Source organism: Scyliorhinus torazame, chromosome 21 (assembly GCF_047496885.1).
Source record: "Scyliorhinus torazame isolate Kashiwa2021f chromosome 21, sScyTor2.1, whole genome shotgun sequence".
NCBI lineage: Eukaryota > Metazoa > Chordata > Chondrichthyes > Carcharhiniformes > Scyliorhinidae > Scyliorhinus > Scyliorhinus torazame.
Window position 1 is genome coordinate 95687532 of NC_092727.1, and position 288358 is coordinate 95975889.

The 288358-nt window shown below is 47.9% G+C and overlaps 1 protein-coding gene across 3 annotated transcripts; it reads left to right on the forward strand.

Moving 5' to 3' along the window:
- Positions 1–73302: 73302 nt before the first annotated feature.
- Positions 73303–204116, forward strand: LOC140398424 (neurexophilin-1-like). Of its 3 annotated transcripts, XM_072487097.1 has the most exons (3): positions 95912–96380; positions 119760–119930; positions 188655–204116. In XM_072487097.1, the coding sequence occupies exon 3, from the start codon at positions 188754–188756 to the stop codon at positions 189417–189419; it is 666 nt and encodes a 221-aa protein (XP_072343198.1). In that variant the 5' UTR covers positions 95912–96380; positions 119760–119930; positions 188655–188753; the 3' UTR covers positions 189420–204116. The 3 variants fall into 3 exon arrangements, with proteins under 3 accessions (XP_072343196.1, XP_072343198.1, XP_072343197.1); XM_072487095.1 differs by lacking the exons at positions 95912–96380; positions 119760–119930 and adding an exon at positions 73303–73447; XM_072487096.1 differs by lacking the exon at positions 119760–119930.
- The last annotated feature ends 84242 nt before the right edge of the window (positions 204117–288358 follow it).

A 288358-nucleotide genomic window follows, 5' to 3' on the forward strand; every position in this document is an offset into this window, starting at 1 on the left:
ATTTCAGTTTTCATAGTTCTCTATTAAGTATGTTATTTTAATCTTCAACCTTTTAATATTTACCAACTAATCTTCTCTGGTGTTGTGCAGATTGATTCACTGCCATGTGTAGTCTACAGGTAAAGCAGGGTTGGAAGACGGGGAATATTTGGGCCAGGGCTTGCAGATGTAATTCAGTCCCCATTTTAAAATTCTGGTCTGATTTGTATTTAACAAGTTGACTTAAATATCAAAACTTAAGTAAATTAAGGGCAGCACGGTAGCACAAGTGATTAGCACTGTGGCTTCAGAGCGCCAGGGTCCCAGGTTCGATTCCCTGCTGAGTCACTGTCTGTGCGGAGTCTGCATGTTCTCCCCGTGTCTGCGTGGGTTTCCTCCGGGTGCTCCGGTTTCCTCCCACAGTCCAAAGATGTGCATGTTAGGTGGATTGGCCATGATAAATTGCCCCTGTGACCAAAAAGGTTAGGAGGGGTTATTGGGGATAGGGTGGAAGTGAGGGCTTAAGTGGGTTGGTGCAGACTCGATGGGCCGAATAACCTCCTTCTGCACTGTATGTTCTATGCTCTATGTTCTATGTTCTAAATTGAGAAGTGAACAAGTGGAATTAGAAGTATCTAGGAGATGCCAGCCAAACTGAAGCATTTAGAGCATTGGTGGGCAACCTGCGGCCCGTGGTCCACATACGGCCCATCAGGGCCCTGAGCGTGGCCCACAAGTCATTTTATTGACTGTTGCCCACGTGCAGGGTTGCCACATTCTGCTGGTTTCCATCCTACCGGAAGAACTGAATTTACGCACATGTAAAGTAAAGACACGTGAAGTTCATGCTGTTTGCACACAACTGTGAGAAACCCTGTATCCAATCAAGCATCAATATGTATTTTGTTTTTATCACTTGAAGTCGATTTTTATGTATTAAGTGTATTCAAACTTATTTCAAGGTTTATAGTTAATGAACATGCCCGATTCAACCCATCAAGTCTGCACCAACTCTTCGAAAGAGCACCCCATGTAGGCGCACTCCCCCACCCCATCCCCGTAACCCCAGATCTTTGGACACTAAGGGATGGTTCATCATGGCCAATCCACCTAACCTTCATATCTTTGGACTGTGGGAGGAAACCGGAGCGCCCGGAGGAAATCCATGCAAACACGGGGAGAACGCAGAAACTCCACAGTCACCCAAGGTTCGAATCGAACCCAGGTCACTGGCAATGTGAGGCAGCAGTACAAACCACTGTGCCATTACACTTACAGTTTTCTATATATAATGAAAGGTAATGTAGGAATGATTTTGTGAATGGATGCGCACCATTGATTGTGCATTTCAGAAAATCACAGGTACACTGCCTGTGATGTGATGTCCATTCATAAAATTGGTACTTATGTATTGTCACAATAATTGTTTGGAGGACATTTTTAATCCATTCATGATAATACATTAGTTCTAAATAGGGCTGAAAATATAAGCCTGTTACCCGTCCACTTACCAAGAAAATGATATATTAATGAACCACTTCCAGGGTTTTGGCAAAACAGATGAATATAATCAAGGCTTGCATAGTTAACAAAAAAATACAGATTTCTGTCCAAACTAACATTTTTCCCTCAGTGCTTTGCTTATGTGGTGATATTATTTGTTGCCAGTGCTTTTGAGCAATCTACAAGTTGGAAGCACCCTTCCATTATGCAGTGATAAACAAAAAATCCAGAAGTGTTATTTTCATCTCAGTTGAATAATATACAACTAAATAGGAAGATGGAAGAAAACACTCAGTAGAACATTGTTATGGCATTTAATTATTTATTTTTGCTTTCGTCGTCTTGCTTATTCTCAAGTATCTATTTTTATCTGATCCTTGAATCTGCTCATGGTTACAAATCATTTACCACTATGGGAGCTCAGTCGACCAACTCGATGCAAGCTGCAGATTTCTAGCACCGTGTCCAATATGAGTGTGGAACATAATGTGAAGGAATAATGAACAGCCCCCCAGTGTTGAGACATTAGCCTGATGAAGACCAGTGGGGATTGTACTTAGTCACACTTTGCCTAGCCAGTGAAGCCCATACTCCTCGAATGAATTTACAAAAAGAGTGAACGCATTATTTTTTTGCCAATTTCTGTGGAGCCCATGAAGAACTGGCCCCGATTCTATATCAAGTTAGGCTAAAGATCTTTATTGCCTAATCTGTTTCAATAGGATTCTGCCTCTTGCTCGACCCTCTCCGAACAATTTAATGTCAGGTAGCCCCTTCCAGGTGAGCATTCAAAAAGTATTGGCCCAGAGGCTGCTTAACCAACTTGTCACTCTGCGAATGGCTGGCTTGAGCTGATACTTAAGCGATCACTTCAGATCTTTGAACTTACAAAAGGCTAAAGAAGTTAAAGAAGCTGAACACATTGCTCAGGAATATCCAGCCACTCTCTCCATGACATCTTTTCCATGTCAGCTATGGCGCTTTGTGTGGCTCCCCCGTTTCACCGCTGGTGGGGGGCGGAAAGGGGCGGGGGGGTGGTCATCTTCAGTGTGCCCTGAAAATCCCACCCACTGCTGCCAAATAATAGAATAAAACAAAATGAGTTACTACTCAAATTAAAATAACCTTGATCAGAAAATTTAGACTTGTGAGCTCATGCAATAAAAATGGATGGAAATGCACGGTTTTTAAAAAGAGTAAAAGCAGGTTCACAAGTTGGGTGTAGATTCTACATTAAAACTGAAAGAACAGCAACTCCTTTAAAAATGAAAAGGGATCAATAAGCGGGTTCAATTTGAGGCGGAGGGCGTAGCCGTAGATGGCGGGGGGCAGATTCCTTATGGTAAGCGGCAAGCTGGAGGGGAGAAGAGTGGTGCTGGTGAACATATATGCGCCGAACTGGGACGATGTGGACTTTATCAAAAGAGTGCTGAGGAAGATCCCGGACCTAGACTCACGCAAGTTGATATTGGGGAGGGACTTTAATACGGTCCTTGACCCGGGGCTGGACCGGTCATGTCCCAGCACGGGCAGACTCCCAGCAATGGCAAGGGAGCTGAAAGGGTTCATGGAGCAAATGGGGGCTGTGGACCCATGGAGAGCCAGACAGCCGACGGGAAGGGGCTACTCGTTTTATTCGCATGTTCATAAAGTATATTCTAGGATTGATTATTTTATCTTGAGCAGGGACTGTGTCGGGGAGGTAAAGAATACGGAATACTCGGCAATCACTATCTCGGACCATGCCCCGCACTGGGTGGACCTGCAGGTTGGGGGGGACGAATTACCAACGCCCGCAATGGAGGTTAGACGTAGGACTGTTGTCGGAGGAGGGGATATGTGAGAGACTTCGGAAGTGTATGCAAAATTACTTGCAGATGAACGATACGGGGGAGGTTTCAGCAGTGACCCTGTGGGAGGCGCTGAAGGCAGTAGTAAGGGGGGGAGCTGATCTCAATTCGGGCTCACAGGGCGGGGCGGACAGAGCAGAAATGGACAGATTGGTTAGGGAAATTCACCGGATAGACGAGGAGCATGCGGGGTCCCCGGGGGAGGACCAACTCAGGGAGAGACGGAGATTGCAGGCGGAACTGGGGGTGCGATCCACGAGTAGGGCCATGGAACAACTTAGGAAGGCGAGGGGAGTGGTGTATGAGCATGGGGAGAAGGCCAGCAGATTGCTAGCGCAGCATCTCAGGATGAGGGAGGCGGCCAGGGAAATAAATAGAGTGGTTGATGGGGAGGGGAGCAGAGTGGAGGACCCGGCAGTTCTGAATAAGGTATTTCGGGACTTCTATAGTAAGCTGCACACTTCAGAACCTCCAGAAGAGCTGCAGAAGATGAAAAGGTTCCTGGATGGACTAACCTTCCCAAAAGTAGGCAGGGTACTAGTGGACAGGCTGGGGGCCCCGATTAGAGCGGAGGAGGTATTGGGGGGCCTAAAGGCCATGCAGTCGGGGAAAGCCCCGGGGCCGGATGGATACCCAGCAGAATTTTACAAGAAGTTCTCGGAGATAGTGGGACGGGTCCTGACAAGGGTTTTTAATGAGGCAAGGGACAGAGGGACCCTGCCACCGACGATGTCGCAAGCCACCATCTCGCTGATACTAAAGCGGGACAAGGACCCGGAATCCAGCGGGTCATACAGGCCAATCTCCCTGATCAATGTGGATGCCAAGCTCCTGGCCAAGTTCCTGGCGATTAGAATTGAGGACTGCGTACCGGAGGTGATTGGGGACAATCAGACAGGGTTTGTGAAAGGCAGGCAGCTGGCAGCTAACTTGAGAAGATTGTTTAATGTGATCATGATGTCCCCGACGGGCAAGGAGGTGGAGGTAGTGGTGGCAATGGATGCTGAGAAGGCCTTCGACCGGGTGGAGTCAGGCTATTTGTGGGAGGTGCGTGGACGGTTTGGGTTCAGGGAGGAACTGGTTAATTGGGTCAGACTATTGTACCAGGCCCCAAAAGCTAGCGTTAGGACGAACAGGATAATGTCAGATTATTTCAGACTACACCGTGGGACCAGACAGGGGTGCCCACTCTCCCCGTTGCTGTTCGCGCTGGCCATAGAGCCGTTGGCGATGGCGCTGAGAGCTGCAAAGGGGTGGAAGGGAATGACTAGGTGGGGGGGGGGGGGGTGGAACATAGGGTCTCTCTCTATGCGGACGACCTGCTCCTGTACGTGTCGGACCCACTGGCCAGGATGGAAAATATACTGGAAACATTGAGGAAGTTCGGCCGGTTTTCAGGGTACAAATTAAATATGGCCAAGAGTGAGATGTTTATGGTGCAGGCAAGGGGCCAGGAGAATAGACTGAAGGAGCTGCCACTTAGGCTGGTGGAGGAGAGTTTCCGGTACTTGGGGATACAGGTGGAACGAGACTGGGGCCGGTTGCATAAGTTAAATTTGACTAGGGTGGTGGAACAAATAAAGAGGGAGTTTCGGAGGTGGGATGCACTCCTGCTGTCACTGGCGGGGAGGGTGCAGACTATAAAGATGACAATCCTCCCTAGATTTCTGTTCATTTTCCAGTGCCTCCCGATCTTTATCCCACGGTCCTTCTTCAAAAGGACTGGCAAAATCATCATGAGCTTTGTCTGGGCGGGAAAATCCCCGTGGGTGAAGGTGATGCTTGAAAGGAGCCGCAGCGAGGGGGGACTGGCATTGCCGAGTCTGATCAACTACTGCTGGGCAGCTAACATAGCCATGATAAGGAAGTGGATGGTGGGTACGGGGTCTATCTGGGAGCGAGTGGAGGCGGCTTCGTGCAGGGGCACCAGTTTGGCAGCCCTGGTCATGGCTCCCCTACCGCTGTCACCGGCCAGGTATTCCACCAGCCCGGTAGTGGGGGTGCCCTGCGGATATGAGGCCAGTGGAGGAGGCATGCGGGGAGGGGGGTGGGGGGTGTGTCTGTTTGGGCTCCAATATGTGATAACAATCGATTCGCCCCCGGGAACATGGTTGGAGGGTTTCGAACATGGCGGTGGGCGGGGGTGGGGAGGGTGGGCGATATGTTCCTGGAGGGGAGCTTTGCGAGTTTGAGGGGCTTGGAGGAGAAATTTGGGCTGGTAAGGGGAAATGACTTTAGGTACTTACAGATGCGGGACTTTGTACGCAGACAGGTCCCATCCTTCCCACGCCTCCCGCCGATAGGGATCCAGGACAGAATAGTCTCTAGAGGAGAAGGAGGAGAGGGTAGAGTCTCGGATATCTACAAGGTGCTCATGAAGGGGGAAGAGTCCCAGGCGGAGGAACTGAAACTCAAATGGAGGAGGAGCTCGGCGGGGAGATGGAGGACGGGCTGTGGGCGGAAGCTCTGAGTAGGGTAAATTCAACCGCTACATGTGCCAGGCTCGGCCTGATTCAATTTAAGGTCGTTCACCGGGCCCACATGATGGTAGCTTGGATGAGCAAATTCTTTGGGGTAGAGAACAAGTGCGCTAGATGCGCGGGAGGACCAGCGAACCATGTTCACATGTTGTGGGCATGTCCTAAGCTTAGGGGGTACTGGGAGGGATTTGGATTGGATTGGATTGGATTGGATTTGTTTATTGTCACGTGTACCGAGGTACAGTGAAAAGTATTTTTCTGCGAGCAGCTCAATAGATGATTAAATACATGAGAAGAAAAGGGAATAAAAGAAAATACATAATAGGGCAACACAAGGTACACAATGTAACTACATAAGCACTGGCATCGGATGAAGCATACAGGGTGTAGTGTTAATGAAATCAGTCCATAAGAGGGTCATTTAGGAGTCTGGTTACAGTGGGGAAGAAGCTGTTTTTGAGTCTGTTCGTGCGTGTTCTCAGACTTCTGTATCTCCTGCCCGATGGAAGAAGTTGGAAGAGTGAGTAAGCCGGGTGGGAGGGATCTTTGATTATACTGCCCGCTTTCCCCAGGCAGCGGGAGGTGTAGATGGAGTCAATGGATGGGAGGCAGGTTTGTGTGATGGACTGGGCGGTGTTCACAACTCTCTGAAGTTTCTTGCGGTCCTGGGCCGAGCAGTTGCCATACCATGCTGTGATGCAGCCCGATAGGATGCTTTCTATGGTGCATCTGTAAAAGTTGGTAAGAGTCAATGTGGACATGCCAAATTTCCTTAGTTTCCTGAGGAAGTATAGGCGCTGTTGTGCTTTCTTGGTGGTAGCGTCGACGTGGGTGGACCAGGACAGATTTTTGGAGATGTGCACCCCTAGGAATTTGAAACTGCTAACCATCTCCACCTCGGCCCCGTTGATGCTGACAGGGGTGTGTACAGTACTTTGCTTCCTGAAGTCAATTACCAGCTCTTTAGTTTTGCTGGCATTGAGGGACAGATTGTTGTCGCTACACCACTCCACTAGGTTCTCTATCTCCCTCCTGTATTCGGACTCACCGTTATTCAAGATCCGGCCCACTATGGTCGTATCGTCAGCAAACTTGTAGATGGAGTTGGAACCAAGTTTTGCCACGCAGTCGTGTGTGTACAGGGAGTAGAGTAGGGGGCTAAGCATGCAGCCTTGCGGGGCGCCGGTGTTGAGGACTATTGAGAAGGAGGTGTTGTTGTTCATTCTTACTGATTGTGGTATGTTGGTCAGAAAATCGAGGATCCAGTTGCAGAGTAGGGAGCCAAGTCCTAGGTTTTGGAGCTTTGATATGAGCTTGGCTGGGATTATGGTGTAGAAGGCGGAGCTGTAGTCAATAAATAGGAGCCTAATGTAGGAGTCCTTGTTTTCGAGATGCTCTAGGGATGAGTGTAGGGCCAGGGAAATGGTGTGTGATGTGGACCGGTTGCAGCGGTATGCGAATTGCAGTGGATCAAGGCATTCTGGGAGTATGGAGGTGATGGGCTTCATGATCAACCTCTCAAAGCACTTCATTACGACTGAAGTCAGGGCCCCTGGTCGGTAGTCATTGAGGCACGTTGCCTGGTTCTTCTTTGGTACCGGTATGATGATGGTCTTCTTGAAGCAGGTGGGGACCTCGGAGTGGAGTAGGGACAGGTTAAAGATGTCCGTGAATACCTCTGCCAGCTGGTCCGCGCAGGCTCTGAGTGCACGACCAGGGATCCCGTCTGGGCCCGTCGCCTTCCGAGGGTTCACTTTCAGGAAGGCCAATCTGACTTCGGAAGCTGTGATGGTGGGTATGGGTGAATTATGGGCTGCTGGGGCACTCACCAGTGGATTGTTGGTTACCTGCTCGAACCGGGCATAGAATGCATTGAGTTCATCAGGGAGGGGTGCGCTGCTGCCAGAGATACTGTTCGGCTTCGCTTTGTAGCCCGTAATGTTGTTTAGTCCTTGCCACAACCGCCGAGAGTTTGTCTGTGACTCTAGCTTGGTTTGATATTCTCTCTTAGCATTCCGGATGGCTTTGCGGAGGTCGTACCTGGATTTCTTGTATAGGTCAGGGTCGTCTGCCTTGAATGCCTCAGATCTGTCCTTCAGTAGGGAGTCAATCTCGCGATTGAGCCATGGTTTCCGGTTGGGGAACGCACGTACTGCTTTCTTTGGCACACAGTCGTCCACACATTTGCTGATGAAGTCTGTGACGGTGGTGGCATATTCATTTAAGTTGGTCGCTGAGTTCTTAAATATGGACCAGTCCACTGTCTCTAAGCAGTCACGTAAGAGCTCTTCTGTCTCCTCGGACCAGCACTGCACAACCTTCTTGCGGGGGTCATGTCCCGGGTGCTGAAAACAAGGGTGGTGATGAGTCCAGGGGTGGTGATGAGTCCAGAGGTGGCAATTTTCAGGGTTTCGGAAGACCCGGGAGTCCAGGGGGAGAAAGAGGCAGATGTTCTGGCCTTTGCTTCCCTAATAGCCCGGCGGCGAATACTGCTGGCATGGAGGGACTCAAAACCCCCGAAGACCGAACTATGGCTTTCGGACATGTCAAGTTTTCTGGGTATGGAAAAAATTAAGTTTGCCTTGAGGGGATCTGTACTGGGGTTCGCCGAAGGTGGCAACCATTCATCGACTTCTTCGCGGGAGAGTGAACGTCAGCGGGGGAGGGGGGGTGGCGGGGGGAGGGGGAGGAAGGAAGGGGGAGGGGGATATTAGGGTAGAGTAGGAGGGATAAATAGGCAGGTAGTGTCTAGGGGAGAGGAGCGGACATGTGCATTATGGTTTGATTGAAGTAATAGTTTTATATTGATGTTTGCACATTTCTGTTAGCTGTAACTGTTCACAATGCCCAAAAAATACCTCAATAAAATTGTTTGTTAAAAAAAAAATTAAAAGGGAAAGATAGAACAAAAGATACAGTCAGAGGTAATGTCAGAGATGAGGAGAATCATTTTACATAGTGACAGGTAATGATCTGAAAGGCCGTGTGGAAGCAGATCGACAGTAACTTTCAAAAGGGAATTGGAGATATAATTAACAAGGAAAATGTTGCTGCTTTGAAAAAAAAGGCATGGTAAGTAGAACTAAATGGAGAGCTCTCTCAAAGAGGCATGGTGGGTCAAATTGCCTCCTTCTACACTGTAAGAGGGCGGCACGGTGGTGCAGTGGTTAGCACTGCTGCCTCACGCGCCGAGGACCCGGGTTCGATCCCAGCCCCGGATCACTGTCTGTGTGGAGTTTGCACGTTCTCCCTGGGTATGTGTGATTCCTTGTGTCTGAATAAAGCTCATAGTCTTACAGTTGAAGTAGATGCTTTATTGTGAGTTCGTTCTCTCTCCAGTGCTTATACTATGTTACATCTGAGCAGCCTGTCTGTGTCCTGCTCACCAGCTGCCGTTCATGTGAAGAGTCCCTGACTTCCTGTTTGTCTGTATTTATACATCTCCCGTGCTCCCTCTAGTGATTGCTTAGTTGTATTGCATTTACATTGACCCCTTGTCTATATACACAGATATGCAGATCACTACATCCCCCCTTTTTTCTTTTACATATTTTCTGTACAGTGTTAAAGAAAATTGTACAAAAATGTTAGATTATTTATGATATGTATATCTGTACAAGTGGTGATGACATTGGTTATTATACAAAGCCAATTAATATTTATGAGTCCAATATTAATAAAAACATTTATGAGTCCAAACTTTATGAATTTGTTCGGTTGAATTTTTTTTCTGTTGTTGACGTGGTGATATTGATATTGTAACTTCTTTGTGAATGTCGTCAGTGTTCTTGTGTTCTAAGTAACCAACAAGTCATCACAAGGTGTTCGACTGGTCAAACCACTGCTGTTGACTGACGTGGACTTTTTTCTGTGCGTGTGGAGTCGATTTAGTGTGTCATGCTTGAAAGCTGATGTGCTTGTTTGTTCTGGAGCAAATGTGAATTTGTGAGATTCGTTGTCATGCCATGGTATGTTTGTACTTTGTCATTATTTTTGAGGATAATGTTGCATTGTCCTTCATGTGCAGAGTTGTACCATGTTGTACAGGTCGCTGTTTCATTGGTGTTGTTTCTGTTGTTTCTGTCTTGTTGTTTTCGTTGTCGTTCTTGTTGTTGTTTTTGTCATGCTTGTTATTGTCGTTGTTGTTGCTGTTGTTGTCTTTGTTATGCTTCTTGTTGTTGTTTTTGTTGTTGTTCTTGTAGTTGTGCTTGTGGTTTTTGTTGTTGTTATTGTTGTGCTTCTTGTTGTTTTTGTTGTTGCTGTTGTTCTTGTTTCTGTTGTGCTTCGTGTGGTTTTTATTGTTCTTGTTGCACTCAATGGCTGCTCCATGTGGATAATTTGAGTCATTCTCCAAGTTATTGGTGTCAGTGTCCTCTGTGGTATCTGCTGTTTCATTGAGCGTTTCTTCTTGAGGATTGTGAGAATGATCTGATGTTGCATTGATCTTGGTGACATCAGTCATCTGTGGTGGATTTGATTCCTCTTCTTTGCTTCCTTGGTGCTCCTCTTCTGGAGTCATTTCCTTCAAGATTTCATTTCTTGTCGGTTTTGGTGCTCCTCTTCTGGAGTCAAAATCTTCAAGATTTCATTTTCTTGTGGGTCGTTTCGAGTGGATGAGGTTTCAATTGATGTGGTCTATCTGGACTCATGAATAGCCCTACTCTGATTGTTGAGTGCTTCTGTACAGACGAACTGAGATCTGTCAGTCTTGCTGTGATCCTGCACATCCTGTATGTTGATTGTGATCACATTGCCACTGTTTTCACAAACAGTGGGTAGACTTACATTGTCTTCTTGTTGATTATGTGAGCTTGTTAGAATTTCATAGTCTGCTTCTGGTTGCTCAGATACGGTGGGTAGACCTTCATGGTCTTGTTCATGCATGGCATTCGCTATGGAGTCTTTGATTGCTTCCATTTTGGAGTCTGTCAACGAGCTCTCTGTGGAGGCTTGCATTGCTCTCTTTGTGGAGTCGTTCATCGTTCTCTGTGTGGAGTTGTGCAGTGTTCTCTCTGTGGAGTCGATCTGTGCTCTCTCAACGGAGTTGGTCAGTACTCGCTGTGTGGCGTTGTGTTCTTCTTGGGTATTTGACAGGTTGCTGTCATCCAATGTATCGACGATCTGCCATTGCATCATGGTATTGGATTCATCTACATAAGTAGAGTCGTGTTGAGCTTTGCAACCGTGTTGCTGATGCTATGATGAGCATATCCGAATAACTCAGCCATGTATGAGTAGTATTGTTCGATAAACAAATCATCTTTTTTTATTTCAAATTTGTTATCGTTCTCTTCATGTTCAATGAACAAATCATCTTCTTTGGTTTTGGATTTGTCATTGCGCTCTTCACTTTGGGTGGTGCAAACTGCTTGTTCCAGGGTGCTGCAAAAGTTATTTTCAACTGCTGGCAGAAGTTCAGGCAATGTTGTTGCTTTTGAGGTTGAATTTGGTGGTTTTGTGCCTTTAAAAGTCTTGTTTGTGATTTTCATGCATTTTCCCCTTTAACTGGGCGTGGTCGGTGCTTGATGACGTGATGACGCTCGTGACATAAAGCGTAGGAATCGATTGCGCATGCACAATGGGATTTTCCTTTACTGTGCGCTTTTTAAATAAACTGTGCATGCGCGACGTGCGCATACGCAGATCCATCTCTGCACTGTACTGTCTTTTCTTTCAACTGCACATGCACGGCTTACACATGCGCAGATCGATCTGCGAACTGTGTTCGATGTTCTGCTGACTGTGCATGTGTGGCTTGCGCATGCGCAGATCGATCTGCAGCCAAAACATCTATTTTTAACTGCAGAACGGTCTTCGCGCAAAACGGCTGATTTCAACTGCGCATGCACGACTGCGGTTTCCTGCGCATGCAAAGACCCAGATTTGCGTCTTTTGTTCCCCGGGCTGTTTAAAATGTGCTCAGACGCCATTTTAACTTCTTTAGACCCATGGAGAAGAATTCTATCAGCGTTTTTTTTAGGTAAGCATTTAAAGTTACTTTTTTCTTGCGATCTGCACTTGTCAATCGCAATTTCCAGCATTAAACTTTTCTGTTCTGGTAATGATTGTTTGAGTTTCACATCACTCATTCCCTGTGCAATTTGGTCTCCAAGCATTGACTGTCTTAAAGCAGCATTGTTACTGGTGTTACAGTACTCTTCAAATTTTTTCAGTATTACTTCTAATTTGGTGTTGTCTTCACCTTTCACGTCTTTAAAGCCGTTATATATTTTTCTAGCTTCATGTCCTGCGAGGAGCAGTGCTATTTTCATTTCTCCTGAAGCTGCTTTCAAATCATAAGCTATGATATATATGTCGAATATTTGTTTAAAACTTTTTCAGCTATGACTTAAATTACCGGTTGTGTTCAGCTGGAGTGGACTTCCAACAAATTCCATTAAATCAGCAAAGTCTTCACACGTCGAATGTCTGGTATGAGTTTTCTTGTCATTTCAATTTTTCTTTGTCTACATCTTGTGTAATCTTATAGTAAGCGTTCTGAAGTCTCCTGGTACCATGTATTATTCCTTGTGTCTGAATAAAGCTCATAGTCTTACAGTTGAAGTAGATGCTTTATTGTGAGTTTGTTCTCTCTCCAGCGCTTATGCTATGTTACATCTGAGCTGCCTGTCTGTGTCCTGCTCACCAGCTGCCATTCCTGTGAAGAGTCCCTGACTTCCTGTTTGTCTGTATTCATACATCTCCCATGCTCCCTCCAGTGATTGCTTAGTTGTATTGCATTTACATTGACCCCTTGTATATATAACAGATATGCAGATCACTACAGGGTACTCTAAATTTAATTTTTTTAAATTTAAAGAAAAACTTCTACACTGCAAGATTCTATGGTTTAATGTATTGCTGAAAAAGGTGTATCGTGGAACCTCACGCATGGGCCAAAAGCCATCACGTTTGGTCCTAAAAAGTGCCCTGTCTAGCTCAGATTACCCTGGAAGGGTGAGTTACCTCAGAAATTTGAGCAACAGGCATTTCACGCTGCAACTATGCAGTAGCAACACGCTTGGTATTCGCCACTAACAGGAAGCTGCTGCCAAGCCAAAAAGACATTCTGCCCGTCACACGTAATGTGGTATATGAATTTCAGTGCCAATGTGATGCTGGGTATGTAGGCCGCACATCGCAAAGACCGGCAGAGCATATCAAGAAGCATGTCCGATCCACCTTTTGCGGTGGGCAAGGTACAGATCGTACCCAAGCAGCCCGTATATGTAAAACCCAGAAGAGTGTCCAACATTAGTTGTGGTTCTGTAATTGGAACAACATTTGTTAAATGATCCTCAGTGTGCTGAGAATTATGCTTACAATTTATGTTTGTCAGTCGGGATCGCAGTGTGGCACATTTGAGTGATCTGGAAGCTACATATATCAATACACAGGGCCCTGTTCTTTGCAGACAGAAAGAATATGTACACACATTGCGCCTGTTTCAACTAAGCAAAATTACTGAAACCATTCACTGGTTCATTCTTCAGGGCAATGCCTTGATCAATTAGAGTCAAGGTGCATGGTATAAATTTCACACAATGCTTGGCAGTTAACCATCAGTCACCATCAACTGCTGCGTTCCACTGGCAATATTTCTATCAATCAGAGTCCACTTGCCAACCAATCAGCACTGTCTTCTCAAACAACATAAGCTTGATGATTTCCCTTACTTGTGAAGGTCCTGATGAGTGCTAATGAAAAAGCTTTGACAAAAAGGCATATATTTGAGCAAAACTCAAGATCTGGACTGACAAACACTCATTAGTTTAATGTATACTCAGTACAGTAAAATCTGTATTATCCAGCATGTGCAGGGAGTGGGCTGTGCTGGTTAATCAAACCAGTTAAAGGAGAGTTCCAGTGAAATACAGCACAATACTTGTGGTATGAATGAATATGCAAGTACTCAGGAAGTAAAGAACAGTATTCTTCTAAATTCTAAATTAAAGTATAAAATGATGCAACTTAAAGTTGCAGCTTGGTTCCAGATAACTTTGTAGTTGCTTCTGGTTGCAAAGTGATGATTCATATTAAGAGAACATCAGAAATTCTGGTTCGTAAAGGATTCTGGTTTGTAGAGTTTGCTGTACTGTTAAAAATATGTTATTGATCGATTTAACAACTGCTAGACAGACTTATGCTGAGTTCATCTTATCAATGGGGGAAAAATATTTTGGTAATCCTAGAATTCTAAACATTATATCATTTCTCCTTTGTGTTCATTTTTCTCATGGTACATTCGATCATTTGGCTCAGCAAATAGTTTTGTTGCTGGGTTTTTGTAGCAGAGAGACTGCAAAGGATATTCACCAGGATGTTGCCTGTATTGGAACGTTTCAGCTATCAAGCGAGACTGATAGGCTGGGGCTGTTTCCTTGGAGCAGAGAAGGCTGGGGGGTTGGGGGAGGGGGGGAACCTGATTGAGGCGTATAAGATTATGAGGGGCATAGATAGGGTAGCTGGGAAGAAACCTTTCCCGTTAGCAGAGAGTCAATGACCAGGGGGCTTCTGTTTAAGATAAGGAGGCAGAGGTTTAAAGGAGATGTGAGGAAAAACCTTTTCATACAGAGGGTGGTGGGAATCTAGAACGCACTGCCTGAAAGGGTGGTAGAGGCAGGAACCATCATAACAAATAATAAGTATTTGGATTGAGCACTAGATATGCCACAGCATACAAGGCCATGGACCAAGTGCTGGAAAGTGGGATTCGAGTAGATAGGTGCTTGATGGCCGGCGCAGCAACAATGGACCGAAGGGCCTCCTTCCATGCTATGAAAACTCTATGACTGTGAGTACTGCTCTGGACCCCAAAGACAAAAGACAACTGAGTGTCCACTGACTCTTACACTGGGGAAAGCACACCTGACTCAAAACTGTAACTTGCCATTGTCGTGCACCAGCACATTGTGCCACACGACCTCAATATCCCAAGAATATTATTCCAGGCAGTCATGAATACATGTCCAATTTCACTATCAAGTAAGTACAAAGCAAATGATTGTGATTTTGCTGAAGCAGACCGGTCTATCACATGCCCATTTGTTAAACCTAAACCCCTTTCCCCTTCACCTCTTCTCTGAGTAATTGAAAGTGCGTCCTGGTTAACCTACGACCTTGGTGAATAATGGGGACCTGCATTGAACAATGAAATTTAAGGTTGTAGAAAGAAACAGTCAAATGACATAAAAAGAAACAGGGTGAATTAGAGTGAATCAGGAAAGTGAAATAAAGAGAGGGGAAAAAAGATTGGATTTCACGAGAGACCGAAAGGCAAACTTAAAAGTTTAACATTATATTTACAATTATCCCTATGTAGCGCACAATGACTTACGAGAGAGACGAATAGAGATGAAGTCGATGAGGCTTTATTAAGCGTGACTTGTTCCCCGCAGTTCAGCAACAGACTGGAGCGGCGGGGAGAAGCCCGAGTTCTTATACTCCGCCTACAGGGCGGAGCTAGGGGTCAACAGCCAACCAGGACCCGGGATCTGTCAGCCAATAGCATCACGTCTTCACAGTCCCACAGACCCCTAATACATACTACCACATTCACCCCTTGTTAAAAATGAACCCGGCGGGGTGGTGGTTCGCATGGTGGTAGGGGTTTACAAGGCTGGTCCTGGGAGGAAAAAAAAATTTTGGCATGTCATTACAATCTTAGCCCTACACTGGGCTATGTACAGGGTTTGTGAACAATTTACAATATTCGTAAGAGGAAAACAACATTTTTGTTACAGTCCAACAACATTCTTGTGTTACACCGATGCCACGAGTCGAGCGGGCGGTCTGGTCTTCCTTGTCGATCGCCTCAGCCCCGGTGGTGGTGCAGGTGCTTGTTCCAGCGTTGTCGTCTCCGGGTGCGTTTCGGTGTCTGTTTCTGTTTCACTCCTGGTCGGACACGGGAGGAGGACCGATCCTCCCGGGAAGGGGGCGGTCGCGGGGTGCGCCGGTGGCAGGGAGGGGGTGATCGGTGTCGGGGGGGTGTGCGTGTTGCCGGCGGGCGCCAGGTCTCGCAGGGAGACCGTGTCCTGTCGGCCGTCGGGGTACGCCACATAGGTGTACTGCGGGTTCGCGTGGAGGAGGTGAACCCTCTCGACCAACGGGTCCGACTTGTGCGCCCGCACATGTTTCCGGAGCAAGATGGGTCCTGGGGCCGCCAGCCAGGTCGGCAGCGACGTTGCGGAGGAGGACTTCCTGGGGAAGACACGGAGGCGCTCATGGGGCGTTTGGTTAGTGGTGGTACACAGCAGCGACCGGATGGAGTGGAGAGCGTCCGGGAGGACCTCCTGCCACCGTGAAACTGGGAGATCCCTGGACCATAGGGCCAGTAGGACGGTCTTCCAGACCGTGCCGTTCTCCCTCTCTACTTGCCCATTCCCCAGTTGTAGCTGGTCGTCCTGCTCGGGGCTATACCCTTGCTGAGCAGGAACTGGCGCAGCTCGTCACTCATGAAGGAGGACCCCCTGTCGCTATGGATATATGCGGGGCAACCGAACAGTGTGAATATGGTGCTAAGGGCTTTAATGACTGTGGCCGCTGTCATGTCAGGGCAGGGGATGGCGAAGGGGAAATGGGAGTACTCGTCCACCACGTTCAGAAAGTATGTGTTGCGGTCGGTGGAGGGGAGGGGCCCTTTGAAATCCAGACTGAGGCGTTCAAAGGGGCGGGAAGCCTTGATCAGGTGCGCTCTATCCGGCCTGAAAAAGTGCGGTTTGCACTCTGCGCAGATGTGGCAGTTCCTGGTGACTGTACGGACCTCCTCCACAGAGTAGGGGAGGTTGCGGGACTTTATAAAATGGTAGAACCGAGTGACCCCCGGGTGGCAGAGGTCCTCGTGGAGGGCTTGGAGATGGTCTATTTGTGCGTTGGCACATGTGCCGCGGGATAGGGCATTGGACGGCTCGTTCAGCTTTCCGGGACGGTACAAGATCTCGTAGTTGAAGGTGGAGAGCTCGATCCTCCACCTTAAGATCTTGTCATTTTTAATTTTGCCCCGCTGTGCATTATCGAACATGAAGGCTACCCACCGTTGGTCAGTGAGGAGAGTGAATCTCCTGCCGGCCAGGTAATGCCTCCAATGTCGCACAGCTTCCACTATGGCTTGGGCTTCCTTTTCCACTGAGGAGTGGCGGATTTCTGAGGCGTGGAGGGTTCGGGAGACGAAGGCCACGGGTCTGCCCGCTTGGTTAAGGGTGGCCGCTAGAGCTACGTCGGAGGCGTCGCTCTCGACCTGGAAGGGGAGGGACTCGTCGATGGCGCACATCGTGGCCTTTGCGATATCCGCTTTGATGCGGCTGAAGGCCTGGCGAGCCTCTGTCGACAGGGGGAAGGTAGTGGTCTGTATTAGCGGGTGGGCCTTGTCTGCATACTGGGGGACCCACTGGGCGTAATATGAAAAGAACCCCAGGCAGCGTTTCAGGGCTTTGGAGCAGTGGGGGAGGGGAAATTCCATGAGGGGGTGCATGCGTTCGGGGTCGGGGCCTATTATCCCATTGCGCACTACGTATCCCAGGATGGCCAGCCGGTTTGTGCTAAAGACGCACTTTTCCTCGTTGTATGTGAGGTTCAAGGCGTTAGCGGTCTGGAGGAATTTTTGGAGGTTGGCGTCGTGGTCCTGCTGATCGTGGCCGCAGATGGTTACGTTGTCGAGATACAGGAATGTGGCCTGCAACCCGTGTTGATCAACCATTCGGTCCATCTCCCGTTGGAAGACCGAGACCCCGTTTGTGATGCCAAATGGGACCCTTAGGAAGTGGTATAGACGCCCGTCTGCCTCGAAGGCTGTGTACTTGCGGTCACCTGGGCGGATGGGGAGCTGGTGGTAGGCGGACCTGAGGTCCAGGGTGGAGAAAACCTTATATTGGGCAATCCGATTTACCATGTCGGATATGCGGGGAAGAGGGTACGCATCTAGCTGTGTGTACCTGTTGATGGTCTGGCTATAGTCTATGACCATCCTTTGCATCTCCCCGGTCTTTACTACTACCACCTGTGCTCTCCAGGGACTATTGCTGGCCTGGATTATGCCTTCCTTCAGCAACCGCTGGACTTCAGACCGAATAAATATCCGGTCCTGGGCGCTGTACCGTCTGCTCCTAGTGGCGACGGGTTTGCAATCCGGGGTGAGGTTTGCAAATAAGGATGGCGGTTCAACTTTGAGGGTTGCGAGGCCGCAGATAGTGAGTGGGGGTATTGGGCCGCCGAATTGAAACGTTAGGCTCTGCAGGTTGCACTGGAAATCTAATCCCAGTAATGTGGGCGCGCAGAGTTGGGGAAGGACGTAGAGCTTGTAGTTTTTAAACTCCCTCCCTTGCACCGTTAGGGTCACTATGCAGAACCCTTTGATCTCTACGGAGTGGGATCCTGCAGCTAGGGAAATCTTTTGCGTACTGGGACGGATGGTCAAAAAACAGCGTCTTACCGTGTCGGGGTGGATGAAGCTTTTGGTGCTCCCGGAGTCGATCAGGCATGGTGTCTCGTGTCCGTTGATCAGCACCGTTGTTGTCGTCGTCTGGAGCGTCCGGGGCCGTGCTTGATCCAGCGTCACCGAGGCCAGTTGCGGTCGTAGTGTCTCAGCGTCTTCTTCGGACCCCGTGGAGCCGTCGATGCTGGGGTCCTTTGTTGTCATCCAAGATGGCGGCGTCCATGAATCGCACGCGGCCGGGGGTGGACAAAATGGCCGACCCCACGGATCGCACGTGGTCGGGGGTGGACAAAATGGCCATGCAAAATGGACATGCATCGCACATGGCTGGGGGGTCACAAGATGGCGGCGCCCATCCTCCCCTCGTGGTGGCCGGGACCCAAAATGGCGGCGCCCGCGGGTCGCACATGGGGCGCTGGGGGGGTTGGGAGCGTTTGGGATGCGCTGGACTCTTTCTTCTCCGGGGACAGCGGCGAAATGGCCCTTTTTGCCGCAGCTCTTGCAAATCGCTGCGCGGACCGGGCAGCGCTGCCGGGGGTGTTTTTCTTGCCCGCAGAAATAGCAGCGGGCCCCCCCGGGATGATCTGGCGTCTTAACCGCGCAAGCCTGTGAGGGAAGGGGGGGTTTGTCGCGACGGGGGTCCACAGAGCCCAAGGGGCTGCCGCGCGGTCGGGGCCGTAGGCGCGGGCGTTTTGCGAGGCCACATCTAGGGAAGCTGCGATGGCCCGTGCCTCTGAGAGTCCTAGCGACTCTTTTTCTAAAAGTCTTTGACGGATTTGGGGAGAGTTCATACCTGCCACAAACGCATCGCGAATTAACATGTCCGTGTGTTCAGTCGCGTTTACCGGCGGGCAGCTGCAGCCCCGTCCCAAAATTAGCAGCGCGGCGTAGAACTCCTCTAACGATTCTCCGGGACTTTGCCGTCTCGTTGCGAGTTGGTAGCGTGCGTAGACCTGGTTCACTGGGCGAACGTAGATGCTCTTCAGTGCTGCGAGCGCCGTCGGGAAATCCTCTGCGTCTTCTATGAGAGGGTAAATTTCCGGGCTTACCCTTGAGTGCAGGACCTGCAGTTTCTGGTCTTCTGTGATCCGGCCGGGGGCCGTTCGGAGGTAGCCTTCGAAACAAGCTTGCCAGTGTTTCAAAACTGCTTCTGAGTTCACTGCATGGGGGCTGATCCGCAGGCATTCCAGGGCGATCCTGAGCTCCATAGTCCTTTAAGCACGCTTAATAAATTGTAGCACACAATGACTTACGAGAGAGACGAATAGAGATGAAGTCGATGAGGCTTTATTAAGTGTGACTTGTTCCCCGCAGTTCAGCAACAGACTGGAGCGGCGGGGAGAAGCCCGGGTTCTTATACTCCGCCTTCAGGGCGGAGCTAGGGGTCAACAGCCAACCAGGACCCGGGATCTGTCAGCCAATAGCATCACGGCTTCACAGTCCCACATGACCCCTAATACATACTACCACACCCTAATAACAATTTACTACTTGTAGGATTTAGACTTCACATTTTAAATTGTTCCTGTTCAGTGTCAGAAATCTTGAGTGGCACTGCAGATACATAAAACTCATCATTAAAAGGGTGCTTCCACTTTTAAGTACTAAGTAAGTATCACTACTATTCTGTATTAAGTGGACTAAGTACTAGCCCTAGCTTTTGGCCATCAGTTTGTTTGTCAATTAATGTAGAAATGCAGCAATTTCATGAAACATGTTTGGGTGGTTGATGGGGTATCACTTCCTTGCCGCAAGTTGCTGGGTGATTTACCTATGTTAAGGGCCGTTAAATTAACCATTATTTTTTTAATGAAAATCAGAGCCATTAATATTTCTGCTGAATAAACAAAGAAAATCTCTGTCCTTTGTATTTGTCCCAGTCAACACAGCCTTCCCAAGTGTAATAAAAGGTTATTCATGCCCTCTCAATCTTGCACCTCGTCTGAGGTGTGGTGATCCTCAGGTTAAATCACCTCCAGTCAGCTCTCCCCCGCAAAGGGGAAAGCAGCCTCTGGTCATCTGGGACTGTGGTGACTTTACTTAGTTAGGTGTAGGTTTCTGTTGCGAGAATTTTATGCGCCCAATTTGGTCTAATCATCCAAATCACCGAGTCAATGTCACTAACACAAGGTTACAACTCCAATCACATTGAACCACAGCATTATCACTACCGAAGAGTTTTAATTTCCAGGGAAAGGAGGCCACTAAAAATGCTCACACAAAGTGTCACCGTAAGGTTGGAACCAGCAGTGTTAGAAATATATCAACTGCCAAATTGGGCTTGGTAAATGTTTTTTTTTGATAGACATGTTTTTGTGGTGATGTCTTTTCTCCCAGTCTCTCTTTTGTAATTATCTAAAATCAAGTTCCGTCCTCCAATCTGATGTTGACATCTGCCACTCTGTGATTATTCCCTCGTAACTGTAGCAGCATATGTCCAGGTTTCCCTCTTTTCTCTCTACGTTTTCACCTGATGGGAAAAGACCAGCCTCGTGAGGGAGTGTGCTGCCTCTTCAGAACAGTCAGATTGTTACATCAGCAGCAAAATTTATAATTGTGGAGGGAATCTAATATCCCCTTTATTGTACTAACTGTTTAATTGTGACAGCATAGTGGTACAGTGGTTAACACTGCTGCCTCACACCGTCAGGGACCAGGGTTCAATTCCGGCCTTGGGTGACTGTGTGGAGTTTGTAGGTTTTCCCCGTAGCTGCATGGATTTCCTCCGGGTGCTCCGGTTTCCTCCCACAGTCAAAAGATGTGCAGCTTTCGTGGATCGGACATGCTAAATTGCCCCTTAGTGTCCAAAAGTTTAGGTGGGGTTACTAGACAAAGTTAACTTTCAGAAGGTTGGTACAGACACAATGTGCTGAATGACTTCCTTCTGCACTGCAGTGATTCTATGACTCATGGTGTATTTTTTGGGACATAATATGGTGAATTTGTACTTTTCAGTTTGTAGAGAATCGCCCTGTCTACTTTAGCCCTGAACACTAACGAGGAATTTTGACACTCCGAACAGAGTGTATGTTTTATTTTCTTATCAAAACAATCTATTTGGGATGATCTAAGATAGTTAATCACCATTTTCTGCACCAGCTCCCTCTTTTCTTCAGACATAACTAAAATATTATTGCAGTGCCAAAGTGTTCCATATTTGTTGGCCCATGTTAATGGCGAATGAGCACCAAACCGGGATTATTGGAGAAACAGCTCAGTCAGTACTGACCTTGGTCATTTCCCATTCTTCAGAGACCGGCAGGACAGACACATTGTTATCCAAAACTTGCTGGAATTAATCAATCATCTGTTGTCACGTGTGAGCTCTTTGTGGGGAATATTCACAGGAATGATCTGTGTGATTTTAGCGACAATAATGCATGAAGAAATATAACCCACATAAAAATTAAACCTTTGGTCTGATTTTAAATTTTGTGTAGGGGGTTGGTGGAAGTGGGAGAATGAAGGAGGATTTACTAAAACCGTGTTTGCATTGTCGAAACAATCTTACTTTCACCTACATCTGTAGCCTCTTGCTACAGTGCAGGACATAAACTGAACTCAAAATTACTATCTGCTGATGAATGCATTTTAACCGCAGTGTCAGTAAGATCAAGTTAAAATCAACATCTGTTAGTATCTCACTCCCCCCTTCTTTTTCGACTCTTTCTTACTGTGTCAGATTTCTTCCAGCTGCTGACGCAAATTTGGAACATCGAACGCTTTTAGAGATTAGAATGAGAACAGCTGAAATTGGGGGTTTGAGGATGTCTTGAACAAGCTCACAATCAACTCTCAATTCAGAACCTGCGGCCACTGTCAGTGAGCGAAACCATACAAAAGAACTCTCAGTACGTTACTCGGGAGCAATAATCTCAACACATATTCAGAGACATTCAAGGTCAAGTACAAGGATGTGAATGCTTCACTACCTAAGAGTTCCCGTGCATAATGAGACAATTCTATATGGTAATACAAATCCAATAATTTTGCTGGTGCCTGATTGGAAACAGAGGAACATATCCTGGCTGAATTTCTACACTGCTATGAAAGTGATAATTTAGAACGCATAACCAGCAACTATCCAGTTATGTTACTCATAATGTTGCAGAGAATCCACAATTTCAACCCAATAGGGGGTTGAACCCTGTAACGGTGTCAGATCAACTGATTCATGGTGACTGAATATGTCAAATTCTGTTCTGTCAAATGAACAAAGTGTGACAATAAAATGTGTTACAGGAAGTATGACAAAGTAAATTAACTCTTCACACAGGGCTTCTTGCACATTATAGATAGTGAAGCAAGAACTGTCTTTTCAACAGAATGTATTTACATCTCTTTTACATGTAATATTAAACATCAAACATATTTATCCACCTTTAACAAGCCATCGAAAACTTAAAAATAGCTGTCCACTTTTAATGTGTGAAATCAATTATCAAACACATCGATTGTTAACGTGTAACATCAAATGCAAAAGCAGCCATCCATTTTTAACATGAAATAGCAAAAATCTAAACAGCTGACGTCGATAATATTCAACATGTCTATTACCAACTTTAACACACTTTGTATCAATTATAAAATAAATCTTTTTGAACATACAATGTTGAATGTCAAATATGTCAATCCATCTTTAACAAGTAGTGTCAAACATCAGATGTCGCTGCAGGGCTCGTAGCATCAAGAATGTGGTGCCATTCAATAAACACCAGGGCGAACAGCTGACCTTATTTCAATCCAATGCCCAGATTCACACATGCAAATTCTGGGCAATCTCCATTTTGGATTTGAAGAGTTAGGGATTGTTTTGAAGTGAAAATAGAAAATGCTGGGAAAACTCAACAGATCTGGCAGCGTCTGCGCAGAGAGTAAAACAGCCCAAATCGCCCTTTTTCTGAGCTTGGAAGAAGTCACACAGACCCGACACGTTAACTCTGTTTTTCTCCCCACAGACATCGCCAGGGCTGCTGAGGTTTTCCAGCATTTTCTGTTTTTATTTCAGATTTCCAGCATCTGACGTATTTCGCTTTTATTTTCGGACATTGCTTGGGTTTGCTGTATTAGATTTAAAAGAGAATACAAACCCAAAATTTGTATTAGTATTTCCCACCTACATGACGAGAAACATCTGGTGAGTACTTCCACTAATCCAGCTATGTGAACCTTGTGCTTCATTCTTAGGTTTTAATTTGTTGAATCCTCCAGCGTACAATGAATGGAGTATAATTCTGTGCAGCGCACTAACAGTACCATAATTTGATGGAACATTCCTCTCTCCTGATTGTCAAGTTGATTTAGGGCTTCATTTCTTAATGAGTACACTTTCCTTATAATTGAAGATTTCTATTGATCCAAGTTGTGCCTCATCATCTTCCTGCACATTCCCTAGTATTACCTCTAACGTCAGATCAAATTGATAAAACACAGCCGAGTCTTTCCTGCTTAAACCCCCCAAGTTCACCTGGTCAACTGTACCTTGCATAATATGTGAGGGAGCTCCTGCCCTTGTGTACACCTCCAATAGACTGATCAAAATCAGCAAACTCAGTGCTGTTGCCAATTCTGCCCATCAGGTTAGTGATACAATTGGCATAAAATGTACAAGATGTAGCCATCTGGGATAGCCACTTCCCGATTACAAAATGGACACTTTGCAACGATTGCAGGCAAAATGGACAATGCTGAGAAAACAAGCAGGTTCAGGGTTTGTCTGTTGATTGGAGCCGTAGCTCCCAGACAAGACCAAACCTGTAGGCCCATTAGCATACTAATGGACCATCTCCGGGAACAAAAGAGTAACATTTGAATAACCGATACTAAGGCAGACACCCCGGCGCCAGAGGAGACCAGAACAAAGCAGGCCAACGGCCACCCAGGACACACCCAGCCATCAGGGCACCCACCCCTTAATTGGATGAAATTGATAGGAATGATCGAAAAACGGCCCAATTGATTGGGGCCAAGTTCAAGGCCCGCCCAAAAGAGCGCGAAGCTCTTTGGGGATAGGAAGGAGCCCCCAAGAGAGAATCGTTCTCTTGGACCTGGCTCTCACCAAGGAGAGACCTGTTCACCAGCTGCACCAGAAACAAGTAAGTCCAAGGTCAACGCACGCTACCAGACAGACGACCTTAGCTGTTATCCCATACCAGTTCGACCCCAGCAGCCTCAGAACCGAACAATGGCCATTGTTCCTCTGACTGAGTGGGCGCCCAAAGCTAAGTATAGGCTTTAGCAGTAGTGATAGTTTAGTCTGTAGTATTTGTGCATGAGCATATTTAACCGTGTGTGCAAATAAATAAGCATTTGACTTTGAACTAACCAACTGGTGATTCGGGTCTTTGATCAGTATTCGGTTTGAACTTTGTGGCGGTATCGAAAGATACCTGGCGACTCTCGAGCAAACGTAATTAGAATTATGGAAGGCGACCATATTGACCACCATATTCAAAGGCAACGAAAGAGATCAACATTTATCAACATTTACTGGCGACCTCTGACGGGACTCGATCTAGAAGTGGCCTAGTCACTCCGAGAGAACCCAAATTTGTATTGGAATCCAATTGGAAACAGAAAAACCACAAGTGTGAGAACGATACTGATCAAACCTCCGAGATTCGGAAGTGTGTTAATGCATGTGCACTAACAGGGATATAAGGTAAACCTGAGAGATTTTGTTGTGTAAAACTGTCGGGAGTTCTGTAGGCCGGAAAATAGCGTAAGCCGTACCCGTGTTTACATCACCACCTTATCACCCCCTGTTCCAAATTCAGTAGAGAACCCAGAGATAGAGAGATAATGGCAATGAAGGCAATGGAACGCCTTATGAACCCCCAAGAATTCGAGGTCGCAGCGACCAGTAGAGTCGGACAGTGTCCCGTATGGGAAGAAGAGATCAGAAAATATCTCAAAGGGAAAGGATGGCTGGCCCCTTTGGAGTGAATTCTGCACCAATGAATAAACAGGTCCCAGGAGTATAGGACATACTTGGTGGGAGAACCTGTCAGAGATCCACAAGAAGAGCTTAGGGAAAGCTCGCAAACCGATGGCAATCGTGTCCTGCTTGGCACAATTGCGAGGCACAGAGGAGGTCGTTAGGACGCTCCGCAGAGAGATTGAGGAGATAAACAGAAATAATGAGGGAGATGTGAGCGAATTTGAGAAGGAGAATAAGGAGTTAAAAGAACAGTTAGCAGCGAGGGACAGAGAGGTGGATGATGCCAAGAGGGCACACCAGTCTTGTCTCACCCATTTGAGTAGTTTTCAGACCCAGTATGATAAGGCCTACCAGGACACGCAACACGCGGTCTTGGTAAGACAAGAAACCGAGCAACAGGTAGAGCAATTGCAGAAGCAGTGCAATGATTTAAAAGCAGCCCTACCAGCGCTCCACACTTCCACGACGGAACAAAGGCCGAGCTCCATAGATCACGCAAAGTGCCGGAAGCAAATTGCAGAATTGCAATCTCTGCTTTCTGTCCAGAATGGGTTTCAAAGTACGTTTGGACCCCAATTAGACCAGGAAAACAACCCCGATTGGCAGGAGTTAAATGAAACTGCCCACAGATACGTACATGGGACATGTACGCAAGAAAAACCCCAGAGGGGAAGGCTCCGAGTCCGGACAGATTCCCGGTGGAGTTCTACAGGAAGTACGCAGACCTGTTGGCTCCGCTACTGGTGAGGACTTTTAATGAGGCAAGAGAGGAGGGGCCCCTGCCCCCGACAATGTCGGAAGTGACAATTTCTTTGATCCTAAAGTGGGACAAGGACCCACTGCAATTTGGATCGTACAGGCCGATCTCGCTCCTCAATGTGGATGCAAAGTTGCTGGCAAAAGTGCTGGCCATGAAGATCGAGGACTGTGTCCCGGGGGTAATCCAGGAGGACCAGATGGGATTTGTAAAGGGCAGGCAACTAAACACCAATGTGCGGCGGCTCTTAAACGTGATAATGATGCCATCGGAGGAGGGAGAGGCGGAGATAGTGGCAGCTATGGACGCGGAGAAGGCCTTTGACCGAGTAGAGTGGGAGTACCTCTGGGAGGTGCTGCGTAGGTTTGGGTTCGGGGTAGGGTTTATCAATTGGGTTAAGCTCCTTTACAGAGCCCCGATGGCGAGTGTAGTGACGAACCGGCGGAGGTCGGAGTACTTTCGACTGTACCGAGGGACGAGGCAGGGGTGCCCCCTGTTCCCCCTGTTGTTCACATTGGCGATTGAACCATTGGCCATGTCATTGAGGGAGTCTAATAAATGGAGGGGGGTGGTCCGAGGGGGAGAAGAGCATCGGGTGTCGCTATATGCGGATGACCTGTTGCTGTACGTGGCGGATCCAATGGAGGGGATGGTGGAGGTCATGCAGACTCTAAGGGAGTTTGGGGAGTTTTCGGGCTATAAGCTCAATGTAGGGAAGAGTGAGCTCTTTGTATTACAGGCGGGGGACCAAGAAAGAGGGATAGGGGACCTACCGCTGAGGGGGGCGGAGGGGAGCTTTCGGTATCTGGGGATCCAGATAGCCAGGAGTTGGGGGACCCTACATAAACTGAATCTGACGAGGTTGGTGGAGCAAATGGAGGAGGATTTCAAAAGATGGGACATGTTACCGCTCTCGCTGGCGGGTAGAGTGCAGTTGGTCAAAATGGTGGTCCTTCCGAGGTTTCTGTTTGTATTTCAGTGCCTTCCCATCGTGATCACTAAGGCCTTTTTTAAGAGAGTAGGCAGGAGTATTATGGGGTTTGTGTGGGCGAATAAGACCCCGAGAGTAAGGAGAGGGTTCCTGGAATGCAGTAGGGACCAAGGAGGGTTGGCGCTGCCAAACCTGGGAAGCTACTACTGGGCAGCAAATGTGGCGATGACCAGCAAGTGGGTTCTGGAGGGAGAGAGGGCGGCATGGAAGAGGATGGAGATGGCGTCCTGTAAAGGAACGAGCCTGGGGGCGTTGGTGACGGCACCGCTGCCGCTCTCGCCGATAAAGTATACCACGAGCCCGGTGGTGGCAGCAACGCTAAGGATCTGGGGCCAGTGGAGACAGCACCGGGGTGCAATGGGAGCATCGGTGTGGTTCCCGATCAGGGGTAACCACCGGTTTGTCCCGGGGAAGATGGACGGGGGGTTCCAGAGCTGGCATCGGGTGGAGATTGGAAGAATGGGGGACCTGTTCATCGACGGGACGTTTGCGAGCCTAGGGGCACTGGAGGAGAAGTTCGAGTTACCCCCGGGAAATGCCTTTAGATATATGCACGTGAGGGCTTTTGTGAGGCGACAGGTGAGGGAATTCCCGTTGCTCCCGGCACAAGAAGTTCAAGATAGGGTGATCTCGGGTGTATGGGTCGGGGAGGGCAATGTGTCGGAAATACACCAGGAGTTGAAAGAAGAGGGGAAAGCGCTGGTAGAAGAGTTGAAGGGTAAATGGGAGGAGGAGCTGGGGGAGGAGATCGAGGAAGGTCTGTGGGCTGATGCCCTAGGTAGGGTTAATCCCTCCTCCTCGTGTGCCAGGCTCAGCCTGATACAATTTAAGGTGGTCCACAGAGAGCACTTGACGGGGGCGAGGTTGAGTAGTTTCTTTGGGGTCGAGGACAGATGTGGAAGGTGCTCAGGGAGCCCGGCGAACCATGTCCATATGTTTTGGTCATGCCCGGCACTGGAGGGGTTCTGGAGAGGAGTGGCGGGAACAATATCTCAGGTGGTGAAAGTCCGGGTCAAGCCAAGCTGGGGGCTAGCAATATTTGGAGTAGTGGACGAACCGGGAGTGCAGGAGGCGAAAGAGGCCGGCATTCTGGCCTTTGCGTCCCTAGTAGCCCGGCGAAGGATCTTGCTAATGTGGAAGGAGGCGAAGCCCCCCAGCCTGGAGGCCTGGATAAATGATATGGCTGAGTTCATAAAGTTGGAGAGGATTAAGTTCGCCTTGAGAGGGTCTGCGCAGGGGTTCTACAGGCGATGGCAACCGTTCCTAGACTATCTCGTGGAGCGTTAGAGGAAGGTCGGTCAGCAGCAGCAGCAACCTTGGGGGGGGGTGGGTGGAGGGGACGTCCTAGGGGGGGGGGAAAGGGGGACTGCCTGGGAGGGTGGATGAGCAAGAAATAACATGAAGGGTTGGGGAAACTGGCACGTACGGGTGAGGGCCAGTGTACAAAGCTGTGTAAATATATCATTTTGCCATGTATATATCTTGCTCTGCGCGATTTCTCAGTTTTTTTTGTTACGAGGGGGGGGTTATTGTTTGTAAGGGAGAAAAATTGTGTTGAGAAACTTTAATAAATATTTTTTTTTTAAAAGAAAAACCCCAGAAAAGGAAAGCACCCCAACCCCCGACTGAACGAGCAGAGCACACCCCCATGAACCCTGTAACCACACACCGCAGGGCCGCAGCAGAAGGAAACGCAGATTTCCTATATACAACCCCGTTAACCGTGACCCAATTACGGGACGCGTATGGAAAAATTACACCGTTCCTTCCCACCTCAGACCCCCACCAGTTTTTTGCTAGAGTTAAACAGCAGGCTACCATGTACGGCCTGGACGAAAAGGAGCAAGTGAAGCTCACAGTTTTAAGCCTCGACCCTTCAGTCGTGGCAGCCCTTCCCGACCCACAGAATGTAGGAGGAGGCACACTCCAAAAAATGCACACAGCGATCCTGGATGCGATCGGCTATAACAGAGGAGACCCCGTAGAAGGCCTAAACTAGTGTTACAAAAGAAAACAGAGCACCCCACAGCGTTTGCTGGATGCTTGTGGGTACATTTCACAGCAGTATTCGGAGAGTTAGCTCGCACCCATTTGTCTGCGAATAATATGGCCAAATGGACTTGAATATTAGTCTCTCATGCGTCAGAGGCAGGACAGAGAGCTTGCGCAAATTACGACCCCTCAGACGAGGCCCACAATGAGAAATGGGTTTTGAAAAGATTGTCCCGCTCTTGGGAACAATCCGTCCAAGGCAAAACCGCATTTGCAAAACCAGAGGAAGAGCAGGGAGACATGAATCCAGTCAGGACGCACCAGAACCTCGCATGGGTAAATGAGGGCAGAAACAGCCCACCGCAACCAAAATCCCAGGAATGCTACAACTGTGGACAATTAGGACACTATGCACGAGGATGCAAGGTGCCCCAGAAACAGCAGAAACCCCAACAGACAGGCACCCTAAATAAGAATAGGGCAAAGCCAATCCATAGCGTTAGCACCCGTTCAGAGAACGTAGACATGAACGGCACCGACTGACAGTGTTCGGGCTCCCCAATTTGGGTCTGCGACACCCTTTGGGACAAGTCCGGTAGACCAGTCATAGCAGGCAAAGTCCAGGGACACCCCGTAGAATTTCTTTGGGACACAGGAGGGTCCCACACCACACTCAATTCCTCCACGATGTTTCAACGAGACACGTGGCCCACAACAGACACCATCACACTCAGCGGTTTACAGATCATTTACAACAAGGACACATCACAGCCCCTGTAGCGATACAAATAGGGAACATTACGACTAAACACCCCGTAGTTTTGGTCGATCTACCCCAGATGGCTGAACACATCCCAGGAATCGATTTTATGAGCTCCCACAACCTCTCTTTTGATCCGGTTAATAAAGGTGTATGGAGAATGGCAAAGGCAGCATGAGCCCCCACCACGCTCACAGTTGGAGACTATGAAAACAGAATGAGCTCAGGAGCAGACATCTGTTTCAACCCTCGAGCCATTAGTCAGGACAAACAGGTTAGGGAAGTCCTGCAGCAACACAAAGCAGCATTTACAGCACAAGCACGATTGTGGCAAGATAGCTGGCTTGGTGAACATTACAGGTCCCGACCCCAGATCCCAAAAGCAGTATGGTTTTCCCCAAGAGGCAGAGGGAGGGATTTCCGAAGTAATAGAGAGTCTGCTTGATCAAGGTGTACTCCGATCAGTAACCTCCACGAATAACACACCAATTTGGCCCGTCAGGAAACCAGATGGATCATGGCGACTGACCATTGGTTACCGGAAACTGAACAAAGTAACCCTAGTAGCAGCCCCCACTGTAGCCATGAGTCCCGAGACCACGCTCAAACCGGGACTCCAGTCAAAAGTTTTGGGATTTTGGACAATAGCAACGGCGTTTGGTCCATTCCATTGGATAAAGCTTGCCAGTACAAATTCGCCTTTACATTCCAGGGACAACAATATACGTGGACGTGCCTTCCACAAGGCTTCCACAACTCCCCCTCCATTTTCCACCGACAGCTGGCAAATGGACTAGCAACATTTTCCCGACCCGATTGTCTGGTCCAGTATGTAAGTGACTTGCTACTACAGACAGACACAAAGGGAGAGCGCATTTCACTTCTCGCTGAACTCCTAGGACTCCTAAAACAGATTGGATGTAAAGTCAACCCCAAGAAGGCCCAGATTTTGCAGGACAAAGTGATTTACTTGGGTACAGTAATCACTCATGGTAAGCGCGAGATCGAGCAAAAGAGAATTGACTCAATCGGCAAATTGCCCCTTCCCCATAATGTCTCAGCCCTTTCTAGGACTGGTTGGCTACTGCCGAAACCATATCGACGGTTTCGCCACAAAAGCAGCGCCCCTATCCGACCTTCTCAAGAAACAAGCACTTTGGGAATGGCTTCTACAGCACACGGATGCCGTGGATGCTTTAAAAAGAGCCATCAGCACAGCCCCCGCATTACAGGTCCCAGATCCACTCTCCCCGTACGCAATCGAAGTTGCAAGCACCGACCGAACCCTTTCGGCCGTGATCCTCCAGGAACGCCATGACCAATTACCGCCCATGGCATATGCCTCACCCATATTAGATCCAGACAAGCAAGGATTTTCTGCCTGCGAAAGGCACCTGCTCACAGCTTTTTGGGCAGTACAGTACTTTGCCTACATTACAGGACTCAACCCCATCACCATTCTCACTGAACACACCCCAACACAGCTATTATTAGATGGTCGACTTACAGATGGCACAGTCAGCCAGATCCACGCAGCCCGTTGGACCCTTCTTTTACAGGGACGGGACATTACAGTTAAAAGAACCAAGACCCACACTTTCCTAGCCGACAATTTGCAATATGCAGGTACCCCACATGAGTGTGAGATCATCACCACAAACCATAATTCAGGCCCATTTATACCTAAGTCAGCTCCCAGGAAAGCAGGTAATACACCCCAGAGACCCCAGCCCACAGAAACGTGCGCACCCCTGAATATTTATGTGGATGGCTCCTCCACAGTTTTGAATGGAAAGAGAATCACCGGTTGCGGCATTTATGTAGAGGACGCGCAGGGACGCGCCATTGAAGAGATTTCATTTAAGTTGCCAGGACATCTAGGCTCACAGGCAGCAGAACTGGCAGTGATAGCATACATTGTAGACCACCCTGACTCATTTTCGACCCCAGCAGAAATATATTTGGATAGTTTATATGTCTGCAATAGTTTAACGGGATTCCTACCCCTGTGGGAAACTAGAGGATTCATCTCCGCAGGCGGAAAGCACCTACCCTCAGCCCCATTACTCCGGCATAGCCTAGAGACAGCTAAAGATAGGAAATATGGCATTATTAAGGTTCACAGTTTCCCCCCCCCCGGTAACGTTAAAGCAGACGCCCTAGGGAAGGCAGGTTCCAGACATGGTTACTTTTGGAACCCCCCCCCCAAGAGCACCGCAGTACACGCGGTTCAGGTCTCCCAAACCAACATTCAGGATCTAGCGAAAGCCCAAAAGGAAGATGAAAAGCTCAGGGAAGTTTTAAAAGGAGCCTTCCAGCCCCATACGATAAGTTTAAGAACGCAATAAACACACATGACAGTGTGATTTTGAAAGACGGTATTTATGTAGTTCTCAGCCAGGATAGGAACCAGATTATTTGTCAGTTCCATGACAATCATGGACACCAAGGCATTGAACCCACCCTAACCCACCTCAGACCTCTCTGCTGGTGGCCTGATTTAAAAGCCGTGTTACTCACTACATTGAAAATTGCTGATCTGTGCCCAGAACAATCCGGACAGATATGCAAGAAAGGCTCAGCTTAGTCACACCCGCCCCGTTAATGGCCCCTGGACAAATTTGCAGATAGATTATATAGGACCACTACCCCCCTGCAGAAATGGTTTTAAGTATGCATTGGTGGTCATCGTCACCTTCACAAAATGGGTGGAAGCTTTTCCACCCAGAACGAATACGGCCAAAACAACAGCTAAAATCCTAACACAAGATCCTTTCCAAGATGGGGCCTCCCACGCAGTATGGAGTTCGATCAAGGCTCCCATTTTACAGGACGAGTAATGAAGAACATCCTCACAATTTTCGGAATTAGGCAGAAGTTTCACATAGCATACCACCCCCAGTCAAGCGGCATTGTGGAGAGGATGAACAGGACTCTAAAAGCCACTCTCAGGAAAATGGTGCAACAGAACAACAGCACCTGGGATTCAGTTCTCCCCTTTGCACTGATGTTCCTAAGAAACACGGTATCCTCGTCCACAGGATACACCTCCCACACCCTCATGACTGGACGCCCCATGAAAGGGACAGAGTATTTACTAGGACTGGATTTGGCCAGCCCCGCAGTCACCGCTCTCATGCATGAAAATGCTGTACAGCAGCTTATTGAGAATATAAAGGCAGCCCAGCTCGCAGCAGCTGTGAGACTTGGGACCAGGAGGAAACAAAGCAAGGCTTGTTTCAATAAACCGGTACACACCACCGAGTTTGTAGTAGGGCAGCAAGTGATGCTTTCCCTATACAACCCCAGTTCATTCCTTTCCCCAAAATTTTCCGTACCGTACTCCATTTCAGACAAAGTCAACCCTCGGTATACAACATCACATATCCCAACGGCAAGTCTCTGTGGTTTCACATAAACCAGCTTAAGGCTTATGGTTCGCAGAACAACGATGCACACCACATCTCGCATGCAGCAGCAGCAGATGAGCACGCCCCGCCCACAGATGATGTATTCCTACCCTCCCCCAGCCAGTCCAGCCCGTCCTCAGACATGTCTTCAACTCCACCCCCAGAGGCATGGCTCTGCCTCTCCCTTCCTTCAACCAGCAGCGACAGCGACAGTGATAGCGACAGCAATAACGACAGCCACAGCACACCACGTTATGATTATACCCCTGCACCAGGCCCCACTCCCAGCGAATCCGAACATGATTCCAGTGACCCCTTCGAAATCACATACATCAAAGCCCCTGACCCAGACCCACCTCCCGAAGATTACAGATGAAAACCTAGTAGCTCCAACCTCGACACACGATTCTGGCACCGCAACAATTCGTTCAGGCTCATCCGGAGTGGACCCCAATTTTCCCCAAGTAGCTTTAGCCAAACTACTCCAGTCAAGAGTATGGCAGCCGAGAGAAGATGATGACATAGAGTCTGACTCCCACCAAACGAATCCCTTTGCGACCCTGTTCGCTACTGAGCAATGAGGTGTCCACATGATGGCAAAAAGGAACCGGTGCAGAGATACGGTGTCCTTTCTGACGGAACCTGCACCATGTTTGTCTATGTTTGTCCATTTAATGTGAAACGTTGTTTGTGCATTTGAAAGTTTTTCATGGCCCCACTTTTGACACCCAATGGCTGTTAATGGAACAAGTTTGTCGACAGACAACCGTTCAGAGGAACTAGTTTGTCGGCAGACACCACTCATAGCTACTCTTCTGATTCGATCACGAGAGGCAGCCCCCATGATGACCACCTTCTTACCCATTCTTGCTGGTCGCTCAGGCAGTGGAGAAATGGCACTGGTCCCCACCCTGCCTGAGGACCCCCTCTGGTCAGCTACACCCGGGTAGAGCACAAACGGCACTGATCACCATCCAACCCGGGGATTCCACCCATTCTTACCCATACGCACCCCATTTTGGCACTTTTAGTTCAAAATTCTTTTGCTTGTTTCTGGCGACCAGTTCCACCCCAGCAGCCTCAGAACCGAACAACGGCCATTGTTCCTCTGACTGAGTGGGCGCCCGAAGCTAAGTATAGGCTTTAGCAGTAGAGATAGTTTAGTCTGTAGTATTTGTGCATGAGTATATTTAACTGTGTGTGTAAATAAATAAGCATTTGACTTTGAACTAACCAACTGATGTATCGAGTGTTTGATCAGTGTTCGGTTTGAACCTTGTGGCGGTATCGAAAGATACCTGGCGACTCTAGAGCAAACGTAATTAGAATTAAGGAAGGCGACCATATTGACAGCCATATTCAGAGCCAACGAAAGAGAGCAACGTTTAGCAACAAAGAGAAGAAATAACCTGCATTTTACATAATGCTTTTTATGACCATATGATGTGTCATACCCAGTATATTTTGAACTTTCTGTCAAAACCTTTAAAAATTAGAAACAAGCAAGCTATTAAAATGGCTGCTGTAAATCATGTGACCTTTGCCATTTGAGTTACAGTCAGTATCAGGTTGCAGGCAACTACCTAACTAAATATGGATGTGCACAATCATCCGGGGAATTCACGCATCTCGTTGTTTAAAGATGGAACAATGCACAAGGACAATGGAATTTCCAGAATGTCTAACTCATTGTTTCATACTGAACAAAGGCGAAGGTGAAAAACTAATTGGTGGCAGATGGAAGTAGGGTTCCCAACACAGTCCCTTTGTATGGTGATGACTTTTCCATCCAAACTAGACTAGCTGAACCTCAGAGATGCTAGCTCATGACGCAAGATGTGGGATCAACATAAACACCCCTTACCTGGAAAAAGACTTGAACTTGTGAAAAGCCACATGGTGGCAACCATAGTTTTGTCTTCTTTTAAATATCAGCTCTGAGCTGTTTACAGCTAGTCATCAGTTGTCAGTAGGTCAGAAAACCAGACTGTGAACTAGTGGCTAGTCATCAAGCTGCCAAGTATATTAACAGCAATACCTTGAAAGTTGGAAGTCCTAATAGAGAGACGGAACATCCCAACACCAAAAATTGTTCCAATTCAAAGTTTGCCCGAGAAGCAACTTCTTGGTTTTTGACTACAAGAAATTTCACAACCTGCCGTGAACCCTGTGCTTTCTGAGATCCTTACCTCTACTTTGAGGCATCAAACTCATTCAAGAAACAAGGCCTGGCATGTAGGAGACCAGGGATCAATAATCAGAGACTAAGATAATTATAATCTGCAAAAGCACATTTCCTTCATGTGTGTGTGTGAGAGAGATCAAGTAGATAAAGTTTGCATTAATTTGGGGTAAATGTATGTGAATAAATAATCTTCTTTATTTTAGAAATCACAAGTGCTTGCTGCTGAAATTATTTAATTGGAACACATTAATAGGAGTAAGAAACACACATTTCTTTCCATTACAAAACGCACTGGTGACGGGATGTAAGAAAGCACACATATTCTGTCCGTGTCAGATGTTCCAAAGTGTTGTTGAACCAGTGAAGTACTTTTTTAAGTGTTTTCAGATTGGCTTAATGTCACCCACTAAAGATCATTAGTAGTAACCCGATGTGAGGCTCTCACCGTGCACCACGGGATGGACTCTTACTTTTATTTGTGATCTGCTCAGGTCTTACATCAGCACCCAGTTTCCTAATTTCATCCTAGAATTTCCCCTCAATATTCACTCACCCTGTCCTCCCATTTCTTACATTTGAAATGCCTAATGGAATGGAAACAGCCCGTGTCAACTTGTGCATTGTACAGTCCCCAGTTCTGAGTGTTACCGCCAGCTGTGTTCTTCCAGAATAGTGGTGTAGACTTAAGTCTTTACCAGTTAATTCTCTAAATAAAAATTGGAAGTGTGTGCTTGTTGTTTCTATCGCTCTCAGCCATCCATTGGCAATGATCTATGGCAAAAATCTGGGAGCTTTATTTCACACATGTTAATGTGGCAATAGAACTAGACAACATCTGACACCAATAAAGTGCTGCTGATCTTGGTAAAGGGCCCATCCTGGAGCTTAAAGAAGTTGAACAGTCTGCTACTGTGATCTGACACGAACAATGGAACTGGGGACAGGGGTAGGCCTTTCAGCCCCTTTTTTAGTGGAGGAGATCGAGACTCAATAACTAATAAAGCACATTGAATGCAATGCACCTAGCTATTTATTTCTTCCCACCTTCCTTCAGCTTCTGCTGCCAGAAACTATTGCAATGGGTCTCCTCAGGGTGGCAGACCAAAGCTGTTTTTGTTTAAATTCAAAGGGTGTAATACCAATTATATCCAGCAAGTGTCATCAATACACAACCCTCCTACACACACTGCATCCTTACCCTGCCAGGTTACTGCATTTTATGCAAAGATTATTTAGTACTTTTAATCATCTTAATCACTCTGCTTTAGTTAAGATCTCCTCATATCCATAGCAACCACTTCCACCTCCACAGAAATGTACCAAAACTGAACGTTGTTTGAAAGGATATGATTATTGAATAAGTGCTCTGCGAAACTTGGACTTTGTGTCCTCTTGTGTTAAATCTAACTCAATCAATTTTCTTTATTAGTTACAGGGATGTAGGCGTTGTTGGCAAGACCCAGCATTTATTACCCCTCCCTAGCTGCCCTTGTGAAGCTGGAGGTGAGCCATCTTCTTCAACCGCTGCCATGTGTGTGGTGCAGATGCTCCCACAAAGGGAGTTCCAGGAGTTTGGCCAAGCAATGGCAGTGAGACAGTGAGACACAGCCAAGGTTTGCCCATAATTCCCAATATGTGCTTTTGGTGGGCAAGACCCTTGATCAAGACACAGGGTGGGATCTTAACGTCTTCATCCCTGGAGCAATAGTGGGATTAATGTTCACATTTAGAACCCAGCTCCTCAATTTGCAGGTTTTGTGGTTGTCCTTTCCTGGAGTAAACCAATGAATAGTCCACCTCCAGGCTCTCTGACCGATTAGAGGGGGTGGGTGGGATGACAAATGTAGGAATGAAGGACATTTATTAAAAGGGACCCATGACGTTGCTATGTGGAGTGAATGGCTTTGTGTGAAAGAGGAATGGGGAGGAAAATGGATGAATCGTGGAATGACTGCCTCTGAGTCACGTATATGTCCCGGGAGGTAACACTGGAAGCAGTCAGATCATAGAGTAATATTCACAGTTGAATGACGGCAGAAGAGCAGTCAGCCTCATCAAACAGTCTTGGCTTGAGGGTGCAGAGGAGGTGAGCAGCCAAAGTGCAGTGTAGAGGACATGGCCTCCTAATGTGGTTGTTTTTGACCGGTGCAGATGCAATGGGCTGAAGGGCCTTTTCTGTAATCTCTATGACTCTAAGGTCAGGTCAGGTCAGTGGCCTGCAACTCTCAGCTAACCGCCTTCAGTATCCCACCTGTTTGGCAGATCTCTGCACATCACTGGCCTGAGCCACACACTTTGCTACCACACACGTTCCTTTCTCCCTGGGCTGCTCCTTGATGTGTTGGGTGTTCTGATGCTGATATGATCCCAAACGGCACCCTGTTGTAACAATATCTGCCAAAAGGGGTGTTAAAGGTACACAGTTTCCTGCTGGATCTGTCTTGTTGAATTTGCCAGAATCCTTTTGAGGCGTCAAGTTTGGTGAAGAGCTTGGCCCGAGCCATCTCGCACGTGATCTCTTCGCGCTTGGGGATTGGGTAGTGCTCCCTCATTATGTTGCGATTCAGATCCTTTGGATCAATGCAGATTTTGAGCTCGCCGGAAGGCGAACTGACCCAGTCGGTTGGTTCCGTAACTCTGGAGATCACTCCTTGGTCTTGGACCGTCAGGGTGGCACACCACTCATCGTCTGGATCGATGCTGTATACCAACAGCGGCTGGTGTCTTTGCTGCGGGGACAGCCTGTTTTTCTTTACGACACCAACTCGAAAAGGCGCCTTCGGGTCCTCGGTGTCACTGCTGTGTGGGAGGTTGGAGTCGGACTCGGTGACCGTGGGTTGAATTGCCCGAACATTCCTGCGAGGCTGGCTGAAGCGATATGAATTGGAAGGCTGAGCTGCTCGACAGCAGGCAGCATAGTGGCCAAGTCTGCCACATCGCAGGCATTGTTGAGATTTTGCGGGGCATTGCTGCTTTAAATGGGCGGAGCCACAGTTGCCGCACGTCGTGACGTCAGCACGTTCGCTGCGCCACCACGCATGCGCGGTGCGGTCCTGTGTGGTGCGCGCCTGCGCATTACGTTCCTCCATTTCACCGTCCCCTCATTTGGTGTGTACAAGCGCGGAAGTCCGTGCAAAGCGCGCGAAATGGCCGCTCTCAACCAGGCTGAGGCCCTGGAGGTGTTCAATCACTTGGACCCGTTCCGCCTCGTGGGGACCCTGCTGCGCCGTTTCAGCCGCTTGTATATGGGAGTACCAACTGGTGGCATTTTCATGGAGGACACAGGTCTCGATGGCAGTCGCTAGGGTGAGTTGCTTTACTTTGAAGGAGCTGCTGACGTAGGGGGTCCGACTGAACACCGAAAACTATCTGGTCGCGTATCATGGAGCTGGAGGTGGGCCCGTAGCTGCAAGATTGCGCAAGGATTCGGAGGTGCGTTAAAAAGGATTGGAAAGGTTCGTCCTTACCCTGCAAACGCTGCTGGAACACGTAGCGTTCAAAACTTTCATTCACCTCTACGCTGCAGTGAGTGTCAAATTTGAGGAGAACCGTCTTGAACTTCGTCTTGTCTTTGTCATCTGCAAAGGTGAGAGAGTTGAAAATATGGATGGCATGGTCCCCGGCCGTGGAGAGGAGAAGAGCAATCTTTCTGATGTCCGAGGTGCCCTCCCAGTCCGTGGCTTTGAGGTACAGCTGGAAGCGCTGTTTGAAAATCTTCCAGTTGGCCACGAGGTTGCCGGCGACACGGAGCGGTGGCGACGGGCTGATGTTGTCCATGTTGCAGGATGACGGAATGCTGGCAGAAGGCAGATCACTTGCAGGTAGGTCTAAGAAGTGCTAGTATGCAACCAATCCTGGTATCATGATGTGTTGGGTGTTCTGGATCACATATAGGTCACCAACACTTGAAGTAGAGCAACACTGTTTTATTAAAAGGTTAACTATTTAAACATACTTGAACTGTGGGTAAATACGATACCAGCTTTAACTACAGACCTTTGCCTTGTCCTAACCAGTTGATGCACTCAGCACATGGTGAATGTCTGTGTTGCAGGCTGTGAGGTCTGTGCTCCTAGCTAGCTGCTACTCAAATGAGCGGGAACTCTGATGCCCCCTGTCTTTATAGTGCGTGTGCTCTCGCTGGTGATTGGCTGCGGTTTTGTGTATTTTGATTGTTCCCACTGTGTGTCCATCAGTGTGTGGCTGCACCATGATATACTGGTGTATATTATGACACTCCTCAAAGCTCCATCGACTGGCAGCTGTAGCCGCAATCTCTCAACTCCTATTCCTCACAGTCACCCCTTTCAAACACCTCCACTCCATTCTCCGCAGTCAGTTAACTCCTCACACTCTGCCTTTTCCCATTCCAGGGGAAGAGAGAGAGCCCACCACAGCCAGGAGAGGCAGAGTAACAGGATTGGAGCGGCCTGGATCACCACCCTGACCACAGGAGGGGAAAACTCTCGGGTTCAACGTGGTGGTAGCAGTGCAGGCTGTTGTTGCTAGGGAGATGCTGGGGGGAGGGTTGCTATAGGTATCACACTGTTGCTTGGCACTGAACAGTTACTCATGATGAATCAATGTGACCAATAGTTTAATTGTCATGATCTACACTAGGTTGCTCCAAGGAGACCTGTCACATGACTCCACCAGTTCAGACACCAACACCTCGGTGGGCACTCTTCACAGATAGAAAGACTGTCACATGGTGAGGAGCACATCACCAATGAGCAGGTGCTGGAGCCAGGGACAAGAGTGGATGGAGTCCCCGTCAGAGAGCTGAGAGCAAGATACTCAGCCTCAGGAGGTCAAACACAGAACAGGTACTTGTGTAGTTGTAAAGAGAAATATGTGGGCATCAGAATTTCCAGAAGCAATGTGTCTCCTAGCACAGAACGTGGAGGAATCCATCTCTGCCACAGTGCCACAATGTCTAAGGCAGTTTGAGCTGATGACACCTCCATTGAAAGAGTGTCCAACCTCATGGAGAGTCTTATGTTGCCGATCACCAAGAGGATGCTGACCCTAGCCAATGGTGATGAGTTTGCAAAGCACTGATTAAAGCCGATTAAAGCCACATTCAGCTGCAGCCAAGTCCTGCCGGTTAGCTGGAAAATGTTGGTGGGCATCCCCCGAGAGGGCAGCAGAAGAAAAGGAGGATGGCAGTTGTAGTGTTAAATTGTTAACTGATCGATGTTTTTTTTTTAATGTCTTCTCTTCCAAGGGATGTGACTGTCAGTAGCAAGGCCTGCATTTGTTGCCCATGACTCATTGCCCTTGAGGTGAGTGGTTTTCTTGGTCATTTCAAAGGGCAGTTAGGAATCGACCACATGTTGGATCTGGAGCCACATGTAGGGAGGTAAGGATGAGAGATTTCCTTCCCAACAGAACGTTAGTTAAGACTATGGATAGCTTTGAACTCCAAATTTATTTATTAATTGGATTCAAAATTGGCCACCTGCCATTTGAAGCCCTGTCGACAGCACATTAGTTTAGGCCTCGGGATTATTAGTCCAGCCATGTTACCATGGGCTGATTCCTCTGGCCCCCCAGCCGCATGTTTCTCAGCGGCACGCTGTTCGCTGCCGGCAGGATTCTCCTCTCCCGCCACTGTCAAAGGGATTTTGCAGTAAAGCCACCTCACACCACCAGGAAACCCACTGGCGGGGATGCACTGCTGGCGGGGACAGAGAACCCGAGCGGCCGGAAAATTCCAGCCCATTATACCACCATCTCCCCTCTTTCTTATGTCAGTCTTTCTTCATTATGTTCACTAATCTATGTGCACTGTGCTTGATTGCTTAAGCCTGAGTGCGGCTTTTGAGAGAAAAGTGAACAGAAGCTTCTAGAGAAAGATGTGTGGGGATCAAGCTGTGGATACTAGTGGAGGCGTCTTGTAATTGCTGAGATATTTTAAAGCACTGTAAGTAAACCTGTTGTAGACTAAGAGCTATAGGGCGCAATCTAACCAAATTGGGACAGAGTCACATGTCGAGTGAGTTCAGCTGGGTGTTTCCATGCACTCGCAGCACCAAGAAACACCATGCTATCTAACGGGACTTTGTTGCAATCCAGGATCTCAGCGGGAAATGCCCCACCGAGGATGCACTTGCCCCTTCTCTGCACTGAGGAGCTCCACCTTCTGGCACCTGAGCGGGATTCAGATCACAATGTCTCGCGAGATCCTGTTAGATCTCACAAGGCGTGGTGAGCCGGGTAGATCCCGCAAGAGGCATCTCCCGGCATTTACCGGCCGTGCCCCTGTTTGGGCACAATGCAGCCCATAGTGACATCTCTGCATGAGACATATAAAATACACGACAAACCGGCAATAGGGACTCTGCTCAGCACGCCATATCACAGCCCTTGCCCTGGGCCCCTGTGTCACAGTTGAACGCATCCTGCCCCATGACAGACTCTGGCCCTGTCGAGATGTGAGGAGGCAAGCTTTGACAGAATATATATTGTGGATATCTCTTGTGTCAAGGGAATGAGCAGGCGGCCTCCAGTTCAGTTGCAGCCACAGTGGCACCATGTAGAAGTAAAACATTGAGAAACTGAGTGGGGGACGGAAAGAGGACATGGAGACAGCGGGCTGAGGAAGGTCGGACAGGCCGGGCCTGCATCCATTGAAGTTTAGAGATTTGAGAAGGTGATCTTATTGAATCATAGCCTGAAGGGACCTGACAGGGTGGATGCTGAAAGGATGTTTCCCTTTGTGGGAGAGACGAGAACTAGGAGGACACAGTTTAAAAATAAGGGGTCTCTCATTTAAGTCAGAGATAAGAAGACATTTTTTCCTTGTGGGCCATTAGTCTGGAGTTTCCTTCCCCAGAGAGCAGTGGAGGCAGGGTCATTGAATATTCCTAAGGCTGAGGTAAATAGATTCTTGATTAACAAGGGTGTCAAAGGTTATTAGGGGTAGACGGGATGAGGAGTTGAGGCCACAATCAGATTAGCCAGGGTACTATTGAATGACGGAGAAGGCACAAGGGACTCTATGGCCTACTCCTGCTCATAATTTGTACTTTTCTATAAGTGATCTCAGTTGTGTGGTTGTTACATTTTTAGTGACATGGATGACATTTATCTTGATGAAGGCATGTGGCTGTGCGAGCTCATTTTTATGGAGCCATTTTTGCTCCTTATCACATTAGCTCTAGGCAGGTAAGTGCGGGGGAACGGTCTGAGACTAACTGATGAGGAAATAAGGCCCTGATTGTAGTGAGTGGACGGGGCTGTCTGCACTGAGAAGGGTTTCTTTTGCTGGGCAAGGGAGGCGGAGTTTGCAGATTGTGCTCACAGGGACCATGATAAGTGAGTGCAATGCTGCCAGTATGGCTCTCAGCTGGTGCCAGGATAACAGCGTCCTGGGTACCATGGCAATGCAGATTGAAAGCTGCAAGCAGCAATAGCAATTCAGGATGTTTATCTTCCTCCTGTGAGGATGCAGAGCATTTCCAACCTCCTCTGGCACCAGGTCCAGCCCTATCTGCTGGGCCAGACTGTGCAGAACATAACACACATATGACCCTAAGAAATAGAAGCAAGAGTAGGTTATTCGGCCCATTGAGCTGCTCCTACCCTCCAATACAACTGCTAGCCAGAATATCCTTACCAGTAGGTGTTAAAGGGGGCTTCCAGATAGGTCATGAAAATGGAATCTCATTTGGAGCCAGGCAATGTCTTATTCTATTGTGGCCGGGCTGCTAAAACCTCTCCTGTGCCTCTGTGGTACGGTTCATTACTGAAGTCAGAAGCCAAGCCTTGTACGGAGTCATCCGTTGAATCTATATCTGGTATCCATAGATCGAATCTTTGTGTCCATAGAATCCCTACAGTGAAGAAGGTGTCTGCACCGACCCTCCAAAAGAGCAACCTACTTAGGCCATTCTCCCACCCTATCCCTATAACCCCACCTAACCTGCACATCTTTGTACACTAAGACGTAAGTTAGCATGGCCAATCCACCTAACCTGCACATCTTTGGAGTGTGGGAGAAAACTGGAGCATCCAGAGAAAACCCTCCCAGGCACAGGGAGAATGTGCAAATTGCACACATATGGTCACCCAAGGCCGGAATTGAATTCGGGTCCCTGGTGCTGTGAGGCAGCAGTACTAACCACTGTGCGACCGAGTCGAATATCTGTGGAACTTCAAGGTGCCAAAGGATGAATGCGTCATGGTCATTCCCTGAATAATTAGCGCACAGTTGCAGGATCCCCTTTAACAATCCCTGATCGACAAATCGGCCAGGTTGTTCTGATGACACATTGATCATCACATGGGTGCAGCCAGCAGTCCTGGATTTGTGATAAACCTGCAATGGAGGCAAAATCAACAGCCCTCTCAGACTGGGCACCCGCAACAATTATTGGAATTGGAAGCCTTCAGTAGCAGGGCACCTGGAACCAGGGTGATACAGTTGTGGACTGTAGATTATAAAATGATGCGTATGTCAGCAGAGCCCTGGACTGAACCTGACATGATGAAATTGAGGATAGTGGTCACCTTGACGGCCACAGGTGAAGACAGGGTAACCTGTCATCCCGAGCTTTATCAAATTGTCCTGAATTTGAAGTGGTTGTCCCGTGCCCCAGATTGTCTGCTCCTAGGACCGTCATTGGGAGGTTTGGGCTTCCTGCATGTATAGCAAAAACCTGTGCATGTTCTTCTGGAGTTGTGTCGTCAGAAGGGGTGCTGCTGGAGTTGTGTCAGGGGAAAGGGTGCTACAGGATTTGTGCAAAGCTTTCCAATCCGTGGGCTGAATAACTTAGCAACACCCCCTCCACATGATATCATACGAATATCTTCCACCTGATCTGCCATTGAGAACTTGTTTTGGATTGCGCTTTGTCTAGTTCGTCCACTCCGACTTTACCGTCATGAGTGACCCAGCCAGGATCTTAAGACTCCCAAGAGCAATGGAACATTCAAGCCTCTCTACCATGGCAAGGTGGCAATCCAAGGAAGGGAAACTATAAATAAATATGGTAGAAATAGTCAATCCATTGAAGGTGATGTCGGCTAACCTGCATGGTACAGAATAAAAAAATAATTTGCCTTTTATGACCTCAGGAACTCCCAAAACATTTTACAGCTAACAAATTACTTTTGAGATGCAGCAGGTAGGTTTTGCACAGCAGGTTCTCACAAATCAGCAATCTGGTATTGACCATATAATCTTTTTTTCGGTGTGTGCCGAAGGAGAGTCATTGCCGGGGTGAATGCCCAAAATCCCAATTCACTTTTGAAAAGCACCATTGTCTCTTTCACATTCACCTGATCTTCCAGTCTTCAGATGGTCGAAGGCCAGACGAACTCCAGAAGACACACTACTTCAGACACCTCAGGTTAATGAAATATTTTTCTTTAAACAGAGAGTTATACCTTTCCATCACACAGAAACTATTCAACGATCCTCTCCCCTTCCGTCTGCCACCTCTTCTCACAGTTTCTTGCCCTGAGTTATGCCAAAATTGGCTTCTTTTCCCCTTCATAGATTTCATAGAATTTACAGTGCAGAAGGAGGCCATTTGGCCCATCGAGTCTGCACCGGCTCTTGGAAAGAGCACCCTACCCAAACCCACACTTCCACCCTATCCCCATAACCCAGTAACCCCACTCAACACGAAGGGCAATTTTGGACACCAAGGGAAATTTATCATGGCCAATCCATCTAACCTGCACATCTTTGGACTGTGGGAGGAAACCGGAGCACCCGGAGGAAACCCACACACACACGGGGAGGATGTGCAGACTCCGCACAGACAGTGACCCAAGCCGGGAATCGAACCTGGGACCCTGGAGCTGTGAAGCAATTGTGCTAACCACTATGCTACCGTGCTGCCCTTCCATTCACCTCATCTCCCATGCGGACGAGGAACATGTAAAAACCAAGTGCAGTTTAAGATAAGTTTGAATAAAATGCCTTCCAGATGAAAACAGTTTCACTTTGAACTCTAATCCTCTTATGCAGGTCCCATCCACAAAACTCTACATCTGTTTAGTATTCTATGAACACAGTGCACTCAAGGCTGACAGCTTTCTTGAGAATTAATTCATTTCGTCAATTTTCTAAGGATGGACGTCCTCATGAGCAACCCTTACATTTCAGGTGTAAAAACTGAGTATCACTGACTGGGAAATGCAACATGATTATTTTGCACAGCACATCCACTCCAATGGTGATGGGAAACCCCTGCCTGAAACTGGGAAATTGATTACCATTTTCTAACAATAAGAACATTTTGAACATAGAAGCATAGACATAGGTAAATGCGGTGGATATAAATGCATTGGAACCAGTTCAGAGAAGGTTTACTAGATTGATATTGGGAATGAACAGGTCGTCTGAGGAAAGGTGAGACAAACAGGGCTTGTTTTCACTGAAGTTTAGAAGAGTGAGGGGTGACTTGATTGAAGAATATAAGGTTCTGAATGGTCTTGGCAAGGTGGACATGGAAAGGATGTTTCCTCCTGTGGGTGAGTTCAGAATTAGGTGACACTGTTTTAAAATTAGCGGTCACCCTTTTGGGACAGAGATGAGGACATTTCTCTTCTCAGGGTTGTCCGACTTTGGAACTAGTCTCTGCCTCAGGAGGTGGAGTCATTGAATATTCTTAAGGTGGGCATAGGTAGATTCTTGTGAGGCAATGGAATCAAAGGTTACCGAGGGTAAATGGGAATATAGAACTTGATGCACAAACAGATCAGCCATGATCTTATTGAGTGGTGTGTGATGAATATAGGAAATTTATATATATATATATTGTATTATGTGTCTGTTGCAGTAATGTTATTAAAATAACTTATCAAGGTATCCAAATTATGGGTGCGATCTACCAGCCTCACTGCGCCTCGAACAAAATATTGCAAGGCATCACAATCTGGATCCCAACCATTGAGGTCAGGGTCCAGATTTGCATATTCAAGTGAATAGTTAGCCACACTTGAATATGTCTACATTGTATCTACCCGGGATCGAACGGCCTCGCCTCAGAGACCCCGAGCAGGCGCCATTTAGCACTGGTTTCCACAAACGTGGACCAGGCGTCCAGACACTTGTGTGGGTGGTTTCGCGGGCAATCAGGGGGGGATCCCTCGGTGTCACTGGAATCATTCCTGGAGCGAAGTATCCTTTCCTCATAGTTTATAAATTGGAAAATTGTTGGGGTCTCATCTGGGGCGGGATTCTCTAATCCCGCGGCAGAGTGTCCACGCCATTGTAAACGCCATTGTAAACGCTGGTTCGCACCGCTCCAGCTGCCGTTCCCGGCATAAACTGTGCGCCGCGGGATCCGTGCATGCGCAGTGGCACCGGCGCCAACACGCGCATGTGCACTGGCCCCGACGCTACATGGCGCAGGACTACAGGGGTCGGCGCGTAGGAAAGGAGGCCCTCAGCTAGAGAGGCCGGCCCGCCGATCAATTGGCCCCGATCGCGGGCAAGGCCGCATCGGAGGCACCCCCGGAGTCAGAGCCCCCCTCTCCCCCCACCACACAGGCCGCCACCTGACCCTTCAACGCCGAGGTCCCACTGGCTCAGAGCAGGTTAGAACAGCGCCGGCGGGACTCTTTTTTTTCTCTGCCGCTCGGCCCATCTGTGCCGAAGAATCGCTGGGGGGGGGGGGGGGCGCGTAGAGCGGCCTGCGAACGCGCCGCGCCAACCACGCCGGAGTCAATGGCACCAATTCTCCGCTCTGCGGAGAATCACGTGCCGGCGTCGCGGCGGCGTGGCCCAGTCGCGAGGATTCTCCGGCCCGGCCCAGGACTGGGAGAATCCCGCCCCTGGTTTCCTAATATAAATTGGAGTCTGGTCCGGGTACCATCACAGGTGGAGTAGGCTCGAAAGGGCCGAAAGGCCTACTTCTGCTCTTATTTCATATGTTCGTATGTATGTCATTTAAACATTCGAGCCATGTACGTGGTCTGTTAGATCTTTGCTGATATGCAGCTTAGCTCCAGCTTCCCAAATTAGTTCTGCAACCCCTAATACACCCGCCAAACAAAAATCTATGAATCTCAGTTCAAATATTTTCAATTGACCTCGTCTCAGTCATGTTTTGGGAAGGGAGTTCCAGATTTCTGACACCCTTTTTGTGAAGAAGTGTTTTCTGACATCACCCTTGAAAGGCCCAGCTTTAATTTTATGATTATCCCACCTTGTGGCCTCCCCCACCACATTTCTTTCTATGTTTTGACAACATCACTTGAAATGCAAGCAATTTTAATCAGGCTACGCCTGAAAAGATGCTCCAGGTTGCAAGGTGTTTTTTTAAAGTTGGGTTAAGCAACCCAAAATAAGGCTTCTTCAACAATTTTGAGGTCAGTTGTGCACCCTAATTAGTTTTGTTTGCTGTTGTGAATTTATTTTCTGACAGTGGCACTTTTGATAGCGCAGTCTTTTATTTTAATCCCCAACATCACCTTCAGGCTTTTAAAAGGAGGAAGGAAGGTGAGAGGTCGGGTAGGGCAGGCTGTGGCAGAATAATTCTGCACCTACTCACTAGCACCCCACACCGATGTGCTTCCATTTATCAGTGTAATGGGAAAAGCTGCCAGTGACAAGGGATCCCATATGAATGTTACAGACCAGTAGCTAATTTCCTTCACAAGTAAATGCACAGCGTGAGGCGAGGGGAGCCCACCCCCTCGTCTACATTTCCATTTTGGGTGAAGGGATGAACTTTTCTGGAAAACATTGGAAAATGATGTCAATGCTGAAAACATTTCCCTTTGCCAACGGGAATGTTCCAGCTACAACTTTACAGATATGGTAGCGTGAGAGTGTAAAGTGTGCGCGGTTTGGTTTGTTCTATCGTCACTATCCATGATGTGCACTGTTTAGCAGTCTTGTTGAAGTTACAAAGACATCTCTGTTAACATTAATGGACTATGTACATATTTACAGTGAAGGGTAGAGGATAAAGGTATGGAGAGAACCCCATACTAGGTCCTTCCATGTTGCTACCTATCTCTCGACTCTGGGTCATGTGCCTTCTTACCGCACTGTGCAGGCAATACAGTACTCAGTCCCATGTTAACTCTATAGGTACCAGGTCCTTCTACTACAAGGGTGTGCCAGAGATTTTCAGACTGTGTGGCTGACATTGCACCGCATGTTGCAAGCTTTGTGCAAACTACAAAGATTAATTTCATTAGGATTGGAAAATATTGGGAACCAAAGAGGGTTTAAATTAGATTAGCAGGGGATGGAAATTTGAGAGGGAGCTCAGATTGGAGGGAAGCAAAAATAAAAGCAAATTACTGCAGATGCTGGAATCTGAAACAAAAACAGAAAATACTGCACAATCTTAGCAGCCCTGACAGCATCTGTGGAGAGAGAAGGGAGCTAACGTTTCGAGTCTGGATGACCCTTAATCCAGACTTGAAACATTAGCTCCCTTTTCTCTCCACAGATGCTGTCAGGCCTGCTAAGATTGTCCAGTATTTTCTGTTTTTGTTGGAGGGAAGCCAAACTGGTAACAGGAAGTTGAAAGGTTGTAAGCAAAATTAGAAGATAGATGAAGCAGAGGCAAATACCAAATAGGATCGGAATGCAGACAAATGTTAAAAAGGAAGAATTAAAGGCACTCTATATGAATGCATGTAGCATCCACAACAAGACTGATGATTTGAAGGCACCGCTTGAGGGTAAATGGGTATATTTTAATTGCCATTACAGAGATGTGGCTATCGAGGCTGGGAACTCAATATTCAAGGATATTCATCATTTAGGAAGGATATGCAAAAAGAAAAAGGAGGTTCGGTAGCACTTTTAATAAGGGACAAGGTCAGTGCATTAGCAACAGAGGATCGTGGAGATCAGAGTCAAGATGTAGAATCAGCTTGGGTGGAGATAAGAAACTGCAAGGGTCAACAAACATTTGTGAAAGTTGTTTACAGGGAATCAAATTGTAGTGGTAATCTTGAGCACAGTATAAATCAGGAAACTAGAGGTGCATGTAATGTGGGTAATACAGTAATAATGAGCGGCACAATTTACATATAGACTCAGTAAACCTAATTAGTGCTAATCCTGTGGAGGATGAATTCCTGGAGTGTGTGCGAGATGGGTTTCTGGAGCAGTACTTGGAAGAACCAACTACAGATCGGGTATTTTAGATATAGTATTATGTAATGACAGGGCTAATTAATAACCTTGCTGTAAAGGATCCTTTGGGTAATCGTGACCCTGATATGGTAGGATTTCACTTTATGTTTGAATGTGATATGCATCATTCTGAAACTAGGGTCTTAAATCTGCATGAAACGAGTTTTTGTGGTGGATTGGGAAATACACTGAAAGATTTGACAGTAGACAGGCAATGGCAGCTATGTAAGGAGCTACCACATGGCCCACAAGAGATATACATTCCTCTCAGACACACACACCAAATGGGAAAGGTGAATAAACCGTAGCTAACAAAAGAAGTCAAAGATTGTATTAGACCAAAGGAAGTCATTTAAAAGATTTCCAGAATAGGTGATAAGCCCAAGGATTGGGAGCAATTTAGAATCCAACAAAGGAGGACCAAGAAATTGACAAAGAAAGAGGAAAGAGAATATGAATGCAAGCTGGTGAGAAACAAAAGGCAGACTGTAAAAGTTTCTTCAGGTATGTGAAATGGAAAAGATAGCTAGGACAAATGCGGGCCCATTATACATGGAAACAAGAGAATTTATAATGGAGAACAAGGAAATGATGGAGAAACTAAAACACTTTTTTGTGTCAGTCTTCACAGAATAAGAAACAGAAAATATTCCAGAAATAATAGGCAACAAAGGGACTTGTGAAACTGAGGTATTGGAAAAAAACACAATATTAGCATACAGGAAGTATTTCAATAGCTAAAAGGATTGAAGGGTGATAAGCTGCATCCCAGAGTACTGAAAGAGGTGGCTATAGAGATAGTGGGTGCATTGGCAGTGATCTTTCTAAATTCTATGGGCGGGATTCTCCGGAAATGGGGCTATGTCCCCACGCCGGCGGGAAAACCGACGTCAACAGCCCCAGAAAGTGAGGAATTCTCCAGGTATTCGGGGGCTAGATTGTTGCTGGAGTGGATGGTGCCGCTCAAGCTGGTGCCAAAGGGCCAGCGCGAGTTCACACATGCGCGGAATGGCCGGTGTGATCTCGCGCATGCGCGGACCGGCCGGCGTATTTCCACGCATGCACAGACAGGCCGGCGTATTTCCGCGCATGCGTGGGGGTTCCCTGCTCCGCGCCGGCCCCCGGGCAATATGGCAGAGCCCTACAGGGGCCCGGCACGGAGGAAAGAAGGCCCCCCCCACGGAACAAGCCTGCCCGCAGATCGGTAGGACCCGATCGCGGGCCAGGCCACCGTGGGGGCCCTTCCCCGGGGTCGGATCCCCCTGCGCCCCCTCCAGGACCGCCCCTGCATACTTACTGGCCAGGTCCCGCCGTGCGTGAGGTGAGTAATCCACGCCGGCGGGACTGGGCAAAACTCGCCGGCCACTCGGCCCATCGGGACCCGGAGAATCGCCAGGGGGGCCGCTGTCAACGGCCCCTGACTGGCGTGGCGGGAATCCTGCCGGTGCCTGAAAAACGGCGCCAGAGAATAGTGAAGCCGGCATCGGAGCGTCGGGGCAGTGGGGCGCCGGGGCGGGATTCGCGCTTTCCCCCCCCCCCGGGGATTCTCCGACCCGGCGCAGGGTCGGAGAATCCCGGCCTATAGATTCTAGAAGTGTTCCTGCAGACTGGAAAGTAGCAAATACAACCCACCATCTAAAAAGGGAGGGAAAATGGAGAACTATAGACCTGTTAGTTTGACATTAATGGTAGGGAGAATGTTAGCACCAACCAGAAAGGATGTGATAACTGTCAGTCCCGTTCACCGTGGGCGCGTATCCCGTTATAGCTGCAAAACTTTGCAAGAGAGACAAAATATGATTTGCATCGGTGAGATCTTGGTTTGAGAACTTCCCTGCCTCTCACAAATGAAGTGATTTGGTTCTTGCCCAGAGAGGGCATGAACCTGATTTCCATGAATTTGAATGAATTTCAATATAATTAAAAGGCTTGACAACATACCATCCGTCTGTGATGTAGCCTCCCTTCCTCCCCGCTCCTCGAACCACCCCCCCCCCCCACTACCCCCCCCCCCCCCCCACCCCCCCAACTGGCGGCGTGGCATCACCCCGGCGCAAATCACTACTGGTTTCTAAAATCAGAAGCCAGTCGTGATGACCACGCTGGAGGAGTAAAGATGCCTGGAGGTCCCGGGGGTTGAGCAACAAGGCTGGGCATTACAGGGGGTGCCTTATATGTAACTTTGGGATTGGAGTACCTGTTAAAAATGGCACTCCGTTCTCAGAATTCCAGCTTTGCCGGTGTGATTACCCCACTCGTCCCCCCCACTGCTGGCAGTGTCATCCTCGCCAACGCTTTGAAATCGCACAGAGAGCTGTTTAATCAGGCGAAAAAAGGCGTCTGTGAAAACGGCGAGTTTCACTCAGCTTTTCTCACCTGATCCAGCACTCTGTGCAATTTTAGAAAATACACACTTGGAAGGAAATGTTAAAATTGGACAGAGTCAACATAGATTTATGAAAGGGGAATCATGTTTGACAAGCCGGTTGCAGTTTTTAGAGGCTGCTACTTGTAGCAAAGGTAAAAGGAGAACCAGTGGATGTGGTGCATTTGGATTTTCAGAAGTACTATAATATATTTTAATAAGTACCCACACCCTTTTAAGGAAGGGTGTACTTTCCACGGAAGGAGTGCAACAGATGTTCACCAGCAGGATGGTAGGATTGTTTTATGAGGAGAGATTGAGGAAACGGGGCCCGAATTCTCTAGATTTTTGAAGAATGAGAGGTGATCTCATTGGAAACTTGCAAAATCCTTACAGGACGTCGAGGAAGGTTGCAGATAAAATGGTTCCCCTGGCTGGTGAGTCTAGAACCAAAGGACGTGGTCTCAGAATAAGGTGTCGCCACTTAAGATTGAGATGAGGAGGAATTTCTTCGCTCAGAGGTTAACCTTCGGAATTCTCTACCTCAGAGGGCTGTCGAAGCTCTGTCATTGAGTATGTTCAAACAGAAGTCGCTAGATAATGACATCAAGGGATATGGAGATAGCACGGGAAAGTGGTGTTGAAGACAATAATCAGACAGTATCTAACTGAATGCTGGCACAGACTCGACTGGCTGAATGGCCTTCTCCTATTTTCCGGTATTCTTACGTACCGTGGCTTTTTCCTCCGCTCACTATTTCTTTTAGAACTTTAATTATTTTGGCAGCAAAAGCAAACAGAGCAAATCCTCACAATTACATTTACAGTACACTTCACATCAGGCCCAGGAAGGCTCCCCTGTGAGTCGCAGACTTGTACTAAAAGTTGACAGGCAGGTCCTTTCATAAAATTGCTGTAATTAGAATTTGAAGCTTTTGAACAATAGCAATAAACCTCTATTGTTTGCTGCAAAAATGGGACAGACTCCAAATGTTTAAATCACCGACAGTGTGAAAATAAATAAACACAGGGGGCGCGATTCTCTGCTCCCGCGCCGTTTCAGAGAATCGCCTGGGTCGCCAAATTTTCCCGCGACGCCGGTCCGACGCCCTCCCGCGATTCACGGAAGCAGCCAGATCGGCACAATCGCGTTTTGCGTGGTGCGGTCCAGTGAATCACCCGAGACAGCCAAAATGGCGATTCACCAGTACCCCCGCGATTCTCAGTGCCGGATGGGCCGAGCGGCCTGCTCAAAACGGCGGGTTCCCCCCGCCGCCGTCCACACCTGGTCGCTGCCGGCGGGAACAGCGCGGCAGCTGGGGGGGGGGCAGCCTGCGGGAGTGGGGGGGAGAGAGAGGGGGGATCCAGAACCGGGGGGGTGGGGGGCTCAAATGGGGTCTGGCCCGCGATCGGTGCCCACCGATCGTCGGGCCGGCCTCTCTGAAGGAGGGCCTCCTTTCTTCCGCAGCCCCGCAAGATCCATCGGACATCTTCTTGCGCGGCGGTCTCGGGGAGGACGGCAACCACGCATGCGCGGGTTGCCGCCGGCCAACCCGCACATGCGCGGGTGACGCCAGTTATGCGGCGCCGGCCACGTCAATTATGTGGTGCCACCTTTACGCGGCGCCAAGGCGCGGCAGGCGCGTAAATGACGCGGCGCTGCTCCTATCCCATTTTCGGGCCCTGAATCGGTCGGGATAGGGGCCGTTTTTCGCCGCCGCGAACACTTTCTCTCCATTTCAAAGAATCGCACCCAGGATAGAATCATAGAATCATAGAAGTTTACAGCATGGAAACAGGCCCTTCGGCCCAACCAGTCCATGCCGCCCAGTTTTTACCATTAAGCTAGTCCCTGTTGCCCGCACTTGGCCCATAACCCTCTATACCCATCTTACCCATGTAACTATCTAAATGTTTTTTAAAAGACACAATTGTACCCGCCTCTACTACTACCTCTGGCAGCACATTCCAGATACTCACTACCCTCTGAGTGAAGAAGTTGCCCGTCTGGGCCCTTCTGAATCTCTCCCCTCTCACCTTAAACCTATGCCCTCTAGTTTTAGACTCCCCTACCTTCTCCTCTGTAATATGCACACTTCTCAAGACATCACTATTTATTTCCCTTAGTTTCCTAACATCCATGCCTTTCTCCACCGTGAATACCGATGAGAAATATTCATTCAGGATCTCACCCAACTCTTGTGGCTCTGCACATAGATGCCCTTGTTGATCCTTAAGAGGCCCTACTCTGTCCCTAGTTACTCTTTTCCCCTTTATGTATTTGTAGAATCTCTTTGGATTCTCCCTTGCATTATTTGCCAAAGCAATTTCATGTCCCCTTTTTGCCCTCCTGATTTCCCTCTTAACTCTATTTCGACAATCTCTATACTCTTCAAGGGATCCACTTGATCCCAGTTGCTTATGTACGTCATATGCCTCCTTCTTCTTTTTGACCAGAGTCTCAATATCTCGAGTCATCCAGGGTTCCCTCCTTCTACCAGCCTTCCCCTTCACTCTAAAGGGAATGTGCTTACCCTGAACCCTGGTTAACACATTTTTAAAAGCCTCCCATTTACCAGCCATCCCTTTGCCTGCCAACAGTCTCCCCCAATCTACCTCTGCAAGTTCCTGTCTGATACCATCAAAATTGGCCTTGCCCCAATTAAGAATTTTAACTCTTGGGCCAGACCTATCATTCTCCATAGCTATCTTAAAACTAATGGAGTTATGGTCACTTGTCCCAAAGTGATCTCTCACTAGCACTTCTGTCACTTGCCCTTCCTTATTTCCCAAGACGAGGTCAAGTTTTGCCCCCTCTCTAGTCGGTCCATCCACATACTGAATGAGAAATTCCTCCTGAATACACTCAACAAATTTCCCTCCATCCAAGCCCCTAATGCTATGGCTGTCCCAGTCAATGTTGGGAAAGTTAAAGTCCCCTACTACTACCACCCTATTATTCTTGCAGCTATCTGTAATCTCCTTACATATTTGCTCCTCAATTTCCCGCTGACTATTTGGGGGCCTGTAGTACAGTCCTACCAAGGTGATCTCTCCCTTCTTATTTTTCAGTTCCACCCATATAGACTCAGTGGGCGAACCCTCGGATATATCCCCTCTAAGTACTGCCGTGATGTTCTCCCTAATCAAAAACGCCACTCCCCCTCCTCTCTTACCTCCTGTTCTATCCTTTCTATAGCATCTGTACCCCGGAACATTGAGCTGCCAGTCCTGCCCCTCCCTTAGCCATGTTTCAGTCATAGCTATAATATCCCAGTCCCATGTGCCCGTCCATGCCCTGAGTTCATCCGCTTTGCCCGTCAGGCCCCTTGCATTGAAATAAATGCAGTTTAATGTAGACCTTCCTTGCTCTCTGCCCTGCTTTCTCAGGTCATGCTTTACACACTCTCCATTCCTGCCTTTTGTTTCTGTCCCCACTGACTTCCTACATCGGTTCCCATCCCCCTGCCACATTAGTTTAAACCCTCCCCAACTGCACTAGCAAACACACCCCCGAGAACATTGGTTCCGGTCCCACCCAGATGCAGACCCCACCTCCCCCAGAACCAGTCCCAATGTCCCAGGAATTTGAAACCCTCCCTCTTGCACCATCTCTCAAGCCACGTATTCATCCTAGCTATCCTGTCATTCCTATTCTGACTATCACGTGGCACTGGTAGCAATCCTGAGATTACTACCTTTGAGGTCCTACTTTTTAGTTTAACTCCTAACTCCCTAAATTCAGCTTGTAGGACCTCATCCCGTTTTTTACCTATATCGTTGGTGCCTATATGCACCACGACAGCTGGCTGTTCACCCTCCCCCTCCAGAATGCCCTGCAGCCGCTCCGAGACATCCTTGACCCTTGCACCAGGGAGGCAACATACCAACCTGGATTCTCGTTTGCGTCCACAGAAACGCCTGTCTATTGCCCTTACAATTGAATCCCCTATCACTATAGCTCTGCCACTCTTTTTCCCGCCCTTCTGTGCAGCAGAGCCAGCCACGGTGCCATGAACCTGGCTGCTGCCACCTTCCCCTGGTGAGCCATCTCCCCCAACAGTTTCCAAAACGGTAAATCTGTTTTGGAGGGAGATGACCGCAGGGGATCCCTGCACTGCCTTCCTACTCTTCCTCTGTCTGTTGGTCACCCATTCCCTATCTGCCTCAGTAATTTTAATCTGCGGTGTGACCAACTCACTGAATGTGCTATCCACAACTTCCTCAGCATCGCGGATGCTCCAAAGTGTGTCCATCCGCAGCTCCAGAGCCGTCAAGCGGTCTAACAGGAGCTGCAGTTGGACACACTTCTTGCAGATGAAGAAGTCAGGGACACCAGAAGGGTCCCTGACTTGCCACATCTCACAAGAGGAGCATGACACGGGTCTGAGCTCTCCTGCCATGACTTAAACCTGAAGTTAAATTTGAACTACACTACACAGCTAAGAGAAAGTCAAAGAGAGAGAAATCACTTACCAGTTACAAGCCAATCACTTACCTGCTGGCTGTGATGTAATATACTTGGTGTGTTTGGTACAGTGTTAGGGTGTCTCTGCTCTTTTGACTGGATAAGCTCCTTCAGTACACACATATCCTTCATTTTTTTGTACCTGGATTTCTGATGAAACTATAGGATTCGGCGAATAAACTGAACACTATTATTTATTTCCAGCAAGTCTGGTTGGATTTTTACTTAACACAGAACTTGCGACTAGAGAGGATATTGAGCAGAGTACAACGCGGTAGTCATACAGATAGTTATCCCAGAGTTGAAAAAAACACCAACATCCAAACTCATTCCTTACAGGTCATTGGGATGAAACTGGCTGCATTCAAATGTTTTGGAGTAAACTTTAATCCGTACAAAAGCATTGGATATTTATGCACAGATAAACGGCCTTTGTAAAGAATGCTGATAATAAAATCCAGTCATTGCTTTTGCATGTGTTATATCCCTTCTACACACTAATTTTAGCATGTGGCATTTCCTTGCATGTTAAAGATTTGCCTCTGTACCAAAATGGCACCTGTTCATCTTATTATCTGCATATATCTTACTACTGATTAAAAATACCAGGAGTCAATGATTTCCGACTGAGAAGTCTTCACATGAATGGCCCGGAGAATGTTTTGGTAGTAGCTGAAGCACAGCAACTAAATTAATCTTTTGAGGAATCTTCCGATATTGTTTCAAAGTGTCGGTTTCAGCGGGAAAACCAGAGAGAATCCCGCTGGCGTCATCAGTGAGAAAAATCGCTGGATCTTCAACCACCTAAAAATTAGATATTAACAACCCATGTTAGCACCATTTTGCCTCTTAAAACTCACGTATGCATCCTTAAAGTGCCTCCCCACTCTCATTGCATTGCAGCATGCACAGCCAACCCCCATGTTTCGGCTGGAAACACAATGCCGGCGCCTCTTGGAGGGTGGTTGTTCCACCCCCTCCCCCCCCCCCCCACCCCACCACTCTAACGAGGCAATTCTGGTCATGCACTCCCTCACCGTTCCCCCAACCCAAGGCAATGCACTGGCCTTACATCTGTGGAACCATCGGGGTGATGATGCTACAACACTTGTAAGATCTGGGCTGCCTGCTGAGCACTGTTACCTTTGCCCCTTGTATTGTGTCACCTCCCTCCCTTAGCGCGAACTGAGTGCAAACCATGGAGTTCAATGCTTGGAGGCTCTGTTCCCAACTATTTTGATCAACTGCCTTAAACAAAAAGTATACCACAAATGAGACTTAAAACATTAAACCAAAATGTGATTAACACCAGTGGGCGCCAATCAGTGGCAGATTCATCTATTACGGTACTAACTTAATTGGCATAATTTACTAATCAAGGAAGGGTCAGGAATGTTATGAGGGAAGTGGCTTCCTCCTGCGGCAGGCGAAACTCACCTGATTTATTTCAAGTCTCCAGATTACACTTAACTTGATCCTTAACTTTAGCCTGAAGTCCCCCAGCTCTCTTGGGAAGCAGATTGTATGAGCCTTCCATCTTGCACACCCAGCCACCCATGCTAACATCCCGGATAGCCTGCTGTCCCGGACTATAGGCAATGCCCATCCACTCCACTCATGCCCTAAAGCTGTCCCTTGTAGCCTGAGGGTGGGGGATAAATCTGACTGGCCTCGTCATCCCCTCTGTGTCACGGTCCTTCTGTGCTCATGGAGAAAATCGCCACCCCATGTCAAAGACCCCACATTGCCGATCAGACCTGGTGTGCCGCCGAACTCCAACCTGGCACCTCACCGTCATCCTGTTTGCTGACCAATGGCTGTTCCCACTCCAAGACCCTTTTAGCTGCCGCCCTCGAAAGGCAATCCTTCCTAGGAACCATCGCTTAAACCCCAGAAAGGTCATCCCCAAGACGCAAAAGTCCACACTAAGCCCCTTACCCTTCAACACCACCGCCAAGTGCCACACCTGTTGGAAACCAAGAACGCCACAATTACAATGGCCTGCAAAGGCCGGCGGACAGCACCCTGCTCAGCCCTGCACCCTCCTCAACCCTACACCCCCTCCACTCCCACCCCTCCTCCACCCCCACTCCCCGACACCCCTCCACCCCTCCCCCTTCCCCCTTCCCCACCAAACAGCCGTGATTCAACCCCCCCCATCCCCAAGAACAACTTAGCTACTTCCCCCACAACCTCTCTGGTACCCCCACTCTATTGGACTCTCTGGTTGGCAGTGATGTCCTGCGCACTCACCCCTGAAATCCCCCACAGAGGTGAGGCCACCAGGGTCACGTTTTTATACACCAGCGTGACATCATGCTAGCCTGATTTGAATATTCAAAGAGGGTGGGTGACAGCAGGACAGCTCGATACTGTATAATAATTTATTAAAATGCGGTTCCCAACTTTCCTGGGCGGGAACATTGTTACGTGACTGGTGAGGGGCATCAGCGAGAATCTCGTTTCCCGACACTCGCGATATTTTGGGCCCGGGTCGTCGTTCATGCTGACAGAAACGTGGGCTCGAAATTCCATCCATTATATTTTCCCTGCTTCCTCTCTTTGTGTCTCCAATCAGCCACGAGGATATGCACCGTGATCACAATCCTCAGTCAATGTTTCTCCAAGCAATCACACAGTGACCCAATTTTGCTTTTCCCCTCTGTGAGACAATTGGATACATGTCGAAACCGCAAGGCATTTTGATATTCTGCCACTTCACAAATGATAGTTAAATATGCGAGATTCACAAGCATCTGGTTGTTTCTTATTCGGAAATGATTTATAATTCATGGAAGGGCTTGAAGTTATATCCTAAATACTGCCTTTAACACTTAGCTAGCTGTTAAGTGCACAATAGTATATGGTGGAGGAATGATACAGAAGCCTGCCTTTTACCTTCACGAAGTTTATTCTTTAAACAGCTCAGTAGAGTTACAAACTCCTTATGGTTCCCCATATCGAGCTGTTGCAGCTGTCTCTGTTCATACGCCTGATCCAATGCTGTCCTTAGCAGTTCAATTAACTTTGCAAAGTGATTGTCAAAGGATACAATTGCTAAGACATTGCCACGAGCCACAGGTGAACCTGTGAGTGCAAAGTTTATATTCAAGCCATGTTCCTAAGCAGAACAATCGTGGTACACAAATCATAGAAATCATAGAATCCCTACAGTGCAGCAGAAGACCATTCAGCCCATTGCGTTTGGACCGACCCTCGGAAGGAGCACCCCACCCAGTCCCACTCCCCCGCCCTATCCATGTAAGCCCACTAACCCTGGGACGCTAAGGGGCAATTTAGTGTTGTCAATTCGCCTACCCTGCACATCTTTGGACTGTGGGAAGAAACCGGAGCACCAGGATGAAACCTTTGCAAACACGGGGAGAATGTGCAAGCTCCACACAGTCACCCAAGACTGAAATTGAACTCGGGTCCCTAGCGCTGTGAGGCAACAGCGCTAACCACTGTGCCACCGCGCCGCCCTTACACTTACATGGCAAGAAATAGTTCACACTCTAGATGATGCCTAAACTTGGGTGGAAGGAGGTTAAAGTCTAATAGTTGAGTGAGGAAGGGACCACCAATTGTTGCTGTTAAGCCTGGAGTAAAAGATAACTGCAACTGACCGAACAACAGGTGGCAACTGACTCTGAGCTGAAAGAGAGCCCTTGTAGGCAGTTCTGATCAATCACTACCTGATCAGTGTACCAGGACCAGCATTCCGGTGGATAGGAGCAACCAAAATCTCCTTGGCATGTTTTCAATGATCTTGATCATATTCTGAGATTGAACTCTTTGAAAGTAAACCCCAATAGCGGCAGAAAGAAACCTGTTTAAAAACAAGTGCGTTGCTGCCTCACACTTCTTAGCCTTTAAATCCCACTTTTAATTTGGTGAACATTTAATCTGGTGAACACAGAAAATCATAGGCTGCCTGACAATGTCTTGATAAAAATAGATTATGCACAAAAGGTGCTTGCATGCTGAGGGGAAAGAGAGGCCGGAACAATACAAAGAAATCACAGAGCACATTCGATTGGCGATCTTATAAGATTTGGAAATCTTGATTTCCCAGGTCCCAGTAATGCACTGACATAAATGACACTGGTAGAACTATTTCCGCTGGCAATAGAACACTACCATAATATATGTACTGATTGCGATGAAAATAGAGTGTTCCTCCTGTAGAATGCCCAAAGCCATTTGTACATCTTTTAAAAATAACAGGAACCCAGTCCTGAAATGGTTTCCAATATTAATTATATTGATAATTAAAGTGGCTGATTAAGGGTTATTTTTCTTTGTCTGGGCTCGGCAATCTATGAGTGAGAAATAATAAAATTAAAACCCACATTTGAATGATGTCCCAGACAGGCATGTTGTCTAAATCTGATGTGCAATGTGGAACTCATCTTCCAAATGGGTACTCTGGGGCGTCATTCTCCGACCCCCCAGCGGGTCGGAGAATGGCCGTTGGCCGCCGTGAATCCCGCCCCCGCTGGTTGCCGAAGTCTCCGACACCGGATATTCGGCGGGGGCGGGAATCGGGCCGTGCCGGTTGGCGGGCCCCCCCCGCTGGATTCTCCGGCCCGGATGCGCTGAAGTCCCGCCGATAAATTGCCTGTCCCGCTGGCGTGGATTAAACCACCTTTTGAACGGCGGGACAAGGCGGCGTGGGCGGGCTCCGGGGTCCTGGGGGGGGCGCGGGGCGATCTGGCCCCGGGGGGTGCCCCCACGTTGGCCTGGCCCGCGATCGGGGCCCACCGATCCGCGGGCGGGCCTGTGCCGTGGGGGCACTCTTTCCCTTCCGCCTCCGCCAAGGTCTACTCCATGGCGGAGGCGGAAGAGACACCCTCCACTGCGCATGCGCGTGAAACTGTCAGCGGCCGCTGATGCTCCCACGCATGCGCCGCCCCGAGATGTCATTTCCACACCAGCTGGCGGGGGCAACAAAGGCCGTTTCCGCCATATGGCAGGGCGGAAATTCCTCCGGCGTCGGCCTAGCCCCTCAATGTTGGGGCTCGGCCCCCAAAGATGCAGAGCATTCCGCACCTTTGGGACGGCGCGATGCCCGCCTGATTGGCACCGTTTTGGTCGCCAGTTGGCGGACATTGCGCCGTTTCGGGAGAATTTCGCCCCTGATGTTTCATTGTTCTGCATAATGCGCCAAATGAATTAATTAATCAAACGATTACCTTGTCATTCTATGGTGCGTGGTTTTCATACTTTTGGATTGCGTGTCAGTGGCATTTTATAGAAGCCGCGAATTTGTATCTGTGAATTACCAATGGAAGCATTTGACCATTCATACTTCCTGAACAGCCGCTCTAACATATGGGTTTAGAATTGACATTATTGTGGCATTTTACTTTGTGGTTCATCTTCAAATAAATGACTCAAAATTAAAAAGGTAAAATTATTTTCCTGAAATCTTCTAATATTCATCCATTTCTGTTTATCGTTGTTGTTCTGGAAGGTAGGAGGTGGATGGAACTTTGTGAATAATGCTTACCTGTCCAGACACTGAGGAATTCAATTTCCTGAGGTGATTTACGCAAAGTGTTCCCCTATGAGCTTGCCAGAGGGGACTGGGTTAATAATGAACATTATTAAAAACAGCCAACAGAGTTGCATGTGAGGTAAAAAAACAAAACTGCACTGTGGAGTTACTTGCTTATGTTTTTGCTTCGGTGAATAATTTCCTTCGCAAAAAGAAATATCTGTCCAATAGTTTGGTAAGAGTGAACTGACAGGAGAAATATGGATAAACTGTATGTTGTTATGAATGCAAGATTTTATAAGTGGTTATGATTTATACTCTCTCCTTTAATTTAAGGTAAAACTGCACATCCTGCAATGGGGGATGGGAGATGGTGGGAGCATGAACTGAACTCTGCCAGGGAACAGTCCCATGTGATTTGGTTGTCACAGGGATACCTGGGACCAAGGCCCAAAATCACAGGGGTTCAAGTGCCAGTTTTTACACAATGGCACAAATGTGGGGCAGCTTTCTGGGCATAAACTCTCAGACTCAGAGAGACCTGGAGAGAAAGACTGAGAACAGCTGCCGATGTGCCAAATAGCAGGAAAAGAAAAACTGGTTTGGGGGTTAACCACCAAGAAGAATCCTGATGGGAATGGATTCACTGATTAAAGAGACGGGAAAGGTAGAGATTTGAAAGACCAAGATGTCGCCAGAGGGTGTCTTGCTGCTGAAAGTAAATTGGATGATACTCAGGAGATTGAGTGAAGGGACTTTCAAAGATACACAGGAAATTTAATCCTGTGTGGCGAGAAGAGAACATGTTGAACAGCCGGGAGGATTTGGGGACTTTATCTACCAGGCTGCACATCTGCTGACAGTGTAGCATAGCATATAAAAGTGGTGGTGGTGGTGCGTGGTGTTAATTAGTTAATGGTGTAGTTTTGTGTATCAGTTGCCTACTAATTAATGTTTAGTTGATGTTGATTTTAGTTTTCTTGTGGCAGTAAAAGTCTTAAACTGTGAAACCTCGTTGTGGGATTCATACCTCTTTAAAGTTGTCAGTTCTCTGTGCGAATTGTAACAATATGCACCCTCGGAGCAATTTACTGATCTGGACTATGCTAACTTATTACAGCTAGAAGATTCGGGTTTCCATTTATAAGACATGTAGTTTGTTGATAGAAACCATCATTAGGCTGATTACATGAGAAAAACATTGTTGAAGAAAGTTTGGACTGTAACACTAATGAGACAAAATAATGAGAGAAATAGATAAACTATTGTACTGGACAATTGCTCAATAGGAAAACTTGATTGTGATAATCATTGTCCATTGTAAATAATAGTTATGGGAATCAATGGTAAAGGAGTTTCTACATTTCTGAGGTAATAAAAAAGTAATTGAAAAACCTTTATTGATACAGTTCCTTTCATAATCTCAGAATTTCCAAAGTGCTTTTACAACTGTAATGGGCGAGGCATTTTCAGAACCCCAAAATGTATCATGGAGTTCAACCAACCTCTCCCTTTAATGTATTTGTTGCTTTTCCTAGCACAGGGCTTGCTCCCTAGGTGTGGGATTACAATTATCGAAATGTGGGTTTTTAAACACAAAACACTGTTTAATCCATAAACTCGATTTAACATCTTCAATAAACATTGGATCTCTTAACACCCCTTACTTCAAAGGTAACTCAGAAAATATTGCAACAGTAAATAATTCCTTAAAATGTTCCTTTAAACTTCCAAGAGACTTAACACCTTTAACAAAATCACATCAGGTTAAAGGTGTTACTATTATGAGTTTAAATCACCCAAATAATCCAGAGATGGTCTTTTATGGCAGATATCCAGCTCACTGCAAACACAGCCACACACAAGCTGCTTTTCAAACTGCAAAACAAAACTGCAAAATGGCTGACCTGAGCTCAGCCCCACCCACTCTCTGACATCACTGTTTTCTTCAAGGTACATTGCTTAACATCCATGTCTTAAAGGTACTCTCACATGACACCTCCCCCCCCAAGAAAAAAAAATAAACCATCAACTTCAAGATGGTTTCATTTTTCACTTTTGCACCATCCACTAAGAAATGCACACAGTAAATATACCTTTTCGTTTTAAAAATAAACACACGCAAACAGGTATAATAATATAGTCCATTTTTCTCTGTTCTTCTTCCTCCAACCGAAATCCTTCTCGATTGACAGTCTCTTTGAACAACGTCTCTGCACGATCCATCCATTCCTCTACTCCTCAGCAATTCTCTTTAGAATCAGATACTTTAGTTCAATCTGACCACAGAGACCCTTGCAATTCTCCAATACAGGAACATTGGTGATCACAGCTTTCAGGCAGTCAAATGCCTGTTGAAAGTCCGCTGTCCATTGAATTATTTTAACGTTTCTTCAGCAATTCCATCAGTGGAGTAATTACGCCACAAAACCTTTGCACAAATGTTCGATCAAATCCACTCATGGTAAGAAATCACATTATTTCCCTTCGTCTTGAGGGTATCGGAAACTCCACAAGGAAAGTGATTCGGGCTTCTCCAAATTCACTTTCGGCTAGGTTCATCACCAAACCCGCCACCTGAAGTCGATCGAAGAACTCCATACGATGTTTTAAATGTTCTTTCCATGTCTGGAAGTTGGAAATAAAAGCAGATTGTCCCACTTTCTCCATGCAATTCTTCAATGGTGGGACAGGATAAGAGTCCATTCTTGTAACTGCATTCACCTTTCTATAGTCCACACACAACCGTTGGGTACTGTCTGGTTTAGGTACCATCACTATGGGTGAGCTCCATTGGCTGCAACCCACTTCAATTATGCCATTCTTCAGCATACTCTCAATCTCTCTGTTAACCTGTGCCAATTTTAAAGGATTAAGTCAATATGGATGTTGTTTGATAGGAACAGCATTTCCCACATCTACATCATGTATAGCCATTTTAGTACTTCCCAATTTATCTCTAGAAACTTTCCCATGTGATATCAATAATTCTTTCAGGTCAGTTTGCTTTTCCTCTGGAAGGTAACTTAACAATGCATCCTAATTTTTAAGAACATCCTCATTTTCCAATTTAATTTGAGGTATGTCAAATTCACAGTCATCTGGATTTGGTTCATCACTTTGAGTTAGAAACATTAAAACCTCCTTTTTATCTCTTTCCCTTTCAAAGTACCTTTTAAGCATATTCACATGACACACTCGGTGAGTCTTCCTTCTATCTGGTGTTTTTAACCACATAATTCACCTCACTCAATTTCCTTTCAATCTGATAAGGTCCACAAAACCTAGCTCTTAAAGTCTCACCTACCACTGGTAACAACACTAAAACTTTATCCCCACTGGCAAAACTACGAACTTTGGATTTCTTGTCGGCTACCCGTTTCATCACATTTTGTGCAACTTTCAAATGTTGTCGAGCCAATTCACCTGCTCTATTTAATCGTTCCCTAAAATTTGACACGTAATCCAATAGTGTAATTTCCGATTTCTCACCCACCAATTTTTCCTTAATCAATTTAAGTGGTCTTCTTACCTCATGCCCAAAAATTAATTCAAAAGGACTAAATTTGGTAGACTCATTAGGTGCATCCCTAATTGCAAACAATACGAATGGGATTTCTTTATCCCAATCCTCTGGATAATCTTGACAATACGCCCTCAACATTGTCTTTAATGTCTGATGCCACCTTTCTAACGCTCCCTGCAATTCTGGATGGTACGCAGTTGATTTAAATTGTTTTATTCCTAAGCTATCCATAACTTCTTTGAATAACTTTGAAGTAAAATTCGTCCTTGATCCGATTGAATTTCTGTGGGTAGTCCATATCTAGTAAAGAATTTAAGTAACTCCTCCACAATCCTTTTAGCTGTAATATTACGTACTGGAATGGCCTCTGGAAACCTAGTAGACACATCCATTACAGTCAAAAGATATTGATTCCCACTTTTCGTTTTAGGAAGCGGTCCTACACAATCGATTAGGACCCTTGTAAAAGGTTCCTCAAATGCTGGAATGGGTATTAAGGGCGCTGGTTTTATCACTTCTTGAGTTTTCCCTATCACTTGACATGTGTGACATGATTGACAAAATTTAACTACATCTTTATGTTGTCCAGGCCAATAAAAATGTTTCTGGATTTTAGCTTGAGTTTTCCTTATTCCCAAATGACCTCCTACTGGCACCTCATGTGTAACTCGCAACACCTCCTTTCTATACCCTACCGGCAATACTACTTGATGAACTTCTCCCCACTTTTCATCCGCCTGCATATGTACAGGTGTCCATTTTCTCGTCAAGACATCATTTTTACGGTAATAACACTCTGGTATGCTCTCAGATTCCTCGTCCGTATATGCTTTCTGATACATCTGTTTTATTTCTACACCTTTCTGTTGTAACTCTGCCAATTTTCCTGAACTAAAAATATCCGCCACATCCTCCACCTGTTCGTGTTCTTTTTCAACCATCTGATCAAAAATCGTTTCTGATAATTGCACTTCAACTTCATCTTCACCCTTTGATTTCTCCTCTTGTCTTTACCTGTGACTTTGCGACCTTGTTACTACACAACCCAGAAAAATCCCAGGATATTCATCCTTCAACACTTCAGTTGTCTGATTTTCCACTGGCTTATCAACCACAGTAGACATCACTCTCCCCTGTGATCCAGCTATATCATTACCCAAGATAAACTGTATTCCTGGACAAGAGTTTATCTATTACTCCTACTACCACTTCACCACTCTTCACTGGACTTTCCAACCTTACCTTATATAATGGAATGCTACTCCTCTTACCCTGAATTCCACATATCACCACCTTTTCTGGCAACATTCTTCCCAAACTACATAATTCCTCATCTCTTACCATTAAAGGCTGACTAGCCCCTGTATCTCTTAAAATTGTGACTTGTTTACCTGCTCCTCCTGATACACATGAGTAAACTTTACCCACACAAGTAAATTCTTTAAATACATCTGGCACCTTCTTAACAATTACTTCTTGAACAGGCTGTACAATCGTTTGCACCTCCTTCGCTTCCCTTGGGCTTTCCTTTACCACTTTAACAAACCCCACTGTCTGATCCTGTTTTACCACATCAGCCTTCCCAGTGCCTTTCTTCAACCACCAACACTGTGACTTTATATGGCCTAGTTTATTACAGTGAAAACATCTGAAACTTTTCATTTCTTTTTCACCCTCCTGGACTTCTTTTTTAATCTGAGGTACACTCATCAGATCACATTTACCTATACCACTTGAGTATTTCTCATGTACCCAGTTTTTATCCCTCACCGGCTGAAACTGATGTCGGAAACCAATCTTTGATTTATGAACAAATTCATAATCATCTGCCATTTCCGCTGCTAATCTCGCAGTTTTAACACTCTGTTCTTCCACATGAGTTCTCACGACATCAGGAATTGAATTTTTAAACTCCTCCAAAAATATAATTTCTCTGAGAGCCTCATACGTTTGGTCTATTTTCAAAGCCCTTATCCACCCATCAAAATTACTCTGAGCCTTTCAAGCTCCATGTATGTTTGACCAAATTATTTTCTTAAATTTCTAAACCTTTGTCTGTAAGCTTCAGGCACTTGCTCATATGCACTTAAGATGGATTTCTTCACCTCCTCAGACGTTCCAGATACCTCATTCGGTAGTGATGCAAACACTTCACTAGCTTACCTCCCAGCTTTGTTTGAATCAGTAACACCCACATGTCCTGTGGCCATTTCATTTGTTTAGCTACCTTCTCAAATGAAATGAAAAAGGCTTCCACTTCCTTCTTGTCAAACCTTGGCAATGCTTGGACATATTTAAATAGATTCCCACCAAGCCTTCGACTATGACATTCTTTCCCTCACTATCCTCATCACTATCATCCAACTGTACGTTTCCCTTTACGTCTGCCAATTTTAACTGATTGTCATGTTTCATGGCCATTTTCTGAAGTTCAAACTCCCTCTCTTTATCTTTTTACCTGATCTGTATCTCTCTTTCTTTTCTTTTTTGTTCTGCTAGGGCTATTCTTTCTGTCCTCCTTTCTTCTCTCGCCTTCTCTTTTTTCTCGCTCTCTCTTTCTATTTCTTTTCCCTCTCTCTCTCTTTCTCTTTCTTTTTCCTCTCTCTCACTCTCGTATGCCAGCCGTTTTAATTCTTTCTCATGTTCCATTTGTTTAATTTGCAACTGAATTTTTGCCATTTCCAATGAGTTAAACTCTATCTCAGGCAACTTTAAATGCTTAACTACCGCCATAATTACCTCATCTTTTCGCATTTTGTCAGGTAATGTTAACTGCAATGTTCTTGCCAAATCTAGCAGTCTGGTTTTCGTTTCTGTCCGTAAAGTACTCCGTGTGACATTCTCCACCCCCAAAAACTTCTGAGCCTCTGAAAGAGTCATTGTTCACAACACTCTTCCCACTTAACCTAAAATACCACACCGGAAAAGCAACAATCCTTCACTGTCTTTAAGTTCACAAAAGCCAATCCAATAGATAGACTTTTATCCCCCTCAGGCCCCAATTGTTATGGGCGAGGGGTGTTCAGAATCCCACAATATATCATGGAGTTCAGCCAACCTCTCCCTTTAATGTATTTGTTGCTTTTCCTCGCACACTGCTTGGGATTACAATTATGGACACGTGGATTTTTAAACACAAAACACTGTTTATTCCATGAACTCAACTTAATATCTTAAATAAACATTGGATCTCTTAACACCCCTTACTTCAAAGGTAACTCAGAAAATATTGCAACAGTAAATAATTCCTTAAAATGTTCCTTCAAACTTCCAAGAGACTTAACACCTTTAAACAAAATCACATCAGGTTAAAGGTTTTATATTATGAGTTTAAATCACCCAAATGATCCAGAGATGGTCTTTTATGGCAGAGATCCAGCTCACTGCAAACACAGACACACACAAGCTGCTTTTCAAACTGCAAAACAAAACTGCAAAATGGCTGACCTGAGCTCAGCCCCACCCACTCTCTGACATCACTGTTTTCTTCAAGGTACATTGCTTAACATCCATGTCTTAAAGGTAGTCTCACATGACACAGCCAATAAAGCACATTGAAAAAACAGATTATTTTCATTAGTTTATTTAACATTTTTTATAGTTTAAAAATAAATTACTGCTGGAATCTGAAAGGAAACCAGAAAATGCTGGACAATCCCAGCAGGTCTGGCAGCATCTGTGGAGAGGAGGGGGTTTCGAGTCTGGATGACTCTTTGCCAAAGTTAGGATGTTGTATTGACAAACAGTCATTCAGACTCGAAACGTTAGATCCCTTCTCTCTCCATAGATGCTGTCAGACCTGCTGTGATTTTCATAGTCATAGCTAATCATAGAATTTAAAGTGCAGAAAGAGGACATCCTGCCCATCAAGTCTGCACCGGCATTTGGAAAGAGCACCCACACCTCCGCCCTATCCCCATAAACCAGTAACCCCATGTGATCTTTTTCGACGCTAAGGGCAATTTAGCAAGGCCAATCCTCCTAACCTGCACATCTTTGGACTGTGGGAGGAAACCGGAGCACCGATAACCCACGCAGACAGGGGGAGAATGTGCAGAATCCGCACAGACAGTGACCCAAGCCGGGAATCGAACCTGGGACCCTGGAGCTGTGAAGCGACAGTGCTGACCACTGTGCTACCGTGCCACCCTTGTCCAGTATTTTCTGTTTTTGTTTTTTTTATAGTTTGTTCAGCTAGTTCCCTCATCAATGTTCTCACTAGAATGGTGTGATTCTCTGGAACAATTGAAAATGTTTCTGGCTTTTTTTGTCTGGTACAGAATGAAGCTAAGAAATTTTAACAGCCCATGCTGTAAGGATGCAGATGAAAATTCAGCAGCTTCTCGTCCATTACTGCCGAGCCATACATTGTACACATATGATCCTCCCAACGATATCCATGCAATATTCCTGACTAAAGGTCACTGATCAGACCAGCCTCCCATTGCACAGTAAACAATGTTCACTGTAAGAAAGGCCCAAAGTGACACACAGAAAAATGTAATTTAATTCCATGACAGTTAATGGAAGTGCTCGATATGGTGTTCAGATTCATTGTGACACAAAAAATGTTTTCACTTTATTCCATGACAGGTAATAAAACCCTACATGCTGAAGACAAAATAGTACATGAGAATTTTTGAATTAAGAAGACATAAGTTTAAAGAAAATGTAATAGAAACGCATGTGAGCTCTGAAGTGTGCGATTAATTTTCAGAAGTCAACGCTTCGGTATAATTGCAAGCCTATTGGCGCCAATTCTTCAGTGACAACATGACAGAAAAAATGCTGCACGATTGTAATCGCCATTAAACTGTCAAGACCTCTGACAAAAATGAATCACTTGCGTGCCCTGTTACCATTCCCCTTCCCCACACTCTCATCAAAAACAATAATGAAGAGATAAAAAATAATCACGTTTTGCAATCAAAATAGAAAGCAGTTTTGCCAAACATTATTGAATTTTTTTACATCCACGCTTTAATTCTGTGCTCCTGGCAAATTGTAAATTGCGCGCTGGGACTGTCGACTGCTAGCATGAACGTAGCCCACAGGTGACCACTAATAATTGTTCAGGGCCAGGTAACTTAAATGATTAGCAACAAGGCAAAGCTCCCACAGCAGCTTTAACCTTGTACTGACAGCTACCTAATGGAGGATGTAGAAGATGTGACTCACAGCTCATATTTAAAGGGATATGCCTGGTAAATTATTGTTTATGGACCAACTAATTGTAGCAATTCAGTGGTCCTTAATCTAGAATCTGTTTTAAAATATTAAGATTAGCTTGGGTTCATGAATAAATGTGCATTCTTAAGGCAGTGGTGCAGTGGTATTGTCACTGACTTGTGACCCAGGGTAATGCTCTGTGAATGCAGGTTCAAATCCCACCCTGGCAGATTGTGAAGTTTGAATTCAGCAAAAATCTGGAATTAAAAGTCTGATGATGACCATGAAATCATTGTCATAAAAACCCACCTGGTGCACAAATCTACAGTACTTATCTCCATATCCACAGCAATGTGGTTGTCTCTTAAAAGACCAATTAGGGAGGGGCAATAAATGGTGGCCCAGCTGGTGATGGCCACATCCCCTGACTGACTTTTTAAAAAAAACGCTGAAGGAGACTGCAGAGCCAATGGCAATTTTACCATTTCCCTTTCCTGCCTGATTGAACAGAACTTTGCAATTTTAAAGTGCTGGAGAGGATCACACAGCCAGCTGAAGGGGCAATGCCGGGATTCTGAGATTGGGTGCCATTTTTAAAGTTAAATTTAAGCACCCCCTTTCCCCCAATGGACATTGACATTCCCCCTACCCCATAATGCAAAGATCAGGGCATCCCGCCCCCCCCCACCTGCCATGCAGATATCAGGGTGACCCAAATCTCCCCATCCGGCATCAAGCACTACTTCTCCTCATAGTCACCGAGGTGGCTTTCCGTGGTCACCAAAGACACCACTCCTCCTCCTCATCACTGAAACCGCCCCCATTCCCTTTCACAGTGTCTGGCCATACGCACCCCCCACAAGTATCGGGGCGAGACTCCAGACTCCTAGAATCAGGTTGCTGCCCTCCCCTTCACAGGCACTGGGTCCCCTCACCCCTACACAGGCACAATCTCCACCCCAATACAGTCACCACCAACCACCCTCCACAAGCATCACCGCCCCCCCCCACCACACAAAACACAGAAGGGGAATCCCCACCAATGGGGCTCCCCAAATGGGCCACCCTTGGGCACTGCTACCATGCCACTTTCACTACGAAGAATACTATTGGATCTGTATCCACCACCCTATTAAGCACAGGTGGTGGTGGTGAGCATGACGCAAGTGGACATTACTCATTCAAATTGGGAGCAATAATGACAAGAAATTGCAGTACCATGAAGAGTGAGAGGGGGCAGCATGGCCATACAGATACCCCTGACACCAGAACTCAAACTGGGACACTCTCTCCACACTTACAACTGTTGAACCCTGGCACAGGCGAGGAATGTAAGTCGCCATAATTTTTTACCATATTTTCTCTCTTCACAGATGCTGGTTTTTTTCCGCAGTACTTTCTGTTTTAGTTTCAGATTCCAGCATCTGCAGTATTTTCCTTTTAATTCAGGGAGCAGGCCTGGTATTCCATGTTCTTAGCATTTAGGTTGTTGACTCTATTGGACCCTGTTGTGGAGGCTCAGCCATTTGTTGGTGATTCTGCTCATTTCTCACTGAGATTATGATGGGAGATGGGAAGACCTCCCATAGAAATTCAGGACCGATTGGATCTATTTTTATCTGCCAACCGAGATGTGTCCCATTAGGTTCCCTGAGTGAGACAAGTGAATGAGAAAGCGCTAATTTTGGGCAGCGTAAAAGCAAAATAAGTGAACAGAGCAAAGTCTTTTTAAATGCTGACTCTAATCCCAATGAAATTACATTTTAGCAGACTATCAGATTATTTGCTGCACAGTATTATTATATACTCATCACTCCAAACTCTGATTATGATGTTATAAATGAAGCAGCTGTCAAACAAACGGCAAAATGATCCCTTCTACAAAGCAGAACATCTCCACTGTGACAGATACAGGAAAAAAATCCATGTCCCAATTTTTACTGATGTCCTCTTTTCTTAAAATGATGCCACTTTCTTAGAGAGATGGAGTAATTCCATAATCCTCTATTCCCAGCAGGGAACTATACTCCCAAAAAGGTGGGCCGAAGTATCATGATACAATATTACACACCACTCTCTGGTCCACATTCTGTTTAAGAGAGGCTCTCAGTTGGGAACACGGAACCTTTTTAGCTCCACGGGCACGAGTGCATTACAGATGCTCCATGTGACAATCTGGACAATTTTATCAGACTATTTAATAAGAGTAAAATCACACTGTTACCAAACCTATTCTCACCTGACAGCCAGACGTGCACATTTTTAGCAGTCGAGAGCAGGAAGGCTGAATTATTTTTTCTTTCCCAAGGCAGGATCACTGAGGTCTCTTGTAGCACCTCTATTTCTTCCCCAGCTCCACATGAGCCACGAATCAAACACAAAACCTTCTGGTCTGTACCGCTTATTCTTACAGCCCTATTATGTCTCAACGAGCTATCGGGGAAATTCTAAGTAATGGATAATCTTTATTAAGATAATTTCACTTTTTGATGAAGAAAAATGGAACACATTAAAGTACTTGGTATAATGTAAATTGGAAGTGCATTTTTATTTTTCAAATAATTTACCATGAAAATATTGCTCCTTGAAAATTGTTTTTATTACACTTAAAAAACATTCTTTGATGACAATTATAATCGAACCGAGAAAAGCTCATTCTGTGGGCACTCTCACAGCCACTCACAAGGCATTTCTGTGGCTGTTCTGAGGTCGCAGCTGTGGCTACAGCAGATGGTAAACTACTGTGGGGAGAATCCTTTCCAATGCGCAGACATCCCACGCATTGGTCGGAATTCTCCAGCCCTTCCGGCTAACGGGATCTTCCGGTCCTGCCAAAGTCAGTCCCCAATGGAGGCTCGGGCGAGGAATGTAAATTACCATCGACATCAGCGGGAATGGGCTGGAAGATCCTGCCAACAGCCAACGGCAAACCGCCTCCACTTTGGGAAAACCCGTCATGGAGTGAGGGCGGGGGGTGGGGGGGAGCTGGAGAATTCCGCCCGTTGTTCCTCATTGAGTTTGAGGTAAGAAATGTATTCAATTAACACCTTGGGAGACTATGGCCTCCCTCTAAGAACCCTTCTCCTCTTCTGCTCCTCCCTCTTCAAGCACCTTGTCCTGATCTGCAAGTCTCCTATTCAAAAAGGGGGAGAGGTCTTGCCTTATGCTCAGTTCCATTAGACATTAACTGGAACACTCAGCTCCAAAATGGCAGGGTTGGCTTCAAATCAGAGTTGTCCCTTGATTGACATCTACATATATTCTGAAGCTGTTCATTGGACCCATGCTAACACCCTCACCAAATGGCATCTAGTGTGCCCGCCATCATGGTAACATTTATTTTCATTCAATTAAAGGGACGTGGGTTCCCCCTGCTCAATCGCCCTTGATAAGGTGGTGGTGAGCTGCCTTCTTGAACTGCTCCATGTGGTGTAGGTACACCCACAGTTGCTGCTTGTGTTGGAATTGCCAAGACTGTGACTTTCTGGGTCCCAAATAGCATGTGTAGCACCCGTCCAATGGCTGTTCCTGATCCAGACTTTGTGCCAAACAGTTCTGTGCTTATGTTCTGCGCTTAAACTTGAGGACACATGTCAGAATGTACATTGTACAAGGTCCAATCTCAGTAGGAAAGTGTTTTCCATTTTGCATTTTAAATTTGACAGAGAGAAAAGTTTTTGTTTGCCAAATTCTCAGCAGAACAATCACAGTATTAATATTCCTGATGTTTATGTCATAATTAGTGTAAGCACTGCAGTCAAGGTCTATTGTGCAGTAGAATTTCAACAATGATTCAAAACAAACACTAGGTTATATTTCCCATTGCACATGGTAATTGCTGACCAAGTTCAAAGGGGGTTAGAGGGTGGTCAATAATTGCATCTGGCGTGAATGAAACCCCCATTGTAAAGTGATGCATTCTGTCTTTATTTTATTTATTATTTTGACAAAATGTATGGCAATTTGGAAAGCATATAAATAATGTATACATATATATGTACACACAAAGCTAATTGCAGAACAGGTGTAAAGTTGAAAAATGCACAAAATTAAAAACTGAAACACTGCCATTGGTAAAGTCGGTATAATTGCAGCATTGCAAATTGACAGGCCATTTCCACTTAAATGTGAATGAATTTAAAGTAGAGAAAATTGACATAAAAATACATAAAATACCTAAGTGTTTGTGTGCTTTGATGGATTTATATGGGTTCATTATTGTCGTTAGATTCTCAGTTATTGTTTTCAAATTGTAGTCACCATAAAGGATCTAAGTTTCTGATTATAGAGCTGAATGTACTTAAACATAAAATGAGGGTCACAGATACAACAGCAAATTCTTCACCTTACTCCAAGGAGTCTTCACTTTGTTCCTCCGCACCATAATCCCTGCCCTGAATTCAATGTTGCTCCAATATGTTTTGATTAAGTCTGATAGCTCTTCAACTAATTCGACATTGAAGTAATCAGATGTAAAACTTACTTCAAAATGGGAATTAAATTCAAATTACCTTGAGTTATCAACCAACCGGATTTGCAACCTAACAAATGACTGGCAGCTATGTTGTCATGTGGAAGTAAGTCATTAACATAATGGGTGGAATTTTCCAAAAAAATGACAAAGTTCCATTTTCGGTGAGAAATTTGTGCAAATCCCGTTGGCCCCGGCGGCACAATTCCCACCGCAATTTTCAGGCACTTTGAATTTTTCTTTCTCCCCAAATGAAAAATGTCGTTCCTGAGGGATAAAGAGTTTGATTCACTCACCCCGGGGGTCATCTGAGCATATCAATTAAGATGGCTCTGCACTTAAACAGCTCCACAGCACTTACTGTTATTCAGGCCAACCTGCACCTCAATTCTCAGAGGGGGCCCTCAGCCGTTTTCTGGATGCCGTGGAGGAGAGGCGGGCAAAAATATTCCCTTGTTCTGGCAGGAGGCCCCTCCAGCAAGATGACCAATCCCACCTGGGAGACAGCCGCAGCACTGGTTAGTGCCAGCAGCCTGGCCAAGAGGATGGATGTTCAATGTAGAAGAAAAATGAATGACCTACTCGATTAAACAAGGGTAAGTGCTCTCTTTCTCCTCTCTGCACTCCAGCTTCGTCACCCCTGGGAATGTCACCTCAATCCCACATACCGCCACCTCACAGGGCACCAGTACCTGACATCCCACCAGCATCCTCAAATCCCCTCCAGCACTCGCCATCACGACCCCTCCCTGCTTAAGCGTAGTGCCCACGTATGCCAGTTATCATCGACATCTGACCCGCCTGGCAACCAGCTCACGTTATCCCCATTTATGTTCCTGCAGGAGAAGCATTCCCACAACCACCGTGAGCGAGAGCAGATAGATGGTGGGACGCCCGAGCTGAGGATCCTAACTCTGTACAAGGAGAGAGTCATAGAGCTCACAGGGGAGGAGCAGGAGGTGGCCTGCAGTTTGAGCAAGAAGAGCCTGCAAGAGAAAAGTGAGGAGCAACTAAACCATATTCCAGATGACCAGTCTCAACTGTGTAGTCCAAACCTCTGACCAGACCATGTACTAAAACCATGCCCATTGACTTGCAGGAACATCAATCAAAGAGCCTGGACCATCAGCAGTGCCCCACTACCCATCCTTGATACCACCTCAGATGACAGTGGTGTCACGGTTATCACTCACACCATCCACCATTACAGAGACATACACCTCGGTGGTTGAACTTAGCAGACAGGCTTCCGGGTCACTCTGGTGAGCACCGCACTGCATGTCAGGTGGAGGCAGGAACATCCCAGGGATCAGACAGTCGGAGATCTGCTAGATCATAGGACTCAGCTGTGCCCCATCCAGATGCCATGCCTCTAAACACATTCATCCCTAAGCTGCTGAAAATGTAAAGCAGAGCCAGAAATACCAGGAGAGGTGACATTCCTGCGACTGCAAGGTCCAATGGAGGAGTCCCAAAGCCTTCTGTGGCAGGAGATGTTGCTGGCAATGCGTGGAAACCAGGCCAACACAGGGTAGTTCTTGCAGTGGAAAACCTGGGGCAAGGAAGTCAGATCCATGACGGGAGAACTCGAAGCATGGCTCAGGCCCTGGGGATCATGGTTGAGGTGTTCATCTGTATGGTGCAAACCATGGTGGGCCCCCAGGACTGGCAGCGCCTGTGGTGGTATGTATTAGGGGTAGGGGTAGGGTTGACAAAACAAAAATCTGTAAATAATTCTGACAAAACCTGTAAATAGTTAACTGTTGAGATCAATGCATAGCCACTGTATGAAAATAATTCCAGGACCAGCTTTGTAAACCCCTACCACCATGCGACCCACCACCCCGCCAGGTTCCTTTTTAACAAGGGGTGAATGTGATGGTATGTATTAGGGGTAGTACGGTACCTGTGATGCCGAGAGGCTATTTGTAGACAGACACAGGGTCCTGGTTGGATCTGCCGCCTGCTGGCTCCACCCAGTAAGGCGGAGTATAAGAGCTCGGGTTCTCCCAGCAGCCGTATTCTGTAACTGAGCTGCTGGGGAACAAGTCTTGCTTAATAAAGCCTCGATTGACTTCATCACTTCTCAACTCGTGAGTAATTGATTGTGCCACAATTTATTAAGCAAGCTTAAAAAGACTATAGAGTCACGGATCGCCCCGGAGTGTCTGCGAATCAGCCCCCATGAAGCAAACTCAGCGGCCGTGTTTAAACACTGGCTAGCATGCTTCGAAGGTTACCTCCGAACTGCCCCCGTTGACCAGCACCATTGTTGTTGCCGTTTGGAGCATCCAGGGCCGCGATTGGTCCAGGGTCATCGAAGCCAGTCGTGGTTGTTGCATCGGGGCATTTTCTTCAGACCCTGTGGAGCCGTCTATGCTGGGGTCCTTGGCTATCAGCCAAGATGGCGGCGTCCATGGATCGCACGCAGTCGGGGGCGGACAAAATGGCCGGGCCCATGGATCGCACGTGGCCGGGTGGTCACAAGATGGTGGCGCCCATCCTCCCCGCGTGGTGTCCGGGACACAAAATAGCGGCGCCCGCTGGCCGCACATGGATCGCTGGGAGGGTTCAGTCTGCTGTCCCCGTTCTCCCCCAGAGATAGTGGCGACCCCCTGAGACTGGCACACTGCTGAGTAGTGCCCCTTTTTGCCGCAGCTTTTACAGATGGCCGAGCGGGCTGGGCAGCGCTGCCGGGGGTGTTCTGACTGCCCGCAAAAATAGCAGCGGGACCCTCAAGGTTGAACCGCCTTGTTTGCGAACCTCACCCTGGATTGCAAACCCATCGCCACTAGGAGCAGACAGCACCCAGGATCGAACGTTTATCCGGGCTGAAGTCCAGCGGCTGCTGAAGGAAGGCATAATCCAGGCCAGCAATAGTCCCTGGAGAGCCCAGGTGGTAGTTGTGAAGACTGGGGAGAAGCAGAGGATGGTCGTAGACTATAGTCAGACCATCAGTAGGGACACGCAGCTTGATGCGTACCCTCTCCCCCGCATATCCGACATGGTCAATCGGATTGCACAGTACAAAGTCTTTTCCACCGTGGACCTCAAGTCCGCATGCCACCAGCTCCCCATCCGCCCGAGTGACCGCAAGTACACGGCGTTCGGGGCAGACGGGCGGCTCTACCATTTTTTAAGGGTCCCATTTGGCGTCACAAACAGTGTCTCGGTCTTCCAACGGAGGATGGACCGAATGGTTGACCAGCACGGTCTGCGAGCCACGTTCAAATACCTCGACAATGTAACCTCTGCTGCCAAGACCAGCAGGACCACGACGCCAACCTCCGCAAATTCCTCCAGACCGCTAACGCCCTGAACCTCACCTATAACGAGGAAAAATGTGTTTAGCACCAACCATCTGGCCATCCTAGGATACGTAGTGCGTAATGGAGTGATAGGCCCCGACCCTGAACGCATGCGCCCCCTTATGGAATTTCCCCTCCCCCACTGCTCCAAAGCCCTGAAACACTGCCTGGGCTTCTTCTCGTACTAATCCCCAATACGCAGACAAGGCCCGCACGGTAATCCAGTCCACTACCTTCCCCTGTCGACAGAGACCCGTCAGGCCTTCAGCCGCATCAAAGCGGATATCGCAAAGGCCACGATGCACGCAATCGACGAGTCCCTCCCCTTCCAAGTCGAGAGCAACGCATCCGATGTAGCTCTGACGGCCACTCTCAACCAAGCGGGCAGACAAGTGGCCTTTTTCTCCCGGACCCTCCAGGCCTCAGAAATCCGCCACTCCTCAGTGGAAATGGAAGCCCAAGCCATAGTGGAAGCTGTGCGACACTGGAGGCATTATCTGGCCGGCAGGAGATTCACTCTCCTCACTGACCAATGGTTGGTAGCCTTTATGGTCGATAATGCACAGCGGGGCAAAATCAAGAATGACAAGATCTTGAGGTGGAGCATTGAGCTCTCCACCTATAACTATGAGATCTTGTATTGTCCCGGAAAGCTGAACGAGCCGTCCAATGCCCTATCCCGCGGCACATGTGCCAACGCAAACCCTCCACGATTCTACCATTTTGTGAAGTCCCGCAACCTCCCCTACTCTGTTGAGGAGGTCCGTACAGCCACCAGGAACTGCCAAATCTGCTCAGAGTGCAAACCGCACTTTTTCAGGCCAGATAGAGCACACCTGATAAAGGCTTCCCGTCCCTTTGAACGCCTCCATTTGGATTTCAAAGGCCCCCTCCCCTCCACCGACTGCAACGCGTACTTCCTAAACGTCGTAGACGAATACTTCCGTTTCCCCTTCGCCATCACCTGCCCCAACATGACCGCGGCCACAGTTATTAAAGATCTCGGCACCATCTTTACACTGTTCGGTTTCCCCGCGTACATCCATAGCGACAGGGGGTCCTCCTTCATGTGCGACGAACTGGGTCAATTCCTGCTCAGCAAGGGCATTGCCTCGAGCAGGACGACCAGTTACAACCCCCGGGGGAACGGTCAGGTAGAGAGGGAGAACGGTACGGTCTGGAAGACCGTCCTACTGGCCCTACGGTCCAGAAATCTCCCAGTTTCCTGTTGGCAGGAAGTTCTCCCGGATGCCCTCCACTCCATCCGGTCACTGCTGTGTACCACAGTGCCTCACGAGCGCCTCCTTGTCTTCCCTAGGAAGTCCTCCTCCGGAACGGCGCTGCCGACCTGGCTGGCAGCCCCTGGACCCATCTTGCTCCGAAAGCATGTGCGGGCGCACAAATCGGACCCGTTGGTCGAGAGGGTTCACCGTCTCCACACAACTGGAGGTACACCTACGTGGCGCACCCCGACGGCCGACAGGACACAGTCTCCCTGCGGGACCTGGCGCCTGCCGGAACCACACACACCCCCCCAACACCAATCACCCCCTCTCTCCCACCAGCGCACCCCACGACCGCTGCCTTCCCGGGTGGATCGGTCCTCCTCCCGTGCCCGCCCAGGAGTAAGGAAACGTGGACAAACAGCGCAACGCTCCCAGAGACGACAGTGCCCGAGCCAGCACCTGCACCACCACCGGGGCTGAGACGATCGACGAGGATGACCAGGGCATCCGCTCGACACGTGGAATCCGTGTGACAAAACAAAAATCTGTAAATAATTCTGACAAAACCTGTAAATAGTTAACTGTTGAGATCAATGCATAGCCACTGTATGAAAATAATTCCAGGACCAGCTTTGTAAACCCCTACCACCATGCGACCCACCACCCCGCCAGGTTCCTTTTTAACAAGGGGTGAATGTGATGGTATATATTAGGGGTAGTACGGTACCTGTGATGCCGAGAGGCTATTGGTAGACAGACACAGGGTCCTGGTTGGATCTGCCGCCTGCTGGCTCCACCCAGTAAGGCGGAGTATAAGAGCCCGGGTTCTCCCAGCAGCCGCATTCTGTAACTGAGCTGCTGGGTAACAAGTCTTGCTTAATAAAGCCTCGATTGACTTCGTCACTTCTCGACTCGTGAGTAATTGATTGTGCCACAGCGCCAAATGACACTGAGGCTTCTGGAGCTCACTCCATCTGCACTTCCATCCCATGGAGTAACTCACGAGCACCCGGAGGGAGGAGAATCCGCTGGAGCACCTCCCGGGGCCTTCCACCCCGGAGACCCGGGGAGGGCCCATCCAAACCGAATTCCCCCCTGCCTGTAGACCAGTGCAACTCGGGCACAGTGGGCAGAACTGGGCAACAATGCTAGTGCCACCCAAAGGTAGGCCTCAGCCCTCCAGGACCCAGCCCTCCAGAAGACACCGTCAACAGCATCTCAAACAACAGGGTATGGATGGCGTTTTCTGTGCTAAGGATATTATGATGCATTCAAATTGATGCAAATCAGGTCATGGCCTTCCTGGGTGTCATCGGGGAGGGCTCGTGTTCTATGACCTCGCCGGCGCAAATCCCGTTTTTGGCCTGCGGCAAGATTTTGCAGCCATGATGGGATTTGTGTCCGCGGCTACCCGATCCACTGAATCTCACCGTATGTTTCTGCTACTTAGATCCAGAGCAATGGCAGAGCTACTGCGTGCATCATTGTGGAATTAAAGTGCTTTTATTAATGACACCATTGTTTGTTTTGACATGATGTTGTTACAGCTGATGAACAAATATGATCAAAACTAAAAGAATAGTACATTCAATTTTAGGATCTAACTGCATTATTTTATTATTCAATAGATACATATTATAATCTTCTGGTGCTTTGTAACGTTTAAGTAGTATAGTGCTGAGAAATTGACATCAATGTCCACCAAGTTAACATGAACATCTAATCGCTGCCCAGCCACATGCAATACTGATTAATAAGACTTGCAGCAGTTAAGTCAGTCCCAGAAGCAATGGCTATGAATTAATTTCATTGAATTACACACCAACAGTACCAGGGTGCCCCCTGCCTGGAGGCCACCACCCGAGGGCCTTCGATCGCCTGGGAGACCCCCCCCCAGATACCATTCCACCTGGTCCCCGTTTGAGGCCAATAGATGTAAGGTGGCCAATCGATCTGGTGTCAGTACGTCTAACTGGGCTCTTAAACTCACTTGGCTGTGCGAGACTGGGTCCTGCCCATTGTGGGCAGGGTCTAGATTGCAATATCTCGCGATCTCTGATTAGATCGCATGAGGCGTATGATAGACATCAATTCAGACGAGACGCTGAGAAGCAGTGAACCGATGCTTTAATAAGCTAAATATGTGCCGACCTGCAGCTCCTCCCGCACTGCAGGGCTGACCCAGGTCAACAGGCTTTATACCTCCACAGCTGGGCGGAGCCACAGGCAGAACCAACAGCAGCACCAATAATAACATTCCAATAGTACAACTGCAACAACCAATAACAGAACAGCAATAACAATAAGTATATATGACAGTGGGGATAACAATACTAATAGAACAGTAGAACATATATACAACAGCCTTACGTAGCCATACGTGGCTCACCACAGCGTAATGGCTATCTCCAATCCAGGGAAGGCCTCCCCAGGGATCTACCGGCAAAATCCCGCACCGATTCCGGCGGGACGCTGCCAGTAGATCACACCCAATAACTCAGTTTCTCTCCCCCCAGATGTTGCCTGACCAGCTGAGTATTTCCAGCACTTTTTTTGGTTTAGATTTCAGATTTCAAGCATACATGATATTTTGCTTTAACATTAAAGTGTAACTTTGGTGCAAATCAGTGCTGTTGCAAGGATCAAGACTGATAAGAAGCTACTTCTGAATTCTGGCTCTGAATCATTATTTATGAGATTAAACATACCATCCTTTCCATGTAGAACTGCTATTGGCAATCATTTGGCAGCAATCAGTGATGATTCCACAGCCCAGGAAGGTGATAATTAGCAGCAGTAAAAATACAAATGATAACTAACTGAAGTCAATTATCACATAACAGCCTGCACCGTAAGACAGTCTCCAGGATGCATTTGGAGGTGAACCCTTATAATGAATGGAGGACGATAACACCACTGATGGGGTGTTAAGAGAACATCATCACTAATGTTGCAGAATGTCATAACTAATGGTACAATTATACTGTCGAAGCATTTCTTGGAATTAGTTGTGCAATGTGCGAATTCAGCCCATTTACTTTGCTCGCTAGATTCAATGCACCATCTGCAGCAGTGGACGAGCTCTGTAAGAGCAATTGTTCACAAATCACTATTGTAGATTTTATGGGAGTAGTTTTAATCTAACACATGGGACAGAGAACCCACGGACACAGGGGCAATAATCGCTTTACACACCATCATTATTGCTCCCCAGCATCTCATAAGAGTATTGAAGGTGGGGTGGATTTCAATCCTAAGATCTTCTGACTAATTGCGAGAAATGTGATGGACCCTTACAACTTAACAAAAGAAACAAAATCCTATCATTGACATGAAACCTTACAATCAACGTATAGTCCTCGTGGTTGACTTAGAAATTTACAGTTATAATTAACCAGTTTCCCAAGCGACTAGCTAAGCGATGGCCTTAAGGGATTGGGCAGTTAAACATTGCAGTTCTTCTCCATGTCTCGGACTGCTTTGAGAGATGCCTGGATAGAAAGTGATAAATGAGTGTTAGGCTGGAATCAAACCAAGTAGGTTCAGTTGATATGCCCTGAGTAATTTACAATGTTTCTTATGTTATGGTGTCTGAAAACTTTGACTGAATTAGTATTTCAATGAAATAGATATTATAATTTTGAAGTAATCAGTCTGGCCCAACTATATGCCATTCTATTTGCCCATAAAACAAATAATTCACTAAAATGCAGATAGTACAAGGGGGCTTGATGTTAAAATTTAGACCCAGTCCTTCAAAAATGAAATCAGAAAACACTTCTTCGAAGGACAGTAGAGATCTGGAATTGGTGCCATAATGGCTCCTGGGTCAATTAAATCTATCAAAATAGAGAGCAATATTTTTAGTGAGATAAGACATCAAGGAATATGGATCAGCAGCAGGCAATTGGGGCCTGCGACAACGCAGAATCGCCGAGCAGAAACTTATAGCCAAGTTCCGCACACATGAGTGCGGCCTCAACCGGGACCTGGGATTCATGTCACATTACATTCATCCCCCACCATCTGGCCTGCGAAATCCTACCAACTGTCCTGGCTTGAGACAATTCACACCTCTTTAACCTGGGGTTACCCCATCTCTGGATCTGTAAAGATTTAATCACCTGCTAATGCTCGCATTCCTAGCATTGTTTGGCATCTTTGAATTTGTCTATATATGTGTTTCTGGAACAGACCTCTTCATTCACCTGAGGAAGGAGCAGCGCTCCGAAAGCTAGTGACATCGAAACAAACCTGTTGGACTTTAACCTGGTGTTGTAAGACTTCGTACTGTGCTCACCCCAGTCCAACGCCGGCATCTCCACATCATTTAAATAAGACCTGTGAGTTTTTAAAAATGGGATTACAAACCAAAGATGGCTGAGGATGTAAAGTCAGTCACGCATTTGCATGAGTGATACCCTGCTAGACAATGGAACCCCAACCTGTTTCCAGGGATAGATCCTCCAAAAACATCCAGAAACTACTTGCCAGGATTTGTGGATTTTGCCAGGAATATACAGAGACTGGGATAAAAGCTAGCTGAAAGCTGCCTCAAGTATGGGTGTGTGTGAACTAATTCTAGAGCTATGAGAAGATGCAAAAAGCCAGCCAGCAGCATCCCTCCATAAGCTTTAGCAGGTTCATCTTGTTACAGCCAGCCCCAGGTGAGATTCCCCAAAAGTTGTTGATCTGGATGGAACCCCTCGATTTGTCACCTCCCAAACTGTACCTCCCAAATTGTACAAACCCAGGTGAGGTGGGATGACTGTCTCCATGTCTTTATTCAACCCACCATCTGCTGGTGTTAACAAAGGGTTTATACTAACAAGGTTCCCTTTCTCTCGGATACCTTTTCCAGACCCAACAGTTATGTTTGAAAAGGTACCAGGCTCTCTTGAGTTAAGTAAGTTTATTAACTACTAAAAATGTAAGGAGAAAAGGTAAAACACAAGCATCTACATTCATGTAGATTAGAAGTCAGAATTGAGTCAAGTAGTAAAAAAGAGTTATACAGAACAGTCCGTGAGCTGTGAGGAGTAGACTGCAGCCAATACTTAGTTGACTTATGCCGGTAAATAGTTGATTATTTGCTTCAGCTGTTCTGTGGTTTGCTAAAGAGATGTCAGTTCTTTTTCCAGCTATGATCCTTCTGCTGGCTGATCAACTTTCACAGTCAGAGAGTGAGTTTTAGATTTCCTGCAAAATTTGGCTTTTTTCAGGGGCCTTGCCTTGGTTATTGTAACCCCTCATTGCGACAAACATCCAACTGCTGGTTCTCAAAGCCCACCATACACACAGACTTAAGAGACAGACACACAAACCGGTAGCAGGCAGACTTTTAGTCCCCTCCTATGTATATTCCAGCTGGAGACCCAGAATACAATAGTCTAATCCAGACAATTATACCCAGGACCTTTGAGAACATATATCTATTATGTTCCTTTGTCTTTTCTGGTGATGGTAATCAGTCTTTGGATGATTTCACAAGTCCCTCTTCTGGAAGTACAAGGAAGGGTTCATTGTTCCTCACCTTGAAACACCTTGCAGTCATGCCTGTCAGTGGCCAGCTGTACATTCTCAGCCATCTTCGGGATTTGTGTCCATTTTAATATATTAAAATTATGTCTTTTTAAAGTCCAATATTTCCATGTTTTTTCTCCATCATCATGAGAATCCTATCTGTCTCTCCAATTGTTTAAGTAAGCCAAATTAACAAACACCACGGGCGAAATTCTCCGGAAATGGCGCGATGTCCGCCGACAGGCGCCCCAAACGGCGCAAATCAGTCGGGCATCGCGCCGCCCCGAAGGTGCGGAATGCTCCGCATCTTTGGGGGCCGAACCCCAACCTTAAGGGGCTAGGCTGGCGCCGGACGAATTTCCGCCCCGCCAGCTGGCGGAAAAGGGGCTGAATTCTCCACTCCCACGCCGAAGTGGCCGCGCCGTCGTGAACGCCGTTGAGGTTCACAACGGCGTGGAACGGCCCCGGCCCTGACCGATTCAGGCCCTGACAATGGGCTAGGATCGGGGCCGCGTCATCTACAGGTGCCAGGCCTTGTCGCCCGCGTAAAAGCGGCGCCGCATAGATGACGCGGCCGGCGCCGCATAACGAGCGTCATCCCCGCATGCGCGGTTGCTGTCCTCTCTCAATCCGCCCTGCAAGAAGATGGGGGACGGATCTTGCGGGGCCGCGGAAGGAAGGAGGTCCTCCTTCAGAGTGGACGGCCCGACGATCGGTGGGCACCGATCGCGGGCCACCCCACATTCCAGGTGAAGCCCGGTGCAGGATCCCCCCTCGCCCGCCCACCACCGCCCCCCCAGCGTTCACGCACCGCCCACGACTGCAGCGACCAGGTGTGGACGGAGCCGGGGGGAACCCGCCGTTTTGGCCTGGCTGCTCGGCCCATCCGGGCCTCAGAATAGCGGGAGTGCCGGAGAATCGCCATTTTGGGTGTCTCCGGCGATTCTCCGGCCTGCGGCCCGCGAAACACGACCGGCCCGTTCCCGCCGCTTGGGAGAATCGCGGGAGGGCGTCGGAAATTTTGGCGGCCCAGGCGATTCTCCCAACCGGCGTGGCAGTGGAGAATCGCGCCCAAGGCCTTTGGTTACCCGCCAGCTAGCGCGGAAATGACATCTCCGGGTGGCACATGCGCGGGAGCGTTCGCGGGCGCTCACTGCATCCCCGCGCATGTGCAGTGGAGGGAGTCACTTCCGCCTCCGCCATGGTGGAGACCGTGGCGAAGGCGGAAGGGAAAGAGTGCCCCCACGGCACAGGCCCGCCCGCGGATCGGTGGGCCCCGATCGCGGGCCAGGCCACCGTGGGGGCACGCCCCCCCCCCCCCGGGGCCAGATCGCCCCCCGCCCCCCCCCCGCCCCCCCCCCCCCAGGACCCCGGAGCCCGCCCGCGCCGCCTTGTCCCGCCTGTAGGTAGGTGGTTTAATCTACGCCGGCGGGACAGGCATTTTAGCAGCGGGACTTCGGCCCAGCCGGGCCGGAGAATCGCGGGGAGGGGGGGGGGCCGCCAACCGGCGCGGCGCGATTCCTGCCCCCGCCGAATATCCGGTGGTGGAGAATTCGGCAACCGGCGGGGGCGGGATTCACGCCAGCCCCCGGCGATTCTCCGACCCGGCGGGGGGTCGGAGAATCTCGCCCCACAGCTGTAAAGAAAACACGAAGCTTCTCCATTAAACTGCAGAACACTGGAATGTTGAAACCACCTCTTCACCTGCTGGAGCCAATGCTATTCAAATATTGAATCGCAATGGATGCAGTGCTCAATCACCTACTTATCACGAGTCAAGGACTGTTTTGTGTAACATTTGTTTACTTACTTCTGGACTCAATTCTCACATCTAATTTGTATGAATGTGTTTTTATAATTTTCCTGCCTTTAGTTGTTCATAAACACTTTGTATCTTTAACACAAGTAAGTCTAGTTCAATTGGCTCCTTTTGAAGCATGGATACTGGGGCTGGGAAAAAAAGATCTGCAAAGGGAGGGATTTGTTTTAGATTAATCACATTGTGACCAGCAGAGGGGGGTTGAATAAAGAAAGGAAGTTAGTTCATGCCTCCTCATCTGTGGTATAACAATTTGGGGGGTATCCCAGTCAGATGATAGCAAATTGAGGAATCTCGCCCAGGTTAAAAAATTTGGGAAGCTTCACCTGGGAACCGATTGTAGCACTTTACAACAGTGATTACACTTCAAAAGTACTTTACTGGTTGTTCCTGTGCTATGTAAGTGCAGCCCTTTCATTTTCTTCTTTAACTGTACCGCAGATGTGACATCATGTATTCACTAAGACAGGTCCAGGGACAAAAGTAGCAATCCTTTTATTACTGGGGAGCAAGAACAGTTGATATAGCAATCCTCATGAAGAAATAACATAAACGATGCACTGATGCTACCTCAATGCAATACAAATTGTTTCATCACATAGTGATTTGGGCAAAAATAGATGAAAGCCCCATCGAATGCATGTTTTTTCTTCAAAAATTGTGCCTCTTCAAGGAATGCCGTGGCTTTCAATGCAGAGTTTGAATTGGAAAAAGACTGGAGATTGAAAAATAATTAATGCAGCGAGTTAAGAAATTTGCTATGAATTTAGATACTCTTTTTATCCAGTTCTACATTTGTAGCATATAGCGTTGGGAATGAACTGTCTCAGGTGCAAAGAACACTTGCACTTAGAAATAGTATTCAGCAGGCTTCAGTTATTCAGGCATCCAATTGCCTCATTATTTCACTCCCTGTTTGGACAATTCCAACCGCCACCCGCTTATCTCAATGTGCAGGATGAAAATAGTCTTGTGGCTGTTAATACTGGGCAGCTTGGTGTCAGTGAGATGACTTTTTCCTTCATTTGTTCTACTTACTGCAAATGCGCTCAGTTTTTATTCTGCAGCCAGATCGGTAAGTGCATCTTTCTTTTAGGGTGTGAGAAACTTCAGATCCAGTTACAAATGCCTATAGTTACTCCAGCATTACAGTGGAGTAATAATTCAAGAGATGTGCAGGAGTGAGCATTGGCAGTTAGAACAAGAATGGTGCCTGATCTTTTTCAATGGACATACTCTCAGTCAGGAATGGCCTGATACTTCCATGCTCTTTCATGCATTAATCTAGTACAGGCATTTTCAAAGTCGGGATTGTTTTGTTATGCTCTTGACGTAGCATAAGCTGCTTCCTTGATGTGCACTCTGACAAAGGAAGGTTCAGACTTGGAGATAACTTTAACACGTTTATTAAACTATTAACAATTCTCCTACTTGGATTTGACTCTCCAGTTAATCCTTCTTTCGCTACTCAGACTGACGAACCAGTCTGCTACAATCCGCGTGGTGGGTGTGATGTGTTTCAAATCAACCCTGTGTACTCACTGAGAGTCTCCACTGGAAAGAGAAAGATGATGTGTGCTGTGTCCTTATATATGGGTTGGTGTAATGCCCCCCTGTGGTAGTGTCACCTCTGTGTGTATCATGAATGCCCATTGGTCGTGTCCTATCTTACTGACCTATTGGTTGAATGTCTGTGTGTCATGTCTCTGGTGCTCCCTCTAGTGTCTATCTAGTCTACATGTATTTACATTAACCCCTTGTGTACTTACAGTGGTGCATATCACCACAGGGATCACGGCCCGCGGGCGGGTGTCGGGAGGATCGCGGAGCCGTCCGTCGCGATGCTCCCGATTGCGCAAATTCGCGTGTAACAGCCGCAGCAGCCGGCAAAACTGCGCAAACATACCAATGAGCGGGCAGGCATGCGCAGTGTGCCCATATATTTTTCATATGGTCGCAGCTTTTTTGAAGGTCGCTCGCAGCCGGCATTGTGCAAAGCTGGCTGCTACGCGTGAATTTGCGCAATCGGAAGTGCCGCGACGGACAGAGAGACTTAAAGGAAGTGAGAGAGAGAGAGTTAAAGAGGCAGAGTGGTTTAAGAAAGATTTTCCAGAGTTTAGGGCAATAGCAGCCAACAAAAACAGCCACCAATTCTGGAGCAAAGGAAATAATGCACAAGAGGCCAGAATTGGGAATACAACAAAAGGTTAAAAGCCGGCTGCTGCGGCTGTTGTCCGCAAATTTGCGCAATTGGAGACGCAGAAGATTTTTTAAAAATTCTATGTAATCTTCCTGCCTGAGGGAGGCAGAGAGCAGGTCATGCCCCCCGAAAGTCGACATCACGTGCTTTGGGCGCAATTGTGCTTCCTCCATTATGTCAGCAGCAAACAAGGGATTCTTAAGAAGGTTGATGTGGAGAGGATATTTCCTCTTGTGGGAGAATATAGAACTAGGGGTCACTGTTTAAAAATAACTGGTCAAAAATGTTTTCTTTCAGAGGGTCGTGAGTCTTGGGAATCTTCCTGAAAAAGTGGAAGCAGAGCCTTTGAATATTTTAATGCAGAGGTGAATAGATTCTTATGATCGGTTATCAGGGGCAAGCAGAATGCAGATTTGAGGTTACTATCAGACCAGACATGATCTTATTAAATGGCAGAGCAGGCTGAATGGTCTACTCCTGCTTCTTATTCGTATGTATAGTCTGTGCGTGAGGTGTTATTGCCCTATGCCTGTCCATCAGCCACATTATTGTATTTTCTCAGCCCAGACTTTCTGTGACACTGGGTCATTAAAAAGCATAGACTAGAACATAGGAACAGAGATAAGCCCATTTATCCCCTTCAGCTCAGCAATAATCACAGTATTCTGACAATTCTTGCCCTCTTGTACATCCTCGATTTAATCATTCCACAATAGGTGGGCATGTCTTCAGCTGCCCAAGCTCTAAGCTCTGAGGTTCCCTCCCGAAACCTCTTTGCCTCAGCTCTTCTCCCTTCTCCTTCAAATCATTCTCTTTGAGAACGTTTTTTATCATCTCTCCTCATAGTGTACTTCCTCATGGGGCTCAGTGTGAAATTGTGTTTGATCAGGTTGGCGTGAAGCACCTTGGGGCATTTCGATATTTTAAAAGGCCTATATAAATGCAAGTTGGTGTCTGCATTTGCTGAGACCAGTAGCACCAGTGGGCTGCAAGGAGCGGGCATTTCTCTCAGAGAGTGGCATTGGGCCTGCTGCCTTAGTGACCCTCCAGAGTTCAGATCTTGGCCAGACACCCCTTCCCACTGCAAGAGAATGGTTAATGGAAGCTGGACCCTTGAGACATTAGCTACCTATAGACAAGCGTTACATCTAAGGCATTACCTGAGTCACCAAGCACTCAGCCAGCGTGGCACAGTGGTTAGCACTGCTGCCTCACAGCACAAGGGACCTGGGTTATTTTACAGCCTTGGGTGACTGTCTGTATGAAGTTTACACTTTCTTCCTGTGTCCACATGGGTGTCCTCCGGGTGCCCCGGTTTCCCCCCACGTTCCAAGGATGTGCAGGTTAGGTTGATTGGCCATGCTAAATTACCCCTTAGTGTCCAAAGATGTGTACATTATCCCCGTTGGGATACGGCAGGGGAGTGGTTGGGTGCTTTTTCGGAAAGTCGGTGGAGATTTAATGGGTTGAATGGCCTCCTTCTGCACTGTAGGGATTCTATTGGATACTCAGGGAGCATTTCAGTCAAGCAGAGAATTAAGAGCACAAACAAGCACATTGCCTGGCACAAAAGACAGTGAAAAGTATTTGTCCGCATTAAAAATGTTGGCACTTTCTGGAGAATATACTGGGGTATTAGGTAAAAGTGATGGTGATGTGTGCAGCCCATAAAAGACTAAAGGGGGGGAGGGAGAAATCCTGCCCTGACAAGAGTTAACATTGGACCTTTTTTTGTATGTGAGTATCCTCTGCCATACAATTGTTCTCTGTCCACAATAGCTGTATTGGAATTCTGCAATGGCCACTCTTAATTGTCTCTTGCCCTGCCACGGCCTTGGTTTTGAAAGTTTTCCAAGAGAAATGGGGCGCGATTCTCCACTCCCGCGCCGGTTGGGAGAATCGCCTGGGCCGCCAAAATTTCCCGGGACGCCGGACCGACGCCCTCCCGCGATTCTCCCAAGCAGCGGGAACGGCCCGGTCGAGTTTCACGGGCCGCAGGCCGGAGACACCCAAAATGGCGATTCTCCAGCACCCCCGCGATTCTGAGGCCCGGATGGGCCGAGCGGCCAGGCCAAAACGGCGGGTTCCCCCCGGCGCCGTCCACACCTGGTTGCTGCAGTCGTGGGCGGTGCGTGAATGCTGTGGGGGCGGCCTGTGGGGGGGGCGAGGGGGGATCCTGCACCGGGCTTCACCTGCAATGTGGGGTGATGACAACCCGCCCTGCGATGAGCTCCTGGCTCTACATCGTTGGACTATGTCTGACCCATGGCCACAGTACCACCATCCACCCGGACCATCCCTGCATGCGGCTGTGACACTGCAGCGCACGGTCCCGTCCTCTGCCCGGGGGATGTTGATGGCGGCCCAGGGGGAAGGGGGCAGACTCACCTGGGGCTGAGGTAAGACCACCCCTCACACACACACTTGCACTCAACGTACATGACACCCCCGCACACTTTGGACAGAGCACAAAGGCAGCTTCGGTAGGTGTAACATTGACTTTAATAACCAAAGGAGTTCATGCACGTGCCCTAGCCCCTAAAACTCATCTGTGCCCTGCAACCGTGCCAACTTACTCAGTGTCTAATTGTTTGGCCTTACGGGCCCTTTGACTACGTCTACGTGGTTCCCCAGACGGTACAGCAAAACTGGAGGTGGACTCCTGAGATTCCTGCCCTCTGACACTGGATCCCTTTGGCGGCCGTTTCCTGGGGCGTCCTGGCCTAGATGGGCCAGGCTGCGGCCCGGGCGACTGGGATGGCGAGCTGCCAGCCTGTCCTGCCCGTTGCCCACCCGATGCACCTGGGACGGAAGGGGGGGAGTCCGAGGTGTCGCGGTGTACCGGGACCTCCCCTACAGAGGGAGCCGGGACGGACCACAGCACCTCCTCCTCCCTCAGGGTGCCCGATGGCCCCCAGGCCTCTACATGGGTGGGGGATGTGAACGGACTGGCCATCCGACGCCCCCCTGACATCTGGCGCTGCCAGTCCTGGAGGCCCGTGCTGGTATCGACAGGGGTCTGCAGGTTTGCAGCCATGGAGCCCAGGGGGTTGGCAAACCCTGTCTGTGACAGTGCGACACCGGCTAGCTCATGGCCACTGGCGCCGATGCCCTCAGCGATGGCCTGCAGAGACTGGGCCATGGCCTGCTGAGACTGGGCCATGGCCTGCAGAGACTGGGCTATGGCGTTGAGCGCCTCTGCCATCTGGCGCTGGCACTGGCTCATGGCCTCCTGTGAGAGGGCAGCCATTTCCTGGGCCACAGACGCCGCCTGCACGGAAGGCCCAGGCCTCGCAAACCGTTCCCCATATCTGACACCGTCGCACCCATTGCCTCCACCGCGGACGCCACCCGTGCGGTGTCAGCCTGGGTGGCACGCATGACCGGCACCACTCCCAGCTCCTGGACGCGGATGGACTCCTCCACCTGCGACCGCAGCCGCCGCAAGCCGCCCGTCACCCTCTTCGCTCGTCTCCGGGTCGGTGGTTGCATCGGATCTATGTGTGGGTGTGGTAACTGCAGGAACCCGGGATCCATCTGGGCGGCAGATGTTCGCTTGGCCTGGGCTGCCCTCCGACCGCCCGGTCCCTCTGCTGCTCCTACCTCCACCTGCTGTACCGGGACGGCTGTGTTGTGCGCACCAGTGAGTGTTCCAGACGCCTCATCACTAAAGTGCCCAACCGTGGTGAGTGTTTCTGCGATGGTGGAGGGTGTTGGTGACAGCAGTGGCGTTGTGTCGTGCTCTTCGTCCCACTCTGAGTCCATGGCACTTTGGGGTGGGGGTTCATCTCCACCCATCCACTCTGAGTCACTGTCCGGTATTTCGTCTTCCTGGGTAGTGCTGTCCCGGGTAGGGGTGTCCTGGGTAGTGCTGTCCCGGGTAGGGGTGTCCTGGGTAGTGGTGTCCTGGGTAGTGGTGTCCTGGGTAGTGGTGTCCTGGGTAGTGGTGTCCTGGCTCAGATGTGACGGGGGCCTGTGGCTGCCCCCCTCGTCGCTGGGTGGTCGCTCCCGCACATGACGGGGGTGTCGTCTCCCTGTTGCTCCAGGTCTCTCCGTCTCCCGTGGTGTGCGAGGGGCATCCTGCGGGCGTCGCATGCTGGAGGGTCCGGGTCTCTCCCTCTCCCGTGGTCTCCGAGGGGTATCCTGCGGGCGTCGCATGCTGGAGGGTCCGGGTCTCTCTGTCTCCTGTGGTCTCCGAGGGGCATCCTGCGGGCGTCGCATGCTGGAGGGTGCGGGTCTCTCCGTCTCCCGTGGTCTCCAAGGGGCATCCTGCGGGCGTCGCATGCTGGAGGGTGCGGGTCTCTCCGTCTCCTGTGGTCTCCGAGGGGCATCCTGCGGGCGGTCTGCATCTGCGGGGATGGGTGCCTGGACGTTTGGTCCTGCGATACACAATGAAGCATGCATGGTTAGACATCAGGCAGTGATCAGGTGATACGGGGGAGGGGGATATAGGGGAGGGGGGATATGGGGACGGGCTGTCGGTGGCTCACTCACTAGTACGCCCCCGACCTCTGCATCAGCAACCTCCCGGTCCTCAGGTCCGCCAGCCAGTTCCAGGGCCCTTTCCTCGTGTACGGTCAGTGGCCTCTCATCAGCGGGCCCTCCTCCAGTCCTCACATGCTCCCTATTGTTGTGTGCACGCTTCTCCTGTGGGGGGGGGGGCAGGGGTAAAAGGCAACAGTGTTAGGCAGGTATATGAATGCACGCCATCGGTTGCGCGTGCATTGCAGAGGTTAAGGTTAGGGCTGGATTCACTTGGGGATATGGGGGATATGGGAGAGGGGGGATATGGGGGATATGGGGGAGGGGGGATATGGGGGAGGGGGGATATGGGGAGGGGGGATATGGGGAGGGGGGATATGGGGGAGGGGGGATATGGGGGAGGAGGGATATGGGGGAGGGGGGATATGGGGAGGGGGGATATGGGGGAGGGGGGATATGGGGGAGGGGGGATATGGGGGCGGGGGAGATATGGGGGAGGGGGATATGGGGGAGGGGGGATATGGGGGAGGGGGGGATATGGGGAGGGGGATATGGGGGAAGGGGGGCTATGGGGGAGGGGGGATATGGGGGATATGGGGGAGGGGGGATATGGGGGAGGGGGGAGATGGGGGGTATGGGGGAGAGGGGATATGGGGGATGGGGATATGGAGGATATGTGGAGGGGGATATGGGGGAGGGGGGATATGGGGGAAATGGGGAGGGGGATATGGGGAGGGGGGATATGGGGAGGGGGGATATGGGGGATGGGGGATATGGGGAAGGGGGATATGGGGGAGGGGGGATATGGGGGAGGGGGGATATGGGGGAGGGGGGATATGGGGGAGGGGGGATATGGGGGATATGGGGGAGGGAGGATATGGGGGAGGGTGGATATGGGGGAGGGGGGATATGGGGGATATGGGGAGGGGGATATGGGGGATATTGGGGAGGGGGGATATGGGGGAGGGGGATATGGGGAAGGGGATATGGGGGAGGGGGGATATGGGGGAGGGGGGATATGGGGGAGGGGGATATGGGGAGGGGGGATATGGGGGAGGGGGGATATGGGGAGGGGGATATGGGGGAGGGGGGATATGGGGAGGGGGGATATTGGGGAGGGGGGATATGGGGGAGGGGGGATATGGGGGAGGGGGGACATGGGGGAGGGGGGACATGGGGGATATGGGGGAGGGGGGATATGGGGGATATGGGGGAGGGGGGATATGGGGAGGGGGGATATGGGGGACGGGGGATATGGGGGAGGGGGATATGGGGGAGGGGGGATATGGGGAGGGGGGATATGGGGGGGCTCACCCTGCCTGCTCTGACGAGATCGTTCACCTTCTTGTGGCACTGGGTGCCTGTCCGTGGTGTCAGGGCCACAGCGGTGACGGCCTCTGCCACCTCCCTCCACAGACGCCGGCTGTGGCGTGGGGCAACTCTGCGGCCGTGCCCGGGATACAGGGCGCCGCTCCTCTGCTCCACCGCGTCCAGGAGCGCCTCCACATCGCGTGACTCGAACCTCAGGGCTGAGCGACGGCCAGCCATCCAGTCGGGTGTTGTGGTCGGGTGTTGCGGTCGGGTGGGGGGGAGCAGCGCGGCCTTATGAGCCGTCACACCGTGCAGCGCGTATGACGCTGCACGCCGTGAACCACTGCGCAAGCGCGGATCCCGTTACGTCGCTGCTAGCCCATTTCGGGCCGGAGACTATCGACCCATTTTTCCAACGTGTCGGAAGTCGGATTTGCGCTGTTTTTTGCGCCGATCGGCGGACTTTCCGCCGATAACGGAGAATTTCGCCCCAGATCCCGAGTTTTAAAGCAAACTTGTTTTTTCTTTGCAAAGCGTTTAAACACTTCTTACCCGTCTGGAAACCTCCCCGGACCGGTCGGGCGTCTACAATGACCATGCACCCCTGTGTGTAGGTGTTGTTCCGTCTCCCAGAAGAGGTTGTGGGGAGTGTGTGTGTGAGGGGGGTTACAGTAAAATGGGGCAATAAGAAGACTGGTCCGAACTCCTCTAAATAGGGTCTGGGAGGATAAGGTGGGATTTCAAATGTTCTGAGTGCTTAAAACAAAACTAATGAAGAACCAGCAGGTTTGTGAAATTTCCAATAAAGTAATTCCTGCAGCAAACGGTGATCTGCAATGGTTTATTAATAGGTGGTTATATTTGGCTAGGACACTGATTCTCATCTGGACTTTCTGTGGGAGTAGATTTGACATCATTAAATTATCACGTGGGGATTTATATATTTGTATGAATTTAGGAACAACTCCTGTAATCACAGAAATGCTCCGTCTCTGTCAGTTTCACTGGCTGATAAAACCGATTGGTTTCCAGACGCCCCTGTTGTCGGCTAAACCACCTATCAGGTGCTCAGATCCCTGAGCAGGTCACGGGCAGAATCCAGTAAGGATCCAGCACGTTGTGTGCGGGTTTGAGCTGTGACGGGAGGGGGCACACCATTTGCAGATGGCACTTGTGCAGAGTGGCAGGGGCAGAGCGGCGCTCGCTGGCACCAGCCGCCGCTCGCTCGCCTTCAACTTGCGCTCCCAACTGCTGGGGCAGGTGTCAGGGGCTGGACGAGGCTGAGGTGGGCACGAAAACTCTCCCTCCACACTCACCTCCCTCCTTGCCAGGAAGGATTGAAGCCGCGAGTGAGGAAAGGCGTGTGTGTGCTTGAAGCGCCGAGATGATGGACTGGGTAACTCTGTGTGTTCAGTGACTGCAATCTGGGTAACTGTGTGTTCAGTGACTGCAGTCTGGGTAACTCTGTGTGTTCAGTGACTGCAGTCTGGATTAGCAGGTGGCAGATGTGAAAGATCAGTAACAACAGACAGAAAAAAAAAGCCCAGGCGGTTTGAAGGAAGATGCGAGGTTATTACTGGCGCGCCGTCCTCCTCGCCCAGCGCATCTTATACCTGGTAAGAGAGTTTAACAAGAGACTGATAGAAACAAAACTGATGTAATTGTATTGTTGCTGCGGTTTGCATTGTTCGAGCTGTAGAGAGAGAGAAAAAAAAATACTTAACCACATTCAACTCTCCCCGTTGCGCCCATTTCATCTCCAGCTGAAGAAACTAACTTGAAATCAATCAGCTTTTTAAAAAAATTCTGACTGATTGAGTTGTCTGAATTCTCAAATCTGGCGCCTTCTTTCCATTTGGGAAGGGTATGCTGGGGTTTTCACCCAGTCCTGTCCGGAGGCTACTTGTGAGTCGATGAAAAAAAATGAGAACTTCAAAGGTAACAGGGACTGAGCGTTGGTCAGCCGCCAGCGAGAGCGGCCGCTGAATCGGGATTCCGATTCTCATTTGCAAACAAGTCCCAGTTTGACTTTTGTTTTGCGTTCGCGCGAAAGTGAGAGTCCGGCTTGAAAAGCCCGGAATGGTCCTTTTGAGGTATGAAAGCCAATTGGGAATGTTGCACAAATCACTGCTAAGGGAGGTTTTGTGGATTTCACGCATCTTTATTCCTTTATTTGGGGTGTGGAGCCCCAGGTTTCGCTGTGGTCTCTAACTCCTCTCAGGGAGCAAAGCCAGACATTTCTCCACCAACACTCCCCCCCCCCCCCCCCCCGGGGGTCTGTGCAGAACCTCAGCACAAGGATGCAGTGATTTTTTTTTTATAATTCAGAAGGACAGATTCGGGGAGACTTCAGCCCGGACACCAGTCACCAATAGAAGCTGGGCTGTCAAATGCACAGCGCTGGGCTGGCCGCTTGTCGCTATTAAAACCCGCACACACACTGCAAGACAGCACCACAAAACCTCCCCAACATCACCTTCAGAATCCCCACAGGACCAACCAAATCACCAATCGCCGGGAAGGGGTCTATCCCTTCAACCAGACTGGCCTTTCTATGGAATGGTGCTTTGACATGATTATTACTCAAATGTACTGGGAATTTTTAATAACCTTGTGTTTCCTAGTGTATTGTGGGCGTGTAAGGACTGGCATTGCGGGAATTCTGAAGTTTCGCCATCCCCAGTATTTACCTCATTTGCCTCAGCCTGCCGCTCTCAGAGTGAATGAAGGTTCATCTCCTGGCCAACGGGCAGGTCCCAAGGGACCAATCCATTTAGGTCTCAGGGCTAGTTCAACAGTTGACTTGTCTTTCAGAGGAGGTAACCCACCGGTAGGATGAGCAGTGAACTGAGAAACACTTTAAGGGAGGGAGGTGGCATTTCCTCAGGACAAATCTCTGCCAACTCTGCCCTCCACATGACCCCTCCCCACTGGCCCCCACGCGCATTCAGATTTAGTCCACCCGAAATGAATTGACCCCGTGGGGCCCACGTCGTGGCAGTTTGCCATGAGGTGAACTTTCGCCCAGCGAGATCCAGCCTGAGGTAAATGGTCTACTGCAGCATCATTGGACACCTTAGTTTGACAGAAACTGTGGACTGAGAATTAGGGATACCTGTGATGTCAATTCCACAGGTTCAGTGTATTAAACGGTATTCCTTTATTTCCTGAAACTGTATGGAATATAAAAATATTGGCCCCACCAGTATAAAATGTACATTGCTAAGTATATTAAATATAAATATATTATATATAAACTCAATAGTGGGAGACTATTAAGCCTGTCTATCAGCACTGCCCTATAAAGCATTGTAAATAATTAGGATTAAATTTAATATGCTTAATTGTATCCATTTCTATGCTTCAATGATCCATTTTAAGCACTAATTGTGATATAATCTGATAAACTGGCTGAGGTGCAAGATTAAGGCTGGAGTTCTCCTGTGCCAGAGGATACCCTGGAACAGAACTCACATCTCCCAGCTTTAATGAACCTCAAAACTCTTGTTCCCACTTAGTGCTACTTTTATCATGGCTTAAGCCCACAATTAATTCCTATGGTGATATTGAAATGGCATTATACTGTATCCTGAACCTGAGGAGGTGCTGAATTGCCATTAACCCAGTGATTTTGTGCTTTCAGTTGTTTGTGTACATCTGTGTGTGTCTGTGTGTATAGGCCTGTGTGTGTGCGTGTATATCTGTGTGTCTATGTTTGTGGGTGGGTGTTTGTTTCTGTGTTTTTGTTTCTATGTGTGTGTCGATCTTTGTGTGTCTGTGTTTTTGTTTCTTTGTGTGTGTGTGTTTCTGTGTTTTTGTTTCTATGTGTGAGTTTGTGTGTGTGTGTTTCTGTGTGCTTGTTTCTGTGTGTATGTGTGTGTGTTTCTGTGTGCGTGTTTCTGTGTGTGTGTGTTTTAATACAGTTACTGCGTACTGTCAGTCTCGGTCCTTTCTCCCAGCCATTTGCCTTGATAAGGTTATTAGCAGGTATTGTTTGAGAAGAAAATCCACAGATCTAGCAATAAAAATGGTTCACGTATCTTGATTCACAGCAAACGATGAGAGTGCCCCTTTTCAGAGTAAACTACGTTGTCCATTTCGACTGGCCATGGGAGGTTAATTGTGTGCCTAAAATTCCCAATCTGTGAAAAACCAAACCAAAGCCAACCAAAATGGTAATGAGGAAAATAATTTCCAAGTGTCAATTCTGAATGCCACACAAGTCAAGTGACATTTAAATCTTTGAGTGATGAATTCCCCTTTGCACCTTGCAGGACACAAATGTGTTTCTATCAGTCATATCAATGATGAAGGATCCCTGTGAATAAATTACACGGCAGGATTTCAACGAGGGGTTCATTTAACATAAACCAGAACTGGATTAACTTATTAGAATCTCAGGACATTTTACTTGCCTTAAATTGACTCATTTTTATTTTGTCTTTTACATACACAAGAGATGCATATGCTTTCCAATCATTTTGTTACTGGTGCAGTGCAGTCGTTCCACAAAGAATTTTCCACATGGTGTTTGAAGACAAAGCTGATATTGCAATGTAGGATAAAAAAGGATCATTAATTTTCTGAATTAGAATTGGAGAATATGTTATATGGATGGATCAGCAGAATTAGAGAGTTATTTAGGTGGCACGTTTCTGGAATGAACACGGGAACATGAGTAGAGCATTCATCTTCTTAAAGGTGAGTTGTTTTACTTATTAGTCAGGTCAGTTTCCTCTTGATTCTTGCTTTTCCTCACAGTTGCTACCCCTGTTTTGTTGTACCTGGGAAAGAGCTGGCTGACCCTTTCCTGTTTCCAAAGCCTCACTCGTTCCCTATACTCACACTTGTCATTCATCAAATGAGATAATGGTTTTCCGGCTATGATTTGTATAACACGAATAGTAACGAACTTGCAAGCAGATAATTAAGTTATCGAGATCGTTCTTATAAATGTGATGTAAGTCGTATTGAGTAGTTTATCAGGCAGTATTCAAATCGGGTGGTGAGTGAGATGTATTACTGTTAGCCTGGAATGTGTAACCATCCTCTGTGTTGCACAGAAATGTTATCAGTTGTCTGAAGGTTCCCCCATCCTCCGCAGCCATCCTCACTTACCCCCAAGGTCATGTAATCATTAGAACATCACTAGAAAAAAACAAATTGGAAATCACAGTTTAAGTCCTAATTTAAAGTAGCACGAACATTCTGCTTCCCACGGGCAGACAACACGATTTTCCAGTCTGGGGTGAATTGTTTCAGAATAAGAAAAATAAGTGGGTCAAAAAGTGGTTGGCACAGCACAACTATCAACCAGCTGTCCTCCAGAACATGGGCACGTGAGATTAAAGTGATGGACCTCAGAGATGGCAGATAAAGAACGTCCCAGTTTCAACCACAAGATGTGCCATTCAATAATCTCAAGGCACGATAGGATTGTTACAATTGGCCTTGAGGTTCCACCTGTAAGGTCACTTGTGTGGCGGGGGCATGAAGATGTGATTTATCTCAGCTCTGATGCATCCACCCAGCAGAATAGCTTGCCAGCACTCACAGGCGATGGCTAGCCACTTTGCTGCAGTAATCAGAGCATGATCAGAGGGTGGAACTATATTCCAGGAAAGGAGGGGGAAAACATTACTGAGGGGGGGAAAGGCAGGTGGGGAAATGGGGGTAAGATATTAATCATTAAAACTCCACTGTATTGCCAGATGGCATTCAACACTGCCATTCACAAAAAGTCATTCTGTACTCGATACAGTCAGCATTTTCAAAGCTGTGCCTGTTTATCCTTCCTTCACCACTCCCTGGGCCAATGCAGGGGACAATGGTGTAGTGGTAATATCACTGGGCTAGTAATCTATAATGCTCTGGGGGCAAGGGTTCAAATCCGATCAAGGCAGATGGTTGAATTTAAATTCAATTATTATATCTGGAATTGAAAATTATCATTGGAAAGCCATCTGGTTCACTGATGCCCTTTAGAGAAGAAAATCTGCCATCCTTACCTAGTCTGGCCTACACATGACTCTAGACCCACAGTAATGTATTGACATTTAACTGCCCTTTGAAATGGCCCAGCAAGCCATTCAGTTCAAGGGCAATTAGAAATGGGCTCTAAATGCTGGCCAAAAAAAGGCTTCTTGTTGCAGCCTCAAGGAGTTGAACATCGCTGCACAATATAGACAGGGTTTTTTGCAAGAACAGGAGTGCCTAGATCATAGGCATACTCAATCTGCTGGAGACAGCAGAAGTGCGTTGACAAATGCTGATGCAATTGGAGAGGTGGGTAAAAGGGTGAGCACAAGCCAAGGGAGGACAAAGATATACATCAGCCTAGCTTGAAGGGGGACACCAAGAATAGTGGCAATGTGAATTAGATGGGACGAGGAGAACAAAATGTATTTAAATATCATATTATGGGCGAAATTCTCCTACCCGCCCCGCCACATTTCTGCGCCGACCGGCCGGCGGGAGTCTCCGTAACACCGGCCGGTCAATGGGGTTTCCCGTTGTGGGGCAGCCCCACGCCGTCGGGAAACCCCCGGGCGCCGGCAGAACGGAGACTCCCGCCGGCGGAGAATGACGCCCTATATCTCTCAGATACAATGAGATCTGGTCACCATTGGTTTTTTGCAAACAGCAGCTATTTTGCACCGAGCAAGATCCAATAAAACACCGATGTTCTGAATAACAAGTTCAATGTTGGTTGACAGAGAAACCAGTTAGCTATTAGGGAATGCCAGCTTCTTCAGGCAGTGCTACTCGATCATATTAACATCCACTGGACCAATAGAACAGGCAAGACAATACAGGACTCTCTCAGTGCTACACTTGAGTGGTAGCATAGATTATGTTCTCAGGTCATAGGATGGGACTTAGACCCATAATCATCTGACTTTGAATGATCAGATTTTTTTGAAGCATTTGCTTGTTTCTAGGTTCGGATGCAACTGACCAACAAGACACTAAATTGTTGGTGTTAGTTAATGGTGATTTCTTTACTATTCTGAATAAACAATGATTCCCAGTGATCAGTGCAACTGGTTAAATTTATATTTAAAAAACATAACAGTTAATTCAACTCATCGTCTGTTTATTGGAAGTACATACATTTCAGAAATAGCAACGAAAGCAAGTTACTCAATAGATTATACCATGTGCTCCACTTGAGACTTGGTCAGCAGGAATCTCCCAATACAGTGGATACACTTTATTGATGTCCTCAAACATCCCTGAAGAGGCTAAACTTACCCACCAACTCACAGGAGACCCTGGCTTGTGACCAGCCAAAATGGAGAAGTTTTGTGTTGGAAGGCACCAAAAACGTCCAGGGACTTCGTCAGGAACATGAAGAGGTGAAGTCGAGGCTTCAGAGGGAGCACACAAACTTTCAAACAACCCATCTACCTAATCCTTCAAGTACCATCTGCCCCGCATGTGGCAGAGTTTGCAGATCACACATTAGATTTCGCAACCATCTCAGAATCGATTGAACTGGATTTGAAGCAAGCTGTCCTGAATCCCAAGGGACTGCCAATGGAGAGAAGGAATTAAAAGGACAGATAGTCTCACCTCTTCCAATCCCACAATGCAAAGCATCATTTGGTCTAGAAAACAAGGAGATAATCTACTATTAGAGTTCCGGTACACCTCTTCATTTGCAGCCACTAGAATGTCAGTAGCTTCATTGTAGTGTTAATGTAAGCCTACTTGTGACAATAATAAAGATTATTTTTATTATGTCTGCTGGAGTGGTATTCTCCTGGCTTCTGCTCCTTTCCTGTGAAGAAGCTTCTCACCTTTGCATGCCACGGTTCCCCACTTGCTAAGATCATAGTCTCACTGGGCTGGATTTTCAGTTTCCTGTGGGGAACCAGGTCAGCTGCGGATGCACTTTGAAAATAATGCTCTCAGATAGTGTGTCAATTTTCTGATGCCTCTGGAATGTGCTGGAATTTTAAAACGCAGAGTCCGGAGTGGGTGGGCAGCCTTCATCCCATACGCCTCTAATTAACTAATGGGTTGGAAGGACAAAATCACATTTTTAAAGATTGAGTGTGGAGAATTCTCTGGACCGCATTAGTGGGGTGTAGTGGCACTGCCAGTGAATTAATAATCCAGTGGACCCCAGGTCATCCTCCAGGGACCAGGGTTCGAAACCCACCGGGGCAGATGGCGAAATTTGAATTCAATAAATATCTGAAATTCAAAATTTAATGATAACCATGAAACCATTGTTGTAAAAACCTGTCTGATTCATTAATGTCTTTTAGGGAAGGAAATCTGCCATCCTTACCGAGTTCAGATCCACAGCAATGGCCTCTAAAATGACCTTACGAACCACTCAGTCAGTCAGTTAGGCAATTAGGGATGGGCAATAAATGCTAGCCCAGCCAGCGATGCCTACATGAGTGAATAAAAAAAAACAGCTGAGTTGCCAGGAATTCAGCATAAATCCTTTATTGACCATGACTGCTGATTTAATATATTACTTAAAAACTGTGGATTATTCAAACAAGGTGTTTTTATGCACGAAGCAATTTAAGTTGATGAGTGCTTGGGCGTTTGTTTGGTCCATTTGTCCAGGCAATGTGAAGCCCCGGCTGTCATGTACTGCCTTTGTAAATTGCCCTCCGAAACGAGATCCTCCCGGTGCCACTAATCAGATGCCGGTCGCACCTACACGTCAGTTCAGGCCTTTGCATTTAAAAATTTATATAATTCAGCATTGGGTTCGCAATCCCATATTGAAAAGTCAGCCCACCAAGTCAGGAACCTCAGATTTAAGGCCTAACACTCTCAATTATCTCCCCCTTGACTCCTGTCGACATGCAGAAGGATTCAACGGACAGTGATTGGGGATGAGAGCCCGGTTTGATTTAAGCCAATTGCCCTTGGTGTCTCCAATTCCAAAAGACAGGAACATTATAATCAACTTCAAATAGAACCATGGCTGAGATCAGCTAACTGAACATTGATCATTCTACTGCATTGGTTTTGTAGCGGGAGCTGGAGAACAAGGCTTTAAATGAATAGTTCAGGGCATCTGACTCGCCTGTGTTCTTACATTTGAAAAAAAATTAAGACTACTCAGAACAATAATGCAGATCTTGATTGTGCTTTTTTGTGTGGCTCTAATTGACTTAAGCTGTGAGCTTTTAAAATGCATTATAAATTCTTTTAATTTCCCACAGCCAATCTGCATTTCATTACTTGTCAAAAAATGAAACCTGTATTGTCGTTGCTCTTTTCACTGTGAATAAGATTGTGCTTCCTTGGTTTCCCCTGTGGCCGAGGGGGCTTGGTGTGACGGGTGGGAGCTCAACTTTTGGGAGAAAATCAATTCATCATCCAGCGTTTAGAAACGTAGTTAAAGATTTAATAGCAATGATTTTGGTTCAATAAAAGATTAAATACTGAACTAATCACTTTTGAGGCACATGCTAAGGCTCAGAGCAGTGGTTGTTGTGAGCTTGCATCTCCTGTTAACCACTGAGAATTATTTTAATAATTTTGCTGAAGTGCCTGTTGTATTGCATTGGGCTTATGTGCGTGCTTTTTTTTGTAGAATATTGGGCAAGAGTGAATCATGATTGGTAAAGCAAAATCTATAAAGGTGCACATAACAAAATAAGGGATGGTGCTTTTAGGCGTATTCATTCAAAGCCTAAATATAGTTTTGAGCTTGTGTCATGTTTCAGGTTTTCTTTAATCCTTTTGCTACAGAAAGGATTTGGTTTAAAAAAAAAGTTAATCTAAAACTTTGGGTGTTTGAATCAAAGTGTATTCACGCTTATTTGAAAAAAGTAATAAGAGCCACTCGGTTTCTAACCTCATTCCAACTTTGGTCTGAACTGGACAAAAGATCTGAACTCATAAAATGAGATGAGAGTGACTGCTCTTGACACTAAGGCAGCATTTGACCGAATGTGGTTTCAAAGGCTGGGATTTTCCGGCACTTATCGCCTGCGGAATCTTCCCGTCCTGCCAAAGACGACCCCCCATCGCGGCAGGTTCCCCGGCAGCGAAGCAGGCGATGCGCGCAAATGACTATTGACTTCACTGGGACTAGAAGATCCCACCGGTAACGTTTGACGAGCTGCCTCCCCCACCAGAAAACCCCCTGCATGTTTGTGTGTGTGGGGGTGGGGGGTGGGGGGGCTGGAAAACACCGGCCAAAGGATCCAAGCAAAACTGAAGCCATGGTGAATCAGAAGTAAAATTCTCCACTACCTGGAGTCATACCTGGCACAAAGGAAGATGACTGCGGTCATTTTAGTCCCAAGACATTGCTATAGGAGCTCCTCAGAGTAGTGTCCTAGGCACAACCATCTTCAGCTGCTTCATCAATGACCTTCCCACTATCACAAGGTCAGAATTGGGGATGATTGCTGACGATTGCACAATGTTCAGCCCCATTGGCGACTCCTCAGATACTGAGGCAGTCCGTTTATGCAGCAAGATCTGGACAACTTTCAGGCTTGGTCTGATAAGTGGCAAGTAACATTTGTACCACATGTGTGCCAGGCAATGATCATCTGCAACAAGAGAGAATGTAACCATCTCCTCTTGACATTCAATGGCATTGCCGCCGTTGCATCCTCCACTATCAACATCCTGGAGGTTACCATTGAACAGTAGCTGAAATGAACCAGCCATATAAATATTGTGGCCAGAGCCTAACCACAATCTACAAGGCACAAGTCAGGCATCTGATGGCGCCCTCTCAACCTGCTTGATTGAATGCAGCTCCAACAACACTCAAAACGCTCAACATCATCCAAGACAAAGCAACCCGTTTGATTGGAACTCTGTCCACCACCTTAAACACTCATTCCCTCCACCACTGATGCACAGTGGCGGCAGTATATACCATCTAGAAGATACACTGCAGCAACTTAAGAAGCCTCCTTTGATAGCAGTTCCCAAACCTGCGGACCTCTACCACCTAGAACACAAGGACAGCAGAGCAGCAGATGCATGGCAACATCACCACCTGGAAGTTCCACTCCAAGCTACACACCATCCTTCACTGTTACTGGGACAAAATCTTAGAACTCCATCCCTAACAGCACTGTAGGTGTACCTACACCACGTGACTGCAGCGGTTCAAGAAGGGTGCTCACTACCACCTTCTCAAGGGCAATTAGGGATGGGCAACAAATACTGGCCCAGCCAGTGACACCCAAATCCTGTGAAAGAATAAATAATAAGAAATTCATTAACCTGCCTTGGCAATTCATTAATCATCCCTCAGCCAGTGTGTTGGGCAGCCTCTGGCCCTTTCTGTCTCTCAACATAGGAAGCTGAAAAACAGAACCAGACAGAGGGAGTCAATCTGACCTGGCAAAGACTTTGAAGTGAATCAGATCTTCAAGGCTAGAGGGAGAGGGACAAACATTAGACAGGCTAACAGTTTCGCATTTAGGATAGTTTTCTTCATTTTTTTTCTGAAGTGAAATAAGATGGCCCTTTGCTGTAGAAAACATAACATATTTACTCTTGTGCTGCTTTATAAACACAAGAGCTACTGTTCAAAATTAGTGAATCCAATCAAAGCTGTTGCAATTGCTGTGAAATGGAGGCAACTCAATGATTTGCATCTGACAGATCACAAGGAAATCATACTGTTACACCCCTGTTACTGTATAGTTAGATGTTCTGCACTATGGGCACACTTCGAAATGGATTATACTCTGACCACTTACAGGAGAGACCAATACCACTGTATTTGGGAGAAATCTGAGGCACAACCCTTGCATTGTGGCAGTAAGGCAGAGGGTAAAAGGAAGACTGGCGCCTGCATGGGTTTGGACTAGAAAGTTCACCTTTTGAGGAGGCAGTGTGGAAGTTTCCAAAATGTAAATTGGGCACTTCTTTTCAAAATGTTTTACGATGTGTCGGAAGAAATGACAAACGATTTTCAATTAACTCTTGTCAGAGGTGAAGCAAACATAGGGGGCCGGTTAGCAGAGTTGGTCACGTGGCTGGCATGTGGTTTGGACTAATGCCAACAGCACCACTTCATTTCCTGTTTCAGCCCCTAAGAGTGATGGCAAACCGCCAGTGACAATAACAGACAAGAAAACAGCGCAGGAAGACGCATCGGCAGACAATGAACCAAGGCCCTGTCTTTGGGCAGAGCACATGTGGAGTAAAGAACATAGCAAACAGGATCGGGAGTAGGGCTAATCCACCCCTAGAGCCAGCTCTGCCAGAATGAAAAACAAACGTCTTCAAAAGAGTCAGTGTAGACTCGATGGGCCAAATGGGCTCTATTGGTGATTTCACATTCAGATTTCAACTCCCTCCCCTCACCCTACCCCATCTAATTCTAACGTTATCAGGAACGTTTTTATGAATGTTACCTCTTGGCCCAGGACTTCACAGGGCGGGAGCTTTAAGTGTGTGTTCACGATCAGCTGCTTTACAGTGTTTTCAGTCGCCAAAGAAGGGGGGGGGAGGTGGCGGGTGGAGGGGGAGATCCTGAGTTCCTGACAAGCATTTTCAGCACTTGGTACAAGCAGTGTAAACTCACCCCTGATCAATAATGCAGATATTAAGGAAATTGCATTTGAAGGAAATCAGAAATAGACCATATGGCAAATGCAATGGAACAGAAATTGTAAAAATAGTGCTTTGGATCATACTCAAAATGTTTACGAGTTAACATTGAATATTGTAGAAAGGTTTCCGGAACAGGCAGTTTTTAAAAAAGCCTTCCCTCCCCTAATCCTACCTCTGCATTGTAGATTGATATTGTCCCTATTTCAATCCATGTTACAGTTTGCACCTCACTGTCCTCTGGACACCCAAGAGGTTTGCAAGTCTGAACGTTTTAATTAGTCACCAGCAGATGTGAGAGAACTGGAGTTGACTCATCTCCTGGGGCAAACCGACGCAGGTCAGTATCCTGACATGTCTGGTATTGCAGGGAATTTGTACCTCTCACTGGTTGCTGTACTGATACTGTTTATCAGGGACGAGAGCTTGAAGGCTGTTACTTAAGGAGCCTGGGAAGGTCAGAGCCCTGGATATGCCTGGCACTCAACGACAAATTGAACAAGAATGTGCAGTACTTAAATAGATCAGCAGGTGGTAGTGTCTCACAGTAGCCGAGAAGGCAGTGCCATGCAATCAGTGGCAGTAGAACCGGAGTCATGGAGAGACGTTGATGAGTTATTCATTCTGTAGAGAGCAAAAGGAAAAGCAAATTGTGGGACTTTTTAAAAAATGCTGTGTGTTACATATAACATCGTAGAATCATCGAATGGCTAGAGTGCAGGAGGAGGTCATTTGGTGTGGCAGATCTCTGGAAGACCAACCCACCCAGTCTCACACCCCAGCCTTTTCCCTGTAACCGAGTAATTACTTTCCTCCTCAATTCCCTTTTGAATTCCACGATTGAATCTGCCTATCAGCAGCACATTCCAGCCCCTAACCACTCTCTCTGAAAAATAAACTTTACCTCATGTCCATAGAATCATAGAATTCCCACAGTACAGAAGGAGGCCATTCGGCCCAACGAGTCTGCACCCACCCTCTGAAAGAGCATCCTACTTACGCCTTCCCCACCCTCCCCGTAACCCCACTTAACCTGCACACCTTTGGACGCTAAGGGGAAATTTAGCATTTCCAATCCACCTAACCTGCAAATCTTTCACAGGCCGCACGGTGGTGCAGTGGTCAGCACTGCTGCCTCATTGGCGCTGAGGACCCGGGTTCGAGCCTGACCCCGGGTCACTGTCAGTGTGGAGTTTGCACATTCTCCCCGTGTCTGCATGGGTCTCGTCCCCACAACCCAAAGGTGTGTAGGGTAGGTGGATTGGCCACGCTAAATTGCCCCCTTAATTGGAATTTTTTTTTTTTTTTAAACCCTGCAAATCTTTGGACTGTGGGAGGAAACTGGAACACCCGGAGGAAATCCACGCAGATGCAGGGAGAACGTGCAAACTCTACACAGTCACGAAAGGCTGAAATTGAACCCGGGTCCCTGGCACTGTGTGGCAGCAGTGCTAACCACTTGCCACCGTGCCGCCATTGCTCCTTTTGCCCAATCACCTTATGTCGGAGTCCTCTCGTTCTCAATCCTTCCACCAACAAACACCAAGAAACAGTTTCTTATTTATCGCTCTGTCTATACCTCTCATGATTTTGAATGTGGGTATTGTGTATTAATTAAATTGCAATAAGATTCTTGGAGGAAAAAGTGAAGGATGTAACGAAAGACCTGCTACAATTCTCTTGAAAAGCTGGGGTTACATTACACATGTGCAGCCACGCAGCTACTAACAGGGATTAAGGCTAATTGGATTAGTTACTGCTTTTGAGGTGCGTTTATCAGTAATCAATAATAATTCATTTAACCATGATGGAGTTGCATCCTAAATTGCATTTCCGTATAGACTCCTCCACAGCAGCAATGAATTTCATGAGGGCAAAGTGTTGGTCTAAGCTGTATTCAATCGGACCACTCAGCTTAAAGCTAACAACCCCCTTAGAAATACAGCAGCTTTTGAAACGTGGCAAATCCTACAACAATAATGCCCCTTATTCTGTGGATTTTAGAGCTTTAGCCCTCAAATGTGTCAGCGAATCAGTTTGGATTATGTTGAAGGTAATCCTGTACAATGAGGGACAATAGTTTAACTAGAGCTGTTTGGCCATTATAGTTGCATGTTAACATTTTGTGCTAGATATTATAAGAAATAAGTCTGTCACTATATTAGTAGATCCAAACGTACCATTCTATTGGTAGTTTCTCTGTTCTATATATAACTGCGCTCTATATCTGACTCTCAAAAACTGAATTGCTCTATGTCTGTGAACTGCATGTGGCTGACACTGAGTGCATATTCAACATGGAATGCTTTCCCTGAGTTCATCTCTCTGTCACCCTGCATGTAAACTATCAGCTTGCGTCTTCTCGATGCACTTCTTCAGTTGTGTTTTGTTTTGTAGGCAGATCTATTCACTAAATGCTATTCTATGGATTTAATCTAACCTTGGAGTATGTGACTGCAATGTTGCGATAGCTGGTTTTAAGTGTTTTGCCATAGAAATATTTCTTGGGTACCATTCAGGGCTTAATGTGCTTTGATGAAGACTGATTTCCATTGACAGAGAGTAAAACCGGCCGAGGATTAACATAGCTGCTGACCCATCCTGTCTGTCTCTTCCTGGGTGGATTTGAGTAAAACGACACCAAGGTTCAAAAGAATTATGGAGAAGGTGTGTTCATTTCGGAAGCATTATTTATTTTGAAGGAATTCATTTAGAATTTGCGTGCTTCAGGTTAAGATATAGATAAGTAAAGAGTTTACATTAAAACACGACTATGTGTGGTCTTATCGTACATTGCACTTTTGTTAGTGAGCTCTTACAGGCATCAAACTTGTCTCTTCCACCTCCTCATCTCATCTTCATCTATTCGTAAACTCGCTGAGAAGCCTAGATAGTTGTCATCTGGCCTGTGCACACTGCACGGAGAGATACTGCACTGTCTCTTTCAATTTGAAACAGCCTATTCTGTTCATTAAACTGACAGATAACCGCTCACTCCCAGGGACGTTTATCTTTCCAATTGTCCAATTGTCAGGATATTGGCAAAGCTCGAGTTGAAGCTTAAAGTGCATTGGATTTCCAGTCAGGGAATTGAAGCTCTTTCTGAGTTCGGGGAGTGAAAGCTCCAAGAAAATCGGAAGCAGGCCAGTCACGTAGGCCCGGGTTTGTAACCAGATGTCGCTGAGTTTGAACGCCAGCACTGCCTGACGCTTGAGTCTGCCAGCCACGTCTTGGACAATGCTATCTGTTTAAATGTACAGCTCATTGTCATTATAACCCTCAGGTACGTTCCAACAAGGCTGGGCATAATTAAGTAAAGTAAATGTTATTTTATTTTATCTTTTCTACATTTTATTTGCACTGTTCAAAAAAAATTATTTATTGTTCTCTTTCCCGCTCAAATCTTAGCTCCTCACACTCTTGGCTACATCCAGCTCATTGTAACAAGAAGTATGCTAGTGTTTTGATGCATTCCTATCTGCATGTCACTCCATCAAGTTGTAGGCTGTGTTATGTTTAACTTGACTTGAACCCCCAATGCTTTGGTTTGGATCAAAGTCCTGCTCGGTGGAAGAGGCTGAGTTGCGACAAAATGACGAATAGTTTACTGAGTGGCCAAAAGCACATTATGTTTTATTCCAAGTTTTCTCACTCCTTCTCCTGTGATACCAGTCCTCCAATAGCTGTGCTTCATTTTATTACTTTGCCTTTCACTCCAGTTAACCTAACTCAGCACAGGCCTGAAATTATGGGCACGATTTAATGTGTCGTGTGCATTTAGCTGGGTGTTTCCGAGAATGACCCCACTGTTCAATGGGATTCTGCTCCATTTCCGGGCCTCGACAAGGCCTCACTTAGTCCCATTTCCGTACTAACGAGTGCCGCTCGCAGGAAGAGATCAGGCGCCATTTTGAAATGGATCTCTAGACGGCCCCACTTTGGCCTCCAGATCACCCCCCCCCCGCTCCAACTCACCTATAAGGTGGTCATTAAGCACCCCCCCCCCCCCCCCCGCACCCCACCTCACCAGGACAGGGCACCCCCTGGGCCCGATCCCTGGTATGGGCAAAATGCCACCCAGGCACCTTGAGGCTGCCAGCCTGAAACCCTGATAGTGCCCCTTCCAGGCTGGCAGTGCCACCAGGGTACCCTGGGAGTGCCAGAGTGGCCTACAGGTGGCACTGCGAAGGTGCCCAGGTGGCATTGTCAGGGTGCCAGGCTGGCAATGCCACAGTTCCCAGGTTGCACCGGGGTGCCAGGGTACCACCCGGTCCAAAGTCCAACCACCCAGGGACCCCCAATCTCCTGGGAGACCTCCCCAAGTGCAGTACGCCTGGTCCACATTGGTGGAGACCAGTGGCAAATGGTGCTCACTCGGGGTCTCCGAGACGCAGAGGTTTGATCTGCATCCTGGGTAACCCCGGCGAGAGCATATTCAAGTGAGCCTGATTGCACACTTGCATATGCAAATTTACACCCCGCCCACTGTGGGCGGGGTCCAGATCACAACACCTCGTGAGATCCCGTCAGATCTCATGTGGCGTGACGAGGCCGGTAAATCTCATGAGAGGCCTCTTGCGAGATTTAACGGCCTCCTCACGTCCCAAGTCGGGCGCGACGAGGCCGGTAGATCATGACCCATGTCTGAGGTTTCCTGTGTGAGAAGACAAAGTCCTTCACCAACCAGAGCACCTGCTGAAGGTATGGGGTGATGCTGGGATGCGGCTCCTTGAACTTTGTTTAATCTCTGAACCTAAACTGTGACTATTGATAGGCTATCCAACTATGGATGCCATCACAACAGGATCTGATTCTTCTCCTTCCTTAAACATTAACATGAGCACTTTCCGATATAAGTCACTGAACAGTTATATGAAACAGGTGCCCCTTTTATTCCCCCTCAGTTTCAAGATGTTGGGTGCCATTAGTGGTGTGCCAACTATTTCCCCTGCAGCTAAATCAGCACAAACCGCATCCATTCTGGAACTCTCCATAATGATCCATAGTAGAGTGGGCAGGGCATGGAATCCCTCAAACTGTATTTGTCTCAGTAGATTGAAGATGACTGGTCAGATTAGCAGGAGCCCACACCCTCCCACTCGTGGCATGTTTTGCAGTGCCAGAGGTGGACCCTTGGCCAGTGGTGGAATCTTTGCCGCTGTCAGTGGGGTTTCCCATTGTTTTTGCCCTCCGCCATCAAGGACCCCACGGCACGAGCTCGCCATCAGCGGGACCAGACGATCTCGCCATTGGGAATGGCCGTAAAACCCCGCCCTGTGTTTGAAAGCAAAGTACTTCACTACAAATAGTGCGTCATGGCTTTCATTTCCATCCAAGGCACAATCAATCTTTAAGTGTGAATAAAGCTCACACCCTCCCAGCAGCCATGCTCTGCTAGTAACAACTATTAGTTTTTACTGTGCTTACCAGTTTGGAGAGTGATCAAATTTTTTAAAAAACTTTCTACAATCACTGCATCTTTTTGATTGTTATTTGATTAAACCTTTATGTCGCAGAGTGCATCCAGGCCCAATGCGATGACAGAGAAAAATGTGCTGGCTGTCGTATTCAATGGTTTAATTCTTCTGTGTTTGATTATGTGAGTCAGGTAACTGATGTATGCTCACTGTGATTGGTGAAGCCTGGATGATGACTCAGAGCTTGATGAAACAGAGAAGTTGCCAGAGGCTAGAGTTGGGATAAGCATGAGTGCAGACATTTGTGATTGCAGAGATAGATTAAAGCTCTTGTTATAAGCCTGTTGCACACTTAGAAACTGATGTCATCTCTGCATTGCTCAGAGATATATATAAAATAAACACATTGGCAATGTAGAACAGGTCAGTGTGATAGAAAGATAAGTTAACATTCTGGATGCAAATTCTGTCAGAATTTAAAACTGGAGGATGTTCAATTGAAGGTTACAAAAATGGAGAATTAGACTGGCTGAATACTTCACAAATGACTGGATTAAGAAGTTATATTTTTCTCTCCTCTCCCAGTCAACTTTTGCAACTGAATAACTCGTGTAAGGAGCTAAGGCCCATCGTGGAGCTAAGCCAGGTACAAGTATTAGTACAGGACAATGTCAAGCAACAAGCAGTGTTTGCGGTGATGCAAATTTAAACCCAGTACGTTGGAAGAAGAAGGGAGGACTTTGGAACATTAGAGGTTCTGAGATCTTGAGAAAGGACATGTTTGAGAAGAGAAGATGAAACGAGTTTTGAGAACGCAGAGAAGCTAAGGAACAAGTAGGATCAGCAGTTGGAACCAGGAAAAATCCATGTTAGTGTGTAGTATGTCTTCTTAAATTCCACAGGGCTCTTTTCATGTGTTCTAATTGGTTTTGAAAGTTCACAGGGCAATCGCTTCATTTAACTTAAACTGTCTTGTTCTAATGTTTTAAGGAGACATTTATCAACAAAACTAAGTTGCTCCTAATTCTCAATTTCAAAACAATCAGTGCATCTCTCATGGCCCCTAATGGGTGGTTCTTTCTTTCTTAGTTTAAACTTTATAATTTTTAAGCAAGTCAAAAATAAACTGGGGTAGAAATTGGTATATTTTGTACCATTTTGTTGGCATAATACTGTTGCCGAGCTTTCAGTTTAGCAATGGGCCGGTTTGCGTGTAATCAGCACAAACCGACACCCCCAATACTAAATTTGTGGAGTCCTAGGCAGAAATCTCAAACAGGAATTAGACCCCCTTATTATGTAAATTTAGGACGAAATGTCTATTCAAGGACCCCTTTTCAAACTTCTTCGGTGTTGAATGAGACAGGCATTGGGCCTACCTCATTCAGGGTTCTTCAGGAGCCATTGCGGTAACCAAAAAGGATGTGTTCATTGAAAAACATTCTTTCTCTCGAGCTAGAAGGACAGTTCAGCATCGAGGGTGTGCTTCCCTGTTAGAGATGCTGTCTTTTGGATGATACAATAAACCGAGGCCCAGCCACCTTGCAGGTGGATGCAAAAGATGCCACGACCTTTTGAAGGAGAGCAGACAAGTTATCCCGGTGTCCTTGACAATATTTATCCCTCAAATCAACATCACAAAAACAGATTATCTGGTCATTAAAATATTGCTGTTTGTGGGAGCTTGCTTTGCACAAAGTGGCTGCTGCATTTCCTGCACTACAACGAGTGATAGTGGGCAGGATTCTCTCAGCCCGGGGCCAGGCCGGCGAATCCCCGGGACCGGCGCAAATTGTGCCACGCCGCCCCGGCGCCGGTCAGGGGCTGCTCTACGCGGCCAGCCCGCCGATTCTCAGGATGGGCCGAGCGGCCGTCGTAAAAACACAGAGTCCCGCCGGCGCCGCCCACACCTGCTCTCAGCCGGCAGGAACTCGGCGTGGAAAGGGCGGGTGGCGGGCTGTGGCAGGGAAGGGGGGGGCCGACCCCGGGGGGGGTCCTCCGATGTGGCCTAGTAGTGGCCACTATGTGGACTATTGGTCCTCCATAGGGGCCCACCGATCGGCAGGCCGGCCTCTCTGGCTGGGGGCCTCGTTTCTTCCGCGCCGGTCCCTGTAGTCCTGCGCCATGTTGCGTCGGGGCTGGCGCGTTGAAGGAAGCCGTGGCGCCCATTTGATGCTGGGATCAGCAGCTGGAGCAGCGTGAACCGCTCCAGTGTCGTGCTGGCCCCCTGCAGGGGCCAGTATTGCTGATCCTGAGGCTGTGTTGACGCCGTCGAGAAACGCAATGGCGTTTCCGACGGCGTCAACACTTAGCCTCAGGATCACAGAATCCCGCCCAATACTTCCAAAGTACTTACTTGGCTGTAAAGCACTAAGAGCCATGTTGAGGTGTTCATGAAAAGTGCGATGTAAATTCGAGCCTTTCGTCATTGGTGTGCGCTGCTGGAAGTTGATTTCTTTGCTTGGATGAGTCACTTGTCTGGAGGTATATCGCTACTGCTCAGTATGTCAATGAGACCCAAGAACCAACTCCATCATTTCTCAGGCCTCTCAGTTCAGGTATGGGCGGTTTGCATAGCAGTCAAACCTGGGTCCCAAAAACTAGCCCAGACTAATTTCAGAATTAGTTTCAGAACTCCTCAAATTTTCACGTTATCAGATCCTCTCATGCATTTTTATTAACTCTCGGACTATAACCCCAAAAGTTGTGAATTTTGAAAATGACAATAGTTAACTCTGCAAAGAAAGTCTGGGAAAAGGTAAGAAGCTGGGAGCTTGCAGTAACAGAAGGATCGCCTTTCAGATCAGATGCATTTTCTTGTATCCTGTCCAAGACAGCTTGAAAGATGCTGTTGAATTGGAGGAGCTGTGCTACAGACCCACAGTCTGAAAATCCTGGAGGCATTTTTTGGCTTTGCTTTCAAAGAACTGTCCCTCGTTCCAACGCTCCTTGAAGTTACACCATATTTCACAGCATCAACAATTTCACAAGGAGCCAATAGGTGGAAACTCATTAGCTGTTCTCACTTAATTGTTGAGTGACATCTGGTAATTTATGAATCCAGTTTCTGCAGACTGCCTGCCATAACCCCAAGGTATTTGAGTTGATCTGATGCAGCGTAGAGACAGCACAGGTGAATATCAGGCCAGATGGCAATTATTAAAGACAGACTTCATTGTACTTTGAAAGCAGCTGGTTGATGCGTTAAGGAAGACAGGCCAGCTGGTAACACTGGAAGGTGTTTACTTCCAATCGGTTCCAAATAGAGCAATGACTCTTAATATCGGTGTATAACCGGTGGCAACAGATACAGAGATCAGAATTGTTAAGGTGACTGTTTATTTTCAGCAATGATGTTCTTGACATTTGTTAAAATAAAATTATTGCTTAGTGTAAAGATGCACTTTCACAGACTTCATTAGTGAACACAAAAGTTATTTATTAATAAGAATTGTACTGCAGCCTCATGGCTGTAGCTTGCTCCCTAAATATCCATTTACCTTGGAGCCTCTCTCACCAGGGGTTATTGCACACCCCGAGTCCCAATTGGTTGCACAGGTCAGGTGAAATATAGCTTATGTAGACATAACACATTGGCTGCGGTAGATTTGTGTGTTTTGTTTAATTAAGGGGCAATTTAGCGTGGCAAATCCACCTACCCTACACATCTTTGGGTTGTGGGGGTGAGACCCATGCAGACACGGGGAGAATGTGACCTAGGGCCAGGATCGAACCTGGGACCTCGGCGCCATGAGGCAGCAATGCTAATCACTGCGCCACCGTGCCACCTCAGATTTGTGCATTTAAAGATTCAAGTATAAAGATGGTACAAATGACTGAATTTTCCAAGCGGATGGGGACTTCACTCCTTCCTTCTGTGTATGTCTGTTTCCCCATGTGCTTTTTTCTCTCTCATTGATATGCCACCATATAGTATAAGAAGAAACTAGGGCCTGGGCATACAAGTAAACATTTCTTGTTGCTTGGACATGGAACAATTCCTAAAGGGTCCCGCATAGTGTGCATATGCTCAACCTGTACTGGTTAGGGAACCCTGTGTTCTCCCAGGGCATCTGTCTGAAATCTGTGTTTGGTTCATTGAATAAGAAGTTGAAGGCCCAACACCTTTTCTCAGGCTGCTTTTAGACGTAACTGAATTCAAATGACAACATTAAAACTCATTTTGATTTCACTTTTGTGTCAATACCCACAACCAATATCTGTTATCATCACTGTGGGTCTTAGGTATGGTAGTCATGGATCTGGATTAACCAATATTGCTGGAAACACGGCTGTTGGTTAACTTTGCCTTTTTTTAAACATTACATGAACTGTGTACAATATAGACTCAGCACGAGGCTCTACGTAGAACTATCTCACTCCTTCCTCTGTTATCATGTGATCTTATGTCACTGATGTGTAGACAGTGGGTGCAATTGAACACGCAATAAATAAAGTCCCGTTTTGGGCGCATATTGCAAGATCTTTCTCTGTGCCTACAGTGCCAAGAACAAACCCGCTAAGAAACGTGTCTCTGACGTTTCTTTTGGCTTTGGTGGGGTATGCCCCGCTGAGGCCGCAGGAACAGATCACACCCTTGGGTACCCCACTACAGCCTCCAGACCCCTCCACTGCCCCACGTTATTTCTTCGGGGGTCCTCGAGCCCTCTCTCCCCCTACCTCTTAAGGGCACTCCCGGACCCGATCCCTGGCATGGGCAAACTGGCACAAATCACCTTGGGACTGCCAGTCTGGCACCCTTGCAGTGCCTTGCCAGCCTGGCAGTGCCAAGGTGACCAGGTGCCAGCAGGAGTGCCAGGATATCATCCTGTCCAGAGCCCGATCACCCGGGTGCTTCCGCTGGCCTGGGAGCCCCCCCCCCCCCCCCCCCCCCCCCCCCCCCAGGTGCCACTACACTTGTTCCACGTTTGTATAGACCAATACTAAACGGTATCATGGTGAGGTCAGCCAATAGTTCCCGGGCTTTGGGAGCATAGGGCACTGACATATTCAAATCGGCCTAATGGCTCATTTAAATAGTTAATCCGGATCTTGCTCAACGAATGCGAGTTCCAGATCACGGCATCCCGCAAGATCTCTTTATACATCTGCCCCAAATTCCGAGGTGTGCACATCACCAATAATCTGTCCTGGTCTGCCATGTCGACGTGATGACCAAGAAAGCACAACAACGCTTATACGTCCTCAGGAAATTCGGCGCATCCACATTGACTCTTACCAATGTTTACGGATGCGCCATAGAGAGCATCCTATCTGACTGCATCACAGCCTAGTATGGCAACTGCCGTAAGAAACTGCAGAGTCGTGAACACAGCCCAGTCCGTGACGTGAACCCGCCTCCCATCCATTGACTGCTACTTTGGGAAAGCGGGCAGCATAATCAAAGACCCCTCCCATCCGGGGTATTCTCTCTTCTAACTTCATCCATTTGGCAGGAGATACAAAAGCCTGAGAACACGCTTTAATAGGTTCAAAAACATCTTCTTCTCTGCTGTTAACAGACTCCTGTGACCCTCTTATGGACTGAACTGACCTATTCACACATCTTCTCTACTGAGTAGTATTGCACTCCATATGCTTCACCAGATGCCTGTGCCTATGTATTTACATTGTGTATTTGTATGTCCTATGTTATTTCATGTATGGTACGAACTGTCTGGTCTGTACTCTGAACAATACTTTTCAATGTACCTCGGTACACGTGACAATAAATCAAATCAATCAATCAAGTCTCTGACTCTAATAAATACTGTTTACATTATCCAACATCTTGGACGGGGATGAAAACAGAAGCCTCAGAAAAGATATTCCCATGATCTGGATAGAAATGAGGATACCACCAGCAGTTCTTTTTGCACAATGCTCATTCTTTTCATCCTCCAGATTTAATCAGAGTTCAAGAATTTCATTGCTCTTTTCACAACAAAGTTGCAGCAGTTCATCTGTCTTGGTTTTTAATTTAGCATCCAGTCAACTGTTCCAATTCATCAGTAATTCCCTTCCCAGTTTAAGGTGTTTCTCACAACATTTAATTGCAACTTCTGATACTGGAAGTTTATCAAATTTTAATTACAGATCTGTCTTTGTTACATTTGCTGCTACAAGATTATCATTCAGATATTTCCAGTCTTCATTCAAGTGTTGTACTTTCTGTGACTGGCACTCCAGTGCTTTCACCAATTCTCATCTTTCATTAATACATATCATAGAATTTCATAGAATTATAGTGCAGAAGGAGGCCATTTGGCCCATCGAGTCTGCACCGGCCCTTACAAAGAGCACCCCACTCAAGCCACGTATCTACCCATACCCCATAACCCAGTAACCCCCACTTAACCTTTTTGGACACTAAGGGCAATTTAGCATGGCCAATCCACCTAACCCACACAACTTTGGACTGTGGGAGGAAACCGGAGCACCCAGAGGAAACCCACGCAGACACAGGGAGACCGTGAAGACTCCACACAGACATGACCCAAGCCGGGAATCGAACCTGGGACCCAGGCGCTGTGAAGCAATTGTTCTAACCACTGTGCTACCATGCTGCCCAATGGAAGTTGCTTTCCCTCACTGACCAGTTTTTCCTGAGCATAGCCTAACTCCTTGTGCAACCGTTTATATTCCCGCATTTCTGATACTAACTTTCCTGGTCCTTGCTCATGTTTGTCCCGTTCTGTCACCTGTTGCAGGGAAATCTTCTGCCTGGTTTCCTTAAGGCTTTCCATTTCATCATCTTTTCAGATGAAGAAATCTGGGTTTAACCACTGTCCTGATTGAAAGTTGTTTTTATGTCTGTTGGCCATAATATCTACCCTCCCAATAGTTACCGTTATTCCTGTAACTTCTCCCAAGAATGGTATTTCTGTCCTTTTTCTTCTTCAACTTCTTGAATGCATTCAACATCTTTGATCTTAGCTGTTTCTCCTTTAATTATTTTGTTGAAAGCTGTTTGTTACTGCAAACTGAGTAAAATTGCCTCTCTTCTTGCAGGAACAGCATTCCGCATTTTTGGTATGGCATTCTTCGCACTGATGCAGCCTTTTCCTCCCACAACAATAATGGCGACTACCGTGCCCTCTTCACTTTTTCTATGTCTGGGGTTAGGTGCACTGAAAATTCTATGTGTTGTAATATGCCTTTAAGGGATAGCATCACTTTTAGGTAAGTGTGCCATGTGATCTAGATTCAGTTTCACTTCAGCCTGGCCAGAACACAGCAGACGCACAGCTCTGATGTTTTCAATCTTTCTGTCCATGTATATATGCAATACATCAAGGACAACTGCCACGCACACTCTAAGTGCTATTTTGAGTGAATCTAGTGTGCCTAGAGAGATCATTACAGATAATGGTCCACAATGTATTGGTCAGCCATTTCAGGATATGTGTGAGAAGTGGAGTATCGATTACACTACACCCTCTACTCATTACTCTAGATTTATTGGCTTCGTCGAATGGATAATTTGCACAGTGGAATCCTAATTCTCAAATACGGACAGACTAAGCATGATTCACACATAGCAATGCTACATCTGAGAGCAACGCCTTTATGTGCAAATATTTCATCACAAGCAGAGCTCATGTTTGATAGACCAGTGCCAATCTACCAAGTTTATCTATTGTTTATATTGGCACAACAAGTTTGCATCCAGGATCCCACAGAAGGTACGTGGTAACCAGTCGAGGTGGCAATAATTTGTTTGGATCCAAGGTCCCATGCAGTCATTACATACAAAGGACAAATCAGATCCATTTCAGCTCCTCAACCACCATATAGTCTTATTGCATTGAGGACAAGATCCCAAATGCAACCAGGAACAACATCCAAGATTGGCAATCCCACAGATCACTGCGAGCAATTAAAGAAACTTCCGGACAAGGCTATCCCCTTGGAGTGATAGCTGCGATGCCTCCTCTGTGGTCTCCGCTATGGTATTCTCGTGAGTGGTGGGGGTTTGGTAACGACTCAGAATGGCCCAGCCTAATCAGATATTGATCCTGTAGGAGAGTGGACATGTGGTCACTAACAGGGAGGTATCATTTTTTTGCCTGGCATGAACAACTCACAGGTCATCTGGATGAAGAGGCAGTGGATCCTCACCTCTGTTATGCAGGCCAATCCCGTTGTCGGTAACTGCTCTCTCCTCGGTCAACCTCGCAATTTCCAAGGCCCGTGCCTCATAGGGCATGAGGGCTCAAATCCCCCCCCCCCCCGTCCGTCTTAGACCTTCCCGTTTATTATGGGCTATCTTCTCCTCGGGGACAAAAATAGGGCATTGTGAGCCTCACGCTTGATGGGTCGGGATGGGGGGGATCTAGCAGGTAGCATGTGTGGGCTCCGCACCTGGACATGAAGGGGTTGTCGTGGGAGGGCTTGGGGGATTCTGAGGAATAAGCTTGACGATCAGATGTGGGGAGGGTGCAAGGTGTCAGCCAGTGGATTGGGGGTTGGGAATTTGCAAGGTGGCAGGCATAACTGATGCCAGGAGAGAGATGGTAACTTACTCTTGCACCCCTCATTGGAGGTGATTGGTCTTCTTCGAACATTAGACTGCGGTCCTCCCTGTCATGCTGCCCGCACTGACAGACACTGCCACTGCCTTCAGGTGGCATTGCCCCCTCGGGGGAACTGGGTGGCCCGTCTCTCATCCACTGCGTTGCGAAGCCTGGCCAGGTTGGCATCCCCAAAGCGAAGAGTAGGTCTGCCTGCTGCCATGTTTGTGCGTTGACTGAGAGTGAGTGGTGAAGGATCATTTAAAAGCAACTTCCTCGTGTTAGCGACAAATCAAATGGTGAGGGAACCAGTAATGTCGCTGATGGGGTGGGTGTAGGAAGCTTATGCTTCCCTGTCAGAGGGGGTGTCTAGGGACTATGATGAGATAAAAAAAGATGAATCTGAATTAGTTCCTGAGGCATATAGGCAAAAGTTTTGGAAGTTAAAGAAAAAGCTGGAACAGGCTTATGTTGCATTAGAAAGTGTTAAACAAAACAATTTTAACAGGTGAATATGAGCATTAGGAGTTGAAGCTATCTATGAGGCTCTGAGAGAAATCATGCTCTTTAGAAGAATTTAAGCGTTCACTAACGTCTGTGATAAGAATCCATATTGAAGACCAAAGGGTTATAACCCCCTTTAGCCTCAATTTCTTTGAGAGCTGATTGTGCTAATCCACCTCGCAAATTTCCAACATCCCATAATCCACTGGACAAGCAGCAATAATGGCTGATGGTCCATGAGCTGATCCATAAATTTAAAGTTTTGTTCCATCACCCCCCTAATTTTGAAAAGGATAAGAAGTAGGATAGTGAAAGGAAGGCAGGATGCCAAGGTAAGGAATGGATAGCTGGAAATGCTCTGAGTTCTCCTCAGACCAGGAAAGAAGGTACCGAGGGTGAAGGTGAGACTCGAAGGCCCAAGGGTTACCATTTCAATCAAGTGGGACACGTTCGTTCAGCATGTTGGAAGTTGCAAGGAAAGCCCATGGGACTTGTTGAAGTTCATAACAAGGATTCGGAAAAGAGAACAAAAGTGAAGGATACTACAGGGCAGACTGTAACTCTAGCTAGAACTAGGAGACTTGAAGTAAATACTGCTGTATGAGCAGGTGTGATGAATGAGGGAGAGGAGAGATATGTAGGGTTTTTGTCAAAGGGGAAGATCACCCCATTTTATCCAATGATGTAGCCAAACCCCTAACTATGTTCAGGGATACAGGTACTACGCAAACTCTCTTACTGGATAGCGATTTGGTTTTCTCTCTTGAGAGTTCAATGAAAGCTAAGCTGTTATGAATGGGATAAGTGGAGATTATATCCTGGTTCCATTGTATAAAGTACAATTGGATTGTGATTTATCATCAGGTCCAGTCGGTGTCGGAGTGGTTAAGAAATAACCAGTGGATAGAGTAGACTTACTTTTGGGGAATGATTTGGCAGGAGTGAAGGCTATAGCTTCACCCATGATTACAGAGAGTCGGAGGGAAGATAAAGATCACAATAATTACAGGAACAGTTTCCAGATATTTTTCTATCATGTGTGATAACTAGGGCAATGGCTAAACAAAGTCCAACTCCAGAGATTAAAGTCACCCCACAATCAGATGGCAGAATAGCTAAAACTATCCATGAGGATGAGTATAATTAGTGGGCAGCACGGTGGCACAAGTGGATAGCACTGTGGCTTCACAGTGTCAGGGTCCCAGGTTCGATTCCCCGCTGGGTCACTGTGCGGAATCTGCATGTTCTCCCCCTGTTTGCGTGGGTTTCCTCCGGGTGCTCCGATTTCCTCCCACAGTCCAATGACGTGCAGGTTAGGTGAATTGGCCATGATAAATTGCCCTTAGGGACCAAAAAGGTTAGGAGGGATTATTGAGTTACGGGGATAGGGTGGAAGTAAGGCTTAAGTGGTTTGGTGCAGACTCGATGGGCCGAATGGCCTCCTTCTGCACTGTATATTCTATATTCTCTCTATTCCAAGGAAGTGTAGGGTAGGACTTCATTAATTAAGACCCAAAAGGCAGACCCAGAGTTACATAGATTAGCACAATCAACTCTCAAACAAATTGAGGTTAAGGGGGTTCCAAAGTTATTGGGCAGGATTCTCCCAACGGGCGGCTAAGTGCCGACGCCGGAGTAAAAACGGGAGTGTTTTACTTTGACATCCGCGCCCGTTCTGGGACCCCATTCTGCGGCCCAGAGGGGCCTAGGACGGCGCTGGAGCGGCCTCCGCCGCCCCAGCTGCCGATCCCGGGCTGAACTATGCGTTGAACCGGTGCCAACTAGTGCATGCACAGCGGCCCCCTTCCCCCCAGCGGCCCCAACGCCAAATAGCGCAGGGCTACAGGAGCCAGCGCGGAGGAATGGAGGCCGGGGGGCAGAGAGGCCGGCCCACTGATCGGAGGGCCCCGATCACGGGCCAGGCCACGACAAAGGCCCCCCCCCCCACCCCAGGGTCGGAGCCCCCCCCCCACAAGCCGCACCCGCCGGCTCAGAGGATGTTAGAACGGCGCTGGCGGGACTCGGCTTTTTGTTGACGGCTGCTCGGCCCGGAGAATCGGCGCACCAGCCCGGGCCGGAGAGTCGGTGCATATCCCGACTAGCACCGCGCCAACCGCGCTGGCACCAATGGTGCCGATTCTCTGCATTGCGGAGAATTGCATTCCTGCTTCGAGGCGGTGTGGCGCACTTCGCACGGCCCACGCCAATTCTCTGACCCGGCGGGGGGTCAGAGAATTCCGCCCAGGATGTTAAGAACGGAGAACTAATGAGGAAATGAAGACACCCCCATAGACCTGTTGACGAGGGATGGACAGTTGTTCATCAGATAGTGGTACCGCCCAAATATCGTGGAGAGATATTGTGAGTAGCAAGAGATAACAATGTCAGGACATGTGGGAATTCAGAAAACTCAGGCATCAGTCAACAGGCATGTGTTCTGGCCAGGGCTGCATAAGGATGTAGTGCAATTCTGTAAAACCTGCCATACCTACCAGGTAATAGGTAAACCACAGCATGTGATTAGACCCGTACCTTTAATACCTGTACCAGTGTTTGAAGAACCATGGGCGGGATGCTCCATTTTGTCAGCCCGGGGGGTTCCCGACGGTGTAGGGCTGCCCCACAATGGGAAGCTCCATTGACCGGCCGGCGTAACAGAGCATCCCGTCGGCATGGTGAGGCAGACATGTGGCGCGGCGGGGCAGAGCATCCCATCCCATTTAATTGTTTTTTGGTATATAGCGTAGGACCATTGCCTAACACAAGGGCAAGGCATCAGTACATTGTTATGGCCATTGATATGACCACCCGATTTCTGGAAGTTATACCTTTAAGAACAATTACAGCTAAGGTGGTAGTAGAGAGTTGACACAGTTCTTCACACACTCGGGCCTATGCTTCGAATAACAATCTGACTAGCATTCTAACTTTATGTCTAAAATTTTCCAAGGCACTTTTCGTAGTTTAGGTATCATGCAACTAAAGTTGACTGCCCATCACCCACAAACTCAGGGAGTTTTGGAGAGATATCAGACTCAAAACTATGATTAGGGCCTATTGCCAGGGATTGGATATTTTACTATTTGCCACCAGGGGCTGTTTAGCACAGGGCTAAATCGCTGGCTTTGAAAGCAGACCAAGGCAGGCCAGCAGCATGGTTCAATTCCTGTAACAGCCTCCCCGAACAGGCGCCGGAATGTGACTTTTCACAGTAATTTCATTTGAAGCCTACTTGTGACAATAAGCGATTTTCATTTCATTTCATTTCAGTGATTCACCGAACAAATCCATTTGGTTTAACCCATTTGAATTAGTTTATGGACATGACGTACGGGGTCCGTTAAAGTTTTTTTAAAAACCTAAAGTACCCAATTCTTTTTTTTCCAATTGAGGAGCAATTTAGTGCGGTAAATCCTCCTACCCTGCACATCTTTGGGTTGTGGGGGTGAAATCCACGCAGACATGGCGAGAATGTGCAAGCTCTACACGGACAGTGACCTGGGGCTGGGATCAAAACTGGGGCCTCAGCACTGTGAGGCAGCAGTGCTAACCACTGCGCCACCATGCCGTCCCGGGATCCATTAAAGTTGATGAAAGAGAAGTTTGTAAAGCAAAAAGATGAATCCTCCATTTTGGATTATGCGTCACATTTCTGAAAAGACTCAGAGGAGGCTGTCAGGTAGCCCAACAGCATCTCCTGGGTTCGGGAGGAAGAATGAAAATGTGGGCTTGCCAGGTCCAGAACATTCCAAGCTGGAGATGAGATGCGGGTATTGTTGCCAGGGGCACACCACTGAAAGCGAAATTCAGCGGCCCCTATAAGGTAGTTAGGAGGGTGAGGAAGGTGACTCACCGAATAAATACACCAGACCAGAGGAAGAAGGACCGATTATGCCACATAGATATGTTGAAAAAATATCCTTGTAGGGAAGAAGTTAGGAAGAAACCAATGTTTGCTGTCCCTGATTTTTCCAAACCCTTTAAAATGGCCACGGAAGCCAGTGACCTGGGGTGGGGGCCGTGCTACTACAGGATGATGAGTCAGGAATACAGAGGCTGGTGGGCTAATTTTCAAAGAAACTAAGTCTATGCCAAAGAAGTACTTCCCCACTGAGAGCAAAGCCTTTGCATTGCTACTAGCCCTTCAGTATTTTGAAGTTTATGTCTGGAAAGATAATAAGAAAAGCCTAGTCTATACTGACCATAATCCGCCTGCATTTGTGGAAAATTTAGATATTGGAAAGCAAGATTGTTCTGTTGGAGTTTATTGTTGCAATCATTCAATGTAAAAATTGTGCATATTCCTGGAAAGGATTGTTGCGGCTGCATTGTCATGAGTTAAGTGCTGATAAGTGGCAGATATAAGATTGGGGAAGCTTTATGTATTGGGAACAGAAGGATGAATGGATGTGTCTTTTGTGTCACATACCTTGTGATGAAATGTCCTTGCAATGATTAATCATAGATTAATCATAGAATTTACAGTGCAGAAGGAGGCAATTCGGCCCATCGAGTCTGCACCGGCTCCTGGAAAGAGCACCCCACCCAAGGTCAACACCTCCACCCTATCCCCATAACCCAGTAACCCCACCCAACACTCAGGGCAATTTTGGACACTAAGGGCAATTTATCATGGCCAATCCACCTAACCTGCACATCTTTGGACAGTGGGAGGAAACCGGAGCACCCGGAGGAAACCCACACACACACAGGGAGGATGTGCAGACTCCGCACAGACAGTGACCCAAGCCGGTATCGAACCTGGGACCCTGGAGCTGTGAAGCAATTGTGCTATCCACAATGTTACCGTGCTGCCCCACGTGCTGATGTTTCATCCTTATAAGAGGGGAAGTATGTAAGGGTCCTTCCTGGTTATTTCTTTGTTCCCATTTCTTACGTGTTACTCCAAGTTGAAACAGCCTGCATGCCAGGACACTGTGTTCCCAGGCTGCATGTTACGGCGATGAGAAGTCAGACTCTTCGGCACTGAGAGGACCTTAGGAACCGGTTTCGGAAGGAATTGGTTCCTGCGTGATGCTTTCTGAGAGAACTTAGCAGAAGTGTTTTAGACCTTGGAAGTGAAAGGAACAGTCTCTTTCTCTCTCTCTCTCTCTTGCTTGCTAAAATGAAATAACTGCTCTATTGTTCTGAAAGCAGTGAATGCCTGGCAAATCTTTTGCGGTGAATCAGAAATGAATTTGAGTCTGCAGAGAAGGCAGACAACAATGCCAGAGAAAACCATCGTAAGCCTAGAAAGAAGAAGTACCAAAACCAAAGCCTGAACTTCAGAAAGACATTGACTGGAAGTCATCCCAGTGCATCAAAAATCCTTACCCTTTTATTTTTATTGATATTTTCTTTCCCTTTTTGTCAAAGTCAATATTTTCCCGCTTCTGTAGTAGAAAGATGCAACACACTCGTTAAGACAGAATAACAAGCTTTATTTTCGAAAACAACTGCATGCAGTAATGGCTGAAACGTGAAGTCAGAGAGCAGTCAACAAAACTGCTGAGTCTTTCACAAGTTCCGTGCTTTCGCGGAGAATTAGCTCAATATTTATACATTATCATTATCAAGATTGTGTGACAACAGTATAGTCAGGAGATTGGAAATACAAACGGAAGTATGGAACAGACCATATTTGGTCACATCACTCATACCATTATTTAGTCCTTGGAGGGAACATTGAAAGGTCGGAATAGACTTGTTTCTTCCTGAACTTATCTTGTTTTAAATTCCTACGGCCCTGGGTTATGATGAGTTAGTTTTATCAGGAGTTGCCGAAGTCTGGTGTTTTGGAATGGCTCAACCTTCGCTGATCTTTTCAGACTTCAAGTTATGCAGAGTTGGCCTACGGCCATACTAGTCTGAAAATGGTTAGGGCAGCATCCTTTCCATGGGCCTGGTGATCTGGAATGAGTAGTTTTAGCCTTTCTTATATTGTATCAAACCTTTTGACCAGTCTTCCCATTGACCAGTTTTCCCATCATGCCATTACTTAATTCGTACCATATCACATTCCCTCCTTTTGTCATATCATGACAACTAGTTAAATAGGTATATCCATGACTCGTTTGAAAATGCATTTACACAGGCAACCAAGCAATCCTATCCCTAGTAGAATTAGGAGTAGTAGAATGAAGGCCTTAAAGATCCAATCAAATAATCCGTGACCCAACCATCCTAGCCAACCCGGCGGGTTATAGTCATGAAATTCACTGCCAATCTCTTGAATTGAGCAGCCTGTCTCTTAATATGGTCGGCCAGGTTAGTGATATTTTCAGAGCCATCTGGAATATAAGTACAGCACTCCTGACCTATGACAGCGCACGTTCCTCCCTGCGAGGCTAACAGATAATCCAAAGCCAGTCGATTTTGTAATGCCACGGTCCGGACAGCTACTAGCTCAGCTGAGACCTCGGCCAGTGCCTGTCCAGTTTCCCTGGCTTCTGCTGCCATTACGTTCGCCAGTTGTGCCAATGCTGTGGCCATGTGGATCAGTTCGTCGGATGCCTTGCCCGTTCCGTACAAGGGAAAGGCCATCATAAAGAACTGTTGACGCATTTGAGGTACAACATATCCCAAAAAGCAGGATCCTGTCCAATCAATGGGGAGCCATGGATATGCTTTAGTGCCGCATATGAAATGGGTTCCATTATAGGCCGTAAAATCATTAGCTGATGTCATCCAGGGGATTGGGGATGTCTGTCCCCATGAAATGTTAGAGGTTATATTCCATACCCTGGACCAATCACAGTTAAACATGCCCTTGTTGGATATGCCTGGTCCCGGTCCTTGCCAGTCAACTGTAAGGTTGCACCTACTTTGCCCCATTAACTTTCCTTTCCCTGATTTATTAAAACACATGGAACCTTGAACATTATACGAGTGGACAGTGAGGGAGGGTGGAGTCAAGGCATGATTATAGGTAGGTTGATACGAAGCTGAAAATTTAGTCATGTCATAGCCAGCAGATCTCCATATTTCCATAGCCCCCCTATCTCCCCTGCTCCCTGTTTGATTTTGTCGTAAAATCCATTCAACCGTCTCTGCGATATGAAAGAAGAGGGATTGGAGAGGTATTCCTTCCCTCGAATGGACGGGGATGTGGGTACAAACTCAACACTTGCTTTCGTTAAATTTTTCGGCATAAAGATATGACATAAAAAATAGGTATTGGAAGGCAGGTCTCGTTTAGGTCGTTTTTTTTACTACCGAGTGGCCATTAAGGCTAAATAGTCCAGAGAGTCCAAAAATTATAATGAAGATCTTCATCCTGTGTTCTCATCTGGGTTGGAGACTATCTTCTTGCAATTGGATAGATGTATCCAACTTGAACGTCCTTCAAGCTTGACGGAATTTGGTGTAGTCAGCAGTACGAGGAAGGGTCCGCTCCAGCATTGTCCTCATTTCTTTCTGCCCCAGTTTTTCACCAACACGTGGTTTCCAGGTTTGATCACTAGATATCGAGGGACGGCTGTCCCTGCCGTTACTGGGAGATGTGCCTGTTTTACCTGTGAATGGAGAAACTTCAGAGAAAGTGTTAATTGCTTCAAGTAGTTCTGCATTTGTTCCCCCATCACATGGAGGTCTACTCCGTCTAGGGGTTTTTCATGGGCATCCCAAAGAGTCCTCATTGGCCGACCATAGACTATCTCTGCAGCTGACAGTCCGGTCCACGAATGGGGAGTCACTCGCATGTGAAACAGTGCCAAGGGTAATACTTTTAGCCAATTTAACCCAGTTTCTTCAGTTAATTTGGATAATTTTTCTTTTAAAGTCCCGTTGGCCCTTTCCACAATTCCTGCGGGTGATACGCGCAGTGCAGTTGCTGTTTAATTACGAGTGCTTCGCACAATTCAGTATTGATCCGAGCTACAAAATGTGATCCATTGTCTGAGCTCACCATTTTGGGTACCCCAAAACGAGGAATGACTTCCGTTAACAACAACTTCACCACTGTATGTGCCATACAATTAGTGGTGGGGAAGGCTTCAATCCATTTACTAAACACATCGATTATTACTAAACAATATTTATAGCACTGTGCTTTTGGCAATTTGATAAAATCAAGCTGTATACAGGCAAAAGGGCCATCTGGTAAGGGAGTGGTTCCTGGAGGGCATTTAATGCCTTTACCCTTATTATGTTTCATGCAAATAAGGCATCGATCCAGCCGCGTTTGCGCTGCTGTATTCAAATCTGGGTGCCACCAAATTTTCAGGAGTAGCTTACCATTCCCTCCTTGCCAAGATGGGTACAAGAATGCAAATAATCAATAAGTACCGGCAATAAAGAATTCGGGATACAAACTTGACCAACGGGAGTAAGCCAGAGGTCTCGTGTCAAGGAGTGTGAACACCCCATTGACTTCCATAGTGTGCGCTCGGAATCAGAGGCGTCCCTATGTAAATCTTGAACTTCAGTTATATGTGGCATGCCCTTCATTCCTAATGCAGGTACCTGGTTTAGAGCCTGATTAGCCCCACTGGGAATAATCAGAGAGGCTGATATAGCCGCAGCCTTAGCAGCTGAATCAGCACGGGCATTTCCTAATTGAACAGGAGTGTCCCCCTTTGTGTGCGCAGCACATTTAATAATTGCCAATTGATGGGGAAGCTGAATAGCATCGAGGAGATTTTTAACCCAAAGAGCATTTTGAATGGGAGCTCCCGCAGAGGTGAGAAAGCCTCGCTGTTGCCAGAGGTGACCAAAATTGTGGGTCACGCCAAAGGCATACCTAGAATCAGTGTAAACATTAGTACTTTTATCTGTGGCCAAAATACATGCTCGAGTAAGGGCAAATAGCTTGGCTTTTTGTGCGGAGACAGGGGTCTCGAAGGCTGCGGCTTCCTACACGTCAGTGTCGGTTACCACGGCATATCCCAACTGTGGGATGCCAGTGAGAGAAATGGAGGAACTGCCATCAACATAAAAAATTAGATCTGGATTATCAATAGGCCGGTCCGTTAAATCCGGGCGAGGCGCGGTAAGGAAGTGGTTCCGAAGCAAACAATCATGTGGCGGGTCCGCAAGGTTATTGGGGAGCTGTTCGAAGAACACAGCAGGATTTAAGGTAGAACAGTAATGAAAAGAGAGGTTGGGGTATTGCAATAGTGGAACCTCATAGCGGCTCAAGCGAGCTTGAGTCAGATGCTGGGTTTGCTGAGACGTTAGGAGAGCCACAATAGAGTGCGAGGTATGCACTTGTACTGGCTGGTGAAGGGTCAGATTAGAGGCTGCCTGTGCTAACAAATGGACAGCCGTAAGAATTTGGGTGCAGGGAGGTAGACCCCAAGCTACAGAATCCAATTTCGTAGAATAGTAGGCGACCGGGCGACGCCGGTCACCGGGTTCTTGTGTTAGAACACCAGTGGCACATTCATCAAGAATATTAACATACAACTGAAAGGGTTTGTCATACATAGGTCGTCCTAGCACTGGGGCAGTAGCCAGGGCACTTTTGAGAACAACAAACGATTGTTTTGCTGAATCAGGAAGTTCAAACTTAAGAGGAGCATTTTGAGAGGAGTACGGAGTTAAATCTTTAGTATGGACAGTAACATTCGGAATCCATTGTCTGCAAAAGTTCACCAATCCTAAAAAGGCTCGCACCTGCTTGGGCGAGGTAGGAAATGGGGTCCGCAGTATAGGAGTAATGCATTCCTGAGTAAGGGAGCGATCCGTAACACTTATTAGGACACCCAAAAATTTGACCTGCCGTTGGCCTTTATGAACTTTACCGGGGGGGGATCACAGGGGCAGCACGGTAGCATTGTGGATAGCACAATTGCTTCACAGCTCCAGGGTCCCAGGTTCGATTCTGGCTTGGATCACTGTCTGTGCGAAGTCTGCACATCCTCCCGGTGTGTGCGTGGGTTTCCTCCGGGTGCTCCGGTTTCCTCCCACAGTCCAAAGATGTGCAGGTTAGGTGGATTGGCCATGATAAATTGCCCTTAGTGTCCAAAATTGCCCACAGTGTTGGGTGGGGTTACTGGGTTATGGGGTTATGGGGAAAGGGTGGAGGTGTTGACCTTGGGTAGGGTGCTCTTTCCAAGAGCTGGTGCAGACTCGATGGGCCAAATGGCCTCCTTCTGCGCTGTACATTCTATGATAATCTATGATATCCCCATGAATGGAGACGGATGAGCAGGTAAATGGTGTCACGCTGATTAGCATTAAAGTCAGGGCGGGCAAGGTAAGTAAGTCATCAACATATTGGATGATGGTGGAGCCACCAGGAGTTGATAATGTCGCTAACTGGGAGTGCAATGCTTGTGAGGAAAGGGTTGGAGAATGAATGAAGCCCTGTGGGAGCCTAGTCCAAGTGTATTGGTTGCCCTTAAATGTAAAGGCAAACAAATACTGTGATTCAGGGGCGAGGGGTATCGCAAAAAAGGCATGTTGTAAATCAACAAGGGTGAAAACAGTCGCTTCCGGTGGGACATTCCTAAGGATTGTCGCCTGGTTTGGGACAAGAGGAAGTAAGGGTTCCACTATCTGATTAATACGTCGGAGGTGTTGAACCAAACGCCATTCGGATGGTCTTCCTATCTTAGGAACTGGAATAATCAGGGCGTTAGAGGGCGATTGGCATGGTACCACAATTCCCTGTTGAAGGAACGATTGAATCAGGACCGAGACTCCTTCTTCAGCCTCGGGGCGCAAAGTGTACTGTGAAATCGAGGGCAAGGGCATGTCAGGTTTAACTTTAATAACAACGGGAGAGACATTAGTGAGACCAACATTGTGTTTGGAGGCCGCCCATAAATCTGCGGGTAGTTCAGAAGTCGTTGATTGGACGGAACGATGGTGGTGCAGTGTGCCGATGAGGACAAATGGGCGTTGAACATATTCTAAAGTGCCTTCGGGTAGGATTTGACTTCCATTAAAGAAAGGATCATCTTGTCCTCGTAGTGCAGCTGCCAGAAATCCCAAGGACTTGGCACTGTAGCCTTCGTTCACAGAGAGGGTCACGTGGGGTGACACAAGTCCCGACTGACGCCAGAGGCCCTGGGGTAAATTGACAAGAAAGGCAGACCCTTCTTTTCCCTTAGCGAGGCCAACAAAGGAAACGGATTGTGGAGAACCGAGGGCGTCTTGGTAAATGCTCTCCAAATCAGACAAGCATCCTGTATGATCGTAGCAAAGAGTGACATGTGGATCGGAATAACTAAGGGAGGTGAAAAGTGTGAGGGATCAAAATCAACCAACCACCACTGTGGAGTAGTGAAAAGGGGAAAATTTCGAAGCTGGGCCTGCGGGATAGCTGATATTGTAATGCCGTTATCAAGGCAAACAATTTCCACCTGCAAGGGACACAGCAAGTCACGTCCGGCCAGGTTGACACCGAGGACGTGGGTAACCGTGAAAGGGATGCAACATTCCCAGCCCTCAAATTGAACAGAGAGCGGCTTTGTAAGCGGATAAACAGCACCTCCCCCCATGAAACCAGCAAGTTTCACATGCTTATCAGAAAGGGGAAAGTAATGTTTCTGAATTAATGTCCAGTCTAGCGTAGAATGAGTTGCGCCGGTGTCAATCAGGAAGGGGATAGGCACGCCCTCTATGTAAATCGTAGCAGTGGGTTCGTCAGAGTGATCTGTTGAGAGGACCGGAAAGTTCGATCTGGCTAGTCAGTAGGGGTTAGATGTAGTGAAGGGTGTCTGCCGACGGGGTTGAAATCTACCTTGTTGTCGGGGTGCTGGACAATCCCTAGCGTAGTGGCCTGTACGTTGACACTTGAAGCAAGTGACATTATATTTGGCAGGAGGACGACGCGGAAGAGCGTTGTCGAAATCCTCCATGTGTTGAGTGAAGGGGTAAGGAACCTGTGAGCGATAACCAAATTCAGGAGGGTCCGTGCAATCTGGGCGATAGTAACGTGAATCTGTCTGAGAGTTCTGACCTTTAGGAGCTCTTCTTTGAGAGGGATGTTGGATGAATTCGGATTTAATTTTGGGCCAAGTGTCTTTGTAACAGGTCTCACGGTTGCGGCCATTGCTCCAATAATAAGACACAGCACGTTTCATTTGAGGTTTAGAATTGTCAGACCAGTCCATGCTATTAGTTTTAATACTACGCGTTCAGGCAAAACCTGCATTAATAGTGCATTAAATTGGGGAGATTGTGTGTCTGCTTTGAAAGCAATGTCCCCGGAGTAAAGAGTGTACACGCCACAAAAGCGGTCAAAAAATTCTGGACCATCTTCCTTAGAAATGGGGGTACATTCAAGGAGTTTGGCGATGTCAACGGGTTTACGGCGAGCCCGTTTTAGTGCAGGGAACATTAAAGTACGCTGATCGTCCTCCGTTTGGTGTGCGACGCTGAAGGCCGTCCACGTGTCTGAATGAAGTCCTAATTCATTTTTCCATCTTTCCCGTAATTCTGGGGGAAGGGATGAATAAATCAGTGAATATTGATCACGTGCGGTAGCACCGCACATAGTCGCAGTTCTCCTCAAAATCTCAGTGAACCCCTCTGGGTCCTCTTTGCAGGAGGGACATTGGGCCATGATCAAACATAACTCATGGGGTTTAAAAGCCTGCCACACCTCAATGAATAGGTCATCATTATCACCAGCGTGGGGGTTAATAACACTCCTAATGGGATAACTTGCAGGGGGAGGTGGTGGCTGAAAAGTTTCCTCCTCCTTGGGTTGGAGTGATAAATCAAGAAAAGCCTGATTAACAGAGGTGAAGGGTTGTTCCATATTAACGGCTTGCGTATGTGACCGAGTGCGTGTTGCTACGATGGATGTGTTAGCAGGAGTTTCATTGGCAATGGGACCATAAGGGGGAGTCTGGACTTGGGACAGTGGAATTGTAGGATCGGGGTGTGCGGGATGAGGGTGGGGTCCTGGGGTTAAATCCTCCTCCTCTTCCGTATCGCCTGAATAGGGAAACATCGGCATGCCAGAGCAACTGGGAGGTTCCTCCTTTCGTTTAATTTGATGGGCTAGCCCTCTCTGCCTCTTGGTTGGAAATTTTTTATTTTCGCCTTGTTGTTTATGCTTTCCATCCCAAAGTTCACATTCCAATTTTAAAGTGTCCCAATTTTTTGCTTTACCATCCACACAATCATCAATCCCTTTTCTACGGGCGTTATCTCTCTAACTCATTAATAGTGATTGTTCGTGGCGCTTAGTGGATTGCTTCTTCCACTCTGAGATTAAAGATTTCCATTTGAAACCGGCGTTTCTCTGCCGAATGATTTTCTCAGCAGAAATGCAATTATCGTAGTTCCAAGTGCCCCCTAGTGGCCAAATATCGTTACCCAATTTATTGTTCAGCGCTGCAGATAATCTCCGTAAATTACATTCTTGAGACAGGTTTTCAGAGCACATAAAAAATAGGGGGGAATTGCCCCCGGTTTTGTCTAAACTCTGTTCCATAATGTCAATAAAATGTGCCCCTGGCAACCAAAAAAATCCCTGGTACCAAATCAAATTGCAGGGTCCCTGACCCAAACTTAAGCCTGTATAAGAGGTCCCTGACCTAAGGCTAACCACAATTGGGGTCCCTGATCCTAAGTACTCTACTAACAGTACAATTTAGATTCGAGCACCGTCACCTGTTTAGTTACTTCCGTCAGGGATGAGGGGTCGAACCACCAATCCGAGAGAGAGACCAAGGTTAATCTTACCTTGTGCCGGCGACCGTCTCTTTCCTCCGGGTCTGGCTCGATCACTTCTTCAGTCCCCCACGGAATTCACTCATTATATTGGTAACTGCTCGCTTGCGCCAAAATGTCAAAGTCAATGTTTTCCCACTTCTGTAGTAGAAAGATTCAACACACTCGTTAAGACAGAATAACAAGCTTTATTTTCGAAAACAACTGCATGCAGTAATGGCTGAAACGTGAAGTCAGAGAGCAGTCAACAAAACTGCTGAGTCTTTCACAAGTTCCACGCTTTCGTGGAGAATTAGCTCAATATTTATACATTATCATTATCAAGATTGTGTGACAACAGTATAGTCAGGAGTTTGATCGGAAATACAAACGGAAGCATGGAACAGACCATATTTGGTCACATCACTCAAACCATAATTTAGTCCTTGGAGGGAACATTGAAAGGTCGGAATAGACTTGTTTCTTCCTGAACTTATCTTGTTTTAAATTCCTACGGCCCTGGGTTATGACGAGTTAGTTTTATCAGGAGTTGCCGAGGTCTGTGTTTTGGAATGGCTCGACCTTCGCTGATCTTTTCAGACTTCAACTTATGCAGAGTTGGCCTACGGCCATACTAGTCTGAAAATGGTTAGGGCAGCATTCTTTACCTGGGCCTGGGGAGCTGGAATGAGTAGTTTCAGCCTTTCTTATATTGTATCAAACCTTTTGACCAGTCTTCCCATTGACCAGTTTTCCCATCATGCCATTACTTAATTCGTACCATATCACATTTCACCATCCTTTCACCTCTGTGTTCTTTGCCTGTGTGCGTAGAGAATGGGGCAATTTAGGAAAGGGGATTGGGAAAGGGGTAGTAGATAGTCAGTTACATTTTCTGTCCATTTAATTACATTCTAAAAGGTTACTTGTCTTGTAAAAAAACTGGTGACTGCAGTTTATTGGGCTCAACCATGGACCTTGAATATTTAAATAAAACCTGTGTTGCGACTCTGGGTCAAGTGGGGTTGGAATTGACCATGCACTAGCCCAGAGGGTCGTGACAGTACCTTGGCCAATTTGTCACGATTGTTCTGTCTTTGCACATTCCTTTTCCTGCTTGCTCAAAGGGGGACCAGGGACACTCTTTCGTAGCGCTCCTAAGATCTGGTCTATAAGATCAAAAACCCTCCAAAGAAACACTGAATCTAAATGTGACTACACTCGGTTGTGAATAGGGGATGCTTGCGTGTATCAGCTGATTGCACTTCTGTAGTCTAAAAGCACCTGAAGAAATATTGTTAATATTTTATTAAACAAAGTTAAACTTTTTGAATTACAAATGACCAATGGGCAGAATCTAGAGAACCCCCCACCCCCAACGTCAATGCAAGTTTGATGGCAAAGGGCATTTAATCAGGTGGAAGTTTATGTGGCGGGATTGGACCTCATCATCTTCCTGCCTCCACGCCAATTAAGCTCATGACAGCAAGACCTGAGAATGGCCTACCCCACCCTGTCGTTATTTAATGGCTATGAAGCGGTAATTAATGCCCACTTAAGGACCCCATCCTGCCTCCACTGGCATTAACACAGTAGTGGGCAGGGAGTTTGCCACACACGGAGTATGACGAGTAAACCTGTGTGGTGTAGGCGCCTGAGGTGGGGAAGGGGGCGTGGTAGTGGTGGGGGTGAGGGGGGCTGGGCTTCAAAAGTCGACAGTGCCTGATCACCAACAGCCTGTCCTGGTCCTCCCATGCCGACACAATAGTTAAGAAAGCCCACCAACGACTCTACTTTCTCAGAAGACTAAGGAAATTTGGCATGTTAGCTACGACCCTCACCAACTTCTACAGATGCACCACAGAAAACATTCTTTCTAGTTGTATCACAGCTTGGTATGGAGCCTGCTCTGCCCACGACCGCAGAAAACTACAAAAGGTCGTGAATGTAGCCCGATCCATCACGCAAACCAGCCTCCCATCCATTGACTCTATCTATAATTCCCGCTGCCTCAGAAAGGCAGCCAGCATAATTAAGGACCCCACGCACCCCGGACATACTCCCTTCCACCTTCTTCCGTTAGGAAAAATATACCAAAGTTTGAGGTCACGTACCAACTGATTCAAGAACAGCTTCTTCCCTACTGCCATCAGACTTTTGAATGGACCTACCTCGTATTAAGTTGATCTTTTCTCTACATCTTGCTATAACTGTAACATTATATTCTGCAGTCTCTCCTTCCTTCCCTATGTACGGTATGCATTGTTTGTACAGCATGCAAGAAACAATACTTTTGACTGTATACTAATACATGTGATAATAATAAAGCAAATCAAATCAAAATCAAGAGACCTGGCATTGGGAATGGGAGGAGCTCACAAAGAGCCACCTACTGCCCTTGATGCCAAACCCAACCCACCCTCATGACCCCCATCCCCACCCATGTGACTGCACACCCCACTCCCCAAACCTGCCATCACTCACCTGCGGCTGTGTTCCAGCATCAATCATAGACCTTGGATGGTGTCGTACCTGCAGTAGTCGCCAATTCCCACTGATGTTCTCACTCAATAGAACCAATAGCCGCTGATTGCCTGGCATCTCTTGATGCATGAGACTTCCACACCTGGGAACTGCCAAGTGCCTGAGTGGAATAAAACCTGGTGAGGGATCCTTGAGGGATAAATGTTGGCCCAGACACTGAAAGACCTCCACAATTTTTCTTCAAAGAGATTCATTAATATCTTTTGTACCATTCTTGAGCAGGCAGATGGGTCTGGGATTAGCATCACAGCTAAATGATCTGGCAGAATTGTCAGCCTGATTTATCTGGAATAAGGCTTGAACTACAACCTTCTGACTCAGAGGTGAAAGTGCTGCCAAGGTGAACTCAAAGTTGTTCTTAACTTCGCACAAATTAATAATCACCAAGGTTGCTTATTTCCACATCTGCAACATCTCCCACAGAGTGCCGCCAACTCAGCCCCCTGTTGTGAAAATCTTACCTGTAACACGGTGCATGTTCAGGTCTGTATCAGCTGGCTGTCCCAGCTATATCAGCTGTCAGGACTGACAGATAAATTACTTGTCATCCCTGCTTCTCAACTGCTGTCTGAGACGCTACCTCTCCTGGATCCAGCCCCCCTCCCCCACCAACCCACGACCCAATGCCATGTTCAGAATAGGACAAGCCCAGGAACTGTCTGGTATTGTGGTGGGTTGGGATCGACGAGCTGTCTTGGTGCACTCAATTTTCTGGCGCAGTCTGCCAAAGAGGTCCAGTCCTCAGCACGGATAGGACCTCCCTATCCAGGTAGCCAGTTAGCTCCGCAGGAGAATCATCCCGTTACTGCTCTTAGAGGGGGTGGGGGGAAAATTAGCACCCCCCCCCCCCCCCGATGCACAATCAATTACTCGTGAGACAAAGAGAGTCATACTAATCGGCTTTAATCAGCTAGAACTGTACCCAGCAGCTTCGACACAGAAAGTGAAGGCTGCTGGGACGGCATTGATTCTTATACCCCACCTCTCAGGGCGGAGATATGTGCGTTAGCCAATGGTAGACTCCTAGGTCGAGCCAATGGGCATCCACCTCTCAGGTACTTCAATACCTGGTATTACCACATTCACCCCCTGTTAGAAAAAAGGACCAAGCCGGGTGATGGCCAGTGTTACTGTCGCCTTTTGCATGGTAGGACCAGGTATTGCAGGTACCATGATGTCGAGGGTAACAGAGAAAGTTTTAATTGTTTTATGGTGCAGCAATCAGACGATGGGGTGGCCTGGTCGTCCTTCTGGAGCGTCTGGGCTTCGGCGATGATCCTGGTGTAGGCTCCGGTGGTTGTGGCTCCGGGAACGTGGTGTCTTCCACCCTGGCAGCTTTGTCACCCCTAGGCGGCGCTGTTGGGGCGAAAAGTGGGCAGGGAGGAGGGGCGCCTGTAGGGGGCGTCGGTGCCTGTTCGATGCTGAGTAGGGGCGGCGGCAGTACTGATCCTCCGGTCAGGTGTTGCGGGGAGGGTGGGGGTGGGGGCAATGCTGCGGGTGCGCGTGGGGCTCCGGCGGGCGCCAGGTTCCGAGGGCAGACCGTGTCTTGGCGGCCGTCAGGGAACGCTACGTAGGCGTACTGGGGGTTGGCAAGCAGCAGGTGGACCCTCTCGACCAACGGGTCCGACTTGTGCTCCCTCACATGTTTCCGCATCAGGACGGGTCCAGGTGTCGCTAGCCAGGTTGGGAGCAAGGTCCCGGAGGAGGACTTCCTGGGGAAGACATGGAGACATTCGTGAGGTGTCTGGTTTGTGGTAGTACAGAGCAGCGACCGAATGGAGCGAAGGGCCACTGGGAGGACTTCTTGCCAGCGGGAGACTGGGAGATTCCTAGACCGAAGGGCCAGCAGGACGGTCTTCCAGACCGTTCCATTCTCCCTCTCTACCTGCCCGTTTCCCCGGGGGTTATAACTGGTCGTCCTGCTGGAGGCGATGCCTTTGCTGGGCAGGAATTGACACAGTTCGTCGCTCATGAAGGAGGACCCCCTATCACTGTGTATGTACGCGGGGAAACCGAACAGTGTAAAGATACCCTGGAGGGCCTTGATGACGGTAGTTGTGGTCATGTCTGGGCAGGGGATGGCGAATGGGAACCAGGAGTATTCGTCAATCACGTTAAGGAAGTACGTGTTGCGGTCGGTGGAGGGGAGGGGCCTTTGAAATCCATGCTGAGGCGTTCAAAGGGACGGGAAGCCTTTATCAGGTGCGCCCTCTCTGGCCGGTAGAAGTGCGGCTTGCACTCCGCGCAGATTTGGCAGTCCCTGGTGACTGTCCTGACATAGAACATAGAACATAGAAAATACAGCACAGAACAGGCCCTTCGGCCCACGATGTTGTGCCGAAGCTTTGTCCTAGATTAATCATAGATTATCATTGAATCTACAGTGCAGAAGGAGGCCATTCGGCCCCCTGAGTCTGCACCAGCTCTTGGAAAGAGCACCCTACCCAATCTCAACACCTCCACCCAACACCAAGGGCAATTTGGACATTAAGGGCAATTTATCATTGGCCAATTCACCTAACCCGCACATCTTTGGACTGTGGGAGGAAACCGGAGCACCCGGAGGAAACCCACGCAGACACGGGGAGGACGTGCAGACTCCACACAGACAATGACCCAAGCCGAAATCAAACCTGGGACCATGGATCTGTGAAGCAATTGTGCTATCCACAATGCTACCGTGCTGCCCTTAAGAACAAATAAATCTACACTATATCATTTTCCCGTAATCCATGTACCTATCCAACAGCTGCTTGAAGGTCACTAATGTTTCTGACTCAACTACTTCCACAGGCAGTGCATTCCATGCCCCCACTACTCTCTGGGTAAAGAACCTACCTCTGATATCCCTCCTATATCTTCCACCTTGCACCTTAAATTTATGTCCCCTTGTAATGGTGTGTTCCACCTGGGGAAAAAGTCTCTGACTGTCTACTCTATCTATTCCCCTGATCATCTTATAAACCTCTGTCAAGTCGCCCCTCATCCTTCTCCGCTCTAATGAGAAAAGGCCTAGCACCCTCAACCTTTCCTCGTAAGACCTACTCTCCATTCCAGGCAACATCCTGGTAAATCTTCTTTGCACCTTTTCCAGAGCTTCCACATCCTTCCTAAAATGAGGCGACCAGAACTGTACACAGTACTCCAAATGTGGCCTTACCAAAGTTTTGTACAGCTGCATCATCACCTCACGGCTCTTAAATTCAATCCCTCTGTTAATGAACGCGAGCACACCATAGGCCTTCTTCACAGCTCTATCCACTTGAGTGGCAACTTTCAAAGATGTATGAACATAGACCCCAAGGTCTCTCTGCTCCTCCACAATGCCAAGAACTCTACCGTTAACCCTGTATTCCGCATTCATATTTGTCCTTCCAAAATGGACAACCTCACACTTTTCAGGGTTAAACTCCATCTGCCACTTCTCAGCCCAGCTCTGCATCCTATCTATGTCTCTTTGCAGCCGACAACAGCCCTCCTTACTATCCACAACTCCACCAATCTTCGTATCGTCTGCAAATTTACTGACCCACCCTTCAACTCCCTCATCCAAGTCATTAATGAAAATCACAAACAGCAGAGGACCCAGAACTGATCCCTGCGGTACGCCACTGGTAACTGGGATCCAGGCTGAATATTTGCCATCCACCACCACTCTCTGACTTCTATCGGTTAGCCAGTTCGTTATCCAACTGGCCAAATTTCCCACTATCCCATGCCTCCTTACTTTGTGCAGAAGCCTACCATGGGGAACTTTATCAAATGCCTTACTAAAATCCATGTACACTACATCCACTGCTTTACCTTCATCCACATGCTTGGTCACCTCCTCAAAGAATTCAATAAGATTTGTAAGGCAAGACCTACCCCTCACAAATCCGTGCTGACTATCCCTAATCAAGCAGTGTCTTTCCAGATGCTCAGAAATCCTATCCTTCAGTACCCTTTCCATTACTTTGCCTACCACCGAAGTAAGACTAACTGGCCTGTAATTCCCAGGGTTATCCCTAGTTCCTTTTTTGAACAGGGGCACGACATTCGCCACTCTCCAATCCCCTGGTACCACCCCTGTTGACAGTGAGGACGAAAAGATAATTGCCAACGGCTCTGCAATTTCATCTCTTGACCTCCTCAATGGAGTAGGGCAGGTTGCGGGTCTTAATAAAATGGAAAAAGCGAGTGACCACCGGGTGGCAGAGGTCCTCGTGGAGGGATCGGAGGCGGTCCACTTGTGCTGTGGCACAAGTGCCGCAGGACAGGGCATCAGGAGGCTCATTTAGCTTCCCCGGACGGTACAAGATCTCGTAATTGAAGGTGGAGAGTTCTATCCTCCACCACAAGATCTTGTCGTTCTTAATCTTGCCCCGCTGTGCATTGTCGAACATGAACGCCACTGACCATTGGTCCATGAGGAGAGTGAATCTCCTGCCGGCCAGGTAATGCCTCCAGTGCCGCACAGCTTCTACTAGGCCTGGGCCTCCTTTTCGACCGAGGAGTGGCGAATTTCGGAAGCATGGAGAGTGCGGGAGAAGAAAGCCTGCCCGCTTGGTTTAGGGTGGCCGCCAGAGCGACGTCGGACACGTCGCTCGCGACCTGGAAGGGGAGGGACTCATCGATGGCGCGCATCATGGCTTTTGTGATGTCCGCTTTGATGCAGCAGAAGGCCTGGCGGGCCTCTGTCGACAGGGGGAAGGTTGTGGACTAGATATGGGGTCGAGCCTTGTCTGGGTAATTAGGGACCCATTATGCATAATAGCTAAAGAAGCCGAGGCAGTGCTTTAGGGCCTTGGGGCAGTGAGGGAGGGGGAACTCCATGAGGGGGCGCATGCGTTCAGGGTCAGGGCCTATGACTCCATTTCGCACTACATAGCCCAGGATGGCTAGACGGTCGGTGCTAAACACGCATTTCTCCTTATTGTAGGTCAGATTAAGGAGGTTCGCGGTCTGGAGAAATTTTCGGAGGTTGGTGTCGTGGTCCTGCTGGTCATGGCCGCAGATAGTGACGTTATCAAGATACGGGAACGTTGCGCGTAAGCCGTACCGGTCAACCATTCGGTCCATCGCACGCTGGAAGACCGAGACCCCGTTCGTGACACCGAAGGGAACCCTTAAAAAGTGATAGAGCCGCAAATCTGCTTCGAAGGCAGTGTACTGGCGGTCCCCATGATGGAGGGGCAGCTGGTGGTAGGCAGACTTGAGATCCACCGTGGCGAAAACCTTGTATTGCGCAATCCTGTTTACCAGGTCGGCTATACGGGGGAGAGGGTACGCATCCAGCTGCGTAAACCTGTTGATGGTCTGGCTATAGTTGATGACCATCCTATGTTTCTCCCCGGTCTTTACCACCACTACTTTAGCCCTCCAGGGGCTGTTGCTTGCTTCGATGACCCCTTCCTTCAGCACCCTTTGGACCTTGGACCTGATGAAGGTCCGGTCCTGGGCACTGTACCGTCTGCTCCTGGTGGCGACGGGTTTGCAATCCGGGGTGAGGTTCGCAAACAGGGAAGGCGGGTCGACCTTAAGGATCGCGAGGCCGCAGGCAGTAAGGGGGGGAATAGGGCTGCCGAATTTAAAAGTTAAGCTTTTCAGGTGGCACTGGAAATCCAGCCCAAGGAGGGTGGCAGAACGTACAGGCGGAAATTGCGGAATTCCCTGCCTTGGACAGTGAGGTTCGTTAGGCAGAACCCCTTTATCTCCACTGCGTGTGACCCGGAGGCCAGGGAGATCCGTTGGTTTACGGGATGGGTGACAAGGGAACAGCGCCTTACCGTGTCGGGGTGGACGAAGCTTTCCATGCTCCCGGAGTCGATCAGGCACGACGTCATGTGGCCGTTGATAGCGATCATTGTGGTGGCTTTCGCTAGCGTCCGGGGCCGACTCTGGTCCAGGGTCACGGAGGCCAGCTGCAGCAAGGGGAAGGTCTGGTCAGACAGCGTGGAGTCGGTAGTGCTGGGGGCCTGAGGCCGGTTCCGGGTAACGGAGGCCAACTGTAGCAAGGAGGAGTTCTGGTCAGGCAGCATGGGATCGGCGGTGCTGGGGGCTTGAGGCCGGTTCAGGGTAACGGAGTCCAGCTGTAGCAAGGGGGAGTTCTGGTCAGGCAGCGTGGAGTCAGCAGCACTGGGGGTTTGAGGCCCCATCCAAGATACAGAAGATGGCGTCGGTGAGGGACAAAATGGCGGCGTCCATCCACCCAGCGTGGTGGCCGGGGGGCAAAATGGCCGCGCCCGTGGGTCACACGTTGCCTGTGGGTAGGAGGGCGGCGGTGGGCCTTGGACGGCCGGGACCTGGAACAAAGGCTGATGATAGTCGCTGGCGACCACTGCCATGGCGCAGGCCTGGCAGACCGCGGCATAGTGGCCTTTCTTGCCGCACCCTTTGCAGGTGACGGTGCGGGCCGGGCAGCGCGCGCGGGGATGATTCGCTTGGCCACAGAAGAAGCAGCGTTGGCCGGCGGTGAAAACGGGCCGTCTAGCGGCGCAGGCCTGCGGGGTTAGCGGGAAAGTCTGGGGGGCTGCCGCGACGGGGTGCCACGCAGCCCAGGGGGGTGCCGTGCGCCCGGGAGCAAAAGCCAGTGCATTTTTGTACGCAACGTCCATAGACCCTGCCAGGGCCCGTGCCTGAGTGAGGCCCAGCGTGTCCATTTCAAGGAGCCTTCTGCGGATGTCGGGAGAAGACATACCTGCCACAAAAGCGTCCCGAATTAAAAGTTCCGTGTGCTCATTCCCCGTGACTGGTGGGCAGCCGCAGTTCCGGCCCAGCACTAGTAGAGCCCGATAGAAGTCCTCCAGTGTTTCTTCAGGGCTCTGCCTTCTAGTTGCCAACAGATGATGGGCGTAGACCTGGTCCAGAGGACGGATGTAATGTCCTTCTAACAGCGTGATAGCTGCAGCATAATTTTCCGCCTCCTCGATCAGAGGGTAGATTGCAGGGCTGACTCGGGAGCATAGAAGGTGCATCTACGCCAGCCAGTGCTTAAAAATAGCAGTGGAGTTGTTTGCGTGGGGACTGAGCTGAAGGAACTCCGGCTTGATGCGGAGGTCCATCCTTTCAGAAGTAATAGCTGATTAAATTGATGCACAATCAATTACTCGTGAGACAAGGAGAGTCATACTAATTGGCTTTAATCAGCTAGAACTGTACCCAGCAGCTTTGATACAGAAAGTGAAGGTTGCTGGGACGGCATTGGTTCTTATACCCCGCCTTTCAGAGCGGAGCTATGTGCGTTAGCCAATGGTAGACTCCTAGGTCTAGCCAATGGGCATCCACCTCTCAGTATAGGAGCGCAGTATAGCTATACTAAAAAAACCTCACATCTCGTGCTTTCAATGTACTCAGTCTCGAGAACGATACAGTGACTTTTGCTTTGATGCACCGCTAAACTATTTTACAAGACAAACATGGAATTTAGACATAAAATCCCTACAGTGCAGAAGGAGGCCATTCAGCCCATCGAGTCTGCACCGGCCCTCTGAAAGAGCATCCGACCTAGGCCAACTTCCCTGGCCTATCCCTGTAACCCTACCTAACCTGCACACTTTTGGATACTAAGGGGCAATTTTTACCATGGCCAATCCACTTAATCTGCACATCTTTGGATGATGGGGGGAAACCGGAGCGCATGGAGGAAACCCACGCAGACACGGGGAGAATATACAAACTCCACACAGTCACCCAAGGCCGGTATTGGACCTGGGTCCCGGGTGCTGTGAAGCAGCAGCACTCAGTACACTGAATCTGTACAGTGAAATCATTGCGCCCACATCGATCCTTTTAAGAAGATGGTTGAGTTCTGTTCCGCTTCCACACGTTTCTGCAGAAATAAAAAGAACGTATTGCCCTTTGTACTCACAATCAACACTGAACAGGACATCTGGCCAAGTAAATAATTTGATTCTGGTAAAGAACTCCAAAATACCCTTCACATTCAATCTAATTATCCCGGGGTGTCCTGATTTCAATTTATTTCTTTCCTCAAATTAAATGTGCACTTCTGAGCTTTCAACTACATTGGACAAATGCAGGCTGTGCCCTTAATGTTATGAGTGGATTTACCTCAGATGTTTTTGCCAGATGCTTGGCTGAGGTGCCTCGCCTGATTTGCATTATAGTGTTGGCGGCATCAAAGCCTCATTACAGGCAGCGCAGAGTGCTGACATACAACAGGGGTCTGTTATGTAGCACAGGTCAGGATGCACAGTTAAACGTACCATTGTAACCAGCAGCATCTATTCCTCTGTGAGACTGCAGCCAAGTGTTTCCACTGCCTTCCCATCCAGTTTTGTGAAGCAGTGCAAACCTGGGGTCTGAGTGGATACTAAACAGGTTGTATTCCCTGTTAGGAGCTCAACATCTTACAACATCATTGGAATTTTGAAAGAGTACATCTAACAGTTTATTGATTTTTATGCTATTGTTTTAATACAAGTAATTCATGAGGATAGAAGAGAGGAGAGAAATGCCTTAAATCGTCCACACTAAACAATGGGGAACAACATCAATAATGAAATTGTGAATATTGGTCTTGCTGATTTAAAGAAATATTGAAAAGAAGATTTAAAAGAAGAAGGGTGGCACAGGTGTTAGCACTGCTGCCTCACAGCGCCAGAGATTCAGGTTCGATTCCGGCCTCGGGTGACTGTGTGGATTTTGCACATTCTCCCCATGTCTGAGTGGATTTCCGGTGCTCCAGTTTCCTCCCGCAGTCCAAAGATGGACAGGTTAGGTGGATTGGCTATGCAAAATTTTCAACCAGGTGGAATTACAGGGATAGGTTGGGAGATTGGGCTTAGGGAGAGGTGCACTTTCAGAGGGCCAAATGACCCCCTTCTGCACTGTAGGGATTCTATGTAGGGGTATCTGTGATAAAATTTTCATTTATATTGTGCTTTATCGAACTCCAGGTAGATCAAAGCCCGTTGTAAGTGAGGTAAGTGCATGCTGTCATTTTCTGCACAGCAAGTCCGGCAAGCAGCAATGGGACGAATGATCGATTTTATTTCTATATTTAGCAATGTTGGTTGAGGGAGTAATGAAGACCAAGACTTGCCACTCTCCAAATAGTGCCACGGTGACCTTTAATATCCACCCCCCTGAACAGGGCATATGGGGCTTTGGCTTGAGGCCTAATCTAAAAGAGGTCACCTCTGGCAATGAAGCAGTTCCTGTGCTGCACTGGGAAGTCAGGTTAGATTACGAGCTCCAATCAAGAGGTGGGATTCAAACCAATTAGCCATGTGGGGCTGAGAAAAGTTTTTTAAATGTGTATATATAGGATCAAGATCTTAGTTGATGTTGCTCAGTTGCCTAATAAGAGTCAACTGCAGAACTAATATTGAATCCATATGTGGCTGCTGTCTTTTGCCAGCAGTATCTCCCCTACAAATTCTCCCTGAACCTTCAGATAAGAACCAGACTAATATTTTCTGTTGTTAAACATGGAGTGATAAGTTCCTCTCTTTCTATCTGTTGTGTAATTATCTTCCTTTTTACATTGTACTCACTGGGAGTTTTCTTTTGAAGTCAGTGCTGTGATTTCTCTGCTTCTGTGCCTTTTACAGCTGCTTTCCCCCTTTTTGGGATAAAGATTACACAATCAATTTGTGCAGCGCTTTGTAAAATGCAGAGATTTACTTGCATTAAGTGCAGTACAGCATTCCCCAACTCAATGTATTAACCTGTGCCCATTGCATTCTTCTCTCAAAATCACCTTTTTATCGGGATAGGTTGCTGGTGGTGGTCTGTCACTGGCCGGCGGAGGGATCTTCTGGTCCTGGAGCTGTCAATGGGATTTCTCCATTGACTTCACCCCACACCGCGGCGGGTGGGTAGGGGGTTGTGGGGGGGGGGGGGTCGGTGGGACTGGAAGATCCTGCCAGCATGAAGAGCTGGAAGATCTCTGTTGAGATAGATTCTGTAGACTGTTTGCTGGAGTGTATATCTAAACAGAATCTGTTTGCTGGGTAAATAGACTTCACTGTAAAGCAGATTGTTTTCAGTAACTGTCATCAAAAAGATCTACCCTGACTCCTGCTCAATGTCTGTCACAGTGCAACTCATTCGCTGCCACAGATGTGTTATGAGACACTTTGGACTAAAACAGGACAGAGGAAAGATAGTGAGGCACTCAAACAATTGTCTTGTGTGATGAAGGAGAATCTAGCTGCAATATTGGTGGTGTTAAAGATATCAAGTGAATTTGGTTAATGTTTGTGTGTGGTGGAGTGCTTCCTCTGTTATTTGCTTGTGTCTGTAGGGTGTAGCCAGCATTTTAGCCTACTTTATGGAGACAGGCTTTTTTCTTCTCTCCCTCATCTCTTTATTTGGGAGTGAAATTGTGGGCAGGCATTCTTCCGGACAGGCTCTTATTCAATTCGAAGCAGGAAACTTTGGCCTAGAGCCAGCCAGGAAGTTTCTATCTACAGTTGCATCACCTTTAAACTAAAGTCATTTATCTAAAGTCATATTCCCTGACTGAAGATCAGTCAGCTATGAAGTCTTCAGCACTCAACCCAACACAAAGAGCAGCTGATAATGGCACTGTAAAGGTCTTTCAACTGATTCACTGGTTTTATTATCCCACTTAAAACTCACAAAAGTAATTTGAACTTAGACTGTTCTCAGTCTTCTTCATTACGGTCAGGTCTCTTCACCATCTCCAAACTGACTCAATAATCACTTCTCAATGATCAGCTCTTTATTTCTGTGGTCACTTGAACCCAAGGAATGGATTTTACAGAACTCCTACACCCCCCCCCCCCCCCCCATATAAAGTTGTCAGAGGCACATAAGATAAAACGAGTGACCAATGCACCATTATCCTGTCCACTCCAAACCTGTGCCCTATATTACAAAAGGGTTTGGATAAGGCATCGGACTGCTTGTCTACCCTTAGGCCTTTTGAGACCATTAAGTAGCCAATTCATGGCAACTTAAGGATATTATTCTGCTCCCATGACTGTAATACATGCAGCGGGGGAAGGCGGTAGGAAGGCCCCCAGCCCAGCAGGTTTCATGGCACAGGTTGAAGGCAGGCAGGAAGGAGGTACTCCTTCGAGGGGGTACCATGTGCCCATCAGGGGTACCTCCTCAAAGATGGGACCCTCCCCTTTGTGTCTCCACCTCCGGCCTCTAAAACTGTACCACCATCTCCTTTATTTGGGCCTCCAATTCCTGCCCAGCCAAAATCCTCAGACTTCGAGACATGTTTAGTTGTTTTGGGGGCTGCTTGTGATCCCGATAGTGGCAACTGCGGTGATCTGCCACTGCCGTTTCTACAGAACTGCCGGCCAATCAGACTGGCTGGCAGCTCATTAGGGCAGCAGTTCCTGTTCCTAAGGGATGAAAGTCCCACTCTCAAGTCATTAAGGCCACCCCCAGTGTATTCACTGTGGGGAAGCCAGTTTTCCAGGCAATGAGGTGCCAAACGATTTTTCAACCGTCGGGATAGGTGGGGGGGGGGGGGGGGGTGTAGAGGGGCAGAGGCATTGTGGGGACTGCCGGCCTCCCTGCTCCCAGGTTTGATTCCCAGCTTGGGTCACTGTCTGTGAGGAGTCAGCTCGTTCTCCCCATGTCTGCATGGGTTTCCCCCGGGTGCTCCGGTTTCCTCCCACAAGTCCCGAAAGACGTGCTTGTTAGGTGAATTGGACATTCTGAGTTTTCCCTAAGTGTACCCGAACAGGTACGGAATATGGTGACTGGGGAATTTTCACAGTAACCTCATTGCAGTGTTAATGTAACTCTACTTGTGACTCTAATAAAGATTATTATTATTATTACTGCAAGGGTCTGTCATTCATCACTTCGTCCAAGGTAAATCAATGCTTGTCAAACTTATTCTAGACAGTTTTTTGAGACATTTATTTTTAGTGATGCTTTATTATTGCTATTGTTGCTGTATGTTTAAAGTAACTGACAGAAGAAAGTCTTGTGTATTTTGGGCTGCCAGTTACTAACGTGAGGTCTTGTGGCACAATGGATACTTCTGATCCAGAATCCTGGTTTCAATAATGTTGCTAATTTTGCCTTAGTTCAATTGCTCTGTTTTATTACCTTTGCTCTTGAGTCGCCAGGTATCTTTATGATACCGCCACGTGGTTCAAGTCCGAGTAATGATCAATAATCCAATACACCGATTAGTAAGATTTAAATCAAAGCACATTTATTATACACAGTAATCGCTACTCATGCACAAATTCTACGTCTAAGCTACTTCTACAACTAACAGGCCTATACTTAACTTGGAACTGGCCCCCCAGGTCAGGGAAACAAATGGCCTTTCGTTCAGGTTCTGAGCCTGCGGGATTCGAAGTTGGTACAGATTGGTAGCTAGGAGTGCCTATCTCGTAGCGAGCGTTGAATTAAACTTACAAGTTCGATCTTCACTGCTCCGGTCACGGTCAATGTTGGTTCGTTGTTGCTGGGTGACCCGGGCAGGACGAAGAGCGCAAAGAGGTGGAGAGGAAGAGAAGAGAATGATTTGAACTTGGGCCTCAATTCTTATAATCCCCAGGGGCTTCCCGCCTTTCGGGGCGGACCCTGTACCTGGGTCCCAAGTGATTGGACTTTGTCCCAATCGCTTGGTTCGATTTTCTCCAATGCTGAAGCGGTTCCCTGATCGATGGGCAGTCTTGAGGTGCTCGTTCACCTCCTTTTGTGTAGGCTCCGAAGAGCTGGCGCCGAAGAGTCTGGTTTTGCTTTGTGTGTCTAAATGTTGCTTATTGTTCCCGGGAATTGCTCATTAGTATGGAGATGGCTGTTGTTTTGTTATGCTGATGGTTGCTGGTATCGATATTGTCGGGCCTTTGCAGAGCTAAATACAGAGCCAACCTGCAGCTGCTGGTTTTTGTCTTGTTAGCTGACTTTCCCATCAGCCTTTGCTGTTTGCCATTTTGAATCAGGAGTTAAGTTGGCCATTTTACGTGGCTACAATTCCCACCCCAGGGCTTGATGACCAAGGAAGGTGCATTCATGAAAGGCTGAGTATTAACTGCAAAAACCTTTCAATATGTCTATGGCAGGTGCTAACACTGGAGATTTTTCTGACCAGCCAAAACCGGCAGAAAGCAACAGCAAACTATTGCAGTACCTTGACAAGCATGGACCAACAAATGGAACTCCAGGTTGTCAATGCCCTCTTCCGACTTGGTACCTGAAGGGAGAGAGATAACAATATAGATATCTCTGATTTGATTTCTGCAGCTTACTTTCAGCAGTTACTGCAAATCTAACTTGTTATTTCCCAAACAAATCAGCGTTCCCTTTTGGTATCACTTCAAAGCCCTACCTTGGAGTCAAACACAATTCAATACGAAGAAAAGTGAGGGGATGCACATTAGCACATAGTGAGAGGCAATTTGGACTAAATAATAATAATCACTTTTTGTCACAAGTAGGCTTCAATGAAGTTACTGTGAATAGGCCCTAGTCACCACATTCCGGCGCCTGTTCGGTGAGGCTGATACGGCGACGCTTCTAAAGAATTTATTTAGGAACAGAGGGACCTGGGTATCCATGCCCATAGGCTCTTGAAGGTAGAAGAACAGATTGCGAAAAGTGAGAATATTGGATCTTGGACTTCATAAATAGAGACATTGGGCGCAATCTAATCAAAAAACATGAGTCTGTTTTGGGGAGGATTAGCGGGGTCATACCCAGCGCTTGTCGATCCAGGATGCACCCCGCTATCTAAAAGCACTCTGTTGTTATTTCAGACCCTGGCGGGGAATCCCCTCCCGAGGTCACACTTTAGCGTCATTTCCTGCACTGAGGAGCTCCAACAAATGGTGCTCCTCAGTGCAGGTAGAGATTGGGCCACCATTTTCAATTGTGCCCTGATCTCCCGAACCCTGAGGGTTTGCAACCCCCAGACCCACCCAATGCCCCAACCCACCTGTCAGGGGGTCTGCGGGGCACCACCTGCCCCTGCATCCCATCTCACACAGGCAGGGCACCCTCGAGCCCAATCCCGGTGTGGGCAAAATGCCAGCCTGGCACCCTCGCGGTGCTCCTGCCAGCCTGGCTGTGCTACTTGGGCACTCTGGAAATGCCAGGCTGGCACCCAGGTGGCACTGCCAGGGTGTCACCCTTCCTAGAGACCGGCCACCCGGGGGCCTCCGATCGGCCGTTTGTGGGGACCAGTGCTGAACGGCACCTGGCCGGGTTCTCCTTGGCGATGCCAATAGATGCCGGGTGGCCATCCGATCCGGTGTCAGCATGACTAACTGAGTTTTTAAACTCACTTAACCGTGAGAGACTGGGTCCCGCCCATTGTGGGTGGGGTCTAGATCATGGCGTTTCACGAGATCTAGTTAGAAATGGCTGTTGATAATCCCGGGGGAGGCTTCTCCCAGGATCGACCGGCCGCGTCCCACTCCGATTCCACTGGGACGTGGCTGGAATTTCACGCCCATTGAGTGCAAAAGCCTTTGTGAAGCTCAGAGAAGACCACAATTGGAATATTGCATTCAATTTTGGTCAGCACACTTCAGGAAGGATGTGAGGATCCATGAGACATTGCAAAGGAGATATAAGCAAAATGGATCTCAGATGAGGAATTATAAAACAAGGAACAAAGAACTGTACAGCCCAGCAACAGGCCCTTTGGCCCTCCAACCCTGCACTGATCATGATGCCTGTCTAATCTAAAACCTTCTGCACTTTGATAGTGATACACCATCAATAATAGACGACGAGTTATAAACGTGACTGAGGCTTTAATACACTAAACAGCAAGCCTCCTGCCTCTGGACCCGAACTGGGTCCAGAGGCGGAGACTTGCCACTTTTATACAGAAGCCTGAGGGGAGGAGCCACAGGCGGAGCCAGCCAGGACCAGCCCAGGCATGTACAATACAGCACAGTGAATATAAGACAATAACGTGGTTTACCACAGATACTATGGCTGCAGGATTAGGGTGGAGAAGCTGGGCCTCTTCTCCTTGGAGCAAAGGAGATTGAGGGGAGATTTGACAGAAGTGTACAAGGTTAGGTCAGGTCGACAAATAAAAGCTGTTCCTATCAGCTGATGGTACAAGATCAAGATGTTGGAGGTTTAAGGTTTGGGGCAAAAGATGCAGGGGAATGTGAGGAAGGATTTTTTTGCACAGCGAGTGGTGATCTGGAACATGTGGTGGAAATGGAGAAAATGAATGATTTCAAAAGGGATTTGGAGGAGTAGCTAATGGAAATAAACGTGCAGGGCTGTGAAGAAAGAGAGAGAATGAGGGCCTACTGGCATTGCTCCACAGAGAGCCGACATGGCCTTGCTGGATGAATGGCCTCCTGTGTTGCAATGATTCTATGATTCTCTCTATGACGTGATGAATTACCCCTCAGATTCACTCAGATATAAGCGTTGACAGCACTGGCCCACCTGCCTATCTTAGTTTTGCCACGCGACCATCAACTGCTGCTCTGCTTAGCCTGTTATCTTCTGGTCACTGAGTGCAATCCCCAATCACTGGAACTGGGTCCTGTTAATATGACTAAGCCTTGTGGACTCGCAGACACTGACCTTTCTAAGTGGTTTTTCATAAGTCAGGCAATCAGCAGATGTTCAGCAGATTCATGCAGCATGACAATCAGAAAACCCGCAGACTGCCAGGATCCTGAGTATAAGAAAAGACAGTCATATAATTCACGCTCGCATAAAGTGCTGCAGTTTATCATTTACCAAGATTGTGATCCGAAACATGCACATTTTTAAAATTAATCAGAACCAACGATTCAACTTTGATGCAGCTAATTTCTAACATTGTTACTGCCTGTCACGATGCAACAAAGTCAGTAAATAGCTGCTTAACCGACCTGAAACATGAATCAAATTACTTGGCTGTGGATGGGGGAAGGGAGCAACATATAGATTTTTCGGGCTTTTCTGCAACTGATTTTGATGATATTAATTAATGTGAATTGAGCTCAAGCGATCTTACACTAACCACCACTAGGGGGAGGCAGTGACATAGTGGTATTATCACTGGACTCGTAATCCACAGACCCAGGGTAATTCTCTGGGGACCAGAGTTCAAATCCCACCATGGCAGACAGTAGAATTTGAATTACAAGTCTAATGAGGACTATTGCCTGGTCCCTTGCCTTACCTGGCCTGGCCTACCTGTTACTCCAGACCTGCAGCCATGTGCTTGACTCTGAGATGACCCCTGCGCCTCTCAGTTCAAAAGCAATTAGGGATGGACAATAAATGCTGCCGATGCCCCCATCATCCCCAAATTAATTATAAATAACTAAGAGAAAAGGAGTAGGAGACTCGCAGCAGCAACTCTTCAATTGAGACTTGACTGATGGACTGACTGTAGAACATGGCTTTTGACTCATTTTGTAGATCAGATGCAGAAGAGTATTCTGGAAAAGAAGATGAAACGAATGAGCACCCTTGATTTCCATCTATAATATATTTTAAAAATATTCAGTGTTCCTGTACTTCCTTCATGATAAATTTCTAAGCTCATATTTATTGTAGTGCAATGACTTGGGCTCAGAGTTGGAGGTTAAGGGTGTGACTGAAAATAAAATGTGACAAGTTTACATTGGCATTTCTATTGTAAGAATTTATATTACAAAATATAAGTGTAAGGGCAGACAGGATGGCTGTATTTTGGTCAGCCTAGGCTCAGTGGTAGCCCTGTCACCTCTGAGTCACATGCGGATTTGAATGCCACTCAGGAATTTTGACCATGTAATCTAGGCTGGCACTCTCGGTGCAGTGCCGAAAGGGGGTGCTGAACTGTTGGAGATGTTATTCATCAGATTAAACTGTGGCCCGTCTGTCCCCCTCAGGTAGATAGCAAGGTATCCATGGCACCTGTCGAAGAAGAGCATGGGAGTATTCTCCCATTGCCTGACCAACATTTATCCATCGACCAACCAGACTGAAACAAATTAGCTGATCATTACTTCATTCCTGTTTCTGGGACCATGTGGTGTCCTATTTCCTACAGTGATGATTACACTGCAAAAATACCTCATTGGAACATTTTGGAACATCCTGAGATTGTGAAAGGGACTCTGCGACTAATTTCAAATTCAGAAAAATGGGGCTCCATAGTGCTGCAGCTGCTGGCCCTATCAACGCCCCAAAATTAAATAATGGTGCCTCGAACACTTGTGGCATGGTCTGTGCGGCTGCCCCAAGCAACCCGGTGCCAATGTGGGTGTATGTAGATGCCTCAGAAGCATGCAGACTGGGCAGATTGTGGGGTCAATCCGCCTATAAGGTGATTTGGCTCCAGTTTATTTCAAATCCCATCAGTCCATCATTGTGTTAGATTGCACACGCAGATTTGGTAACAGCCTCCCTTAATCACTCACTGCTTACTGCTCAAGAATAACCATCTAATATCTGGATGAGGTGCTTTTGACTTACTTTCTTGAATACAGTGTTGTGCTCTCGGAGTAGTTCTGCGAATGTTTTGGATTTCTCAGGGAGTGCTGCTGAATCTCGACAAGGAGATCAGAGGGGTTTTCTGCCCTGTCATGAAAAACCTACTTCTGTTACAGTCACTCTTGGACTGTCACAAAACATGGAAACAGAACTCAGGCAGCAGAGAGGGGAAGCAGTGCACAGAGGAAGGAAGAGGAGGGCTCTCAATAGAAGGTGCTACCCACACATGGGTCTTTAGGGACCCATCCTGCTATCTCCACTTCAGCTTGGAGAAGTTTCCAAGGTACCTGGATTTCAACAAGGAAGTGGGCCCTGAACTGTGCCACCTTCTGCCACGCAACTTGCAACAGCAACAGAGGATGATGATGGTGCTGCCAGTAGCCTTCAAAGTTACCACCTATCTAAAATGTCTACACCAGTGGATCCAGGTGGGAGCAGTCAACATCAGCAACATCTTCCACTTTTCTGACCTTTGCTGTTTCAAAGGAGGACACTGGAGGACACTGGAGCCCTGTTTTGAAGGAAAGGGTACCTCATCACCTTAATAGCCAGATGGAAGCAGGAGGGATCACGATGTGGATTTGCCTGCCTTACCAGACTTATATTTCAAATCCTTGGAATTCTTTACCCCAGAAAGCTGTGGAGGCCAAGTCCTTTAACATTTTCAAGGCTAATATCAAAAGGTTTTTAAGCTGTGGTGGAATTATGGGTTACAGACATAAGGCAGGAAAGTTGGCATTTTAAAAATAAATTTAGAGTACCCAATTATCTTTTCAAATTAAAGGGCAATTTAGCGTGGTCAATCCACCTAGCCTGCACATCTTTGGGTTGTGGGGGTGAGACACACGCAAACACGGGGAGAATGTGCAAACTCCACACAGACAGTGACCCGGGGCTGGGATCAAACCCGGGTCCTCAGCCTCATGAGGTAGCAGTGAAAACCACTGCGCCACCGTGTCACCCCTGGGAAAGTGGACTTAAGAGTGTTTGAACAGCCACGATCTTATTAAATGGCATTGCAGGTTCAAAGGACTAAATGGCCTACTTCTGCACCTATTTTGTATGGCCAGATTCCAGCTCGCGTGGCACTGCTGGGACTAGAGAGCTGCTGACCTTCTGATTGGCCAGCAGCATTTAAAGATGGGAATCCACCACTTCAGGCAGCTATATGCCTGCCAATCGTAAAATCCAGTTGTGGTTTCCCTGGCCGTCAGACGCAGACTCACCCCCAAAATGTTCAGCCGGTAGAGGGGTGGGGGTGGGGGGGGAAGTGGGATACTGTCCCCACAAAAAATTCAGCCCAGTGTCAGGGTCCATCACTAGACTGTTGACACTAAGTCTACTTTACCAACACCTCCCCTGACCCCTTCACAGTCTCTGGTACACCTCGCTGGTTCGCTGACATCCAGCTCCAGAAATTTCCAAAATTCAATATTGGGAAATCAAAGTGATGGGCCTCAATCCCTGCCACAAACTCTATTCTGCAGCCACCAACTCTATTTGGCAACTATTTGAGACTGAAGTAGACCACTTGCAGCCATAATTTTGTATTTGACCCCAAGATGAGCTTCCAACCATATACCTGCTCCAACACAAAGACCACCTACTTGCAACTCAGTATCATCAGCTGACTGATCTATGATCTTTGATTGCATCTCTGCCTCTGCTCATCTGCTGCAGAAACCCTGACCCATGTCTTCTTTCCTCCGGACTATTTCAAATCTCATCCGTCCATCATTGTGCTCACTGTCCTGCATTGCTTTCTAATCAGGCAACACCTTGTTTTTCAAATTCTCAGCCCTGTTTTCAAATCCCTCCATTATCTTGCTCCTTCCTACCTTAAAACCTTCTCCAAATCTACAATCTTCTGAGATATCTGCTCCAATTCTGGCCACTTGTATAGCCCGGATTTTAATTTTTTTGAAAGAGGTGGCTATAAAGTTAATGGATTCATTGATGGTCATCTTTCAGAATTAAGTAGGTTGTGAAACAGCGTCTGCAATTGAAGGTTGAAAATATAATTGCACTATTTAAGAAAAGAGGGAGAGTGAAAATGGGGAACTACAAACCCATTAGCCTGACATTAATGGCAGGGAAAATGCTAGAATCTATTATAAAGGATGTGATGGCTGGGCACTTACAAAATAGCAATCTGACTGGGCTAAGCAACATGGATTTATGAAAGGGAAATAATGTTTGACAAACCTGTTGAAATTTTTTTGAGAAAGTTGCTAGCAGAATAGATGAAGGGAGAACAATGGATATGATGTATCTGGATGTTGAGAAGCCTTTCGATAAAGTCTTACACAGGAGATCAGTAAAGAGAATTAGAGCACATGGAGTTGGGGGCAATATACTGATATGCATTGAGGATTGCTTAATGAACAGATAACAGCGAGTAGGAATAAATGGGTCATTCTCAGGTTGGCCGTCTATGACTTGTGGCAGACTGCAAGGGTCAGTGTTTGGGCTCCAGATGATCAAAATCTATATCACGAGAGGAGATATCTATATAGATATCTATATAGCAAGAGAGGACCAAATGTCATATTTCCAAGTTTGTGGATGCTACAAAATTAGGTGGGAATGTGAGTTGTGGGGATGATGCAAAGAGGTTTTGTGGATATTTTAACAGCATTAGTGCAAGAACATGGCAAATGGAGTATAATGTGGATAAGCATGATGTTATCCAGGTTGGTAGTGGGAATGGAGGTGCCTTGTACCTTGTAGATGGTGGACACAGGCTTGCGGGAGTCAGGAGGTGAGTTACTCTCCACAGGATTCCTAGCCTTTGACCTGCTCTGGTAACCATAGAATTTATATGGCTCGTCCAGCTCAGTTTTTGATCAATGGTAACCACCAGAATATTGATAGTGGGGGAGAGGGGTTCAGTGATGGTAATGCAGGGGTGATGGTTGGATCATTTTTTGTTGTCAGTGATCAATGCCTGGCTTGGTAACACAGTGGTTAGCACTGCAGCCTCACAGCAACAGGGACCCAGGCTCGATTTCACCCTTGGCCACTATCTATACGGAGTCTGCACGTTCTCCTCGGGTTTGCATGTGTTTCCTCCGGCTGCTCTGGTTTACTCCCACAGTCCAAAGATGAGCAGATTAGGTGGATTAGCCATGCTAAACATTTGCCCCTTGGTGCCCAAAAGTGTGCAAGTTAGGAGGGGTTACTGGGATAGGGCGGGGCAGTATGCCTAGATAGGGTGTTCTTTCTGATGGTCGGTGTATATCCGATGGACCGAGTGGCTTCATTATGCACTTTAGGGATTTTATGGATTGTGTGGCATGATGTTACCTGCTATTTGTCAGCCTAAGCCTAGATATTATCCAGGTCTTTCTGCATTTGGACATGGACTGCTTCAGTATTTGAGGAGTCGTGAATAATACTAAACATTGTTCAGTCATCAGCGAACATCCCACTTCTGATCTTATGATGAAAGTATGGATGTATGCGGAAAGAGAATCACTTGCTGTATTTTCTGAATATGTTTCAGACAAAACAACAAATATATTTGTGTCATCTATTATTGGTTAATAACCCTGAAACAGTTTTAAGTTCTGATACTTCAGGATTTACGTTTTAGATTCACTGACATGGAGGATAATTCTAACCTAATCACTGTGGGGAAGAGGCAACACTGAGTCTGTCGCATGAAGCAACATTGATCATTTCCTTACATGCAGTAAATGGAAGCATGGCAGGTATCTCCTCTCCCTCCAACCTACTGTCATTACTTACCGGCTTTGGCCTTCAGTTGAGATAATATAACGGGCAAGGAGCTGTTTTATCAGTTGTTGGGGCTCTTCCGCCATTTTTAATCTGGCTCCTGCGTCTTCTGGTGCTGCCTTAGAACAAAGGGACTTGGTTTACCCTTCTGCAATAGGGTTGCCAAGGCTTCAGGTTAGTCCCAGGCTCTCCAGGAATAACAAACCCCTGGATCACATTGCGAGTAACCCGGGAGAAAAATCATCTTGGTGTTAAAAAGTTTTATTTTCTCTATTTTCTTTGAATCCTCTCATTAACAATTACAACAATATTGGAGTTGGCGAAATAGGCTGTTTGATTGGGCGGGGCTGTTAGAGGCTGGAGATGGCAAAACCTCCAGAACATGTCCAGCCAGAGTTGACAACGCTACTTTGTGATGGCAAGGACAATGGACCTTTAATGCACTGTCTGGATGCTGAGTTGCTACTGCAGTTCTCACAATGCTTACAGTCTACGGATTTAGCCATTAGACATTGACAGACAAGTTTTTAGTATATTGCCTGGACAATCATGCAACACAACACACAGAGAGGAGCACAATTCCAAGTTTGTGCAAATATGTTTCAGAATGATACTGCGGGTTTATTCCAGACATCCTGGCATTTTCCTAGGAGATTATCTTTGTGTTGACAAATGGCATTGCTGTCAAACTCATCATTTTGTACTTCGCTAAAGGACATGATCGCTATCCTGGAATCCCTACAGTGCAGAAGAAGGCCATTCAGCCCACTGAGTCCACACTGACCCTCTGAAAGAGCATGCTACCTAGGCTCACTCCTCCACCCTATCCCCATTACTCCACCGAACCTGCGCATCTTTGGACTATGGGAGGAAACTGGAGCACCTGGAGGAAACCCACCCAGACACAGGGAGAACAAGTAAACTCCACACAATCACCGAAAGCCAGAATAGAACCCCGATCTCTGGCGCTGTGAGGCAGCAGTGCGAACCACAGGCATTATATTACAAGCATTGATGCCAAAGCGAGGGGTTAACAGGGAAAATAATTAAAATGAAAATAACAAAGATAATTATGTTTTAATGGCCAAAGGAGTCAAGTGGTTAATGATCCAAGATTAGACAGAACAATAACTGTTCCCTAGAATATTGCAGCATTTGTCCACAATCTATCAACCTATTTGCTTGCTCTATCTCTATTGACTTATAGGATAATACCTGATGAGATTATAAAATATTAACAGTTTTACATATAATGTTTCCATTAACATTGACAAGCTACATGTGTTGGTTGCCACGTAAATGAAAAAGTCCAGCATGACCGTGATTAAAATATGCCAAAATAATACTTAATGTAAATTTGTTCCACTTGCCTTTTCAAATGAATTGCAGAGTTGCGGTTTCAGCTATTTTAGCTAGTCTCTGTTTCTTAAAGAATGCAAAGGTTTACTGAATACAACACACAGTCATAAATCATTTTCAAACAGTGCTTTCACACCCTGCCACAGACAGACAGGATCCACTAATTACTCTGCCTCAAATGCCTGCTGAGTTCTCATTCTGACAACACATTAAAAAATAATTACAAAGTTGGCCTTTAATGGAATTAATCCCTTGCCAGAGAAGCACATTAGCTTCATTTACAAGTTTAATATTTCTGACATACAATAAGAGAATGTACAATCATTAATTAGTAAAACACAAGCAATCTACTTGGCTTTTCTAGGTGAGCTGAGGGTCTAGCATGCATGGAGATACATCACCTTATTTAGGAATCACCAAACGACTGAGAAACCCACACGTTGCTTCTGCTTTCTTGATGCGGTGTGCAACCTGGAGCAGTCACGGACAGGATGTATTTGCTCTCTTACTGCCTGTAATCAGTACGTTTCGTATGGAAAGTGTTGTGTCAGTTCTTACTTTTTGAGTGTGCATTCCAATTAAATTATTCAGCAACAAGCTTTCCTGAGTTTAAAATAAAGAAGGTAATTTATTCTCGCACACTTACCTTGAATTAACGTGAGTTACACACTCGGTCTCATGCAAGTGCACACCCATACACCCGATGACTGGATACTGATTAGGATAGCACACTTTACAGATTATAGTCAATTTAGTCTCTGATTTATGATTTGCAATCTTCCACATGTCAGGCCGATGGTTTTCTGAATGGTTTTGATGATTTAAAATCGAAATGAGGATCTTGTAAAGTGAAAAGAGTGAGTTTACAGTAGGTTGTGAGGTTTCTAGTAGTCAAATATCTAGGAGACTGGGTCACAGATTAACTTTGAAACTGAAACAAGTTAAGTATTTTGGTTGCTTGATGACTTACAAAGTCTGGCCCTCAGACTGACCAACAACTGATGGTTCTTAAAAGGTGAAAATGGCACAATCGTTCTCTGCAGCTTCTGTTTTGTCAGTGTTCTTCTGCAGTCTATTCAGGTCTCTTCTGGGTTTTGGGAGAATAAAGGCTCTCAGTATCAGAAGCCAGTTTCAGTCACATGGTTAGCAATTATTGTCCACTCAGAATGGCTTAAAACTAAAAAGCCATTGATATAAAATAGGAGGTAGATAGTGATCTTTTATTTTTAACTGGTGAATAGCTGATCTCAACAGCTTTCCTTTGTTGAATTATAAACCCGAAGACATAGACTCTAAGGAGTCCATTGACTGTATTTTTTGAATAAAGTGCAAACAATGGCTTGTGTGATTTCCACAGATAACATTCATATTGGTGTATCGATGGGAGGCCCCAACCCATGGTTATCAAATTTGTAACTTTCCAGAAGCTTGATAGGCTGTGTTGAATAAGTAAAGGTCACCTGATGCTTTGACAACTATCTTCACTGTTCATCAGTGTCCACTTTAAACAAATAAAAGACAATCCCAGAATCTTCCAAGAATTAGGGGCAGCACGGTAGCATTGTGGATAGCACAATTGCTTCACAGCTCCAGGGTCCCAGGTTCGATTCCAGCTTGGGTCACTGTCTGTGCGGAGTCTGCACATCCTCCCCGTGTGTGCGTGGGTTTCCTCCTGGTGCTCCGGTTTCCTCCCACAGTCCAAAGATGTGCAGGTTAGGTGGATTGACCATGATAAATTGCCCTTAGTGTCCAAAAGGGGAAGATCTAAAGGTGGACCTTCCAGATTCAGTGTCCTTAAGGAGGTCCATCTTCCCGCCTCACAATGATCGTGGGATCCATTTTCTTTCTTCATTAGTGAGCCAGTGATGTTGGGTGCCTTTTCAGTATGGTTCCCAGAAAGGACGGTGGACTACATGCCATCAGGCCTGCTCTGTCATGGAAGACAAAACAAGACAACCAGTTGCATAATTACTGAGGTTGGGGCCGGTAGATACGGCATGTTTTCCCAACGGCCTCCGCAGCAAGAAACACCACATTCCCACCACTGCCACGCGATATAGTCCCAGATGGAAGAATATCGCCCTAATGTGCCAGCACAGTCCACTTTTGAGAGTCACATTTGACTCGAAACGTTAACTCTGTTTCTCTCTTCACAGATGCTGCCAGTCCTGCTGGGTTTTTTCCCCCATCATTTTCTGTTTGTTTGCAGATTTCCAGCATCTGTAGTATTTTGCTTTTATTGTAAAACCTCCTGTTTCTTGTCTGACTTTGATACTCTACCAGCCTGGATTTGGCTTGCAGGATTATCTGGAATCACATGGCAATGATCATAATGACATGATTAGCCTCCTGGTTCTATCTATGAGCCAAGGTGACTGGTTAACGTTGTTCGGGTGTGCTATAGACCCACATAACTCGACTATTGCATTACAAAGTCTGATGCAAAAGACCTACTAAAATCCAATTTCCCATTATCATGTGTCTCTGTTTGGACCCCAAAGAGACTCAGCTCATTTCTCCTTTCCCAAAGAGGTTGATCGATAATTTGCCTGTATGTTTTTGAGTCCTTATTAGGCATAAATTCTTCCATAGTGTTATGCCGGGCAGCATCATAAATTGTCATGCACATTTGTGACTACAAGTGCTGTTTGTAAGAAGAGAGAAAATGACAGACCAACCAGAAATATGCCATGTTCATCAGGCTTCAGCACAGCAGGAGCTAATGTTTTGAGACAGAAAAAAGGTAAATAAAATGCTGTATTGTCAGTCTTTTTTTTCCCATTTTTGTTTCAAGGCGAGGTTCATTTTAGGAAGCAGAGTTCTTTCCATTTGATGCACTCAGTGTACGTCACACATTTTCGCCAACCAGATGTAACGTTAAGCTTCCTCAGTAAAATGCCTTTGCTACAATCTCAGAAGAGACATATGCCATTCAACATCTGAATGAGATTGCAACTGAGGGCAGTTTTTCGCTGTGGGACCTTGTCCATCACAATCTTGATTAAAACTATCCAAACCTATTTCAGTGATGACCCTTACAGCCGATAGAGTGAAGGAAACTTCCAATTCTGTCAGATTGGACCCACTGTACTACCCAACTAACCCATATAATGGCTAGACGTTTACACAAAATCGGTAGTCCCTTGCCCCGGCTGAAAGGTTAGTGTTGAGCAGGAAGCCCTGCGTTGATTTTACGGTTCAGGGTGAAACGGCTGCCCCCATCTTGGAGGAAGTTCCACCTCGGAGAGATGCATGACCAGTCAGATGGACGTCAGCTCTCTAGTTCTAAGTGATCAGCATATCAATGCCGGGCACGTTGGCTTGGGAGAGGTCTTTGCTGTTAGATGGCATGACAATTCTTGCCAGCGGATATGGAAGATCTATTAATTAGCCACTTAAGTGTCTCAATTGGGTCTGGGCAGCAAGGACGCTGAGTGCCTTCACCTGCCTGCACACTCCACAATTGGAGAGGGGGTTTAGAAGTATGTAAAATTACACCCGAGTTTTTTTTCCAGCAAGGGTCACTATGGAGTATATTACATTGACTGCAGCTGCCTCTGGATGCACATCATTTTACAGGTACTTCCAATGCAATTTTTAAAAAACTCACGTTTCAAAATTTACATTGAGGTAGAATTTCCACATGGTTCTCCCAATTCTCCCATCATAACGTTTCAGATCATGATTTGAATGAACAGAGAAATGGGGTGAACATTTTTCCAAAGTTCCTGCGAATTTTAGAGCAAGAGGTTGGGGTGTCCATTGGGGAAACTTAATGTTTTCATTCCAGTGATTTATTTCAACAACACAGATGATTTTTGCGTACAAATGTAATGCTTGTTGTGGTGAATAGCCCTTTAAGGGCAACACAGCAGAATAAGGGTCACATGGCTTGTGTGCCATGAAAGGGGCAATTACCACACTTGTACTGTCTGTTTATTGTTTTTCTGTTTTTACTGCTGGGCCCACTTCACAAATCACATAATTTTCTCTCGATTCTGAAGAATGGTATTACATTGAAGGAGGACTCTATTTTGCCTTGTGCAATAGATGGGAAAATCTAAATCTTCATTCAGGAGGATGGTGGATGGAAATTCAGAATATCATCAATCGTTAAAATGGCTGAGTGCAGTTCCTGCAATCAATAGCTGGAAAGCAGGAAACAGAGCAACATGTGATAAGAAAGGGAAAGGGTCCTGTACCTCCATCAAGTAACACTGCTGGAATAATTAACTCACTGCAAGCTTCGCCTACCTGCACATCTAACTCCAATAATGCGAAAATCAAGGGCAAATGGGCAAAATCAGATACATTTTAGTGTACAATGTGCAGCGGCATGAATATTCAAATAATCAAATAATCAAATGGTTATTCTCATGCTCATGTTATTATTTACATGTTAATGAGTTTAATACATAATTGCAAATCCAAATACTGCTCAAGGGAGTTTCAACCTCATCCATGTTTAATTTATTTTTTCCTGGCTCCCAACCAGAGGGACTAACAATTTTTCTTTCCCGGTACGTACTTTAAATTATGTACCATCAAAATTCAAAACTTTTTAAAAAAAATTCTCAGGCAGAAATCAAATTTCAAACTCGCTTCATCTCCCAAGTCCTCAGCCCCAGAAAGAACAAAAGCATTTAAGCAGGGAGAAAATGGTATTCCAAAGGCAGGAAAATGGAAGCATCACATTTCAAACAGGAGGATTAGGACTGTGCTTCATGAGGATTGCAGCGCATTACTGTTCAAATACTTTGGGTTGCCCTTAAAAATGTATTTGCAAGCCAAGGTACCCAGTCACTGAGAGGTGTCCTTCTGCAGAAGCTTTATAAGTATTAATAAAAAACATAATGAGTCAAGTTTAGATGGTTAACCTTTTCCCACCCCAAATTTTGCTTTGTGGATTGTAATTAGCTAACCTTCTAGCTGACATTCTAAATGCTTAGGATGAGTAATACATTTATATGACTATTGAATATAAGCAGATCATTAAATCAGAGCGGGAGGTCCAACACTTTAATATTGAGTTATAAAAATTTGATTACTGCCAGCTATTACAAAGTTCATAAGAATAATTAAATCAGCTAATATAAAACTGTCCCGGCTCATGTCTATGATAATTGCTGCTGTTGCTGTTTCTTACTTCAGTTTGTTTTATCTTGACCTTCTTTGAATGTCTGGAAATATTATGGGGCTAGTTCTGCCATTCTCCATTTCCAGCAGGGAACTGTGCTTCCACGGAATGGGGATCAGGGTTACAGTAACCCATTTAACAGATCGCATTCTCCTTAAATTGATTTCCCCATTGGAAAAAGGCAGAATGAGTTGTCTTCTTGGGCAAAATTCTCCGTTATCGGCGCAAAGTCCGCCGACCGGCGGCAAAACCGGCACAAATCCCACCTGCATCACGCCGCCAAAAACGTCGCAAAGTCTCCAGCCCAGAATGGGCTAGCAGCGACGTGACGCTATCCGCGCTGGCTCACGTGGTTCACACCGCACGGCGTGACGGCTCATTAAGGATGCGCTGCTCCCCCCACCCGACCAGAACACCCGACCGGATGGCCGCCCGCCGCTCAGCCCCGAGGTTCCAGTCTTGTGACATTGAGGCGCTCCTGGACGCAGTGGAGGAGAGGAGGGAGGCCCTGTATCCCGGGCACGGCCGCAGAGTTGCCCCACACCACAGCCGGCGTCTGTGGAGGGAAGTGGCAGAGGCCGTCACCGCTGTGGCCCTGACACCACGGACAGGCACCCAGTGCCACAAGAAGGTGAACGACTTCGTCAGAGCAGCCAGGGTGAGCCTCCCCCCCTGCCCGATATCCATATCCCCCATATCCCCCCTCCCCCATATCCCTCCTCCCCCATATCCCCCCTCCCCATATCCCCCTCCCCCATATCCCCCCCTCCCCCATATCCCCCCTCCCCCATATCCCCCATCCCCCATAACCCCCCTCCCCATATCGCCCCTCCCCCATTTCCCCCTCCCCCATATCCCCCCTCCCCCATATGCCCCTCCCCCATATCCCCATATCCCCCCTCCCCCATATCCCCCGTACCCAGGCCGACACCACACGGGTGGCGTCCGCGGTGGAGGCAATGGGTGCGACAGTGTCAGACATGGGGAACGGGTTGCGAGGCCTGGGGCTTTCCGTGCAGGCGGCGTCTGTGGCCCAGGACATGGCTGCCGTCTCACAGGAGGCCATGAGCCAGCGGCAGATGGCAGAGGCGCTCAACGCCATGGCCCAGTGTCAGCAGGCCATGGCCCAGTCTCTGCAGTCCATGGCCCAGTCTCTGCAGGCCATCGCTGAGGGCATCGGCGCCATTGCCCATGTGCCAGCCAGCGTCGCACAGTCACAGACAGGGTTTGCCAATCCCCTGAGCTCCATGGCTGCAAACCTGCAGACCCCTGTCGATACCAGCACGGGCCTCCAGGACTGGCAGCGCCAGATGTCGGGGGGGCGTCGGATAGCCAGTCCGTTCGCATCCCCCACCCATGTAGAGGCCTGGGGGCCATCGGGCACCCCGAGGGAGGAGGAGGTGCTGTGGTCCGTCCCGGGTCCCCCTGTAGGGGAGGTCCAGGAACACCGCGACACCTCGGATTCCCCCCCTTCCGTGCCAGGTACATTGGGTGGGCAACGGGCAGGACAGGCTGGCAGCTCGCCATCCCAGTCGCTCGGGCCGCAGCCAGGCCTATCTAGGCCAGGACGCCCCAGGAAACGGCCGCCAAAGGGATCCCGTGTCAGATGGCAGGAATCACAGGAGTCCACCTCCAGTAATGCTGTACCGTCTGGGGAACCACATAGATGTAGTCATAGGGTCCGTAAGGCCAAACAATTAGACAGTGAGTAAGTTGGCACGGGTGCAGGGCACAGATGAGTTTTAGGGGCTAGGGCACGTGCATGAACTCCTTTCGTTATTAAAGTCAATGTTACACCTACAGAAGCTGTCTTTGTGCTCTGTCCAAAGCGTGCGGGGGTGTCGTGTACTTTGAGCGCAAGTGTGTGTGTGAGGGGTGGTCTTACCTCAGCCCCAGGTGAGTCTGCCCCCTTCCCCCTGGGCCGCCATCAACATCCCCCCGGGCAGAGGACGGGACCGTGCGCTGCAGTGTCACAGCCGCATGCAGGGATGGTGCGGATGGATGGTGGTACTGTGGCCATGGGTCAGACATAGTCCAACGATGTGGAGCCAGGAGCTCATCGCAGGGCGGGTTGTCATCATCCTCCATGGTCTGCAATAGACACGCGTCCACCGGCAACTGTGTGAGCCCGGCCGTTGTGCCGCAGGTGGATCGTCAATGGGGTGGTGGTGTGCATGCGGGTGGGGTGGATGGGGTTGGGGAGGGGGGTGAGGGTGCTGGGTGGGTGGTTGGGTGGGGGTGGGGGTGGTCGGCTGTTGCCATGGTGTGCGGTCTGTGGCCATACTGCCCGATTCCCACGCCCATCTAGTCAGTGAAGCGGGCGTCTATCAGCCTGTCCCGTGCCCGCTGGCCCAGCCGGTAACGGTGGACAGCCACCCGCCCGTGTCTAGCCCGTCTGCCCTGACCATTGCCCCCATCCCCCTCATCTGGGGAGGACTGCGCCTCTTCCTGCTGCTCCTCCACTCCGCCCTCCTCTGCCTGCGGCACATTGCCCCTCTGCTGGGCTATATTGTGCAGGACGCAGCACACCACAATGATGCGGCCAACCCTATCTGACCGATACTGGAGGACGCCCCCAGAGAGGTCCAGGCACGATCGCAATGGGTAGCCCCTGTCGCCCAGCAACCAGCCCCTCAGCCGGGGATGGCGTCCCTCGTACATGCCGGTGATGTATGACCGCGACAACACGTATGAGTCATGTACACTGCCCGGGTAACGGGCGCAGACGTGCAGGATCATCATGCGGTGGTCGCAAACCACCTGTATGCTCATAGAATAGGTCCCCTTCCTATTGGTGAACACGGCCCTGTTTTCTGCAGGTGGCCGCATGGCGACGTGCATCCCATCAATCGCGCCCTGGACCATGGGGAACCCGGCCAGGGCAGAGAAGCCCACGGCCCGGGCATCTTGGCTGGCCCGGTCCACAGGGAAGCGGATGTAGCGGTGCGCCATGGCATATAGGGCGTCTGTCACTGCCCGGATGCACCGGTGCACCGATGTCTGCGATATGCCGGACAGGTCCCCACTCGGTGCCTGGAATGACCCCGTTGCATAAAAGTTCAGGGCCACCGTAACCTTGACGGACACGGGGAGAGGGTGTCCCCCGCAAGTGCCACACGGTGACAGGTGCGCCAGCAGGTGGCAGATGTGTGCACGGTTTACCGGCTCATCCGGAGTCTCCTCCTGCATTCTCGGTCCGTGAGGTCCTGGTATGACTGCCGGGGCTGGTACACACGAGGCGCCCTCGGGTGCCTCCGTTGCCATGGGGCTGCGACGTCCTCCTTCTCCTCCTCGTCCTGTCGGTCAGATGTCCCTCCAGCCTGGTCGGCTGCCGCCTGCCCCTCTGCGGCAGCCTGCGCCGCCTCTCTGGCGCGTTCGTCCTCCTCATCCAGGGCAACATGGACATTAGCGGCTGCCAACACGGCGGCCAACATCGCTGGCTGATTGGAAAACATGACGGCCTGGGGGGGGCGGGGGGGGGGGGGGGGGGACGACGGCATGTCATCATTGCCCATACCCCCTCCTCCCCCCAGTCAGGTGGCATGGACCGCATGGGTCCGACTGTTGGAGGCTGGCACCTGGCCAGGTGGACCAACTCACTTGCCCCTCCCCCCACGTCCCTCCCCGGCACGGACCCCATCCGCCTCCACGGCACGGACCCCATCCTCCTCCCCGGCACGGACCCCATCCCACTCCCCGGCACGGACCCCATCCCCCTCCCCGGCACGGACCCCCCCTCCATCCCCCTCCCCAGCACGGACCCCCCCCACCCCACCCCCCGGCACGGACCCCATCCCCCTCCCCGGCACGGACCCCATCCTCCTCCCCGGCACGGACCCCATCCTCCTCCCCGGCACGGACCCCATCCCCCTCCCCGGCATGGACCCCATCCCCCTCCCCGGCACGGACCCCCCCCCCCCCCATCCCCCTCCCCGGCACGGACCCCATCCCCCTCCCCGGCACGGACCCCATCCTCCTCCCCGGCACGGACCCCATCCTCCTCCCCGGCACGGACCCCATCCCCCTCCCCGGCACGGACCCCATCCCCCTCCCCGGCATGGACCCCCCCCCCATCCCCCTCCCCGGCACGGACCTCCCCCCCCACCTCACCCCCTGGCACGGACCCCATCCTCCTCCCCGGCACGGACCCCATCATCATCCCCGGCACTCACCCCCCCCTCCTGGCACTCCCCCGGAGCCCAGCCCACTCTAACCACACCCCCCGCTGCACACACACACACAAAACCCTACACACACCTCTCCCCCACACATTCAGACTGCGGCCACGCCATCGCCTCTCCAGCGACCAACCCCCCAGGCCGTCACCCACCTCCACGCTGGTCGGCGTGAACCTTGAGCACTGGTTGATGCCGATTGAAAGGTGGTTTGATTTACGCTGACGTGACCCGTCATCACGTCGGCGGGACTTCGGCCCATACGGACGGGAGGATATCGGCAGCCCCAAAATCCATTGCCTTGCGCCCACCTGTGCCATTCTCCGAGGTGTGCGGCGCCATTGATGCCCCGCCGACCTTTCTCCCTTCGGAGACTTCGGCGGACGGCAGGGGCGGAATTCACGGCGGCCAACGGCCATTCTCCAACCCGCTGGGGGGGGTCGGAGAATCTCGCCCAAGTCTCCATTTTGTGTTTTACTTTGCTTTGCTTCTGTGATTATCATAGAATTTACAGTGCAGAAGGAGGCCATTCAGCCCATCGAGTCTGCACCGGCTCTTGGAAAGAGCACCCTACCCAAGGTCAACACCTCCACCCTATCCCCACCCAACACTAAGGGCAATTTTGGACGAATATAAGAAATTGTCATTTTTTAAAATTTTGCAGTTATGTTATTAAAACCAGGGTTAAGATGCATACAGTCAGTATGTCGGTAAAGCTGTGATTAAGGAGTCCTAATGACCCCGTTGCATAAAAGTTCAGGGCCACCGTAACCTTGACGGACACGGGGAGAGGGTGTCCCCCGCAAGTGCCACACGGTGACAGGTGCGCCAGCAGGTGGCAGATGTGTGCACGGTTTACCGGCTCATCCGGAGTCTCCTCCTGCATTCTCGGTCCGTGAGGTCCTGGTATGACTGCCGGGGCTGGTACACACGAGGCGCCCTCGGGTGCCTCCGTTGCCATGGGGCTGCGACGTCCTCCTTCTCCTCCTCGTCCTGTCGGTCAGATGTCCCTCCAGCCTGGTCGGCTGCCGCCTGCCCCTCTGCGGCAGCCTGCGCCGCCTCTCTGGCGCGTTCGTCCTCCTCATCCAGGGCAACATGGACATTAGCGGCTGCCAACACGGCGGCCAACATCGCTGGCTGATTGGAAAACATGACGGCCTGGGGGGGGCGGGGGGGGGGGGGGGACGACGGCATGTCATCATTGCCCATACCCCCTCCTCCCCCCAGTCAGGTGGCATGGACCGCATGGGTCCGACTGTTGGAGGCTGGCACCTGGCCAGGTGGACCAACTCACTTGCCCCTCCCCCCACGTCCCTCCCCGGCACGGACCCCATCCGCCTCCACGGCACGGACCCCATCCTCCTCCCCGGCACGGACCCCATCCCACTCCCCGGCACGGACCCCATCCCCCTCCCCGGCACGGACCCCCCCTCCATCCCCCTCCCCAGCACGGACCCCCCCCACCCCACCCCCCGGCACGGACCCCATCCCCCTCCCCGGCACGGACCCCATCCTCCTCCCCGGCACGGACCCCATCCTCCTCCCCGGCACGGACCCCATCCCCCTCCCCGGCATGGACCCCATCCCCCTCCCCGGCACGGACCCCCCCCCCCCCCATCCCCCTCCCCGGCACGGACCCCATCCCCCTCCCCGGCACGGACCCCATCCTCCTCCCCGGCACGGACCCCATCCTCCTCCCCGGCACGGACCCCATCCCCCTCCCCGGCACGGACCCCATCCCCCTCCCCGGCATGGACCCCCCCCCCATCCCCCTCCCCGGCACGGACCTCCCCCCCCACCTCACCCCCTGGCACGGACCCCATCCTCCTCCCCGGCACGGACCCCATCATCATCCCCGGCACTCACCCCCCCCTCCTGGCACTCCCCCGGAGCCCAGCCCACTCTAACCACACCCCCCGCTGCACACACACACACAAAACCCTACACACACCTCTCCCCCACACATTCAGACTGCGGCCACGCCATCGCCTCTCCAGCGACCAACCCCCCAGGCCGTCACCCACCTCCACGCTGGTCGGCGTGAACCTTGAGCACTGGTTGATGCCGATTGAAAGGTGGTTTGATTTACGCTGACGTGACCCGTCATCACGTCGGCGGGACTTCGGCCCATACGGACGGGAGGATATCGGCAGCCCCAAAATCCATTGCCTTGCGCCCACCTGTGCCATTCTCCGAGGTGTGCGGCGCCATTGATGCCCCGCCGACCTTTCTCCCTTCGGAGACTTCGGCGGACGGCAGGGGCGGAATTCACGGCGGCCAACGGCCATTCTCCAACCCGCTGGGGGGGGTCGGAGAATCTCGCCCAAGTCTCCATTTTGTGTTTTACTTTGCTTTGCTTCTGTGATTATCATAGAATTTACAGTGCAGAAGGAGGCCATTCAGCCCATCGAGTCTGCACCGGCTCTTGGAAAGAGCACCCTACCCAAGGTCAACACCTCCACCCTATCCCCACCCAACACTAAGGGCAATTTTGGACGAATATAAGAAATTGTCATTTTTTAAAATTTTGCAGTTATGTTATTAAAACCAGGGTTAAGATGCATACAGTCAGTATGTCGGTAAAGCTGTGATTAAGGAGTCCTAAAAGTGAAGTAGTCATTGATTTTTCAGGTGAAGGTCTCTGCTAATAGATTTGAGAATAATTTACTTGTTTACAGCTAGCTAGCTAATGGAATATTGTTCACGTTTAACGGACAACTGGGGAACTTAATTAATGAGGGGCATTATGTTTGGTCCTGGCTAAACAGGTCATGGGACATTTTATGGGAGGAGACATAAGCCTTATGTTTTGGGTGCAGATTATGTAATTAAGAGGAGGAGCCAGGTCTGTCTGAAAAAGTTTATTCTTCCTAGGATTTTAATCTGAAGAGAGGTATTTCAGTTTTTGTCCTGAAAGGTTCTCTCTCCAAAGATCATGCAGACAGAAAAGCAAGTAAAAATCCTGATTATTAAATGTATTCATGGTTGATATTTGAGCTATATTGGTTTGCTTAATTGGAATATAATGGCAGGTTTAGGAAGTAAATTAAAGTTTCTTCTTTCACTGAGGAACTGTTGTAACTGTTAACTGTAAAGCTATTTCTTTGGTGCTAATAGGGCTGATTCTGTGTTCAAATTAAAGTTTGTTTTAATATGAAAGCTAGCCATTTGCCAGTGCTATCACTCCTGGGGTGAAGTAACCTTTCATCACAGTTTTATAAATTGAAGTTCTCATTCGGGATCCTAACACTTACACTCTAATAATTTATCTTGAATTAAATAAGTAATTATATTTTCCTGGCATTCTTAAAAACATTCTTCCCTTTGATGCAAACATTAAGCCTGTTTTATACAGCAAGGCATCAAGTAGCATCTGCCTTCTGCTTTCCCCATTCAGTCCAAAACAGTGTCCATGATGTTGCAGAAAGTACAAGCTACTAATGGCGCAGAGGGGTCAACAGGCCATCACATTCCCCAATGAACAGGGCAACCGAGAGGACGTCTCCTTATCCAACGAGATTTAAGGTGTGGGAAATAAACAGCTGGAGGATGGAGCAGAATTGCGAATCAAAGGGGTGAATTTAACATCAAATCACGCGCAGCATCAGAAATAAAGAAAGAGAAATATAGACTCTATTAAGAGGGAGAGAGAAAGAGACTGAAAGGAAAAGTAAAGAGTAATTAAAATTTGACATTTTTAAAATCCTCAAATAAATTCAAAACCTTAAGGAATGAGACTCCACGAGCTGGATTCTTCGGTCGCCGACGCCAAAATCGCGTTTTCCGACTGGCCGGAGAATTAGAGTTCACTACCAAATCGGGGGTGGCACCGCTTTCATAATGCTCCGTCCCCTCCAATATGCCGTGCCACGTATCGACAGCCTCAGGACATTGCCTGAGGCCCGCTCCCCCGATGCTCCGCCCCCCCCACCGGCCGAGTTCCCAACGGCGTCAGTCGCGTGTGGTCTCAACGGTCGGGAAACTCGGCATGGTGGCTGCGGACTCAGACCAGCGGCGCCACAGTTTGGGGAGGGTCGATCCGCGGGTAGGTGTAGCACAATCAATCACTCATGAGACGAGATGAGAAGGAGTCGAACGATAGCTTTATTACGCAGACTTGTTCCCCAGCAGCACAGTTACAGAATGCGGCTGCTGGGAGAACCCGGGCTCTTATACTCCGCCTTACTGGGCGGAGCCAGCAGGTGGCTGATCCAATCGGGACCCAGTGTCTATCCACCAATAGCCTTTCGGCATCACAGCGTATCTTAATACCCCTAATACATACCACCACAGTAGGGGGGGGCTATATCAGGGACTGGAGGCACTACTGGGCTGGGTGGACAGGGGTGCGCGAGCCAGCCAAAAGTGGGGGCACTATTTTGCGGGCCGGGTCCACGAGTGGCCTCTGCCATGTAGCAGGGTGCGACCGCTGTAGGCCGCCACCGTGTGCATGCCTGGCCACAGACCCGTCAATTATCTGGGCCGTATCGGCAGCTAGAGCCAGGTGCTCTACGCTGCCGGCATTCTAGCCCAAAGCAAAACGGAGGATCAGTGACCGTTTTATACCATTTTTTCTGTCGCAAAATGCCACCGTTCCCACGCCGGCGTGGGGACATAGCCTTAGAATCGGAGAATCCAGCCCCACATTTGTGACAGTGCCAGCAAAGCTGATTTTGAGTAGCTAAAGAGAGAATGATTTTCATTTATATAGGTGGGGATTCTCTGTTGCAACTCTGCCCCGCTACCGCTGTTAGTAGCGAGGATGGAGAGTTTGTCGCTCAGCCAGATCTCCCATTCACTGTAATGGGACCGGAGAATCCTGCTGCTGTGATTGGACGGAGAATCCTGAGCATAGTGCTTTTCACAACCATCCCAAACCTCTTCACCTCAAGGTAAGTGTAGGTATTGTTGTCATATAGGAAAGCCAATTTGGGCACAGCAAGCTCCCACAAACAGCAATGAGATCATGGCTTTTTTAAAATGTTTATTGAGGGACAAATATTGCACAGGACAGCAGGATAATGCCCATTGCTCTTTTTCAAGATTGTGCCATGGGACCTTTTATGTCCATCTGAGAGGACAGACAGGCTGGAGGTTTCACATCTCTTCCGAGATAGAGCACCGGCAACAAAGCAACAGCCTCAGCCCTGAATTGGAATGATGGCTTTGATATTTTCCTCAGGTTCTGGTTGGGGATATGTACCCTTAACCTTCTGACTCCGAGATGAGAATGGTATCAAATGAGCCACAGCTGACACAAAATTGCTGTGTTAATAATTTTATCGAAAGGATACTTACGCTTCTAAGCATTCGCCCTAAATATCTGTGATAGGCGCAGTTCTGATTTACACAATTAGAGCACATCAATTTTCAGCGTCCATGGAAATGCATTTGGTGCCACCCAGCACATCCTCACAAGAGCCTTGGTGGCTGAAAGTGGGGAATGGCAAGGTTGAACCTGTGTACCATGATACTACCAGCTGCACTGCGGTGTTGCCTGGTCACCCTTTCACCTTTTGTGAGCCACATTTGCTGCTTCTTTGGTATTGTGAACTCTGCCACTAGCTATTCAGTCTCTGATGTACACACGATATTGGCTACTTTGGATAACAAAGCACAGGTGAACTGCAAGGTTTTCTTTTAAATTTTATCATATGGGCTGAATTTAACAACATATAGTGCCATAGTTGGGACTGTGCAGAAGTAGGGCAGAATCTATATTAACCAATGATTGAAATAGGCACATGGTGCAGACATAGTTGCATTAAAACTTTAATGAGACAGCTTCAATGCTGCCATGACATACAGAGCCCCAAGAGTTTTATAACACACTTAACTGTTCAACTTAATCTTCAATATAACCTAATCATAACCCATTGCTCATACAGTGATTCTCAATCATCACTGAAATAACTATTTGATACTCTCAATTTTCGCAGAGAAGGCAGGCAGCCAAGTGTTAGATCTGGAAATAGTACTGATTGTTTTAATAACATTTATAATAAGATTTTATAATATAATTTTTGAAATGGAAGGAAATGGTATTGTGTAAATTATATAGAATCATTTATTCTTTCAGAAATAAAGCTCCAGCCTGTTATAGGAGATACGTACGGTTCATTCAGGTTATTGAGCTTTGATGTAATGCCTTTTCTCTTTGATCCTCAATTCTGTGCTTACGATGATCTTTTCCAATCCATCATTAATCCACTTCATTCATTAATTCAGAGGTAGAAACATCTGCTTTATTGGATTCTTGTTTCACAGCCAAGAGGCATAAACCTGACAACTACAGGTCAGTCAGTTCCACGGCAGTGGCAGGGAAATGTTTAGCTACAAAGTGATTGTAAAATTCAGCCCTATAGTGCCAGCCACCTCAGTATTGAGGGTGCTGGTTTCTTTGATACCCTGTGCCTCTCATACCCACTTTTAGAATGGCCATACCAACCACCTTGTTATTGATGGTGATAGCGTGGACATTTTGTGCATTTACCAGAATATGCCAAGTAGGCAGATTGTGATGTCAGTCAGCAGCTAATGCTAATTTGAAGCCCACCTTGCCACCCTCGAACTCGCTGCTCTAGCTAATGCCCTCGCTTGAGCAGCCGAACATGTGTTTGACAGCCAGCATGAAAGACACCAATCACCTTGCACTGCCCTCCTTCCTTTGCTAGGGTCTGTGGCAGCAGAGGTAGTACTTGAGGGGGATCTCCCAGGCGATTGGGGGCCCCTGGGTGGTTGGGCACTGGGAAGGGTGGTACCCTGGCACCCCAATGCCACCTGGGCACTTTGGCACTGCCACCCTAGTGGCACAGCCAGGGTGTCCAGGTGTACTACCAGGCTGTCAGAGGCACTGCCATGGTGCCAGGCTGGCAGTGCCAAGGTGCCCAGATGGCATCTTTCCCATGCCAGGGATTGGGCCCTGGGGTGCCCTGCCATTATGAGCTGGGGTGCGTGGGGCCCTATGACCCCCTAACTGGCGAGTTGGGGTATTGGTGGGATCTGAAGACCGTGTTGGGGGGGGTCCAGGGATCAGAGCACCATTTAAAAATGGCACCCCGATCTCTTCCTGCACAGGTGTGCGGCGCTCGTTAGTGCAGGAAATGGAACCAAGTGGGGCCGGGGTTCTTAGCCGAGGCCCAGAAATGAAGCAGAGTCCTATTTAATAGCGGGTTGTTCTCGACACTGCAAGCGCCGGGAATCACCTGGCTAAACACTTGGTTTAATTTCCGTTAAATTTAAGTGGTTCCAATCTGTACCGATCTGAGCATCCTGCTGAGGTGTGAAACCGCTCAGCTGTGTGTTCAGTGTTGGCTGCAGGCAGCATGACATTTGAACGCTGGCTGCATCTTTTTGAATGGATGCGGGTAATCCTCATTGTGGTCCCCAAGCTCAATTTCTGAAACTATCAATTTTGGCTCCCAATAATCTGAGAGAAAAAGTGAATGGCACCTGGAAAAAAATGTGTTCAAGGAAAATCATGTTTGACTAACTTGAGCATTCTTTGCTGAAATGACAGACAGGCTTGATAAAGGTAGTGTTTGGCGCTGAGGTCCCGGGTTCGATCCCGGCTCCGGGTCGCTGTCCGTGTGGCGTTTGTACATTATCCCAGTGTTTGTGTGGGTTTCACTCCTACAACCCGAAGATGTGCAGGGTAGGTGGATTGGCCACTCTTTTGAGGTCCACCAACAAAACAGAAGAAAGGAAAACAAACTTGATGGACAAAGCAAAAAAGAGCCGCTCCTGTTAGGGGCACTGCCCAAACATAACAAAGATCAACGGAAACTTAAAAAACATCAAATAAAAGTGCAGTTAAAGGGGTCAAAAAGCACCCCAACCCCTGCGATGCCCACCGGGCACGGAAGGCCTCGATGGTGCCCGTGGACACCGCATGCTCCCTTTCCAGGGACACCCGGCCACGAATGTAGCTGCGGAAGTGGGGCAGACAATCTGGCCGGTCGACCCCCTCGGTTGCCCGCTGCCTGGATCTATAAATGGCTCGCTTCGCCAGGCCCAGGAGCAGGTTCACAAGGAGGTCCTCCGCCTTCCCCGCCCCTCTCCACACCGGGTGCCCATAGATTAGGAGCCTGGGGCTGAAGTGCAGACAAAACTCCAGCAAAAGATTGGTTAGAAAACTAAAAAGGGAGTGCAGCCTAAAACATGTAACATAGACATGGTCCACGGACTCCACAAGGTCGCAAAAATGGCAGGCTTCTTGGGAGTCCGTGAACCGGTGCAATCGGTGATTGTACGGCACAGCTGCATGCAACACCCTCCACCCCAGGTCCCCAAGATTGAAGGGGAGGACTCCTCCATAGAGGGACCTCCAGTAGGGACCTCCGCCGCCGGACGGCAACAAGACAGCCATGGCATGTCCGGACGACGGGCGAGGGTAAGGTGGTGAAGGGTGTGCAGCAGCAGCCCATACAGGAAATCCCTCTGCGCAGTGCGAAAAGGCACGGAGAGTATTTCCGTGAGCCGGCTAGGATTGTGGGGCACCAGCCCCCGAGGGAGATTTCGGGGCCTGGGTCCAATGTGGAATTCCGTCCGGGCAGCGGTTCGCCCAGACGGATACCACCACACACCTGCACGTCCTCCAAACCACGAGTGCCATTGGGTCTGAACACGACCGTTTTGAGATCTCGGATGGCATTGGCTGCGAGCCGGACGTCCACCGCTGCACGTTGTGCTAACTCATAAGATGTCATCCAGCCCACTCCTCCGTCGCCTAGCACGTCCCCGATCCTGGTCACTCCGGCAGACACAGCTCGCTCCTCTGCCAGCCACTCAATGATATTGGTGGAGGTGCGGATTCCCAAGCAGCGGCTCTCTGACGATAGCCACCACTCCTGATGGGGGGGAGCTGTGGCGTAAGGCGACCATGTTCCAGACTTTGAGCAGGTCCTGGTAAAAGACGGGCAGCGCTGCAGTGGGTAACGAAGACCCTGCAGATCTATGAACAGGAGCTGCACGTCATAATTCAGGCCATGCACCTGGCGGAAGAAATGCGTCGCCAGGGCTCACCATCATGGAGGAGGCTCAACGTAAAGATATTGTTGTGGAAGGGTGCGAAGGCACACCAGCGTCTGGCCCCCCTCCCTAAGCGGGAGACTCAGAACCTCAGCAGCGACCCAGTGCAGTCTCTTGTCCCAGGAGAACTCCACGAGCATTCTCTGGATCTTTTTGACAAAGGCTGGTAAGGGGTCAAAGTGACCAGCCAGTACTACAACATGGAGGCTGTGAGCTGGTTTATGACAAGAACTCGACCCCTGTAAGACAGCACTCGGAGCAGTCCTGTCCAGCATCTCAAGCGAGCGGCAACCTTGGTCTCCAGCTCCTGCCAGTTAGCCGGCCAGGATTCCTCAGTCGGACAAAGATGGACTTCCAAATAGAGGAGGCTGGTCCAGCTCCAGGTGAAAGGCCTGTGCTCCTCTGGGAGTGGGTCCGTCTGCCACGGACCGACCAGGAGTCCAGAACATTTGGCCCAGTTGATTCTGGCAGAGGACACATCAGAGTACACAGCCTGGCACTCTTGCATCCTCCGCAGGTCAGCAGGGTTAGTGAACATGAGGAGCACGTCATCAACGTAAGCCGAAAGGACCACCCCAACGCCCGGCTCACGCAGAAGCCGTCCCGACAGCCTCCTCCGCAGGAGGCGCAGGAAAGGCTCCACGCAAATAGAATATAGTTGGCCAGACAAAGGACAGCCCTGACGCACTCCTCTCTCAAAGCGAAGGGGCGCCGTCAGAGACCCATTAACCTTAACGAGACACTTTGTGGCAGTGTACAGAAGTCGGATCCGGGCGAAAAATTGCGTCCCGAACTTGATGGTCCCGAAAATCGTGACCCACCCTGTCGAACGCCTTCTCCTGATCAAGAGACAGGAAGGCGCTCAACATACCAGCCCTCTGGGAATGATGGACCAGGTCCCAGACCAGATGAATGTTGTCATGGATTGTACGGCCCGCGACCATGTAGGACTGGTCAGGGTGGATCATGCGGTCCAGCACGGTGCCAAGGCGCAAACTCATTGGTTTGGCGAAAACCTTGTAACCCGTGCTGAGGAGGGAGACCGGACACCAGTTTTTAAGGTGGCGGAGATCCCCCCTCTTTGGCAGCAAGGTAGTGGTGGCTCTGCGCCATGAGAGGGGCATTTCTCCGGTTGCAAAACTTTCCCCCAGGACCCCCGCATAGTCGCTCCCCAGGACGTACCAGGACACCCCGAAGAACTCCACGGTCAGCCCGTCCAGCTCTGAAGTTTTGCCCCTGACAGGCTGTCGAGGGTGCCGGTCAGCTCCCCCAGGCTTATAGGGGTATCAAGCCTACCGGCGCCCTCCAGGCCGACCTGCGGCAGGTCCTCCCACAAAACTCTGCAAGCATCCTCGCTGGATGGATCCGGAGAGAAGAGAGCGCTGTAGAAGCTTCGGATTTGGGCCCGAACCTCCTCCGGATCTGAGACAAGGGACCCGTCATCGGCCAGCAGCGTAAGGAGCTGCTGGCAGACCCCGCGCCTTTTTCCCAGTGAGTAGAAGAAGGGGGAGCCGCGGTCCATGTCGTAAGGATCTGGATCTGCGACCTCACATATGCGCCCCGGGAGCCGACAAGTTGCAGGTCCCACAGCCCCTTCATCGGGCTGACCGAGACGTGACTCCAGGTCGAGCACCTCCTTTTCCAACTCCTCGACCCTGGATTTCCGCCTCTTTGTCGACCCCCTCACATACTCCTGACAGAAGGTACGTACGTGAGTCTTGCCCACGTCCCACACTAGCCTCAAGGAGGGCAAGCCTCCCCACTTTCTTTTCCAGCCGGTCCAGAAGTGACAAAACAAGCCCAGGAACCTCTCGTCCTCCAGCAGCAGGTTGTTAAAATGCCAGTACACGGACCGCAACTGAGCGCGAGACAGGGCGAGCCCCGCCCACACGAGACGGTGGTCCGAGCACGGCACCTGCTGCACAGAGGCCGTCGGGACACGGGGCAGGTATGCCCTTGAAACGTAGAGGCAGTCGATTCTGGACGCTCCAACCCCAGGCCTCACAAAAGTGAAGACGCTGGAGTCAGGATGGAGAGTCCGCCAGACGTCCATCAAGTCAAAGAACCCGACCAGGTTCCTTAACTTCACCACCGCACGAGAGCTACACTGGGTACCAAGGCGGTCCTTTGTCCCGAGGATGCAATTAAAATCCCCCCCCCAGGACGACGCACTCGCCCACGGCGATGGTGCCAAGATGAGTGGACACTTGTTCGAAGAAAGTCGTCTGCTGCTGGCCAGCCTGGGGAGCGTAGACATTCACAAAGTGAAGCACTTCGATCCCCTCACCGACCGTCAAGTGCAACAACCGGCCTGGCACTGGCTCTTTGACCCCCAAGATCTCCGGCTGAAAATGTGGGGCCAACAAGATAGCCACCCCGCCTAAACGTGAGGTTAGGTGACTCATGTAGACCCCCCCTCGCCACTCCAGGAGCCATGTGGCTTCGTCTCCCGGAGCGGTGTGGGTTTCTTGCAGGGAGCACGCTGCATACTTCCCATCCCGGAGGACCGAGAAGTTCTGGAACCTGCGGAGCGCATCCCTGCTGCCGTTAATGTTGAGGCTGGCCATGGTCACCTCCATGTCAGTGGTGAAGTGCTGCCTTCACCTTTTCAGTGCTCAGAAGGAGCAGAGGAGTGCGGGCCGCTCTGCTCCCTCAGGAGTCCGGCGAGGAAAGATTTCTGCCAGCGCTGCTCAGAAGCAACCGCGTTTCCCACCTCTTTAACGTAGGCGCAGGAAGACCGGATGAGCAGCGCCAAATCCGACCACCGGTCGAGGGCTAGCTGCACTCGGTTTCGGCGACCGCAGTTTACATGCAGAAAATCCCGGAGTTCCCCTCTGAGGATGAGGAGCGACTCGGTGTCGGACACGAGGGGGTCCACCATCTTGCTGCTGATGGACCCAAAATCATCCCCCGTGCCCCCCACCGAGCAACCGTCCACCACCGGGCAGTCGCCGTCTGGGACCGAGTCCTCCGCCACTTTGAGTGGCACAGTGCCACCAACCAGCCCTGAGTCTGCCTCGATCCCACCCCTCGGATCATCGACATACTGGTTCCTCGCAGACTCCCCGAATTGTATCAGGCCAGAGAGAGATGGTGGCTCAGATCCCCCCTCCTCTTGCGATGCCGTGTCACCGGGTAGACCCAAGGACCATTCCGGAATAAGTTCCGGGGTGGAGATGGAGACTGCCGGCGTTGGAGGCTGGGATGTAGAGGGGAGGCTCTCCTCGCCACCACCACCTAATGACCCTGAGGTCAGGGAGCCGTCACAGCCCTCCAGCATTGTAAAAAGGAACGCCTCTGGGGTGCAAAATGGCACCGGGCGGGACGGCCCTCGGGGGTCTCGCTCGCACCTGGCCCCAAGGCGTTCTGCTTGGGGGGGGCTGCGACAGCTCAGGGATCAACAGATGATGGACTTTGTGTAATCTATTCCAGGGGCGCGGTGCAATGTCAAGGGGCAGGGGTCGGGGCGCCACCCGCTCTGTTCCGGGGCGGGGGGGGGGGGTCATGATGTTTCTCTCCTCCCCCCTCCAAGGAGTGGCGCTGCTTGTGGGGGATGCCCTGCGCCCAAGAAATCTCCATTCTCTCAACGCCCCCCCCTTCAACACTTTGCCCCCGGGTTCAAGGTGTTGCCGTCTTCTGCGCCGGCCTGGGAGCACGACCGCCCCCCCCCCCCCCCCCCCTCCTTTGCTGACCCACGCCAAAATGACGACGGGCGTGGTACCTGATGCTGAGGCGTCAATGGGCCTGGGTTGAGCTTGAGTGTCCGTGGTGGCCCCCAGGCCGGTGTTCTGGTGCGCAGGGGTCTCACGGCTGACGGGATTGGGGGTATTTGCAGCCGATCCCCGCCTTGCCTTCTTTCGGGCCTTATGGCCTGGTGAATGCCCTCCCTCCTCCACTCCGGCAGCCGACCGACCATTCTGCACCAGCACGGTGTCCCCCTGTAGGGTCGGGGTGGTAATGCCAATGGAGGGGGAGGGGTCGGCGGTGCCACTCGCAGCCAACTTGGTGTCAGTGGCTTTGGAAGCGGGGCAGTTCTTCTGCACGTGCCCCACCTTCTTGCAGACGTGGCACCGCACGCCATCTGCAGACCAAAAGATGTGGAAGATCTCCCCTAGCTGGGAGACCTCGAATCCGCCCTCTAATACATCCTCCCGAACCAAGCGGGTGAAAGCCTGGCACCGGAAGGAGTAGATGTGCCTGAGGGGGGCATCCTTCAGGCTGAGAGGGAGCAGCACTACCTCAGAACGAACCTCCCCCAGTAGTTGGAGGTAGGTGAGGAGGAGATCGGTAGGGAGGTAAGGTGGGACATTGGACAATACGACCCGCTCGGCAGTGGCCTCAAGAGGGTCCACTGCCACGTAGGTCCCGCCCCCCGCAAGCCCCTTTTCAAGGACGAGGTGAACGGCCCTCTTGTCCCTCAGGAATAACACGACTTTCCCGTACATTCGAGAGGCGGCCACAATGGCCGAGTGGCCGAGGACTCCGGCCATCGCGCGAGCGCACGCCTCTGTGGTGACGGTGGGGTGAGTGTAGCACTTTACGCCCAGCTTTCGGGTCAGCGACCGGAAAGGTGGTGGGGCTGCGGGAGTAGTGGAGGCCGAGGAGGCTACCACCCCCGCATAGGTGGCTCTGGTCGGCCCCGCCACCGGCGTAGGTGGAGTGGCCATCAGGTCAAGTGCCACGCCCACCCCAATGTGGGCTTTGTCGCGTTGGAATTTAATTCATGAAATAGATAGTGGAGAGGGGGGTGACAGGGGAAGGGCGAGGTGGAATGACGCACTCTCCCCCTTGGAAGGTCTACAGGGGATCAAAGCAGGGAAGGGAAAAGAAGAGAGAACAAGGAGCACTGTTGGAGGAGGTCAGCAACACAGGAGGGTGGGGGCACCGTAGATGGAATTGTGCCCGAGGTGAGAGACTCCTGAGACTCCGGGTGAAGCTGGAGGGTGGGAAGATTGGGGATCTTCAGCCCAGGAGGGGGCCCAGCAAAAAAAAAACACAGTCCGTGCTCCCACCCTAGGTCACAACACTGAGGTAAGTGATGCTGGTTTAAAGGAGTCTTCGGCCCAAGTCGGGCTCAGCAAAATACAGTCTGTGCTCCACCCTAGAATGACCACCCAATGGAACCGATCTCTTCCCTGCTGGTGTATGGGATCTTCAGCCCGGGAGGGGCCCAGCAACCACTCAATGTCCTGGAACAAGCTCACCAGATGGAATGAGGAAGGCCTGACAGTTGGGAGAACTGGGCAGGGCCAGGCCCTCAGCCCAGGAGGGGCCCAGCAAACAAACAGTACAAAGGAGCTTTCCTCCCACCGTGTTTTACAGCCACCTTCCTGTTGTTGTTGTTGTTCCTTCCTTCTCTCTCCTTCCTCTCTCCTTCCTCCCTCTCTCTCTCTCCTTCCTGCAGGCATGCCAGCAACAGCCAGCACTCAGCGACAGAGACAGAGAGAAGCTGCAGCCTGTCAAGGTGGATTGGCCATGCTAAATTGCCCCTTAATTGGAAAAAATGAATTGGGTACTCTGAATTTTTTTTTTAAAGATAAAGGTAGTGTTGGTGATGTGTATTTGGACTTTAAAAGGGCATTGGATAAAGTGCCAAACTATAAAAGCATTAGAAAGTTGAAACCCATGCGATTAAAGGGACTTTGAGAATGTAAAATAGCGAACACAAAGCAGAGGGCAGTGGTGAATTATTTTTCAAACTTGAAGGAGGCATGCAATAATGATTCCCAGCGAGGGGTCAGCACTCAGAAAACTGCTCTTCTTGATATATAATAATGCCCTTCGCTTTGGTTATAATTTCAAAATTTAGGGAGGACATGAAGCTTGGAAATGTTGAAAAGAGGAGGATAGCAGCAGACTTCAAAGGGACAGACAGATGAAGTGAGCAGACAGGCAGATACATTTAAAGCAGAGAAGTGTGAAGCGGTTTATTTTAATAGGAAGGAGGGGCACTAAAAAGTAAATGGTGCAAGTTTAAAAGGGCATGTCATGTTCTGTAGACTGGCCAAAGTAAATGATGAACTACAGAACATCTAATTTAAATAATTTATTATGGAACAACTACGTGATAAAGATAACTAAAATAAATAAAGTAATAAACTACGAACACTAATTAATTATTCTCGAGCTATTGCAAAATACATCTATCCCTTAGCACAACCTACTCCCAATTCCCCAGCCACAGGGTCACGTGATGGGTTTACACTGTCGCCGAGTGGTCGGATGTCATGCATAACATTATGTACAAACTTGCTTTATTCATATCATCACAGGGTGCAGGACCATAAAGACCAGGGGAGGCATATTTATAAATCTGTGAGGGCACAGGACAAGTTGAGAAGGCTGTTTAGGTAACAGACCATGGCCAGGATTCTCCGAGCCTCCGCGCTGAAATGGCGCTCAGCGCGGGGGTAGGGAATGCGGCCTCAGACCCACGATTGGGTCCGATGCCGGGACTCGATTCTCCGGTCGACGCGACGCCGGTCGGGGGCCGTTGAAAGAGGCCCTCGTGGCGATTCTCCGCGGTCGACCGGCTGAGTTCCCGCCGTTGTGGTTCACATATGGTTCCACCCGGCGGGAGCTCGGCGTCGTGGCTGCGGTGGCTGTCCTGGTGGGGGGCGGGGGGGCGGTGGGATCAGTCTCAGGAGGGGGCCTCCACGACAGCCAGGCCCACGATCGAGGTCCACCGATCGGTGGGTGCGTCCGATCTGGGGGTGGCCTATACCTTCTTCCGCACCGGCCCACTGTGTAGCTCCACGGCGAGCAGTGCAGGGCTGCGTATGGCAGCTGGAGTGGCGCGGAGCACTCTGGTATTTGCGCCGGTGTCAACACATAGCCGCATTTTTAGAGAATCCAGGCCCATATCCATGGCTTTATAAATGGAAGCATCAAGTATAAATGAAAGGAGGTTATGCTAAACCTTTGTAGAGCACTGGTTTGACCCCATTCTGGGATGTATGCAATTGGAGGATGTCCAGATCCTGAAGAAGGTGTGGAGGTGATTTACTAGAATGCTACCTGGGAAAGTGAAGTGGATAGATTTAAAATTGGTGTTGAAAATCATGAAGAGTTTTCATAGTGCAAGTAAAGGAGAATATGTTTCCAGTGGCCAAAAGGTCAGTAACAAAAGGATTAAGAAACAAGCAATTTGACGTGAGGAAAAAATTCTTTGGGGCGGCACAGTGGCGCAGCAATTAGCACTGCTGCCTCACAGCGCCGAAGACTCGGATTCCATCCTGGCCCCGGGTCACTGTCCATGAGGAGTTTGTGCATTCTCCCCTTGTCTGCGTGGGTCTCGCCCCCACAACACAAAGATGTGCAGGGTGGGTGGATTAGCCACGCTACGAAGTGCCCCTTGATTGGAACAGATTTTTAAAAAAGAAAACACTTTATGTTACAATTTGGAACACACGATTGGAAAGGGTGTCAGAAGCAGATTCAAATGTAACTTCCAAAAGAGAATTGAATAAATATTGAAAGGGGAAAAATTGTAGGGTAATGGGGAAAGATCAGGGTGCCCTGTGCCGAAATAGCGTTCGGCGCGGGGCAGAGAATCCAATTTCACGCCAAAATCGGGCCTGGCACCAGTCCGCCGATTCTCCGGGACCCGAGAATTGGCATGATCGCGGAGTACGCCGCCCGGCTGGGGGCTCATCGACAGAGGCCAGCCCAACAATCCTCCGCTCCCAACCACCCGAGTTCCCGACGGCGTTGAACTAGCCACCTGTTGTAGGTCGGGGTGCTGGCGCAGCAACTGGGGACTCAGTCTGCGGCCACCCTCGTGGGGGGCGGGGGGGATCGGACACCGGGGGGGGGCCCTTATAGGCGGCCGGAGTTCTCCGGGTCCCTGCTAGCCCCCTGCAAGGCATTGAATTAGCTGTACTTTTTTGCAGGAATCTCTAGAGCAAAACTGCAGCATTTTTACACCGGCTTGGGGACATAGTCCCATTTTGGGAGAATCCAGCCCCAGGTGGGTAAGACTAATTTGATAGCTTCTAAGGACTGACAACACACAATGGGCTGACTGACTTCCTTCTTTACTGTATCATTCCTTGATTCGCTGTACAATAAACCCAGATGAAAAAACACTCTGTTTTTCACCAATCGCTGTCTTGTCTCACAAAGCTGCAAAGCTACAAATGAGGAAAACACACAGATAACCGATTACTCTCTCATCAAACCCTCTCTGAAATAGACATTTAGCAATGTGTAAGAACAACCTGGAAGTGATTGACTCCAGACCTACTTTACTCATAGGTGCAGGGCTTAGATTGGTAACACAATATGAGTGCAGCACATTGAAGGCCTGGTTTTATTTTGCACGAAGCCTAGGATGGAATGTGTCTGGCGCACAGGAATATCTTTCACCAATTTGGTTCCTGAATGCAGAACTGTCACCATTGCAGAGGAAACTTCCAATCTCACACATTCCTATGCTTCAAATACAGTAACAACTGTTGGGAATATCAAATGCTTCTTTTTATCCAAATAATTTGCTATTTGCTCTTCATGGTGAATGATTGTTCCACTCACAGTTGCTCGACTGTTTAAGAGTACGGTATATATTCAATAATTGGCGGAACCCTTGATACATTTCAACTTCAATAAAGCCAAATAGAAAAACCACAGACAACAATTGTATGTTGTGAAAATGGGAAATTGCCCCCAGAACGTAGAAAACTTTCACAGCTTCACTCTGGTCTCCCAAAACCCACAAGTTCTCTTCAGTTTGTTGTATTCAAATATTTTGGCCACTTGGGTACAACATCACTACAATAGTAATTAAATAGTTAACTGATCCACTTATAGTTTAGTCCAAGTTGCTAAAAGGTCAAGCGCTTGGCAAACATTTTTTTTGTTTAAAGGCTTGTTTATTTATTTTTCATGGGAAGTGAGTGTTACTGGCGAGGCCAGCATTTATTGCCCATTCCCAACTCCCCTTGAGAAGGTGGTGGTGAACTGCCTTTTTGAACTGCTGCAGTCTGCACGTTGTCGGGCGGTGAGTTCTAAGAATTTAGCCCAATGGCAATGATGGAATGAGGATATATTTCCAAATCAGAACAATGTGTGACTTGGAGGGGAACTTGCAGGTGATGGTGTTCCCATGCACCTGTTGGCCTTGATCTTCTCGGTGGTGGAGATTGCAAGTTTGGAAGATGCCGTCAAAGAATCCTTGGCACGTTGTTGCAGTGCATCTGGTGGATGGTGCACACTGCTGCCACCGTGTGCTGATTGTTGTGGGAGTGAACTTATAACATGGTGGATGGTGTGTCGAGTTTCTTGCATGCCGCTAAAATTGTACTCATCCAGGAGTGGAGAGTATTCCATCATGTTCCTTGTGTCTTGTAGATGTTAGACAGGTTTCGAGGAGTTGCCACACAAATAATGATGTATTCTAACATGAATTACATAATTGTTGCAGTGAATCCATAGAATCCTTACAGTGCAGAAGCAGGCCATTCAGCTCATTGAGTCTGCACCAACACTCTGAAAAAGCACCCTACCAAGTCCCACTTCCCCATCCTATCCTCGTAACCCCACCTAATCTGCACATCTTTGGACACTAAGGGGCAATTTAACATGGTCAATCCACCTAACCTGTGCATTTTTGGACACCAAGGGGCAATTTAACATGGCCAATCCACCTAACCTGCGCATCTTTGGACTGTGGGAGGAAACTGGAGCACCAGAGGAAACCCACGCAGACACAGGTAGAATGTGCAAACTCCATATAGACAAACGCCCAAGGCCAGAATTGAACTTGAGTTCCTGATGCTGTAAGGCAGCAGTGCTACCATGCTGCGGTATTTAAAACAATTTGTTTTGTGTTAACCATGCACATATAGGAACAGGTACCTGTGCATCTTGTTAAAATGACATTTGGTATTTGTTTCTACAGGTGGCTTTTGCCAATGGGAATACATCAAATGACACTGAAGATGTGAAATCCAGAGCATCTAAAGGCACACCAAAACATGTCTTAATAAAAAGCAACAAAATGTCACCCCTCAGCCAATGGATGATGCAGACTCTGCCAAACACGGGCAATTCGACTCTACTGGGATTTCCATTATCCTCGCCAGTCTCTTACTCCAAACAGGATTTTTGGGATTGGTTGGGAAATGTATCGGATCAACATGAAGACCCCCAGTCCAGAGTCAAAAGACGACCAATTGTCAAAACTGGAAAATTTAAGAAAATGTTTGGATGGGGCGATTTTTACTCAAATATCAAAACCGTGAAATTAAACCTCCTCATCACTGGGAAAATCGTGGACCATGGAAATGGTACGTTTAGTGTGTACTTCCGCCACAATTCTACTGGCCAGGGAAATATATCAGTTAGCCTAGTGCCACCTACAAAAGCAGTCGAATTTGACCTGGCTCAACAAACAATAATTGACGCCAAAGATTCAAAAATATTTAACTGCCGCGTCGAATATGAAAAAATTGACAGAGCAAAAAAGACTGCACTATGTAATTATGATCCATCCAAAACCTGTTACCAGGAACAGACCCAAAGCCACGTGTCCTGGATCTGTTCCAAACCCTTTAAGGTTATATGTATCTATATTTCATTTTACAGCACAGACTATAGACTGGTGCAGAAGGTGTGTCCTGATTATAATTACCACAGTGACACTCCCTACTTTCCCTCCGGATGAAGATGGCGGGAGGGGAAGTTTATCTCTTTTCTTTTTAAAAACATGTGGATTTGGAGTGATTAACAGGTTGACCAGCATACTGAAGGTCTTGGTGAGAACAGTTCAGTAATGATTAACATGTTCTGTGACTGTTATTACAGCATTCTGCTGTTCTGCAATTGGGAAGTAAAAAATGTTTAAAATATCCAACACAGAAAACAAAAACTCACAAAGGCTCATAGTATCAACTTTGTGGAATACTTCAACAGATGGTGTCTGCTTCTGTAGCATCAGTAATAAACATTCATGGCTAAAAGAGGCAAGTCAGATTCACATTGGAAATAGTCTATGGATTCATTTCCAGGTGACCAGAATATCAAATGATTGATCAATCGTTATTGTAATTATCATCAAAAATCTTATTTAATGTTTTTTAGTGTTGAAACCTTTGAATAATTTTACAGATTTAAAAAGTACCTTAGATCAATAGTAAAATGGATGAATAATTAAATAACTGCCTCCTCTATTAGCTGAGGACACTGACAAATTGTAGATATTATATAAAGTGCCCACACGTCTCAACCACTTCAGCTCAACATGTCTTGTTTAATAACCATTGCTTCTCCTAGTCCCTGGTGTGCCTGTTGCCTTCATAGCATCAGTTTTATAGGTCAGGCGGAATTAATATTACATTATTAATCGTGGCATCTGGATAAAAGATTGAAAACCCACGGTAAAGGAAGGATGTAGGAGTGGGTGAGCTCATTACCTTAGTGTTCGTTTTTCTTTCTCTTTGTGGAATTGTAACATTCGTCCCCCACTGTGGTTTTTCCCCTACATGGACAGCTTTGGCTCATGAGCATGTTTGCCACAAGTCGCCTAAGTACTATCCAGCCAGATGATGTCTCTGACCAAATGTGACTACTCTATACTTCTGCTACATAATTAACCATTGACGTCAAGTTTCACATGTGAATGTAGAAATTGGGGGAAAGAGAGATGTAAATGTAACTTTGGTATCTCTTCAAGAAATTAATGAATGCATGTAGACAAGGGAAAGGGATGTTCGTCTAAGGAACTGTCACCTGCTGTGCATGTAATAACAAGGAGGTCTTAGAAGTAAGGTCTGGTAAGTATGGGAGCAAAAATATCAGCACAGGTATTTTAACTATTATAAATAATGCCATTGTTTTGCACTGAGAAATGCCCTCTTCCACACCGTGTATGCAAAATGGTACATCTCTGTTGTGTGTTTTTATGTGCACTTCCACTAATCACTCAGTAACTCAATGACAGGGTAACTTGAGCAGACAGATCTTTAATGGACTTCACTTGTCAGTCAGAAGACAGAAACCATTTTCAGCTAATCTCACAACAAATGTTTGTCTCTTAAAAATGAATTGGGTACTCTAAATTTATTTTTTAAAAAGAGAGAATAATGCAGTACTGTGAGACAGAAAATAATTGGAGTTTCTAACTCGTGCTGTATTTTTATCAGAAATCTAGCTTCCGCCATTTACTTTATCTGGACAACCATGGTTAGCTGCGCTAGGTGACATTAATCTATCGTATTTACATCAATCAACAAAACATTAACCTATGTGTGACTAATCAAGTAATGAAGCAATACACCTGATTGAAGTATGAATAATAAATCTTTCATATTCATGACGTTACATTACATTTGGCAACTACTGGATATTATTAAAAAAGTGTAGTCACTATAGAGACATGACATGATGATCTTAACTCATAAATTTCAGTCACTTGAAGTGTGATGTAACTGTGACCTTTAATAAGTGGTTTTAATGCAATCAAGAGGTGAACAGCTATAACCCCTCACCTACATCAGTGAAATTCAGTGTTAAGCTGGGTGGAATGATATGAAAGCCTGAATTTTAATTTTAATGAAAATAAGCAGAAGTAAATCTTTTTGAGTTTTTGGCAGTGTTACTGGACACTGATGTTCTGAATCACAAGTGCAGCAGCTGACCAGATTCAAATTGGTAGAGAGCTAGGGTAGATTTTCCCGACTCCCCTCACTTATTGCACATGCCTTTTTGTGTGCATCAGAAACCTCGCTGTGAAAATGTACCTGTTATGTCAAATTAGTTATTCATCAAGTTGCAGAAAAGACAGAAAACAAGCTTGAATGCATTTAGCACTTTCCACAATCTCAGCACGTACCAAAATGCCTCAGAGGCAAATGAACCAATTTTGACCATTGGGGTAGTATTGCGCTCACTGACGAGAGCCCCATGTCGCCTCTTTTAGGGAAAGTCTGCGTATTAAGTGCCAGTCAGGCATTTAATTGGCCAGCAGTGGGTCTTATCTGGGACCAAGGAGCCAGTGGATGGAAGTCCTGGCAACCAAGAGCTGCTGGCCAATCAGAGGCTGACAACTCTGTTGAATGGCAGCACTGCTGGAGAGGCAGTGGCAGCCTCCAGTTTAACACTCAAACGAGGCCCAATATTGTGGCTGGGCCTCAAGTGGTGGTGGGTGAAGGTCCAGAGGTAGGTTCATGTGATGGGCAGTCGATAGTAGGGGCAGAAGGTGACTCTCAGAAGATAGCCTCCTTTCCCATTGCCGGTAAGGCCCTGGAATCCCCTATGAGCTCACAAGCAACCCCGACAAGATCTGACATTGCGAGTTATCCTGTCCACCCATTGCTGTTGGGTCAATACCAGCAGTGGCAGGATGAGGTCCTTAAATGAGCATTAATTGCTCCCTTAAGAGCCTCAATTGGCAGCGGTCATGAAGAACATCCACAGGCCTTCCCATCACAGACTTAATCGGAGAGGAGGTGGCTGGTTCCCCATCAGGTTCTGCTGATTAAATGCCCATTGCCACCAAACCCATCACAGAAGAGGGCAGAAGAATCTGCTCCATTAATTATGCAGGCAAACACAATAGCGTTGCACAAACAACAATGGGATAAATGTCTGGATTATCTCTTTTAGTGATGCTAACGGAGGAATTGACTTAACGGGTTTCTCTCACATTGAATCAAATGTTTCAGTCATATTTTTCAGTTAGACTGTGTTAGACTGAAGCACTGTAGATACTGGTCAACAAAAAATGGAATTAGCCAAACTCACCTCCAGCTTGATTTCACAGGATTTCACTACTTCGATTATTTTGATGCATATTTAATTTTTCACTTATTTGTTCATCTTTTAATGTGAGGTGAAGTTCTTTTCTGAATTTGCAATCCTCCCGATAGAGAAACAAATTCAAACAAGTTTACAAAGAGCTGGTTTTCTGGAGCATAGAAACTATTCTTATTGATATTGCTGGATGAATACCTACTGGTGCTTTAAAATGTTTGCAGTAAATGGGTTAATGACTTAAAATTACTGAGAAACCTTTGTTTAATTTATTATGAACTGCAGTCAATTCTTTGCTGCAATAATCGATTCATGGCGAGGTGTTCTTTGAGAAGGCGTATCTGTGTGCCCAAAAGATTTAGAAGATCAATAATAAAGAGAACAATTCCCTTTTTGGACTGGAATTATGTCCGCTTCACAATGCTCCAACCTAGCAGTCGAACCATTAATTTGTCAGAGTTTAAACTTCTGATCCTGGTCTTGTGGCACAATGGGCAGTGTCCCTGCCTCTGATCCAGAAGATCCAGGTTCAAGGTCCATCCCAGAAGTTGATGGCCAAGGAAGGTGCATTCATAATGCGCCAAACAGGTTGAGTGTGTCAATCCGCAAATCCTTCCAACGTGCCAATGGCTGGTGGTAAGAGTGGGTGAGACTCCTAGTCAGCGACACTAGATATGGAGTGGCGCCTCTCAAACTATAAGCCTATGACGACAGATTATAGGGACCTGTTCCGAGAATTACCCACATGGAAGCAGACAAAAGTTTGCCTTAGTGCACCACTAGGTGCAGGAAGAGAATTGGAATGGAAACCTCTGACCCTGTTTCCTAGGTTTACTCCTTCATTAAGGAAAATAATAGAGTTGCCTTTTTAGAGAAACCATCTAATGAAATTTCTACTCCCAGAATTGGCAGCAGAAAAGAGGTAAGACCGCACCTGGAATACAGGGTGGAATATTAATCCTGGAACAGAGTTCCTGATGGTGGAACAGGAAATTTATACCACTTCCACTCTCTTACTGTTTTGCTGGTTCTCACACAATTCTAATTAAAATTTGAAGTGCCGCAGTATGCACTGGAGATAGGTGTGATTTTGCTGCGGGGTGGGGGGAGGGGGATATTTTGGGTGATGAAACCACCGCCAGCTGACAATGCCGACGGTATGGGTGGGCTGTACAGAAACCCCCTAGATAGTCAGCGAGGGTTTTCATCACTGCCCCAATTTTCCATCTCAACTCCATTGCTATAAACATAAGACATGCGAGAGCGCAAAGGTGGCACGGGGAGTTCTTCACATTTAAATTTCACTCGTAACTATTTCATATTACATTGGTTTCACTTTATTAATGTTGGCATCATCGTTATTTGTTCAGACTAGCTTGGTCAGTGTACTGGCATGCCTCATGATTGGCACACATCGACGGTTACAGTTCAGGACATTTCCTTTATTGTGAAAAAAATCATGTTGTGTTTCTTTCTTTATTCATTCTTTATTGAAAATTCATGTACATGCCCAGTGTTGTACTTGTGACTCTCTGGGACATTTCTGAACTTGCAGGCTTAGCTGGCCCTCCGTACTATACTTTGAAAGGACATTTTCTGAGATCATTCTCAGTGAGGAATAATTAAAATGTCGGTGAACTCCAGTGTGAGGCCTCTGCCAACTAGCACCCTGAGATGGAGCACATTTGGACACTGCCCCTGAGGCACCTCATTTTCTACCTTGACTGACTGCCCGCACCAGTCTGCCACCATGCCCAGGGTGCCAGGCCCTTCCCACTTCACTCTTCCATGCCCCCGACCCCGCCCTCAGTCCTTTCTTGAATGTCTCTTCCACCCCTCCATGCTCCTGACCCGACTCCACACACCCTGCGACCCCCTATCCTCATGGCTGACTTGCTGTTGCTGGGTCCAAGTCTGCTTGAAAGCTGCCATTCTCCTGCTCTGTTCCCTTGCGCTGCACAGGAACATAGAAAATGGCTGACCTCAGACACAACCGCACAAAGCTGACAGTTGCAAGCCACCTTCAAACAAACATGAATCAGGTGCAGTGAGATCCTAGCATGCAGCAAGGTGCGGCATACAGGTGGGACCATGGTTAGCACTGCTGCCTCACAGTGCTAGAGATCCAGGTTCAATTCCGGCTTTGAGTGACTACCTGTGTGCAGTTTGCACCTTCTCCCCGTGTCTGCGTGGGTTTCCTCAGGATGCTCCGGTTTCCTCCCACAGTCCAAAGATGTGCAAGTTCGGTGGACTGGCCATGTTAAACTTCCCCTTAGTGTCCAGGGATGTGCAGGTTCGATGGGGTTATGGGGATAGGGCGGGGGAACAGGCCTGGATGGGATGCTCTTTCAGAGGGTCGGTATCGAAATGATGGGCCGGATGGCCTCATTCTGCACTATAGTGATTCTGTGACTTTATCAGGAAGGTAGGATATAATTACAAAATATTTTAATCTAAGCAGTAGTCATGGCATGTAAGCATATCACAAGTAGGAACCCATGACAGGACAGCGTGAGGTCCCACCCACCATAAACACGCCACTGACCTAAGCTCAAAATTTGAACCCGCCATGAGCAAAGTGAAATTTCAACTCCCGTCTCCCTGCCCCCCACGTTTCACAGTCTTGCCGGCCCTGTCGAAAAACACCCCACTGTTTTGAGTTTCGGTCTCCATATTGGAGGCAGAAGAGCAAATGATAATTAGGTTTGTCCCTGGGATAAAGAGTTATCTAATGAGAGGCTGAGTAAATTGCACATATAATTAGTTGAATTTAGAAGAATGAGAGGTGATCCCATTGAAACGTGCAAGGTTTTGAAGAGGCATGATAGGGTAAATACTAAGATGTTGTTTCCCCTGGCTGGGGAATCCAGAATGCGGGCACACATTTCATTCAGGACTGAGATGAGGAGAAATTTCTTCACTCAGAGGGTTGTGAATCTTTCAAATTTCTTACCTCAAAGGGTTGCGGATGTTCCATCATTGAACTTATTTAAGGCTGAGACAGACAGGTTTCTGGTCTTTGACGGAATCAGCAGGCATGAAAGTGAAGCCAAAGATGAGCCAAAATCCTATTGAATGGAGGAGCTGGCTGAATGGGCCATATGGTTTGTACCTGGTCCTATTTCTTAAGTTCTTAAAAACTGCAGGTTCCTGAAAAGCTGAAATTAAAAGCCAAGAATGCAGGAAATTGGCATCAGATCCAGGATCAACTTTGAAAGGCAATTTAATATTCCGGGTATCTCAAAGCAAAATGTTAATGTAGAATTACACAGACCTTACGGCACAGTAGCACAGTGGTTAGCACTGCGGCCTCACCATGCCCGGGACCAGGATTCTATTCCGACCTTGGGTGACTGTGTGGAGTTTGCACTTTCTCCCCGTATCTGCATGGGTTTCCTCTGGATGCTCCAGTTTCCTCCCACAGTCCAAATATGTGCAGGCTAGGTGGAATAGCTATGCTAAATTGCCCCTTAGTGACCAAGTACATGCAGGTTAGATGGGAGAAGTGGGTCTAAGTAGGGTGCTCTTTCAGAGGATTAGTGCAGACTCGATGGGCCAAATGGCCTCCTTCTGCACCGTAGGAATTCTATGCCCTACAGCTCAGAAATAGCTCTCCCGGCCCAACTGATCTCTGCCAGCTCCTATTCCCATCCTAATCCTTCTCCCATCAGCATGTCCTTTACCCCTGAAGTACTTATTTTTGCTCTTTCTAGATGTCGACAGATCTGCTGTGTATTGGCAACATAATATTAGACAAGGAGATGTATTTTTCATGAGTTGCACTGTACCTGGGGGCTATTGTATTACATTGGAGGCTTCCATGAAATAAGTGCCAATTTACAACTTCTTAAAAAGCAGCCTCAGATCTCTTATTTGTATTTGATTCCAATAGAACTTGATCCAGGCTCAAGGTGAATCTTTATCCGGGTGAGAGGTTTCTTCTGATCGTTCATTATGACAAGATGTTTCATTAATTTTTAATGTTTTAACACAAGATCGCACTCAATGGTGAGGTGACCCAGGCATAGGGCTTGCGTCATTATCTCTCTAGTTGAGTACTGAATGGGATCCTGATTCGGAAATTGAGATTCAGCTTCTCGCAGGGAGATGGTTTAGTGAACTGACCCTGTCTGCCATTTTGCAAGCCTAACACAAACTTAGCACAGTATTATCTCAATCTAAGAAAGACTAGCTTCACACAGGGAGAACTTTATATTATAGAAATTCATACTACATTCTTGTTACTAACAAGGGAATATTTTATGGGGCAAACAGTGAGTATAGCAGCTGAAAATACTGGACAATCTCAGCAGGTCTGACAGCATCTGTGAAGAGAAAAGAGAACTAACATTTCGAGTCTGGATGATTCTTCATCAAAGCAACATTGAGTATAACAACATTGAGCACAGCAACATTGAGGGAAATGGGAAATGGCAGGTATTGCAATTTGAATGTTTGATGAAAGGAATTGATTCAAAGTTGTCCACATTAGAAATATGAGCCCCTGGCTGTGGTATGAAACAAACAGTCCTTAAGCACAGCTTCAGAGTGGCAGTCTATGTTAACGTGATGTTAATCTTATTGTTAAGGTTAAGGAGAACAGCTCCTGGGTGTTGATTATTAAGTAACCTGAGCACATGTAAAAAGAGGCGACACGTGAGGCCATCTGTGTCCGGTGGGCGCCACAGGGGCTGAGGTGCATCATCACCCCTGGGAATGTCACTTAGATTTAATTAATTAAGCTTCCTTTTGATGTTCTAATTTAGTTACAGGGCTCTGCCAGGCCCTGTCACCCCCTGTAATTTTTTTTTTTAAAAGAGTATGAAAAGTGACTGCGACCGGGGCGGGGTGGGGGTTGGGGTGCATCATCACCCCTGGAGACACCATTTGAATTTAATTAGATAAATTTCCTTTAAACTTTTGTTCCAATGCCACTGTAAGGGGCTGTCAATTTAATGAGTTTATTTTGAGGTTTTAAAAGAGTATAAAGAGAGTCATCCCTTTAAGGGGTTGTTCTTTAGTTAATTTGTTGATTTGTTTTTTGTTTGGTGAAAAGAGTACAAAGAGATACTTGCACTGTTAAATTGTTGTTAATTTGTTTATTAGTTAATTTGTTAATTAGTTCATCTGGCATACTTAAAAGTGTATAAAAAAGGACTGATTGGGCATATGTTATGCAAAGTATTTCTTCTTTGAATCAGAAGATAGTAATTCAAGTAGACTACAGGAATTTGTGGTCTTGTGCTGCAGTGATGTCCCTCCCTTTGGGCCGGAAACTCTGGCTTCAAGTTCCATTCCAGGAGTTGGTGCCCTCAGAAGAGGCATCCAGAATGTGACCAAATAGGTTGATTGACAGCCTGTAAATCCTTCCGATGTGCCTGATGGCAGGTGATAAGAGGGGGCAAGTTTTATTGTCTGCCTTACTGCAGAGTGCAATGGCAAACCACTGCAGTACTCTGCCATAGTCATGGGCCAATCCAATGTAAGCCCATGTTTACCAACACCCTCTTAGAGCATGGTACATGAAGGAGGAGGAAGATATAAAAAGGGACTGTTTTGACCTGGGTATCCCTCAAAAGAGAGAAAAAGGTGTTCGCAGTATACCTTAAGTCCTTTTGTGACTGGAATGCATCAGCAGTCCCGGAAACATTATTTTAATTTGATTTGATAAGCCTCCTTTAATGTTTTGGCTTTGTTACAATGTCCCTTTAAGGGGCTGTTACTTTGTTTATTGGTTAATTTGGCCATTTGTTTATTTTTATTGGTATCCAAAAGAGTATAAACAGGGACGTTTACAACCACTTTTCCCTGCAGTGGGAACACACAATTGAGTCTTTCCATGACCAGGTACTACAGGGCTGGAGTAAATAAGTAGCCCTGGAAATGACATTTTAATTTAATTTGTTTAATTTAATTTGCTAAGTTTTCATTGAATATTTTGTGTTAATTAGACTGCCCCTTTAAGGGGCTGTCAATTTTCCTAATTAGTTTGTTTAATTAATATACAATAGAAAGAATAAAAGGGAACTGCTTGCATCCAGATAGCCCTGAAAAGGGAGCCTGTGCGGTCCGCCAGTATGCTGTGGGGCTGGAATGCATTATCAGCCCAGGAAGTTATATTTTAATTCAATTTGTTAAGTTTCTGTTAATGTTCTTGAGTTTTGTTCTGGTGCCCCTTTAATTAGATCATTAGTTCATTGAATTTTTGTTTTCAAGAAAAGAAAGGGGACTGCTGAGACACTTGGGTGGACGACAGTTATATGGACTGCTGCATTCTGTGACTAAACCTACTGCTCAGTTTGGAGTTCCATTCTTCACCATCCACTATGGACCAAATGACCAGTCTAGAGGCCAGCATACCCCTAGTGCTCTTTATAAGTGAAGTGAATGGGCTATCTATTTTCAACCAGAGTTCAAACTGGGCTAAATCTGATCTTGCTGTGTGAATTGAATATCATTTGATGATCCATCAAACTATCATATATAATGATGCTTTGATCATCGTGTAAATGTAAGAATTTTGAAAGTGTGCAGTTTGGCATCAAAGATCTTATGTGATTTTTTTCCCCCATGAAATGTATTTTATGCATGAATGATTTTTTTATCGATTAATATTTGTAACTACTGGTATTTATCTCTAACAGCAATAGAAAGTTTCAAAATCGTTATTTATTCTGCTTCTCCTGTATCCTTTCCCAAATGCCATTGAACATTGATACTCATCATTACTCAATAGAAGCATTAAACCGATCCTTTGCTTGTAAGACTCTAATAATATGTAAATGCTTTTCCCGGAGGGTTGTAAGAGCTATCCGTATTGGTGCTGCCTCAAGTTTCTCTACGATCCCCTGGTGGAGGGTTTTTGGCTGCTACTTGGCAACACTCCCTGATGGACCAGAAGAGATATGAGCATACTGCAAGGGCACAGCTCGTTAGTAGAGGTACTGACTAAGTGAGCATGAGTAATCATCCTTGGGTTGGATACAACCTCTTGTAATTGCGCACATACTTTTTTAAAGAATAGAGAAATACAAGTTAATTTCTTGACAAGTGCAAAACATGAGAATGGAACCAAAAAAACACCCAATCTAAGAACAACAAAAAAAGTGGAAATCATAACCAAAAAAACTCATACCTTGTGTCCTGTATAGTCTTTACATTGTACAGTTTCAAATCTCAGCAGCAATCTAGTCATTCTCCACAGGCAGAAACCTGCAGACTGGTCTCCTAGCGACGAGCTCTGATCAGCATTGGCAGGAACCTGAGATTAGGTATATCTAATAGATGGCTAAACTAAATTCAACCTCCACTTCACATTCCTGCCTACCCCCCCCCCCCCCCCCCCCCCCCCGATAACCTTTCATATCTACTTTTGCCTTAAAGATACTCAAAGACTCTGTCTCAACCACCTTTTAAGGTGAGAGTTCCAAAGTCTCTCAACCCTCAAGAGTGGAAAAAAAAAGTTTCCTCATCTCTATCTTAAATGGGTAACCCCTTAATTTCAAACAGTAATCCCTAGTTCTAGATTCTCCCATAAGAGGTTGCATCCTTTCCACATCGACCATGTCAGGTTCCCTCATGACCATATTTATAAAGTCGCCTTTTATTCTTCTAAACTCCAGCAGATGCAAGCCTAGCCTGTCCAGCCTTTCCTCCAAAGGCAACCGGCCCATTCCAGGTATAATCCAATAAACCTTCTCTGAAGTACTTCCAAAATTGCAGAGCTTCCCTCATCAAAGAAAGAGAAATAGATTTGTAATAAAAGTAATGCACCTAAAGCCTTGTCCAGTGAGAATTCTGACAGATTAACAGGGCAGTGAGTAATTAAAGAATACATCAATGATTCTACTGTAACTGTAAAATTTAATGCAGTAAATGCAAAGAACTCCATTCTTCATGAAGATGATTGATATCACAATTCTCTTGCAATGCAGTAACAGAAGAAACACTTATGTTCTAAGAAAATTATGGGCAGCACGGTAACACAAGTGGATAGCACTGTGGCTTCACAGCGCCAGGGTCCCAGCTGGGTCCCCGCTGGGTCACTGTCTGTGCCGAGTCTGCACGTTCTCCCCGTGTCTGCGTGGGTTTCCTCCGGGTGCTCCGGTTTCCTCCCACAGTCCAAAGACGTGCAGGTTAGGTGGATTGGCCATGATAAATTGCCCTTAGTGACCAAAAAGATTAGGAGGGGTTATTGGGTCACGAGGATAGGGTGGAAGTGAGAGCTTAAGTGGGTCGGTGCAGACTCGATGGGCCGAATGGCCTCCTTCTGCACTCTATGTTCTATGTTCTACCCTTTACGTGAGCATCTCGATGTAAATAGTTTCAGCCTGTAAGGATTAGTGGCCTGTATCTCAATATCAATAGCAACGGTAACCGTTGCATTTAATCCCTGTCTTGTTTCAGGTCCAATTAAACTAGGTTAAATCAACCATTCCAGCTCATCTGCAAGATGAAGTGAATGTGAGTGACAATGCAAGAAACAATTTGTTGAAACTGGGGAAGTAGGGAATACAGCACCTTCTATAAAGCAGAGGGCCACTCCATGAATAATTGATAAGATTACTTAACATCGAGCAGTTTATTGTGACTGAGACCAAATTTATTCCATTTACTTATTTCAAATAAGCACCTTGTGACATAGTAACACTTGTCGGGCATGATTTAACTAAATGGGAATAAAGTCCCATAGCGAGCATGTGTAGCCGCATGTTTCCCTGTGATCACAGCAGGGGGGTCTCAGCCAAGGCCACACAGTCCCTTTTCCTGCACTGAGGAGCACCGCTCACCGAACCTCCTCGGTGTAGTGAGAGATCAGGACGCCATTTTTAAATGGTGTCCCGATCTCTGGAGCCCCCGACGCAGACCCCAACCACAACTCACTCTGAGGGGGTTCTGGGCTTCCACACATCCCTCCTAACACCCGTACAGGGCACCCCCTGCCCAAACACCACACAGAAAATGCCATTTTGGCAGTGCCAGGCTTGAGCCCAGGTGGCACCAGCAGTGCTAGGGTACCACCTTGCCCAGAGGGCAAGCACCTGGGGGCCTCCAATCCCCTGGGAGACTCCCACAGGTGCTGTTCAATCTTGTCCTCGTTTGTGGAGACTAGCACTGAACAGTCCCTGAGGCAAAGGGGATAGATCCCAATGCCTCGGGTGCCTCAGGAAACTGCACATTAAAGTGAGACTAGCTGTCTCGCTCCAATATGCAGATCTGCCAAAAAGTGATCCTGCCCACAATGGGTGGGATTCACATTGCAACGTTTCGCGAGATCGTGGTAGATCTCGCAAGGCTTTGCGAGCTGGGGAGATCCCGGGAGCGGGGTCTCCCGGCTTTCATCGACCACGTTGCGAAGCGCCACATTGCCTTTCAGACGTTGCGTGTCTGTTCGATCGCACCAGTCAGAATAAAGCCACATTCGCTATCAAAGGCAGGCTGCGTAATTCTCCGTCAGCAGGATCCTCCGGTCAGGCGACAACGCACCCACGCCTGCGGGTTTCCCCACGGTGCGGGGTGGCCACAATGGGAAACCACCCCATTGGCCGGCTGTGGAAACGGAGAGTCCCGCTGCTGGCGAGGGCGCACCGCGCAGGAAAAGGCAGCAGGCGGACCGGAGAATCCCGCCCAGAATGATTATTAAAAAATCTTTCCCATTATAAAACATCTAATTTTTGCCATAAAATATAGTTTCATTATAAGATTTAATTTTAGTATCAAAAAACTCCACTATAAAATGCTCAATTTGATTGAGAAATTACTTTCACCATTAACTATTTAACTGTGAAATCCTGAATTTTGCTGTGAAAGCGTGTTTTCATTTTCACTTATAGAAACTCACTGCCAAACATTTTCATTCTCATTCCATTCCACACAAATGAAGAGATACTCAGAAGAGTGTCCTCCACCATGTCCTATAAACTCAACATTATGGCAATTACACAGCTCTTCTTCAGCTTCCCACGTCTCGGCATGAGGCAGACAAAGTACATGCTTATGTCTTTTCCTATTGCTCATTTTTCCTGGAATGGGTCACTTACTTGAAGCCAGAGGCTAAATGTGTAGCTGGAGGGGCACCACTCTGCAGAATACATGGCTGGTCAGCTGACTCACAGGGGCTGGTTTAGCTCACTGGGCTAAATCGCTGGCTTTTAAAGCCGACCAAGGCAGGCCAGCAGCACGGTTCAATTCCCGTACCAGCCTCCCCAAACAGGCGCCGGAATGTGGCGACTAGGAGCTTTTCACAGTAACTTCATTGAAGCCTACTCGTGACAATAAGCGATTTTCATTTCTTGCCATAGCCATTTTGGAAGATTTTATTGGTTGATAATCAATTTGTATGGCTGCATTATGAATGCATCTTCCATATCCGTCAAGTCCTGGAGCAGGATTCAAACTTGGAGCCTTTGGTTAAAAGGGCAGGGACAGCACCCATTGCATCACACAGCTACCTTTTGTAGCTCTTTCCTTCCTGCCCAATGCTTTGTTACTGCAAAGCTGAAAAAATAACGAGCTTTAAGAGATTCCTTCTCGCTCAGGAGGCTTCAGGCCAATCTATATCCAACAAACTGCTCTGAAAACTCTGTTGACATTGCAACAGCTGTGACAAATTACACCACAAGCAGCTGAGATAAATTATTCTATTCTATGCTCGCAACAGCATTCTAAATAAAACAACCCAAAACAATTTCAGGGCCATCGAGCAACTGACTGAAGGACCAATGTGAAGAGTGCAGACTACCACCAGTTTGCAAAACGAGAATACTAATTAAATGAAGAAATGGTGTTGTAGTTGTTTGCAACTGTTTTGACAATCTGAAGAACATTAATCATAAGCAATTATAATAAAATCTCATTAATCAACTTAGATTCATGGAAATTTCCCTTCAGGTTTTCCACTGACTATAAGAATATCTAAATGTCAACTCTGTTTAATTATAACGGTCAAAACAAACTCCAGAGAAGTCGTTGAAATGAAAACAGATTCAACTCCTAAATATTAATGTCTCACTATCCTACATTGCACTTTCCTAAGGCGTGGACTGGTTTAAATTCTTCTGACTGACAAGAAAATCCAATATTTATTTGGCATCTTTTAAAAGGATTTCTCAAAAGAAAATTGAAAATGGTAGGGAATGGCACAGTTCCCGATTGTGAACATTGAAATGCCTTTACTGTAAATAATCTTTGACAAACAGAATATGTTTTATATATTATCTCAGGAGTAACACAGGGGAAACAAACTGGACCTGTAGAGTTGCTCTTGACTTGGCAAGTAATGTAAATGAGCGTTTAGATTAAATTTGTATCAATGGTTTGTATGGTGAGTGCAAATTAGTACAATGTGAGTCTTTGATCTTAGCTCAATTAATAATTTGTTAGATATACATAGTTCTAAGAATTTGAGTGGAGTCAAGGTAGGAAGGGAGTGCTGTGATGGGACTTGAAGACCAAACATCCCCACCGAGAATTATTTATAACTGCCTTTCATGAAAATGAATTTTATAATACATTATTAAGATTTTCCGTGCTTATTCCCCTGGTGAGTTCATTTATGTTTAATGTTATTCATTAAAGGTTTTGTTGCTTGTGTTTGTTATGAATGTATTCATTAAATTGATTGTCTGAAATAATTTATAAATGACTACATTTATTAGTTACTCTACTTGTGGCCAAACAGCTCCTGAAATACATCAGTGTCCAGTATTTCATTATGAAGGAATGCTGTACACTTGACCCATGATTAAAGGATTCAATTTATTTTCTAACAAATAAGTCTTACCAGAATAACTATGAGCTGAACGCGGTAAAAGTCCCAATGCCAGAGCCGAACGTAGGTGACCCCACTTCAATCAGCGGTGGAACTTGGGGAGGCATACTGTCAGTGGTGAGCAATTAAATGGTCACCTCCCAATTAAATACAGTGACCCACCCCCAACAGTTGCAAGGGCTGGGTTCCCTCGGAGAAAGGTACGTAATGGGGTTTGGTGTCCCCCTGAGTGAGGTAGACAGTCCCGGGCAATCGGATGTGGGGAGGGGTGAATGGGGTCATTCAGCACCAGTGGTGCCGCTGGTGCGAGGGTGTTCATTGTCACTCGCTTGCCCTTCCATGGATAATAAATTACTTCCTCAGCGAACAGCTTCTCTCAAAACGGGAGGCTGTCGGGCTACACAGGCTAGTCACCCCACACAGTGTCGGGCCCCCTGACCTGGGCAAAATGCTCACAGAGGGGGAATGTGGCCCTTAATTTGCTACTTAATTCATTCAAATGGCACTCCGGTGGGCAGCCGATCTGCCAACTTGCCCACTGCTCACAAAGTGGCACAGGGGGAGCAAGACATTGGGGGCATCCTCCCCCCGACACAACCATGCACCATTTTTCAGCCTTCCCATCTCCCAAGCTATCCTGAAATGACCCAACACATTCAGATTCGAAAGCTTTACTCCTATTCGGACTTACTGCAAAGTTGGGTGGTTAGTTGAATTCTCTTGGTAAGATCTCTCAGCATTAGCTGTAAGAGTTCATGATTGAATTAAAGTTGTAGCCCACCTCTCAGCAGCACTTATGAGATAGAATGGCTCTAAAGTTAACAAGAATACAAACATCAAAGACAGGATTTGGGATTTTAGGTTGCAAGGCAGACATTAAGGTCAAACGGGGGCCACAATTCTGCCCCAAAACATCAGTGACCAGAGAATAGAAATTCTCTATAAATACCATCAGAAGATGCCTTTCAGATTGGATGGAGGTTTTGACTTCAGAATATTGAGTGGCCACAGTTGGAGCAGGTTAAAATTATACTTCAATAATTACCATTGATTCCAATCTGACAACATTAGCTCCTCTTGCAAAATATCAGGGATGCTGGAAATCTTCAAAAAGAATTAGAAAATGCTTGATAAACTCAGCAGGTCTGGCAGCATCTGTAGAGAAAGAAACAGAGTTAACGTTTCAAGTCCATGTATCCCCTCTACAGAACTGAAGAAGGATAGAAATATGTTGAATTACGTATTTGGAGAGGGGGCTGGGGCAGACTGGAAAGTCATTGATAGGTCAGAACTAAGGAGAGATGGACAAAGATGTCATGGACATGAGACAAAGGGGCTGTTAATGGTGCCATTAGGGACTGAAACGTGTTAACAGCGGCAAAGGTAGAATAGCAGAGTGTGTTAATAGGAGAACAAAGGTCAGAAGGACAACAAGGGACAGGCGGCCATGTGGGGGAAGGGAGGGGTTGTGTTGAGACAAGCCAGAAAACGAAAGATCTGCTGAGGTTATCCAGCAATTTCCGTTTTTATTATCTAATATTCGATCTGGACATATACCTTTCCTAATAACAGAGCCACAATAATGGACAGGTGAAATGTTTATTTTTTTTCAGGCTGATTTTCCATCTCATGGAACACCAGCTCAGATATGACAGTACCATTAGCAACCAGTGTCTGTTAACATGCGTTTAATAGTCTGCAAAAAAATGCATCTTAAAATGTCAGTAGGTGGTAATTGCTGACAGGCAGCTTGATTGAAGGAGTCAATATTTTAAAATGCGTCCTTCAAACAAAGTTGCTTGTCTTCATTCTTCAATTACTCCCTTGACACTTTGGTACAGCTTAAATGTGCGCCACAATTTGATTTATTTTTGATTGAACTGTCAGTTTTCAGAAGGGAAAATGTTAGACAATTAGAATAATGAAACCATGACCAAGAATGGAAATAAATAAGAAGATTGATAATTGGTCTAGTGTTTGAATAAGATTTAATAGTGAACAGGTCCGAACATGTCTTACTAATTGCCGACTAAAGAGGAGAGCAGTGACTCCCACTCAAACAACCTCCCCTGATGCCCAGTGAATACAATTAATGGAGGAGGGGCACTGCAGAAATGCACAGATATGGCGATTTAAGAATGGAACAGTTTCACTTCGTCCTTGTCCCAAATCCCAGGGAACCACACGTCTCACTATTTTGTTCTTTCACAAAATGGAGAAATTAAAACTGCACATCAAATCCTCACTAAGTTGTCACAGGTCCCAAACACGGTAAATCAACCATTAAAAGGTCACCAGACCTAAATGATCCTCTGATTCTGATCCTTCAAGGTTTCTTTGGCTAACAGAACAATGGCAACAGATGAATGTTAGGCTTGAGGCTATTATCATCCAAATGCATCCACCCTCAAGGACTAGGTGCCAAGAATGAAAACACCAAACAATACTAATCTATTTCAGAAATTACAATACTTCTTTACAGCTCCTACAGACTAAATTAACAACCAATCTTGCACTTGATACTATTTGACACCTGTGCACATACTCTTGGGACAAACTCATATTGTGCCTTATTGCACGCAATCTTAAAACTACTGTACCTGCGGCTGTTGCAGATCCTCTGTAGCGAGAATAATTTGCTGTTCCTTCACTTATTATTTGATCAAACTCCTGTTTTGGCATGAATAAATTGATTGAGATTGGGAGTGTTGAGTAATTTTATTTGAATGAGTTTAATCCAGCATTTGCTAAGATATGCAGTAACTAGAGAAACGACCTGAACAGGTCCACAGCTGAATCCCCGATGGAAACAAACAGGTGAATAGGTGGCAGGACTGGGAATGCTCTCTCCTATGATACCTGAATGAGTGTGCTTGGCCGGTACCTAGCGAAGGTTCAGGCTGTCCACCTCTTGAAGGAGGTACCGGAAAGCATAGAGTGATAAGAGCTTCTGCTGCCACAGATTTTCACCCCAATTTCCCTTTTCTTGGCAACCGGACAACGAACATTTCACCAGCCCTAACCCAAGGAAAATTGGCTCTTCTCTCTTCACTGTGGCAAAACAAAACCTCACCTGGGGGAAAAACAATCACTAATGTTATTGGAACAGTTATGACCAGGTTGATCAAAATCTTGTTTATCCCTCTCTCTTTCACATTTTTGTCATTCTTCTTTTCCTCAAGATGTGCGGCATGGTGGCACAGTGATTAGCACTGCTGCCTCACAGCTCCAGGAACCCGGGTTCAATTCTGGCCTCGGGTGACTGTCTGGGCGGAGTTTGTACTTTCTCCCCGTGTTTGCTTGGGTTTCCTCCAGGTGCTCCGGTTTCCTCCCACAATAAAAAGATATGCAGGTTAGGTGGATTGGCCGTGCTACATTTCCCCTTAGTGTCTAAAAGTTTAGGTTGGGTTACGGGGATGGGGTGGAGGTGTGGGCTTAAGTAGGGTGCTCTTTCCAAGGGCTGGTGCAAATTCGATGGGCCAAATGGCCTCCTTCTGCACTGTAAATTCTGTGATTCTATGAGGGATGTCAGTCTTGGTGAATGGAAAGCTTTCCATGTTAGGCAACTGGTGTCAACAGCAAGCATTTCCAGGTCAGGAAATACTCAGTTAGGTGTAGGGTAAAGCTCTCTCTGGTCTGATCGCTCTAACTGTGCCGATGTGACAATATCTTCTGATAGCCATCGGTGTATCTTCCTGAATTACGCTGCAAGATTCGCACCACATTTGGCGCTGTGGGTCCATGCTCAATGGAAACTGCTGTTAGGTTTCCCAAACTCAACTCGCTTACAGGGAGCAGAGCTTTATAATAATCTTTATCTTTATTGTCACAAGTAGGCTTACATTAACTCTGTAATGAAGTTACTGTGAAAATCCCCTAGTTGCCACATTCCAGTGCCTGTTCAGCTAGACAGAGGGAGAATTCAGAATGTCCAAATTACCTAACAGCACGTCTTTCGAGATGTGAGGGAGGAAGCCGGAGCACCCGGAGGAAACCCACGCAGACACAGGGAGAACGTGCAGACTCCGCACAGACAGTGACCCAAGCCGGGAATCGAACTTGGGACCCTGGCGCTGTGAAGCAACAGTGCTAACCACTGTGCTTACGTGCTGCTTGCTTATTAGGTCTCACAACATCCTCAAACAATTTGATTGCACCTTTGAATATTTTGCTTATGAATTCAAGGTTACTTCTGGGTCCAAATACCTGAGCTTCTTTCATCCGCAGTTAGAACAGGGGTACCTCAAAATCACTGCCTTTCACAGTAGAGGCACCAAAACAGCAGAACATACAAACTTTCCATCTCATCTTTTGAAAGTTTTGGCAAAACCGTTTATAAAATTATATTTTATGCAGTGAAAATTCTTGGCCATAGACTTGTGGGACCTATTGGATTGCAAATAATTATAGCTGAAGAATGATTCTTTGCACTGTCGATCGCTCCTAAACGATCTGGAAAGTGAGGAAATTAGTAACCATGAAAACAGCGACAAAGTCATTCAATTCAGTCAGTGACGAAATGGCAGCATGGGCTGATTCCTCCACAGGAGCAAAACAGAGTTGACACGTTCATCCATCAGACCACAGTGGTTTGTCCTTCACCACAATCTCTGAGCTCGCAGGAGAGAAAATGTGTTGCCGCGTGCACAGGCTACAAAACTTTTGCAAGTTACAAAATGTGGATTCAGGCGTAGATACAGAGAGCGTAAGTATATGTTTAATACGGTGTAATATTTAGGACACCGTTATTATAAGAGGTTGTCTCAACTGTTAACACTTTGCAAGCCGTTTTAATGAGGCTGTGTGCCTGACACTTTGAGCTGAATTTTCACCCGCTCTGCCCCCAGCTCTCACCTTGAGGCAGAGGCAGGGAGGGCCAGAGAAGCTGAAAATACCGCACCAGCCGTTCCCAGGTTGACATTTTGTAAGGGATGCAATCAGTGCCTAGGAAGGTGGCGGACGTTTAGACTCATTAAGAGCTTTTATAAAGGTAAATGCAGTTAGCACTTGGGGCGAAGGGTGGCGAGGGTCAACACTGTCCACATGTGCTGACCATGCTGCCCGTCTAAACTAAAATCTTCTGCACTTCCGGGGTCCGCATCCCTCTATCCCCATCCTATTCATGTATTTGACAAGATGCTCCTTAAACGTCACTATCGTCCCTGCTTCCACCACCTCCTCCGGCAGCGAGTTCCAGGCATCCACTACCCTCTGTGTAACAAAATTGCCTCGTACATCTCCTCTAAACCTTGTCCCTCGCACCTTAAACCTCTCAAAAGCCTCCATATCCTTCTGGTACTGTGGCGACCAGAATTGAACATTATACTCCAAGTGTGGCATAACAAAGGTTCTATACAGCTGCAACATGACTTGCCAATTTTTATACTCAATGCCCCGGCCAATAAAGGCAAACATGCCATATGCCTTCTTGACTACCTTCTCCACCTGTGTTGCCCCTTTCAGTGACCTGTGGACCTGCACACCTAGATCTCTCTGACTGTCAATACTCTTGAGGGTTCTACCATTCACTGTGTATTCCCTACCTGCATTAGACCTTCCAAAATTCATTACCTGACATTTGTCCGGATCAAACTCCATCTGCCATCTCTCCGTCCAAACTGGAAACTAAGTTCATTTAACAACAAACATGGTTTCACAGGGAGCGAGGACAATGGGTTTTGTCTCCATTGCTGTATTTCCCCAGGTGCAGGACATCATTGATTGTACCCATGTGGCCATCCAGGCTCCCAGCAATCCACCAATGAGATCCAAAACAGGGCCTTCCACTCCCTCAACATGCAACTGGTCTGTGAATTAAACAAGAGCTTCTCCATGTGTGTGTTTGCTTTACTGGCAGCTTCCATTACTTTTAATCTCAGAGTAAGGGGTCGTCCATTTACGACAGAGGTTAGGAGGAATTTCTTCTGTCCAGAGGGTAGTGATTCTGTGGAATTCTTTACAGCAGACGTATGTAGAGATTGGGTCATTAATTCTGAATTTAGTGATGTGAAATGAGGCAGACTTGATTAGGGAACTTAAAGTGAAGGAACCCTTAGGGAGCAATGACCACAATATGATAGAATTTACCCTGCAGTTTGAGAGGGAGAAGCTGCAATCAGATGTAATGGTATTACAATTAAATAAGGGTAACTACAAAGACATGAGGGAGGAGCTGGCCAGAGTTGATTGGAAAAGGAGCCTAGCAGGGAAGACAATGGAACAGCAATGCAGGAGTTTTTGGAGGTTATTGGGGAGCATAACAGAAATTCAGCCCAAGGAGGAAACATGCTAAGGGGAGGACAAGGCATCCATGGCTGACGAGGGAAATCAAGAACAGCATAAAAACTAAAGAAAAGGCATACAAAGTGGCGAGAATTAGTGGGAAGCCAGAGGATTGGGAAGTCTTTATAAGCGAGCAGAGGACAACTAAAAAAGCAATAAGGGGGGAGAAAATGAAGTATGAGTGCAAGCTAGCTGGTAATATAAAGGAAGATATGAAGAGTTTTTTTCAATATATAAAAGATAAGAAAGAGGCAAAAATAGACATTGGACCACTAGAAAATGTGGCTGATGAAATAACAATAGGAAACAAAGAAATGACAGACGAACTGAAGAGTTACTTTGCATCAGTCTTCACGGTGGAAGACACCAGTGGGATGCCAGAGCTCCAGGAGAACCAGTGGGCAGAGGTGAGTGCAGTAACCATTACTAAGGAGAAGGTTCTGGTGAAACAGAAAGGTCTGAAGGTGGATAAATAACCTGGACCAGATGGACTACACTCCAGGATTCTAAAAGAGATAGCTGAGGAGATTGTGGGGGCATTGGTGATGATCTTTCAGGAATCACTGGAGGCAGGAAAGGCCCCAGAGGATTGGAAAGTGGCTAATGTAACACCACTGTTTAAGAAGGGAGCAAGGCAGATGATGGGAAGTTATAGGCCGGTAAGCGAGTTGTGTTGAGGAAGCAGGTGGGCTTCAGAAGGACTTGGACAGACTAGGAGAGTGGGCAAAGAAGTGGCAGATGGAGTACAATGTGGAAAAGTGTGAGGTTATGCACTTTGGAAGGAGAAATGGAGGCATAGACTATTTTCAAAATGGGAAGATGCTTAGGAAATCAGAAGCACAAAAAGACTTGGGAGTCCTTGTTCACGATTCTCTTAAGGTTAACGTTCAGTCAGCAGTTAGGAAAGCAAATGCAATGTTAGTAGCATTCATGTTCTATCCCTGTGCTGACCAGGTATTCTCCGAAATTCCGGCCAAGTGTTGACGCCGGCATCAAAACCGGGCCGAGCGACACTGGTGTCAACGGGCCTCCAGGCCCAGTCATTCGCCCCTTCCTTGGGGGCTAAAATGGCGGCGGAGTGCTGTGCGCTGCTCCGGCACCGAAAGCCAGCACTACATGTCCACCGCAGGTCCGCGCATGCGCGCCACAGCTGGCGCGGGTCCACGCGTGTGCGCCACGCCAGTCTCTGCGCCAGCCCCCGGGCAACATGGCGGAGCCTACAGGTGCCCGACGCGGAGGAACATCCGGCCCCCCCCCCCAGAATGAGCGCGCCCGCCAATCGGTAGCCCCTGATCGCGGGCCTGGCCGCCGTGGAGGTCCCCCTCCCCGGAGTCAGCTCCCCCTGCCCACCCCCACCAGGACGGCCCCCGCAGCCAGAACGCCGAGGTCCCATCGGGCAGGACCTGTCGCGAATAACACCGGCGGGCACTCAGAAAATCGCAGCAGGGTCACTTTCAACGGCCCCCGACCGCGCCGGCGTTATTGCCCCCGATTCTCCGGTCGCGTTGGAGCAGCGTGGCTGGATTCGCACCCCCCCCCCCCTCCCCCCCGGCGATTCTCCGACCCAGCGCAGGCTCGGAGAATCCCGCCCCAGGGGTTATTGTGAGCAGTTTTGGGCCCCATATCTAAGGAAGAATGTGCTGACCTTGGAAAGGGTCCAGAGGAGGTCCACAAGAATGATCCCTGGAATGAAGAGCTTGTCGTATGAGGAACGGTTGAGGACTCTGGGTCTGTACTCGTTGGAGTTCTGAAGGATGAGGGGGGGATTCTTATTGAAACTTACAGGATACTGCGTGGCCTGGATAGAGAGGACGTGGAGAGAATGTTTCCACTTGTAGGAAAAACTAGAAGCAGAGGACACCATCTCAGACTAAAGGGACGATCCTTTAAAACAGATATGAGGGGAAATTCTTCAGCCAGAGGGTGGTGAATAGAACATACAGTGCAGAAGGAGGCCATTCGGCCCATCGAGTCTGCACCAACCCACTTAAGCTCTCACTTCCACCCTATCCCCGTAACCCAATAACCCCTCCTAACCTTTTGGACACTAAGGGCAATTTACCACAGCCAATCCACCTAACCTGCATGTCTTTGGACTGTGAGAGGAAACCGGAGCACCCGGAGAAAACCCATGCAGACACGGAGAGAATGTGCAGACTCCGCACAGACAGTGACCCAGCGGGGAATCAAACCTGGGACCCTGGCGCTGTGAAGCCACAGTGCTATCCACTTGTGGTACCGTGCTGCCCTGTGGAATCTGTGGGACTCTTTGCCGCAGAAGGCTCTGGAGTCCAAATCACTGAGTGTCTTTAAAACTAAGATAGATAGGTTTTTGATCAATAAGGGGATCAGGGGTTATGGGGAGAAGGCAGGAGAATAGGGATGAGAAAAATATCAGCCATGATAGAATGGTGGAGCAGACCCGATGGGCCGAGTGGCCTAATTCTGCTCCTATTGTTAAGGATGTTCATGACTGAGTGTTATATTATGAGGTGTAGTGACAAGGCAGAGTTAAATCACAATGGTATTTTATTACACAGAAGAAGAATTTATTATACAGAACAGTACAACTCCAACACAGGTCTGGTTCCCTCCACTCCCAAGCTTTCCCTGACGATACCCCAACAGCCAGGTCCTCGCCAAAGCTAAGGTTCGCACGCTCCATTCCCATAGGCTCCAGGTGGGTTACGTGGCCCATGATGGATCAGCCCTTCAAGGGGCTACACTATCACATTCCTTGCCCCTGAAGTTCCCTTACAAATCCCTGAAATACAAAAACAGGAAAACTGTTATTTACAATTAAATACAGTTACAGCAAGGGATCACAAAGCAAAGTTCATAAGTTAAGTCTATTGGGTGACTTTCTAACTCTAGCCGAGCACCTCAACTGGGCAACTGGCTTCTCCAAACTTAAAGCATCTGTGTTCATAGCAGGGCAGGCAAATTTGCAGATTCCGAAGAAGGGGCAGTACTGACTGTAGCACCATCAATCACACACGAGGCGAGACGTAGAGAACTTCAATCGAGGCTTTATTGAGCAGACTTGTTCCCCAGCAGCTCAGTCACAGAATGCAGCTGCGGGGAGTAAACCGGGTTCTTATACACTGCCTATCTGGGTGGAGCCCAGTAGGCGGCAGATCCAATCGGGACGCAGCATCTGTCCTCCAATAGCTCCTCGGCATTAATGGTGTACCGTATTACCCCTAATACATACCACCACACTGACTATCTCCTCAACTCCTGTGGCCACACATGAATCCCCCGAAGAAGATCTTGGTTCTAATGCCACTGATTCTGCAAGTGGTACACTGGTAACTTGGGGCGCAATTCTGTGGCCTTGGTGTGCTCTCGTTCTCCCAGAATCTTGGAGCCGGTCTTTTCACCGGCATGGTTGCGACCTGACTGGGATTGGCTGTGCAAGAGCTGTTTAAGTGCTGCTCAACCTTGTTAGCAGGGGGCTAGCGAGCGTGGCCCCGGCGAATCGGCTGGCAAGCCTTCATTTGTGGCGAGAAGTCTGTGGGGCCTTGTTGAGTGGACAAATTAAAGTTGAATTGCATTGCCAGCATCGCTGGGCCGAGCTCCGGGAAGCTTGTGGCAATTCCCGCTCGCTACCACACTTAGAAATCTTTCTGGTGAATCACGCCCTTGGACTGGGTCTGCATGTCCAGTTGCGAGGACAACAATTTCTCATCTTCTTAAATGATTTACATATTTTCTCGCTGTTGGTCAATGACATAAGACACCTGCCCACTCTTGGCAACAACCTTTTCAGGTATTCTCTCTCGTTCTCCTCCAAAGTTCCGCATGTACACTAAATCTTTATTTACAAACGACCATGTCCCCCTTGGCTGCATCGTGATCGCTTTTCTGTGAGGCTTGCTTAGCCTCCGTCCTCCCAGACAAGTTGGGAAAAATGAGGTCAAGCCACATACTGAGGCGCCCACCCTTTAATAAGTCAGCCAGGGTAACCCCAGCGATGTGAATGAGAGCAAAAAGTCCACTAAAGGAAGCAGCAGTGGCTGGTTCGATAACCTTTCCTTGACATTTAAAAGTTTGGACTGCTGATGATCTTTTACCTTTTCAGGCCACTCTTCCCCCCCAGTCAAATTTTGGCGGCTTCCCTTCGACTGAATTGATTTATTCTCGTGGCTAATGTTGTGACGCGAGGCAAAGCGAAGGGGGCAATGATAAATCACAATGGTGATCCCTGCAGTGCAGGAAGACTACTCACGGATCAGGGTGCCATTTTTAAAGGCGGAAACCTTGATGCAGGCCTCTTGCGAGATTCATCAGCCTCGTCCCAACACCAAGTCAGATGTGACGAGGCCATTGAATCGTGCCCCTGGCCTAGTTCCCTCGACTTCCAAGCTTTCTCTGATGATAGCCCAATCGCCAAGTCCGCATCTAGGCACCCAATAGGCTGAGGCTCATGCTCTTCGCCTTCATCCCCATAGGCTAGGCAGGTCAAGTGGCAGCCAATGGATCGCTACTCAAAATGGCTGTGCTACCACACTGAGATTTTTAATCAGTGAGGGATTATGGGGATAAAGTGGGAAAGCAGAGTGGAAGATTATCATATCAGTCATGACCTCATTGAATGGCGGAGTAGTTTAGAGGGGCCAAATGGTCTTCTTTGGCTCCTATGTCTGATGGTCTTGTGGCCTCAGATCGTCACTCCAACACCACACGACCCCATCCCGAAGTTGTGTAGATGCATCCTAGGGAATAAGAGAAATCCCATGATGACAACTGATCCCTCGATGTGAGTGCCAGATAGAGGCACTGAGGCGACACAACCAATACCACCCGAGCAGGCCACCAGGCTTCTGAAGATTCAATTTTGTTGCCTGGGCTGGTCAGGTGGTGCCCTCCAATACTCTCCTGCAAGGGTCTCTGTCTTGTAATGGTCTGCTGGTCTCTCCATAACATAGCCTCCCAGAATGGTGTGGACATTGAAGATTTTGAGGCCCTGGAAAAGACAGCTCATTAGAGGAGCAGACGCAGGAGGTGAGAGGTGGAGAAAGAATTGGATGTAAAGGAGAGATGATACTGAATAGCAAAGTGCCTCTGCGGCATGCCGAGGTGACCTTCTCCGGCTACCTCCATTCTCACCTCACAGCCTCCAGCATTAGATTATTAGGTTAGCATTGATGAAGTGAGGGTCCACCCTGCCCCAACTTCCTGGCTTCTAGCTCCCTTACATATGTCACTTCCTTCTGGTACATTGGAAGCCTTTGGCAGAAGTAGCAGGTCTCTCGCTCAGGACAATCAGCAGCCTCAATGATAACTCCTTAATGTTGTCTAAATGAATAATCTGATCAGCTTCCATTCTTCACCCCTTTTGGCTCTAAGTGGACAGAAGATGCACCTCCATATCAATTAATGGCTCACCTCTGTGAAAAACTGAACTATAGTCAGTTTTCCATTGGAGGCTAGTTTCTGACCCAAATAGGTTCTCCGTTGCAAGTCTGCCTGCTACCATTGCTCGTGAGGACGGAGAATTTGGCACTTAGCCAAATCTCCCATTCGCTGTCGCTGGAGCGGAGAATCCCGCTGCCGGGAATGGATGATGAATCCCATCCTAATTCTTGTTTTCTGTTTCTGTGGCAAAATACCAGTCTCTGATCTTCGTTCCTTGTCCTCCAAGAAAAAGAGAACGGGCTGGATTCTCCACTGGCGGGATTCTCTGTTGTGCAGGCAGCTCACCCACGCCCGGGGATTTCCCAACGGCGTGGGGCTGCCCACAATGGGAAACCCCATTGGCCGGTGCCAACCCCACCAGAAACCTGGTGCAGCAGGAAGGAAACTCCCGCCCAACATCTTAATGTCTTCTTTATCTCACTACACACCACTGGATTTCCACCAACCCCCATGGAGGTATCAGAGTAATGCTTCAAATTTCCCCAATTTGCTCTGCAACTGTGGGCTGCCTGTCCTGATTATTGAAATGACCTTCTGCTCAGGACTTCGAACAGGGTTGTCATCCTAGCTGGCCAGTCACCTCAGGCAGTGGCAAAGGGGCTCAGGAGTTCGAACACCGTAATCAGTGAATGAAGGAACAAGAATACGCCTGTCACAATGTTAACAATTATTTATCTAAATGCTTGTTTTACATTTAACCTGAACATACAAATTCTACTGCTGCACTAATTTATAAAATAATGTGTTTCGCATTTCAGCAATCCAACCGACATGAAAAACATCAATGTTATCCCACAGTACCTGCTGTGATTCTACTACATCTCAGTAACAGGGGTAATATTCAGAACTTGACTCTCAGATTGACCAAACCTGAGAAGGGTGTAATAATAATAATCTTTATTATTGTCACAAGTAGGCTTACATTAACACTGCAATGAAGTTATTGTGAAAATCCCCCAGTCGCCACACTCCGGCGCTTGTTTGGGTACACTGAGGGAGAATTCAGAATGTCAATTTCGCCTAACAAGCATGTCTTTCGAGACTGTGAGAGGAAACCGGAGCACCGGGAAGAAACCCACGCAGACACAGGGAGAATGTGCAGACGCCACACAAACAGTAAACCAAGCCGGGAATCAAACCCACGTCCCTGCCGCTGTGAAGCAACAGTGCTAACCACTGTGCTACTGTGCCGCCCATGCTTCAAGGTATGACTCAAGGCATCAAGTATCTTTGATCCCTAAAGTTCACTCATTCCGATCAATAATTTTGTTCAAATAAGGAACATTTGCTTTGCTTGTTGAATATTTCTGATCGGGGCAGCACGGTGGCGCAGTGGTTAGCATTGTTGCCTCACGGCGTCGAGGTCCCAGGTTCGATCCCGGCTCTGGGTCACTCTGTGTGTGGAGTTTGCAAATTCTCCCCGTGTTTGCGTGGGTTTCGCCCCTGCAACCGAAAGATGTGCAGGGTAGGTGGATTGGCCACGCTAAATTGCCCCTTAATTGGAAAAATGAATTGGGTACTCCAAATTTATTTCAGAAAAGGATATTTCTGAGTGTTTTTTTGTTTTGCGGAGGAGAAAAACAAACCAGGAGTGACCTGCTATTCTAACGCATGGTCAGATGACATTAATAAAGCAGGCAAGTTTTACTCTTGTTTATTTTAACTACACCCATGCTGAGAGACAAACTGAAATGGTCAGCTATTCACCCCAAGTATCTATTATTCTATTTGCTGGGTGAATGTTTCACTAAATTGTTGTCAAATTGACGACAAAAAAAGGTATAACTTCTCTCTGCAACCTTCTGCCCTACATAAATGGAGGAGATCAAAGATTTCCATTGACCAAAGGCAAAATGGTTTCCTGTCAACTTGTCTTGGCCCCTGACTGTCCCACCTGGACCTCCTGACAATTCCGTGATCGCTGAGGTGGTGTTTATTTTTATATGTTTGCTTTCAACTGGTTTAGTACTTTGGAGCATTTTTATCAAAGGACCGATTTTATCACTTGTGCTCACTGGAGCCAGCACCAGCTATTTATTTCTGTCAGCCAGCCAGACAAACAAATTTTTCAAACGTCTGCCTCACAGAAGCTTTATTATCACAAGGCAGCAGATTCATAATGCTCAAAGGGATATACTTTGAAGGCCTTTAGAAACATTATTTACATGGGCTCAGTTGATTAAGAATGAGTCTGAATGAAACACTAATTAAAATTGAAAAGACAATATTGTGGCTGTATTTGGACTGACCTATTTAGCGGCTTAATTTTGAATAGTTTCTATTTTGTGCTCCCTCTGCTGCAGTCACTTTAACCCCAGCCAACGTACCTGCTCTCTGCTGCCTGCACCACTGTTGTGCCTGCTCTTAGTTTATATGCGACAAAAATGCAGCCTTGAACCTCAAATACATGTTGACTTCCTGAGAGCCAAATGACCGCTGCTTAATAGCTCAATTCGATATTGAAATAAATCTGTAATCTGGCCACTGTACAACTGCAGCACTATATTCTTATATGTGAAGAGGAAGTGCTTTCAGGAAGACTCCATGTCACAGGTGATGGACTATTAACCTTGGACCTGTTAAGAATTAAATTATCTGTAAATTAAAAAGAAAATGTAGATGTTAACAGACCTTGGAGTTCATTAACAGCAATGCTACTCTTCAAATAATCCTTTTTTTGGCAAAGTTTATGTTGAAGTGGCTATTGCTAGCTTTAGGAAGATGAAATGGAAACATACTATTTGTCTGTGCATTTCATTAGCACAGCTTCAAATGCAGACTTTGACAAATTTAGAGATTATGCCAACGACAGATGCAGAAAACCATGTGAAAGTGGAATGGAAAAGGGCGGGATCAGGGGATGTCTACAAGAGGGTGACAATGTTTCTGAAATCCTTGGTGAGATTCAAAAGGACCAGGAGGACTACCTGTATTTTTACATTGAGGAGTTGCGCTGGCTACCACCATCACTTCCATGACTATACTTTAACTTTTTGGATTCAAGAAGTCCGGCATTAACTGAACTTCATGTCAGAATCACAGCAGGGATCGTGGAGTAACCAGAGAAGGCTATGGTGGTACTTTTAAAGGACCTTCCATGGGGTTCCTTCCATTAATGCACTGCTGCCTAGCCTGCATTAGGCATCCAAAGCAGCTGCCCGCTGCTTATTTTTAGCATGGACAATCCTTCTTAGTTCTGGTATTCAAAATGCTCACGTACATTTTGTTCCCGCTCACCGGTCCTGACTCCACTCCCATTGGTTTTGGGCAAGAGCCTGTCCTATTGTAGGTACTAAATTCCTGGACACTAAACATCAGTGCTAACCTACAACATTTGCCATGATTCTGTTACATCTTCTACATACCCCAGTGACAGGGATAATCTTCACAACTTTATTCACAAACTCACCAAACATTGGCATGGGTGGCAATAGTCTGGGTGGGCTGGCTGGTGGGTAACAGCACGGGCACTTGCAGAGTGCCAGTGGCGCATGGATGAATGGTGTCAACCTGAGAGCGGGGAGCACATTTATGCTCCGGACTGTCCTCTTCCATCCACTGAAGATGCAGATTAACAACTCTAGCAATGTATCAGAGAACAGAAAGCAGAAATCTCGCAAGATCCTGCAAGTCCCTTTGTATATTAGGCTGGATTCTCCGTTTTCTTGAGACTAAGTGCTGACGGCGTCGTGAAAACTGTGGTCTTTTACGCCAGGAATACTGGAGTCAAAAGGCCACCGATTCCCGTTTTGCTGGGGACTAGGAGGGAGCCAACGTAGAGTTGGCAGTTGCCCATACGGCCCTCAACACTTCCGGTTCTGAGGCCGCGCATGCGCTTGGCAGCGGCCTGCAGCGGCCGTGCGGTGCTCCATGGCAGACTCAGCCCACCGACCTGGACCGCCAAAGTAGTGGATGGCATCAGCCACTCGCGCGCCCCGGTCCACCCACATTGTCCCCAGACCCGAATGAAGTCACCCCTGCCTGCCGATTAGCCCTCCCCCGACTGTGGCGGTCCCGGTCTGAGTCCGCAGCCACCACGTGAGGATGCCAGACGGTGTGAACGAACGTAAGCCATGCCTCGGGAATTCAGCCAGTCGGCAATGGAGCATCGCGGGGTGGGCTTCAGGCAATGGCCTGAGGCGGTGGTTACTCAGCGCGGCGTACTCCTCGAGTACGCCAATTTTCAGGGGGCGGAGAATTGAAAAACCGGCGGCGCTCCCGATTTCGGTGCCAAAACGGATTCTTCGTCCCGTCGCCGAACACAATTTTGGCATCGGGAAGCGGAGAATCCAGCCCATAGTATTCGCAGCTATGATGGCAGCTGCCTAATCTTGTGTCAGAGCAATCTGAACTTGCACGGTCTCTGAGTTTTCACTGCAGCACTCGGACACTGGATGGCTTCTGCTGGTGTTGCAATGAAAAGTGAGATGTTGACCATCAGATACTGCACAAGTTTACTCACAGAGCTAGCCACCACATTGAAACACAAATGATTAACTTCAAGCTCAGCCCACACCCTTGCATAAGTTTTTGTGCATTTCCTTTACGTTTCTTGACATTGATCCATAGGTTTTCTGGCAGGTCGACCAAAGAATAGACATCTGCCTTTGTCTGTAGGCAGCCCGTTGAAGTCCTTACCTGCATCGTTTGTTGTACAACTCGGGTGGTTTCACCCTCCGGGTAACTGGCCATACTCTTGCCCCCTACCATGGCTACATGCCATTTATGTCTGGTATCTCACCACATTTAGATCTCTCTGTAATGGCGGCTTGTTTTATGCTGGGGAGATAGAACATAGAACATACAGTGCAGAAGGAGGCCATTCGGCCCATCAAGTCTGCACAGACCCACTTAAGCCCTCACTTCCACCCTATCCCTGCAACCCAATAACCCCTCCTAACCGTTTTGGATACGAAGGGCAATTTAGCATGGCCAATCCACCTAACCTGCACGTCTTTGGACTGGGAAAGGAAACTGGAATACCCGGAGGAAACCCACGCAGACACGAGGAGAACGTGCAGACTCCGCACAGACAGTGACCCAGCGGGGAATCGAACCTGGGACCCTGGCACTGTGAAGCCACAGTGATAGCCACTTGTGCTACCGTGCTGCCCCTAGATATAGACAGATGACACTGCTTTTTGTGTCTGAACAAGATATTTTACCCAATGCTTTAAAATGTCTACACTTTTTGCTTTCAGTTTATTTTTCCTCAGTAACGAAACACCCAGGCTTGACTAACAACAAATGGAACTTGGTCTTGTGTCTTGGTGGCACTGCCAAGCTGATAGGGGCACTGCCATGGTGCCAGGCAGACAGTGCCAAGGTTCCCAGGAGACAAGTTGCACGTGCTAGGGGTCGGGCCCGCGGTGCCTTGCCATTAAGAGGTGGGGTGAGGGGGAACTCAAGGATCCCGGAGGAGGTAAGTTGGGTAGCAGTGGGGGAGGGAGGGTGTTCCGGAGGCTGTGGTGGGAATGCTGAGGGGGGGGTCAAAAGATTGGGGCTGGCTTTAAAAATGCCACCCCGATCCGCGAGTACTCTTCCGTGTAGGGAATGATGTAAATACGCCCTTGATGGGGCATTGGGCTATTCCCCACCAAGGCCAAAAGAAAACGGCCAAATGCCATTGAATAGCAGTGTGTTTCTCAGTGCTGCAGCCATCGAGAAAAATCCCGCTAAAAGTGCCCAAATACAGACTCTGAATTTTTCCCATTAAATCGCGCCCAATGTTCTTCTCCCTTATTCTTATTTTAAATTAAACCATCATAAATGACAAACATATATACACATTGAGACATTACTTAAAGTTCAGCCTGTCCATTTTCTCTCTGTACAGAAATGCTCTTCAAGATATGAAGCTCACTGATGATGGCATTAAGATCTATGAACTTGAGGTTGTGGCTCTGCATGATCAGCTCACTGAGATGGATAATCAACATCGTAGTCGCTCTTTGGAAAAATAAACGTATCCTCATAATCACTGTCCTCAAAATATCCCAGTCTACTCGCAGGAAAACATCCCACGTTGTACTATGCTAACAGATACAAAGCCTTATTTGCTTTGGATCTGATAGAGACGATGTGAGTTTGTGGTCATGAGAAGATATTTTCACCAGTGGGAGAGCCCAGAATTTAGAATCATAAACATAAAATAGTCCTTAGTCAATCCTATAAAGAATTTACGAGAAACTTTGTTACCAATTACCAAAAGTGTAGTTAGAGCGTGGACCTTACTACTATATGGAGTGGTTGCGGCAAATGGGATAGATTGACTTAAAGGAACGCTAGATAAGGGCATAATAGAGAAAGGAACAGAAAGATATGCAGATAGGGTTGGAGGAATTAAGGCGAGAGGAGGTTCACATGGAGCATAAACACCGACAAAGCCCAGTTGAGTCAAATAGGTTGGGCTGGATTCTCCGTTTCTGCTGCTAAGTGCCAATGCCGGCGTGGGATCCGTAGTGTTCCACGACTGGCAAATTGGCGCAAACCCCTCACCGATTCCGGTACCAGTGAGGGGCGCCGGGTGAAACGCTGTGGACCATGCCGAAAATGCCCGGAGAATGGCGCATGCACACGGCTGACGACCTGCACCGGTCGTGCCCTAGAACACGCTGCAGGCTGTGCGCGACCCCAACCCGTCAAAGGCGACCCCACAGCCTACCCCCTGGCCACCCCCCACCAATCCTCCAGCCCTTGAAGAACCACCCCCCCGACCAGTGGCATGGATCCTGGCCAAGTGTGGCGGCACTTGACACAGTCCGCAGCCGTCATGCCGGGTTCCCGCATGGCTGATACCACACGTGTCCCACGCCGTCGGGAACTCGGCCCATCGAGGGTCGGAGCATCGCAGCTGGATCGGCTGATGACATGCCAACGCCATTGAAACGGCACGTGGCGTGCGTCACGATGACACCAATTTGGAGGGGATGGAGCATGGCGGACCGCCGTCAAACCAGTGCCGGCACCGATTTCGGCACGAAAATCCATTCTCTGCCCAATTGCCCAACACTATTTCAGCGTCAAGTTACAGAGAATCCAGCCCCTTGTTTTTTATTGCTGGAGGGTCGAAGTACTCTGTGGGTCAGGAACTCACTGTCTGAAAGGGTTGTAGAGGCAGAGACCCTCTACTCATTCAAAGGTGTCTGGATATGCATCTCAAGTGCCATAACCGACAGAAAGAAGTCTTACAACACCAGGTTAAAGTCCAACAGGTTTGTTTCAAACACTAGCTTTCGGAGCACTGCTCCTTCCTCAGGTGAACCATTCACCTGAGGAAGGAGCAGTGCTCCGAAAGCTAGTGATTTGAAACAAACCTGTTGGACTTTAACCTGGTGTTGTAAGACTTCTTACTGTGCTCACCCCAGTCCAACGCCGGCAGCTCCACATCATGATAGCCTACAGAGTTACAGACCCAAGGCTGGAAAGTGGGATTCGGCTAGGTGGCTCGTTCGTCAAAGAACCAGGTAGGGCTGTGCCCTAAACTGGCCATGAGTCAATTAATCCCAGAGTTCAGGGTGATTAAAGGCTGGGCAAGGTTTCAGAGGTAGGGAATGGCACAGTGAAACAAGGATTTAACGACAAAATGTAATTTAAAATAGAGAAATCAAACTTGTAAACCCTTACAAGTAGCGCATTGCTTATTATTCTGTCTGCACTGCTGTTACAAATCTACATCAGTCGGTTTACACTTGAAATATAAGCCTCAAAGTAAACAGTGTGTTTACAGCAGACTTCTCTGCTTTAAAGTAACTGGAAGCTGTCTCTCCAAGGCAGCAGGGAGAGAGTCTTTTGAATAATCGGTGCCTTGATGTTGAAATGAAAATTTAACTTCCATTCTGCTCTGTAAGCAAAAACACGATTTTCATCTTGTCGTGCTGGAATGAGAACAGAGATCCCTTGAAGTAACTTCATAAACACAACAGCACATATGTTTGCTATGTGAGCAGTCTAACAGAAATGTCCCTGCAAAGTGTTGAGAGAAAGGCAGTAAAATCAAGAAGCAGGCAAACAGTAATGATAAGGAATGGTACAGACATGCAAATGTCATCGCAAACTAAAGGCTTCAATTTTCAAAAGTTCAGTGCTATTTTTGTACTGCAAATATACGCCTGTCCTTTCAACAGTGATTGCTCACTGATTTGAAAAGTGCAGTTTCTGTAAGCACTCGGTGGCTGAAGTTTCTCCGTGATATCAGACGCAAACAGAAAGTTTTCAGTAGTTTTGAAAGACTGAAGGAGGCAACCTACTTGGTGTAGTAGGAAAAGGCGAGGGAAGAGTTGTCGCCATTATCCTCAATGGCCGTAAGTGACAGCTAAAACAGTAAAGGAAGCGTGAGTTTTCATTCCCTGGTCCAACGTGGGGAAGAAATGGGAACCCACAAAAGCTGGCAGTGGAATGACGATTTTGAAGGCGGTAGGCAATTAAGAGGCTGCCTCTTGAGGGCCCCCACTCAATCTAAGATGGTGGGTCTGCATCTGGAGGACCAATAGGCAGACGTGCAGCACTAACAGATTGGAAGGCCCATGGTATGTGAGGATGCTCAGGTATCTCCCTTCCTGGGTCCGCAACATACAGCAATAAATCATCTGCATACAATGATACCCGGTGTTCTTCTCCTCCCCTGAGTACTCCCCTCCACCTCCTGGAGCCCCTCAGTGCTATGGCCAGGGGCTCAATCGCCAATGCAAACAGCAACGGAGACAGGGGACACCCCTGCCTCGTCCCTCGAAAAAGACGGAAGTAGCCAGACCTCTGCCTGTTCGTGACCACACTCGCCACCGGGGCCCAATATAGCAGCTGTACCCATCCAATAAACCCGTCTCCAAAACCAAATCTCCTCAGCACTTCCCACAGATAGTCCCATTCCACTCTGTCGAATGCTTTCTCGGCGTCCATCGCCACCACTATCTCCGCCTCCCCCTCTGGTGGGGGCATCATCATCACCCCTAGCAGCCTCCGTATGTTCGTGTTCAGCTGTCTCCCCTTAACGAACCCAGTTTGATCCTCGTGGACCACCCCCGGGACACAGTCCTCCATCCTCGTCGCCATCACCTTGGCCAGGAGCTTAGCATCTACGTTTAAAAGGGAAATGGGCCTGTAGGACCCACACTGCAACGGGTCTTTTTCCTTCTTCAAAGGGAGCGATATCGTCGCCTCCGACATAGTCGGGGGCAACTTCCCCCTTTCCCTGGCCTCATTAAAGGTTCTCGTCAAAAGCGGGGCCAGTAGGTCCATATATTTCCTATAAAATTCCACCGGGAATCCATCCGGTCCCGGGGCCTTCCCCGCCTGCATGCTCCCAATCCCTTTTACCACCTCCTCCATCTCAATCTGTGCTCCCAGTCCCGCCCTCTCCTGCTCCTCCACCTTCGGGAATTCCAGCTGATCCAGGAAACACATCATTCCCTCCTTTCCTTCCGAGGGCTGAGCCTTATATAACCTCTCATAGAATGCCTTGAACACCCCGTTCACGCTCTCCGCTCCCCGTTCCATCTCTCCCTCCTCATCTCTCACCCCACCTATCTCCCTCGCTGCTCCCCTCTTCCTCAATTGGTGGGCTAGTAGCCGACTCGCCTTCTCTCCATACTCATACTGTACACCCTGTGCCCTCCTCCACTGTGCCTCTGCCTTATCCGTGGTCAGCAGGTCAAATTCCACATCTAACCTTTGTCTTTCCCTGTACAGTCCCTCCTCCGGTGCCTCTGCATATTGCCTGTCCACCCTCAGAAGTTCTTTCAACAATCGCTCCCTTTCTTTACCCTCTTGCTTCCCTTTATGTGCCCTTATGGATATCAATTCCCCTCTGACCACCGCCTTCAACGCCTCCCAGACCACTCCCACCTGAACCTCTCCATTGTCATTAAGCTCCAAGTACCTTTCGATACACCCCCTCACCCGTAAACATACCCCCTCATCCGCCAATAAGCCCATATCCATTCTCCAGAGTGGGTGCTGTTCTTTTTCCTCTCCTACCTCCAGGTCTACCCAATGTGGAGCGTGGTCCGAAATGGCTATGGCCGTATACTCCGTCCCTGTCACCTTCGGAATCAGTGCCCTTCCCAAGACAAAAAAGTCTATCCGTGAGTATACTTTGTGAACATGGGAGAAAAATGAGAACTCCTTACTCCTAGGCCTACTAAATCTCCAGGGGTCTACTCCTCCCATCTGCTCCATGAAGTCCTTGAGCACCCTGGCCGCTGCCGGCCTCCTCCCGGTCCTGGACCTCGACCGGTCCAGCCCTGGATCAAGCACCGTATTGAAGTCTCCCCCCATTACCAACTTTCCCGCCTCCAGGTCCGGGATACGTCCCAACATACGCCTCATAAAATTTGCATCATCCCAGTTCGGGGCGTATACATTCACCAGAACCACCGCCTCCCCTTGCAATCTGCCACTCACCATCACATATCTACTCCCACTATCCGCCACTATGGTCTTTGCCTCAAACAGTACCCGTTTCCCCACTAAAATAGCCACCCCCTATTCTTCGCATCTAAACCCGAATGAAACACCTGCCCCACCCATCCTTTACGTAGTCTGACCTGGTCTATCAGTTTCAGGTGCGTCTCCTGCAACATAACCACATCTGCCTTTAATTTCTTTAGGTATGCGAGTACCCGTGCCCTTTTAATCGACCCGTTCAGCCCTCTCATGTTCCACGTGATCAGCCGGGTTGGGGGGCTCTTTACCCACCCCCCCCTTGTCGACTAGCCATCCCCTTTTTTAACCCAGCTCCTCACCCGGTTCCCACGTACCCGCATATCCCACCGACGGTGCCCTCCCGCCTCGACCACCCCATCCCATAACAGCTCCCCCTTCTCCTTAGCAGCAGCAACCCAGTTAACCCCCCCCCCCTCTCCGCTAGATCCCCCTCGAGCGTAGTTGCACCCCCCATGTTGCTCCCAGAAGTCAGCGAACTCTGGCTGACCTCGGCTTCCCCCCTTGTCCTCGGCCCCCACTGTGCGAGACCCCCTCCTTCCTGCGTCCCCATTCCCGCCACAATTACCATAGCGCGGGAACAAAGCCCGCGTTTCCCACTCGGCCCCGCCCCTAATAGCGCATTTCGCTTCTCCTTCCCCTTTCCGTCCCACCGGCGCCCACAGTTCCTCATGCTCCCCCCCCCAACACGGGGAAGAGAGAATAGTTACAGGATCACAGAATTAACAAATTGGAAAATCATCCCCCCCCCTTCCCCTTCCTCGCCCCACATAATCACCCCACCACTTTGTCCCAGAAGCTCCTTCTCTCGCCAGACTATTCCAGCTTCTCGTCCACAATGTATGTCCACGCCTCTTCTGCCGTCTCAAAGTAGTGATGCTTCCCTTGGTGTGTGACCCACAGTCTCGCCGGTTGCAACATTCCAAATTGAACCTTCTTTTTGTGAAGCACTGCCTTAGCCCGATTGAAACTTGCCCTCCTTCTCGCCACCTCCGCACTCCAATCCTGGTATACGCGGATCACCGTGTTCTCCCACCTACAGCTCCGAGTTTTCTTCGCCCATCTGAGGACCGTATCTCTGTCATTGTAGCGGAGAAACCTCACCACTATAGCTCGAGGTATTTCTCCAGCCTTTGGTCTTCGCGCCAGAACTCGATAGGCTCCCTCCACCTCCAAAGGGCCCGTCGGGGCCTCTGATCCCATTAGCGAGTGAAGCATGGTGCTCACATATGTCCCGACGTCTGCCCCTTCTGCGCCTTCGGGAAGACCCAGGACTCTTAAATTCTTCCTCCTTGAATTATTCTCCAGTGCTTCCAACCTCTCCACACACCTTTTGTGCTGTGCCTCGTGCGTTTCTGCCTTCACCACCAGGCCCTGTATTTCATCTTCGTTTTCAGCAGTCTTTGCCTTCACGACCCGAAGCTCCAGCTCTTAGGTCCTCTGCTCCTCCTTTAGCCCATCAATCGCCTGTAATATCGGGGCCAACACTTCCTTCTTCAACTCCTTCTTCAGATCTTCCACACAGCGCCGCAGGAACTCTTGTTGCTCTGGGCCCCTTAACAAACGGCCACCTTCCGACGCCATCTTGCTTTGAGCTTCCCTTCCTTGCCGTTGCTCCAGAGGATCCTCCGTAATCCGGCCGCTATCCTCTCCCTTTTCCATGCGTGTCCGGGGGGATTCCCTTCTGGTTTACCGCACAGTGTTTTTGGCCGTTTAAATTGCCGTTGGGGCTCCTATTAAGAGCCCAAAAGTCCGTTCCAACGGGAGGTGCCGAAACGTGCGACTCAGCTGGTCATTGCCACACCCGGAAGTCGTACCTGACCTTTTCAAGGTATAGGAAATCAATTAGATCACCCAGCCACATTGCAGAGTGGGCAGAATGAGAGAACTTCATCCTAGCAAAGCGTGCCACTGGGCTATCAACGAGGTGAAAGCGAGGACATCTGCCTTTTCCCCTGTCTGTCAGCAAGTCCAAGACCCAGAAAATGGCCACCAACGGACAAGACTGCAGAGTTAAGAAACAGCTCGTCCAGTGAAGAATGGTTAATGACGGTTGGGCTTGTGGCGCAACGGTAGTGCTTCTGACGCCAGATCAGAAGGTTGCGTGTTCAAATCACGACAGGATCATGGTGATTTTCCAGCTGGCTGCGGGTTTTCGGCAGCACGGTAGCATTGTGGTTAGCACAATTGCTTCACAGCTCCAGGGTCCCAGGTTCGATTCCTGGCTTGGGTCACTGTCTGTGCGGAGTCTGCACATCCTCCCCGTGTGTGCATGGGTTTCCTCCGGGTGCTCCGGTTTCCTCCCACAGTCCAAAGATGTGCGGGTTAGGTGGATTGGCCATGCTAAATTGTCCTTAGTGTCCAAAATTGCCCTTAGTGTTGGGTGGGGTTACTGGGTAATGGGGATAGGGTGGAGGTGTGGGCTTGGGTTGGGTGCTCCTTCTAAGAGCCAGTGCAGACTCGATGGGCCAAATGGCCTCCTTCTGCACTGTAATTTCTATGATGACCTGGCTGTGGCTATTTCTGTAGGGCCATCAACAAAGCGAGGAAGAGCACAGTAAGAAGTCTTACAACACCAGGTTAAAGTCCAACAGATTTGTTTCGAATCACTAGCTTTTGGAGCACTGCTCCTTCCTCAGCTGATTTACTTTTTTCTGATGCACCATTTTTTTCTGATGCATCATTTTTTTACACATCCAGCATATTGTCTGTTGTAAGCTTGGATAGACTGCACCTCATCTTGCCTGCTTGTGATACTTGGCCATTGTAGTGTTCTACTGGTAGTCTTGGATCCCATTTCTGAGGTGAATGTGGGTTCCATATGAATCAATCTGGTTGGAGAAGAACTGCATCCGTTACTGGCAGATTTGGGGAAGGGGTTTGTGTTCAAGGTCCAAGATGTACAAGTGAGGGGATGGATTATTTCATAAAATGTACTGATAGCCCCACAGGGAATACAGGGATGAATCCAAGAGGGTGGTGACAGTCTGGAATGCACTGCCTGGGAGGGTGGTAGAGGCAGGTTGCCTCACATCCTTTAAAAAGTATCTGGATGAGCGCTTGGCGCGTCATAACATTTAAGGCTATGGGCCAAGTGCTGGCAAATGGGATTAGGTAGACGGGTCAGGTGTTTTTCATGCGTCAGTGCAGACTCAATGGGCCGAAGGGCCTCTTCTGCGCTGTATTATTCTGTGAAGTTGCAAACAGAGGAACACACCCAACTTGTGCACGGGTTAATTCCATTGTGTCCCAGTACAGCTACAACTTTCAATTCATTTAGCGTGTCCAGAGCATCAACCCCTGTCTCTCTATCTTAGCTCCATCACCACTTCCATATAGGGACAGAGGAAAGTCAGTTGGAAAAATAATAAGTAAAAGTATGATGTTACCTTCCAACAAATGACAAAACCATTATTTAAAACAAACATATATGGGGCAAATATTCCGGTCCCTCCCAGTCTCGGGTCAGGTGTGACCTGAAAATCCCATCCATGCGTTATGAAAGGAGGCCATTTCCTGCCACATGGAGAAACATCCTCTGCACATAGAAACTGAATATGATATTTCAGAAATAACTTTGATATTCCATACCTGTAATTCAGTTCAGATTACAGATTCTATTTTTGGCCTTGCAGGCAAAAAAGGCACCTAGGGTGGTGACTGGGTGGGAACCTCAGTAAGTTGTCATTGAGCTGGAAAAATGCAATTTTCCAATCCACTGCATCTCAGCTTATTACAAGAAGCAAGTTGAGTCATCCAGCGGTATGACAATGGAAATTATTCAAATACACCTCCAGAGGAGCTAGTAACAAGCCACATGATACATCCTAATAAGCTTTCCTTCTCTGGCTTCAGTCCTAGGCCTGAAATAATGTCCAGACGCAAACCAAATTTACCAATTGTACGTTAGGCATTCCAATATAAGAAAAATGAAGGAAATGTCTGCCTCTTTAGCAGAGTCTCCAAAATAGCTCTAATAGTGATCCTCAAAAAGACGTTAAATCAGGCAAAGTCGCAGGGTTGCCTGTTTCACAAGGGGCTGTGGAAAGTGCATCAAGAGGATCAAGGATGTTGGCCAGATGAAAACAGCTTTAAATGTTTTGAAAAATTGATGTCGGACTCGAGCAACATGTCAGAAACATCCTTCCAATTGTCAAACGAAAGCCAAGCATATATACCTTTGCTTGTACAAAACAGCGGCCACATCATTAGATCCCAAATGTGTATTGGATGAGAAAGGCCCTTTGTAATTCCCCACTCAGAAAGATCCCAAAGTCACCCTCATTTCTGAATCTAAGAGGGCAGCACGGTAGCACTGTGGCTTCATAATGTCAGGGACCCAGGTTCGATTCCCTGCTGGGTCACCGTCTGTGCGGAGTCTGCACGGGTTTCCTCCGGGTGCTCCGGTTTCCTCCCACAGTCCAAAGACATGCAGTATAGGTGGATTGGCCATGATAAAATTGCCCTTAGTGACCAAAAAAGGTTAGGAGGGTTACTGGGTTACGGGGATAGGGTGGAAGTGAGGGCTTAAGGGGGTCGGTGCAGACTCGATGGGCCGAATGGCCTCCTTCTCCACTGTATGTTCTATGTACTCTATGTAAGTAAAAGATTCCGGCTGGTTTTGCCTAGAATTCTATTCCATATGTTGATCATACTTTGGACAAAGAAGAATTTTCTCACATCAGTCCTAAATATACTCTTTTCTTCCAATGCCCAGTGAGCAGAAACGTTGATTTATTTCACAGTTTATTTAATTCGTTAACATCTAAAATGATTTCGCTGCAAGTATTTATCGAGCTGTAAAGCTTTGCGTGAGTCACAGATGAAACCATTGCTGTTCTTTTTCTCCTGCGAGCCAGTTTTCCATGATCATTGAAAACTCAAGGGGGAGAACACTCCACCACCATGTCATTAGTCCATCCTCTTGTGCGCAGCTCTTGTTTCTGGAATAATTTGCCACATGTGGAGCTCTTTTATTGTCTGTTTTGTCCTTTCATTAGTGTATTCCAATAGGAGACATCAAGACTTTTACTGCTTGACATAAAGAAATTGGCCTCAAAAGTCTGCAGGTTTTCTGCTGTAACATCTCTGCAAACATTTAATGGCCATACAAGAAGGACGTTAGACTTGACGTCGTTTCAAGTCCCAATAACTAAACAATCTGAACAATCCCAATAACTAAACAATCTAAATTGCCTGAACAATCATACCATACATCAGGTTTTATCAAAATGATAAAAGAGAAAATTGTGATGATAGGCTTAAAACTCTGGGTAGTTATTCTTTTATCCCTGGCAAAGTAATGTCCTTGAAAGTCAGAAAGAAGCTGACCTGTTATTAAAATCCTCATTCTAATAATTAGATTATTTCTGGAAAAAAGGACATGTCAAAGCTTTCCATTTTGCACTCTTCAGGACATTTCGCAAGAATACGGTATAAGAGAAAAACAACAAATTATACTGTCCAAGAAGAGAATGTGTGATTGGTTGACAAGTGGACTCTGATTGGTGGAAGCATTGTCATAGAGAACGCCCCAGTTGATGGTGACTGACAGATTACTGTCAAGCATTGTTTGAAATTTAAAATAGGCAGACTGAACCCGATTGATCCACGCATTGCCCTGGGGAATGAAACAGTGAATGGCTGTCACGTATGTTGTTCAACTGAAACAGGCACAAAGTGTGTCCAGGTTCTTTCCGTCTGCAGAGAACATGGCACTGTATATCAATATATGTAGTTTCTGCTGCAATGCCAGTTGGTGTTATAACTGGACAGGAAGATCCCAGAATGGAACCCTGGCTCAAACCTTTACTTTTTTTTTAAACATAAAATGTGGAGGAACAGAGTCACAGGATCACTGCTTAGTTTTAACAACAAGGAAAAAATATTTATTAAACATGAAAAATTGGATTATGATGCAATACTCCTTTACTCCCCCTTATCTTAACAACTACACGTTTTTTACGATTAACTCCGATTACTGTTAGAAATGTAGGAAGTTAACCAGATTAACAGTGAATTTGAGACGAAAACAAAACATCGGACAAGTAACAAGACTAGCATGCATCTAACGGAATAATTCTATGCAATTTTTCCAGTAACAAGATTAGCAGGAGTCTAGAGACACTGAGGTGCGAACGGCCATATCAGAAATATTGTTTACCAGGGATCAGTGGGGCCATACAAATGATAAAGGCAGACATCAGAAACAACAGAGGAGAATATCAAAGAGACTAAACAGTAGAACTGCTAGCATCCTCATTGGAGAGAGAGGCTAGTTCTCCATCCAACAGTCATCCAGGCCAGTTCCATCTACGATCCAAGCCACAGAGGCCTGTTCCACCTAACATTTAGAATCATGTTTTATTGCAGATATTATGTTTTAAAAGATGCAGTTTTGTGCCATGCCTGAACCACGAAGAGATGTTTTCCCAGACTTGGTCACCTAAGCGGTATTGTGTGGTAACTATTAATTGGATTTGCCCTATAGAGTTACTAAAATTGGATGTTGCTCAGAAAAGGGGTGTCTCAGTGAGTTCAGGGAATATGGGAATATTTTGGGAACAAGAGGTAACTTCAAATAAAACGGCATGTTTAGTTATTAATATACTTAAGTGTCATAGTGTATATTAGTCTATAGTCAAGTGCTTTTTTCTTTTCTTTTACTTTAATAAATATTCTTTACTAATTGTTTACACAATTACTGGACTAGTTCCGCACTGGTTTGTACATGGTTCCTCACGTTATTCCAAACAAAAATATACCATTAATTGTAATGTTCTTATCGGATGGCCTGATTTAGATTACAAGAACACTTGTAGCTAAAGCTATCAATGATTTATTAACATTAAATGTGGGTCAACTATATACAAAACAACAGATGAATAACAGTATGATCATGCACAAGCGACCTCTCTCCCAACTCCCTTGTCAGCCTGAGGTCACCTGACTCTAACATTCACTTATTTACTAATAAGACTCCCAGTGGTCAGTCAGTGAATTACAACACAACCATAATATCACTCCACTAATGTTTCAAGTTATCCTTACGGGTTTTTAAAAGAAAACATTTTTTATTAAAGGTTTTCATAAAATATCAATAACAAAATGAGAAAGAAAAAAGAACCCAACAGGGTTAAGTACAATTCACAATCTAAAAAAAGCAACCCCCCAAACCCCTCCCCCCCTGTACATAAATACTAAATTAACATTAACACCCTGACTTAACACAACAGGTGTATACACCCCCTCAGACCCTCCAGTGTAAATAACAGAAACAAAAATAAAGTAACCCCCCCCCCCCGAGCTGCTGCTGCCATTGACCAATGTCTATCGTTCTGCCAGAAAGTCTAAGAACGGTTGCCACCGCCTAAAGAACCCTTGTACCGACCCTCTCAAGGCGAATTTCTCCCCCACCAATTTAATGAACCCTGCCATATCACTGATCCAGGATTCCACGCTTGGGGGCCTCGCATCTTTCCACTGAAGGAGAATCCTTCGCCAGGCTACCAGGGACGAAAAGGCCAGAATTCCAGCCTCTTTCGCCTGCTGCACTCCCGGCTCCTCTGCCACCCCAAATATTGCGAGCCCCCAGCCCGGTCTGACCCTGGATCTTACCACCCTCGACACCGTCCTCGCTACGCCCTTCCAAAATTCCTCCAGCGCTGGGCATGCCCAGAACATATGGGTGTGATTTGCTTGGCTTCCTGAGCACCTAACACACCTGTCCTCACCCCCAAAGAACCGGCTCATCCTTGTCCCGGTCATGTGTGCCCTGTGCAGCACCTTAAACTGTATGAGGCTGAGCCTCGCGCACTTACCTTTCAACTTCACCACCGAGGCCTCCTCCTCCTCCTGCATCACCTGGTAGGTTTCTGAGGTCTTCCCTGCTCCCCCCCCCCCCCCACCCCCGAGAGCACCCTGTGTGGCAGTAGCCAAAGGAATTCCACCACCTGCCGTCTGGCAAATGCCCTTACCTGTAAGTACCTGAAGGTGTTCCCCGGGGGGGAGCCCGTACTTCTCCTCTAGCTCACCCAAGCTCACGAACTTCCTGTCCACAAACTGGTCCCCCAACTTTCGTATCCCTGCCCTGTGCCACCCCGAAAACCCTCCACCTGTTCTTCCTGGGGCGAACCGATGGTTCCCCCGTAATTGGGTCCACGCCGAGGCCCCAACTTCCCCCCAATGCTGCCTCCACTGCCCCCACATTTTGAGGGCCACCACCACCACCGGGCTCGTAGCATACCTCCTTGGAAGGAGTGGCAGCAGCGCCATTGCCAGCGCCCCCAGACTCGTACCCACACAGGACGCCGTCTCCAGCCTATTCCATGCAGCCCCCTCCCCCTCCATCACCCACTTACGCACCATTATCGCATTGGCGGCCCAGTAGTACCCACAGAGGTTGGGCAGCGCCAGCCTCCCCCTATCTCTACTTGTACCCCGAAAAGTCCCCGAATTCCCTAAGGATCCTCATTACCTCTGGCATTCCTCCCACCGGGTCCGCCACATACAGCAGCAGGTCGTCCGCATAAAGCGACACCCTATGCTCCTCCCCACCCCGCACCAACCCCCTCCAGTTCCTCGACTCTCTCAGTGCCATAGCCAGGGGTTCAATCGCCAGTGCGAAGAGCAGGGGGGACAGGGGACACCCCTGTCTCGTCCCTCGGTGCAAATGAAAGTACTCGGACCTCCTATTTGTGGCCACACTCGCCATCGGGACCTCATACAACAGCCTAACCCACCTGACAAATCCCTCCCCAAACACGAACCTCTTCAGCACCTCCCACAGGTACCCCCACTCTACCCTATCGAAGGCTTTCTCAGCGACCATCGCCACCACTATCGCCGCCTCCCCCTCCCTCGCCAGCATCATGATAACATTCAAAAGCGTCCGCACATTCGCGTTCAACTGCCTCCCCTTCACAAACCCCGTCTGGTCTTCATGGATGATCTGTGGCACACAATCCTCAATCCTCGTGGCTAAGACCTTTGCCAGCACTTTGGCATCTACATTTAGCAAGGAAATCAGTCTGTAAGACCCACATTGCAGGGGATCCTTGTCCCGCTTCAGGATCAAGGAGATCAGTGCCCGGGGCATCGTCGGGTGGGTAAAGCCCCCCCCTCCCTTGCCTCATTAAAGGTCCTAACTAACAGCGTGCCCAACAGGTCCATATATTTTTCATAGAACTCGACCGGGAAACCGTCCGGTCCCGGTGCCTTCCCCGCCTGCATGCTTCCTATCCCTTTGATCTGCTCCTCCAGCCGAATCGGGGCCCCCAGTCCCGCCACCAGTCCCTCTTCCACCTTTGGAAACCTCAATTGGTCCAGGAAACGGCCCATCCCTCCCTCCCTCCTCTCGTGGGGGCTCGGATCGGTACAATTCCTCATAGAAGTCCCTGAAGATCCCATTGATGCCAACCCCACTCCGCACCACGCTCCCTCCCCTGTCCTTAACTCCCCCGATCTCCCTAGCTGCGTCCCGCTTCCGAAGCTGATGCGCCAGCATCCGGCTTGCCTTTTCCCCATACTCGCAGACCGCCCCCTGGGCCTTCCTCCACTGCACATCCGCATTCCTGGTGGTCACCAGGTCGAATTCGGCCTGGAGGCTGCGCCTCTTCCTCAACAATCCTTCCTCAGGTTCTTCCGCATACCTCCTGTCTACCCTCACCATCTCCCCCACCAGCCTCTCCCTCTCCCACCGCTCCCTCCGCTCCTTGTGGGCCCTAATGGAGATCAGCTCTCCCCTCACCACTGCCTTCAGTGCCTCCCATACCATCCCCATTCAGACCTCCCCGTTGTCGTTGGTCTCCAAGTACCTCTCTATACTTCCTCGGACCCGCTCGCTCACCTCCTCGTCCACCAACAGCCCCACCTCCAAGCGCCACAGCGGGCGCTGGTCCCTCTCCTCCCCCATCTCCAAGTCCACCCAATGCGGGGCGTGGTCCAAAATGGCTATTGCCGAATACTTGGTATCCTCTACTCTCGCTATCAGCGCCCTACTCAAAATGAAAAAGTCGATTCGAGAATAAGCCTTATGGACATGTGAGAAGAATGAAAATTCCCTAGCCCCCGGCCTTGCAAATCTCCAAGGGTCCACCCCTCCCATCTGGTCCATAAACCCCCTCAGCACTTTAGCCGTCGCCGGCTTCCTACCCATCCTAGACCTGGAGCGATCCAGTGCCGGATCCAACACCGTGTTAAAGTCTCCCCCCATTATCAGGCCCCCCACTTCCAAGTCTGGGATCCAACCCAACATACGCTGCATAAAACCCGCATCGTCCCAGTTCAGAGCATACGCATTGACCAGTACCACCCTCTCTCCCTGCAACTTGCCACTTACCATTATGTACCTACCGCCATTATCTGCCACAATGCTCGACGCCTCGAATGACACCTTCTTTCCCACCAAGATCGCCACCCCTCGATTTTTGGCATCTAGCCCCGAATGAAACACCTGACCTATCCATCCTTTCCTCAGTCTTACCTGGTCTGCCACCTTCAGGTGTGTCTCCTGGAGCATAACCACATCCGCCTTGAGCCCCTTCAGGTGCGCGAACACGTGGGCCCGCTTAACCGGCCCATTCAGTCCCCTTACATTCCAGGTTATCAGCCGGATCAGGGGGCTACCCGCCCCCCTCCCCCGCCGACTAGCCATGACCCCTCCTCGGCCAGCCATGCGCCCGCACCCCACACCCGGCCCGTTCCCCACAGCGGCATACCCCCGTCTCGACCCTCCCCCCACACGCTCCAGCTCCTCCTTGACCTTAGCAGCACCAACTCGATTCCCCCCCACCCACCACCCCACCCCCCACCCACCTCCCCCGGCTAGGACCCATCCTAGCTGGTTTACTCCCCCCATTGCACTTCCGCAAGTCAGCTGACTCCTGCTGACCCCGGCCACTCCCGCCTCCCCTTCGACTCCTCCCATTGTGTGGCACACCCTCCTCTCCTGCTCCCCATCCACAGGCTCTCCCCCTCCCCCCTCCGTTCTAAGCGCGGGAAACAATCCTCACTTCCCCGCCCCAGCCCCGCCCCCCCCAGTCTTCGGCGCGGGAAAAAAGCCCGCGCTCTCCACCTACCAGGCCCCGCCACCAACCAAAACAGTGCCCAACCCATCTCATCCACCCTCCCCAACCCGGAAGAGAAAAACACAGAGAAAAACAAACCCAAAACAATGCAGAGCCCGCACACCCCCCCCCCCCCCCCCCCCCCCCCCCGAACCAGAAATAGGCATAACATATCCACCGCAGTCCCCAATCGCCCATCCCGACCCTCAGTCTGTGTCCAGCTTCTCGGCCTGAACAAAGGCCCACGCCGCCTCCGGAGACTCAAAATAATGGTGCCGGTCCTTGTAGGTGACCTACAGTCGCGCCGGCTGCAACATGCCAAACTTCACCCCCTTCCTGTGCAGCACCGCCTTCGCTCGATTGTACCCGGCCCTCCTCTTCGCCACCTCCGCACTCCAGTCCTGGTATATCCGAACCTCCGCGTTCTCCCACCTGCTGCTCCTCTCCTTCTTGGCCCACCTGAGCACACACTTCCGATCGATGAACCGATGGAACCGCACCAGCACCGCCCACGGAGGCTTGTTAGCCTTGGGCCTCCTCGCCAACACTCTATGGGCCCCTTCCAGCTCCAGGGGCCCCTGGAAGGACCCTGCTCCCATCAGCGAGTTCAACATGGTGACCACATAGGCCCCACTTCCGGCCCCTCCAGCCTCTCCGGGAGGCCCAGAATCCGCAGATTCTTCTGCCTCGACCGATTCTCCATCTCCTCGAACCGCTCCTGCCATTTCTTGTGGAGCACCTCATGCCTTTACCGGCAGGCCTAAGATCTCGTCCTCATTGTCAGAGATCTTTTGTCGAGCCTCTCGGATCGCCACCCCCTGGGCCGTCTGTGTCTCCAGCAGCTTATCAATAGAAGCCTTCATCGGCTCTAGCAGGTCCGTTTTAATCTCTCTGAGGCAGTGCTGGATACCCTCCTGTTGCTCCTCCGCCCACTGCCTCCACGCTGCCTGGTCTCCGCCCGCTGCCATTTTGTCCTTCTTCCCTCCCTTCTTCTGGTCCACCACCACCTTTTTTGTCGCGCCACTCCTAGTTAAAGCCAAAAAAGTGACGGGGAGATATTATTAACTCCTTCCCACACCGGGAAACGTCGAAAAAGTGCCCTTAGGGGCCCTGAAAAGAGCCCAAAAGTCCGTTTTTGCGGGAGCCGCCGAATGTGCGACTTAGCTCCGCATGGCCGCAACCGGAAGACTCGAGAGGGAATCCTCTTGGCAGTGTTTGCCTCACCAATCTACCCCCAAAAGTCTGTGGAAACTCCTGAAAAAGGACTGAGAGTCCGTTCCTGACGGGAGCTGACGAATGCGCGACCTACTCCTCCATGGCCGCCACCGGAAGCCTCGTCCCCGCTTCTTCAGTGGCCTTGGTAGATCTTTTCACAGGTGTTCCCTCTGCTGCTAGAATTCACCTTTAATAAAGGCACTCAAGTCAGCTTGCAGCTTTAAGCTTGCCCTTCCCCCGCCTGCATGCTGGAAGAGGCTCTGTTTATCCTGCAGTTACAGCCAAATCTTTTACTGTTTCTGCCGGGTCTGGTAACCAAGAGACATACCATTCCTGGGGGGCACTGTCGGGGGAATGTTGCAGTCTTCTTCCCACACCGGGAAATGTCAAACAAATGCCGTGGGGGCCCTGTAAAGAGCCCAAAGTCCGTTCCAAGCGGGAGCTACCAAACATGCGATCTAGCTCTGCATAGCCGCACCCGGAAATCCCTTACGGGTTTTGAGACACTGTCATAGGTGATATCAGCAGCATTCTTAACTAAATTTGAGGCTCTTGGCCGGGATTTGAAAAAGCATAATTCCTTTTGGATGTGTGACTTTTTAGACATAACATAACGAGAGTGAGGAAATGTGGAACCATGTGAGAACGTGTTATTTAAAATAAAGAGACTGCAAAGATGGCTCTTGCTCTAGTCCAGGCTTATTTGGAAGTAGACCTAGCAAATTTGAATAGTGTACCTAATAGTTACCCTAGCAAATTTGAATAGTGTACCTAAAGCTAAATTGATGGAATTAGCAGATAGATTGGAATTACGATTATCTATGGGGGCTAAGAAAGCTGAACTAATTGAAAGCATAGCAACCCATTTAAATATACAAGCAGTGTCTGACAGACCCAGTACTTTGAGAAGTGGGGAAGTTCAATTAGCTAAGATTCAATTCCAAAGAGAAATAGAAATGTAGAAATTAGAAATACAAGAAAGAAGGGAAGAGAGAGCGTTCCAAAGAGGATGGAAATGCAGACATTAGCAATGGCACAAAGAGAGAAAGAGAGAGAACATCAAATTGAAATGCAGCGAATTGCAACCAGAACAACAGAGCTGGATGAGGAAGAAAGTAGTTCCAGACACAAACCTAATGGGGAGCTGTTTAGATTCCAAAATTTGATGTAAGCGATGCCGAGGTATCTTTTAATGCATTTGAGGAAATAGCTAATCAGATTAAATGGTCACAAAGTATTTCGACGTTGCTCTTACCAAGTAAACTTGTAGATAGGGCTAATGAAGTCTATGCATCTTTGTGAGAGGATAGATCTAGGGAATATGAGATGGTGAAGAGAGCTGTACTGAATGTTTATGAGGTAGTACTGGAGGCTTACAGACAAAGGTTTTGAAATATGAGAAAACAGCCTGGTCAGACCTATATTGAATACAAAGGGTTAAACAAAGTCGTTTTGATAGGTGGGTGAGAGCATTAAAAGTATAAGAAACCTAATAGCCCTTAGAGAAGTAATTCTGCTGGAAGAATTTAAAGACTCATTAGCTATAATGATAAGAATTCATATGGAGAAATAAAGAGTTAAAACTGCAAGACATGCAGCGGAGCTTTCTGATGATTACGAGTTAGTTCAGAGGTCAAAGCCTTTCTTTCGACACTCTTTAAAATCGGAGAAACATTGAAACGGGGAAGGTGGGAGAAAAGGCAGCCGATCAAGAGATGGAGTGGTTGAAACTTCCAAGGAGACTTCACCTAAAAGTAAAAAAGTTAGTGCTGAGGGGATAAGTAGCACAGTGGTTAGCACTGATGCTTCACAGCGCCAGGGACCCGGGTTCGATTCCCGGCTTGGATCACTGCCTGTGCAGATTCTGCATGTTCTCCCCATGTCTGCGTGGGTTTCTTCCGGGTGCTCCAATTTCCTCCCACAAGCCCTGAAAGACTTGCGTGTTAGGTGATTCGGACATTCTGAGTTCCCCCTCAGTATACCCGAACAGACGTCGTATTGTGGTGACTAGGGGATTTTCACAGTAACTTCATTGTAGTGTTAATGTACGTCTACTTGTGACACTAATAACGATTATAGTAATAACGATTATAATAATAATTATTATAAATGTGTAAAGTTAGATGCTTTCATTATAATAAACTGAGCCACATCAATTCAGTCCCGGAAAGCCAACTGGAGTTAAAAATCTTAAAACAGGAAATATGAAATCAGAGGCTGGAGAAAAGAAGAAGCAGGTAGTATTTATACACAGAGTAAAAGAGCAAACAATAGGAATAAAAATGTGTGCACAAATGATACAGAACCAGAGTGACCAGCAGGTGGCTGATGTGTTTCAGGATTTTGTGTCTGAAGGTCAAGTATTTCCATGTGGGATAGACTAGAATGGGGAAGGTATTAAAATCTTAAGAGATACAGGCATGAGTCAATCCCTGATGTTGTGGGATAAAGATATTTGTTGCCCAGAAGGGAAATTGAAAGAAGAGGTTCAGATAAGCAGCATTCATGACAAACCAAGAAAAATCCCTTTGATAAAAGGGATTGTGGGCAGCACGGTAGCATAGTGGTTAGCATTGTTGCTTCACGGGCAGCTCGGTGGCGCAGAGGGTTAGCTCTGCTGCCTCACAGCGCTGAGGTCCCAGGTTCGATCCCGTTTCTGGGTCACTGTCCATGTGGGGTTTGCACATTCTCCCCATGTTTGCGTGGGTTTCACCCCCACAACCCAAAGATGTGCAGGCTAGGTGGATTGGCCATGCTAAATTTCCCCTTAATTGGAAAAAATTAATTGGGTACTCTAAATTTAAAAAAGAAAACACAGTTGCTTCACAGCTCCAGGGTCCCAGATTCGATTCCCCGCTGGGTCACTGTCTGTGCAGAGTCTGCACTTTCTCCCCGTGTCTGCGTGGGATTCCTCTGGGCGCTCCGGTTTCCTCCCACAGTCCAGGGATGTGCAGGTTAGGTGGATTGGCCATGATAAATTGCCCTTAGTGTTCAAAAAGGTTGGGTGGGTTTACGGGAGGGTGGAGGTATGCGTTTAGGTAGAGTGCGCCATCCAAGGGCCGGTGCAGACTCGATGAGCTAAATGGCCTCGTTCTGCACTGTAAATTCTATGAAAATAAAACTAAACTTAAGGAGTAGCTTGAAGACAGGAGAAGTGGTTGTGGGAATGGTACAAACATTGCCCACTTCAGGGATTCGCTTAACTCTCGGGGATGATATAGACTGATTACATATAGTGACACCTACTATGGATGAACAGCTGATAGAAAACCCAGGTCCAGAGAAATTGCAAACAGACCAACCAGGGTTTTTCTACCTGATTGTGTAGCGATGAGACCATAGACTCAAAACATAAGACAAAAGAGGGAGAAATTGTGAGCACAGGAAGAGACAAGTTATATTCGGTTATCTCATATGATCTTTAGCCAGATGAATGAAGAAGAAACAGACAAAGGGAAAGAGACAGATGGGCTTAATTCAAAAAGACTGAAAGTGGCTTGTGAGGTTGTAAGGAAACATTAAAGACAGCACAGCAGGGAATGAAAAAAATGGTTGAGAGGTAAGAACAGACTCGTAGTTTTGTAGCGGGGGCTTGTGTTATTGCACATGTCAGACAAACCACTGACAGCTAGATTTAGTGGGCTGTATCCCATCAAAAGAACGTTGAGCAAGGTAAATTATCTGGTACGCACCCCTGATAAATGTAAATCACACAGTGTGCTATATTAACATGTTTAAAAAGTATTGGGATAGAGGAGATGAGAGCAAGCAGGTTTTGATAATAATGAAACAAAGAGAAGTGTTAACTTTGGACAGTGACTTCACTAAAATTTAGTTGGGAAATGAGGAAATCCTGAAAAATTTACACAACTGATTAAATTATCTTCCAGATAAACGCCGGAGCAAATTGAAAGGGTTACTGCAGTCCTATAAACGTATTTGTGGGAAAAAGTAAGTAGAATGGAGGTAACAATCCATGATGTAGATGTGGGGGACACAGCCGGGCCTATGTCTGTGCATTGATGGCCTTCACCCTCCAGCTCCTCTGCTAGTAGCTCTCCTTTGTGCCAGGAGCTCTCCTTTGTGTCTACCAGCCACACGTCAGCTTCCTATAAACTTCCTTTCTGTTGTTATTACTTCTAGGCCAAGGGCCGGCAGGTCACATATGGAACAAAAAATCAGATGGATCATTTTACAACTGAAGCAAACCCTGAATCATCATTTTCAAACATTCATAAACAAACAATCCAGATTCTACAGACATTTTAAAGAAATTACAAATGATCCTTACCATACTGCTACCGCAAACAAGGTCATCACACTTGCGATGATTAAATAAACTATTTAATGAACCTTCGAGCATTCTTACAGTGCATCTATTCTTGCTATGTTATTGGGTGAATAATAAAACTGACCTCCTACAAAGATGCAGTCTCTGGGATTGTAGTACTGCTCACTGTCGACACGTAAACTTCGTTGTTGACACAAGGTGGTTGTGAGGCTAATATCAACCCACTTGTCAACAAAGACTAACTTTAAATTCAATGAGAAACACGTCTCCAGCAAGGAAGCACAATAATGGTGTTCTATCGCAGCAGGCCAATAATGGTACTGCTCAATATAGAGCAATGTAATTAAAAGCAATCACTGAGAAAAACAGATCAAACAATATATGCACTTGACCAGGCCGGCCTCTCACAGCTTCCAAGTTAGTCATCTCATTTAATATGAATTTAATACGCAAATTAAAATATCATTGACATAGAGGTAAAGGCAAAAGATTGAACCCTATTGGAGCCTGAATGAGAAAGACCCAAGCGGTAGTTTCAGGATACCGAACTTCAGTTGTGCCATTCATTTCTTCAAATCGGAAGCACTTTGAGTGGCATAGACACATTTGAACCGGAGACCGTGTATAATGGGGCGTTAGACTATTCCCAGATGAATAGGTGAGTCTAAATTTCGCTATTCATCTGTGCCAAAAAGCGCAATTGTGAGAGGAATATTGCCACAGGGGCAGCAGCAAGCATTGGAGAACACTTAGTTGCAGCTTCATTTCCTGAGCTGAATTAGATTCAACCAAAGGGAAGAGAATCCTCTTTATGCAAAAACCTGTCATCTTGGCAAGGTTTATTAACAAAAGAACAATCACTTCGGAAATCATTTTCATTGTCCACCATTGTTTCCTGAACAGGGTAGAAATTCCAGCATTGTTGTGTCTTTAGGGATATCTAGTCATAAACTGCAGTCAATCTCTTCGCATTCATTAAAAAAGTGATCATTCACATCTGGGCATTACTGCTTATTACTGCCTCATCTGTCCTCCTACATTAGTTGTTGCTCATTTAAAGTTTCAGTATCCCATCCTAATGACCTACATGGGCCTATAATTAGTTATTTAAAAAACAGTCTCTTTTCCCCACTCAATAATAAGCTTCATTAATTTCTTCAAATGAAAATCAAGGTTGTAATTTTACCTTGAATTCATTCCAATTGCGATGCGCTGATGTGCTGGCTTCCTCAGGCTCACTCCCCCACACTGCTGATGTTGGTGTTAATAACTGGATGGAACAGGTTGCCCATCGTAAATGAAATATATTTTGCTAAAAGTTTTCTGAGGATAAAGTAACCCTTGCAGCTTTACACTGACACGGAAGCAACAATATGTCTTTCTTGGCAATTGCCTTGTGCTCGCATGGTTAGTTGAGTATTATCAGCAGATGACAGCTGACATCAGCAACAGCAATCTGTTGTCCACAAGTTAAGTCTGTTTTCCCTGTATGATGGAAGCAGAAAATAACACTGGATATACACAGCAGGTCCGTTAGCATCTGGGGTTTTCAAAGAGAAAGTAACTGCTCACATCGGGCGGCATGGTGGCACAGTAGTTAGCACTGGTGCCTCACTAGCGCCAGAGACCCAGAGTCAATTCCGGTCCTGGGTGATTATCTGTGTGGAGTTTGTACATTCTCCCCGTGTCTGCGTGGGTTTCTCCCGGGTGCTCCGGTTTTCTCCCACAGTCCAAAAATGTACAGGTTACGTGGGTTGGCCATGCTAAATTGCCCCTTAGTGTCCAAGGATGTGTAGGTAAGGTGGGGGTAATGGAGATGGAGTGGGGAGGGGGTGCAGAGTGAGAGCAGGGGCTGGAAGTGAGCCTCGGTAGAGTTCTCTTTCAGAAGGCTGTTCCAGACTTTATGGGCCGAATGGCCTCCATCTGCAATGTATAGATTCTATATAGAGTCCATATAATCCTATAACACCGCACCCTTCTAACCTGCACATCTTTCAACACCAAAGGCAATTTAGCGTGACCAATCCACCCAACCTGTACATCTTTGGACAGTGGGAGGAAACCGGAGCACCCGGAGAAAACCCACTCAGACATGGGAAGAATGTGCAAACTTCACACAAACAGTCACCCAAAACCGCAATCGAACCTCGGTCTCTGGTGCTGCGAGGCAGCAGTACTAACCACTGTGCCACCATGCCGCCCTTGGAGGAGCTTGACGGAGGGTCTGAGAGTAAATGTAAACATGAGGGGGTCAAGTCAGCAGCCTGACAGGGCAGCATGGTGGCGCAGTGGATTAGGCCTGCTGCCTCACGGCGCCGGGGTCCAGGTTCGATCCCGGCTCTGGGTCACTGTCCGTGTTGAGTTTGCACATTCTCCTCGTGTTTGCGTGGGTTTCGCCCCACAACTCAAAGATGTGCAGGCTAGGTGGATTGGCCACTCTAAATTGCCCCTTAATTGGAAAAATGAATTGGGTACTCCAAATTTATTTAAGAAATTTTTTTTAAAAAAAGTCAGCAGCCTGACCATCTCCTACCTCCACGCAATCCTTGCAGAGGAAAGTCTTCATTGTGATATTCACCCAGCAGTAGGTAGTTGAATAGTTTAAGTGCCCATTTGTGTGTTGATTGGAGACTCCACTGAAATTTTCCAGAACAGTGGGAATCTGCCCAGTAGTTGACCTGTGGATGTGATTCTCCTCCAAAACACGGCCTGGCAGCTGCAGCGAGAGCAGAATTTTCTTTAGAGATCAAACCTCTTCAGAGGGCACCTCAAGATGGCAGGCAGTCTTGCGGTCCCTGGCCTGCAGCAGCAGTCCCCACCTCTGCCAGTGGGGCTGCCATTCTCCCAAGGCTGCTGATGTTCTGAATGGGCATGCAGCCTCAGGAACTCACCAGTCATCCGATATTGGACATCTGGGGCGTCCCCCCACCGGGTCGGAGAATGGCCGTTGGCCGCCGTGAATCCCGCCCCCGCCCCCGCCGAAGTCTCCGGTACCGGAGATTGGGCGGGGGCGGGAATCGGGCCGCGCTGGTTGGCGGGACCCCCCGCTCAATTCTCCGGCCCGGATGGGCCGAAGTCCCGCCCAGAAATTGCCTGTCCCGCCGGCGTAAATCAAAGCTGGTATTTACCGGCGGGACCAGGCGGCGTGGGCGGGCTCCGGGGTCCTAGGGGGGAGCGCGGGGCGATCTGACCCCGGGGGGTGCCCCCACGGTGGCCTGGCCCACGATCGGGGCCCACCGATCTGCGGGCAGGCCTGTGCCGTGGGGGCACTCTTTCCCTTCCGCCTCCGCCACGGCCTCCACCATGGCGGAGGCGGAAGAGACTCTCCCCACTGTGCATGCGCGGGAAACTGTCGGCGGCCGCTGACGCTCCCGCGCATGCGCCTCATTTCCGCGCCAGCTGGCGCGGCAACAAACGCCATTTTCGCCAGCTGGCGGGGCAACAAACGCCATTTCCGCCAGCTGGCGGGGCGGAAATCCCTCCGGCGCCGGCCTAGCCCCTCAATGTTGGGGCTCGGCCCCCAAAGATGCGGAGCATTCCGCACCTTTGGGCCGGCGCGATGCCCGTCTGATTGGCGCCGTTTTTGGCGCCAGTCGGCGGACATCGCGCCGTGGGGGGAGAATTTCGCCCCAGGTGAGAGATGGCCTCTTAAATGGCTACCTCCGTGGAAGACCTCCGCTTAAATGGCTACCTCCGTGGAAGACCTCCACATGTTTGGGGACCGGCAATGGACCCGACCAACAATTATTTTTATACTGCTTGATCTTCTGCCCAATGTTTTGGGTACAGACCTATCATGAGATCTGCAAAGATAAGTTGGCAAGCCCATGTTTCTAATGAAATGAAAGACAGAATCACAGAAAATACTGTGCAGAAGAGGTCCTTCAGCCCATCAAGTCTGCATTGATGCATGAAAGATACCTGATCTGCCCACCAATCCTATTTACCAGCACTTGGCCCATAACCTTGGACTTTTTAAAGGATGTGAGGCATCGCGCTTCCACCAATCTCCCAGCCAGTGCATTTCAGGCCATTACCACTCTCTGGGTAAAAAGATTTTTCACAAATCCCCCTTAAACCTCCTGCCCCTGACTTTGAACTTGTGTCCCCTCGTAACTGATCCTTGAACTAAGGGAGCAGCTGCTCCCTATCCACCCTGTCCATGCTCCTCATAATCTTGTCCCCATCGATCAGTTCGCCCCTCAGTCTTCTCTGCTCCATCAAAAACAACCCAAGCCTATTCAACCACTCTTTATAACTTGAATGTTTCATCCCAGGCAACATCCTGGTGAATCTTGTCTGCACCCCTTCCAGTGCAATCACATCCTTCTTTCAATGCGGCTCCTAGAATTGCACATAGTACTCTAGCTTGGCCTCAAGTTCTATACAACACCAACAAGACCTTCCTGCTTTTCTAATCTATGCCTCGATGGATAAAGACAATGCTTTTCTCACCACTCTATTAACCTGCCCTTCTGCCTTCAGAGATATATGGACAAACACGTCAAGATCCCTTTGTTTTTCAAAACTTCCCAGTTGATGCACGATCAATAACTACTAAAACGAGGTTGTAGCACAACTGAAGGCTTTAATAGACTAGAACTGTTCCCCAGCAGCTCAGGTACAGAATGAGGGCTGCTGGGATGGCACTGCTTCTTACGCCCCGCCTATCAGGGCGGAGCTACATACTATACAGCCAATGGTCAACCCCCAGGTTTAACCAATGGAACTTCAGCCTCTCGGGTACTGCAATACCAGATAATACCACATTCACCCCCTGTTAACAAAGGAGTCCGGCAGGGGTGGTGGCCAGCGGCTACAACTGTATTCAACATGGTATGATTAGATATGGAGGTACCGTGATACCTCCTTACAGTGTTTAGAGGATATTTACAGTCATGGCAGATATATACAGTCAGTGTTTATTATTTACAGTTACAGATCGGTTAAAATGAAGCAATCAGATGGTCTCGTAGTTGTAGGTGGAGAGTTCTAACTTCCACCGCAAGATCTTGCCATTTTTTAATCTTGCCCCGCTGTGCATTATCGAACATGAACGCCACCGACCGTTGGTCAGTGAGGAGAGTGAATCTCCTGCCGGCCAGGTAATGCCTCCAGTGTCGCACAGCTTCTACTATGGCTTGGGCCTCCTTTCCGACTGAGAAGTGGCGGATCCCGGAAGCATGGAGGGTATGGGAGAAGAAGGCCACGGGTCTGCCCGCTTGGTTGAGGGTGGCCACCAGAGCTACGTCGGACGCCTCGCTCTCGACCTGGAAGGGGAGGGACTCGATGGCGCGCATCGTGGCCTTGGCAATGTCTGCTTTGATGCGGCTGAAGGCCTGGCGGGCCTCCGTCGACAGGGGGAAGGTTGTGGACTGGATTAGGGGACGGGCTTTGTCTGCGTAGTTGGGGACCCACTGGGGGTAGTAGCTAAAAAACCCAAGGCAGCGCTTCAGGGCCTTGGAGCAGTGAGGGAGGGGGAACTCCATAAGGGGGCGCATGCGTTCAGGGTCGGGGCCTATCACTCCATTTTGCACTACATAGCCGAGAATGGCTAGGCGGTCGGTGCTAAACACGCATTTATCCTCATTGTACGTTAAGTTAAGGATTTTAGCGGTCTGGAGAAATTTTCGGAGATTGGTGTCATGGTCCTGCTGATCATGGCCGCAGATGGTGACGTTATCGAGATACGGAAACGTTGCGCGTAAGCTGTACTGGTCAACCATTCGGGCCATCTCCTGGGGTTGGTCCTGATCAAGGTCCTGATAATGCCACCACTGTCGCCCACCAAGGCGTGTGCCTCTGGGGTGGGGGGGGGGGATTGATAGCTGCGCCACAAATACAGTGGTGTCCTTGGCGCTCCCCTCCAAGGTATTCTCATGGGAGGCAGGGTGGGGAATGTTTCCGTTAAATTGCGCCCCTTAACTAATAATGCAATGCCGCATCCTCTTTTATCCACTCCTCTGTCTCGCCTGAAGATTCTATATGCTGGGATGTAGAGCTGCCAATCCTCCCCCTCCCTCAACCAATTCTCCGCGATGGCTACCATATCACAATTCCATGGTCAATCCTCGCCCTTAACTCATCCATTTTACCTTAATCTTTATTATTGTCACAAGTCGGCTTACATTACCACTGCAATGAAGTTACTGTGAAAATCCCCTAGTCGCCACACTCCAGCGCCTGTTCGGGTACACAGATGGTGAATTCAGAATGTCCAATTCATCTAACAAGCGCGTCGTTCAGGACTTGTGGGAGGAAACCCATGCAGACATGGGGAGAACGTGCAGACTCCACCCAGTGACCCAAGCCGGAATCGAACCCAGGACCCTAGCCATTGTGTTACCGTGCGTCCCTAATGTAGAGGCCATCCGGATTTGTCTTATTCCCTTAAAACGTCCTACTGCTGTATTCTCTCTGACTTGATTGCTTTTGTGTGTAATGCTGTGTCCCTATTCTGCTAACAGTCTGTGTCCTCTACCCCTTTTGAATTAGTTTAAACTCCTCCCAACAGCACTAGCAAGCCCGTGAGCAAGTATGTTAGTCCCGCTCTGGTTCAGATGTAGAACGTCCTATTTGTACTGGTCCCACCTTTCCTAGAAATCTAAAATCCTCCTTCCTGCACCAACCCTTAAGCCATGCATTCATCTGTGCTAGTCTCCTATTTCTGTACTCACTCGCACATGGCACTGGGAGCAATCCAGAGATTCCAACCCGAGAGGTCCGTCTCTTTTAGTCTATTGCCTAACTCCCTGAATTCTTGATGCAAGACCTCATCCTCTTTCTAGCTATGTCATTGGTACCAACATGTATCATAACCTCGGCCTTATCACACTCCCCCTTCAGGATGCCCTGCAGCCATTCTAGTGACATCCAGGACCCTGGCACCAGGGAGGCAACACACCATCCTGGAGTCACATTGACTGCCACAGGAGCACATATCTGTTCCCGACTATTGAATCCCCTATTACTATTACTGCTCTTCTGTTTCCCCCCTGCTGTGTAGACAGGCTGCTATTGGTGCCAGAGGTTTGGCTCTGTCCGCACTCCCTGGAGGGACCAGCCTCATCAGCCTCCAAAATGGAATACAGATTTGCAAGCAAGACCCCGGGGGATTCCTGAACTACCTGCCTGTTTCTCTTGGACTGTCTGGTGGTCACCCTCCCTCCCTCAAGTTGCTTCAGCTGTGATGTGACCACCTCTCTAAATGTGCTATCCACAATGCTCCCAGACTTGCGGATGCTCCATAGTGTCTCCAGCCGCCATTCCAGCTCTGAAACCCGAGCTTCCAGGAGCTGCAGCTGAACACACTTCCTGCACACATGCTGGTCCTGGATTCCCACGTGGAGCAAGAGGAGCAAACCATGGCTTTGAGCTCTCCTGCCATGACTATACCCTTGAAATTTAAAACTTTAGAAGACTGTTATATTAAAAAAATAAATCAACTAAGTCCCAACCCTTGCTAAAACAATGACTTACAATTCATTCTAGTGTGAAAAATACCCACCAGGACTAACCGAACAGTCAGCTGCACTCTTTGTAAACTCCCAGCTCCTCCCACGCTCTTTGAGGACAGATAAGAAATTAAAGAAGCACCTCATTCCCTCCTCACCAAACTCCCTCAGACACAAAACTCCTACTTTATCACTCCATTGCAAACAAAGTCAGCACTATAAGATTGCCCACTCTCATATAGTTTAACTCTAGTCTCTGAAAACTGGTTTACACCAGTTATCTCATTACAAATTTGCAGCTGCAAGCAGAGCCTGTTTAAAAGCTGATCAGAAACTCACCTCTCCCAATCCAAACAGCAACTTAATTACAAAATAATGAAAGACTGGACTCCAGGGAGAAATTAACCCTTAATTTCCCTCAGAAGGACAGAGGAACAGGTGAAAGTCCCCAGTCAAATATTCCAACTACAAGTGCACAGAAGCAGTGAACAGGCTTGGAGTTAACCTTTCGAATCAGAAGGCTGTGCAAATCCCAGACTTTCTGCCAGTCTCGAGAACCCTAACAATGAAAATAGAAAATGCTGGAAATGCTCAGCCACTCTGACCATATCTGTGGAGAGAGAAACAGAGGGCCGGACAAAATGTTCGGCATCGGAAGGACTGGAAGATCTCCACGGCAGCCCATGGTGAGCCGCCCCTGTTGCGCTGGGCGCTCTGGATCCGTGGAACATATAACAGGTCACCAACACTTGAAATAGTGCAACGCTATTTTATTGAGTCATTAACAGTTTAACATACTCTCACTGTGGGCTAACACGATACTAGCTTTAACTAAAGACCTTTGCCTTGTCCTAACCAGTCGATGCACTCAGCATATGGTGAACATCTGTGCTGCAGGCTGTGAGCTCTGTCCTACTAAGAAGCTGCAGCTCGAATGAGCTGGAACTCTGATGCCCCCTGTCTTTATAGTGCGTGTGCTCTCACTGGTGATTGGCTGCGGTGTTGTGTGTGTTGATTGGTCTTGCTGTGTGTCCATCAGTGTGTGTGTCTGCACCATGATATACTGGTGTATATTATGACATCCCCCTTTTATAAAAGAATGTACATGTGTGGCAATAAATTGTGTATGGTGAGAATCTCCCTAACTACGTGTGTGCGAAAGACAGAATTACAGGATTATGTACATGAGAACTAAGCTATTTACATGGGAAGGTGCCTGGTGCAGAAAAACAGTGTGTCACAAGAATAACGAGATGAACACTATATACAAACCATGTAAACAATCAAACGGAAGAACAGAACAAATCAGAAAGTCTGTAAGTCCACAAAGTTCACAAATTAAGTCTCTGAGGTGGGCGATGAATTCTGGTTGACCGCCTCAAGTCTGGGTCGGGAGCCGCCGGCTGAGGAGCGGGCTGGACTGCGTCAGAGTGAGGAGGATGCAGAGTGACCGGAATCTCTGCATAGTCCATGGCAGGGTCAGCAGGAGGGTGAGGCGATAGTGGAGGATCACGTAGAAAGCGTGGAACGAGACGAAGGGCGCGTCGACTGCGGCGCAGAATGGAGCCATCCGGTAGACGAACCAGGAACGAGCGGGGGCCACCTGCCGAAGGACAACAGCGGTTGCAGACCAGCCACAATCCGGAAGATGGATGCGGACGTTGTCATCTGGAGCCAGAGCAGGGAGATCAGCTGCACGGGAGTCATAAGCCGCCTTGTGCTGTGCACGAGACAGCTGCATCCGTCAAAGGACCGGAACGTGGTCGAGGTCTGGGACCTGAATGGACGGCACCGTCGTCCTCAGGGTACGACCCATGAGCAATTGGGCTGGCAACAGGCCAGTGGACAGTGGGGCGGAGCGATAGGCCAGCAAGGCGAGGTAGAAATCGGACCTAGCATCAGCAGCCTTGCAGAGGAGCCGTTTGACTATGTGGACTCCCTTCTCCGCTTTGCCGCTGGATTGGGGGTACAGGGGACTGGATGTCACATGGGAAAAATTGTACCGCCTGGCAAAGTTGGACCATTCCTGACTTGCGAAGCAGGGGCCATTGTCTGACATAACCGTGAGTGGGATGCCGTGTCGAGCAAAGGTGTCCTTACAGGCACGGATGACTGCAGATGATGTGATATCGTGCAACCGTATCACCTCCGGGTAATTTGAAAAGTAGTCCACGATCAGGACATAGTCTCTACCCAGCGCGAGGAACAGGTCGATGCCCACCTTGATCCAAGGTGATGTGACCAACTCATGGGGCTGCAGGGTCTCACGTAGTTGGGCCAGCTGGAAGCGCTGACAAGTGGGGCAGTTGAGCACTGTGTTGGCTATGTCATCATTAATGCTGGGCCAGTACACTGCCTCTCGGGGCCGTCGGCGGCACTTTTCCACGCCAAGGTGGCCCTCGTGTATCTGTTCCAGGACAAGCTGGTGCATGCTATGCGGGATGACAATGCGGTGCAGTTTCAGACGAACCCCGTCTACTATCGCCAGATCATCTCTGACATTATAGAACTGAGGGCATTGGCCCTTGAGCCACCAGTCTGTTCGGTGGCGCATGACACGCTGTAGCAAGGGGTCAGCTGCCCACTCGCGGCGAATTTGGACGAGGCGTTCATCCGTGGCAGGTAAATTGGAGGCCACGAAGGCCACATGGGTGTCAACCTGGCAGACGAATCCCGCTGGGTCACATGGAGTGTTGATTGCCCTGGAGAGAGCGTCAGAAATGATGAGGTCTTTGCCTGGGGTGTATACCAGCTGGAAGTCATATCGCCGCAGCTTGAGAAGAATACGCTGGCGAGGCGCCATGTCGTTCAAGTCTTTCTGTGTTATATTGACCAGCGGGCGATCGTCGATCTTGATGGTGAATTGAGGAAGTCCGTACACATAATCGTGAAACTTAACCACACCAGCCAGAAGGCCCAGGCACTCCTTTTCTATCTGCGCATAGCGCTGCTCCGTGGGGGGTCATGGCGCGTGACGCATATGCAAGGGGGGCCCATGATAACGCCTCATCGCGTTGCAGGAGCACTGCCCCAATTCCGGATTGGCTGGCATCGGTCGAAATTATGGTCTCTTTTGCTGGATCAAAGAAAGCTAAGACCGGGGCCGTGGTGAGTTTGGTTTTGAGTTCTCTCCATTCGCACTCGTGGGCAGGGAGCCATTGGAAGTCTGCCGTCTTCCTGACCAGGTTCCTGAGAGCCGTGGTATGAGAGGCGAGGTTAGGGATGAACTTCCCTAAAAAGTTGACCATGCCCAGAAATCGGAGGATCGCCTTCTTGTCCTCTGGCATTTTCATGGCTGTGATGGCAGCCACCTTGTCCACATCCGGCCGCACACCCAACTGGGAGATGTGGTCCCCGAGGAACATGAGTTCCGTCTGACCAAAAGAGCATTTGGCCCTGTTGAGGGGGAGGCCATGCTCACGTATACGTCTGAATACGCGCTGGAGGCGACTGACATGCTCCTGCGGGGTGGTGGACCAAATGATTATGTCGTCGACATAGACGCGGACACCTTCAATGCCTTCCATCATTTGTTCCATAATCCTATGGAACACTTCTGAAGCAGATATGATCTCAAACTGCATCCTGTTGTAACAATATCTGCCAAAGGGGGAATTAAATGTACACAGTTTCCTGCTGGATTTGCCAGAATCCTTTTGAGGCGTCGAGTTTGGTGAAGAGCTTGGCACGAGCCATCTCGCATGTGAGCTCTTCGCGCTTGGGAATTGGATAATGCTCCCTCATGATATTGCAATTTAGATCCTTGGGATCAATGCAAATTCTCAATTCGCCGGAAGACTTTTTTTACACATACCATGGAACTGACCCAGTCGGTTGGTTCCGTGACTCTGGAAATCACTCCTTGGTCCTGGAGGTCCTGCAGCTGCTGCTTGAGGCGGTCCTTGAGGCGTGCTGGGACCCTGCGAGGTGCGTGCACCACAGGCGTGGCATTCTGTTTCAATAAGATCTTGTAGGTGTATGGGAGCGTGCCCGTGCCTTCGAACACGTGGTGGTGTTGGTTGATGATGGTGTTGAGTTGCGCCCTGAAGTCGGTGTCCTGAAAGGCAGACGGGTCATCAGGAGAGAGTTAACTCTCTGAACTAGGTTCAACAGCTTACATGCCTGCGCGCCAAGCAGGGAAGCTTTCGAGGAGCCCATGGTTTCAAAAGGAAGGATGGCTTTGCGTGACCTGTGCATCACTTCAAGTTGGCACGAACCGCTGGCATCAATGGATTTGCCATTGTAATCCAATAGCTGGCAGGCTGATGGAAGGATGGCTGGTTTGACACAAAGGCTTTGGAAGTCAGACTGCGCAATGAGATTGGCGGAGGCACCAGTGTCCAGGCGGAATCGTATTTGGGACCAGTTGACCGTCAGAGTGGCACATCACTCATCGTCTGGATCGATGCTGTATACCGACAGTGGCTGGTGTCCTTTGTTTCGGGGTCACCCTGTTTTTTGTCACGATACCGACTCGAAAATGCGCCTTCGGGTCCTCGGTGTCGCTGCTTTGTGGGAGGTCCGCATCAGGCTCGGTGACCGTGGGTTGAATTGCCCGGACATTCCTGCGAGGCTGGCTGAAACGATATAAATTGGCAGGCTGAGCTGCTCGGCATAAGGCAGCATAGTGGCCAAGTCTGCCACATCTTAGGCATGGTTGAGATTTGGCAGGGCAATGTGGTTTTAAATGGGCGGAGCCACAGAAGCCGCACGTCGTAGTGCCAGCACTTTCGCTGCGCCACCGCGCATGCGCGGTGCAGTCGTGCATGGTGCACGCCTGCGCATAACGTTCTTCGACGCCGCCGTCCCCTCGTTTGGTGCGCACAAGCGTGGGAGTCTGCGAAAAGCATGCAAAATGACCGCCCTCATCCAGGCTGAGGCCCTGGAGTTGCTCAATTGCTTGGACCCGTTCCACCTCGTGGGGACCTTGCCGCTCCGTTTCAGCCTCTTGGATGTGGGAATACCGACTCGTGGCGTTTTTGTGTAGGACACGGGTCTCAATGGCAGTCGCTAGGGTGAGCTGCTTTACTTTGAGGAGCTGCTGTCGTAGGGGGTCCGACTGAACACCGAAAACGATCTGGTCGCGTATCATGGAGTCGGAGGTGGGCCCGTAGCTGCAAGACTGCGCAAGGATGCGGAGGGAGTGAGAAAGGATTGGAAAGGTTCATCCTTACCCTGCAAACGCTGTTGGAACACGTAGCGCTCAAAACGTTCATTCACCTTTATGCTGCAGTGAGTGTCAAACTTGAGGAGGACCGTCTTGAACTTTGTTTTATCTTCATCATCCGCAAAGGTGAGAGAATTGAAAATGTGGATGGCATGGTCCCCGGCCGTGGATAGGAGGAGAGCAATCTTCCTGGTATCCGAGGCGTCCTCCCTGTCTGTGGCCTCAAAGAAGAGCTGGAAGCGCTGATTGAATATCTTCCAGTTGGCCCCTAGGTTGCCAGTGATGCGGAGCGGCGGCGGCGGGCAGATGTTGTCCATGTTGCAGGATGACGGAATGCTGGCGGAAGGCAGATCACTTGCAGGTAGGTCTAAGAAGTGCTAATATCCCTCAACTCCTGGTATCATGATGTGTTGTGCTCTGGATCCGTGGAACACATAACAGGTCACCAACACTTGAAATAGTGCAACACTATTTTATTGAGTCATTAACAGTTTAACATAACTCTCACTGTGGGTTAACACGATACCAGCTTTAACTAAAGACCTTTACCTTGTCCTAACCAGTCGATGCACTCAGCAAATGGTGAATGTCTGTGCTGCAGGCTGTGAACTCTGTCCTACTAGGAAGCTGCAGCTCGAATGAGCGGGAACTCTGATGCCCCCTGTCTTTATAGTGCGTGTGCTCTAACAGGTGATTGGCTGCGGTGTTGTGTGTGTTGATTGGTCCCACTGTGTGTCCATCAGTGTGTGTGTCTGCACCATGATATACTGGTGTATATTATGACAGCCCCTGCTGCTGGTAAGCACACCGCAGGGGAGACAGAAAATCCGGCCTACACAGTTAAGGCTTCTTGACTTTTCACCAGGTATCCAGCATCGGTAGCATGGGCAGCACGGTAGCCTTGTGGATAGCACAATTGCTTCACAGCTCCAGGGTCCCAGGTTCGATTCCAGCTTGGGTCACTGTCTGTGCGGAGTCTGCACGTCCTCCCCGTGTGTGCGTGGGTTTCCTCCGGGTGCTCCGGTTTCATCCCACAGTCCAAAGATGTGCAGGTTAGATGGATTGGCTATGATAAATTGCCCTTAGTGTCCAAAATCGCCCTTAGTGGTGGGTGGGGTTACTGGGTTATAGGGATAGGGTGGCGGTGTTGACCTTGGGTAGGGTGCTCTTTCCAAGAGCCAGTGCAGACTCGATGGGCCGAATGGCCTCCTTCTGCACTGTAAATTCTATGATAATCTATGATAATCTGGCGTACTTGCATTTGAGCCCACGAATAACCTTCTCGTGTTCCACTGTAGAAAAGACACCTTTTTGCTGCAAAAGCACAACGATGGAGGGATTACTCAGTTTCCCTTCCTAGGGGGAGGGAAGTGAGCTAATTTTCCTCCCTCCATATTAGTATCAAATAATCCATTCCAGAAAACATGACTGTCAACCAAGAAAAGGATTGGGATAAGCTCTGGGCTTGGCCCCACAAAGGAAAGAAAGAATCTGCATTTGTATAGCACCGTTCACATCACTTTGTAGCCACGCAATTAATTTTGAAGTTTAGCCGCGGTACTTTTGTAGGCAAACGCAGCAGCCATTTTGTCAATAGCAAGGTCCTACAAGATAGCAAGAGAGGATTGACAGTTGGTTTTGGATGGTGGATAGGGGTCTGCCCTGAAACAAGGAGAACTCTCTCATTGTCGTTTAATGTCAGGCGAAATTGTGCGCTCATCTTTCGGAGTCGGGCTTGAAGTGAGGTGCAAAGGTAACTGTTACCTGTAGGCTCACACTATCACTGACAGTAATTACAGACCAAGCTTATAGTCCAATCACAAGAACAATGCCAGCATCCATGAAACTGAATCTGAAAACAGACCACCATCCTTAGGAGCGTAAACAATTGGAAACAAAAAAAGGGGCTGAATATTTTAAAGCCCCAATATCACCAATTCAGTCATGGAGCGTGATTCAGCCAAAACATTTCTAAGTGGCATTTTGGGCGAGTTTGGCAGGATGTTTCCGTCGGTTTTTTGGGTGAGATCCACACCACTATTTACCCATACTTTAGTCATTTTTGGGGCTTTGGGAAGTTTCTCCCCGGTCTGCAGTGGGAAACAGAATTTGCCGACGAGACCATCCAGCGAAAGCGAGATCCAGAATGTGATACCTCACGAGATGTTGTCAGATCTCGCGAGGCATTCCAAGCATTGCAAATCTCACAAGAGGCCTCTCACGAGATTTACTGGCTTTGTCGCATCACCGAGTCGGGCGCGGCAAGGCCGTTCGATCACGCCCGTGTTGTCCATACACGTAGGTCATAATGACCCCATGTGTCCAATGGTAACCCATGTGGCCATTCAGCACTGCATTTCCTGACCCACATCCCTCCTCTAGTGCGTGCCCAGGATGTGCCCAGATTCACATTGAATAAAAAAAATTATTCATGGGCCAGCATTTATTGCCCATCCCCAATTTCCTGCGTGGCTTGCTAGGCCATTCCAGAGGGCATTTAAGAATCAACTGCATTGTTATGGACCTGGAGTCACATGTAGGCCAGGCCAGATAAGGATGGCAGATTTCCTTCCCGAAAGTACATTAGTGACCCAGGTGGGTTTTTACGACAATCGACAATGGTTTCTATTGTAACGAGTTGACCTTGTCCTGGTCTCAAAGGCGCCAGACTTGGGATTGTCAGCAGAACAGGATTTCCCATACCTACACCAATACTGTGGCCCGAAGGATCTTCAGGGCCAACTTATGTAAAGCTGGGAATGCTCTGGCCCTCCAGCCGATGTCAAAGGATTTGTTTCTCATACTTTCGGTTCCATGCAGCTTGTGCTCTGTATGCTGGGGGTGGGCAGAAGGTGGGACCGGCGGGATCGATCTTCTCTCACCGTTCCTCCAGTCTGGATTGAAACATCTAACCACCTGCAGTACCAACACTGCCTTCTTGACACTGCAAAAATGAAATTCTTTACCACTCTTCTTTTCAAGTCTTAAACAGCAGCGGTTCAGCTTTCTTGCTGGATTCCTTGCCTCCCCACGACCCTTCCACCTCAACTACCTTGTGTTGCTTTGTTAAGCTCAATGGCCCCTTTAAAACTCTAGTTGCTGGGCACAGCCCTTTGTTTCAGTGCCTGGGCACCATTAAACCTTATTCCACAGCTGTTCATGCACGTTATTTATCCCAAAACGACCTCTCCAGAATGCCTTCCAGGCTGCGGCACAGCGGTGCACCCACGCAGCTTAGTAGGGACATTGGTCAGGCTTCCTGTGCCTGTATTCTCTGTGCAGCCAGCTTAATGCAATGTGGAAGGAAGCTGACTTTGCACGGTTCAGCAAGGCCACTCCACCCCGGTCCCAGCACAGGCTAGCCTGTGCGACTAGTGAATGCAGTTCTGATTTTCCTGCTCTTTCAGGCAATTATTCACGCAGTTGCCTTCGTTTTTGAAGACAGATCTGTAACATTTCCAGAATCAGACACGCACACAAACATATGAAAAAGAACAAAAAGATGCGGTTGAATTGTTCAGCCTGTTTCATCCAGGCATGATCGACAAGAAATCCTATAGTGCAAGGGCAGCTGCAGCATTATGTCCAAGTTCTTTTCCAATCTCCCTCTGCTTTCAATGTGATTTTTTTCCAGGGGCTGGGAGGGGCAGGATGGGGGTAATAGGGCCTCTGTGAATTCTGTCAAGTGGCATTTGCAACCATTTAAATTGCAACCTTGGCAACAGTATTCAGGCAACTAAGAAATATCGAGAGCAGGAAAAGTATCTGGAGAAACCGTGAGCTCGCTGTGCAATACTCACAATTTCAATCCAAAAAGGTTTCCGGAATAATGTAATGCAAATTGAAAAGACGCCGCTGGGATTTCCTGGTCAGGATTCGACGGGGCGGGACAGAAAATTTGACGGAGCGCCCAAAGGCTTTTTGGCGGGAATTTCCGTTCCTATGCCGAGCAGATCATTTCCACGACAATCATTACCGAGAATTGAAATAAAACATAACAAGTTGCTCAGGGTCTATCTGTTTTGACAACTGGTTTTATGCTGCATACATAGCAGGTAGAACTTTGTTTATTTTCCAGTAACCCACTGAGTCTTTTAGCACAAGTAACGCTCTCATAAACGATTATACAATGTACGGTGAGCATACAACAGGATGAAATCATATTTCAAAATAATAAGAAATCGCAATGGATCACAGAACGAAACACATGAGATAGCCAGGAGGTACAATTTCCCAATATTAGCATTAATTCAGCATAGCAGTTAGGTGAGAATGATTAGGGCAATGACTCAATCTCTCGACTAGTTTATTTGTGTGAACTCTGTGTGCTTCACTCTTGTGGTTTAAGTCGCTTTAAGAATTATTCAATTGGATAAAAGCCTTGTAACTCCCTACCACCCATGTACTCCATTATTCTTGTACAAAGCGATTTCTTGATGAAAACAGAGATTATCAAACTCTTGGAAGTTATTAAAAAGCTATATTCTCACTATAAGATTCTTGTGACATTATAAACCAGAGTATACCTGTGTATGGCTGAATTGATTTATAACTGCTAAAGAAGGCTCGAGGTTCAAATTGAGCTCAACACCACTCAGCACATCCCTCTATTTGTTTCATGTTCTATTGCAATTGCTTGTGGGTTGGCTCAGGTCTTGTCCCACCAATAACTACTGGTGTATTCCAAGACATGGGTAAAAAATAACTTACAAATTCAATTGAGGCTGCCATAGAAAGGGGCCAGCAATAACAGTCAGCCCATCTGTCACTCAGATTCCCAGAATTAATTCATACATGCCACCATCCATAGAACATCTTTTTCCCCCCTCCCCAACACCACAATACTTAACTATCTAGAAGTGGATATTTAAAAGAAATTGTTCTTTGGATGTGTGCCTCGCTGGTTCGATAGCATTCATTTCATTTTCATTTTCATTCATTGTCCATCCTTAATTGCCCTTGAGGAGGTGGTGGTGAACTGCTTTCTTGAACTGCTTCAGTCCAAGTGTTGCAGAAACACCTACTGTGCTGTTACGAATGGAGTTTCAGCTTTTGGACCCAGCAATAGTGAAGGAACAGCGATATAGTCCCAAGTCAGGGTGGTGAGTGACTTGGAGGGGAACTTGCAGGTTCTAGTGTCCCCATGTATCTGCTGCCCTTGTTCTTCCAGGTGGTAAAAGTCATGGGTTTGGAAGGTGCTGTTGAAGGAGCCTTGGCGAGTTGATGCACCCTGCTGCCACTGTGTATCAGTGGTGGAGAGATTGAACGTTAAAGGTGGTGAATGGGGTGCCAATCAAGCAGACTGCTTTGCCCTGGATGATGTTGAGCTTCTTGAGTATTGTTGGAGCTGCACTCAACCAGGCAAGTGGAGGGCATTCCATTACATTCCTCACTTGTAGCTTGTAGATTGTGGACAGGCTTTGGGGAGTCAGGAGGTGAGTTACTCGTCGTAGGATTCCCAGCCTCTGACCTGCTCTTGTGACCACAGTATCTATATGGCTGGTCTAATTCAGTTTCTGTTCAATGGTAACCCCGGAATGTTGATAGTTGAGGGTGGGAGGGAGTTGGGGGTGGCTGTGTGGTGGTGGAGGGGGGGGGAAGTCAGGAGGGGGTTCAGCAATGGTATTGCCGTTGAATGTCAATGGGGTGATGGTTAGATTCTCTCATTTTGGAGGTGGTTTCTGGCACTTGTGAGGGACAACTGTTTCTTACCGCTTGTCAACCCAAGCTGAATGTTTTCCAGGACTTGCTGCACAAAGACACAGTCTGATTCAATACCTGATGAGTCGCGGATGGTGGTGAACATTGTGAAATCATCCCCACTTCTGATCTTATGGTGGAGGGAAGGTCATTGATGAAACAGCTAAAGAGGTTAGGCCTCGGACACTAATCTGAGGAACTCCTACAAAGATGTCCTGTGATTGAAATGATTGACCTCTAACAACCACAGCCATCTTCCTTTGTGCTAGGTATGACTCCAAACAATGGAGAGCATTCGCATTGAATCCAGTTTTGCTAGGTCTCCTTGATGCCAGACTCGGTCAAATGTGGCGTTGATGTCGAGAGCAGTCACTCTCACCTCTTGAGTTCAGCTCATTTGACCATGTTTGGATCAGGACTGTAATGAAGTCAGGCACCGAGTGGCCCTGGCAGAACCTAAACTGATCCAAATAACCCAAAATGGGTATTCCTGCTGAATGCACATCTCTTCCTTTAATCTCTTCCAAAGGGGACTGAAACTAGCTGGCAAGAGGATACTGACCACTAAGCTGCTTTATGTATTAGTGGTTGAACAAACAGTACAAGGGTGGAATTTTACAGCTATGTCACAGCAGGGTGGGGCTATCAAACGCAACAAGTCTTTCAAAATTCCATTGACATCAGCGGGACTGGAAAATCCCACCCACAGGAGGAGCTTGAAAATTCCACCCAACACTCGCAATTACATTTACTCAGTTCAGTGAGAACAGCTCGTCTTTTTAAAAATAAATTTAGAGTACCCAATTCATTTTTTCCAATTAAGGGGCAATTTAGCGTGGCCAATCCATCTACCCTGCACATCTTTGGGTTGTGGGGGTGAAATCCACGCAAACATGGGGAGAATGTGCAAACTCCATACTTACAGTAGCCCAGAGCTGGGATTGAACCTGGGACCTTGGCATCGTGAGGCAGCAGGGCTAACCCACTGCGCCACCGTGCTGCCAAGAACAGCTCGTCTTTGCCTATTAATACAAAAACAATGGGGCAGCACACTGGCAAGTGGTTAGCACCATTTCCTCACAGCGCCAAGGATTCAGGTTCGATTCTGATTGTCTTTGTGGAGTTTGTTCAATCTCCCCGTGTCTGCGTGGGTTTCCTCCGGGTGCTCCGATTTCCTCCCACAGTCTAACGATGTGCAGGTTAGGTGGATTGGCCATGCTAAATTACCTCTTGGTGTCCAACGAAATGCAGGTTAGGTGGGGTTACAGAGATAGGTTGAGGGAGTGGGCCTAGGTAGGGTACTCTGTCAAAGGGCCGGCGCAGTTTCAGTGTCCGAATGGCCTCCTACTGCACTAAATGGATTCTATGGAATGATCACACCACACTTTATGCAAATTATGTGACTTTCATAGAATCCTTTCAGAGAAACATAGAATCCCTACAGGGCAGAAAGAGGCCATTCGGCCCATTGGGTCTGCACCAACCCTCTGAAAGACCGCCCTACCTCCTGTCCTATTCATACAACCCACCCTAAGGGGCAATTTAGCATGGCCAATCCACCTAACCTGTACGTCTTTGGACTGTGGGAGGAAACCGGAGCACCCGGAGGAAACCCACGCAGACACGGGGAGAACGTGCAGACTCCGCACAGACGGTGACCCAGCGGGAAATCGAACCTGGGACCCTGGAGCTGTGAAGCAACTGTGCTAACCACTATGCTACCATGCTGCCCCCTTGGGCAGGTATAGACTCCATGGGCTGAATGGCCTCCTTCTGCACTGTTGGGATTCTATGGTTCTATGGTAACACACTGGATTTCAGGTCATACACGTGGTACAAACTGATATGTGTGTTGAGAGTTTTAAGTTACACAGGAAAATGTGCTTTTTACCCTGAATTCTTTATCTAACAAGTGAAAAATGTTTGTGTTGAAGAGCAGAACATTTCCAATTCAGAGTGTAGAATATCAGCATTCATCATTTTTGAGGTCTTGTGTACCACTGTTAAGTTCAGGGTAAAGCCCCCTCAACTAATCTACTCCAAACTTAATTACATTGGCAAATCCCAATAAATTGACCGTACTTACATACTCCTAATGAACAATTGCATTTATGTTACAGGAACTCACAGTTAATGGAACAAAGGTTGTTGAAATCCATGCTAAGCTTCCTGCTGATCTTACATTTGTTATCAATAAAACTGCTGCACAAGGTCGGCATCAGCTTTCTGGGAACCCATGGCCATTGACTTTGCCGATGTCTTGCTCCATGACCTCAGTCGTAACTGCCCCTGTCGGTCTGAACCCATAGTGTAAGTGGCTAGCGGATTGAGGTCACGAGGGAAGCGGTGGCAGATAATTTAAGTCTGAGCAATTATGTACTTTTTTGGGTCTTGTTTGGTCTGTCGTGTCTCGTGGTCACTGCTTATGACAGATGTCATAAATCACACCGTGAATTTATTTCCTCTGATTCTCCGTCTAATTTTTCAAAATGTTGACATTGTAAACAATCTAAACCTGTTTCGTGACACTGGAGTTGGGTGTAGATTCCACAGGGAGAGGTTTGCACGCAAGCAGAATCCTTTCCCAGTAGCAGCTGTGTCTCACTGGAATAATATTAGATTTCCATAACATACTAAAGACTCCTAAGAGGTGCTGCGAGAGTTGTAGTAGAATTGTTACTGCATTTATAAGTTGTCTTGCATGATTCCATCCAATTAATAACAATTTTGCACAACAATTGATTGGCAGAATTTTAATTTCTTTGGCTCTAGTCTCCGAATCCTTTCTCACCCCTTGCAATATAACCTTTCTGATCTACTATTTGATTTCTCAACATAATTCCAGCCGTTGCTCTTTAGATTTCCCACCACCCTCCCCCCCTTCTTCCTTCTCAGCCTGTTATATTATCGTAAAATTTTTTCCTGTTATAGCCTCACCGTACCAAAATCAAAATTCAGTCTCCAGCTGTACCTGGTGCTTTCCTTTGATCTCCAGTATAAAACTCCTCCCTCCGAGTTCCATCCCTCAGTTCAGTTACAGGTTTTGAAATCAAAGCTTAGCTTCAACTACCAACTGCTTGATTTATTTAATTTCCTCTTCAAATGCTTTCAAACTTCACCGTGCTCCCCCCTCCCCCCAACCTGGCCCGTCAATCGTGTGGATTGTTCCAAATCCTATCTTCCTCTGCATTTTCTATTCCTGAAGCAAATTAGAAAATGTTGAACTGAGACACATAGACATTAATCTCCAGCAAATAACGAATCAAGAGAAGTCGCGACTGGACTTATTAATTCCTCCTGTTTGCTAATACTTAATTTTGAGAGCCACAAAGCATCTGGGTGCTCTGAGAATTAGGTTGGTCGAGCCAGTTCTCAAATTTACAGTGTTCACTTCCTCCCCTTTAATAAGCCATTTCTTCAGAATGCCTGATGATGAAAATGCATTTGCTGCTGGGATGTACAAATATAATAAAACCAACATATGCCCCTGTCTTTAAGTGTGCAATCGCATGAATGTTGTCTCCAGTGTGTCACCGTGTCATTTACCAACTGACGTTCGTCTTTTGAAGCAGAAGGCTGAGGGATATCTTCATATTTTCTGAGGGGATTGTGTGCTGGAGCACCCAGCAGTCATGCTGTGCAAGCATATCGTGCCTGTCTCGTGCAATTTCTGCTGATGATTCAGCTCTGGCACTGCATTAAGCAGCGAAACATTATCTGTTTCTGTCGGTCTGCAGCTGGCACCAAAATTCATTGGGGCTTGCCCTACACAACAAATAAAAGCAGAGGAAAATATGTCCTTACTGTTTTGACATTTAGGTGACTATTCCATTTACTCACAGGAAGACCTAAGAGTCTACCTCATGGGGATAGACTTCATCTGGATACTCAAGGCATGTTTCAGTTACAATGGCATAATGACAGCCATCAAGGGACCTCTGAGATTTTCTAGGCTGGATACTTATATATCTATGTTGTGGTGCTGTGTCGACTGAGGGTTAGAGTCTCCAGCCTCCCAGCTGCATGTTTCTCAGCGGCGGGAGTGGCGCTCCTTTTGCTCATGGCGGGATTCTCTGCTCCCACTGCTGTCAATGGGAATTCCCATTGAAGCCACCCCCACGCTATCGGGAAATCCACAGGCAGGGATGCGCTGGTCAGGATCAGAGAATCCTGCTGCCAGCGAATGGCCAGAGAATTCCGGCTTAAGGAAAAACAATTGGCCACTTATATCTTTGTACCGTGATAGGAGTGGTGGAGTACCAAGTGGCGATTTAGGCCAGTGGCAGTAATCTCACTTCTGAGGCAGAGACTTGAGAGTTCTCAGCCCTGCTGTAGAACATGAACATGTAACTCTTGGTGGACATTTCAATGCAGTGGAGATGTCCACCAGCGGAGGGAGACATCTTTCAGATGTGATGTTTTTTCTATTATAAATTTAAAGTACCAAATTTATTTTTTCCAATTAAGGGGCAATTTAGCGTGGCCAATCCACCTAACCTGCACATCTTTGGGTTGTGGGGGCAAAACCTACACAAACACGGAGAGAATGTGCAAACTCCACATGGACAGTGACCCAGAGTCGGGATCGAACCTGGGACCTCGCCGCCGTGAGGCAGCAGTGCTAAGCACTGCACCACCGTGCTGCCCTTTTCAGATGTAATGTTTCTAAAATGCCTTTTTCATTTGAAGGGGAAGATTTCTTGGAACAATACAAGGAGGAGCAGCATTCCTTCTTTAATCAATGCGACTGAAAAGTATTACTAGGTCGTTCATTTCATTTGCTGTTTGCGAGGCCATTCCATGTCTAAATTCGATACTGCACTTCAAACGTAATTCAAGAATTATGGGCTGTAAAATTGTGTCATATAAATTCAGGTTTGTTCTGCCTGCAACACGTATTGCTGCTTCTTCAATGTTGCCGGGTCAAAATCCTGGAATTGCTGACCCTACTTCATTGTAGGAGTTCCTCCACCTCTTGGATTGCACATGGCACAAGAAGGCCCACCACCACCTTCTAAAGGGTTTAGAGACAGGCAATAAGTGTTGCCAGAAACATCCAAATGCTGAGTATGAAATTATAAAGATAGAATCACAGGTAGGAAGTTTGGAGGTTCAAGCATCCACTGAGTTCATGATGTGCCTGAGCGGAACTCTATGAAAGCTGCTGTACAGAGGTTGCAAAGAAGTGAAGATTGGGCAAGAATTTCGGGCGGGATTCTCTCAGCCCGGGGCCGGGCTGGAGAATCCCCGCGACCGGCGCGAATCGCGCAACTCCGCCCCGATGCCAGTACGCGATTCTCCACAGGGCGGAGAATCGGTGCCGTTGGCGCCGGCGTGGTTGCCGCGGCGCCGGTCGGGGGCCGCTCTACAGAGCCCCCCCCGCCGATTCATGGCCCGGGATGGGCCAAGCCGCCGACGTAAAAAACCCAAGTCCCGCCGGCGCCGGCCACATCTGCTCTCAGCCGGTGGCAACTCGCCGTTGAAGGGTCGGGTGGGCGGAAGGGGGGTCCGACCCCGGGGGGGGGCCTCCGATGTGCCTGGCCTGCGATTGGGACCCACCGATCGGCAGGCCGGCCTCTCTGGCTGGGGGCCTCCTTTCTTCCACACCGGCCCCTGGAGCCCTGCGCCATGTTCGGGGCCAGCGCGGTGAAGGGAGCCACTGCGCATGCACACATTGGCGCCGGTGCCACTGCGCATGCGCGGACCCCGCGGCGCCCGATTCACGACAGGACCAGCAGCTGGAGCGATGTGAACCTCTCCAGTGCCATGCTGGCCACCTGTCGGGGCCAGAATTGCTGATCCTGAGGCCGTGTTGACGCCATCGAGAAACGCAACGGCGTTTCCGACGGTGTCAACACTTAGCCTCAGGATCACAGAAACCCGCCCTTCATGTTTGGATACCACTTCATGCTTCCAATGCCTAAAGGGAAAAGGAACAATTCTCGCACAGGAAATAATCTCTGGCATTGTTTCAGATTTTACATTGTAGAATTAATTGCTTTCAAATTAAAAGATTCCTTTGTTGCCTGCATTGTATTAATTTCAGAGGAACCCCATAGAATCCCTACAGTGCAGAAGGAGGCCATTCAGCTCATAGAGTCTGCACGACCGTCCAAAAGAGCACCCCACCTAGGCCCACTCGCCCCACCCTATCCCTGTAATCCCAGTTAACCTGCAGAATGTTTGGATACAAAGGGGCAACTTAGCATGGCTGGTCCATCTAACCTGCACATCTTTGGACTGTGGGAGGAAACGGAGCTCCCGGATGAAACTCACACAGACACAGGGAGAACGTGCAAATTCCACACAGACAGTGACCCAACGCTGGAATTGAACCCGGGTCCCTGGCACTGAGAGGCAGCAGTGCTAACCACTGTGCCACCGTGCCGCCTCTAAGGAAGTCTAACACGAAAGTAAATCTGGAAATATGTTTGACACAATGCCAAAGGGTGTTATATGTTTCTAACACAAAGCTTATTGTTTCACTCTCATCATGCTCTCATTGCTTTATTGAAATTTTCTCTACCTCGCAGCGCACTCAAGTATATCCAACAACCAGCTTAATAATCTTCAGTGTCACCTCAGTTCCCTGTCATAGGGTCACATAGCAACTATAAATATTATGGTGATAACATAGAAGAGAATTAGTATAGTTACATTCAATGATTCAGGGGGGTTATTTTGGTGAAAGGGTCCAGGCTAATAAACCACACCTGTTTGAAAGACTGAATTTAGCTTACATTTGTTTGTGAATTACCATAATTTGGATTTGTCTGGATGTGCTAAACACAACCTGAAGGTTTAGCATTCAAACACTAATTAGATGCAATTTTCATGGAGCATTTGTGCTCCGAACAGCCATTTGCACTGAAGGTGTGGCTGTGAGCTGGCTGGCATGCAGCAGAATATGTCAGGACATCTCAGGGACTGACTGAGAGGATACTGGGCACTCAGCAGAGAAAGGATGTCCTCCCTCCTGCCCCTGTCTCCTGCAACAGCTGGTACTGTCCTGCCTGTCCTCTCCACTTTCCACCCGCAGACCAAAGGCTATCCACAGGATGCCAAAGACCAAGCATTCCCTTTCTTCCGGCGACTCCTCTCTGTTATCCAAGAAGATGGAGTACCACAACAGTCACTCTTTTGAGGTAAATCCCTCAGAGATTTTCCCAATCAATGTTGAGTTGATTTGGAGGGGGAGGTGGGTTACAGGGCAGAGCGGAAGCCTCCCAATGTGTTTCAAAAATCCTCTTTGAACCTTCAGCACATGTGAACAGTAAGGTAAATAGTTCTCAAGATGTTCTGCAATGACGAGGACACTATTAAGTCAAGTGCTTTCCACCAAAATACTGTGCAGCGTCTATATTAAGTGGTGATAAAAAATTGAAGGGGAAATCAGACAATGTTCCTGTTAAGCTATACGGCCACAGAGTAATCCGAGCACACCAGCACCGGCCACACACAACTGCAGTAGAGTTGTGTGGCCACACAAAAGAATCTGTAGGGAACACACTCGTACACAAATCATCGGTGCACATTAATTAAAACAATTAGTAGATAAATTGCAATCAGCCTCTTAACGGTCCTCCGGGTAGTCATTCCTAGCGCAAGCTTCAACTCCTTTACCAAGGTGGCCCCTTGTGGACTAAGCCAGTGTTTCAGCTGAAGGTGCAATTTGTCCTCCTCCGAGGCTATTTAATGCTGAAAGTGTCAAGGGAAACTTGCCCCACAAACTCTTAAACAGCAAAACACCAGCAACATGTTTTGGAACAATGCAATAAAAACGCCAAATGGATTGTGTTGTAAACCACATAAGAGGGAACCTTGCAACCCCCAAAACAGCAACTGGATTGAGGAAAAATAACAACATGATCAGGGAGTGGGGTTATTAATCTCTTCTAGTCTGCTGCACTTAAAAGAGAAAGCAAACCTCTTTTTAAAAGAATGTAACGCTACATCTCAATAACTTGCTCAAAAATAAAATTATTTGCCAAGTGTTTTGACTATCTGTTACTGTGTTTTGGAGCAATCCAGCTTGGATCATTGCATTTTCAAACCACCAGGGAAAGATTGCTTCATTTAGTTGCAGTGCACACTGGCGAGGTTTCATGCGTTTGTTTATGATGGATCACAATTATCTCAGGATGTAAAGATGCTGTCGTTAAGTCATGGTGTCACCTTCTTCGTCATTGGGGAAGGATCTTTCATGGGGTTCCCGGCATCTGAGTCAAATGGAGGTCCCAAAGCTGCAGTGATTGCTCCCTTGATTGGTTAATTAGTGGTCGAGTTAAGGATGGTGGAGGCCCTCCTGCACAGAGGGAGCTGCAGTCTGCCATTGCAAGTAAGGGAGAGAAAGGGTGATTCCATCTTCTGAACAACTTTATTCTTTTCCCCTCTTCATTCTTTCATGGCATGTGGGCATCACTGGTGAGGCCTGAATTTGGTGTCCATTCCCGATTGTTACCTGTCTATTTCAGATCAGATAAGAGTCAATCACATCCAGTAGGTCTAGAGCTGCATGTAGGCCAAACCAGATCAGTAGAGCACACTCCGAACCCTAAAGGGTCATAATGAGCCAGATGAGTTTTTACAACCATCAATGATAGTTGACATGGTCACTATTACTGAAACGGGTTTATATTCCAGATTTATCAATTAAATGTAAATTCTGGCATCTGTTGATCCTGGGTTCCTGACACTGTGAGGCAGCAGTGATAACCACTCTGCCACCCTGAAGCCCCTTGTGCCTCTAGTAGCAATAATATTCTTTTGACTAGTCCGGTTAAGTTTCTGGTCAATGGTAACCCTCAGAATGTTAGTAGCAATGCTAATGTCACTGATGTCAAGAGGATATAGTTAGATTCTCCCTTGTTGGAGATGGTCATTGCCTGGCATTTGTTTGGTGCAAATGTTATCTTCCACTTATCATCTCAAGTCTGATCCAGCTCCTGCTGCAATGCAGGCACACTATCTGAGGAGTTGTGAATGGAACTGAACACAGTCCGATCATCCGCAATCAACATCACTTCTGACCTTATGATGGAGGGAAGGTCATTAGCTGTGCCTAGCAGCTAGATTGTACAAAGCTTGGCAGTGTATTCAGAGGTGGGTATGGGCATGTGAACGGTCTACCTACCTACCCACCCACCCTGCCCCCACTGCAATTTTACCAGAGGCAGATTGAGAGAGGTGGCCTGGCCAACAGTAGACCAATTGAGGTTCTTCAGTTGCTAATAGATTCCCACTTAAGGTCCTTATCCTGCTACAACCTCCAGGATTTACCTGGCAACAGATGAAATCCATGTCAAGCACTTAGCCTGGCAATTTTCCCAGGGTGGCCTGGTAATGGGACAGGGGATAGTTCCTCCTTAATTGGCATAAACCCCTGCAAGTATCCCTTCCCTCTGCTCATGCCCCCACTCCCGCTCCTGTGGTCTGACCTTTAAGTGACTCCTAGTACCATGTGGTGTTCTTTGTGATTCTGTTATTAGGATGGATGTCGTAATGTTCACAAAGACTACAGAAGCTAAGTTCATGAACAAAACTAACTTTTATTTACACTACACATTAAAGCTCGACCACTTACTCCTGTAGTAAACAATAATCTATTACCTACAAACTACACTCTCACTCTATCTATAACTGTACTCTACACTCGCTAGACCTCTCCTCTGCACTCTCTCCAGCCCTCTCCGAGAAGCCTGTGAGTCTGTGCTTTATATTGTTCTGCATCTAGCTCCATCTAGTGGTTAATTATGATATGACATTAGCCCTTTGTATTCTGAACATTTCACATTATTTCACAAGACCAACACCAGTGATTGACTCTTCATTGCCTAATGACTGCAAGCCATCCAGTTAATATTCAAGAAAGCGGCTCCACCTCCACCTTCGCGATAGTTTCCTAGAACAGTATGTAATGGAACCTACGAGGGAACAAGCGGTCCTAGATCTGGTCCTGTGTAATGAGACAGGATTGATTCAGGATCTCATAGTTAGGGATCCTCTCGGAAGGAGCGATCACAATATGGTGGAATTTAAAATACAGATGGAGGGTGAGAAGGTAAAATCAAGCACTAGTGTTTTGTACTTAAACAAAGGAGATTACAAAGGGATGAGAGAAGAACTAGCTAAGGTAGACTGGGAGCAAAGACTTTATAGTGAAACAGTTGAGGAACAGTGGAGAACCTTCCAAGTGATTTTTCACAGTGCTCAGCAAAGGTTTATACCAACAAAAAGGAAGGACGGTGAAAAGAGGGAAAATCGACCGTGGATATCTAAGGAAATAAGAGAGAGTATCAAATTGAAGGAAAAAACATACAAAGTAGCAAAGATCAGTGGGAGACTAGAGGACTGGGAAATCTTTAGGGGGCAACAGAAAGCTACTAAAAAAGCTATAAAGAAGAGTAAGATAGATTATGAGAGTAAACTTGCTCAGAATATAAAAACAGATAGTAAAAGTTTCTACAAATACATAAAACAAAAATGAGTGGCTAAGGTAAATATTGGTCCTTCAGAGGATGAGAAGGGAGATTTAATAATGGGAGATGAGGAAATGGCTGAGGAACTGAACAGGTTTTTTGGGTCGGTCTTCACAGTGGAAGACACAAATAACATGCCAGTGACTGATGGAAATGAGGCTATGACAGGTGAGGACCTTGAGAGGATTGTTATCACCAAGGAGGTAGTGATGGGCAAGCTAATGGGGCTAAAGGTAGACAAGTCTCCTGGACCTGATGGAATGCATCCCAGAGTGCTAAAAGAGATGGCTAGGGAAATTGCAAATGCACTAGCGATAATTTACCAAAATTCACTAGACTCTGGGGTGGTCCTGGCGGATTGGAAATGAGCAAACGTGACACCACTGTTTAAAAAAGGAGGTAGGCAGAAAGTGGGTAATTATAGGCCAGTGAGCTTAACTTCGGTAGTAGGGAAGATGCTGGAATCTATCATCAAGGAAGAAATAGCGAGGCATCTGGATGGAAATTGTCCCATTGGGCAGACGCAGCATGGGTTCATAAAGGGCAGGTCGTGCCTAACTAATTTAGTGTAATTCTTTGAGGACATTAACAGTGCGGTAGATAACGGGGAGCCAATGGATGTGGTATATCTGGATTTCCAGAAAGCCTTTGACAAGGTGCCACACAAAAGGTTGTTGCATAGGATAAAGATGCATGGCATTAAGGGGAAAGTAGTAGCATGGATAGAAGATTGGTTAATTAATAGAAAGCAAAGAGTGGGGATTAATGGGTGTTTCTCTGGTTGGCAATCAGTAGCTAGTGGTGTCCCTCAGGGATCAGTGTTGGGCCCACAACTGTTCACAATTTACATAGATGATTTGGAGTTGGGAACCAAGGGCAATGTGTCCAAGTTTGCAGACGACACTAAGATAAGTGGTAAAGCAAAAAGTGCAGAGGATACTGGAAGTCTGCAGAGGGATTTGGATAGGCTAAGTGAATGGGCTAGGGTCTGGCAGATGGAATACAATGTTGACAAATGTGAGGTTATCCATTTTGGTAGGAATAACAGCAAAAGGGATTATTATTTAAATGATAAAATATTAAAACATGCTGCTGTGCAGAGAGACCTGGATGTGCTAGTGCATGAGTCGCAAAAAGTTGGTTTACAGGTGCAACAGGTGATTAAGAAAGCAAATGGAATTTTGTCCTTCATTGCTAGAGGGATGGAGTTTAAGACTAGGGAGGTTCTGCTGCAATTGTATAAGGTGTTAGTGAGGCCACACCTGGAGTATTGTGTTCAGTTTTGGTCTCCTTACTTGAGAAAGGACGTACTGGCACTGGAGGGTATGCAGAGGAGATTCACTAGGTTAATCCCAGAGCTGAAGGGGTTGGATTACGAGGAGAGGTTAAGTAGACTGGGACTGTACTCGTTGGAATTTAAAAGGATGAGGGGGGGATCTTATAGAAACATATAAGATTATGAAGGGAATAGATAGGATAGATGCAGGCAGGTTGTTTCCACTGGCGGGTGAAAGCAGAACTAGGGGGCATAGCCACAAAATAAGGGGAAGTAGATTTAGGACTGAGTTTAGGAGGAACTTCTTCACCCAAAGGGTTGTGAATCTATGGAATTCCTTGCCCAGTGAAGCAGTAGAGGCTCCTTCATTAAATATTTTTAAGATAATGATAGATAGTTTTTTGAAGAATAAAGGGATTAAGGGTTATGGTGTTCGGGCCGGAAAGTGGAGCTGAGTCCACAAAAGATCAGCCACGATCTCATTGAATGGTGGAGCAAGCTCGAGGGGCCAGATGGCCTACTCCTGCTCCTAGTTCTTATGTTCTCGAGGACATTTAGGAAGGGGCAAGAAATTCTGGCCTTGTTAAAGACACCCAGATCCCATAAAAGAATAGAAACAAAATATATGGGGCGAAATTCTCCGGAAACGGCGCGATGTCCGCCGACTGGCGCCCAAAACGGCGCAAATTAGACGGGCATCGCGCCGCCCCAAAGGTGCGGAATGCTCCGCATCTTTGGGGGCCGAGCCCCAACCTTAAGGTGCTAGGTCGGCGCCGGACGAATTTCCGCCCCGCCAGCTGGCGGAAAAGGCCTTTGGTGCCCCGCCAGCTGGCGCGGAAATGACATCTCCGGGCGGCACATGCGCAGGAGCGTCAGCGGCCGCTGATGGCATTCCCGCGCATGCGCAGTGGAGGGAGTCTCTTCCGCCTCCGCCATCGTGGAGACCGTGGCGGAGGCGGAAGGGAAAGAGTGCCCCCACGGCACAGGCCTGCCCACGGATCGGTGGGCCCCGATCGCGGGCCGGCCCTTCGTGGGGGCACCCCCTGGGGCCAGATCGCCCCGCGCACCCCCCAGGACCCCGGAGCCTGCCCGCGCCGCCTTGTCCCGCCGGTAAGGTAGGTGGTTTAATTTACGCCGGCGGGACAGGCATTTTAGCGGCGGGACTTCGGCCCATTTGGGCCGGAGAATCGAGCAGGGGGGCCCGCCAACCGGCGCGGGGCGATTCCCGCCCCCGCCGAATCTCAGGTGCCGGAGACTTCGGCAACCGGCGGGGGCGGGATTCACGCCAGCCCCCGGCGATTCTCCGACCCGGCGGGGGGTCGGAGAATCTCACCCCTGGTGTACGATATCCTCTTGGATGCTATCTGGTTCCTTCAAGGTGCTTCCCTGATGCCACAGCTGAGATGCTAAATCTGCCACGAATGAAAGAGCTGAGGGTAACGTTACCCTGTGACCCCCACCAGGGCCTACAGCTCTTGCCTCTGGAGGGATAAGCTGAAAATGAATGTCAGTGCCAAGCTGGCAATCAAAGTTGAGGCTCAGCATATGAGAAGAGTGCAACAAAGATATATCAGAAAGAAAACTGAACTGCTATACCAACCCCATGTGAAATGCAGCTAGTTATAAATAATGATCATCAGCTTTCAGTATCCTGTTTCTAGTCACCTATTAAATATTTAATTGCTGGAAATATTTCTACATAGGTCTATTAAAAGTTTTATTATTCGTAGAAGAACAACTGCAATTATCATCAGCTTTAAGTATCCTTTTTCCAGTCACTCATTACATATTTAATTGCTCAAACGTTTTCTACATGGATCTATTCAAAAATCTCATTATTTGCAGCAGAAGATTGCAACTTTGGATTCCTGATAGCTAAACTCTATTTTGATGGTGAGTTGGCACTGGCATTCTTTTTCAGGTTTGCCCTCCGGGAGTTGCAAGTTGGGAATTTCAGTCAGGTCACGGATTAATTGTTTACAGTCCCATAAACAACGAGGGCAGAGACCGGAGGAGTGACTGTTCAGCTATCACCATCAACGTGCCAGTGCCAAGTTCTTAAAGTCAAAAGGCCCAAAGGAATTAAGGGATGTAGAGGATATAGGGTGTAGAGGGGAGGCAGCTCCCTTTTCTGAGAAAACCCTGCAGATCTTGTCAACGGAAGTGGAAAGAAGCACGAGGGGAAAAGGGGGGTGCGCAAGGTGAATAAAGATTCTGCTCCAAAAACAAAAGCATGTGCAGCAGGGTGGCACACCGTGACATGGGCGGCATGTTGGCCCAGTGGTTAGCACTGCCGCCTCACAGCACCAGGGGCCCGGGTTTGATTCCAGCCTTAGGTGCCTGTCTGTGTGAAGTATGTATGTTCTCCCCATGTCTGTGTGGGTCTCCTCCAGGAGCTCTGGTTTCCTCCCACAGTCCAAAGATGTGGAGGTCAGGTGGATTGGCCTTGCTAAATTGTCCCTGATTGTCCAACGATGTGCAGGTTAGGTAGAGTTACAGGGATAGGGCGGGATTGTGGGCCTGTGTGGGGTGTTCTTTCGGAGGATCGATGCAGACTTGATGGACCGATTGGCCTCCTTCTGCACTGTATAGACTCTCTGGATTCCCTATGTCAATGTCCTGTTTAAGATACTGCTCTTTTCTATAACACACACACCTTCGGCCACCTACATGAGAAACGTACTTATCTTTCCAAATCCTTTTGCCCTGACATACTTCCCACCTTCACTGATTACAGATTGGAATATTCAGGGCTCTCCCACTTTCATAGGATTTACAGTGCAGAAGGAGGCCATTCGGCCCATCGAGTCTGCATCGGCCCTTGGAACGAGTCCCCCACTTAAGCCACGCCTCCACCCTATCCCTGTAACCCAGTAACCCCACCTAATCTTTTTGGACACTAAGGGCAATTTATCATGGACAATCCACCTAATTTGCACATCTTTTGACTGTGGAAGGAAACCGGAGCACCAGGAGGAAACCCACGCAGACACAGGGAGAACGTGCAGATTAATAGTGTTAATTAGATCAATTTATGCACAGCAAGGTTCCACAAAAGCAAGTGAATGAATGATCAATAAATCAACTTCTGGTGATGTTCTTTCTTCCACCACATGTCTGTAGATGCAATGTTCAAATTATTAAAAACATTTATCCATGTTCTCACAATTTGGCCAACACCTCCAATAATAAGGCGGAACGGTGGCATAGTTGTTAGCATTGGTGCCTCTCAGCACCAGAGACCTGGGTGAATTCTGGCCTTGGGTGATTGTCTGTGTGGACTTTGCACTTTCTCCCTGTGTCTGCGTGGGTTTCCTCCAGGTGCTCCGGTTTCCCTCCCACAGTCCAGATAAGTGCAAGTTAGTTGGATTGGACATGATAAATTGCCCTTAGTGGCTAAAAAGGTTATATGGGGTTATTGGGTTACGGGGATAGGGTGGAAGTGAGGGCTTAAGTGGGTCGGTGCAGACTCGATGGGCCGAATGGCCTTCTTCTGCACAGTATGTTCTATGTATGTAATCTACAAAAATGGGTAGGTTAGGTGGGGTTAGAGGGATAAGGTGAGGGTGTGGGCCTGAGGAGGAGGGTACTCTTTCGGAAGGTAGAATCATAGAATTTACAGTGCAGAAGGAGGCCATTCAGCCCATCGGATCAGCACCGGTCTTGGACACAGCACCCCACTTAAGCCCACACTTCCAACGTAACCCAGTAACCCCACCCAACCTTTTTGGACACTAAGGGCAATTTAGCATGGCCAATCCACCTAACCTGCATATCTTTGGACTGTGTAAAGAAACCGGAGGAAACTCACGCAGACACAGGGAGAACGTGCAGACTCCGCACAGACAGTGACCCATGCCCGGAATTGAACCTGGGACCACGGAGCTGCGAAGCAACTGTGCTAGCCACTATGCTACCATGCTGCCCCGTGCTGCACGCTTTTGCCTTCATTTTAAATCGGTATGATTCATGTGGAGGCTGGGTAGGTGAGGAGCATTCAGGACAGTGCCAGCATCAAGCCTGCAGGCTATTTTGATGCACGGGCCTTTAACCAGGGCTCCGACCCAAACCAAGTGGAACTATCAAGGAAGTTGTGCAGGAGGAAGCTGCCTCTGGAAGCCCTAGGGAATGATGCTCTGCTCTCAGGATAAATGTGTGATTGGAAGGCAATCGTAATCAGGGGAGGGAAGCTCAGAGCATTGAGAGGTCTAAGACGCTTAAGCAAGTGTTTGAATTCACAAAGATAAAGACATGTGAACTACCTCATTAAGTTGTCAATCATTACCTGATCTTCCATTTGATTTGTACATAACATTCTTTAAAAACATTGCAAAAGGTTTCCACCATTAAAATATTGTCCTTCAAACTTATTTATGAAACATGAGATCTTAAATGACATCTTATCAGCTTACGGCCATGCTATTTATTTACATGAAATACGTTGATTTAATTTAGTATGAAATGCATGAAACTGCATACAGGGCCTGTTCCAAACTGCTATGTAGCCATTGACAGCCAGACGTAGTGTTGCTCGTTTTAGCCTTAGTTTAATTACTCTTGTTCTATCACCTTTGCCCTTGAGTCGCCAGGTATCTTTCTGATGCTGCCACGTGGTTCAAGTCCGAGTAATGATCAATAATCCAACACACCGCTTAGTAAGAGTTTAATCAATGCACATTTATTATATACAGTAATCAATACTTATACATTAATTCTACTTCTAAGCTACTTCCTACAACTAACAGGCCAATACTTAACTTTGGAAATGGCCCACCAGGTCAGGGAAACGAATGGCCTTTCCTATGGGTTCGGTGCCTGCAGGATTCAAAGCAGGTACAGGTCGATAGTCAGGAGTGCCTATCTCGTAGCGAGCGTTGGAGTAAGACTTACAGTTCTTGCGGCTGTTGTAGAAGGTCAGCAGAAGGGTCTCGAAGGGTGCAGAGAGGAGAAGAAGGGAAGAAGGGCCGATTTGAACTTGGCCCCTATTCTTATAGTCCCCAGGGGCTTCCCGCCTCTCGGGGCGGACCTTGTACCTGGTTCCAAGTGATTGGACTTGGTCCCAATCACTTGGTTCGATATTCTCCAATGCTGGAGCGATTCCTTGATCGAGGGGTGGCCATTCACCTCTCTTTGTGTAAGCTCCTGCTGGCGCCGAAAAGTCTGGGTCAGCTTTGTGTTACTAATTTGTAGCATATTGTTCCCGGGATTGCTACTTACTATGCAGATGGCTGGTGTGTTGTGTGGATGGCTGCAGGTATCGATTCTGTCTGGCTTCCCCAGAGGCGAATACACTGTTTTACCTGCAGCTGTCTGTTTGAGTCCTGTTGGCTGATTTTCCCAACAGCCTCTTCCGTTCGCCATTTTAAATCGGGGTTTGGCCATTCGAATCGGGAGTTAGCAATTTTACATGGCTACAGTAGGTCTTCCAATCCTCAGTTGTCCCATTTTAATCAACATACTTTGACATGAAGGAGCACCGCTGAAAAATAGCAGCAGCAATATTCAGGGCGCCATAGAAGGAATCAAGCACTTTAGTTTCTCCTGTGTGAATCTGGCCAGTTCTGACGGGCACGCTGTGTTGTGTTCTGCATTGATTCACATTCACGTTAGATCTCGCGAGGCATTGTGAGCTGGGTAGTACCCGGAAGCGGGGTCTCCTGGCTTTTATAGGCCACGCTGCACCATGGCGAGCAGCTTTTCGGGCACAGCGTGGCCATGAGATGCTTCAATACAGTTGTGAAATATATAATATTCACCGTATACATTCAATCGAGGATTGGTTTGCACTTAGGCAATTGGTCCTGAGCAAGTTGTTCAGAATGAACCTTCTGCCTCCTGTCGCATTAGTACATAATCTAGGTCCACATTTCAGTGCAGCATGGAGGAAAAAATAACAAAATAATAAACAATGTTTAGAGCAAATAGACCTTTCAAATGCTCTAGAGTTTTGCCCCCCATAAGCTTCCTCGTCTCATCTCATTCCACTGTTCACTTTTCATAGCCTTAAATCATCCTCTTGTCCAAGCAATTCCTTGTAGAAGATTTCTTAGACTATTTCAACCACAGATGCGTGGCAGACATTTGCACATTTTAACCACCCTTGCCTTCCTTTTGTCATTAACTCAATATCTCTGCCCCTGCATTCTCTCAACATTCAGTGGGGTAGCCTATTGCTGTTATCAGAGCAGAACCCTTCTTAATTTAACTTTTCTGCGCCAATGAAAAGAAAAGAATTCCTCAGCTGCATTTGGAGCACAAAAGCTAATGTGGTGCTTTTTAAAGAACGTAGACAGAATAAAGATGGTGCCAATATTTCTATTTGTTTCTACATGGCCTCTTCAAAGGGAAGCAGTGCTATTGATAAAGGATGGTATGCTTTCCATTCTGATCCCCTGGGTCAACGTCAAACAGTCCAAAATCGGGTAGAGTGCGTTGTACTAGGAAGTATCACGCATCCCCTATTCTGATCCAACCAGAAGTACCTCAATCACAGCCTTAGACTGTCACTTTCCATTTGCCACACCAGCTACATTCACCTGCCATCGCAGAATGTGATTAGCATTTGGTGAGAAATTTGTTTTGCACTTTGGCCGTGTGGCGACGAGGATCTGGAACAAGATTGTCCAAACTCACCTTGTTACTCTAACATTGACTGAACAGTTGGAGAGAAAAGTTTTATAGTTGCTGACAGCTGGAGAGCTGTCAACTTTCCAAGAAGAGGAAGAAATAGCTTCTTCCTGGTGAAAATAGGCAATGCTGTCATTGCTAATTGAGCTTCTCCACTGTATCACAATGCATGAGTAAAACTTTAATGCAGCAAAAACTATATAAATATGGTATAATTTGCCTGTGTTTGCATATGTTGTAAATATTCAGTGCAAATCTCATAGCCCTGTAAATGTAATTTAACATCTTATCAATAAATGATTCTTTGTACTCAAGTGCATTTAACATTTATGCCTTTACACTCATGATAAGTATGTACAAATTGTGGCTAAATACTCTGGAGTACATTTTTCATCAACACATGATTAGAAGCTCAGCTCTTAAATCTAAAGCTTTAATCCTGACGATCCCATCCTGGAAGGAGGTTAGAGTTTTCTTCTGAATGATTTATGAAAAGTAATCTGTCGATTGTCAACTCAAATGATTCTCTCAGTAGTCTTATAAAAGCATTTGTGTGCAGTTAGTTCAATGAAATTGCGTGTCGAGGGGACAAGTGGAATTATGAATACCGGGGACGAAGTTTTCCGGCCATTCCCGCCAGCGGAGTCTTCCGGCCCAGCTGACGGCGACTCCTGCTGCGGCGGCAGGTGCGAGCAATGGGAAATCCTGTTGACAGTAGCGGGACTGGAGGGTCCTGCCACCTGGCAAAGGTGGGTCGCCGCTGCCGCAAAACATGCCGTGGGTGTGGGGAAAATGCCACCCTGTGACTTCCACTTAAATGGAAATGAAGGGAATTTTCATGATGTAGAATTGATTGACGCTGCTTAAAATATATATTTAGGGTGGAATTCTCCGTTTTTGAGGTTAAGTGTGCTGACGGGCGGCTCCGGCAGTGCCTGTCCTCCTGACCAGAATGGTCGGATCCCGCACCAGATTCTGCCCTTGGAAGGTCTTCATTTATGCACAGGCAAGTTCCCCACCGAATCTCCTTGCAGGCTGGCAGCTGATTGGTCCGCCCTCCATCAGCTGATTGGTTTGAAGGTCCTGGTGCCATGTTCAAATATAAGTCCAGCACACGCATATCACTTTGTCCAGCCCACGTGTCTTCACCAGACCATGCAGGATGTCAACAACCCAGAGGGAAAAGGCTAGCAGCCTCAAGAAGGAATCTTCGATGCAACCACCCTCCCCCCGAGCCTATCACTTGCAAGGCACCCGTGCCCCACTATAGACCGTCTCTGGAGTGTTCATGCATCCCCTTCCAGTAAATGATGAGGTATCTCTCTGACCCCTTTGTCTGTGAACATTTTATGCAACCTTATTGGGGACCAGCTTTCCTCTCCTCGATCGCCACTCTGCCTTCCATTGTTTGTCTTCTTTAACTCCTGGCCCCTCTGCCTGTCATCGTGGACCCCCACCATACCCGCTGTCCTCCATCCACATTGACCTCCTTGTCTTTGTCAGGCCATCCTATTTGTTTTAGTGATTCCCATGCTTATAACGTGTTGAAAAAGCTGACCGGGTAATTTGCTTCCAGAGTTTTCAGTGAGATCAAACCTCGGTGCCACCTCTTACCTACAATAATTTATTTACCTGAATGTGGAGTTTGCAAGAGTTGTTTTTTCCCCACCTCCCTCCTATCCTTCCCACCGTTGGCCTCCAAACCTACCTCAACCCAGTCCCCTATCTCCTGAATTTCAAACCTCCAATGTTTATCTTTTGGATGAGAGGTTTAAACAAGGCCCCATCTGCCCTCTCAGCTGAACAGAAAAGATCCTGTGACACTATTTCAAAGAATAGTAGAAGAGCTGTCACCGGTGTCCTGACCAATATTTATCCCTCAATCAACACCACTAAAACAGATCATCTTGCCGTTACCACATTGCTGTTTGTGGGAGCTTGCTGTGCACAGATTGGCTGCCGTAATTCCCACATTACAACAGTGAGTACACTTCAACAGTCCTTTGGGATGTCTGTTGGTCATAAAAGATGCTCTGGGGTCACAGGTTTGAATCCCACCAGGGCAGATGGTGAAATTTGAATTCAATAAAAATCTGGAATTAAAAGTCTAATTATGACCATGAAACCATTGTCAATTGTCGTAAAAACCCATTGCGGTGTTCTTTGCGATTCTGTTATCAGGATGGATGTCGTAATGTTCACAAGGATCACAGAAGCTGAGTTCGTTGACGAAGCTAACTTTTATTTACACTTTAATAATAGCCTGTTGTCACAAGGAAGCTTGAATGAAGTTACTGCGAAAAGCCCCTAGTCGCCATGTTCCAGCGCCTGTTCGGGGAGGCCGGTACGGGAATTGAACCCGCGTTGCTGGCATTGTTTTGCATTACAAGCCAGCTATTTAGTCCAGTGTGCTAAACCAGCCCCTTAATTTAAGCTCAACCACTTACTCCTATAACAAACAATAATTATAGTAATCTACACTCCACTAACACTAGTCCATACACTCTACCTCCAATGCTACTCTATCCTCTGCAGATCTCTCCTATGCACTCTATGTCATGATATTCAAACATACACATCATGATAGACACACCAACAGACAAATCAGAACACACAACACCACAACCAATGACAGAAAGATATAAAATCACAGACACGACCCCCGGTGGTCAGTATTAGCTGCAGAGGAGGACCAGGACACATCTGCCACCAAACACACTCAGGGAGACAGCACGTGCAGAGTATCCAGAACGAACTGTATTATAAGAGTTAAAATAAAATAGAGTTGTACCACATACAACTGTGTTGGCTCATCTGTGCACCAGAGCACCCAACACCACATGGTACAGGAGTGGATCGATACCTGCCGGCATACCTCAGTGTACACAGACAACCAGCAGTGCCCAGGCAAAATGATAGAGCTCCCGGTTCCGCAGCCGCTCCAGTGCCACGGCGACCTCCGCGAAAACTGGCGGCGATTCCGGCAAATGTTCGAATTGTTCCTGGTGGCAGCTGAACTCCAAGACCTGGATGATAGCGAAAAAATTGAATTTCTCCTCACCATCGCCGGTGCAAGGGCAAGAGAAATATTCACAAGGTTCAGGTTCTTCAGGAGGCAGTAAAGGTACGATTACCAGGCAGTCCTGGACAAATTCTCCAAGTACTGTGAAGAAAACGCAATCCAATCGGCAAATAAAGGTAAGAAAATCTGCAGTACTCACCTCGTGGCTGGGATCCCGGAGCCCGAATTCCCAGAGGCCGAAATCCCGGGCCTGAGAGAGGGCTGGGTCGAGGTCGGCGGCCATCTTGCTAAAGGTATCACGCTAGCACAGTTGCGCGAGCAGTGCGCAGAACCGGAAGTATCGTTTGCGCATGCGCGAGATGCTGCGCATGCGCAGTCAAGAAAACGGCCATCGGTAAAGGAACAGCGATCTGAGCATGCGCAGTCGCTTCCTACGTGATACATACCGAGCGTCAGGATGTTAGAGGCCCCAGACTGCACCAATTTAAAGGGGAAACGTCCCAAATCCAATTTAAAAGGGAAACGTCCCAAATCAAAAAAACAAAAATCTGTTAAAGCTGTAAAACAACCTTCCCTCACCTGGAATGACAGCACAGTGCCGCAAATTGACCCAGGAGATGAATTTGACCTCCGAAGAACCCTCCGACAAGCAGTTACCTACGCACAAGCCGATGATTCCGACCTCGAATACTTCGATGACGATCTTTACAGTGTTTCCGGACCTCGCGAGCCCAATGATAGCTCCGTGGTCCTATACGACTAGGACTCGGACGAACCTTTCGTGTTGCACATTGGCGGCCCCCACATTGAATCCGACGCAGATGCGGATTCATTTTTCGGATTTGAGGATCTTCAATCCAGCAGATATGACGTTCCAACTTATCAGTACCGGATGATGCTGCAGCCTGACATTAACAGACAGGGAGCGGTGCAAGCACACGGAGAGCGCCCTGCTGCCACACAGAGCGTGGTCCACGTCCCGCTCAACGTTCCCGACTCTATGAAAGAAGACATGCAAGACTCCAGAGCGCAGTCCTTGCACGGACAAGAAGTGACTCCAGTGTCACAAGCCTCCACAGAGAGCTCGTGGACAGCCTCCACGATAGAAGCAACGCAAGACTCCAGAGCGCAGTCCTTGCATGAACAAGAAGTGACTCCAGTGTCACAAGCCTCCACAGAGAGCTCGTGGACAGCCTCCACGATAGAAGCAACGCAAGACTCCAGAGCGCAGTCCTTGCACGAACAAGAAGTGACTCCAGTGTCACAAGCCTCCACAGAGAGCTCGTGGACAGCCTCCACGATAGAAGCAACGCAAGACTCCAATGTGCAGTCCTTGCAGGAACAAGACCATGAGGGTCTAGCAACCTCTCCTGACCAACCAGCGGTAGATGATGCAAGTCTGCCATGCTCACGTGAACAGCCAGAAGGCTATAACAGCCTACCATGCTCCACTACACAGCAGCATGACCATGAAGGTCTCTCATGCCACAATGAAGGGCACAGCGCTGATGACTGTTCAAGCCCAACTGAAGACAAGCCAAAGGGGCAGCACGGTAGCACAAGTGGATAGCACTGTGGCTTCACAGCGCCAGGGTCCCAGGTTCGATTCCCCGCTGGGTCACTGTCTGTGCGGAGTCTGCACGTTCTCCCCGTGTCTGCGTGGGTTTCCTCCGGGTGCTCCGGTTTCCTCCCACAGTCCAAAGACGTGCAGGTTAGGTGGATTGGCCATGCTAAAAATTGCCCGTAGTGTCCATAAGGGGTTATTGGGTTGCGGGGATAGGGTGGAAGTGAGGGATTAATGTGGGTCGGTGCAGACTCGATGGGCCGAATGGCCTCCTTCTGCACTGTATGTTCTATGTAATCTATGTAATCTATGAATCGCCTCGTCCAAGCCCGAAGAAAAAAGGTTTATGCGCTGACCTTCAGGATCATTATAGCCGAACAGAGATTAATAATGCTGCACGGCCACAGAAGGATGCTGAGGATTTGCTAAAGAAATTTATTGAATGTTTAACTTGCAAGGAGCAGACTGAGAATTGCCAGTGTTTTAGTACGGATCGAAAAAATGGACAAGACATTGATCCTCAGGTAATGGAAATAACACAACCTGAATCATATCTACAGCAGGGACAAATGTCTCCCTTCAACACAACACCGCAAAATCCCAACTTCGGAGACCAGCAGTTAGTCAGTAATGACTCTTCAAACCTTGAGGGGAACATTAATTGCATTGAACCTATACACACTCCACTGATAAATGAGCAGAACATTGGAGCAAGAATCCTGAGGACACCGACATCGAGTAGCCAGATAACGAATTTAAAACCCACAGCAGTTTCAAGTGAACCAAGTGTGCTTTCCACTAATGGTGAAGATGCAGATAAGGTCGACCCGATTATCCATTGTACCACACTAACCCCAGTGATTAAGCAGTTATGTATGGGGAGTATAATGTGGGCAATTGAGAACAGTAAAAGAGAGACTGTGACCATGCCAGTCCCAGCAAAATCAGACCCAGAGACCATGAAGGCATGTACATTAGACAAAGATACATATGAGGTACCTGAGAAGAAAAGTGAAACGGAATGTTCTTTGGAAAATAGTACAATGTCGATAGAAACATTGGATCCTATATTCGAGACCATACATATGGGAGAATTTGGGGGTAATAAACAAGGTTCTGCAATGTCTGGGGGAAGATTTAAAATTCCAAAGAAGAAAAGCCCAAATGAAGGACAACGGCAAGACAATGACAGTCCACCGACATGGTGTGCACCACCAGATGAAAACTCTGACAATTTATCCAACCCTAGTGAACAGCAAGCTGCTAATGAGGATCTATCCACGGGATGTGAGACGAGTGACGACAGCATCCCACTTCCCATGCAAAAGGTGCAAGGTGACAGACCTCGCCTAGTGCGTACCGAGGCACTCGACGATCACGGTGGGACCACTGACGACTGCGGTGGCGGCGCACCGCTTCCACCCTCGATGGCTCGAGCCTCTCCACTGGTGGGTGCATTCCTGCATGTTCCGACTCCAGAAGTGCAGCTTCAGGGAATCTCGGCTGCCTCCAGTGAACCTGTTGGGACTCCGGACGGGGGGCATCGACGGAAGGCAGACCGGACTCCAGATGGGGAGCAGCCAAGCGCCGACTCTGATTTGCGCACGCCAGACCTTGCTCCGGACGGGCGGTGTCGCGGCCTCGGTGATGGCACGCTCAGGGTGACGGCGGATGCCACGGCGACAGGGAATGGATCGCGTGGCAGTCCCACTGGGTCGGCAGTGGCAACCAGCACCGGCGGTCCAAGATGGACACACCAATTCGCGCCATCGCCAGACGTTGATGCGAGCAACAATTCTCTCTCCAAGGCGACATGCTTCGACGTTTCTCTGCGGAGTCGCCCTTCCGGCACAGCAGGTGGCCGGAACCAGCGTGCACGGTCTCGGCCAACTTCCACATCTGGCACAGTCATCGCCTTGCATGATATTAGTGATGGTGCTACTTCGATGGCAACGACCCATCGGCTACAAGATGCCGTCCACCACAAACATAAAAAGAAAAAAGACTCCACCTTGTTCCTGGCATGCAGGGCGGATGGATTGGTGCGTAGGCGCAATCAGCGAGCTTTGCGCCGCCTTCCACGCTCGCAACTGAACCGTACGCACACGCCGGATCCTCCACTGGTTCCCAAGGATGACTTCGTGGAGATGCCACGGATCATGCCCCTTCCATCGCCACCAGAACCAAACCACAGCCAAGGCACCACTAACAAAGATGTTGAATGTTATATTTGCACGAATGAAAAAACCAAGCACTGCACGAAGTACAACAAATGGTAAAGTAGAGACTTCGGCAACAGCATCACCTCCCAACAGTGCAAGGTGAACCAGTGTGACCCCAAATCTCCACAGCTGAACCGGCTTGAGGACCAGCCCATTCTTGAGGCGGTCACCCATTAGACTGGACTTATAACGCTGTTCATACGTTCAAAAAGTCAAACACTTCTGTATTATAACCTGTTGTTGTTTATTGTTCCAGATATCGTCTGACCAGACCAATGTTCACGTTTTTTTTTTCTCTCGTATCCAAGTTTTGTTATGGTACAACCTTGTTAGTGTGACGCACCCGACATCGCCCCATGTAAATAGTTACGTCATATACACACGCTGTACACAACACACACACACACTCTTAGATGCACTCACGACACACTTATATTTATAACCACGTAGGCACATATCTTTGTAAAAAGGGGGGATGTCATGATATTCAAACATACACATCATGATAGACACACCAACAGACAAATCAGAACACACAACACCACAACCAATGACAGAAAGATATAAAAGCACAGACACGACCCCCGGTGGTCAGTATTAGCTGCAGAGGAGGACCAGGACACATCTGCCACCAAACACACTCAGGGAGACAGCACGTGCAGAGTATCCAGAACGAACTGTATTATAAGAGTTAAAATAAAATAGAGTTGTACCACATACAACTGTGTTGGCTCATCTGTGCACCAGAGCACCCAACACCACACTCTACTGCAGCCTTCCCTCTCCCAGAAGCCTGAGAGTCAGTGCTTTATAAAGTACTGCATCTAGCTCCATCTAGTGGTTAATTGTAACATGACATTAACTCTTTGTATACTGAACATTTCTATTATGTCACACCCATCTTGTTCACTAATGCCCTTCAGGGAAGGAGATCTGCGGTACTTACCCGATCTGGCCTAAATATGACTCCAGATCCGATGCAGTTGATTCTTAACTGCCTTCTGAAATGGCCTAGCAAGCCACTCAGTTCAAGGGCAATTACCAATGGGCAACAAATGCTAGCCCAGCCAACGACGGCCACATTCCAAGAATGAATATTAATAAATTAATTCATTAAGTTGACCCCCCCCCCCCCCCACCACCACCACCACCAAGTTACTAAACTCCTGGACCTGGCTTCACTTACCCGAGGGCTGCAGTAATGCTAAGTGTGCACCAATCTTGGTTTACTCTACGTTATCTCACTGCTTGCACCTAGTCAACTCCTTCGAAATAAGGCCCAGTAATATATGCATAAAGTATCCTCCGCTCACCACATGCACGAAAATGAATGCAACAAAATGTTTAACACAATGTTCTTCCCTCAAACTCATTTACATACAGATAACACAAACTTAGATTTATAAATCTGCGCACTGTAAATCCAAGGCCATTGTGATACACTTTGCACGCTGGCAGTGCACCTCGACTGGTTTCCCAGTGGCGTGGGGTGGCTGCAGTGGGAAATCCTATTGACAAGTGGCTGTAAGAATCCTGCAGGCAACGAACAGTGCACCGCCAAGAAACATATGGCTGAGGAACCGGAGAATCCCACCCCATGTTAGATGAGGTACGCATGTGACAAATATCTCAATGAATTCTTTGTGGGGAAACAGATTAAAATATTGTGATTTATCTGTGCATCCAACACTGATGCTGGGAACATCTGTTACCTGCAAAGTCATGTCGTGAAGTATTAGATTAACACCATCACCTGTGCCCCCAACAGGAAATACCTTGATAGAAGCGCTACTTTCTTTCCATTACTTATCAATTGCACTTTCAGCATGCGTTTTATGGTACATTACAGAACGTAGGT

What these genes read in the sequence shown, in the direction of transcription:
- LOC140398424 (XM_072487095.1), top strand. Translation starts at nt 73,319, where the DNA reads ATGGGCTGGAAGATCCTGCCAACAGCCAACGGCAAACCGCCTCCACTT. An exon ending in TGTTCCTCATTGAGTTTGAG is followed by an intron (nt 73,448 to 188,654) that starts GTAAGAAATGTA and finishes TTGTTTCTACAG; the next exon opens with GTGGCTTTTGCCAATGGGAA.